The 288358-nt window shown below is 42.5% G+C and overlaps 3 protein-coding genes and 2 pseudogenes across 5 annotated transcripts; 1 reads left to right on the forward strand and 4 right to left on the reverse strand.

The window, feature by feature from the left end:
* Positions 1–893: 893 nt before the first annotated feature.
* ATP8A1 (ATPase phospholipid transporting 8A1) lies at positions 894–216728 on the forward strand. 3 transcript variants are annotated; one of them, XM_053672277.1, is made up of 36 exons: positions 894–1258; positions 28983–29097; positions 30293–30392; positions 31332–31430; positions 38198–38243; positions 51822–51862; positions 58134–58207; positions 64172–64241; positions 65885–66012; positions 68288–68399; positions 69763–69928; positions 71438–71565; positions 73523–73600; positions 75247–75335; positions 92892–92964; positions 95883–95988; positions 97322–97404; positions 102333–102382; positions 107045–107114; positions 112905–112989; positions 115318–115457; positions 129676–129814; positions 133130–133194; positions 150332–150504; positions 167384–167567; positions 167659–167769; positions 173993–174067; positions 174173–174295; positions 177684–177762; positions 183041–183102; positions 184881–184937; positions 186068–186175; positions 202405–202493; positions 203245–203337; positions 210771–210862; positions 212056–216728. In XM_053672277.1, exons 1-36 carry the CDS (start codon positions 1210–1212, stop codon positions 212151–212153), a joined length of 3450 nt encoding a protein of 1149 aa, XP_053528252.1. In that variant the 5' UTR covers positions 894–1209; the 3' UTR covers positions 212154–216728. The 3 variants fall into 3 exon arrangements, with proteins under 3 accessions (XP_053528252.1, XP_053528253.1, XP_053528254.1); XM_053672278.1 differs by lacking the exon at positions 58134–58207 and adding an exon at positions 61546–61619; XM_053672279.1 differs by lacking the exons at positions 894–1258; positions 28983–29097; positions 30293–30392; positions 58134–58207 and having other exon boundaries at positions 31387–31430.
* LOC119042462 (uncharacterized) lies at positions 51903–51998 on the reverse strand (annotated as a pseudogene).
* Positions 183181–183574, reverse strand: LOC128628439 (ubiquitin-like). The gene has a single exon (XM_053672280.1). The coding sequence runs from the start codon at positions 183569–183571 to the stop codon at positions 183338–183340; it is 234 nt and encodes a 77-aa protein (XP_053528255.1). The 5' UTR covers positions 183572–183574; the 3' UTR covers positions 183181–183337.
* Positions 216729–223859: 7131 nt separating the features above from the next.
* On the reverse strand, positions 223860–228716 carry SHISA3 (shisa family member 3). Its single transcript, XM_037136176.2, has 2 exons — positions 227890–228716; positions 223860–225300 (listed from the first exon to the last, which is right to left on the reverse strand). The coding sequence occupies exons 1-2, from the start codon at positions 228164–228166 to the stop codon at positions 224861–224863; spliced, it is 717 nt and encodes a 238-aa protein (XP_036992071.1). The 5' UTR covers positions 228167–228716; the 3' UTR covers positions 223860–224860.
* Positions 228717–264549: 35833 nt separating this feature from the next.
* Positions 264550–265871, reverse strand: LOC119042454 (bromodomain-containing protein 2-like; annotated as a pseudogene).
* Between the last annotated feature and the right edge of the window lie 22487 nt (positions 265872–288358).

Genomic DNA, 288358 nt, shown 5'->3' on the forward strand with positions numbered 1-288358 from the left:
TCTATTTAGTAACATACATTCTAACTTAAAAGATGAAATCAATAATAAAATAAAAATACCGTGCTTTTTACAACTAGTTTACAAAATAAAAGGTAACGAGGTAATGATGATCTTTGGGGTATAGGGCAAATTAAAATTGAATGTATTTGTAGATTCTATTCAAGGAGATTCTCTCCTCTTTTCAGTTAAAACTACTGCACCCAACTTCCTGCAGGTTCCACTATGCGCAAAAACCCCAAACAAAAAACTCTTCTTTGCACCACCTGGCCCAGTGGTTGATTTTATTGCAGTTCCAGAACTTTGTCAGGCTGCAGAGCACGCACTAGGCAGACGTGCCAGACCCACTCGCAGGCCAGCCCCAGACGCACACAAGGACCAAAGGCAGGAGACCCGGCGGCCAGGCACTTGGCCTCAGAGCCTGTTGCTTGTGGGCCAGGCCAGAGAGCAAGTAGGACTGTGGCCGACAGGGCTGCTGGCGGTGCCGGGAAGCCAGAATTGAACCCTGGGGAACCCGCGATGTCTTTCCACTATAGGGGCAAGAACCTAAGCTTGGCATTCCAGCCTTTTTCGACCCTCGCCTGCCCACTCGGACCCAAGCCCACTCTGCAGAGCACAGCCGATTTTATTGTTTTTAAAAGCCAGAGGGTAGGGGAGGGGCTATTAAAGGATGCTGGAACCAGGGCACCCATTCTCCTCTGGTCAAGGCTTGAGAGAGTAAGAAAGCCGTTTAGGAAAGACAGGATGGGCTGAAACCAAAAGCAGAGCGACAGCCGTGCGAGGAGGCTGAAAACTGAAAACCGTCCCCCCGCAGGGATGGTATGATCCGAATAGGGGCGGGGCGAAGGAGGTGCTCCGGGTGCCTCCCTGCGCCTTTCCAGCGCTGCTCTCCTCGCTGCCGCCGGAGCGAATGACTGCTCGCCCCGCGACCCCTCCCTGGCGCCGGAGCCCCAGCTCCGCCCCTCGCCGAGCCGCCCGCTCCGAGTCTGCAGGGAGAGCTCGCCCAGCTCTGCGGACGCCGCCACCCTCGTCGCCTCTTCCTCCTGTCGCCCGCTTGCGGGGACTGCGCCCCGCGGCCTCGCTGTCCTGGGAGGGCGGCCGGGTCCGCGCGGCAGCTGAGCGCTCGGTGCGGCGCAGCCAGGTCTCCCCCCTGCGCGGAGTAGTGACAGGTGCAGAGTCTGGACTGAAGATCCACCTGCAGCCTTCGCCGCGATGTCCACCATGCGCAGGACCGTGTCGGAGATCCGCTCCCGCGCGGAGGGTGAGTGGCCGCCGCAGGGGGGAATTGTGTACAGAGCGCGGGGGGAGCTGCTCCGGGGCAGCCCGGGGTCTTGTGTGTGTGCTTGTGTGCGCGCGCGCTCTCCTGCGGGGGAAGAGACGTCTGTCCCATCTCTTGCCCCAGGCTGTCGCCCCTAGCGGACCTTTCTTCCTGCGGCACCTCCAGTGCACTCTCAGACCCTTTCCCAGCTCGAGACCCAAAGGTTGCTTCACATCGCAGCACGATCGTGGTGTCGCTGTCAACCGGGGTTTTTGCCCAACCCACCTCCCTCCCACTAGCGCACGAACCTCCGCGTCCCCATTCGGCGTCCCCACCCTAGTGCACAGATTCCCATCCCGCCGCCCACCTTTTGCACCCCACACATCACGACTCCCCGAGAAGCAGGTTTGTTTTCCCAGGCTGCAGGATCTCTTTGATCTACAGCCCCTTGCCTCCCAGAGCACGAGGAGCCTTCATCGGCGTTGGGTGCTCAGTGAGTACTGTACGTTCCGGTCTCTGCAGTTCTGCCTCCTGCAGCGGAGTCTCACCCAGCTCCCTAAAGAGGTTTTGTTTTTGTTTTTTCTTTTTGCCGAAACCCGCACTGTGGCTAGCTGAGCCGACTTTTTAGCAAGGTGGAAGCTCTTTTCTTTGCTCCACCCAGGGCCAGCTGTTGAATGAATACACTTGTCAGCCAAGGAGCAACAGATGCCCAAGGGCAAGTGAGAGTTTTGGAGGGCCCAAGACACTCCATCTTGTCTGAGGAGCCCTCGGCATCCTGCCCAGCATGTGGCAGTTACTCCGTAAATATTCCTTGGTTTCCCTCATGGCAAAGCCAAGATTATACTTACCTCGAGTTTTGTCTCCTTTTGTTTTTCTCTCCCATAAACCCATACTTGGATCTTGCAAAGGGCGCAATAATATGTTTTTGGGAATGGTCTATATTGCCATCATCACCGATTCCCACCCTCGCCCACACTCCACCCTTTAATGTGGGGCAGGGGGTAAAGTGGTTTTAGGGAAATAAATAAATAAATAAAGTTAGGAGAATAGGATTCAGGGGTTTGGGACTGGCCATTGTACTATTTTTTTCTCCTCAGAGTCCCCATGTTAATAAAGGGGGGGGGCTCTGTGCTCTAATAGCTACATTGCTTTGGAAATACTATTTGAAACTGCTCTGGGGAGAAGGCCACACAAGAGTTAAAATTGACCTGTGCCCTACATAGGAATTTAGTACTTATTCTTTGTAATGTAGTGAAACATGTATAGGACATTTTCGTTTTAGATGCTCAGTGGAATGGATGATAATGTTGTAAAACATTATTCATTCTTTTTTCATATACTTCTGAGTGAAATGAGTCAATTTTTCCAATCACCATTTGAGGAAGCCATTCAGGTAATGAAAATATAGTGGTAACAGTTGGGATTGTTCTTATGAATAGTAACAATCGATGACTCATACGTTGTGGGAAATAAGGCTGAGAGAAAAGACCAGAAAATAATGCCGAACCTGTGGATTTTATTACTGGTGAAAGGCTACAGTATTGTTTGTAATTCACGTATGTATTCTGCAAAGCACTTTCATAAAGATTACCTTATAGGACCTTTCGACACTCCTGGAGGTTGGTGAAGATGATCTTATCTGACAGTTGAGGAAACTGTGGCCCAAGTGGTTTAGGTACCTGCCCAAGGTCAAGTAGCTACTGCAGTGACATATTTGGATGAAGAGCTCTGGGAAAGCAAGAAGCACTTCTTACTTAATCTTTGTGCTCTCTCCGCATCCAGCACAGTGTCTGGGGCATAGTGGCACTTGGCCAATGGTCCTTCCCTGCCATATTGGTTGGTTTCTGTTTATTATGTGCTCAGCCTTTTGCTCCAGTCTGTGGTGAGGACAACATAAATAATGACTCTGTGGGCTGGCAATGTGGCTCACTGCCTGCTCTGCCCACACTTTTGTTTCCTGAGGAATAGTCTCCTGATGGCTCCCACTGCCGAAAGGGCCTTGTTCTCTGCCAAAACCCCATGGCCTCAGCTGATTGGAGCAGGGTAGGCTTCCGACCCAAGGTAGACGATCCATAGGTGGTTCAGACACTTGTAAACTTGTGGTTTGTCTCAAAAAGATTCTCTGTGGTGATTAGCTCTCTTATGAGATGAGTTAACCCTGGAGACTTAGAGTGAAAATTGAAGCAGAAAAGAACAGAGGTGTACAGGCTGGGACAGAAGAGAGTGGCTGGCTGTAATAGGTATGCAAATGCTGCAGATGAAGAAGCAGAAACTATGAGTAAGCAGAAAGATAGGAGAGAGAAAGCCCTGGGTGGAGAGAATGGGGCAGAGAGATGCTGATGTCAAGAGGGTGGCCAGACTCTGGAGCACCTCCTTCCTTCCCTCCCTCCCTCCTTTCCTCCCTCCCTCCTTGAGTTTTCTAGTCTCAGTTCCCAAATAGCACTAGGACTGGCTCCCTTTTGCTTGAAGTAACTCGAATGGATTTCTGTTCTCTGCATCCAGATTGGCCAGATGCATGACTGTCCAGTGCAACTTATTTACAACCAACTTGGGGAGAAAAGACTTACCTGAAATAAGGAATAAATAGTCCATGAGGGGATGTTACTCATTGAATATTGTGCTTGCTGTGGGTGACTTAGGACCTGCGGAAGGTCAGGGCATAAGAGCATGAGGCCTTCTGAGAGCACACTTCACTGAAGAGTGGCTTGAGATGAGTGCTTCTCAAACTTTAAGGTGCTCATGAATCGCCGCAGATCTGGTTAGAACAGTGGTTCTGCCGTGAGGCTGGAGTTGCTATGTTTCTGACAGGCTCGCGGGTGATGCTAATGCTGGCCTACAAGTCACAGTTTGAATAGCAGGGTTCTAAAGGACATTGCCATCTTTTCTAGTAGTCAGGAGGGTGTTTAAGATAGAGCAACCCATTGGAAAAACTAGTGAAGGGGAGAATGGCTTTTTTAAAGAGTTCTTAGGGAAGCTGGCCAAGAGCAGGGGGAAACTTGGAAGGAGCAGGATGTACATTTGGACAGGTGAGGTACTGCTGGATTACAGAGCAGTTTGGATGCCAAAATGAGTCATTTAGGTACAACATCGACTATTTGAAGAGGATCTTAGAGCTTGTCGGATCCAATTTCTCATTCAAGCATGATGCCAGTCTATAATATCTCTATTTGGGCCAGTTAGGAGCCAAATCATTACAGGGAAGTGACCCTCGCAAAGAAGCGGTTTTAGAAAGATTAAGTCAGGAAGTATGTTACATAGTTTGGAGAGAATGACAGTATAAATAGATTCTAATGTTTTAAAAAGTCTAAAAATGATAAAGTCCAGGATTAGTATTGGAGTGGAACAATGAGAGTGGGAAAGAAGGACATCAGAGATATTTCTGAGAAAATCTTTACCTCATTCATCAGTTATCTACTGAACTCTTACCAGTACAGTTCCAGCGAGCACAATGCAGAAAGTCTGGCCCTGGAGGTGCTTACATCCTCGTGAGGAGGGAGACAAAGGAAACACAACACACTAGCACATTACAGAACCTATGTTGGAAGGGCCTTGGGAAACACAAAGAGCAGAGAAGATGCTTCCGCTTCATGGATGGGTTGCAGCTTTGTGCAGGGTGGTCAGGCTGGCTCTCCCTGAAATGCTGGAGGAGGGGAAGTAGTTAACCTGGAGGGGACCTGGGGGGAGCGTGCTGAGGAGCCACTCAGCAAAGGCCTCCGGGCCACAGAGTCAGGAATGTGAAAGGAACTGTGAGGGGGAGAGAGTAGGAAGTGAGGCCACGAAAGCCACATCATGGAACACCAACATATAGTGAACACAGGGGCAGGAGGCAAATGAATTAAAATAATAGTAGATGCTCAAGCAAGCTTCCAGGTGTCTCATTAGAAGTTCAGTTTCCAAGGCTGGCTCAGGAAGATCCTGTTCAGTAGGGGTGTGTGTGTGTGTGTGTGTGTGTGTGTGTGTGTGTGTGTACATGTGTAACCCTACAGCTTTAAATCTGATTGATTCAGGAAATCTATTTAAAGATAAGGAAATTGTGGAGGGTCAAAACAATAGAAGAAATAAATTCAAATTTTAAAGTCATTGTGGGACATCCAAATGGACATATTTGAAGTTACTTAGAGATTTGGAGGTTCCATATGGAGGGAAAAAAATCAAACTGGAATCTTGAGTTCAGACATAATAGTTGAAACCCTGATAGATAAATTGGCCAGGAAGCCAGACTGAATAAAGGGGAGGGCTAAGAATTTTAGATCTCTGCACTTCCACCCCAGCTAAATCAAATCAGTCTCTGAACACGGCATTAGGGATGGTTGGAACAGGGACAGAAACCATAGTGATTTACACAAGGTAGCTGTTCTCACTCCTCTACGACCAGCGTGGAGGTGAGCAGTCCGGGCCAGGTGTGCCCACCACATGAAGCTGGGGAAGACACGGCCTCCCGGTGGCTTTCCGTCCACCATCCTGAGTGCGTAACTCCCTGCAGTCCGAGGGCCGGGGTTCCCGCCGCCGCGCCCGAGTTCCAGGCATGAAAAGATGGGACAGTGAGAGACCACACACGGTACCACACAAAGACTAAGGGCTAATTTCGCATCGGCTCCCATATGTAAGGGAAGCTGGAAAATGGAGTTTTCTCGCTGGACACTGCTCGGTGTTTTATTACGAAAGGCAAAGGGAAGGGTGGCGGCTGGCGGGGCAGCTCACAGGCGCCGCTGCAGCCTCAGGTTGCCAGAGGCTCTGGCTAGAATCCAAGAAGTGTTAGGAGCTCATAATTTACAAAGTAATAAACATCAAACTGTTCAAAACTAAGGAAATACACTACAAACACAGACCTGTTCAACATTTGCATTTTCTTCTGATGAATGGTACAGTGCTGAACTGTTAAGACACTCATTCGATTATGTAAAAATGGGCTAAGTAATAGATGCAGAAGTTGTTTTAGGGATCGTTCTCTAAACTGGTCTGTATAAATGGCAACTTTTAAATGTCTGTAATTATATAGAATACTGTGTTTCATCTACCTAAAAGATAAAGAAGTGACATTAAAGTAATTTCTGCAAGAATTGTTAAGCGGAAAATTTTAGGAGGCTGTTTCATTTACTTAGGTAAGAAATAACTAAGAGTCTTTGTTTCTTTAACAATCATGGATTATGCACCTGCTGCATGCCAGCTGGTGGGGTCGCAGGACAGAAAGGTGTGGGGGATGAAGAAGGTCCCACGGAGATGAGTTAAAGATTTACAACAGACCTGGCGCTAGGAGAGAGAAAAGGTGTGTGCATGTAGTGGTGCCTCATGTAATCGATCTTTGAGAATCCCCAACACACGTCATTTTGCTTTGTGTAATTCTCAAGATATTAAATGTGGGAGAACTCAGTTATTTTAGGTTTTCTAATCTGTAGTACATCATTCATTTGTTCAGGTCTCATTTCAAAAACCAAGAATCGAATCACACGCCTAACTGAAAGTGATAGGAAAGTTTGGGTAAATCTACTTTTGGTATTAATGAAATGCTGGCTGCATGAGTTTCTATTCACATAGTTTCATTATTATCATTCTGGCAACAGTTTCATTCTTCACTCCTCAGTGGAACTCACATTTTTCAGTGCTCTTATCCCTCTGCATAGCAAGCTCCCCTAAGGCAGGGATTTTTGTTTTCTCTAGTGATATGTTGCTCTCATGGAGGACATTGCCCAGTACACAGTGGGGGCTCAGATATTGGTTGAATGAATGAATCTTTTGACCGGAGAGAAGATGACCTAGAGACACCATATGATCAGACCCACTTGATATCGCCCTGTAAGAACCTGAGCAGCACGAAGGGAGGGTTTTCTGGGGCCTGATGCCCACCACATAGTCACCTTCAGTGTTTGTCAAATGAATGGCTAACTCGGAACTTTGTGTTTAATGGGAGAACCTAACTTTGTCCTCTTGATTGTAGAGGAACACCTGCTCATTGGAGAAACTGCAAAAAAGTGTCACGACAGTAAAAATCACCCCAAAGTATGCCATCCAAAAGTGATCAATGATGGCATTTTAATAAATATGCTTCCAACTGTTTTCCAGGAGAGGAGAAATGTATTATTTGTTTAAAAAATGAGAGCATTTTCTATATTATTTTTAATATTGTTCCCTTTTACTATTTCATGGCTGTCTTTGCCTATCCCATAGATTTGTGTGTCCTCCATGACAGGGATGGGATTTTAACATTTGTTTTTCTAGTTGTATTGAGATACAGTTGATACATAATAATGTAGTTTCAGGTGTGCGACATAATAATGATTTCCTATATGTAAGCACAAGAAGTTTAGTTACTGTCCACTACTTTACATAGTTTCAAAATATTTTTTTCTTGTGATGAGCACTTTTAAGGTCCACTCTCTTAGCAACTTTCAAATATACAATACTCTATTATTAGCTATAGTCACCATGCTATACATCAGTGCATTCCTAGAACTTATTTACCCTGTAACTGCAAGTGTGCATCTTCTGACCACCATCGCCGGTGGGAAGGGCTTGGTCTCGGTGCCTGGAGCAGTGTCCCACGTCAGGAAGGACCTCAGTAACTCTTTGTTAAATGCACAGATCATTAATTTTATGGCGGCTTAGTATTTTTATGCTCAGGTATTCAATATAATAATTTACGAAGAAATCCTCTAAGGTAGGCATAGAAGTCATTGTAATTTTTATTTTCAAGCAAACCACTCTTAAATAAGCAACTTTAAACATCTGTGTGTACTTTTCTAATTACTTCTTTGTAAAAAGCCTTGAGGGATTACTGGGTCAAAAGTATATCTTTTTAACGACTGTTGATTCCTATTCAAAGTTACTAGCAAGATAATTACCAGCGCCTATCCCCTACCCCTTCTCTAGCACTGGAGAGTCTTTCTTATCCTTGTGAATATACAATGTAAACAACAATGAATGTCGAAGTTCACACTGCTTTGCTTATTAGGTTGAATACAATTCGGTAGTTTAGTGATTTTTTTTCCTGACTTGTTATTCAAGACCCTTTATGAAGTTTTTCTGTATTGAATTTTAAGAGTTTCCATGTGGAAGACAGTCATTTTTTCTCTATAGTGTATCTTCTTATAGTGTTTTCTCATGTATGTGAATGAATTTTCATAAAGTGTTATCTTTTTTCTTAAAGTTTTCCTTTGTCATATTTTTCATTTCAAGGTAATGATTATTCATCACTTTTGTTTTTCTTCTCATACTTTCAGATTCAGTAATTAAACAGTTAATGTGTAATTTCTGTGGGGTTTGTTTTGTTGTGAGATTCGAGGTAGGAATCTAATTTTATTTTTTCTCAAATTATTATCCACTTGACATGATAACCATATATTTAATAATCCATTCTTTTAATATTGACCTGGGCGCTTCTTTGTATACAAAATTTACATACATAATCCATCATCTCTGAATTTAGTCTCTCCTTTCCCCTCTTTTTCTGCCCCTCGTATCTCCAGTTTTGGTCTGTGCCTTTTGGACCCTAGTATCAAATTTTTTCTTTGCAGATAATAAAATATATCCTTATAGTGGTCCTACTCTAACTGCTCTTTTCCCTAATTTTTTTCCAGCTATAGTTCTATTTGTTGTTTTCACTTGAACTAGTGTAAGTCAAATCAAAAAATGTATTAGGCTATTTGTTGGGGTTGCATTAAGTTCATACATTTATACTAAGAGAACTGACATCTTTTGTATATTGAGTCATTTAAGCTTAATTTTTCTATCTGTTTATTGGTATGTCTTTCATGTGCTAGGGAGAAGTTCCTTAAAAATTAATCCTGGGCATTTTATGAATCTCTCCTACATGATTTATATTTTATGAAGGTGATTCTATCTAAAAGTATATGTTCTTGTTCATGACTGTTAAAACATGTAAGGTGGATTACATGTCACGAACAAGAATATATACTTTTAGATAGAATCACCTTACATGTTTGTTAGTACATGTAAGGTGGAAGCCGTTGATTCTGTCTGAATTCTTTCATTTTGAATAGTTTTTCAGTTAATGTTCATCACCATAGGTTTAAAAATCATATCGTACCATAAGGCAAAATGTTTTAAAACAAGGTTTTCAGTTACTCAGACTTGACCAGGTATACATTGGTTATAATGTTAATTAGCAATATTGGTTCATTTTTTTTCTGCTGAAATATCGTGGACTCTAGTTCCAACTTACTACTCGTCAGGTATCACATAGTAGCCTTTACATAATAGCCAAGACACTGCTGTTTTTTATGCTTTCTGCTAGGGACAGAAGTCAGAATTTAGACCAGCTAGGAAAGAACTCATGGACTCCTGGAATCTACTTAGACCAAACTGGCATGCACATCTTTGATCAGCACTAAGGGAAATGAAATGAGAGCCACAAATGCTACACAAGTGTGTAGCTTTAAATATTCTGATAGCCACATTTAAAAACATAAAACTAGCAGATAAAGTTAATTTTAGTAATATTAACCAAGTATATCCAAAATGCTGCTTCATCATGTTGTTTATATAAAAATTAATGATGAGATAGTTTGCATGTGCTCTCTCTGCTGGTTTTTCCGAATACACTGTGTGTAATATCTACATTACATCTTGATTTGGCCTGGTCCCATTTCACATGCTCAGGTGCCACACGTGTGTATACATGTTGAGGTTTACTAGAGTTTTCAGAATCTACAATTGTGTAATTCAAGTCATTTCTCACTAAAAATGCATCTATGGATATGCTTACTGAGATAGAAATTTAAGCCTCTAACTTCTTTCCTTACAACCAAAGGCCATCACCAGTGTCCTCGTCACACCTCACAAAGTGTGTTACTGCTTAGTGTGTTAACGGTGCTTTGACATGGCCCATGAGGCATTTTAGAAGTTTATGTAAGTATATCATGTCATCTTTTAAAGCCTGTTTGTCTCCTCCCCATTTAATAACGACAACAACAACAAAAATCCCATTTTAAATACATTTGACAAGCAAGAATCATCTGCTTCACCTTCCTGTCCGTTGTCATTACATGTTAGTGTGAAGTGTATAAATGTAGATGGTAACTTTGAGTAGCTTCGATATACAATGTTGCCATCACGTGTTCATCTAAGGGCACTATAGAACTTGGCTTCATGGGTCATGTACACAGCTAAGTGGGCAAAGGAAAGCGTCTGTTTTAAGCTGAGCCTCTGTTCATTATTTTGTGTGAGCCGTCTCTGAAGATGACTGATCTGGAACCATCTAGGGCTGCGCTTAATGAGATCGGATTCGTCACATGACAGTCTAAGCAGCGGCTGGTACTGAGAAGACCGAAGCCAGGGCAGGCTCCAGACCAACACTTAGTGGGCCAGACCAATTCAGCAAACAAGATTTGCTTCCATGAGTGAAGCAAACATGTACTGGTACACAAGGCTTAATCAGAGAGATGGATTGTTCTAGAATCCATCCAGAGTAGTCGAGTTTCTGTAATTGGCTCAGGCCCCTGTGGCTAACTCTGGTCCTAAAATGAAACCAACTTGGTGTAAAAATGTCTCGTTCTGGAGTCTGCAGCCCATCTCTTTCCCTCGTCCCACCCTTACCCCAGGTAGCTTCAGCCCTGCCCCAAGCCTCAAAACCTGAGAAGTCGAGACATTTCAGGGGCTCTGATTTAGCTCTCTAAGGATGCGTCACGAACCACCCTCAGCTTTTCTCTGACCGAAGTGCCTGTCCCAGCAACTCCTAGAGCCCAGGACCCGGGGCTCTGCCTTGGGAGAGAAGACCCTGGTCCCTGGCCCTGTCCTGGATGCTCAAGCTCTGCACTTGTGAGCGGTTCTGGTGCCAAACCAGGGCTGCCGAGGATTCTGAATGTCGTTTGCTGTGCTCTCCCCACTGGGCCAGCCCATCTGGACAAACTCGTTCCCCCTGTCGGAGATCTCTGGGTCTGATGCGCCTGTGGTTGGTGACCACCGTTTCTAGGTCCCTCGCTCTGCTGCTGTGTTGTTGCCCTAGTGGCTGTGCCTGGCTGACCCTTTCCAGTCTCCTTGCAGTCTCTCTCAGTATATATATATATTCAAACTCATGTTCTACCTCTTACCAAAAAAATGAAACCAATCTTTATATATTGTACCCAGATTTGGGTTTGTTTATTTACTTATTTTATTTTTAGAAAGAGGGGAAAGAGAGGAGATAAACATCAATGTGTAGTCGCCTCTCACATGCCCCCAACCGGGGACCCAGGCACATGCCCCGACCAGGAATCAAACCAGTGACCCTTTGGTGTACAGGCCCGCGCTCATTCCACCGAGCTATACCAGCCAGGGCTCTTTTTCCTCAGATTTGATGTGCTGCTCCATAACCTTAAGCTTAAGTTGGGTTCAGTCCACCATCAATAGCAGAATAGTTGTAATAAATACCCTCAGGTGGATTTACTCAACATTTATAACTTTGTTTTCACAGTGAGAGAAGTGACATGAGGAGAAAGACTGTCTGCCGTCTTTGATGCAAATCACGTTTGATGCGGGCAGGGCAGTGGGAGGCTGGTGCAATGTGGGTTATTTTGCAGCCATGTTTATACCTCAGTGGTGCCCGACCCTGGCTGCACAGTGACCCAGGCAGGGAGCTTCAGGCAATACCCAGACCACCCCCATCCCAGACCACTGTCACCTGCCAGGCTGTGATCACTGGGTCGATGGGCTAGGAATTGGAATTTTATCTCCCATGTAACTCTGATGAACAGCAGTGTTAAAAAACACTGGTGCAGACCCTTGCTTTTACTCACTTGCAGGGAGGAGGAATGGATTGTATGTAAAGCCTTATATGTTGCCAACCAAAAAACCAAGAACATGTGGATATTTTTGGTAGAACTTTTGTCTGTTGCCCAGTTACTTTGATGAGTCTTGTTATGCTCATACTTTTCTTAGTTTCTCTTCTCAGAAATTGTAAAATTCATGTGCAAATACTTGATTATTAAGATTTTGAAGACGTTCTTGACAATTCTGAATCAAAATTTCAATTCAGTACAACCAAATGAAGGGTAAACACGTTTAGCTTATTTTTAGCGGGTACCATGTCTACTCTGGGAGCAGAATGAACATGAGCGTTTTCATGATGTCATCACTAGTTTTTTGCTAACTTGCTCACTTAGTCCGTTGTAGTAATTAATCTCTTATTCACCCTGTATTTGCAGCCCACATGTGGAGTCATCTGCATCTGGAAGAAAGATTTTAGCAACTTCAAAAAAGTCTCTGAAATGTCTGTAGCAACTTTATTTTCAGAAGGGGTTTATCTTCTGTAGTTTACAATTACTAATTTATTCCACCATGACATTAAATAGTCTTTGAATGTGTAGAAATGGAAAATCTACCACAGTCCCAGTTTACCTGCCTTCCCTAGCTACTGAGATGAATTCATTTTTTTTAATTGTTAATTTATTGTTGGGTTTTTTTGAGAGAGAGATTGATTTGTTGTTTTACTTACTTATGCCTTCATTGGTTGATCCTTGTATGTGCCCTGACTAGGGATTGAACTCACAACCTTGGCATATGAGAACAAGGCCCTAACCAACTGAGCTACCCAGCCAGGGCTTTGAGATGAAGTCATTTTTGAGACTCTTAACCAGTGTGGTTCTCTGTGGCTGCCCGGGTGGGTGCTGGGTGTCTGGTTTCAGGATGCAGTGAGGAATATAAAGGAGGCTCCACCGTGCCTTAGATGAAGTGCATCGTGTTCAACCATTGTATTTCTTTTTAAATTTTAGAGTTCTCTTCTATCCTTATTGTTTCTGCATTTAGATTTTGCTATTTTAGGTGATAATGTGACTTGCACTCTACAGACAGAAATCTTTTTAAAAAGCTAAAATTTAACAGAGAACGAGAGGGAAAGTTCTGACTCAGCTCAACCTACCCCCCACCCATGGCTACTTATTCTTATCTTTTCATTCAAAGTTCAATGGAAGAATCAGTAACGTACAACACATGCTGGCCTTTTCTTGACTTCCAACTAATTATAATTAGCAAAGAAGAAAAATGCTCTTAATTTCCCTAGGTGCCAAGTGGAAGGTCCCTTGATCTTAAGTGACTTTCCCTGGGGAATCTTTCCTTCTGGTTGGTGAACTGTGCTGTGTGTGTTAATTTTAACTACGTCTGAACACCAGAGTCTTCAGCCCGAATTAATGGTTTCTTTGTGTCAGACGTCTTTCCGTATGTTCAGCTTGTCCTTTTTTTTTTTAATTCCTTTGGTGCACACCAGAATCACCATCTTTACTGCTTACACTTCATGTGCTTCTAGTCCGTGAGGTGCCATCTGCTTGACACGGTGGCCACGTAGAAAGTCACGTGCTTTTGTTCTGTGAGACAACAACAGAACCTGAGACCATGACTCACTCAGGGCTGTCTCCACTCTCCTCAACTTCTTAAGCTCCTGCCCCAAATAATCGACTTGAGAGAAAGTGAAATGAGGTACTTGGGGCTCTCAGTAGGCCTGGCGTGATATCTGACTTTGTGGCCCTTCCCAGCCAGGTGGCCTCGGGCGGGTCCCAGAACCCCTCTGAGACTCTTGTCTTTCTTTGGCAAAATGGTAGTAATACACACCAGTGAATCGCATGCTTCTCGGGTGGAGAGGAGACAAAGCCTAGTTGTACACTGGAATCTTCTGAGGATTCCTGGGCCCCACAGCCAGAGACTCTGATTTCATCCTGGGCATCGGGGTTGAGACAAGGGGAGATGATAGTGGCTTGGAATCCTGAGTATCAGGGGCAGAGATGAGAAGTGTCAGATTCAGGATGTAGCCTGAATACATATCTGTCTAACAGATTCGTTGATGAGTAAGATGTGGCGTGTTAAAGGGAAGGCGGAGTTGAAAATGACTCACGTTTTGGGCCCTGAGCCCAGAATGTTGGCACCTTAGAAACGAGGATAAGATTCACACGTGCCAGAATATGTGTGTGTGTGCATATTTCTTTTGTTTGGTCTTTTTTAAGAAAGATTATTGCATTCATCCTGAAGTCAGGATTTCCATCTCTACTTTCTCTACCTTCTTTTCTCTAAATATTCTTTGTAACTTCAGTAAGCATCTCCACTGGTGTCTTCCCCGTTCCGCACTGCTGTGGATTTTAGACACCTAGGAACCGTGTGAGCCTAGAAACAGGACTTTCCGCTCTGTAATCAGAAATGAGGATGGTCTTTCTAGTCTTTCATGTCATCATGTTCTTTTGGTTCTGCAGGTGCTCCACACTGCAGGCATGTTCTTCAGAGTGAGAAATTAAATGCAAGCTACAAAGTGGGTGCTAAGCAAAAAATGTTCCTAGAATGTGCGTCTGAGTAGTGACTGGGATAAGATCAAGCTGTTCAGATTGTGGGCACTAAGCCTTTAGCCGCTGGTTTTGAAGTCTCGTGGCATTTCCCCCTCACCCTGTGCGGTAGGCCCACCACACTTCGCTCAACAGCGGTCCCAGGTGCCCACACATCCCCACGCCAATTTCACGATTCTCAGTAGTGGTGGTACCACCTAGGGGCAACAGTGTTTTGCACTCTTTCTGCACTAAGTGTTTTTTACTTATGATTTTAGAAGGTTCTTGAAATATCTGTCCAACCTCTCTTCTCCTTGTTCTTGTCCTACATGTGAATTGGGTAAAACTAATGGCGGTTTCACACGCATGTCGGTGTCACTGCCTTCCTGTCACCCAGCACCGTGCCGCATTGCATCTCGTTAAGTTTTGGCAGCCCACCGGCTGCCGTTCACATGTCCTAGCTTACTCTGCTTAGTGGGGGCTTGTCTTCTTTCTCAGCCACATTCTGACCCACTGAAGGCCGCTGGCCATGTCTTGCTCTTGTGCAGGGGACTCCGAAATCTTGGAGCCCGCCCTGTGCATGCAGCCTTGGTGGGTTCTTTAATACTGCCCAGGGTGCTGAGGGCAGACCAGCCTCCCCGGGCCACCCCATCCTCAGGGTTAGGTTGGGAGCTGGGGGAGTTCTCCAGTGCCCCTTGATGGATTTCCTACTTTTCTAGCCTTGTTCAGTGGACTCGTTGGATATTTTACATGCCATCAATAGCAGATAATCATGTCACCCCTTTTCTTACCGGGGGTAGTACCTGGTCCTATGGAATAAAGGCTGTTTTGTTTGTGAGTAGTGTGTATTGCTGTGTGTGCTGCCCCGACTTCTCTGCCAAAGCCAGAATTAGCAGGTAGGCTCAGGGTGTTTTTGATGGTTGAGGCTTTGTTTAAAAATAAAGGTGAATATTTTTTCCCTCTTCAAAAATAACAATGGTGGTAAATAGCAGGTGCCCATCAAACTCCACTGACTCATTCTGAGAATAATGCAGCAGCAAAGTGATATTATTTGGGTATTTCTGCTTCTTTTAATAAAATGAGGGTGAGATTGTTGAACCAGTCCTGACTCTCCCCTTTTTTTGTGTTGGAAAGTGCATAAATTGCTCTGAACACAAAAGTTGTAATAATTCAGATAACTTGCATGGCTGTATGTTTTAAGGGCTGGCTTTTTCAGAGCTTTACTTCAGTTACAGCTTCCTCTGAATGCCTTGCTACTGAAGTCAGCGGGGTTAATTACCCTAGATGCATTTTTATCAACTAATTCAATAATGCCATTTTCCCTCCATTGTGCAAAGTGATTAAAACTCGCTCATGCACTGGCATTGTACTCGTTGTTCTCTGATTACCTCATAATTGTTTTTTTTAAGCTTTTTAAAACTGGACACCTTGGAATTCTAGAGCTGGAGGGAACTTAGAGACCAGCTAGTGCAGCAAGCCCCTGAGGCAGCCTGCGGGCCAGTGGTTACCCAGCCCCTGCTGAATCCCTCTCAGGTCTAAGACTCACACCCCCTTGTAAAACAGCTCACTTCCTTCTCAGACAATTCTAATTCTTCACAAGTTCTTTCTTGCTAAGCAAGCAATAAAAGCATTTATAGTCTACATGTCTTCCTACATGAATTATATTTACACAGTTGATTTTTCTGAGGCCTTGGTATTGGAACTTCAGCTTATTCAACCTTTTAAAACCTTCCTGAATTCTGATTTTCGTGTTACCTGTGCATTTATTAATCCTGCCACATCTGTCTCTATCCTGCCATTGGAACCCAGGCTGTCCCGCTCCAGGGCCCTCACGAAGGTATGCCCAGAACCATCTGGGAGATGATCAGAGCAGTCATCTGCTGGATCCGAGCAGAGCCCCTTGGGACTCAGGCCCTGGGGCCTCTTCCTCTGCCCAGTGTTGCCCGGCTTGTTCCTCTGTGCATCCACTCCACTCTCCACTTCATACCTTCGGCTTGCGTGTGGCTTCGGGGAGCTGTGCCTCCCCTCCCGCCACACTCTCCAGGACAGTCCCTGCCCAGTGCCAGGTCCACCTGCCTGTGTCTCTGGATCTCAAGTCCACATTCCCGGAAGGAAACCTGATTAGCTTTGCTGGCCAGGTGCCCCCGGTTGGCCCCAACAGCCGGAGCCGGGAAGTAGGCCAGGAGCCAGTGGGCTGGGGAGGGGCGGTAGGGGGCAAGAGCCCGGGATGTCCCAGGGTAGGCTGCTGCAGAAGGGCTTGCAGGCAGAGGCAGTGTCAGTTTGTCCTGTAGTTGTAAACCCACGTCATTACATAATTATAGAATCGTGTCTCAGTTTTATAATAACAAGGCCTAGCTGAAAACGTTGTTAAAATCCAGAATGCTGAGGATTTGGTCAGTGACATTATTGTTTCAACTTAATTGATATAAAGAGCTTTTTAAAGGGAAAAATGTCCTTTTGGTCTCTGACTCTACATCCTGTGTGTGACAAGCACCACTTTTAAAACATTGAAGTCCTACTCAATGTTAACTGGATTCTCAATAGAAACAAGGATAGTGTCTCTAAACCAGTGAATTGATTATTTTCAAAATTTTCACATAAACCTTTTAGAAGCTGTAGGTCACATTTATATAAGTCCGAGAACTCCGAAAGCACGCGAGTAGACCACCATGTTCGTACACAGTTATTTAAAATGTCTGGGGTCTGTCATCCTCCCGTGTGGGAACAGGGGGGGCCTTACTTCCTCATCTTCAGCCTTTGGAGCCACTTTTATTCACTGTGGTTCTTCTGTCAGTGACAGTTCATGTCACCGTCCTGCAGGTTCGGACAGTTTCATAGATTTAAAAGTTTTCTCTAATGCTATGAGATACGAGTTCATTTAGAGCCCTGGGCACTGCCTTTGCCTTTTAAAATAATCCTGTAACTTCTCTCTTGCTTTAGTTCCTCCAACTAATGTGGGTTCTAACCTTTCCAGTCGTAAGATGGTTTTATCCTTGATAGAGAATGCGGTGGAGTCGAGGAAGTAGGAGTTGGGGAGTCCCGCTTTCTGTTTCATCATCGGTTAACATCACGTCCTCTAACACAGGCTGCAGACCCAAGCCATCGGTGCCTGGGGCCCCAGATGGAAGGGAGAAACGTTCTGGTAGTCTAACATTTTTTTAAAAACTCTTTCCTCCCTTCTCAGATGTCTGTGCATCTGTTATTATTCGCTGCTGAACGTGTGAGCCGCTTTTCAACCCCTCCCGTGGTTGTTTTGATCTTTTACTGGTTCTGTGACTTCTGTGCAGCAGCAGGGGCCTCCTAGGTGACGCCTCCTGCTTCCCCGTTGTCAGGACCTTTCCTAACGAGTCAGCACGTTGCTGTAGGTGGTCGTCCAAACTTCTGCCTTTCTTGGGTCTTGAGAACTTGTCATGCACCCTCCGGAAGGCCAGAAGGCAAGTGTGGCTTAGCCCCGTCTTTCCCTCTGCGGCTGTCAAAGGCCCTTTCACACAGTTACGTCTTCTGGGAGGATCATGACTGCCTTTTCCCTTTGCATCGATCAGAATCCAGTACGTAGTAGCAATTCCTCATCTCGTTTCCTGAGTGAATGTGATGCCCAGACAGGCTAACGATGCTTTTAGCCCACTGAGACTCCCAGGAGGTGCCTGGTAGTTGAAACCCCTCCTCGCTAGTGCAGTCTGTCTCTGGGCCAGTTTTCAAGTCTATACAAGGAACAAACCATTGATTTCTTCTCTCTGACCAAGCGATCTATGGGATATTCCCAAGGCAATATCATAAATTTCCTTTCACCTTTTTCATTGCTCTTCTTCCTTTTCCTGTGAAGCATGATTGAGCATGACTAAATGTTTTCATCGCTATCTTCAGCATCCCAACATGCCCAAGATGATTACTTTTCTGAGTTCTTTTTCTGGCTGGTGGCCAAGGAAATGGGTGCGCTCCCTGTGTGTGAGGCGCAACACCAGGCGTGCCGTGGTCTTCCCTGTAACGCTGCTCAAGGTGACCTTTCCCATGAGTGTCAGAGATGCTCTTTTCAGTGTCTTCTTCCACTTAGAACTCACAGTGCTGCTTTAGGAGCTGGCTGCAGTTCAGCTGAGTTCAGGAAGTGTTAAACCGTTATCTTTTCCTGTTTTGGGCAGAAATGCTGGTGCTGTGTTTTCACACATGTTTATTTTTACATCTGTTCCCACACAGACACTTAAAGAAAAATATTACTTACCGTGTATGTTAATGACAGGTCCTGGTAGGGGACTATGTCACTGGGTATCAGGAGGACAGGGACAAGACTATAAAGTTCTGGGAATTGCTGGATGTCTGACATTAAAATAGAGAATTGAGTAAACATTTATTGCATGCTAGGGGCTTCCCTGAAGTGTTAAGTTTCTTGTCCATCTCAGAGTAACATACATGATACTACCCTTATGTCTGCCTTGTCCTCAGTATAGAAGTTAGGCACATCTATAACATCTGTTCTAGTCTCAGTTGCCATAATACCTAAGAAGATTGGAAGATTAATGTTGGAGTGGTAAAAGACCACTGTATGTATTCAAAACTTTTGCAGGTGACACTTTGAGGAACAAGGGTCAGGGAGAGTGCTTTGACATCTAAGTGGCAAGCCCATGAAGGTCAGAGGGGGCTGTGGCTGAAATGGCAGTGAGGTGGAATAGGACCAGGTGAGGAGTAGTAGTTATAAGGAGGGGTCAGGTCAAGCTTCATTGCTGAGCGAATGAATGCATCCCTCCATCAGTGTCAAAGCAGGGCTCCACTTGGTCGATTTCCAAGCATTGCCCCGACTCTGGTACCCACTGGCTCTCTGACCATGACTGGTTCTCCATACGAGAAGCAAAGTTTCCACATCTTCGTTGTTTTTTAATGATTTTTTATTTTTTTTAAGTGAACCCTTTTGTAAGAGGGAAAAAAGCAATTTTGAAGGAGATGACCATTGTTTTACATCATCAGGGTCAGTGGATATTCTTTATTATCACATTGGTTATAACTTAGATTTGTCACAGTTACATGAGTGAGAGGGGAAATGAGAGGCAGCTAGAGATAGGGAAAGCTTTTTGGCTGTTGTGCGACCTGTAGTTATCCCAGAACATGCTGCACTCAGGGCTGGGTTAGGGCAGCTGTTCACACCAAGGGAGATCTGAGCTAGCAAGCAGGGCCTATGAGGGAAAACTCTAGGCAGCCTGGTGACTAAGGCGGGGGGCAGAGTAGTTGTGGTTCTTGATACCACTCCATGCAGAGCAGAAAAGCCAGCTAGTGACTCGAGTACAGGGAACAGGTTTCAGCACCTGGAAGAAGACTGGGCCGGTCCAGGTACAGTGTCACTGCCCAGCTGCACTGGATGGGCATTAGGACAGGACTTGGCTTCCAGCTGTGGACTAGAATGCATCCACTGAAATTCCATAATACAGAAGCTGAGCAACCTTTAAGAAGGTGGGGTAGTTCCCAGAATCAAGTGAATCCCTTTACAGGAAGGTGAAGGACAAACCAAGGCAGCTTGACTAATGGGCAGGTACTTTAGGATTCCACAGAATCAGTCTTAATCTGTGCTCACCTTTTTTTTTAAGATTTCATTTATTTTTAGAGAGAGAGGAAAGGGAGGGAGAAAGAGAGGAATACTTCAAAGTGTGGTTGCTTCTGGTATGCCCCCTGCTGGGGACCTGACCCCACAACCCAGGCATGTGCCCTGACTAGGAATCAAACCGGCGACCCTTTGGTTCCCAGGCTGGTATTCAATCATCTGAGCCATACCAGCCAGGGCTGTGCCTCAGCCTTTTCATATATCCAGACTAAACATTGTGATTAGCCTACCATGGACCATTTGCCCATTTGCTCATTGTATCTGATGGACCAGCCCCTCAAGACTGCCTACAGTTGAGGAAAAGGCTGTTTTCCAAAGAAAGTCAAAGGACCGTTTTCAGGAAAAGCAGGCTGAGTGGGAATGAACAGCAGATGTCCCCCGCATAGAGCCTGAATCAGTATATGCTGAGGGGGAAAGGTATATTGATGCAATCTAAAATTCCATTTCCCCTCTGACTGTTGCAGTCGGTGGTCTAGACATTTGAAACATGTTGCTGAATAGTTTCTATTTCATTTCCATGTTTTAGAAGCATTTGACTTCTGCAGTGCCATATTTCAGTGAGTTCAACCTTTTTCATCGCACTGCACACATAAACTAACTACTAAAATTCTTCAGCACACCAAAAATATATTTTTGCCAATCTGACAAAAAATAGGTATAATTTTGATTCATTCACACCAGACAGCTGTTGTTGGGTTGGCTGTTTATATTTTTTAATTTGACCACCTAAGGGAAAAGAGGTCAGTGCCCCTGATGATGGAGCCAGGTATTGCATGTTTTAAAAATTCTTGCAGCACCCGGTTGAAAATCACTGCCATGCTTGAAAACGTAGTTGGAAATCCCGATCTTTAAAGCTCCTCGTTCACTGTGTGCAGACTGGTGGGTTTTCTGTGCCCTCCCTGCCTGCACAGCCGCTGTCGGCTCCCAGTGCAGAACACTGCGAACGAGCGTTCTGCTGCCACGATGCTCAGCCTGGGACTTTGCGTGTCTTCAGTAGCTCTACTGACTGCTTCTGTGTTTCTGAATAAATAAATAAATGATGTTCGCATGTGTGTGTATGTGTGCTATTTTATAAAGATACCACTGAAATAAATAAAATACAAACGTCTAAATTATTTAGCCAAAGATTGTTTTGTTCCAGAAACTTGAACCAAAAAATTTTAGAAGAGGGCTTTTAATTTACTATTGTTTTTCCAAGAGAACAAAATAAAAACATGTTTAAATCTCTAGAATGGACCACGGGCAATGCTCATAATTTCCTAAGGTGAGTAACAGCGACCTTTAATCACCCCTAAGTTCTGTACTTGTGCCATTAAGTCTCTGGTTAGTTTTCCAGTTCATTCTCTTTTCTTAGATTCTACATCTGCTTCCGATGTGGCTCTTTGTCTCATGACCTCATTCTAGGTCAAGAAATGTGAGCAATTAGCATGGGCTTTTTAACGTCTAATATTGGAAGCCATTGAGTAAAAAGGATGTGTAATTGAATTCTCCTGAATATGCTTGGGAGTTAATGTAATAGATTTTCTGATCCCAATTACAGCCTCACTTACAGTTGCGGTGATGGGGAGTCCACAACCATGTCACGGTTCTCTGTCACTGCATTACCAGGCAACAGAACGATTTTCGTACCTGATTCTCTTTTCCCTCCCTCCTCCCTACCCCTGTTTTTCTGTTGCATAACCTCTATACAGATAACAATTTTGGAGAAAACACGTACTTACTTACCATTAATTTATATCAGCATAGAGCCGAATCTATTATTTTACTATCTAGATTCATTCACTGGCCACAGCTTTAATTAAATAGTATCCCATTAAAAAATATTAATCCCTACATTAGTGTTTCTAAGGCTTTTTCCCGTCTTGAAGATTTCACAGGGAAGGTTGCCTGTATAATCTCTTGGGAGAACAAGGTGACTGGAACTGTTTGAGTGACAAGCATTGTGCTACATTGCTAACCTAATATCACGTAACCTTCGTATTAACCCTGTTTTATGCACGAGAAAGCTGAGGTACAAGAGTGCAAAATAATTTGCCCGGTGTCACATAGAAGCGCCGTGATCCAAATCTGCACACTGATCTGATGACAAAGCCTGTTCCCTCTCACCACAGGCTGCCTTTTCGATTTCAACAATACAGATAATAGCTACAATGTTAGTGCAGGAGGAGTTAGGCGCTGCCCCACGTGCTTGGCACATGCAGCATCTTGTTTAATCCCCTCAAAAAGCTGTGAGAGAAGGTGGGCAGCTAGAGGTTCGGCAGTTGTCTAAGGTTACCATAGCACATAACTCGTGGGCCTAAACTGCCTCTCTCTCTCCCTGGTCTGTGCGCCCAGTCCCCACTCTGTAACGCCTTCATCGATTGTACCCTGTGCTCCTAACAGCATCGGTTACCATCCTACAGTGAGGAAAAGATGCGTGATGTCTAAGGACTGGGTTTTACAGCTGTGAAGACTATTCCATGGGTGGTTAATCATTGGTTGCATTTGGTTATTTATTTAATCATTATTGTATTTTTTAACATTACTGCTTAGTCCCCTTGTGCCCCCTCTTCATTTACGGTTCTTTTAAGCCCTTGGCTTTTGCTCAGAGCAGCACCCGGCAGTGGGTATGTGTCATCATACGGGTACAGCGGTGGAATGATGAGAGGCAGGGAGAGGCTGTAACTGTCCAACCAGCTGCACCTCCAAAAATATCACCTGCACATCCACTTCTCTTCATCCCTGTCACCACAGGCTCACCAGGCCCCATCAGCCTTTATCTGAATTGTTACAGTAGCCCCACAATGACCTTCCAGCCTGAAAGTTCTAGTGGATTTCTATCGCACAAAGACTATAAATTTAAATTCCTTGTTGTCTCTCCCAATCTGGCCCTGCCTCTTCTTGTTTGATGCTCTTGTCCACTGTTACTGCTCCTCAGGTCCCTGCAAATGCCAAGCTCATTCTCGCCTCCCATGCTTGGCTCCTGCTCTTCGCCATTGGTTTGCACTGTCCTTCATCCTTCTTGACCGAAGCCCTCACTGAGGTCTCAGCTGGAGAGGCCTTCCCTTCCCACTCAGTAGGAAGCGGCGATGACGGTAGTGATAACACTACGCAATGAGTGCAGCTCATTGCAGTTTCTGGAGCTCTTACTACGTGCAAGGCATTGTTCTCCACATCTACTGACTCACCGGGTCCTCCAACCCGCTGTGAGGCAGGTACTATTATCATTTCTATGTACAGGTGATGAATGGAAGCACCAAGAGTTCTAGCAATCATTCTACCAATCGCTTATTTTCTTCATCACACTTACCATGACCTGTAACTATATTGTTCTCCAGAGAACCTTATCTTATTTTCTGCTGTTTCTTTCTGCAGCTTTTAAAAAAATGGCTGCCACATAGTAGGCACTCATGTTGAACATCTGTGTTGAGTGAATGAATGAACTAATGAACAATGGGTTTTGCCGATTGGGTCATGATATTTGTGATGAGAAATGGAAAACCTCAGAGATGATAATTCTGCTGTGATTGTATGAAAGGACTAAGACCCTTTCACTAAAATAGCTGTTGAGCATTTTCTTCCCTGTTAGTTACCTTATCCCGTGTGAACATTAGCGTGCGATCATGAATCTGGGCAGAGGAGGACCACATGTCAACATACTCAGTAACCCGTTAGTCACTGGTCAACAGGTGAGTCCCAGGGACAGTTGTTGGCGGCCACAGATTATCGTCACTACTGATCTTTTCAAACAGGATGGTGTAGCCATGACCGCAAAGCGCCCTTTGTCTTTGTGGCTGGAATCCGGCTGCGGATCATGTCAGGCAGCCATTGTAGCGAAACGTTGGTCTCAAGTAGGGAAATTCTGTTTTGTTTTTTAATTTTCTTGTTTTTCTGAATAAATGAGAAGTCAGCATTTTTGTTCCCGGTGCTCAGCTGTTACAAATGCCACACAGGACTTTAGAGCTGAAAAGGAGCTTAAGATTATTAGCCTACCTTCCTCACTTTGTAAGGCAGGAGAACAACCCCCCAGGGAGTAAGAGACTAGCTTGGGGGCCGTGTAAGTAATCACCGGAAGAACCAGAGCTTGCCACACAACCACTAAGAAGGTTGAATGGCCAGACGCTCTTAGGGGAAGATGAGCACATGTTCACTTCAGGGCCATGAATAGGATGTTGAGCCATCATCATCCTATGTTTTCTCATCGAGAAAATTATTGCTGGAAGCCGCAGTGGTCCCCAGGAGGATGCTGCTTCTATATCCTTATTTAGTAATACAAAGTCATGTCCTCTTCTGGCACATTCAGTAGCTAAAACCTTTTGCTTAACCTATGGGCAAAGAAGGTTCTGAAGAGGCCCCACCTTCCATGAAGACTCTGTGAGAACTGCTGATAGATCTGTGACTCCCACTCCTCCACTCTGCCTTCTCTGAGGGGAAGACACAAAAGCTGGCTTAGTCCTTAGGAAGTCTTCAGAAGGCAAGACAGGGGGCTACCTGAATGATTTCTGTGCACAAGCCCTCTACATTATTAAACAAATCCAACGGGCATGGCTTCTTTCCTTAGGGCAGAGTAAACTATGTACACTCACAGGGGTGTCCAGCCCATGGCCCGCGGGCCCTTATGCAGCTCAGGATGGCCATGAATGCGGCTCAACACAAAATTGTAAATATGCCCTGACTTGTGTGGCTCAGTGGATTGAACACCGGCCTGTGAATCAAGTGGTCACTAGTTCAGTTCCCAGTCAGGGCACGTGCCTGGGTTGTGGACCAGGTCGCCAGTAGGGGGCACTTAAGAGACAACCACACATTGATACTTCTCTTCCTTTCTCCTCTCTAAGAATAAATAAAATCTTAGAAAAGAATAAAAGAGAATCTCCCTTTCTCCTTTCCCCTCTCTAAGAATAAATAAAATAAATAAAAAACTATGATAGTAAAGTACATGTAAACAAAAATCAATGACTTTTTAAAAATATATGTATAAATTTACTTAAAACATGAGATTGTGTGTGTGTGTGTGTGTGTGTGTGATTGCGTGTCTCAGTGTATTCAATGTGTGGCCTAAGACAACTCCTCCTCTTCCTGTGTGGCCCAGAGACACCAGAAGGTTGGACACCCCTGGAGAGGAAGGAATGGCAACCGTGCCATCTTAGTTTCATCCTCTTTGGGGCAGGGTGGCGGGTTCTTACCCCAGCTACCCCTGCCACTGCTGTACATCAATGTACAGGTGAAGGCATTGCCCAGGTGTGAACCCAGGGTCTTTATGTGGTCCTCAGAGCTGCTAAAGGTGGCAATTTGCAAAGGAACTTTAAAAAAACAAAAAAAAGCAAATGTAGAGTTACCTGGCACATGTTAAATGGCTGTCACACTGAATGTGGGGAATGTGTTTTCACTTCTAACCCAGAAAAAATATGAGATGACAATTGCTACCTAGCTGTGGCGACCATGGAAGTTAATTCAGAAGCCAAGGCAGTGGGACAGGTGGGCACAGCAAAATAACAGCCATGAGGGGAGCAGAAAATGTCAGAGGAGAAGCCACTGTTACTTCTGGAAAGAGAAGTTCACAGGCAACTTTCATTTGCATTTCTTAACAAAATTGTCCTCACTTATAGTCACCAATGCAAGGTGACAGATTATAGAGCTGATGGCATGTATAGTCTTTTCTCAGGAATGTACTAGCCCCTTATCAAATGTATCTTTGGCGAATATCTTCTCTGATTCGGTAGATTGTCTTTTCATTTTGTTAATGGTTTCCTTTGCTGTGCAAAAACTTTATAGTTTGATGTAGTTCCATTTGTTTATTTGTTCTTTTGTTTCCCTTGCCTGAGGAGATAATATCAGAAAAAAAATTGCTAAGAGAAGTGTTAGATTTTACAGCCTATATTTTCTTCTAAGGAGTTATATGGTTTTGAATTTTATATTTAAGTCTTTATGCTGTTCTTAAGGAAAACCTAATAAAAGATTTTTAAGAACTTTTAAGATTGATAGGCCTCTATTTGATAATCTGTATCTTAGTCTGTTTAGGCTGCTATAACAAAATTCCGTAGACTGAGTGGCATATGGACAAGAGAAGTTTGTTTTTCATAGTGTTGAGTTGAGGGCTGGAAAGTTCAAGACCACAGCACCAGCAGATTCAGTGTCTAGTGAAGACCCACTTCCTGGTGCAGAGCTGGCCACCTTCTCTCTGTGTCCTCACATAATGGCTGAAGGATCACTTTTGGGGTCTCTTTTACAAGGCCACTAATCTCATTTACGAGGGCTCAACTCTCATGTCCTAGTCACCTTCCAAAGGTTTTGCCTCCAAGTGCCACCACTGTGAGGAATAGGATTTCAACATGCGAGTTTTGGAGGGGACATGAAAACATTTGGTCTATAGCAATGCATATGTGAAATTTTGACTGTATAGAGCCAGGGGGGAAGCTCGTGTTGTATCCAAAACATAATGTAGTGAAAGATCATCATTCACCACGTGACCACGGGCGTAGCTGCAGGCGTGTCTGAAACTGCAAAATGACAACTGCAGCAGCACTTCCTGTGGAGCCCTGTGACCTCCAGCACGATGAGTGTAAAATGTGACTTGCGCTGTGTGCCTGTCTACCTGGAAAGCTTTCAGTGGCCCGCTGCCGGCCAGGGGATGCGGTCGGACTTCTCCACAGGCATGAGAGCCCCTCCGAAACCCAGCCTGTGTGCTTCCATAGTGCCGGATCTCTCCTGTCTTTACCTTGCGCTTGGTGTGTGCTTCAGTTTTATTGCCATTTGCATTCCCTGCCACGCACTTCCCTGGTCCCTGCCCTGAGGCCCCTGTGTTCCTATTCCTCGCTTTTGCAGAAAACCTAAATGATTGTCTGGTTTCATATAGCAATAAAACCCTAGGCAAGCTTTTCTTACACAGTTACCAGCTCTTGGCTGCTCTAGTGTTCTTATCAGTGGGTGGAGAAGCATTTGCTTGCCCTCAAAAAAAAAAAAGGCCAAATAACCACCCCTTTGTCATTTGGTGTTTGTTCATTCGGCAAACATTGACTGAGTACCTGCTGCTGGTACTGGCGTTAGGAGATGAGAAACACAGGACCCGAGGCCCCAGGGACTTCCCATTCCGGCCGGGGTAGGCGGACCCAGAAGCAGGCAGCCGCAAAACCTTCCCGTGAGTGTTTCTGCTGGGGAGGGCCGGGAGTGCACAGGGCTGTAGAGTCACAGAGAAGGCTCGCTGACTTTCGCTTGGTGAAAGGCTTTGGGTGAGGCCCGTATTAAAGAGCTTACGGGAGGAGTTGGCGTTGGCTTGGTCGAAAAGAGGGTGCTGCAGATAAAGTAGTGGTGGTGAGCCTTTGTAGGAAAGGGCAAAGGGGATGCTTTCCTCCAGTCTCACTGAATTCTAGCTAGGGTAAAATAGCACTTAATTTTTTTTATTCTTCTAGGACTTCTATGTATGTTTTTTTAAATATATTTTATTGATTATGCCATTACAGTTTTTCTGTTCCCCCCTTCATTCCCCTCCACCCTGCATACCCCTCCCCCACCATCCCCCCCTTAGTTTATGACCACGTGTCTCAAGTTCTTTAGATTCTACATTTCCCCTACTATTCTTGCCCTCCCCCCTATCTATTTTCTACCTACTGTCTATGCTACTTATTTTCTGTACCTTCTCCCCGCTTCTCCTCCTCCCACTCCTCTGTTGCTAACCCTCCATGTGATCTTCATTTCTATGGTTCTGCTCCTGATCTAGCTGTCCTCTTAGTTTGCTTTTGTTTTAGGTGTGGTTGTTAATAACTGTGAGTTGGCTGTCCTTTCACTGTTCCTATTTTTTATCTTCATTTTCTTAGATAAGTCCCTTTAACATTTCATATAATAAGGGCTTGGTGATGATGAAGTCCTTGAATTTGATCTTATCTGAGAAGCACTTTATCTGTCCTTCCATTCTAAATGAAAGCTTTGCTGGATAGAGCAATCTTGGTTGTAGGTCTTTGGATTTCATGACTTGGAATACTTCTTTCCAGCCCCTTCTTGCCTGTAAGGTCTCTTTTGAGAAATCAGCTGACAGTCTGATGGGAACTCCTTTGTGGGTAACTGCTTCTATGTATGTTTTAAAGTATTATCAACTTTGCCAGAATCTAGTTACTGAGTAGAAATTGCCTGCATCTATTGAGTTGTTACAATGATTGTGAGATGACTTGAAATGTTTCATCTTAAAAGCATTTAAATTTGTGAATATAAATTCAGATTAGTGAGAAGAGTAAGATGATCATAGTAAGTTAAATAATTGTGACAGTTTCCTTTTTAAACCTCATCGTTCATCCTTTTTCTGTCTTCTCCAAATAGGAAAGAAAATAAAGGATTAAATATGCATGCTTAATTTTTAAAATATATTTGAACTGACCTCTTTCTTATTAGTGTTGTATAAAACTGTAATGTAAACCAATTTAAAATTTTTTGTTATTTTTGGACGTAGTCATATGGAATGGGAGGAAATTAAATAAGTTGAACATGTGTGGGGGAAAGGCAAACAAAAATTGAAAATTGATGTCGTTGTTTTTGAAATAGGTCTGTGTTTACGTGACTATTAAATTTAGCACAGATGTTAAATATGGGGATTTTTTATTATGAAAGAAACAAGAACACCAACAAGGAGACGCATGTCACATATAACAGACTTTAGATTATGGAATAGTTATGAAATGTGGTTTTGGTCTAGAATCTTTTAGGGTGTCCAACCTTTTGGCGTTTCTGGACCACACTGAAAGAAGAAAAGTTGTCTTGGGCCACACATTAAATACACAAACACTAACGGACACTGAGGAGGAGAGAAAAGGTTTTTAAGTAAATTTACAATTTTGTGTTGGGCCGCATTCATAGCCATCCTCATGGGCCACGGGTTGGACACCGCTGCCACATAATAAAATGAAGCATTTCTCATCAAGTAAGAGGACTCTCTCTCTTTAAGGATATGAGAAGACTGATGATGTTTCAGAGAAGACCTCACTGGCAGACCAGGAAGAAATACGGACTATATTCATCAACCAGCCCCAGCTGACGAAATTCTGCAACAACCATGTCAGGTAGGAACTGCTGAAGGACGCGTGGGGCCAGTTCTCCCAGCCGAGCCCTAAGGCCATCTTCCAGCCACAGTGAAAATGCTCGCTCAGAGCTTTGAGTTAAACCAGTTGGGAGAGCTTACTGGAGGCAGTGTGAATCAGCTACTTCTCCAACTAGCCAATAAGGAGATGTTAGTAAGAATCTGGAAGCAGGAAGAGGCGGAAAGGATAAGTAGCTGCTCACAGGCAAATGCCTTTGTCTTAAGGCTGTTATGGAATGGTAGGTTATTGTTTGAGTTTACACACTTTTTACATTTTAGAAGAGGTCTTTACAGTTATTCACTGAGAACTCCTTTTGGTTAAATAATCTTTAAATATTGGCTTTTGATGCTTGCGGAATTTTGTGTGGTGACAAGGAATGGAAGGCTGTGAGAATTACTTCATTGTTCCATTTTCATTCCAGCGATAATATAAAAAGTGTCTCTGGCACAGGCCCTCTTCATAAGTGGCCTCTGGAAGCAAGTGACACCCTGGTGCCCGCCCAGTGTTTCTCCAGGGGCAGAATTTGTAGAGTTGAGACATGTCCATTTAAAATGAATATTTATAACTTCAAAATCAAGAGTAACATTTCACAGCCTGGGGGTGTGGTGTGTGTCCCTTTAATTTCCTCCCTGTTGATTGACAAGAGATCCATGTTCCCAAGACCCAAATGGTGTTGTCTGGCTACGTCTGCCGTCTGCCGTGATGGGTGCGGAGGCCTAGCCAGGTTCGTAGAGGGACCGCAGAGAAAAGTCAAACAGAAACCCAGACAGCTCGCCATTTCTCTGAAGTTATCCAAGGAAAGCGTCTCTATGTAAAGTTTCTGGTCCTGCTCAAATTGCTGATTTCATTTTCCCAAGATTTTATTTTCCATTAACGTATTATAAATGACCTTAACCAAAGTTGTTTTCTGTTGTAAGCTACTCCCAGGTATGTGAAACTGGATGATTGACCAATGAGAACAAAAGCTATGAAACAGAGACCTAAAGCCTTCCTATTACTGATACAGTTCCTTTCACTCCTTTTCATTTAGGTTAATGACCATTGGTAATATTCTCCCAATTTGAAACAGAAGGCAGATGTTCGTTGTCTGATTTTTTATATGGTGATAACAGAATTTTGTCAGCATTGGAGCTAATTGCAGAGTAATTTTTACACAACTTTTCATTTTCTTTTCTAGCACTGCAAAGTACAACATAATCACCTTCCTCCCACGATTTCTCTACTCTCAGTTCAGAAGAGCCGCCAATTCATTTTTCCTCTTTATTGCACTGCTTCAGGTAAAGTTATTTCATAAAGTCTTAGTTCAACATCACATGTCCCGCTATTTAAAAATGCCCGTGACCAAGCCTTTGAACCTTATCCCAACACAGAGAAATCAGCCAGTTTGGGTGGACATTTCTGGCCCCTGCTATGAGCAGTGTTAGAATTTCACTGCCTCTTTATGCCTTCTGATTCATTTTTATCAGCTTAACCTTAAATGTTTTGTAAATTCTATGTGGCAAGGACTATTCATTTAGGTGCTAAAGGAGATGGGACTTTTTCTTATAATATTAATTTATTGTAGTAACAACAAAGCTGTCATTTTGGAACCTTAGAATACAAGAATTACCATTGTAAGCTTGTTTCTCTTTGTATTTGAGTTAGTTATAGTCAGAAAAAGTTTTGTTATATTAAAAAAATAGCGTACACTCATTGTAAAAAGAATTAGAAAACACAACAAAATATAAAGAAAATATTTACGACTCATTCAGCCACCCAGAAACAAGTACTCTCTTAAAATCTGGGTGTACCTCCTTCTGCTCTGTTTTTACTTTCCTGAGCATTATTTAGTTTACAAAAAGGGGGTCGTAGAGTACATATGTTTAATAATCCATGTAGTATCATGTGGATATTTTCCTATGTGATTTATCATGTATCTAAACTATCATTCTTAATGGTCATGTGATATTGTATTGTATGGGTCTGCTGTAATTTATTTAACCCATCCCCCTTTGTAGGAGTTAGTTCAACTTGCAACTGCTTGCTGTGAAGCTAATTAACACACTGTCCCAGCTACTTATTAGATATGAGCAGATCACCTTACCTGGTGTTAGTCTACCAAGGTGGTAAAATCAAGGAAGCATATTTTAAAAGGCCCTAAGATTCTGTTGTTTTTAAATGTATCATCAACTTGCTAGTTCTCACTGGATTTCTCTTTTTTTTCCCCCTTCAAATAGCAAATACCTGATGTATCGCCAACTGGTCGCTACACGACACTGGTTCCTCTCTTATTTATTTTAGCTGTGGCAGCTATCAAAGAGATAATAGAAGACATTGTAAGTACTTAATTCTTTTTTTAAAGATGTTTATTTATTTATCTTTAGAGGGGAAGGGAAGGAGAGAGGGAGAGAAATATCAATGTATGGTTGCCTCTCATATGTTCCCTGCCAGGAACTGGCCTGCAACCCAGGCTGCAACTCAATCCACTGAGCTACACCAGCCAGGGCCTTAATTCTTTCATGAATAAATGTGATTGTTATTTTTATATACAAATTTTAAAACATTATTTAAGTATTTTGATTCTTGGCACAGGCTACTTGAGGTGCCCATTCAACTTAAAAGCATACAGAATATACCCCCCACCCCGGAGTCAGTCTCTCTTCATTTCTATAGGATCAGCACTGCAAAATGCTCATTACCGTGTTTCCTCGTGTTTGTAGTTTATAAATGGAAGAAATGAATTCAAATTTAATAATTGGCTTAGAGAGAAAAATATATTTGACCATAATTTTTAATTAATTATGTTCAATTTTCAATTTGCACATTAATTTCACATTAAACGGAAACTCCAAAATATCTAAATGTAAGAGGCTTTATGGTGTTTTTTATTTTTTAATTTATATACCCTAGTTTTCACCTCATTAAATACCTATGATTCCTTTTCATCTTCGTTTAGTAGTTCTAAGTTTCCTTTTCTTTTGTTAAAAGAAAGTAACAGTAAATTTTCTATTTTTATTTTTCCGTAGTAGCAGAGAAAAGGGGAAGTCAATTTCCCCTTTATAAAGTACATTCCCCAAAATAAACTCAGGCTTTTCTTTTTCTTCTATTTTAACTGTTATTTTAACTACCTCAGTTGAGGAAACCAGTATTTTTTTCGATGCCCTTTAAATAATTTGCTCGTCAGAAATGACCTTTTGTGAAGCCTTAGGCAAGTCAGATGGTAAAGGGAGGAAAGGCTGAGCCATTCCGCAGAAAGCTCCAATTTAAAGTTGTACAAACATTACTATCATGGCCGTGTGGGGTCAGACTGGGATCTCACTGAGAACACACGAGCCATAGCACCACTGCGCCCATTAGGCATGGGTCAGCCGACCATTTACGTCATCGGTCTCAAAAACAACCAAGTGTCTGATAGTAGGAACAGCGGTTGCGGGTGCGTGCACACACTCGGGTATAAAGCATGCTGGCCGGAAATGGCATACTGTTGGGGACCACTCCCTGAAAGGTTCACGGGCTCCCTTCTCACGTGTACAGTTCCACAAGACTTACCAGCTTTTCAGTCACGGTTGGATTGAGCGCTCCGTCAGAATCGGCCTCTGTGACAGTGCTTTGTCTTTCTTTGCCTCTTATGCTTCTGTTTCTTTACTTAACCTAGTTTTCACCGAGCATCTGGTGCTTACTGGGCATTGTGCTATTGTTTCTTTTTTTATATTTTATTTATTTATCTTTAGAGGGGAAGGGAAGGAAGAGGAGAGAAACAACCTACCCCAGGTTGTGCTATTGTTTTTACAAATGCTTTTCTCATTTAATTCCTTCAATAACTTTGAAAGTTGGATATTAACCCCATTTTACAGGTAAGGAAGCTGAGGCTTGGCAAGGTCGTGCAACTCAGGAAATTGATATCATTTCTATCCCGTCCAGCGTGCTCTTCCCCCTTATTTCTGTGGCAAGTCACTAGCAATACTATTAATAATGATTAGTGAACTTTGGGTTCCATGTACTTGCTTTGTGTCCTTTACATTTATTAAATCTTCTAACAACCCTTTAAAGAACAAATGATATTATCCCCATTTTACAGATGAGGGTGAAGAGGCACAGAGTAGTAGGTAACTTGTCCAAGGTCACACAGCTATTCAAGTGGGGCTGTCAGAATTCAGACAAGGCTCCAGACCCCTTTCTTATAACCATTGCTCTATACTGCCTTTCCTATCTTTATCTTTTTTTTATTTAAAAACATTATTTATATTTATTTTTAGAGGGAAGGGAAGGGAGGAAGAAAGAGGAAAAACATTGATTGGTTGCCTTCTGAACACACCCAGACCAAGGACTGAACCTGCAACCAAGGCGTGTGCCCTGACTGGGAATCAAACTGGTGACCTTTTGGTTTGCAGGACCATATATGCACAACCAGATGAGCCGCACCAGCCAGGGCCTTTTGTTTTTACCTTTCCTTAGCAAAAGTATAAGCTTGCTAGCTATGATTTTACTACCCTTTTCTATGAAAATGCATGGTGACTAGAATGGTAGCCAAGAAGGGTTCTTTTTGATCTTGTTTTTCCTTTCTATTTTTTAAACAAAACCCCTTTTGGCATGGTGTAATAACTGGGTACTATTAGAACACAGCTAGCTAGACAGTTTCTGCAAGAAATAATATTAGTATTGCAGGGTAATAATAGTACCATTTGAAGTTCTTTTCTAATAAAATATGTGTTAAGAAATGAACTAAAAATGGTCTATAAGATTGGTTTAGCAAGAGGTTTGTGTCAAGGTATAAGGGGATGGAAAGTTTGAAATATTACTTCCTAGAAAAGAAAAAATCAAATAATAGATTAGATAGATGGACAAAGAATTAGATGGCAGGCCCTCAGTAGATGTGTACGAAAGTGCATTAGACTTTTGCTGCAGTAATAATCACGTCCCAGATGTCAGTGGCTCACACATGAGCTCGCTTTTCATGTCTCAGGCACACTGCAGGTTGGTGTTGGGGAGGGAAGAGCAGGCGGCACCCGTGTTCATATAGTTCGCTTGGGGATGCAGCTGAATCTAGGCTTTGCCATGTGGAATGTTGTCTCACAGGACCGAGGAAAGAAAGAATGGAGATCTCATTTTTTCCTTGTTTTGGCCCAGAAATGGTGCATGTCACATCTGCCATCAGCCTAATATTAGAACTAGTGACATGCAGAAGGGAGGTATAATCTCCCAAGTTCATACAAGTAGAGAAAAACTGGATATTGATGAAGACTCATAATTGTGTGTACCATTCTTACATCAGTGAATAAAACAGAGCTTGCATTCTAGTGAAACTTCCTTCATATTCTGTTAAACAACAGGTTTTTTTAATTTTAGAATAAAGCACAGTACCAAAGGAGATACGACCTTACTTGAAAATGCTATAAAATTGATGGAGAGATCTTCATTTAATAAAAAAGGTGCTTCCTTTCGAATGCCAATTCTTATGGTCAGGGTCAAGGTTGTTTGTCTAATTAATAATATTCACCACTAGGCCCTGGCTGGTGTGGCTCAGTGGATTAAGCACCGGTCTACAAACCAAAGGTTCACCAGTTTGGTTCCCAGTCAGAGCACATGCCTGGGTTGTGGGCCAGGTCCCCAGTAGGGGGCACTTGAGAGACAACCACACATTGATACTTCTCTCCCTCTCTTTCTCCTTCTCTTCCCCCTCTCTAAAAATAAATAAATAAATAATTTTAAAAAATAATAATAATATTCACCACTAAAAATATGCCTTCTTTGCTATAAACTAGTTAACTTAAACACTGATAAGCTTTATTCATCATAAAACAAATACTTATTTAAAGTTTACAAGATTCAGAGATCAAATACCAGGTATATGCTGGTGAGTAAAAGCAACCCTGATGGAGCCTGCGGTCTAGTAAAGGAGACAGACATTAACAAGGTAGCCAGTCCAGCCAGTGTGAGAATTAAATGAGGCACATGAGGTCCTCAGACAGTGCCGAGTGTACAGTAAGTGCTGAGCATTTATTCTGTGTTGTCCTCATCCAAAGATCCCTTTGACTAAGATGTAGAAACTGGATTGGAAGGAAAACAGAGAGGATCTAGGTACACTTATTAGAAGAGTGTTCTAGTAGCAAGTATAAAAAGTGAAGATATTGTAGACTGCGTGGTATGGTAAAGATGGAGAAACATGGACAATTAATTCAATGTATAGTTAGGAGTAGACTTAATGAACACCACTTGACATGCTGCCTATCCTAGTTATTCTGTTCAGATTCTGTCTCTAACCGCTAGCATGTGAGCTCCAAGAGAGCAAGAGTGTTTGTCTCTTGTTCCTCGATGGGTCCCAGCTATAGTAGCAGGGCCTGACACTTATTAAGTGTTTAGTAAGCATTTATGTTTCAAATATAATCATACAATATATGGTTCTTTTTTCAGATTTTATTCATTTATTTTTAGAGAGAGGGAAAGGGAGGGAGAGACACATCAATGTGTTCTTGCCTCTCACACACCCACTACTGGGGACCTGGCCCACAACCCAGGCATGTGCCCTGACTGGGAATCGAACAGGTAACCCTCTGGTTCACAGGCTGAACTCAATCCACTGAGCCACATCAGCCAAGGCTAGTAAACATTTCTTGAGGGAAGAAATGAATTGGGATAAGAGGGAGAAGAGAGGGAGGAGGAAGGAGAGAGAGGGGGAAAAGGAAGTACAAGAACGACTGTCAGGTTCATGGTTTGTATGAGTAGATGGTATATGTTTTGTTGTCTGAAACAAGGACAAAGTCTTGGGGCTTAAAGTCATAGGTTGTTTTTAGATATAGTTTGAGATGCCCAAGGAGGCTACTAGATACATCTGTCTGGGGCTCACATGAAGAGTCTTGGCTGGTATATATGTATCAGTATCGGTTATTACTGGAATTGCGAGTATAAATGAACTAAGAGAGTACAGAGTGAGGCACAAAGAGGACAAGAGAATAAGCCCTCCAGAATTCTACCACTGAATTGCCAGCAAGGAGACAAAGAAGAAAGGGCCCGGGTGCAGGGACACCTGGGTAATGGTGCAACAAGAACTGCCTAGGGAGGGAGGGGTTCGCAGAAGGAGGATTGGTCAGTATTGCAGACTTCAGTATTCTAAAGTTCATGGAACTATTCAAATAGCACAGCTTCTTGGTGCACTGTCAACCAAATATTGAAAATATTAAATAATTCACTAGCTCTCAGTGGTATTAATGAATTCTGGTCACAGGACAGTGCGGGTATTTGAACTCAGAGAAAAACTATATTAATTTTTCTGAACTACTAATTTAAAAGGAGTAATGATCTTTTTAGTCCACAAAAATGCTTTTTTTTTTTGGAATCATAAGATTAGAATCTGCCTGTCTGGGCGGGTCCTTATGTGTATTCAGCACAGTTGTCTTGACAAGTAACCTAGTTTACTGAGGTGGAAAGGTTGAGGAAAGAGATGCTTTCGTACAAGAATTCTCTGTACATGGAAAGAAATGTTCAGGAACTCCTAAGGTTTCACTAAGATTAAATTTCCCGTAGAAACGGAATGTTTCATTAATTAGCTTTTCTTTGTCTCCTTCAGCTGAAAGTCTAACTATTATATATTGTAGATGTGCACTGTTTTGGAAACAGTTTGCACCAGCTCTGAATACCTAATTTTACCTTGAATCATTATTTCAGCTTAAATGTATCAGTGGTTACTTTTGATTTTAAGATCGTTATTAACAAACAAAAATGAGTAAGCATTTTAGAGTGTTATCAGTTTGTAAAATATGCTCTGCCAAAGCTTCAAATTTAACAGAACTTTAAACAAATTCGGTTAAGGATATTTGCTGGCAAATCATGTGCTTTCTTTTGGGAGCACTGTCTTGCCTATTAAAAGTCTCCATTCTTATGCTTTTATTAGCGAGAGTTTTATTCTGACAAAGAACTGTAGTGTGTTCCTGCATGTGGATGTGGCAAGAACTGTTTTCAAACGAGCCCCCCTCAGGAGCGTTCTGAAGGCTCATTTGCATTTTGTGCGGTTCTGGGGCGGACTGTTGAGAGGAAGTGAGGGGCCAGCCAGTAGGCCACTCCTCCTGCCTGCTGCTGTGTCTCGCAGGAGTGAGTGCTAATCCACGGCTCCAGGCTTTTCTCTTAGAAAAAAGTGTTTTCGTATGTGCATTGTGGTCTTAGAAACCCCATTTCTTCTCAGTGGAAAACTTCAGAACTCGTTTGCTTTGCATTTGTTCCGTCTTACCTAACAGAAGTCAGGTATGTGCAGCTAAATCTGATCATGGGTTTTATATGATAAACTCTTCCAGCACCAAGTGCATTGCACTCAACACTTTTCTCCGATGTCACCAGAGGCTGAAGTGTTTGTCACATGCAATGCTGTAAGTTTAGATGAATGTCATGGAAAACCTCTAGTTTCCCCTGGTCACTCAGATTCTCTCCTTCCCTCTGATCTCTTGTTTTTTTTCTTACTGCTCTAAAACCTGTGCTTATGTAACTCTTCCAACGTACCCACCTAGACACAGACTAGCTCACCTGTTTACTCTTTGTTTATTAATTTATTTCAGTGCTTTTAAGAGGAAGGAGAGTAGGATCCTGTGATCAGTGGCTTGTGATTTGGGGGGATGGTGGCTCTTGGGGAGCAGGAGATGGAAGAGGCTTTATGCAAGCAGCAGAGGTATTAGTTTCTAGTCTCTGACAGACATCCTCAGTCGTTAAATTATAGAAGATATACTCAGCTTAATTAGATAATCAATTTCATAATTTGAAAATATCTCTGTGCCATTATTAAATGGTAGTTATAATAATTATCTTAGGCAGTCTTTTCTAAGTGAGTTATTTAAGCAAAAGACTAGGTGAGTCTTTCAGCTTCAACTTTTCTAATGCATTAAAATTTCAGTTTTACCTACATGATCTTCCCAGGACCACACACCTGTTCTCCCAGGAAACGCCTGTTGTTCAAGATACTATGGATTGCACTCAGTTTTCAAATTCCTGAGCAGGAGAGGATAAAAGCCTTGAGAAACATGTGTCAAAGAAATCTCTTTTTTTGTGTGTGTGGGTGCTATTTTATTTGATTCATCTTATTCACTTTTTCACAGTTTTTGTTTTTGCTTTTAAACTTTAGAAACGACATAAAGCTGATAATGCAGTGAACAAGAAACAGACACAAGGTAGGAACCTTACAGTTTACTTCTCGCATCTGTCAAACGCACTCCCAGTAATATAAATGATCACTTCAGTTCGATGTAATTCCATTGAAAACACCGTATATCTCTGAAGTTTTTGTTCCATGCAGATTCTTGCTTTGCAGCATTATTAGCATGATACTTCAATTTGCATTAGAGTGATTTACAGTGGCAGTACTTTTGAAAAGTAACATTTGTAGCATATTTAAGTACCTCATAGCAATGTGCTCTGACGCACCATCCATAACATCCGCAGTGGCTTTGACAGCACTGAACGCTGCCTAATGTCTTTGTTTTGTTTGCGATCTGTAGCCGTGACTCTAGAAAAGATTTATAGAAAATAACCAGATGTGCCATTGCGTGGGGAAAAGGTATGTTGGGAGCACTTCAATTATACCGTACATGCAGATGGTGTATGCTCCATAAATAAATAAAATTCTTAAAACCAGGCCAGCTCTGGAAGGTGCATGGCATGGGTGACATGGCTCTTTCATCATCGGTCTCATTTTGATGCAGCCCCAAACCTTCGACACAAGCAAAGAGACCACGAAGCTCTCAGCTCTTTAATACATTCCCAGGGACAGGGGAAGCAGGCATGGTGTTCTGTCCCGGGCTTGCCCCATCGGAAAGTCTCCTGTCTCTTTGAAGACCCCTGATGTGTGGAGGATCAGACAGATATGTCTGCCAAAGTTAGCTGGTAATTAAAAACAGTTTTTTGCTGATACAATATCTGTAGGAACCTCTCAAACTGCCCTGTTTCTCTTCTCACCACCTTCCAGCAAAGGGATTATCTGCTAATTTTTTGATACATTTGAAGAAGCTAAATTTATTAAAGTGTCACCTAATAAGTTAACGAAGTATTTACATTATGTTGCTCCCTGGGGGACATATGAAAAAATATAAGGTAGGAAGTAGATAAAAGCCCAAAGTAAAAGATGATTAATGTGGAAAATAGAGGATTTGGATTACATGATCACAGTGTCTCTCTAGATCTTGTGGCAAATTATGGTTCCTAAGTCAAATGCTTTATCAGTCAAGAAGGAGAGAAAATGGAGGGGTAACTTGAGCTACTGTTGAATTTTGGGAAGACATTGGATGAGCAGAGGCGCATGGAGAAGACATTACCTGTGGGTTGGGTGAGACATCACATGAGATGAAGAAGGCTCCTGGGCTGCTTTTTTGAACCCTCATTGGAGTCTTGGATGAAACAAGAGATTCATATCAAAGGGAAGCTCACACATGATGGAAAGGTAGGCCAGGGTCACGTTTCACAGGGCCTTGAATGCCAAGCCAAGGGATTCTGACTTTTCTCGTGCATACCAACCAACTATTGAAGGTTTACAAGACAAAGAGAGGGGATGAACGTGCAGACTGAAGATGGGGGAGCAGGACAGATTGGAGAAGGAGGCTATTAGAAGTCTGGGAACAGAGTTACTCCAGGAAGGTGGGAAGGGAAAACCACAGGAATTGAAAAGGAAAATCCTGGATGATTCAGGTGCTAGTACAATATTTTTGGCAATATGCAGTTTTTGCATTTGTTGCCATGTTGGTCAGAATATTCAGTAACAGCTTTTGAACCAGTAATATGCAATTATTTTTTAATACATAAAGGATCTTGCAGTTGAGAACTACGATCTTCAGGGATGGGCCGTTATTTATTTCCAAGCCTTGGCCTGAGAAGTCATTGGGCAGTAAAAGAGTAGCTGTCATACGTGCCACACCTTGAACCGATATGATCTCCTTTTTTTCTAGATACATACCTACTTTCCCCAAAACTCTCTCTTGTCTACTATTCAGAGAAACCATTCTTTCTCGGTTTTCATTCTTCGTGTATCAGTTCACCATGGATAAGTACGATTAGCTCTGCAGCTATAGAAGAAGAATAGACAAGCGGGGGAGAAGGCTTATATAAAACTCATGTCAAAAATGAAATATCAGGGCTTAACAGCTATAAAAACGATTTTCACAGAATGCTTGGTAATCCCCTATGTAAGAAGCTATGGCTTTCAGTTTGATACTTGAAACTGTTTGCTAAGAGAAGGCCTTTTTTTCTTTGTGTAGTTTGAGTATCAGTCATTTTTTAATTTTGTTGTTGATAGGAGATAACAGAAATGTTGGTGGAGGATACTGTTTGCTGTCACGTAACTCAGCTTGCATAACATGAAAGCCATCTGTTGCCATTAGATGAGAGCGAACTTGAATTTGCTTTGCCGAATTCAGGCAGGAGTGGGTGTAGCAGTGGGAAGGGGTTATTTTTTACAGATAATTAATTTTGAACAAATATTTGAAGTATTAAGCTTAAAATTTAATTGTTTTAAATGTTTACCAAGATGGTGTAATAGGTAAAAGGACACTTCCTTCAGATTCAAGTAGTAACCATTCTGTATTCTTAAAGAAATGAATAGTTCTTCTTACTTGGCATTGAGACAGTGGAGTGACCTTTTTCTGTCATTCTCTAACAACTTCAGACATAAGTTTATAATTTCATTTCTAACATTTCTAATCATTTAACTGTAGACTGATGCCTGTCTAGTGCCTCATTTTTATCAACGAATGCACTCAGCCACGCATCATATTACGTATGGATTTTGTACCTAACTCAGGTCTTCATAAATGTTACATTTTGAGTCTATCGTCAATACTTCTTAAAACAAGCCATTTCTTCCCCTGGAGGTATATATACGCTTTGGTTAGCCACATGGTTCCGTGAGCTGACAAATTCAAAATGTGTTGTTCTCTTGAGTGTGTAGCTGTTGAGGGAAGGCAGAGTAAATTGATGCTCAGAAGCCCAGGAAATACAAGTGAGTCGTGAAGAGTTACCTGGCCCACTCACCCCAGTGAATCATGACCACCTTTCTCGGCTCCTCCTCTAGTGTCAGTACTAGGCAGCAACACTGCAGAGGGCAGGTCCAGCCTTTTCCTCATCCCTGTGTTCCCTGGAGCTCCTCGCCCAGGGCCCTGCTTTTCCCAGGTGTTCTGTGCGTGCATGGCAAATGAGCGGGTAAATGAACCACTCTCCGCACAGACGCTTGAGTCCAGATAACAAAGGAAGAATAAATCAGACATAAGAGGAGCCTTCTTGAAAATGCGTCGTCTGGAGTGTGAGCAAGATGAAATGCAGTATTTTCATAACACTGTGTCCCCGGCTGCTTCTCCAGCACTGATGATACACTAACGTGGCAGATGTTCTAGCCACCCGCTTCCCCTCTCTGTTGAACCCATCGCATCACTGCACCCTGCTTTGCCTCCTGTGAACACCGCGCTGTGTCCACGTACCAGTTCCATTACCCAGAGCCCCAGAGCACTGCCGTGTTCAGGATGCCCCAGCTTTCCTTGTATCTCAACGGACCTTCGTTTTCTCTGATTTCATCTCTCGGTGTGTAACATACTCCGTGTGTGTAACACATGCCGCAGGCAGTCTCGCACTGTTCTCCCTGAACTGGGTTCTTCTGCCAAATTTCACTCTGCGGGAATTTGTAAATTCATAATGATCATTGTAATACATAAATCGAAGCCAATCCCCACATGAATGTATTGTGGTTGAGTTGGTTCTTCTTAAATTGTGCAAATGTGCTTCTGTTTCTTACAAAATGCTGCTCTATGGCTCATATGTTAGTATGTCAAGGGGGGTGATGGTTTCACATAGAATCACGATACGGGGTCCTGGGAAATGATGAGGTTCAGGTTCAGGGTAAGAAGGATATTTGGGAAAAATAAAAATGCCCCCTGATGGGCTATATTTGCTTTCATAAAATCCCAGGTTTGGATACGCTTGCTGCAGAAAGGTGTGTATACATTCTGCGGGTGAGAATGCCTGAGAGTTCTGGCTGTGACATCTGACAGCTCATTGGTCACCTGCTCTGATGTTGTGGCTAAATGAGGGCCACCCTGACTACCATCAGACTGTTTAACACCTCATCATGTCTAGATAGAAGGCCTTAGAATAGAGTGAGTCTTTATTTAAGAAAGCAACTTTTCCCTGTTTTCATTTAATTGAGGAAAAGGCAGCATGAAATTCTTTTCAATTAGGCACATAGCTAAAAATAATGGGTCTCACTTTCACCTACGTCTTCCTTTCCCAGGCTTTTCAAAAGTGGAATTAAGTTGGTGTGGTGGCTGATAACCAGCAAGGACGCTCCTTCCCTGCAGGGCAGAGGGTTGCTTATCTCTGGAAACCACTTTACCTTTAAAGTCCTTGGTGAAAAAGGCGTTGAGTTGGTGTGGTTTGAGTATGTTTCAGGCTGTAAACCTGAAATGACCTATTAACAGGGCTCAGGGCTCATCTGGTTCCTATTCGTTCCAGTGCTGAACAAGGGAGCCAGAGTGTTCTGCTGAGGGCCTCAGAATAGCAGCCCTTTCCTGGCTCAGTGAACAGGTGGGTGTCCTGCCTTCTCCTCTCCCTGGTGGTACCTCCATCTCTCACTCAGTCAGCGGTCCTGAACATGAGCTCTGCCTCATCAGCGTCAACTTAATTGTGAAGAGCTCTTTAAAAAATATTTGGTTCCCTGATCTTAAAAATTGGGCTTCAGAACTGAGCACATATATGGCCTAAGGAATTTTGGACACCTGTAAGATTAATATTTTCAAATTATTCCAAAGATTTTAGGATTATACAAGTTGAATTGGTTAGATATTTTCCATAGTCACTGTGGATGGAGAGGAGGTATTTATTTGCGGGAAAATATAACCCCAGCTTGTTTTTAATATGGCCTGTAAATAAAAGTTGCACACAGAAGAGCAAAACCTACTGAGGAAATTTAAGAAGATAAAGTGAAAGAATAAGAACAAGTGTGATTCAGAGTTAGAACATTTGTTATTTCATCATTAACTCTTCATGGAACATCTACCTTGTGTAAGAGCCGGTGCAGGGGAAAAAACAAAAGCAGGCTCCCTTCTTTCTAACGGAATTGTATCTGGTGGGGAAAGTCAGGTGCTCACTCATATTTAATGCCAGATAGGGAAGCTAATAAGGGCCCCATGAGAGAAGTGGGGATTCAGGAAACCTTCTTGAAGGACAAGTGGAATTTCAATACGCAAAGCTATTGGGTTGTAGCAGTGGGAAGAGATCCAGCAGGAAGTGGGAAGTCATGAGATATATTCTTGAAAGAGCAAGTATTCTATTTTGACTAGAGTATAGTCTGTATGTCAAAGAGCAATGCGAAGAAATTGGAAGCCAAGTTACAGTCGTGTTTTGCAGGCTTTTGAAAGCCAGGTTGAAGAACTTGGAGAGAATGACTCAAGTGCGTGGCTAGGTTCCCAGTTGTACTTTTGAAAGAAGAACATGAAAGGTAGGTAATTAGGGAAGGGGACTAGTGTGCAATGGTGAGAAACCAAAGGGAAATAAACGATGGATAGATCCAACTGGGTGTGGCAAAGGCCGGAAAACCTGCCAAACACCTAATGCTGCTGAAGCAGAGCAGGACCAGGACTGCAGCTCTCACCAAAGCCAGAGTTTAAGAAGGAACATTTCTTCCCCAGAGTTCCAGTTCTTAACAGAAGAAAGCAGGTGTGAAGCTGGGAAAACTAAAGCCCCATGCAAGGAATGATAGAATAAAGGTTGATTGGTTGAGGCAGTGGAGGGAGATTTTCCTTTCAGGAAATCGCTCAGCAAAGTAAAGAAAAAGATGAATGATTCATGACTCTATGAGCAGGATTGAGAAAGAGCATGTCAAGAAAAAGACCAGATCAGCACGTGACCTTATCTTGGTGATCTGATATAGCTCACCCTGTGATCTGAGCACATCAGCTCACTGCTTCTCAAACAACTTTCTGGGACTTTGTCCTAGATCGTGTGTAGGCCTGGCGCGGTGAGGGCCGTGGTGGAGAGCTCTATAAGCGAATTTATAGAAGGGGCATCAGCTAACTGAATGCCTTTATGTAGAATGTGGTCAAGAGGAGAAACCAGGAAGTTCCCTTCGTCTTTTGTATGAGTGGACTCCAAACAGACTGTTGTTGCGTTTGACCTTTATAGGCAAGTTTACGCAGGAGAATTTCGTGCAGCGTCCATTTGTGCCCCGAGATCTTTGCCCTAAAATCATCTTTGGAAGTAAGGGTCTGCCCAGTGAATTGGTGATTTAATATGGGTGGGCTGGTTTTCCTTCTTTGCCCAAAACTGTGGTCTCAACTGTACTCTTCTTGATGCACTGAGGTTTCCCTTCAATGCTTCCTCCCACAGGTGAACTGGACTGTACTGCCTTGTCTGTGGTTTCGCTGTCCTCTGTCACATGGGTAGCGCCCATTGTCCTTTAGGACATCTTGCCCCCTGTAACTCACTTCAAGAAGTGGCTAGATTGCGCAGCGACTTTCAGGAATGGCCCCAGAGGTTGACCATTTTGATTGCGGTGGCGCCTGTGTTAGACTTTACCTGAGCGCCTTCACCTGCACACGGTCAGTCAGGTCCTGAGAAACTGCTAATTTCTGCAGAGCCTTTGATTAAGGAATTCCCAGCCAGCGCTGACAGAATGTTTTCATTGCAAAAAGGAAACCCATTACAACAAAGCTGTTAAGTAGTATCCTGCTAAAGTGAAAACAGGTTATGTTTGAGGTATTTGTTTAGAGTCTGAGCTCTCCCTTGCACACTGTCAGACTAATTAGACCTGTAGAAACTACAGCAGGTGCATTTGACTGGAACTGGGGAGAGGTGGAGGAGTTTTGCATTTAAAAGAATGGGCTCTAAAAACACCCAGGGACAGTTCATTCCGAACATTTTTTCACAGCTTGCTCTCCTTCACCAGGTACCACTGATCATCTCCAGGGTCACCTCCTTGAACTCTCAAATTCTGGAGCTATAAAGTCAGTACACTTTTGGCCCAACAAAGCTAAAAGCTCAGCAAAGGACCCGGCATCATTACTTGTCTCCTCTAACCTGGGTTGAGCTGGGTCAGAGGAGGTCAGTGATTAAAAATAACCAAGCTGCTATTTCAGCTCACCAGCGTAATACATGATACTGTTTATTTTAATTGTCCTCCAGTTGGATGTTGAGGAACCAGTTAAAAAGTAAAGACAGCAATGAATTATATGATTAACCTTTATCTTTGGCCAGTATTCAAGCCTTGATTTGTATGGAAAGCTGTTACATGCAGTGAGCTGATGGTTAAATTCTCCAGAATTCTGTACTGTGTTCTGTATCTTAAGATGGCTCTAGCCTTGAGTTTAAACAAGCTGGGTACTTCTTCCTTTACTTCTGTGTTCCTGTTTTGTATTTCCAGAAAAGACGAAGTGGATGGGTGGATAGGAAATGCATAGACACATACCCTTGGGCCTACCAAGAAGCCTCCAGGTGACGCGGAGGTGGCAGGTCCCTGGAACAGGTGCCGAGGAGCAGGTGTCTGAAGTACATTCAAAGAAACATTCCTCTGCTTAGGCAGAGTCTAACACAGTAGGGGCATAAAGGCGATTCAGACCTTGATTAATCCACTGTCACCATCAGAATAAAAACCAAACACCCATCAGATTGACAACATGCAAATGACTGAAAACAGTTTGTGCTTCTCTAGGTTTATAGTCAGTGGAGCTTCATACCTGGCTAATGAGGGTGTGGCTTGCTGTAGATTCCTAGGGAAATGCCCTGGCTGTTTCTGATAAAAGTACAAATGCAAATACCCTGGAGCCATGGATGTTCCTTTGAGGATCCTGTCCCATAGAATGCAATCAAGTTAACACATGTCAGTGTTGTCTGAGGGGTTAGAAAAGAAACTGAAGTCTGAATTTCCATCAGGAAGTGGGTAGTTGAATACACTATGAATACATTATATATCATGATATATGGGGACAGAGATGTGTTACAGCTGGAGGGAAACAGCTCTTCGCTTATCTCGGGCGCCCCTGGAAGGGAGATGCTGAACTCGGGCCAAGATAAGGACGAAGTGGACTAGGTGGTGATTTGTGATGTGCTCTGCAGGGTTCGACTCCCCCTGGAGGTCCTCGAGACCAACTTCTGCACTTCATTCAAGGATGTATATAGATGGATGACTTAGCTGGTTTAACATCTTACACAGTTTGGATTGGCTAATTGACCCAGGTGTATAATATGCCATGAAAATTTTTTCCAGCCTTCTCCAAATTAAGCTTTATTGTACTTACAGTGAAGACTCAAAGTCCCTGTTATAACATAATCAGAAGGGACCCCAGGGAACTGTGCCTGGCAGTTTCTCAGGTGCCTGACGCTTGGCTGGCCTTTCCGTTGCCTGCTGTACCATACCCCCTATTTTCATTAAAGTTCTGTGTGAATACCTTCTGGAGTTCAATCTAGTGACTCCATTCAGTTATTATATTTGACCCATTGTAAGGGATGCACCACGTAATGGGGTTGTTTTTTAAGAATTGGTTAAGCCTCTACGCTTTGTCCTGCAAACATTTATAGTAAGTGGAAAACCAAGTTGCAGAGAAGTAAATTTTTCCAAGGAAAGAAAAAACATGCATACATGCATGTTTGTTGTATGAGGATGCATCAGTTTCTATTCCTCCCCTTGAGCAAGTGGCATGAGATCAGGCGAGAACATCAGTTTTTTCTTTTTGTACCTCTCTTTGGCTTGTTGCAAACATAACATTGATTTCAGTAGTTTGGCAGAAAATGTTGTTGACTGAATATATATTTAGAGTGTTTTAGACATAATGTTTTGCAGTAAGACATATTTCCCAGTGATCTCTTCAGTGATGAATTGAGAGGGGAAGTCTGGGTGGAGACTGCAGAAGAGGCGAGCAGGAGAATGTGCGTTGGGCTGGAGGCAGAGGTCCCCTGGGAGACAGCATGAGGACAGGTGGATAGAGAGGGAGCAGAAATGTAATTGGGGACAAGCAGCAGAGGCTCACATGTGCAGAAAGAAGTGATGGATGGTTGAGGGAAAATGAGCAGCTATGGAAGACAGACATGTGAGGCAGGCTCGCAGATTGTGTTCCACAGTTTTGTGGGAGTGCCACTGGTTTTCTCCCTTCTTCGTGGAGCGTGGTCTGCCAAATCAGGAGAGCCTGTGGGACCCTTCTGCCCTGTGAAGTGGAACCCGGTGGAGTGGGTGTTTTTAGATGTGAACTAGCAATCACCTGTGAAGTGGCAAGGATGGGTAGTTGAGATTACAGAGCGGGAAGGGGTGGCCCTGAGCTGACATCCGGGGACAGGCATGAGGGCGCGTCCAGTGGTTACATAACTGTTTCCACCTGTTCACTCTGGAATCATTTCAGGACCTTGTGAGATGGACAAGTCTATTTTAAGCAAGTGTTTAAATAGTTCACCAACGTCTTTTTATGTAGCTGTCATTTATTATAATCGCATATCATAAAATTTATTATTTTAAGTATACAATTATGTTTAGTGCATTCACCAGCTCGTGTATGCTTATGTATGTAGTTCCAGCACATTTTCATCAACCCCAAAAGAAACCCCATACATGGAAGTAATCAATCCCCATTCCCCTGCCATGAGGATTTGTCTCTGGATTTGCCTGTTTTGAACATTTCATATAAATGGAATCATATAATGTATGACCTTTTGAGTCTGGCTTCTTTCACTTAGTGTAACTTCAAGATTCATTCATGTTGAGCATCCATCAGCACTTTGTTCATTTTCATGGCTGAGTTATATTCCATTGTACAGATATACCACATTTTGTTTATCCATTCATTCATTAGGTTGTTTCCACTCTTCGGTTTATGAATAATGCTATAATAAACATTTTTGCACAAGTTGTTGTATACGCAAATGTTTTCAGTTCTCTCAGATGAATACTTAGGAATGGAATTTCTGGATTGTGTAGGTAACTCCGTGCTCAACTTTTTGAGGAGCTGCCAAAGTATTTTCCTATTAAGCCTTTTTTCCCTAATATATAAATATCATTTAAAAAATATGTTATTTATTTATTTTTAGAGAAAGGGGAAGGGAGGGAAAAAGAAAGGGAGAGAAACATTAATGTGTGGTTGTTTCTTCATCTAAGGCCTTGTAGATGCTTGGACTTACTTTGTGAGCCAAGAGAAGTCAGTTGATGAAGACTTTTAAGCAAAGGTTGAACTAATCTTGTATGTATGTCTGTATGTAGGGTGTGTGTGTGCACGTATACAGATAAATATGGGTACATCAGAATACATAATGACTGTCCATATCCAGAATCATTATATGTAGTCAGGATAGTAGAAACAAAATTTGAAGTAGATGAAGAGGGAATGCAGGAACCTAATGGTGTGGCTAATGCAGACCTCCAGGTAGGAGCTGATGGGTGCTTAAAATAGGGGTGCTGGTGTGGGTGACAGTGAAGACCAAAGGAAACTGACAGAATTTGACATGCTTGGGTCATAAAACCAACAGGACATTGTTTAGTTAGTAAAAATTATTCTCAATTTTCAAAGGTTTTATTTTTTAACACTAGCAAAAGAATTTAAAAATAAAGAGATGAACAGTGAACAGGTGTAAGAGCATAATAAAACTGCCAAAATCATAATGCAGCACTGTTCATAGAAATTAAGTTGCTTAGAAAGTATTGCTACAAAAACAACAATAAAGCAACAAGAAAGAAATACCTACCACCATAACTAATAAGTAAATGTAACAAAATGTCAATCACAAGGTCATTGTACAAAAATTTAATACATTCCTATATACTACCATTGACCAATTGAAAAATGGAATAAAGAATACCATTTACAGTATAAGATAAAAATATCAAATATCAAGAAATAATCTTATGAATGGCCCATGCAGTGAAGACTATAAAAACGTATCTGAGAGAAATTATTGCAGGCTTAAATAGAATCAGAGACACAGCTTATCTATGAATCAAAAGGCGTGGTCCCCAGATCAAAATCCTGGGTGTTTGTCTTTTTTAAAGAATTGACAACATGATTCTAAAATTTATATGAAATGCAAAGAACTGAAATAGCCAAAACAATATTGAAAAATATTGGGAGTGGGAGTACTTACACTCCCTCAATCCAAGACTTACTATAAAGTTACAGTAATCAGGATGGTATGTAAGGTGTGAAGATACAGCAAACTGATCAATGGAACAGAGTCCAGGAAAAAACCCCACCTTACCACCTTGTTGGTTTAATGGGGGAAGGAAACATCTTTTAAACAAAATCTCAGGTATGGTGGTTGAAAGCTCAATACAAAATGCATACACATGGTGTGGTTTGGTGTGTATGAAATACAAGACTAATCTACAATGACTCATTTATCCTCTGGGGATGGAGGGGTGGATGGTAAAGGGGCATGAGGACTCTTCCTGGAGTTCTGTATCATGTTCTCAGTGGTGGATCCACAGGTGTTTGCTGTTTTCAAAACTCATTGAACAGAACACTGAAGATCTGTACATTTCATCGTACGTTACACCTCCATTAACAGAAGAAAACCTCACAGACTTGAGCCAGGCAGACGGTACTTATGGGAAGCAGCAGGAAACATGGTGATTGGGCAGTGAGCCCCACCGGAAGCCGTGGCCATTGCTCTGTCCCAGGCACGGGTTGCAGTGTGGGAATTGACTGGCTGACCTTCCGAGCTTTCCCGATAAGCCCGAAGTCTTCATTTTCATGTCACATCTCTTGACTTTAGAAATATTAAACACTTTTTTAAAAACCCACTAAATATGACAGTGACCAGAGGGGAGAGAGGAGGGAATTTCAGGGGAAAAGGGAAAGGGTTTACAGGAACAAGTATAAAGGCCACATGGACAAAAACTAGGGGGTGGAGGTGGAAATGGGAGGGAGGTGAGGAGGGCTGGGGTGATGGGCTGGGATGGGAGTAAAAGACAGAAAACTGAACTTGAACGATTAAAATAAAATAAATTTAAAAAACACTGGAAATATTATTAATAAATATTGCAATTGAGGGAGTGTTTAAGATCTATCTAGATGCCATTGAACAGGATTTTTTCTAGTATAAATTAACATGAATTTTTAGCAAATCTTTTAATGTCACTCAGTCTTGGTTATGGTTGACATAAACAGCACTTTGCCAGCTGTATTTGTTGAGGATTTGTTACACTGTAGCCACTGGGGTAAGCGATTAAAAGGCCGAGTGCTCATTTATTCTTTATTCGTTGTGACAACTGATTTTGAGGAAGACACTGCTAGGCAATGACAGATGGCCTCTAACCCAGGGAGTTTTTTATCATAAATCTTATGCTTTGGACCCGACTACTTTGGGAAAAACATTGAGGAGCAGGCTTACTCCTGGGGTCAGTTTGGATAAACTGCAGGCATTAGCGTTTTGCATGTTAGGGCACAGTGATCAATTTTAGATGCCTGCAGATCACTCAGATCCTTGTCTCCTAATTGAATAAATACCATAAAAATTGAAACTTGAACTTGTTCACTAGTTACAGTTACTGGACTGGAAATAGTTTTATTTTAGCTCTTCAACTTGGAATTATTATTTTTATTAATGACGTTGTTGCACCAAAATGCACTATAAGATACTCGTTGTTGCATTTATTTGTCTAATAAGCATTTTAGTGTCATGTGCCAGGAGTGCTATGAGGTACTAGAGATAAAGAAATGATAGGACATAGTCCCTGTGTCCAGGGAATTTTAGGACATGAAAAGATTATGTTTAGATTAAAATAATTTATATTGCAATACTGGTTTCAAGACTTCGTTTGTAATTAATGTTACATTTGCTATTTAAAATCGAAAAGATTATTATTGTGATTTACTTCAGTTTCTTCTAAAGAAACTGAACCTAATGTTTTTGTACTTATAAATTATTCATTATGTAAATATTTGCTGAGTAACTACTGTGCATCTGGTCCTGCATGGTTTCCACAAAATACAGTATTAAAGCAAATACTAGTTTTCCCTCATGGAATTTGCTATCAGAATAATTTATTGACTGATCTTGAAGTTCCTTTTTGAAGCGCTAAGTGCTGAACTATCTGTCTCACATTATTCTTTCCTGTTTTTGTTTGTTTGTTTTATCTCTTAGTGTTTGTTGATGTATTCATTAGTAAGCCACAGGCACAACACAGGGGCGAAAACAAAGCACTGAGTAACATTACTTTGCAAAGCGGTAGTGGAACACTGAGCAGTATCAACCCTTCTATCATAATTTAATAGCAGTCTCTTCTTTCTTTCACTTCTCAGTAAACCAAATGTGGAAACTTTTGCTCTTTTGCATTGTTATAAACCCAAAGGTGCAGGTTCTTTATCTGTTGGTTCGTGATAAATGTTTACTAACCAGTTAGAACTTTATCCCTTCCATGCTTATGACTTAAAAAAAAAGTTGCTACAGTTATGGCCTGTGACATGTTTTTAAGCGTGTCGGGCCCTGTTCCGCGTCATTTCTGCGGCCTCCTCCTCCAGCCTAGCACTCTCTCATTCATCCCCCCAGATGCTGGGGGAAGCCCTCAGCACCCGCAGTGGGAGGCGTTAGTGCGGGATCTGAAATGCGTGTAGGTTGTTTCCAGTTCTTTATATCATTTCACGCTTCCCTGCAGTCATAATTTTAGACCTGTAAAAGTGACTACTGGTTCATTTATGTGAAGCTATTACTATTTATTTTAAATGAGCATCTCATCAGAAGTAAATTTTTTTGATAAGTACTAAAAAAGGTCTTTAAAATGTAACATTTTTTCTTTCCAGTGTTGAGAAATGGTGCTTGGGAAATTGTGCACTGGGAAAAGGTATGCATTGGTTTTATTTTATTTTCATTTTATTTTTTTACACTGTCCTACAATAGAATGGACCACCACAGTAGCTTCCGAGGCCAACACATTTCTATCACCATGATTACTTTAGCAGGTTTTTATTTTGTTGCAGGAGAAAAATGCATAGAGGTTTACTCCAGTAGGTGTAATTTTTGTATATAATATGAGCGAATGTCAAGAATTCCACTGATATGAAGGCTATTAAATAATTAATGTTGCAAGCATACACGGAGTCTTCAGTTACTCACATCCATTTAATATTATTGTCATACGCTAGAAAAGCTATTTTCTTAAAAAGTAATATGTAGAACTTTTGGTTTCTTTATGGTATATTTTGAGTACTGTTTTCACAGATTTCCTTTAACCATGAAGTGTTTTGTGTTGTAATTTTTGCTTTAATTATCTACTGTCCAAGTAAAAATAAAGATTCGAATTCTGAAATTTCAGAATTTGAAATTCTGATATTTCAAATTCATATATTGTGACTAAACCCATTTATGTACTGCTAATTCCTTAAGGAAAAAAATTAAAATCTTACTGAATAAAATCATTTAATGTTCTGGAAATCAGTTCCATAATATCAAGAAGTTAATATGCTCACAAGACCTGTAAGGTGGTCGTTAGTGAGTTAAGACATCATTTAACAAGTGTTGCAAAGTGTTCATATGCTTTTCAGACTTCAATCTTAAAAGGTAAGCAATTGTTGTTAGTTCTCCCTTAGTTCTGGAAGAACACTTAACCCCTACTCTCTGCAAATGAATAATCGCCTTCGTCACTTGGTAAAAGACTTTGGGAGGTGAGGCCACTCCCCCCAGGACTTGTTTCCTGAGATTGGCTGAGGTGGGAGCCACCATCAGTCACTTATGGTACTTCAGCATTTCCCAGCCAGTTAAAGGCCTTGTCCCAGACTCTGCCTTGTAATGTTCATAGTTACCTTGTATCTCTGCCCAGAATAGGATTCCCTCAGAATTAAGTGCATTTTCATTATTTCAGATTAGTGGCTAGAGCAGAGATTGACATCTCCCTTTCTAGATACAGTCATACCCCAGTACTCCCTCGGCTTCAGACCTTGTCAGACCCTGTACTCGTCACATTTTGATGACACAAAATGTTTCAGCACTCTGTGCTTGCTCGGGACTTGTGTCACTTGCTAGAACGTGTATGAGTCACGACACTGCCCCACAAGAGAAAGTGCTCCATCACACAATGCTTGTCGGTCTGGCCACTCATTGCAAGTTCCAAAACAAATTAATGACGAGTACTGAGATACCACTGTACTTGAAAACTCATCATCTCTCTCTCTTTGGTTTAACATAAAAGTAACAAAGAGGAAAGTCCCTCAATTGCGCTTTTCTTATTTCTTTTATGCTATTGTCTGGCATTTGTGGATATAAGCCTTTTAGAGGGAAGACAGGTAGGAAATAACCAAGTATGATACATTGAATTTTATTATATATTTCCGTCACCAGGGTTCTCAGTGTAGTTAACCTAAATTCCTATCCTGGCACATTCACGTCAGTTTCTTACCTTCTCAGCTAGAGTGCTTCTTCAGAAAATAAGTAGTTATGAAGTGGGACATAACCATCCTCTACTTCAGTCTTAACCTTAACCTCTTAAAAAGTCTTATTTTTCTAATAAGCAGCCGTTATTCCAAGATTGTGCTAATCTACCTAGATGACTGTAACTCTTACTTTTTCAGTTTTTTAACAAACAAAAAAATTAAACCACCGGCCCCAAACTGCCCACAGTGATGGCGTGTTTACTCCTTATGGAGACCTGTGCCACGCCACCCAGACCCCACTTTGAGACACGGAGGGAGGCAGAGTGTGATAGCGTCGCCAAAAGTCACACAGCCGGCATGAGCTGGTGTCGCTTAGTGATCACAATTAGATACTTAATTAACTGGAACTAGTGAAAAGCTGGTTCAATGATGAATTCAAGCTAAGAATTCAAAAACTAACAGCATTCTTTTGTTGACAATATCACATTCAAAAAAATGTGGTGAAAAAAGATTGCATTACCAATAGTATGTGAGATACTTACAGATAAAGTTAAAATATGTATATGACCTTGGTAAATAAAATCAAAATTTGAGGCATTAAAGATTCACATAAATGTACAAATACAGCATATTCCTAAAAAACTAAAAATAGCAGCTGTTTCAAAGTACTGATATAACACAGCCCCAGAGAAACTGTTTAGTTTTCTAATAGGTGACTAAAGTTTTTTCTTCATTTCAAAGCTAAACAGTAGAGAAAATAGAAAAAAATATTTTGGAAAAATGAAGAGCAGTGTGGAAGGACTAGCTATAAAATGGGGGAAAGTTATTAAAATATGTAAATCTGTTGTAAAAATACATAGTGATGAGTAAAGTAAAATAAAGTAGAACAGAGTGCAATAGAGGATAGATGCTTTGAAATAAAGCCCACTTCGTATAGAAGGAGGCAAAAGTCCTCACAAAAAGGGGTATATAATAAACTATTTGGGATCACATATTAGCAGTTTCAAGAAATAACACAGTTTATATCTAAATAACAGCCTATGCTAAAATAAATTCCATCTGGCTAAAAGAGTTAAGTGTTAAAACATTGTTTTTGAAAAACATACAGAGTAAAGACTTTAATAAATATTTAGAGAAGAGCAAGATCTCAAGATCTGTGACTCAAGATCTGTGAAATCTGATTATACAAAATTTAACACTATCATACAACATGACTACCACAACGAAAGTGAAATACAGAAAATATTTGCCCCAAATATGGTAAAGATTAAAGTCATTGTTATACAAATGGCAAGTGAAAGTTGGCAGTAAGCAAGAAGTACTGTAATAAACAACCTACTCCATGTTCAACCTACTAAGAAAAGTTGTAAAGTTTAACAGTATTGAAGTCCCAGTTGCTATCTGTTCAGTAAATAAAAGCAAACTCCTTTGTGCTTCATAATTTTTAGTTTTACAAAGTACTTCATTCACATGTCATTGTGGATTAGCAGTTTGGCTTTTCATATTGAGAATCATAAAAAGAGGATTCTGGGAATTTATCCTAGGAAAATAATTACAAAGCAGGAAAAAGCCTATATATGTGCAAAAATGTTTATTGTAGCATTACTTATAATGCTGAAAATCAGACTATGTGGATACACAACAATAGGGAGTTCTATAAACAAATCAAGACACCCTACATCCTGGTATATTTTGTGACAAGTAAAAGCTATTATTTCAGATACTGTGCCAACACAGAAAAATTTTATACCATTCGTTCAACAAATATTTATCAAGAATATGTCCCAAGCAGTGAGCTAACTGCAGCAAGCAAGACATATGAGGATTCCTGTGTCATAAAATAGAATTGCAGGTGAAAAGATCAGAGCTGTGCACGCTAAGGTGCTGACTGTGTAAAAATGGTTTATTAAACACTAAATGGACAGGCATGAAAGCATTCTTGCTTGTTGGGTTAGCCAGATTGTGGGGCAAGTCTTTTCTTTAGCTTATGTAATATTTTGTGCAATTAAAAAAACAAAATCAATAAATCAAAAACCAAGAGTCAGAGTCGCATGCCAAGGTAATATAATAAATCTTAGTGCAAATGGGCTTTAGATCAGGGCTTTTTTTTCTCTGCCTTTATAAATGTGTGGCTACTGTGGTTGCTTTTTAAGGGTTCTCAAAGGACCTACAAATTTGTTTAGTGTACATCCAGTCATTCACAGATGGGCAGACTTCAGCTCTCAAACATTAGTGGTCACCTCTCCAGTTACTGGCCTAAAGCCTTTTCTCAAAGTTAAGTAGCCAGTATCTGGGCTTTTTAAAAATAAAATATTGCAATCACAAAGACCTGTACAAGGCATTGCATCTCCGCCCTTGAAATATAAAGAGCTATCTTTGTTGCAGTACCACAAAGCCCATTTCTTCAAGGACCAGTCAGCAACTGAGCCTGTTCACAGGTAAAAAATTCAGGTAAAGAATCTTAGAGTCAAGACATTCTTCCAGCTTTGTAGAGAAACATGGAGTGGTAGGCTGGCTGTATGCATTTGCAAAAGTCACTCTTTAAAGCCACTTTAATCCCTGAAGTTTCCACCATGAAATGCATTTCTCTGAATTAAGAATTTCTATCTCCAAAAATTCCCTGGTAACAAAAAATGTATGCTGAAGCCTACAATTAGACAAAGATAGATTTTAAATCAGTCTTTTGTAGTTTGATAAAGTTGCCCTTTTACATAATCTTCAATTGTAATACTAATAATGCCCATGACTTGAAAAGGCTCGAGGGAGTGAGTGGCCTAAAGCCCTAAATATTTCCATAACTGCAGTATTTGGGGGACTGAAACTGCTTTGTCATGACATTTTCCGATTAGAACACGTGGTCACGGAATTTTTGCCATCTTGACTCTCTCTCTTCTGCCCGTTCCTGTTGTGTGGCCACCAGGCTGGAAGTGGGAATGCCGCCTTAGGAGCTCAGAACTCAAAGCGAGAAAGAGGTGCTTGCATTTGCTTGAGAAAGTCATCGAAAACATGAGCATCACAAGGAGGAAGAAAGTTCCCCATGCTCCTGTGAGAACTGCCTTAGCCCTTGGTGAGCCCTTGGTTTTCCCAGGCCACTGAGGTAACTGCATTGCACCATGTAAGGTGCTAATATTTTATTTTAGTCTTCAGTTTAATAACCACAAGCCTTACTTTGTCTTACAATGAATAAAGATGTTGGAAAGCAGTGCAATCAATTAGAGATTTTCCTCGGTCTGTTAGACTCTGACACTGTACTATAGATAACTATGATCCTGATTTTTTGAAGCATCTTGTTCAATCAGAGAGTAAGCATAAACATAGAGAGAGCAATTAAAGAGCAATTAAATGGTGACCTGGGTAACATCCCCTCTAAGTGCCATGGCACGGAGACTTACATTTCTTCATCTTGCTTTCATGGGTTCTATCAGAGTGTCAATACCGCACATTACTTTAGGGACCAGTTTACACCTGTACTTGCTGTTTTTTATCTTCCCAGTTTGAGGGAGGAGGTTGTTGGGATTCCAAGATCCCTGGCCACTTGTTAGTTTTAGGGAATCCACAGTTCCGCTGTAGTACATCTCTGCTGAATCAAGGCATCCAGAGCTTCCTACCTGGATAACCAGCACACATACTCAGATCAGAAGTCCCCCCCTAACCTTCTAACCTGTTCCTCCCCCAGCGGATGAAATAACTATAGTGGGTTGTCCCAGAAATAATTTCCTATTGTGATTCCCACTGAGGATACCACACTTTCCTCCACATAGTAAAATGTGATTTTTCAGGTTCAAGGAAAAGTAAGGAAAGGAAATAACAAAAAGGTTTTAACCAAAAATAAGGGCCTATAACAGAAGAAGGATTTTCTTCTCTTGATTAAGAATAGAAAGTTGTTTCTAGGATCATTTGGCTCCTAAGAGAGGGTAACCTCCACAATATAATGGAAGTGCCCATCAGTGTGACCAAGTTGAAGTTGTATTATTTGCCAAAAGCACCATGACCAACCTATCACTTAAATTACTTCTAACAGTCTCTAACATAGCATGTCTTTAATTTGTCTTCAGTCCATGCTCACAATAAGGCTTACAGGTAGTAGAATGAGAAAGAGATTAAGCTATTGTTTTTATTTCAAATACAGTGATTGGTTCATTCTATTTACTTATGCAAAATCAGGCTTTGCAGGCAGAGAAATGTGGGTTTGAGTCTCAGCCCTTCATTTCACACTCATCCTGGCCAAATTACTTAGCCCCTAAGACCCATTTTCTTTCTAAGTTATAAATTATAACTAATACCTGTTTCATAAAGCCATCATAAGGAATAATGATTATATATATGTAAATATGTGTATATATATATGTGTGTGTGTATATATATATATATATATATATATATGATGGTTTTCCAGTTGTATTGATATTTCCTTAAACAGGGTAAAGCTTTCATTTGGTAAATTCCTCTTTTTATTTTTATGTCAAAGGGAGAGAATATGAGAAGTTGAGATGTCAATAAATGGATAAAATGGATAGATTTTATTTTATTTAGCTGATATATAGCTGATAAAAACCCAGTGTTCATTTGTAAAAGGAAGCCCCATCCTTGGCCTCACTGCTAGATAATTTTATGCCATTTTGATGATAAGTGGTTCTTATTTGCCAATAACCATTTTAACTGTATTCTATATTTAAATACAATGGGTTGTATATTTGTACCTATCTTTCAATGCAGTTAATTAACCAATTCCCAGTTTTCTTTCAGGTAAATGTTGGAGATATAGTTATAATAAAAGGCAAAGAGTATATACCTGCTGACACTGTACTTCTCTCATCAAGGTAGAGACACCTGCTGATGCTCAAACAGTGTAGAGGATGTTTCTCTACCCTGCATTGACCTTGTGATTTCTCCAAGGAAATAAGGAATAAACGAAGACTTTTAAGCCTCTCTACTGAATTTGAATCAAGCATTAAAAAACTGATTGGATTAAAGGACTTTTTCATGTTTGCCATATAAAATAAATGATAGGTCCTATATTGTATAATTCATTACAGTTAAGAGTCCCCTTTCCATCCGATGTCTCCAGATCCTTTTGTGTGGAGGATCACTGGTTCCTGAGGGACTCCCTGTCATTTATTTTATACGATACGTGGATTGGGTTCTGCTGATCGGATTGTGCCGTCCTTGTTCATGACAAATTCCTTTATGATGCATTTGTACATCCCTGCAAAGTTTTTTGGTCTTTGTGGTGCATTGGTACAAGAAAATGAATGATTTTTTTTCTCATTAGATCTTTTGAAATGTCATACTCTTCCAACAAAAAAAATTGAAGTATTTTGCTTTTTTTAAAGTTCTTTCCATTACTGAATTTAGATCATTTTTGTTTAACTCATATTTGAGATACTCTTGAATCAGTATTCAGAACATATGGCACTGTTACGTTTAAAGAATGTGACTTTCAAGTGATTTTAGGCTTAAAAACTATAGAACTTGTCTTAATATAAAACAAGAAAAATGTTTTTAATATTTTAGAGGTTGTTTATCATCATTTCCTTGGACAGTTTTATTTGTAAAATCTCATATAAATATGGACATTGTCCTTTTTTCAAAATCTGTTTAATCAGGTCATTATTAAAGGTGATTGGAAATATAACAAATTTGTGCAATTTAAATGAGCAAGTAAGAGTTTTCCAGATACTTATAGAAGTAAGTCTGTAAGTAGTTGAAGGTAACTATAGGTAGTTGTATTTACATATTTTTAGCTGAGAGCTCTTTATGCCATTTATTTATAGGTTTGTTTTCAGAAAAATTGAAATTATGAGGGTCTTTTTGTAACATCTTATTTACTTATTTTTAGAGAGAAGGGAAAGGAAGGAGAAAGAGAGGGAGATAAACATCAGTGTGTGGTTGCCTCTTGAATACCCCCTACCAGGGGCCTGGCCTACAACCCAGGCACGTGTCCTGACTGGGAATTGAACTGGTGACCCTTTGGTTCTCAGCCCACACTCAATTCACTGAGCTACACCAGCCAGGTCAAAATTATGAGGTTTTTAACTCAACCTTTCTGTTTATAGTTTCCTTCGCTTATAGTTTTGTCAGGGTAGGTTTCTAACACTGAAGTGAAGGCTTCGCACATGGCAGAGTGGAAATAAGTTTAACAGTGAGTTCATTGTCCTTGTGTTGGGTCATAGGCATCATGAGCACTCAAGACCGCTCTGCTCATGAAGCAGGAAACCAGGTTTCTTTTCTTGGCTTGGTGATTTTGAACAAAATCTTAATCTCTCAGGACTTGATTTCATATCTTATAAAATGAGGAAAATTGATGACTTGAGCAAACTCTCTTATTCTTTGATTCTTTTTTAATTTAAATTAATAGTATTTCATTAAGTTTTAAGCACGTGCTAAGTAAAAGTTTGAGAAATGTAATGGATGATTGACCATGGGAATAATTAAGTTCAAAATGATAGTAAAACATTTCAGCAATTGAAGAAAATATTGATGTTTTCCCAATCAAACATATTATAGACCCATTATCTTAGAGAGAAGCATATATGCTGAGCCATTAATTACAATATTTAAATTTTATATGCTCAAAAAGAGGAAGGGAACTGACTATACTGCCCTAAATTTATACTTACTTCTAAGTTAAAAGTTGTCAAAATATTTTTCATCTGCCTCTATCCAATCTCGGAAACTTCCATAAAGCTCTGTGCTTGTACTTCCTAAACTTCAGAGCATTTTTACAGGATTTATTTTCTAAACACTAAAAACATTCACTGGTGGCCGTCAGTATTGGTAAATCAAAATAGTTTCTGTATCTTAATATCCCATCTACAGTGATTAACATCCTCCAAAGATTTTTAGTTTTAAAAAGACTGCCAGACTCCTTGCTTTCTGTAATGTAGTAGGACTCAAAATGAAGTGTAAACGCTTGTGCTGTAGAAAGATATCTTTGTCGAAGCAGCAAAATACCACCTTTCTATTTTTTCTTTTCTTTTTTTTTTTCTGTAAAGGGTATTTGCATTACTGGGCTCTTTTGAGTCTGCATTAGACTTAAGAAGTGAGTGAAGTTGTGCCATAATTTCACAGAAAGAGGAATTTTGACCTTAAGTCTTATTTTTAGCCACTTTAATGACTAGGTAAAGGTTGGAATACTTAATTCCCAATCTAATATTTTCATTATACTTTACTGTTTGCTATCAAAATAAGTACATGGTGATTTTCACCTGCACTTACCAAAACTTAGCAGTAGCAATAAGCAGCTTATAATATTTTAATTCCTAAATGTTTTTAAATGATTGATTACTAATAGTATATCTTTTTGAAGTAGTTTGAAATTAAAGCATGAACATGGTGGAAAGTTGCTGTGTTTTGTTGATTTTTATTTTAAAATGAAACAAATTTTATCATATAAAAAATAGATACATGAGTTTAGAAAGTATAAAATAGAGTAAAATAACTATAATTCATATCCAAGCAGGTTCTTAGCATGTCTGTTTTATGCCTTTAAAAAGTTTCTCCCAGATTCAAAGGATTGCCCTCCCAAAATAATGTATTACCTAGACTACTAATTATTAAATAACTCAAAAGGCTACAATCAGTGTGTGTGCAGCATGCATTAAAGTTCACATTTATACAATTACATTTTTGGAATCAAAATCTTAAAAGTTATTTTTTATTGTATATGTAGAGGAAGAGTTAGTATAGTATACTTTGTTTTCCCAAAGCAGTTTCCTAAAAAGTCGTTTCCACAATTATTTCTTTTCTTCCAGACAAGTAGTGCATATGAACAGATGGCATGAGAACAAGGAATCAGAGAAAGGAAAGTCTTTCAGATGAAGTAGCTCTATATAAAAATATCTTTGTATTTAATATGACAAGATGTGCTGTGATTAAACTTTTAAAAATCAAAAATTCTTACATGATAAGTTGACAATTGAGCTTAAAAGCAAATTTGTAATCCTTAAATATTCCATGATTTCTTGTGCCTTTAGACCTGATCAAAATAAATTTTGAAAAAATCGGCGTTAGACATTTTTATTAACATGTATTATTTTCTATAACAATTTCAAACTTTCTGTCTCCTTTGTCCATTTGTTTGTTTGTTTGTTTGTTTGTTTTTCTTCTGTTATTCATTTTTCCCCTCATTTTAATTATTTGAAACTGGGACCTGTAGGTGGCAGTAGGGGAAATAGTGAAGGTGACCAATGGGGAACATCTCCCAGCAGATCTCATCAGCGTGTCCTCCAGGTCAGACCCGAGTCGTACAGGACGTGTGTGTGTGGATCCTCACCCTACACCAGAGAACAGTTACACCCAAAGATGGTTGAGTCCTACGTCTCTTCCTTTAAAACACAAACTTGTTTATACTTCTTGCTATGGGCATTCACCGATGTTCTAAAGGCCTCTGATGAACACAGTGTTCAGTGATGTTCAGCCCTCAAGTGGGCAGATTCTGCTCCTGTTGTATCAATAATAGGAGCCCAGGAGGCATGCCCATACAGGTCGATTTCAATTTCCTGGGCATCATTAATATATATTCCTATTTAACAACATGCCTAAATACCAAGGCTTAATTTAATATCTCTCCAGAACATTATTTTGAACAATGCTAATCAGCGTTACATGAAATAAAGTTATTGAGAAACGTTGGAGATTTTAAACGTTTGTCTTATTCTTCTATTTGACATCTTCTCTAAGTCCTAGAGAATCCCTTCAGCAATTCTGACTGTCATTTGGGCTTGTCTAGGGCTCACGGAGGACCGCCTGCACAAAGCTTGCTGTTGCGCATTTTGCACCGCATGCTTCCCGATCCATTTTTGTCCCCCGTGTAACTGGTGACAAAGTGCACGTTCCCGTGGTACACGTCTGCTGTCTGCTGGTGTCTGCACTGTGCTATGCGTCTTGTTTCATTTCTCCACTTACTAACCCGGAAGCCTGCTTTGCTTCTCTGACTGTAATTTGTGTTTTGGATGTCATGATTTGCTGAAATATTTATTATCTAGCATGGTTCCTTATCTGAGACATCTTGCTGCCTTTTCGTAGCGCTGTTAAGAGCTGCTTCAGTAACAGCTGTCTTAAGGGATTAAGTATGTTCTGAATTTAGTTGCACATTCTATTTGCCCCATTTCAAGTAGAAATCAGCCATTTAACTGTCTAATTTCCTAGCCATTTGAAGTCCTAAAAAAAGTTGCTTTATGGAAAAAAGTATAAATAGAATTAGAATGTTATTCTCATTTTAATGTGAGAATGGCCTTGGATATGTAAAGTAACACGTGAATGCATTTTACTGCCAAAATATCGAATCGACATTGTTCATTTAGCATTTGTTTGCTCTCATTCTTCTATGTTATCAGAAGATGTGCCTTATTAATCCGTAAACCATTTATGTCTCAAATGTATACATAAGTAAATTGCAAATTGGGAGCAATTGCCAGGGCCACATTACTGTTGTGACAGTAATAAAAAATAAAACTTTGAATAATTGATAGGGTGAGAATATAAATATTGAAAACCTCCAACTGGGAAAAAGTATCAGCTTTTATGGGATTTAAAAAAAAAAAAGCCCACGGAGTAAATTGAAGAGCATGCAAAATTACTTAGAAGGAATCTGTGATATATTTTATGAGCAGGTGGCTTAATAATTTTCACAAATCTTCAGGGCACAGAACTAAGCTAAATGCCCATATCTGAAACTCAGAATAGTCTGTTTTGCTCATATACAGATTGGAAGTTGATTAGAAAATTCCAGGTGTTTGTAACTACAAATTCCTTTCCAAAACTTTGAATGCACATGCTGATCAGAGATTATGGTCATAGTTACTTATATGACGTTTGCTAATTACACTTATAGTACCAAGTGCTAACAAGATTGATTTAACTTCACAATACCTCTTGGATTAGCTTATCCAGTGGGGCAGCACACTCACCTGTCTATCATTGTTACACAGGGAAGTTCGCATATGAAGGGGAGGTTATACCCGGTGCCTGTGGAAAGGGCTGGAGAACATGGAACCTGTCCACCAGCCACTGCACACAAAACATTTCACTAAAACAGTTCCACTGGGGACCCGTAAAGGGGACCTTGTAGGTTCAGGTCAAAGAGTAATGGCTCTTTGGCTGGTTGGCTAAGTTGGCTGGTTTTAGTTTTAACTTTTGCTGTCACAAAAGTCTCTAAAATCAACTTTAAGAAATATAATAGGAGCAGAACCGAGGGGGAGAAAAGCATGTATCTACTTTCACTGCAAAATCTGTTCATACCATTTCTAAAAGTAGCCTTCAACTTAAATATTTTGGTTCCTGTGATCCTATTCATCTTTTCTAAAAGGGTATGGTAAATGCAAGTTTTTGGAAGCAGCCATCTGGAATTCTCTAACCAACCGCTCCCCTTAACCAATTTACATGTCTGTGAGCAAGACGTCTCATTGCTGTTTTTGTGCTGGAGATCAGTCTGGACACAAAAAGGGATCTGTATTTCAGATACAGTCTGTTGTGTCTATATGGAGGAACAGTTTAAATATAATGCGACCAATTTAATCATTTACTTTATCCTGAAGATCTATCCTGGCTGTTGCTGGGAATTTGCTGTGAGGTCCTTCTGGCTGAAATGCTGGCCCATTACTTGGCATGCATGGGCTCCGCCTCCCAGCGGTTTGCACTCAGAATGAAAACTGTCGAGAAACTAGGCAACTAAAGCTCGTCTAGACCAAAAGGCTTCAGTGAGTCTGAGCATTAAATAAGTTGTTACTATTATGCTTTCCTACCCCCATTAAATCATCTTGCTTTTGAATTTTAAACCACAGTGAGCCCCAGGCCATGTGCTACATTGAAACATCCAACTTAGATGGTGAAACAAACCTGAAAATCAGACAGGTAAGATCTCATACATGTTTATATCTTTGTTGCCGTTTTATCACATGGAATCAATAGCTTTGTTTCTTACTCTCTTGAGTTGAGGTAATTCTGTCCAGTTGAAGACATTTTCTCATTTAGCCACTATGAAGAGGTTTTAATCAATTGGTATCATTGTGTATCATGGAGCACTTAGATTTATTTGGCTGATTAAATATGGTCCTATTTGTATAGATACTATTTGTAATATTTTCAATATTTTATGCATAGGCAACACTCTCATGGTAATAATAATAGCAGTAATTCTAAGTGCTTTGACTTGTGTTAGCTTATTTATTTTTCCTATTCACCTGGCCCAAATGAGTTGGCTTTGTCATAGTTTCCATTGCCATTCTAAGTATCTCTCTGGTTTCTGGGAATAGTTTAGATTTCCATCCTTACTTCTCATACCATCCCTAACAGAATGGGACTGTGAGATTTTTATTTTTAAAGATTTAAAAGGGCGTTTAAAAAATGTACAGTCATGCAGCACTTAAACACAGGGATAGTTCTGAGAAATGTGTCCATGACAATTTCATTGTGGCGTGAACATCATGGAGTGCACTCACGCAAACCCACATGGTGCCCACCACACACCTAGACCGTGTGGTATAGCCTGTGACTCCCATGCCACCAGCCTGGACAGCATGGCACTATGTGAAAGAACACAGGACTAAATCAAGCACGAGGGTAAATGATGCAGGCGAGAGAGGTAGACACTGAGTGTTTGAGGCTGCTGCCAGAATAACACCGCAGAGTTTCACGGTGACTTGTGTAAGTGGAAAGAGTACATTCTAAATAATAATAAAAAGTGTAGCAAATACATAAACCAGTAACGTACGCATTACCAAGCACTAGTACTGTCATAACTGTATGCGCCATTCCGTAAGCGGCTGGCAGCCCAACAGGTTTGTTTGCACCAGCATCACCTCAAACATGGCGGTTATGCGTTGCACCGTGACAGTAAGACAGCCACGATGTCAGTGGCCGTAGGAGTTTTTCAGTTCCTTGACAGTCCCATGGACGCTGGTGGGACCATTACTAAGCAGCGCACTGCGGTGCTCCCTTGGGTTCCAGGGAAACCGTGAGAACCACGTGTGGGAGGAGGAGGGGGGGAAAGAGGCCATCGCCGAGCGCCCGAATGCGGAGTATCACCGCAGGCCGGGCCCTTCCGTGCAGACAGTCCGAGGTGGCCAGACGGAAGAACTGCTTCCAGTCTTCCTTCTCGGTGAACTGAAAGAACAAACTCTCCTCTTTGGAGATAAGTCTTATTCATTTTTTAGCCACATTCTGAGATTCAGCAGACAGATTCACACTGTACTTATTTTTGGAAGCAGTTTTTTAAGAAGTTATTTTAAAATAGTTTTTTAGACCAGTGTATAGTCTCTTGAATATATTTTAGAACTTTCCAATAGTTGCCCTATTCTTGAGTCAAAAACCTGTGTTCCAGTGGAGAGGAAGTTATCTCTTAATTATGATTTGACAAAAAGGGTATTTGTTGTGTAAGGGGCAGCATTGCTTATAAAATAATAGGATCTCTTACATAGACCTGGGTGGATTCGGAATTCCCCTTCCCATGCAATATATTTAATATAGTCTCTATGTATGCATCAATTTCTAAACAGGGCTTACCAGTAACGTCGGATATAAAAGACATTGACAGTTTGATGAGAATTTCTGGCAGAGTCGAGTGTGAAAGTCCAAACAGGCATCTCTACGATTTTGTTGGAAACATACGGCTTGATGGACATGGGTATGTAAAATCGGCCTTCATAAAAGCATGTATTTTTTTGAAATTCCAACTCTAATGAAAACTCGTAACATGTTGAGTTACTGTAATTGAAAATCAGTATTTTTTTTGCTTTTGGAGAGTTTACATCTAATTCCAGTCAACCTACACTACAGATGATGAGGCGACAGTGGCTATATCATGCCCAGTTGGATATGTGACGGACAGTTGGCACATGGGTGCTCTAGACCGAGGGTCCCCAACCCCCAAGTACTGGAGGGTGGCCTGTTGGGAACCAGGCTGCACAGCAGGGGGTGAGCAAATGAAGCTTCTGTTTTTAGAGCTGCTCCCTCTTTCTTGCGTTACTTCCTGAGCTCTGCCTCCTGTCAGATCAGCAGCAGAGGCATTAGGTTCTCACAGGAGCACGGACCTTACTGTGAACTGCGCGTGCGAGGGATCCAGGGTGCGTGCCTCTAAGAGACTCTAATGCCTGATGGTGTAAGTCAGAGCTGAGGCAGTGATGCCAGCACTGGGGAGTGGCTGCAAACACAGATGGGCATTAGCAGAGAGGTTTGACTGCACAGAGACCATAATAAAGCAATTGCTGGCAGATTCCCATCAAGACCCTATCAGTGAGTGGCAAGTGACAATTGAGCTGCATCTGGTGGCAGCTTTAAGTCAGAATCCGACCTTTATGTTAGTCCACACGAGGCCCATCCATTATTTTATTTAACACTTCTGTCTATGCCTCGTTCCCTCTCTGGTCACTTTGTCTCAGTCACAGTTGTGGTATAATAATAGTAGAAATAAAGTGCACAATAAATGTAATGCTCTTGTATCACCCCAAAACCACCTCCCCACCCCAATCCATGGAAAAACTGTCTTCATGATACCAATCCCTGGTGCCAAGAGGGTTGGGGGCCACTGCCTTAGACCACAGTCCTGCAGTTTCCCAAAAACTTCTTGGAAATCTGCTATAGTCTGAAGCCCCTCCCATCTCTGAAGTGCACCCCAAATCTTGAGACAAATATAGGAGGTTTTCCCTTCCATTTGGGTCTAAAAGCCATGAGTTTGTCTATAAATAAGGGAAGTTAGAGTTGCTATGTTCTTTGGGAAATTATAATACACTATTTCTTAAGCGTTTACTCATTTAAACGGAAGGCTTCGAGTGATGTTCTATCACCCACCTACCTGGATTGATCTCACCAGAACCAGTGGCATTGGTGTATTTCCTGAAAGAAGGGCTGAGGCCCAGGCAGCCACTAGCCCTGGATGCCTCTGTACCACAGCAGCCCACCAGCAATGGAAGCTTCTGTCTCACTGATCTCCACAGACAAGAGAAGTTATGTTGTCTGGAGACTTTTCTTGGGGGCTTGTGTCCTTTTCTAGAAGTTCTTTTAATGTGTTTTTATATTTGACTTTTTTTTTGCTTTTTTCTTACTGAAACAAAAACCTGGTGATAAGAATCCTTGAGCCATTAAATTTTGGATAGTACACTTCCATCAAGAATCCCACTATATCTGTTATAGCTGCCCTTCTGATACATCTAAGTTAGTTCATGTCAACCAACGACCCAACGTAGTGGATTGCCTTGCAAAAACCCTCAAAAGGCCCAGTGTTCATGAAAAACATGGTTCAGATTACATGGAATCAATAGCCTCAATTTGCTGTCACTTCACCAAAGGGTTTACCACTTGTTGGCTACTTTCCATTTATGGAAAATATATTCACAGTTCTTGGAGAACCCATCTTCAAATACAATAAAATTAATGTCCTAGAGATTTTAAGTTCAGCAACTTATCTTTGAAGAAGAGAGATGCCAATGCAAGTATGTGATGAGATCTACGTATTTCTCTTAACCTTGTGTATATTTTGAACCTTTATTATGCACAAAGCTATTTTTAATTTAAAGGAAGTTGTGGGGAGAGACAGATTTTCTCTCCTCACCACTTCCAAACATCCCAGAATCCTAAATGGACTTAACTAAATCAAGAAAAGTCTTAAATAAGATTTGAAAATTAGCTTCTGAGTTCCAAAACATTGACTACTATTTTGGATTGTGGAATTGTAGGAAGTGGCTGGTTTGATGTTTAAGGAGAAGCAACTGAAATGCTATGCTCCAGCTGTTCTTGTATAAGAAAATTATCCCTATTGCTAGAAAAATGACTTTTCTAAAAATACAGTAAATGTGAGAAGGGTTTTTTAAATAACAGAGTGCTTTTTGGAACTACATTGTGGCTGTAGAGTTCTTAAGCATTTTAGAACATTTCGTTTCTAATGTCAACATTGTCTGCCATAGCACTGTTCCCCTGGGCGCAGATCAGATTCTTCTTCGAGGTGCTCAGCTGAGAAATACACAGTGGGTGATTGGGATCGTTGTCTACACTGGGCACGACACCAAGCTGATGCAGGTGAGATTTTTATCTGTGCAAACCTCTCGGACTTAAAGCTTTTGAAAATGTGTCTTTTGTTAGCTTTCGGTTCAGTGGTCCCAAACGTAGCAAACCATCTGTTACACACGCCCAAGCCCCACTCTGTACATCCAGAGTCTCGTTGTCTGGTGAGTACGCTGTGCAGCAGTTCGCCGCGGCCCGAGCACTGGGGTGTTCCAGCAGAGATAACCCAGCGCATGCACTGTCTGTGGTCTTGTGAATCGGTCCACTGGCGGCATCTCCTGCCCATCGCAGTGATAGACACACGTCGTCTGGGTGATGACGAGTGCTCTGCACTGAGTATTTGTCTTATACTTTTATTTTAATATGAATGATCAAATGTTAGAACTTACTTTCATTTTTTTGTAAAATTAAGAGAAAAACTCGTAAAGCAAATGTTGACCACTGCTTCATAGCATTTCTGTGTTAGGCCATTTTTAATCAGCCTAATCCTAGCCACGTGCAGTGTTTACACCTGTCTGTGGGTGTTCTTCTCTACTGTATGGTATCATCCATATTCAGTGGTTACGTGAGTGTGGGAACATCAGTTTTCAGACACGACATGAAAATCGGCTCTCAGGACTGATTGATAACTTTGTATATGGTAAAGGCAGGAAGATATAATCCCTAGGCAAGCAGGACTGCTATTAATGATTCCATCCCTAATCATTCTGTAAATTCTATATTGACTCTGCATTTTATATCGATTATGACAGATTTAATTTTGTGTCCTGTGGATGCTGTGGTTAGCAGAAATCCAGCATAGTCATTTTTTATCATTAAATGCATCTGAGGAAACTTGTCTCTGTGATGCTGTATAACCGGGATGGCTTACTTGGCTGCTGTATTCAGTAAAAACAATTACTGAATGCCACCTAAAATCTGGAACCCAGGGGTCCCTTAAAATGTTGCCTTCGTACTTTTGAATTCCCAAGCTGTGGGTTCACAGGCTCCCTTCTCTGCTTCTCTTCCTAAGCAGAGATGCAAGCTGGGTGCTTCTAGTCCACCCAGTTTAGTTAAGTGGTCCAGTACACATTGTTCATCTTGCCTTCCACACTGCAAAAGCTATGTTTACAAAAGGAATGTTATTTCTTTCTCTTAATACTGTTTGACATCCTAGAGAAAGGCTTAGGTGACGTAGTGGTCCTTAGAAGAAGAGGCAGTTAACCTTTGACAGCTTATTATATTACATCTGTGATTGCTATCTGCATAATTTTCAGATGTCTACTCCCGTCTAGATTTTGAGTTTGATGAGGACTTTGTCATACTCATCGATATACTAGATACCTATTACTAAATCATCGTACACATTTCTTATCACTCATCTTGTTTCTTTTTACAGAATTCAACAAGTCCACCACTTAAACTCTCAAATGTGGAACGAATTACAAATGTGCAGATTTTGATTTTATTTTGTATCTTAATTGCCATGTCCCTTATCTGTTCTGTGGGCTCAGCCATTTGGAATCGAAGGCATTCTGGGAAGGACTGGTACCTCAATCTAAATTGTAAGCATTCATGGGCTTATTGATATTTTTCTTTCATCAAAACATATATTTGTTTCACAGCTGCTCTTGGAATTTCCTATTATCTCTAAAAGAAAACATTTTTGCCAAGATAACTGGGCATTGGCTTTATTTTTCAATGTAGTTTCCAGTAAAAGTAAGTAAAATGTGGCATCTCTAAAAATTTCAGAATCCACCCAGCCATTGTGGCTCAGTTTGTGGGAGCGTCATCTGTGCACCAGAAGGCTGTGGGTTCAATTCCCAGTCAGGGCATATACCTGGGTTGTGCCTTTGGTCCCCAGCTGGGGTATGGGCGGGAGGTAACCAGTCGATATTTCTCCCACATCAACGTTCCTCCCTCTCTCTCTTCCTTTCTCTCTCTGTCTCTCTCATCTTAATTAATTCCACAATCCTTAAAAATAGAATGAGCACTTCATAATATTATAAAATGTTATTTTGTTAATGTTATGTTAACCAATGCTATAAAATATTGTAATATCTTAATACAGGAAGTTAGATAGCTATCTGGTAAAAAAAGCAGATTGAGTACATTTAACCCACCAAAAGTAGATTCCATATTTTTTCAATGTTTAAATTGAGTGTGCTTTCATTTGAACTCATGAACGCGGTGAGTTCCGTGTTGATGGCCACCTTGTCCGCGGGCATGTGCCAGGAAATCTCCTTTGGGGCATGTATCCTTTCACTCCTGTGGGTTTAATGTCCCCGAACATTTCTGGGAAGTAAGTGAGCATTGCCTTTTGATGAGTCCTTAACCAATAAAATACTTAATTTTCAAAAGTGTAAAGATAAGTTCTAGTAAAATCTTATGGCAAAAATTGATTTTTTACTCATTTTTTATTATATTGATTTGGCTTTGCAGCTATTCCAAGTTTTGTTTTGTTTTTTAACAGTCATTGATTTACTATTTCAACTTTAGAACTGTTACAACTACTGTCAGTTTGTTTCTTTGAATACTTTACGTTGTGTCTGGGCTAACTGCTTTATTGTCATGATTAAACAGGAAGAGTGGGATTTACCTGGGGCTGGATTTACCTGGGGTCTAGCCCTGTGTTGTGTTTGCTGTTTGGGTTAGTTTCCTGGTTCTGCTTTGTATGCTTGCTTTCAAGACATGCTTTAAATTAGAGGTGCTTTTTGAGAACTTACGTAAAAGTGTTTCTACACAGCTAAGATTTTTCATTTATAAACTCTTAGCCCTGTCTTTACAATATCTAAACATTGTGTCTGGGACAGAATTTGAAATACTTAGCAATACTTTAAATTTTCAGTACCATTATGCAGTTCTTAATAGGATTAACACCATGTTGAATACAAATAATGCTATTGCATCATGAAGAATTTATTTGAGAATAAGGATGTTAGCAACACAGTATTTCTCCCAAACTATCTATGATATACTGTACAATATGAAAAATTATTATGCATAAAGTTCTGGTCAATGCAAAATAAAATATATGAAACCATAAATGTTTTTCCTCCCATCTTCCCCAATAGATGGTGGCGCTAATAATTTTGGGCTGAATTTCTTGACCTTCATCATCCTTTTCAATAATCTCATTCCTATCAGCTTGTTGGTTACACTGGAAGTGGTGAAATTTACTCAGGCATACTTCATAAATTGGGTAAATATGAGTCATCATTGTTTTTGTCACTCTAAACATGTTTTTTTTCTGGGTCAAAAGAAAAAAATCTTAATCGTACCTTACCTTTCATTGAGTACAGGATAATATTTCAAAATAGTTTCGAGCCTAATATAATTCTAATAAACTCACTTGACATGTGAAAATCAGTAACAGAGTCTCTCATCACAATCACACATGTCTACAGACCAGACCTCTGGAGAAAATAGGTCTCTAGTTCAGGAACCTATTCTGAGTTACGTTGTGGTCCATGGGAAAAGGAGAACCATGGGGTTGGGAGTTAAAAACACCTGGATTGTAGTTCTAGGTCTGTGCTTTACTAGCTGTGTGAACTTTGGCGAGCCACTCGACTTCTTTGAGACAGATTTCCATGGACACTCACACAGCCATGATGAACATGCTTCACCTGTATCTCCCAGCGGTTACATACATCAAAGGAATTTCACAACATGGCAGACAGCTTCATAAACACTTGAGCACTATAAAAATAATACTGTATTCACTACTTGTAACAACCAGAGTGTCTGACATGTTTTATACATCTATGTAGTTTATTTTACCACACTATAAACAATTTCATCTGTGCTTGAATTTTTCCTTAAATATTTTTTTTATTCTTGAGAAAATATGCTGAACATCTGTTTCCTAAATATTTTGTTTGTAAAATATGTTGCTCCTTCTCAGTTTTATTGTTACCAAAGTTAAAGTTAATAAATTCATGTAAATTAAATAAATCACTAGGCCTGATCTGCCTGAAAGTTTCATTTTTCTTTTATTTTGAGAAATTTGGGTATTGTCTTCTGATGTTTCTTTTTAAATCACCTAAAAGTTTTTTACTAAGAACAATATTAGGATTTTTGAAACTATAACCAACAATACTTTAGTAACTGCTCATTATCTTCTCATAGTAAGTTATCCATCTCCACTGCCAATCCCTTAATCCCGTAAAAGATCAGTATAATTCAGAAATCTAAAATGGGCTGTAAGCATAGCTCATTTCATGCAGGGAATATGTTATTGAAAAATTATGTAATAAAATTCACATAAATACAATTAAAAGTTATTGAAGATTTTCCACTTATAGTAAGAAAGTAATATACTCAATCATGAAAACCAAATAGCCAATCACTTTACTATTTTATTTGGATTTCCAAAAATAATGTTTGCTTGAAACAATTACATCATTTTAGTGCTGAGTGAACCCGGCAGGCCTTTCAACTGCCTCTCTAACGTGCGGAGGTTTCAGAACACCCCTGACAGAAGAGCTGGTCCCTCACCAGGCGGCTTATTCTTTGGGTGGAAGGACAATAAGTAACTGCCCCCTTCTGGTTCTGGTTCTGCCCAGTGGCCCCAGTAGATCTGCCCAGTAGATTAATTTTTGTAGGATTCATTGTTATAATTCTGGGTGAAAAATAAGTACAGATTGGTATAAAAACTTCATTTTTATTTGGTTTTTGAGAATATACTCATTATACTTTCAGGTATGTACAGTGTGAGAAAGTCGGCCAAGAAAGTTCAACCAGATAAAATATTTTAGGTCGTTTTCCCAAGGATGTGAAGTTGTAATTAGTTTATCAATATTTAGTTGCTATTATTTTAGCTCACATTAAGCACTACATTGTGTCAGACACCATAGGAAATACATTATTTTATGTCATCTCTACGGTTATTTCAATATCTAGGAAATGATGGGATGACAGTGAACCAAGTTCACTGGATTCCAGAGACACGGTCCAGCTGCCACACTGTCCTGCCCTTACTGTGGAACAGAATGTTTTGTACTGGGTACTGCTCAGGGAAATCAGCCGAAATGGTACAGAGATGGCAAGAGATGAGAGTGGTTATGTACAAAGCTTACCAGTTAAAATAAAATTTCTCTCTATCTTCTGTCACCAACTGCATTCGATGATTTATTTTATTTTATTTTATTTTTAAAAAGGATCTCGACATGCACTATGAACCCACAGACACTGCTGCTATGGCTCGAACATCTAACCTGAATGAGGAGCTTGGCCAGGTAAACAGAAGTTCTCCTTGATGTGCCGTCATGGAACTCGGGTTCATTGTCGTTTCTGCCATATGTGGCAAATTCCTACAAACTGACAGCTTCTCATTTTCTATTGGTTGAATAATCAGTATGAATTCATGTTAATACGTAACTATTAATTTTAATTTTTAGTGAATGAAGTTTTAAAAATATTTAAAGCATATTTTACTCTTAAATAAGGTATTGCACTGAGAGATGTCCTACAGTACATGATCTGACAAGTAGCAAAATATTGGCAGTTTTTGAGTTATAAATTGTTTCAAAATCATAGCTTTTAACCAGAAAGGAAGAAAAAGTTAAATTGATCAATGAAGTTATGTAAATTGAAGTGTCATAGTACTCAAACAGGAAACTTAGATTTATAATTCATACAGCATTCACACAAATGTGTATATTTGTAATCCATTTATACACAGAGGGTAGGGCAAAAGTAGGTTACAGTATGAGTACACAAAACAGTTTATTCTTATATTATTGTTTACTAATTATTGTATTGTTTTCCATGTGAACAACTGCAAACCTACATTTGCTCCACCCTGTACTGGCTAAGAAAAAAATTCTTCTTTTTTGTACCATTGCCATTTGCTAACTCTTATTTTTCAAATAGCACTTAGACCAGAATTATCCTTTTCCTTACCAGTTCAGATGCTATATGAAGTTAATTTCAGAAGCCATTGCCTGTCTAAAATTGTGATTGGGGTTGGCCAAAAAATTAGTTGTTTTTTTCCATAAGTTAGCTCTGGTAGCATTTAGTTGTCTTCAACTTCATTCAAAAACAATTGTGTTAGGTTGTAGTTGACAGCTGTCATATCAGCATTCATTTAAAAAAACTTATCAAACTTGGTAGATTTTTGTGTAGCCATTTAATATCAAAGATGGAAGAAAATACACAACATTTTTGGCATATTACACTTTATTATTTTGAGAAAGGTAAAAACATAACTGAAATGCCAAAAAAGATGTATGCAGTAGAAGGAGAAGATGCTGTGACTGATCAAACGTGTTAAAAGTGGTTTGGGGAGTTTCGTGCCGGAGACTTCTCCCTGGACAATGCTCCAGTCAGGTAGCCATGGTGATGTTGATAGCGATCAATTCAAGACATTAACTTTGAGAATAATCAACATTATTCCATGCAGGAGACAGCCAATACTCAGAATCAATTTGGATACTCAGAATATCCAAATCAATAAAGTTGTTGGTAAAAATGAAAAATGTGTCTTTTATTTCATAGGAAAAAACTTAACAGGCTTTTTGGCCAACCCAATATGTGGAGACATGCTGATCAATGTTTTAGTGCTCTGTAAATGTTATGGAGCCCTGAAGTTACTTTCCCATGGAAATTCAGACCGTGTTAAGGCAGATTTCTGTATGACCATAGTTTTCTAATATCTCGATAGTCTTCAATGTTCATACATGAAAAGCTAAAATACTGAGAAATTACAGTTGAACATATTCCTTAATATGCAGACAGAAGTCAATTAATAGCATTCCATTGTGCCCCTACGATGTGACAAAATTGGTAAAAAGAATAATTTAAGGGTTCCCCCCCCACATAAGAGAATGGCATGAAAAGACTTCTGAAATTTAGTGAGAAATTTTTAACTCTTTTTTTTTAGGTAAAATACATATTTTCTGACAAAACGGGTACTCTGACGTGCAATGTAATGCAGTTTAAGAAGTGCACCATAGCTGGAGTTGCTTATGGGTAAGCGTTTTCCCTTTAAATAGAACATGAAATACACATTTAATTGGGGCTAACATTTCAGTACAATTTGAGGGTTCTTTTAGTGGAGAATATTTTTTCATCTCCAAAGCAGTTGTTTCAGCAGAGATGTATAGTCTTGTGTTTTATATTTAGGCGTTGTTTTTCATCCGGAACTGCCCGTGCAGGCGGGCTGCTCGCTGGTGTTTGGAACTGCGAAGGTCTCTCTCTAGTACAGACACACTTCCCTCTGGGTCACCGTTAAGTCGGAGCACAGCTGCCATGTGGTGGGAACAGAGAGCCTGTCCCTGGACAGTTTTCAAGTGTCCAAGTTTTAAAAAGTTGTTTCTCTGATACCTAGTCCTTTGATTTGTTTTCTCTTTTATCACCTCTCCTCCTTAGAGACACAGACCAATTTAAATTTCTGATAATGTGAAGGAAGTAGGGATGTGACCCTCACATGATGAGTATCATCAAAAACCTTCATGAGGGCGTCAGTGTCCCTTAGAATGTGCTGTTGAGCATCCATTTATCTCTTACGGCCAGGTGTGCCTGCTGGGAATGTTCAAAAGCCTTCTTTCTGAGATACTTTGTAGGGTAAAGTGAAATATTCTACATTTCCTAAGAAGACATGATCAAAAAGTGAAACACCCTCTTTGTTCTTTGAATTGTGCTGTTATCAAGTTTTCCAACCACCTTGGTCCACGCAAACGAGACTGGGAAATATCAGCCCCTTAACCCAGCGCGCTTGCTTGTGGGTTGTCTGGCAGGTACCCACTCTGCCCGCTCACACTCTGCCTCCAGGCACTAAGCTAGTATAAAAAGAGTGTATTGAATTTCAAAAATGCCTCGGTTAAAATCTTAAGTAGATAACCATTTGGTAAAAAATTCTGAAAGTGTATGGTGGCCCCCATGCACAGGGCCTACAGAGAGAAAGAGTGGAGGCAGATGTCTTTGTTCTTTGGGTTAGCAGGAAATGTGACCAGAAATGGCTTCACCCTGTTAGGTTAAAAGGACATTTGGTTGCATGGCTTTTTCACATGGTAAAGCCAAGCTGTTACCTTGAGAAGCATGCTTACTGTTTCTAGGGCTGGGCGCCATTCTGCATTTTTCCTCTTTGTGTGAACATCTCCTAATAATCTTAGACAAAGAGCCTCTCCTCACTGCAACCCTGAAATTGCTATGGACTCACCATCCGGGGCAGGAGAGGCGCAGCCCACTCCAGACGTGGTGCATGTTGGACCCACGGTATCCCCTGACCAGAGGAGGAAAGGCCTGTTGAGGTTCTAGAGTTTGTGGTATGATGCTTGCTGGTGGATTTAGGGTGGTGTTTGTTTTCGCACAAATTCTACGTTCATTCATTCATAAATGTGATTATTAGAGTGATCTGTTTGATCATCACCATCCCTTTTAACTTGGTCCAGTTTCCAGTAGAAAAAGCATGTTTTTCAAATTAGCAATATTGATGGTGAACTTCTCAGAACAAAAAAAACTAGAATGATACCTAGGTACTCATTCCTTCTGCATTTTAACAGGGTTGTTTTAGTTTTAATTCTTAGAGCAAGGCCCTAAACACTTGCACGTGGTAGTTCTAAAGAACAGTGTCCTTCCTGTATCTTTTGGCGATATTGTCATTAACGATACTAGGGTAGAGGGGTTTGAGGCTGGTGAATATTAAAGTGGTATTTGAGTTAAGAATTGTCATCGGATTAAGTTTTCAGTGGAACAAATTTCCTCTTGGGAAACACCTCTATGAATGTCAAGGTATAGTCACAAAACCTGAGTTCTAGTAGTAGCTTTGTCACTAATTCATCATGTGACTCTGGGTAATTCTTTTCAAATATTCCAAACCCTTTAAAATGATCATGGTGAGAGCAGATGATATTTTTTTCAGGATCTGAAGCAGGGAAAGGTTTATTGATCGAGGAGGCCTGGCTAGAGAAGGTGATAGAACTAATTCTCAAATCCATCCAGTCATAGGAGAAACTCCCAGAAACTCGGTTCTTCTCACCAATGCAGCACTAAAGAATTAAAGATCATCAAGGCTATTAGCGTGCAAGCTGGGTTTATTGGTGATCTGTTCTCCTGGGAGAGAACAACCTAGCTAAGGTGGGGGTGGGGAGGGTGGAAGGCATAGGTTCAGAGTGAAGCAGGGTAAGGATGTCGAATGTAAGGACAACCACAAGCCAGCAGCTGAGGGCTGGGGTGGTGGGTGCACAGTGGCCAGAGGTCAGGTGGCCTGCGGCCGGGCAGCCTGGCCCAGTGGCCAGAGAGCCAAGAGCGCCGAGCCCCAGACTCCTTTGTGCTGAGGACTTATGTAGTTGACTGGACGGGGAAGGGGGAAGAGGTTACGTATTGATTGACAGGTAAAGGTGGTGCCAGCTTTCCAGGTGCCTGAGTACCCAAAGGTATTAATGGGCTTCCTCCTTCAGGCATACGGGCCCTTTTCAGCCTTTCAGGCCTTGAGGTGAAAGCAGAGTTTCAAAAGGTTTCTTTCCCAGATAGTGGAAAAGATACATAGAATTTCAAGGACTGCTGAGTCAGTGGGTAGGACCTGCGTCCTGCCTCCTCCCTGCCTTCACTTCCCCTCTGGCCCCTCATTCTACCATAAACATCCTAACAGAACCCAAAATTCATGCCTTTATATATCAAGGGAAGGGAGAAGGGTGAGGTGACCAGGTGGGTGGGGACTGTAGACAAAAGGGGTCCCAGGAAAAGTGCAAAATTTCTACATCCCTTTGTTCCTGGCCGACTCCCCCAATCTGACTTCTGTTCTGGAGTTGTTACAAAATAAGTTTTTTTCACAGATATAAAATTCTAACATATTTGCAAGTTTTAACTGTATAAACAGAAATGTGTTTCTTCTTTGGGTGTTGCAGTGTTGTCTTACGTTTTCACAAATTCCAGAAGCCTTGTTGAGGGAGGCTAGTTGTTAAACTGCTTCTGATAACCATGTATTGGTTGTGTATGTGATTTTAGGGTCCTTAACCACGACCGAGTTTTTATTAACACCCTCCCAACACTGCTGGACAATCAGAATGTCCGCATCGTAGAGAGTTGTTAATACACAAAGCTGTAGAGAAACCGTGCCTTAATTCTGCTGTACTCCACAGGAAAAAGTAATTACTGTCAACCAGCTCTCCGTGGGAGTTCCCTCTGGGCACGCTTGGCTCGTAGGAGTCCAGACAGGAAAATCACATGCTTTACCTACCCTTTGCCCGGCAGCTGTGTTTAACTCTTGTTTAATATGGGGGACTATTAAGTAGGTGCACTCCCAGCTCCAGCGGAAGAAAGCATGGCGTTTATCCCCCCAGGATGTGGCAAAACAAAGGAAAATAACACAGACTTTCACATACTGACAAATGCCTTTGGGGCAACAATTTCAGAGCTGATGCTTTTTCCAAGTGTTTAAGAAACGAGGTGAAGCCTGGTTCACCCTAGAGAGTCAAAGGTCAGTTCTCCTGCTTCATCAGCTGGAAGGACCAAGCAAGTCTCTTGGTAGTATAACCTTTGCCTAGTGTTAGAAGATAGTATTTAATTCTTAAAACAGCACTTCAAAATTTACTCTTAAGTGCCTCTCATTTCAGGTAACCTTTCTTCCACATCGGATTTATGACGGGCAATGAAATAAAAAGATTGGCACACACAGACCATGATTATTTCTGTAGAGAGCAAGTTTGTATCAGAGGCAGCGTGCTTAAATATATTAGATCTTTTTAGTTAGATGTAAATGAATTATAATGTCGTTTATAAATTTAACCCCTTACAAACTAAGATAGCTACTGTTAATCAATTAAATGATAGCAAACTGCTTCCTGTAGAGAATAAGTCAGATTTATCAGTTACTTGAATACCAGGAATGGGTTTATGTTCAATGACTCGGATTCTCAATATAGTGAATATTCTAGGCTATAGTCTCGGTCCCACCTTTGTCAATAAGTTAGACCTTTCTATTCAAATGAGCTGACCAGCTAGACTAGGCTGAAAAGTGTGTAATCTCTAAAGTTAAAAAAAATTCCATTAAGCAACCTTCAGTAGGGATTTTTGCATCAGGAAGTCATTTAATCAGTATTAAACCCGTTTCATAGACATTTTTCCTTTAAGTGAAAAATGAATGCTCTTAAAAATGGTCTTTATGTATGAGTACAGTATGTGAATGGCTTTACTTGACAACATTTTTCTTATTGGTGTTTTTTATTGATTATACTATTACACTTGTCCCATTTTTCCTCCCCTTAATCCTCCTCTACCCTGCACCCCCTCCCACCAGAGTTTTCCCCTCCCCCACCCCCAGCCTAGTTCATGTCCATAAATCATACATATAAGTTCTTTGGCTTCTCCATTTCCCATCCTATTCTTAACCTCCCCTGTCTATTTTGTACCATTTACGCTCCTTATTCCCTGTACCTTTTCCCCCTCTCTCCCACCACCCCCTCCCCACTGATAACCCTTCATGAGATCTCCATTTCTGTGATTCTGTTCCTGTTCTAGTTGTTTGCTTAGTTTGTTTTTGGTTTTGTTTTTCTTGTGTTCAGTTGTTATTTCTGAGTTTGTTGTCATTTTATTGTTCATAGTTTTGATCTTCTTTTTCTTAGATAAGTCCCTTTAACATTTCATATAATAAGGGCTTGGTGATGATGAACTCCTTGAACTTGACCTTATCTGGGAATCACTTTATCTACCCTCCCATTCTAAATGATAGGTTTGCTGAATAGAGTCATCTTGGATGCAGGTCCTTACCTTTCATGGTTTTGAATACTACTTTCCAACCCCTTCTTGCCTGAAAGGTTTCTTTTGAGAAATCAGCTGACAGTCTCATGGGAACTCCTTTGTAGGTAACTGTCTCCTTTTCTCTTGCTGCTTTTAAGATTGTCTCCTTCTGTTTAATCTTGTATAATGTAATTACAATGTGCCTTGGTCTGTGCTTCCTTGCATCCAACTTCTTTGGGACTCTCTGAGCTTCCTGGACTTCCTGGAAGACTGTTTTCTTTGCCAGATTGGGGAAGTTCTCCTTTATGATTTTTTCAAATAAGTTTTCAATTTCTTGACAATATTTTCTTTAGCAATATGTTTGCTGAAAAGATCGACTACTTTAACACCAAAAAGATTCATCATGAGAAACCTCACAATAACATTAATATTAGCCCCCAATCTACATTAAAACCAACAAATTTTTTTACTGCTCACGATGACTGGTGTTGAAAGCTGGGTGAACACCATGAATCGCCTTATTCACCTACTTCAACAAATGTTATCGTTTTCTGTGTAGGTAGCACTTTGTTAGATGATAGGGCAATGAATGATCAGCAAAAGTTCCCATGATTCCCACCCCCTACCCCCTACTGCTGATAATCTAATTGGGGGTTAATTGGTGTTGAGTAATCATAAAGACAAATATAAAATCCTTACACAGTACAAAGGTTTATGTGAGTCTGGGATTGGAGTTGATCTAATCAGGGGGGTCAGGGACTGCACCCTGAGAAAGTGATACTCAAGCCGAGGTCTAATAATGGGTCTAAGTGAGAAGCTTACCAGGCAGATATAATGGCTGTTGAGACACAACAGCTCTGCTGGTGCAGTGATCGCTGGGAAACTCCTGCAGCCAGGCCCAACGGCAGGGGGTGGTGTGGGGGCAACCTGCTGCTCATCACCCTGCCAGGGCTCAGCCAGACGGGGGGAGAGGGACCCTGAGCCTTGAGCTTTTGGTTTTTAAGCTGCCCAACTGGAGAAGCAAGTCAGGTGTGTGAGATCAGGGGGCTGCTGTTCAGCACCCGTGCACCTTGGCAGGACCTTGGCACAGTGTTTTTGCTCAGGTAGCACAACCCCTACCCCTGCGTCATCCTGTCTGGAGTCTAAGCCTTGAGGTTGGTTGGAATTGATTGCCTTAAGCACTGCAGGAGGCCACTGCCTTTTCCGGGAGTCCGTCCCAGAAGGGGATGGTTAGCCCTGCCTCGCTAGCCTCTAGGAAAGTCCTTTGGTAGGAGAGAGAATAGAGAGGGAGTAGAAGGGACTGCCTCCATTGGGACCGGCGTGAAGATGGTACAGTGCTTTGCAATGATGAGGCCATGTCATGGCCAGTTTGGAAGGGTGGAGAGAATGGAGCGGTCACTTGGGGAGTGAAAGGACTCCAGTGAAGTTCATTGTTGTACATTTGTCAAAAATAATAATGATTTTACATTTGTACTAAACTTGGCATTTTAAAAAATTACCTATATCTAATATATTAAATTTAAGGAACAAAGATTGAACGGACATATATAATGAAAGAAATGGGAGATGAGAAAATCTGCTTTAGTTGCTAAGACAGTAAATCTTAAATGTTTTCACCACACACAAAAAAATGATAAGTAGGTGAGGAGATGGAGGTGTTAGCTAATGCTTTGGTGGTCATCGTTTCGCAACACATAAATGTGTCAAATCAACACATACACCTTAAACACAGTGTTATATGTCAGTAATGTATCAGTGAAACTGGGGGAAATGAACAGTAGAAAAAGAAACAATACATACATACATAAGAAAATCTGACTGACTGTATGAGTGGCCAGTTAAAATAAAAGCCGAACATCAGTCAAACTTTGCACATGCCCACAGGAGCCCGTGGTGGGGTGGCATGTTGATGAATGGGCCTTCTGTCCCAAGTGATAAGTGGCTCCATAATTGAATTATGGTTTAAGTGAAGTTTTTTGGAAGTGAGTCCATCATGAAGTGGTTCTATTTAATGTATATAAGTGTAGTTAAATTTACTTTAATACGGCCGCTTAGGGAACCTCGTGATCGTCACGTTTATTTCTAAACTACATTTGAACAGTGTGATAGTTTGTTCTTGGGCATTAGTGTGTTTGTTTCATTAAAACACTTTGTTCTGATTATATAGCATGTGATAAATTTTCCACTGGCTTTGGAGTTAAATTGCTAAGTTTAAATGTTTCCCACTGAATACTGGATTCTGTGCATAAAATCAGTAAATTTCATGTTGAAGAGGCAAGCTGGCTATCCAGTTACAGAATGACTTTGTAAACCTGCTGTTATGTAAATCATCACACTGCTTACTGCACTAACTGCTATTCTTTCAGAATCAGCTAAAGATCCATGTTCTTAACTGATTTTAAGATCCGTCTTTTTGTGGTTCCCTTACGTACACTTTGATGTTTTGAGCCTTGCTGTGATTCTTTTTCCTCTTTCTGCCCCCACCTTGCTTCCTGAAGCCATGTCCCCGAGCCCGAGGATTATGGCTGCTCTCCTGAGGAATGGTAAGCTGCATGGACCTTTCTCTCTCATTGAGCCCTTTAAACAAGTTTTGCATTTGATTGTTTTGTCGGACACAGTTCACTACTTATGAAAAAGCCTCCTGGTCAGGTGTGGTGGCAATGCTGTATAGTGGACGGTTGTTGAAATTCATGGAATAACCTTTAGTTGTTTTATAAACATTTAGTTTAAAGGTTAGGCTTGTCAGAGTTTTACTTTATGTATCTCTAGTAAAGTCTGTAATGATCAACTTGGGGTCCCTGGGCTGTGGACTACAGAAGATTTCAGTCACGGCTCTGGGAACTGGATGTTTTCTAGCTCAGCATTGCCACCTTCTGCCACTGTGCACATTCTCTGCAAATCTACAAAAGACGCTACTGGAAACATACACAAGCAGTGGAAATTTCTTTTGCATTTCTTTTCATTAATTTACTAAACCTGTTTGGGGGCTAGAAAGTGAACTTTTAAAAAATCGAAATGTCTAGCACAGATGATGAAAGACTATGCTACCAAAAACTGGAGTTAACTGGGATGTAATTTATTTTAGAATTATTAGAGATGGCATTGCATAGGTTTAATTTTAATACTTTTGGTTTTTTTTATGTTACTGTAAAATCCTCCACCCCAAAGTGTTTTTAATTAAAAATAAAATAAAATGACTCCTCTCTGGATTTACACTGTTATTTAGAATAGTGTAATTTCATTTTGGTACTTTTATAATTCATTATGATTTTGTGGCAAATAAAACTTCAGGAAACAAGTCCTTTTAATGCTGATAACTATAGAAAATTTTGTGGCTTTACCAAGTGGTTACATTTTCATTTTCAGGTTATACATGTTTTTTATGATTAAGCCACATTTCTGATGTGTGTGGAATTCCAATAACACTTAATATTATTCAACTTTGATTTTATTTCAGTAAAGAAGAGATTTTGTAACAATTTGCAGTGAACTACACCATACCTGGGGGTTAAGGACCGAGTCAGCGATTGGTTCATATGATGACTTGAGTCCTTCCATTTAAGCCCACTGCTCCGGGTACCATGGATTTGAGCACCTGCACACACTGAATAATTATTAGTGTCTTTCAGAATGTGCCAGGGCATCTTAATATTGGTGGATAACTCCAATCTAATGGCGTAGATGTTCCCTTTTATTTAATCCTTTAAAAATATAGTTAAAATTTTGACCATATCTTTTTATTCATTGCTTTTCTTTAACATCAAGATAATTCTACTAATTTTAAACACTCTTCATTAACATAGAAGAATTAATATACATTTTTCTAAGATAACTCATTTATTCTTAAGAGAAGGAAATTATCTTTTTACCATATTTTTATTAAGATTGAATGGAAATGTTAAAGATTGTTAGTTGTTTCCTCATGTCACTGAAAATATCATGCTTTTGATAGAGGTTGTTTCATAGCTTTTATCACTGTTGGGAAGAGAGGATGTTATTTCATCCAGTTTAGTAAGTTCCTTTTGTAGAGCATCCTTTTGTAAAATTAGACATTCTAAACTAGGTAACTCTAAACAGGAAATGCCAGCTTTTTCAAAAGTTTTGCATTTCCACTGGCAGTTACATATAAATTTAGATGTTAATAATATTTTTTAAAGTAAACACTAGGGGAGACTTTTGTCACTTTCGTAGTAAAATGAACTTTACTTTAAATATGTACTTGGATTCCCTGCCTATCAAATAGTTACCTGAAGGAACAAACTCTCTTTGAGCTTCTGCTGTGTCTTGGGTCCCAAGCAGGGTCAAGGACGCAGACTTTGAATTCCGACCACCCAGGTTCACATCCTGGTCCTCCTGGTGCCCTCGGACAAGCTGCACGGTCCCTCTCCCTGCCTGTCCTCGTCTGCTAGCGTGTGGACATCAGAGGGAGGTCGTGAAGATTTTCTGTTTCTACAGGGCTTAGAATCATGTTGGGACACAGTCAGCTCACAGAGAATGTTAGCTCTGGTGTCTCTCACTTCATTCTTCTGTCACGTCTGAGGAGTTGTGACTGACCTGACTATTCTAATGTTGGGGAGATTTAGTTAGAGAAGCTAGCCAGTAAGTTGCCCCAAACTATACAACCAGCAAACAAGGGAGGGAGAGTTAAAGCCTCACTCCACCTGATTATAAACTAGGTGCTGCTCACATTACATCCCATAGACTTTCAACAACTTTCAAAAGTAACTGCTTTGAGAGTTCAAGATATCTTTGCTATTCGTCACTTTATTTTTTTCTTTGTTTCTTTCTTGTTTTGTTAAGATAGGAAGAACAGGTGAAATTAAAGTGACTCGAGGGAAGTTAGCACAGGGGGAGCAATTTTGTACGTTCATAAAGCTGCCATCCCACCAGCCTCATCCGCTTGGTTTCATGTTGCCAATGAAATCAGTGTCAAAGAGTGATAGTGGTAGAATCCTGTGTTCCCTGCACCTGACCACATCTTTGTGCTGCTGGCTAGTTCAGAGCTGAATAGAAAGTGTGATGACAAGATAAACCCAAAACCAAGAAGTTATTCCTGTCTGTCAGCAGCTTCACATTTCAATTTGGAGTTCATTCAATTCCATAAACGAGGTCTGTCCAGAAAGTATCCAGTCGTGTGCTGTGAAAAGTGGAGACATTTATTTTAAGATATGGGCTACAAGAAACATTGTACATAGGACAATGACTCCTCTGTTCCCTTCAACGTAGGTACCTTGGGACCTAACACAGTTCTTCCCAGTCACCATGAGCTGCCCCATCATATTTTTCTAAATCTCATTGACAGTCTGAAATCTCTTCTCTTTCAAAGGTGATTTGAGTTTTGGGAAAAGTCAGAAGTCCCAGGGCACCAAATCTGGGCTGTAGTGGGGCCAAGTCACCCGGGTGATTTGATGTTTTACCAGAAACTCTGCACCAGACGTGATGCATGAGCAGGCGCGTTTTCAGGATGAAGCTGCCCACCACCAGTTGTCCGTAGCTACGGCCTTCTAAATCATCCGAATAGTTTCCACAGAGGAATGTTCAGGCCTAACACAAAATTTGACGCAGATTTATTGCTGTACTCACTCAGTCATTTTTTTAATGCAACGGCCACACCGTACACATGCTCAGTCAAGGATGTCTACCACCCCCCACTGACAAGTACAGTGAAATTGTCATTGTTCTTGCATGCGCATTCCAGTCCACTCTCCTTGGCTGCCAGGTTACATGGATGTCATGCAAACCATTCTTGTTATATTAACAATAGCTGGACTTCTCCCAGACAGACCTGGTTATATAGCCTGCGGTCTGTATGTATTTATTTTACTCCCCTACCATATTTACCCCAAAAACGTCAAGTTAAAAGAACACATAATATTTAACACTTAAATGTATGTAGGTTATTTTACAGTCAGTTGAATTTGAAGGCAAACCTATAATGTAGTAACCCTTTCAAACAAGCTCCCTTGACATTAAAGATAATTGCCTAATGGTGGTAGCTCTACTTCCTTAAATATACTAATATAAACAGTTTACAGAGAAAAAATCATTTCCCAGCCAGTAGCCACCTAACTCCAAAATCAGTAGGGCTTTCTTGTTGTTATGAGGTACCATAAGCTAACATATAACCTTACAGACTGATTCTTTCTACTAAAAACCTACCACTGGAAGAAAAAATATCTGCTCTCTCTCAGCACCCTTGTAGCCCTAAGATATAGCTATTTTCAAAAACTATATATTCCATACCCATTTTTTCTAATGTTTCTCATGGAAAATTGCAAGATAAACAAAAGTAGATAAATGTACTCATCTACTCCAATACCATGTGCTCAATACAAACTGCAATTCATCTATACCTTTCCCTCACTATTATTGTAAAGCAAATTCCAGATAGCATATTTGCTTTTCTTAACTACTTAATATAGCTCCACATTATTCATCCTGAAATTATTTTTCCTCAAAGCTAATGCTAGTGAGGGTAATTCTCCAGAAAAATTACCTTCAAGTGTTCTGTGCTTTGTCATTTATTTCATGATTTTTGGTATTATCATTGGATAATACTACTTTCTAGTCTCCTTCATTTTCTCATTTCATTCTGGCATATACTTATGTGTGTAATGAGTGGGGTTTCTTCATTTTGCTGTAACAGCTAGGCTCACTAAAACATTTTTCCAGGTGTGACTACGTAATAATGAGATCCAGTGCATCCAAATTGGTGCAAGTCTTCCGAGGAGTCAGTTTGACGGGTAATTTGTGTATTCCAGCAAGGCAGCTGTTTCAGAGAGGGTTTCTGAGCTCTTCTTTGTGATTGCCTTTGGAGACACCACGAGCCACATGGAAAAGCAGGTCTCATTACTTTGGCTAAAACCATTGTCCAACAAAAATATTATGGGATCCAATCACTTGTTCATGTTCTTGAACTTTAGGGGATGTGTCTCTGAATAACCAATTTATTTGTAAAAATTAAGTCCCCCTTGAAGGAATTTTGATTTGGAATGAGTAGAGCCATTCAAAAGCAGGAGACAGATAGTTTCAAAAAATAAAGTGCTTTACAATTACACTGCCTTTTGTCTTCCTGTGTGCATGCATGTATTGTGTGTAGGTGTGTAATGTATACATTTAACGTATATGTAGAGTATGTCTGTATTTCAGGTGGTTGACATGAGTTTTGTTCCTGTTTGTAAACGTGATTTACTTTCTGGTTCACAATGCATGAACATGTTACAAACTCAGGGTATACCGAGGGAAAGGTTCTCCCACCTTCCTGGTCTCAGATCCCTCCCTTTCCCCACCTGAAGGCAGCCAATGTAACCAATCCCAGGTGTATTCTTCCAGATCTATGTGTGCATGTACTTTTTCTCTCGTATTTTTATAGAAAGTGTATTTTTACATATTGCACAGATTTGCACCACCTTTTCTTTTGACCATGCATCTTTGAGATGTGTCCATATTCTGTGATAGCTACCCACTTTTTGTTTAGTGTCTGTTACGTGGATATACTAACAATTGTTAAAACAACATCCCTAGTGGAACTTGGGTTATTTCTCATCTTTTGCTATTAAAAATGTGCTGCAAATAATGAATACACGAAGCATTTTGCACCAGGTGGATAATTAATGTGAATTCCCAGAACTGAAAACTGGCTCATAAGGTACATGCATTTTAAATGTCGATAGAAATTTCCCAATTGTCCTTTGTAGAAGTTGAACCCATTTTCATTCTCACCGGTGAGATATGATGTAACTTTTTCCATAATCAGGACCACACAGTGTAGTCAAACCTTTATTTGTGTCTTATTTAAATTTCATTTCTCTCATTTTGGGATAAAGTTGAACTTATATTTAAGACCAATTATATTCCCTTCTGTATGAACTGTGTATATATCCTTTTCTCCATGTTCTGCTCATTGTTCTGCTCATTGTTGATTTCTTTTCTTATTGATTTGAGTTCTTTTTTAAGTATTTATTTATTTATTTTTATTTATTTTTAGGAAGAGGGGAAGGGAGGGGAAAAAGAGGGAGAGAAACATCACTGTGCGGTTGCCTCTAGCACACCCCTTACTGGGGACCTGACCCTCAAGCCAGGCCTGTGCCCTGATAGGGAATCAAACTGGTGACCCTCTGGTTTGCAGGCTGATGCTCAATCCACTGAGCCACACCAAGCAGGACTGATTTCCGAGTTCTTATTTTACAAATGGTATCCTTCCACACGTGAGGTGAAAATAACTTTTCCCAATTTGTCACTGGCTTTTGACTTTGCAGTAGACTTTACTTTACAAAAATGGTTTAGCTTCATGCAGGCACGTTTACATTTGTGTTTTTTTCTAAATTATATGTGATACCTTAGGCACTTTCTACTCCGAATTGTTTTTTTTATTTCTTCATATCTTTAGTACTCTTATTAGCATGTTCATACATTTGAAGTTTATTTTGGTTTAAGGTGAAAAGTGTTGGTCCAACTTCTTTTTCTTTTTTCCGATCGCTCTCATTGATATAAATTTTGAATTTTAAAAAATGTCATAGCCCATACTGTCATATATTAAAATAGCCAATGCCAGTTAAGCCCTATGCATTCTGAATTTTATGTTACCTTTTATTGCTATGAGGACTCATCAATTTTGTACTATCAGAAAATAATTATTTACAATGCATCATAGTTTTTAAATTAAGCTGCAGGAAGCTGCAAATTATATGATGTTGTGGGCTACCTGATCGGCCTTTCCCTCCTTAATGTTCCACCCCCTGCCTCACTGCTTCTTGCAAAGCACCATCATTTGTTTGTCTCCTGGTGAGCAAAAGTGCCACTTGAAAATTTCCATGGAAAAATTCAGCAAGGCGTTGATGTTGGCTCGTGTTTTTATTTGTGAGCAGTTTGCAAATTCATGTAGTTTTGTCAACTCATTGTTTATGGTAGTGTTACGTGTGCTGTTAATGCAGTTGGTTCTTTGGAATGATATGCATTTCCTAGCTTTACCTGTTTACCTTTACTAAGAGTGACTGTTTTGTAAGATTTTAGAGAGGCTGGTGAGAGCTCCATGCCTGAGTTATCCAACCAGCCCAGGTCAGGTGATTAGCAAATGAGTCATTAGTAGTTTTATGATCTTGGAAAGGAAGCCCCTGTCTGGAAGAACGGTTCTTCCCTGGTGGAAGCTGCCTTTGCTGAATGAGGATGCAGTGTGTCCACATCAGTATTTCAGTTGCACAGTTAGTGTTACTTGTTGCATTTGAAAGTTTTATCAGTTATGGTAGCTGTAACATATAAAATGAAAGAATTGCTGGTGAGATTAATAAAACATATCTTGAGATTTATAATGGCTTTAATATGGAATTCTTTGAAAAGAAAAATAGACCTCCATAGGCAAGATGTTACTGTGAATATTCTTTGACATTTCAATTTAATTAACAAATAAGTAGGAAAGTATAACTCAAAACAATCAATGAATACATTTTAATGATAGGAAGTTTTTATGGAACACCAAACAGTAAACTATTTTTAAGAAATGATCTCACCTTTGACAGGAAGCTAAAGAATAAAACAAACAAGCAAACAGAATAAAAACAAAGACGCTGAAATAGAGAACAAGTGGGCAGCGACCAGAGGGGAGAGGGAAGGGAACTTAAGGGGAAAAAGGGGGAGGGATTTTGAGGAACAAGTATCAAAGACACAGAGATGAGGACTGAGGGGGGAGGGAATGGGAGGGAGGGGGGAGACCGGGCGGGGGGGTGGGGTGGGATGGGAGAAATAGATAAAAAAAAAATGTACTTGAAAAGTAACTAAATAAAATTTATATTTAAAAAAAAAGAAATGATAGTGTTTTGAGGAAACATGTATGCTAAATTGTTTGGTTCGCCTGTCGATGTCCTTTAAAAATTTTTGGATTTTTCTCTGCGTCTTTAAGACTAGAGGAACTTCCGCCAAGATGGAGGTTTAGGTGGATGTGCCTTGCCGCCTCACACAACCAAGTTTAGGGACAACTAAATATTAGCATCAGAAAACACAACCAGAACACGGAAAACTGAACTTTTCGGAAGTCTGCTAACAACAAATTCTTCGGCCCGACCGGTAAGGGGCGAAACCGGCGTCTGGTGAGGAGTTACAAAGGAGGGCTCGATCGACCTGGGCGCGGAATCCAGACGCGCGAATCCAGTCGCACGGGTTCCAAACCCAGGATTGGACCTAGTGAGCGACCGAGCGGCCCACCGGGTGAGCGACTACGGAGGAGACAGTGGGGAGGCGGTGGCAGCGAGTTGACTGTGGTTGCCCGGTTGCGTGTGGGTGAGGGAGTGAGCGGTCGGACCGGCGGCGGCATTGCCATTTCCCCGCTCTGACCACGCCCCCACATACAGCGTCACAACCCAGCGACCTGGTACTCCAAGGCGCCGCTTCTCTCACTTAAAGGACCAGAACAGACCAAAAATGTCGCAGGGGGACCTCAAAGCCCCGGAGATAAATCTAAGTGACGAAGAAATAGCAAATCTCTCAGACGCACAGTTTAAAACACTGGTCATCAGCTTCCTCACAGATCTGGTGGACTATAGCCACAAATTAGAGAAACATATGAAGGCTAAATTAAGGGAAATGAATGGAATTCCACAGGAAACCCATAGAGATGAAAAAAAAACTGGGACTCAAATCAATGGAGTGAACCAGAAGGAAGAAAAAAATGATCAATCAGAAAGGAATGAAGATATAAGAATTCAGAAAAATGAGGAGAAGCTTAGGAACCTCCAGGACATCTATAAACGCTCCAATATCCGAATTATAGGGGTACCAGAAGGGGGAAAGACACAACCACCAGTGGAAAAACTATTTGAACAAATAATAAAAGAAAATTTCCCCAATCTGGCAAAGGAAACAGACTTCCAAGAAATCCAAGAAGCCCAGAGAGTACCAAAAAAGTTGGACTCAAGAAGAAACACACTAAGGCATATCATAATTACATTAGCCAAAATTAAAACGAAGGAGAGAATCCTGGAAGCAGCAAAAGCTAAGGGGACAATCACCTACAAAGGAGTCCCCATCAGGCTGTCAGCAGATTTCTCAAAAGAGACCTTACAGGCAAGAAGGGGCTGGAAAGAAATATTCCAAGTCATGAAATCTAAAGACCTACAACCAAGATTGCTCTACCCAGCAAAACTTTCATTTAGAACGGAAGGACAGATAAGGTGCTTCTCAGATAAGACCAAATTCAAGGAGTTCATCATCACCAAGCCCTTATTATATGAAATGTTAAAGGGACTTATCTAAGAAAAAGAAGTTAAAGAAACATGAACAGTGAAAGGACAACAAACTCACAGTTATTAACAACCACACCTAAAACGAAAGCAAACTAAAAGGACAGCTAGATCAGGAGTGGAAACATAGAAATGAAGATCTCAAGGAGGGTTAGCAACAGGGGAGTGGGAGGAGGAGACGGGGAGAGAAGGTACAGAAAACAAGTAGCATAGACAGTAGATAGAAAATAGATGGGGGGGGGCAAGAATAGTATGGGAAATATAGAACCTAAAGGACTTGAGACACATGGACATAAGCTAAAGGGGGGGTAATGGTGGGGTTGGGGGGGCAGGGTGGAGGGGAATGAAGGGGGGAATAGAACAACTGTAACAGCATAAACAATTCAAAAAAATAAATAAATTTATTTAAAAAAATAAAAAAAAAGACTAGAGGAGAAGGAGGAATAACAACAATAATGTGTTTATTCTGCTTCTCGGGGATATTTTGAGAATTCTAAACTACTACATGTTAATAAAGATTCATTTTATTATAAACATCTAACTTACTCCCTTGTTTTATGGTAAGAATATTTTATCAAGATTATAGGGTACATTCAATTATTTCAAATTCCTTTTTTCTTCAGTGATTTTTCCTTCCTTTTAGACTGCTGGCTTTCAAATATGAAAGTCCTAATATGTGGCACAGTGGCATTGCTGATGCTCTTTGTAACCTATAAAAGTTGTGGTTACAACCTTTCTGGATTACAATCATTTAATATCAAACCTATTTTCCCCCTCAGCGAACTAATTCTGAAATTTGCTTCAGTGCACAAAAGCTTAGATCGATATATTTTCACTGAATATTGGAAAGTATGCCCTTTGGGTTTGATATTTCCACTTAAATGGTCTTTGTTCCTCCTTTGAATCTCAACATTTTTATATCAACTTGCATTTCTACGAGATTAATAATAGCTGATCAGAGGCAGTTCTGACTCCAGTTGTTTCTTCTGAAGCATGTAACGCATTTGCTGATCTGAAGGTAACCACGGTCCCCATACACTTTTATGGTTTGTTCTCCTCAACACACAGAGCAAATGCAATATGTGTGTAAGCATTTCAGATATTTGTTAGTGATGAGAAAACTATAAACAGTTTATTCATGTTTTTATATTTCATATGATAATCATGTACTCTTGGGTACTACAAATAAAGATATCTTATAGGCAATGATAAAAGTGTTCATCAATATTGTTTTAATAATAACTTTATTCTCAGAATTCTTAAAACAAAAAAATAATGGAATTAGAAGAAATGAAATTCCAGGTATTTTTGCAGTTTCGTTATATCTTTTTAGTTAATTTTTTAAAACTTCATGTGACTATAATGTAATTTCACTCTAGGAAAATAAACTATAAAATACCATTTTCATTACACTGCAAAAGTCTGTCACATTTCACAATGCTTAAAAACACTTATTATTTAATCATGAAATCTGTGATGTCTTATTCAGTAATGTAATCTAAATTACATTTAATCTATTAGAGGTAGTTGCAGGCATAATGACATATTTTAAAAGTTACAAATAAATTAGTGAGCTGGTATAAATAAATCAGGCTTTTTCCATTTTTTTCCCTTTTAGGCAGAGCTCACAGTTTGGAGATGAAAAAACATTTAGTGATTCATCACTGCTGGAAAATCTCCAAAATAATCATGTAAGTGACATAAAATCACTGTATTCCAACTAATGAGTAAAAACTAATGAGCATTTCTCTGAATTATCTTCTGTGTTTATTTTTTAGTTTTATAACTATTTTAATAGGTTTTTTATTATTTTAATATATTTTATTGATTATGCTATTACAGTTGTTCCATTTTTCTCCCCTCTAATCTGTTCTTCCCTGCATCCCACCTCCCTCCCTCCCACATTATCCTCCCTTAGTTCATGTCTGGGGGTCGTACGTATAAGTTCTTTGGCTTCTCCATTCCCACACTATTCTTAACTCCCCCTGTCTATTTTGTACCTACCATTTATGCTTCTTATTCCCTGTAGCTTTGCCACCATTCCCCCCTCTCCCACTGACAACCCTTGATGTGATCTCCATTTCTGTGATTCTGTTCCTGTTCTAGTAGTTTACTTAATCTGTTATTGTTTTTGATTTAGGGTCAGTTGTTGATAATTGTGAGTTTGTTGTCATTTTACTGTTCACAGTGTTTGATCTTCTTCTTTTTCTTAGATAAAGAAAACATTTCATATAATAAGGGCTTGATGATGATGAACTTTAGCTTTACCTTGTCTGGGGAAGCATTTTATCTGTAATCCCATTCTAAATGATAGCTTCGCTGGATAGAGTCACCTTGAATATAGGTCCTTGCCTTTCATGGCTTTGAAGACTACTTTTCAGCCCCTTCTTGCCTGCAAGGTTTCTTTTGAGAAATCAGGTGACGGTCTTATAGGCACTCTTTTGTAGGTAACTGTCTTCTTTTCTCTTGCTGCTCTTAAGATTCTCTCCTTCTATTTAATCTTGTATAATGTAATTATGATGTGCCTTGGTCTGTGCTTCCTTGGGCCCAACTTCTTTGGAACTCTCTGGGACCTCAAAACTCTATTGCTATTTTTTTTCTTGGTCAACGATGATTCATGATTATTAGTTATTTAGCTTTAATAATATTATCAATATTATATCTTTTTCAAAATGTTTTATGTTAAATGATATTAGAACCCTGTGTGAAATGATTTACTGTTAACAATTTCAAAATATCTATGGACATGAATTACCCCCTCAGAATGGTAGGCCAAGGGAATTCTATATAGTAAGAATGGTGGACATCTTTTTGAAGTTACTAACACATTAAAATTTCATCAGATCAATCGATAGGGTTTCCTGGAGTTTAAACCCCAGAACTTTTTCTCACAATTGCTTCAAGCTCAATATGTGAAAACTGGAACTCACACTCATCCCCCAGAACATGCTACCTCTGAAGGACAGGTGGACTTCCCACCTGGGCCCCCGGGTGGAGCTCCAGCGGTCTCCTCATATGGGAGGTTTTGTTATCCTTTTTTCACGAGAGCCCTCCACCATGTATTCACTGCAGGATCCATAAAACCTAGACCTAGACCTCCTCTTCCCTCTTGGGTTCTCAGGTTTAGCAAGTTACCCCATCACCAGTATTACCACTCTTTCTAGGGACTTAAAGTTTGCTCTTGATACCTCCTTGTCCCTCCGTCTCCAGATCAATAGCGTCACCAAGTGCTTGTCCATACTGACTTGCAGAATACATCCTGAGTGTCACCTCACTTCGTTGTCACTTTCCCTACCCAAGTGCAGACAACCAGCCTCCCCTGCACAAATTGCCGTAGTGCCTCCTGACCATTCTCCGAGTTTCCCTCTCTACTCCCTTCTGATTCTTGCTGCACAAGGCAACCGCGCTGACGCAAGTGGAAATCAAGTCCCATCACTGCCCTGTTGTAAGCCATTCCCTGGCTTCGCTCTGAACTTGCGAAGTTGCACAGTCTGGCCCCAGCCTAAGTCACCACCCTCACTCGGAGCCACTCTTCCCTCATTTCTCCTCACATTAGCCTTCCTTCATGCTCTCAAACACACTTCTTTATTTCCTTCTTTAAGATCTTTCCAGTCATCTTTGGTTTCTGCCTGATGGGAAACAATGCTCAGTTTCTCATGAGGCTAAAACCTCATCAGCTTAAATATAACATTATCGTGAAAACCACCACGGACTCACCCAAGTCACATTTCGTGTATTGGCACATTCTCTTCTTTGTAGCCCCTTTTCACTCCATAAACGGACAATACTTGTATGTTTATCTGTGCTCTGTTTTCCCCCAGTCGAAGTTTCATGAGGTAGGGGGTCGTGTCTCCTTGGTCTACACCTGTAGCCTGAACGCAGTTTTCTCAAATAGTGTTTGATTTAGTTTTGCAGTCACTTCTTTTTTGTTTTGCTTTGTATTTTGTCCAACAGCATAGAGAAATATTTTTCTTTATAACTTGAATGACATTTTTCTTCATCAGAAGTCAGACAGGCAGGTGTTGAATTTAAGAGCTCTGTCTTCTTTTCTCTTGTACACTGGAAGCTCCTCACAGAACGAATTCGCTTTTATGTCTCCCTCTGGCCACATGAGCCCATTGTGCGTAGGAATTGCTCAATCCTTTCTTTATTTGGTAAAAGAAGTCAGGTTAAGGTCGATGTTTCTGGAGAGAGGGAGGACCAGGCATTACAGAGGAAATCCCCTGCCATCATCACCCCAACCCAAAATGGGGAACCACAGTAGATTAAAATGCCTAAAATTTAAATCTGGTCAGGAATTAGAACAGGTGAAGGAACATTTTAGAGTTTCTCTTCTGTCTTCTGAGCATAGTGCTTGATCATATGCGCCCTTTTCACTGCACTGTTTCTATTGAATAACACAGAATTGTCTTGTATAAATGTTTAAAAGTCAATGAGAATGAAAGTTTTAGTTAAAAATATGTTTTATTCATAATAGATGTCTTCTTAGCTCTAACCTCACACCCACAATGTTTAACAGCTACACTCTTGATAGACGTGAAATAATATTGCTTTTATTAGTGTCAAAATGTTGAAATGGAGAGGCCTAGCATATGTTTATTTCCTACAGCCAACCGCACCTGTCATATGTGAATTTCTGACAATGATGGCAATCTGTCACACGGCGGTACCAGAGCGAGAAGGCGATAAGATTATTTATCAAGCAGCGTCTCCAGGTACAAATGAAGCAATTGCGATATATGTCTTTCAGTGGAAGATTGTTCTGAAATTTGAGATTGTCAAGAAAAAAAGGTCAATTTAATTTAAAAAGTAAAATAACCTACTCATGTTTCTCAGCAACAATCGCACCTCAGATAAACCTCATTGGCTACGGTCCTGCCACTTCACAAAGCTACTTATTTTTTTAGTTAAAAAATATATTTACTAATTAGAAAAGCCTTGGTTTTCATATTTAAATGTTTCTATATGTTACAATATAAAACTCTCAGTGTGTAATTTTTGGTAGATGACATAATTAGAAATTTGAATAACAAAATTCACAGAAGTGAGATTTACTTTTTTATATGCACATAGTAAGTTCTCCATGAAAACTTTGTCAAAGACTGTTTTTGCCCATAGGTGGACAAGAAAAGGAAGCTCTATTTGCCTGAACAGCATGCATTTTAGAATACTGACTTCACCTTCCTTTCTGGGAATGATAATCAAAGAGCTTGTTGCAGTTTATTTGGATGAAGGCAGTTTACACTTTGAAGGGATTCCATGAAATTATTTATTAGCAGTATTTATTACACTTAGCAGTATTTAATCTCAGGCTTAATTTTAGATTGTTCTTAATGTAAAATTGGGTATATAGTCAATTTAATTATTATAAGATTTTAGGAAAGAAGGAATGCACTTTGGAGAACTTTGTTGTAAATATTTTAAACTGTATTCTAAGCCAGTATCCGTGACCTTGTAGAGTGTGCCATGTTCCTTACAAGTACGAGAAGGTTACATGCCCTGTCGTTGGGTAGCAACTAGGTGAATGCACTCTGATCCCACATCCTGCCCTCAGCAACAAGGTGTGATGTCAATGGTGATGACATTAATATAGGATAAAATAAAGTGTCGATTCATTTATATCCATTTAAATTGAAGTCGCAATTACCAGTATTCGTTTTTCTATGATGAACATTTTAGGAGGAAAAACATGAAATGTAGGAAGGCAATTGTGTGTCATTCATTTTGAGAAAGGTTTTCTAGAAAATACGATGGACCAAGGGGTACACGGAAATTTTCCTTCTTGGATGTGAATAAGAGTGAGACTTCGCCTTCGGAAACACGGCTCGGGTCTATCACTATCTCAGGTTCTTCAGATGATTCTACTCAGTCCTTTGGCATTATCATAGAATTTTTTAAAAAATGGATTTCAATAACAGGAGCCAGAAAAAAATAATTTTTATTCTTTAAAAGTTAAACAGCAAGTCACGTTATAGTAATGTGTTTCTCTTGTATTGGAAAAAATTTTATCTCACTATGTGCTTGCTTTCCCCCACTTTCCCAAAACAGATGAGGGAGCCTTGGTCAGAGCAGCCAAGCAATTGAATTTTGTTTTCAGTGGACGGACACCTGACTCGGTGATTATAGATTCAGTAAGTTATTTTCAATTCTTTTTTCATCAAAATAAACATGCACGGAGCTTCAAAGATAAAATAATACCAAACAGCTCGTAATGAAATAGAACTTCTCTACTGCAGTTCTCCTCTCCAGAAGCAACCGCTTTCCGTTCTTTAGCTCTTTTTTTCCAGCATCCATATCTCTCATATTTTCAAAAGAGATACATGTGTTTAATAATACATGTTTCGATGCTTCGATTTCAGACAGGTCTGCTGACTGTCTGTTTTATTATGTTGAATGAGGAATGAGGGTTTATCTCTCCTGACTCACCGTCCCTTCCCAAGATTTTAAAAATTATATTACAATTTTTTGTCAAACAAGTATTCAGACTGAGTGTTTAAAGTGGGCGAAAGACTTAAACAAACATTGCTTAAAAGAAGATATATAAGTGGCCCATGATCATGTGAAAAACAGTGTTAGTCATCAGGGAAATGCAAATTAAAATCACTAAGAGGCACCGCTGCAAACCACCAAAAGGGCTAAAATTACAAATATTGTACCCAGTTAATGAGGATATAGAGCAAGTATAGCGCCCAGGTATTGCTAGGAGACACGTAACATGGTGTAATTAATGCCTTTGGAAAAACTTTGAGAGTTTTCTGATACAGGTGAGCTTGCACCTGGCCCAGCAGTTGTACTCATAGTTAGCCAGGAAAAATTAAAGCTTATGTCCACAAAACAAACATCTAATGGAATGCTCATAGCACCTTTATTCACAGTAGCCAGAAACTGGAAGCAAACCGAATGTCCATGAATAGGACCATGGGTAAACAGACTGTGATATACTCATACAATAGAGTATCTAAATGATAAAAAGGAAGGAATTATTGATTCATCAGTAGTATGGATATGTCTCAAAAACATTCTGTGGCACAAACAAAAAACCAGACACAGAACAGTGCCTACTCTAATTTCATTCAGATGCAGCTTGAGATCATGCAAAGCAACTTGGAGATAGAATTCGGAAGAGTGGTTGCCTCGGGGTCAGGGAGGAGATTGATGGGAAAAGGGCACAAAGGAATTTACGGGGTGATGAGAATATTGTACTTTGTGATTGGGGTGCAGGTTTCACCAAGTCTGCCTTTGTCAGGCTATCCAATTTTCCTTGAACTGTACGTGTAAGGAATATGTATTTTATTGTATGTAAATTAGACCTCACTAAAGAGTCATTATTTAGTGTTTGTATAATTAATGCCTGTAGTGATATTCATAGCTGAACATTGTTCATATTCAGTGATTATTGTCTTATTTTAATTTTGTTTCCTGACATAAAATTATTTCCTGAAAATAATTTTCTTTTTTATTTTTTAAAGATAAATTTGTATATTTTTTAATTCCTTAACTTACTCTACCTATTAGCAATTGTCTCCATACCCCCAGCACACCTTTATCCAATAATCTGCAGTAAGCGATTCTGTTTGAGAGACATCCTTCTTGAAGTTCTCCATTCTCCTTGGGCTGGGCCAGTTTCATTCTAAGGTCTGCTCTGATGGCGTCTGAACTTCCTTTAGATTTTCTCGGTCTAAACCTCAAGTCTTTTTTTTTTTTTAGTGATTTTATGAGTTTATTTTTGTTATGAATGAATTTTTTAATATTTTTTTATTTTATTTAGTTATTTTTCAAGTACAGTTTTTTGTCTATTTTTCCCATCCCAGCCTCCCCCGCCCCTTGCTCCCCACCTTCCTCCCATTTCCACCCCCCTTAGTTCTTGTCCCTGTGTCCTTCCTATTTGTTCCTCCAAATCCCTCCCCCATTTTCCCCTTAACTTCCCTTCCTTCTCCCCTCTGGTCACTATCCCCTTGTTCTCTATTTCAGTGTCTTTGTTTTTTGTTGTTGTTTTTTTTTCTGCTTGTTTGTTTTAAACCTCAAGTCTTATTTCTTCCTGAGCTCCCTCGTTTGGATGGAGCACCTGTTCTGTGAGTTTTGTCCAGTTAAAAAGTTGTCACAGAAGCAGAGGACGCAGTAGTGATGCCCTCAGCAAACCCAGCTCCTGACTCCCGGGCTCTGCCGTGTCCTGGCTGACAATTCGCAGTCCTCATGCTGGTCCCACTGGAATCCCGGTTCTATCTTCCCGGGGACTTCCTTTGACCTTCATCCTGTGTTAGATCTTCTGCTTCCCAAATCCTGTGTCTTCCTTGTTCTTGGTTTTATTCTCTGTTTTGTGGAGCACTTTCTTCAGTGGCTTCCTGGGAAATGATGCATGGGGAATTATTTATTGGTCCATTTGCCAGTCCTCTCAAAAACCTTTTTTGCCCTACCATTATGCTTAATAGTTGATAGTTTAGCTGAAAATAGAATTCCAGGGCAGAAATCACGTTCCTTAAGAGTTTCGATTGCTTTACTATCTTCTGCCTTCCAGGACACCTACTTGAGAAAAAAGAACCCATTCTGATTCCACATCTTCTGTGACTTGCCCCCCACCGCCCCCTCCTCTCTCTGGAAGGTTGACGGATCTTCTTTCCCCTCAGAGTTTTGAAATTGTATGATCGTGTGCCTTCGTGGGAATATTTTCACCCAATATACTGAACACTGGGTAAACCCTTTCTATTTGGAAATTGATGGGCTGTCCTGCCATTCTGGAAAATTTTCTTGAATGATTACAGTTCCCTTCCCTCTTTTTGCTCTGTTCTCTCTTTAGGATTCTTGGACTTATCTTTTAACTTTTCTCTCCTACTTTTCAGGTCTTTGACTTTCATTCTACTTTTGGAAGTTTCCTCAGCTTTGTCTTCCTACTCTGTTGTGTCTGCCATCGTGTTTCTGACTTCCAGAGTCCTGTGTGTCCTTTCAGTATTTCTTATTCCCTAATTCTGTTTCTGTTTTATGGGTGTCATACTGTGTTATTTCTCTGAGAGGAATAATGATTGGGTTTTTTTAGTTTTTATTTTAAAATAAATTTACATAAAAATAATAAGTTTACAAATATAACAACTTAATTAAACAGTAGTTTTCATGAGAGTATGAAGTAGAAGTATATGTAAACTATCACAGGGCTTGGTATTTTTTTTTCTTTTGTGGTAATAATCATTTGGGGAAAAGCATATTCAGTAAAAATTAAACACTGATTTTTAAATGTTCTTTTTCAAAGTTTCTCATTTTCTACTTGGGAGAAATGAGCCTTGTATATGGTAGATGATAGACTATACCAGGCTTTGACAAGAACTCCAGAGTGTAGAGTATAAGGCCAGTCCTCTCCTACGACACCAAAGAGCAACACACAGGCTATAAATATCAGTCGCAGAAACTTAAGAATGGTTACAGGCAAAGCTTGTTCTTTGAAACATTCTCCATGGATCCCATTGAGAAGCATATACTCACTAAGGCAGCAATATTTTCAAGGGCATAAAGAAAGCACTGCAAACAGTTTTCGGCCATCAGGAAGCCACAACAGTGCAGTTCCAATGACAGAACAGAAAATGTCCCCTGTGAAGCATGTGGTCCCCCAGTGGTCTGTTGGCCACTAGTCTCATGTTGAAGCCGAGTGATGAGGCCTCCAGGACTGGCTCTCCAGCCCCAGCCACCCACCCAGCCATGACCATCAGGAACCCCAGAACCTGAACCTCCACGGGCCGCCCCCCAGTTGTGCTGTTGAATTTTCTTCCCTCCGAAGTGCTTTGATCCATTTGTTTTGGGTGTCTGTGTTTCACGTCCACAAGCTTTCCTTAGATGTCTGTTCATCTCTGGGGTTCTCTTGGTTAAGAATGAGGAACTTGCTCTGATCGGTGTGGCTCGATTTATTCAATTCCCAGTTGGGGTGCATGCCAGAGGCAGCCAATCAGTGTTTCTCTCGAACATCGAGAGAAATCATCAATAAGAGAATCGATGATTCTCTCCCGGCCTTTCTCCCTCCCTTCCCCTCTCTCTAAAAATGAATAAATAGAATCTTAAAAAAGGAATGAGGAACTTGAAAGCCGATGTGGCAGTTCTGACCATACAAGGGAGTCAACAATGAGCTTCATGGTGGGGTGTTCCAGTGGGATTAGTTTGGGGAGGTGTGATGTATGGGGCTCAGGCTTTTCTTGGGCTTGTTGGATTCCCCACAGAGTAACCTTCCAATTTCTGCCTGGAAGGATGTGGCTGCCACAATGGGGGGAGCGAAGCAGGTTGGGGCCCTGGGACCCAGCATTTAGCATCAGTAGAACGATATCATGTAGTCGCCCGACAAATAGTCAACTTCTAGACAAATGAGCCTCTGTTTTACCCCCGGTCTTCCACCGATGTGCCGGAAGGGCTCGTGCAGAGAGCTGCTTTTCAAGTAGCTCTTACCCAGTGCTCCCCATGTTGGGCCCCTCCTTCCACCTCACAATTCCAGAGCTATCTGCTACTTCACTTCTTCGTGCCTTGTAAGGACAGTGTGGTGCAAATTGGCTGGGCTCTCAGCTTCTCCATGGTTCCTATAGCATTTGACCTTCCCATGTCTGCTAAGTAAGATTCCACTCATTGATCTCTTTTCAAATGTTTGGTGCTATTGTCTCTTTCCTTATTTCCCTGCCATTACGAGGCACTTCCAAGTGTTTGCTGTCATTTTAGTGGGGCTTTGGGAAAGGTGAAAATTAAATGTGCATGAATGTCCAGGTTTCCATCTTAACCTGAAAGTTAGTAAGTTCAATAAAAGGTGATTCTAAAAGGGATGACTTGTTGGTATTGACATTTATTTTACATTAAAATTCCTTGGCTGCCCTGACCGGAAGGTTGCTGGTTGCATTCCTGGTCAGGACACATGTCTGGGACACCTGTTCCGTCCCCATTCTGAGCGCATCTTCTAAATGTGCTCTCTCTGCCTCCCTTCCTCTCTTCTAAAAATAGATAAACAAAATCTTCAAAAATTTTTTATGACTAAGATTTATTTCCAAGAAGCCAAAGATATTCCCACCTTTATGTAATCATGTATTCCTTTTTCTCACAGCTGGGGCAAGAGGAAAGATACGAGTTGCTCAGCGTCCTGGAGTTCACCAGGTAAAATGCCTGCTCTGTGATTTGCGTTGTGGGATAAGTTTCTGTCTGTTGTTATTGGTGCCCCTTCAATAAGTAAGAAAGTAGTTTTCTTTTATTTGACTAAATTTATTTAGACAACATGTTCATCTAAAATCCTTGGTACGGTTTTTCATTTTCATGGTAAATAAATCAGAAACAGCCTCTTTCAGAATGTTGCAGGATATGATTCCCGAAGACACTGTGAGACTATTTTTCAACGTGACCGCCCGCATCCCAGCCGTGGGGTACAGCACCAGGGGTCTTACGGCTAATGATCTGGAAACGCAGTTGTACTTGGCGGGGCCAAGATTTATGTGGAGTGGAGATGAGTCGGAGTCAGGAGCCCACCGTTCCAATTATGTGCTCATTATATCTGATTGTCTTTGGGATTCTGGAAACCACCTCTATCTCTCTGTTAGGTATAAAACCAGTTACTTTCTGGTAGGAAAGAGCAGAAAGCAAAGAGGTCGTTCTACTTAGTTCATTTCTTTAAGCCAAATAACAGAGGCCTTCTGTTATAATCAGCGCTATCTCCCGTGAGTGTTAGACATTTTATTCCCACATGACTACGCAGTTTCCCGACTGGCCTACATTCCTCAGGTGAATAGTCTTCATCTGCAGACAGGACGGTCTCTGAAGTTTGCATCACCATTCATGAGACACTTCAAAGTTTCTATGCACCCCGGGCAGGGAGTAATGCTGCCGTTCAGATGAAATAAGTGCCCGCCTTTTTTCCTGAGCTCACTCCTTCCTCGGGCAAGCGTGTATGCAGACTAGAAAGAAAAGGCCTTTCCTTCTCTCTGCCAACTTTGGTTGCTGTGTTGGTTGGGAGTGACCACATGCCAGTGGTTAATATCAAAAGTAACGGGGTCTGTCTAATGCATTATTTAAGCATTGTTTTCTTGACTCGTGTGCACTGAGCAGCTCAAGGGAAAGTGCGTGAGAACTTGGATGAGCAGCTGTAACAGAGTATTCCCAGAGTGTACCCTCCATGTCTCTTCTTGTTCATGTCAAAGTGCCTGATTTTCCTGAGCCTCCTTGTATGGTATCTATAAAATATTATAAATAGGATATCAATTAGCATGTGGATATGTTTGTTTATTAACCTGTACTTAGAAGCTCTATGTTAAGTGATACGTGCCAAGGAGAAAAATATAGCACAGTCGGGAGTTTAAGCTTTTTCATAGTGCTGTGATGGGGGCAGGCTTCAGGGTGAGAGTGAAAAACATGAGTAAGGTGGTATTAAAACAGACTGTGAAAGACATTAATGGTTTAGACTGGGGTGATGGTAGTGGAAATAAAGTGAAGTTGATAGAATCCGCGTACCTTGAGGGAGGTCAGAGGCTCTTGGGATGGATTGGATGTGGAAGGAGAAAGGGGGTGGGTAAGCGCCTCCGTGTGCATGGCTGGGTTGATAGAGGTACTATTTACACAGATGGAAGCCATAGGAATAGGCACAGATGTGGACAATGAGATGCTTGGATTGAGTTTTAGATGCCTGTGAGACACACAAGTGGAGGGTCAGGGTAGGCAGTTGGGTACAGTGGCCTGGGTGAAATACAAGTTCTGTAGTCATGGGCCTGAAAATGGCACCTAAAGCCATGAAGATGAGTTGGGTCTCCCAACTCAATCTTCACAATACAGCATGAGGGAGACAAGAAAGGCTGAGGGTTGAGCCATGAGTCACTCTAACTTTTAAGGGTTGGTTAGAAAAAGAGTAATTGGCAAAGAGACCACTTCGTGGTAGGAGAAGTAGAGAAAAATGACACAGGGCCCAGAGAAGAGGACGATTTCGGGGAGATAATGGTCCTCCGTGTGCAAAACTGCTGCAAAGTCAGGTGGGAGGGAGGCTGACAAGCAGGCGTTAGATTCAGCCATGCCGTGCAGTGGTGAGGAGAGAAGGCAATGGGAAGGGGTGGGGGGAGATGGATAGGTGGAGACAGTGTGTATAGCAATTGTTGTAAAAAGTTGAGCTGTGGAAAGGAGATGTGGTTCAGTGGGGAGGGGGTGCTGCCTGGGGAGAGGTTTGCAGGGAGAGACAAGACCCTGTTTAAATATTGATAAGAATAATCTCTCCTAGAAGGAGAGGATGAAGATTCAGGAGACAGCACCGTAACTTCTGGAGTGAAGTTATGAAGAAAGTGGGTTGAGAGCAGGTTCACGCTACAAGTGAAAGGAAGGTCTCTGATAGGAAAAGAAGCATTTCCTCCATCGTTTCAAGAAGAGACACACAGGAGGGTGCGTGGTAGACAAATGTGTAGGTTTTAATTGCAGAAAGAATAGGGATTTCTTGTCTGGGCCTTTCTTCAAGGTGAAGTGCAGAAGTTCAAAGGCTCCAGAGTGATGAGGGTACACTGGAGACTTGGAGAATGGAGAAGGTGTGCATAGTGCTGCAGAGAGGAGAACAAGCCTGTTAGAAAAATCGAGTGGGTTACTGGGCCTTGTGGAGCCATCAACATTGCTGTCATGTAATTACCAATCGCTGTGGCTGGGTGACTTTTCTCCAGCAATGCCCATGTACTCCACTGTAGCACAGAAAGGGGCCCCATTCACCCAGGAGTTGGGAGTTTTTCCAAGAGAAGAGAAAAAGTTAATGAGTTTGGGACCATGTCATCAGAGCCAGATTAAGAAAGGCATGGATCAAGACCGGCTGAGATTAAAGAAAACCTTACCTCTTGAGACAGCATGGAACCTGGAGGGTATAATGCTAAGTAAAGTAAGCCAGTCAGATAAAGACAAATAAAATATGATTTCACTTATATGTGGAATCTAGTGAACAAAATAAACTAACAAGCAAAATACAGACAGACTCATAGAGGCATAGTACAGACTGACATCTGTCAGGGAGGAAGGGAGGGAGGCTGGATGAAAAGGTGAGGGAATTGAGAGGAAAAAGACTAAAACCTCATAGACAACAGTGCGGTGACTACCAGAGGGAAAGGGGGCAGGGATAAGTCAGGAAGTGTACATGGGGGATAAATGGTGGTGAAAGAAGACTTGGGGTGATGAACACACAGTACAATATAGAGGTGATGTATGATAGAATTATATAATTTTGTTAACCAATATCACCCCAATAAATTCAACAAATAAAAAAAGAAGGGCTGAGACAGAATATACGGACATCATGACAACGGGGGCCCAGTCAGCTACTTTCCTGGAAGTAGGTCGGAGGTCAGAGGCACTAACACAGCCATTGGTCACTTCACAACTGGGATGTGCTCTGCAAATGCCTCAGCAGGCGATTTCCTCTTCCTGCGGGTGCTTAGGCACCACGGTGCACAAAACAGCCCAAGATGAAGTCAGGCACGAGAGAAAATGAACGGTCCAGGGTCGCAGTGAACACGGGATGGAGGAGGCTGTGGCTGGTGGGACACCTCCCGTGTTTTATAACAGACTTTTTTAGCAAGTAGAAAGAGTGCACTCTGAAATACCTATGAAAGGTACGGCGTGGCAAGTACATAAACTAGTACCGTAGCCTTCTGTTGTCCTGATGGAGAATTGTGGGCCGTACATAATCCCGCGTGCTGTGCTTTTATACGACAGGCAGCACAGGAGGTGTGTTTGCACCGACATCACCTCAAACACGGGAGTGATACACTGTAGCATCAGGCTGGATTCAATGGGCGACAGGAATGTTCAGCTCCATTATAATCCTATGGGGCCACCATCATATATGCGGTCCATCACTGGCCAAACGTCACTGTGCGCTATGTGACTGTGCCATGGAAATATAGGTGGGGTAGGAGGAGACGAAATATTTCTAGACACTCCTGAGAGAAAGTCCTGGCTGTGTGCCCTGAGACAGGCCCCTGCTCCCTTACGTTGGACCTGACTCAGTTTTTCAGCAGCAGAGCGTTCTAAGGCACAGCAAATAGACACGGACATTTGAGAAGTCCTTTCTGCCCTTCATTTTTGGAGAGAAGGCCTTGACACACTCAGTTCCATGAGGCTGGCTCTATGCAGTGCCGTGCAGTGTGTTCTATTCAGTGGTATTTGATGTCTCTTTGCTAATACTTTGAAGGATGTTGCATATATTTGACTAACAGTTTTTCCTCAATTGCTTATATCACCAATACATGTTAAAATGTTGGTGCTCATTAGCTAACTTCATGATGTCGATTGGGTTTTTTACACAATGCCGGTGGCTTGCCAGCCATCATTGAAAATCAGTAGCTGGGAACGTTTCAGTCAGTTACAAAGTGCCAGGGTTTGCCTTCATGTGTGATGGGGCAGGAACTTGAAGGTGGTCATCATTTCTGATTTTAGTAACAGCTGTAACGTGCCACGCACCCTGAAACATTCTTGCTTCGGTGGGTTTTTTTTAATCTGAGCACATGGAGCCGGCTCTGTCCTCCACCCTGATGGGTATGAACCCCTCAGGTCTCTAGGTGGCGGTTTTATAGAGCGTTCCTCCAGGGCACCAGATGGTAGGTGCCCAGGCGCCTTAGAAACATAAAGTAGCTCCAAAAGGTGCCCAACTGTACCCCCGGGGGGAGAGTTTGTATGTGTGGAAGGAGAGGGCTCATAATTTGGTCCAATTTATTTTTTCAGTGTGAGCATTAAAACATGTGAGGCATGGCAAACACATAGTTGCGTATTTTGGGTACAAGGACACCTCATGGCAAACCTTCTCCCTTTCAGCGCCAGGAAGAGAATGTCGGTGATCGTCCGCACTCCATCCGGGAAGTTACGACTTTACTGCAAAGGGGCTGTAAGTTTTTATTTTTGTCTTTCGCAGTTTTGATTTATGATGGTTTATAATGTGTATGTTCAGCATTCTGCTATGGAAATGTAACACAGATGTTTAGCGCAAAGTTGCTGACATCCACTTTTGTTGGTGTTTTATTGTAATAGTGTTTGGCCTCTCCTCGTGAAATGTGGAATTCCTTCTGGATAAACTTGGTGTTTGGAAAAGTTTGGCCTAGGTTATTTATATAATTTAATTTTTGATGCATAATACTGGAGGTTTACTTTATATAAATAACTTAGAAGACACTTAAATACAGAAAATATTTTTTAATTGTATTAGAAATGTAGTGATCCACACCAGTTTGGATTTAATTTTTTAAATACCCACTGAAACACAGAAAAATTGGATCACAATTACTGCTCTAATTTCTTCATGGGGTGATTACCATTTGTCTTGCACTGTTTTAAATAATAAAAGAATGTTTAACTATTGGCTCGCCTTAGTATATTGGCAGATTAGATTGGCAGGAACAGTAAGATGCCATTCTAACTTAATTTTCCTAGTTAAAATGTTTCCACTCATTGAAAAATAAGAAATATACTAACCAGGGTCTTTTTTTTATTGTTCTTAAAATTAGTATTTTCCTTCTGAATTCTCCTTTCCAGGTACCTAGTCTACTTAGACTAGCCAGGTAACTTATCAAACTTAGAACTTTGTAATTTTCAATATAATCAACAACATTGATTTCAAATTGCATGGAACTTGGAAATCAAACTTATTAAGAAGCTCAAGATTTTTATGTAATTCCTGTTGAGAGTGCTTTTCAATGCCTTGGTTTTAAAACATTAAAATGCAATTCTGGAATGCTTTCATTGTAAAGCATTTGGTTGAACTATTTTGTGATTTCCCAAGAATTTAGTTTTAGAATTCCTTCAGTTGTGAATTCAAACAATTAACACTTATTGGTTGTGTTCATTTTATCTACCAGACTTTGAAACAGATTTTGGAGATAGGAAGGAAGATGAGACCCAAGCCTTGTCAGGAGCTTAAGGCTAGTCAAGCAAATGTGTATAAAGAGAAGTTGAGGTTATAATAATAGAGAAGTATCATAAAGATCTGCATCTCAATTTCAGTGGTGATGTTCAGTGATCAAGGGAATAAAGAAAGCCTTTAAGATCTCCCACTTTAAATGGTTGATATTTGTGTGTCCGGTATACTATACCCAAATCACATTCTATCTTTCTTCATTTTAAGGAATCTTCTGCCTAGAAATTTGGGGAATTAAAGCATTGACTACAAAATAAAAACATTGGACTCCCTTTTTAAATAACCGCAGAGATGGTTTAGACACATTAACTTGCTTATTGCATTGTTTTCCCCCATTTTAAAATTGGCTGTGAAGTGTGGTTAAATACTAAAAAGGCATAAATATATTAAACAATGAGGTACATTTGAGAACGGCATGTACTTTGGCAGAGAATAGCAGAATGCAAAGCTGGAAAGATGGGCATGAGTTAGCGCATAGATTTTTTTGCGTGCCCAAGAAGTTTTACCTTTTTCTGGATTGTTCTGATATCGTTTAGGAAGTGAGATAAGGCAGAAGAGAGACGCATATGGAGTTACCAGTTGAGGCCCCTGAGGACAGTCCAGGCCAGAGCTGACGAGGATCTGAACCAGGACAGGTGCAGAGAGGAAGGACAGCACCGAGAGTTAGGACGCCGTATCGATTACCTGTGGGTGATGCGGGAGAGGCAAAATTATCAGATTTCTGCTTGGTTAACTGAGTTTACTGAGTGATACCACTTGCTACATCTGATAGCCTGGATTTCGTGGGGGAGGAAATCTGGGGTGCTGATACAAAGTTAGGAGTCAACAAGAATAGGTGGAAACTAAAAGCAGAGGGTTGATGAGAACTCGCATGAAGAAAATATTACATGAAAAGAAGGGAGGACTGAAGGTGAGAAGCAGAGGATCCAGGTGGGGAGATGGAAACGTGGAGGAAGGTCCAAGGTCATTCACTGGCGTAGTGAATAGTCAAAAGTGACAAGTGCAACGCAGTACTTCAGTCATACAAGTCAATTAGAAACCAAGGTATTAGTAGCACAGTCTGTTCACACTTTGATGTATCTCCTCTATTCCAAAATCACAGAATAGTACAAGGAGAAAACAAAGATAAAGCCAGTCTCAAAAGCAAAATAGGAGCAGAATATCAAAGTGATACATTGAAATGAAGTCTTGAGCTGAGTGGGGTGTGAGTCCCAGCCCCTGGGTTTGGAATCAGGGAGGAGTGGCTGGAGTTTGGTTTCTGTGGGACAATGGGGGCAAATAGTGCTTCCTGTGCAATGCAGGCGGGGGCACCTAGTGCTTCTGTTACAGAAGATAACTCAGCCACATTCAGGTGTATGGAGTGGAACTTTATTTATGCATGTGGACCTAGAGGAGGCAGTCTCCAAATTCTGGGTCCAGAGCTCGGCCAGAGGCTTGTTTATATAGTGTGGCATGCGGAAGCAATTTTACTAAGCCTACGTGGCAGAAGCAGGTTTACAGAAGCAAAGAAGCAGGCTGCTGATAGATAGGGTCATACAATGTTCTTTTGTTCTTACTTCTTAGTTACTTAGTTGCTCATCCCTCCTTATCTTAGTGGCTCAGCCACTAAGGTCAGAAGGACCGTGTCCTTCTGACTTGTCTGGGCTTGTCTAAGCAGGTCTCCTGCTACACTTCCTGTGCAATGCAGGTGGGAACCAGCCTCCCTTCCTTGAAGCTTAAGACAGTAGTGAGCTTCCCAGTCACGGGATAAGGCTAAGCAAAGCTCATGCCAACCCCTGCTGGGTGTTCTGGAGACCCACTAGGTTGAGATGCCAGCAGAGAGGGAGAAAGCAAGAGCCAACCTGAGAGAGCAAGAACCTAGACAGCTGAAGCATAGATTCACTCCATTTGAAAATCATCTGTGTGGATCAGTCTGACAAAGGGTGTTTAGAGCTGAACATGATAAAGAAATGATCATTTTTCTCCAGTGATTTATACTAAAAAATAAACTGGGTAAAGGGGAGAATGGGGCTACCTATGGGATAAATTAGAAATGGTGAATAAATTTAAGGAAGAATGTCAGTAAGTGGAATAAACTGTAGACTGAAATGAAGGGGTGGAGGGTGGAATTGGTGAATCAGAAGATAGTTCATCTAGCACATAGCACAGAGATGCGTGTTTCTGGATGATTTCCATTTCTTGCTTTTCCCCAGATTTTCTGCAGTGAGGTTGTCTTCCTTTGTTAATTTTTAAATGAAAGAAAGGAGAAGTACATAATATACAATTTATATCTGCAACTGAAGCCAATTTAGGAAAAGTTACATGGACACAACTAAAAATTTAATTTATTCAAGAAAATAAAAATCCTACTCCAATATTTACTTTCCAGAGGAGAAGTTAGAAACTTGGCTAGAACACTGAATGCTTTAAGGACCTTAAAGTGACTGAAAATTCCAATTTAAACTGCCCCCTTAAATAAAATGCAACGCTCTATGCAAAAAGACCGTACCTGACATTAGTCATTGCAAAGTACAGATAGCTCGGAGTGCCAGGCACAGGCCCGAAGCATGCTGGTCTGTGCTGACGTGTAGGCCTGTCTACCGCCTTCGCAAACGCTCCAGTCCAAGGGGGTCCAAGTGTATCTCACCTTGTTTAACCCCAAAACAAGAGCAGATTCCCTGATGATGACTGGCTAATTCATAACAGGATCATGTAGGTAACCTCAGCATAAGCTGCAGTGGTTATCCAAGTAACCATGTGGGACCGCTACGGTTTTCTTTTTGCTTGCTACCACCTTGCTGGCGCTTGCATTTCTCTGCACAGCCCCTTCCCTCTCTGGCAGCACTGTATAACGTGGTATTCCACGTGCGTGAACTTGCAGGGTGGTTGCCAATTACCTCAGATACACGTTCTGCACATATTTTGCACGCCCACCGTGAGCAGGGCACTCTGGGTACACGAGGACAGAGCGGCGTGGAGCCTCGGTCCCAGCGGTGAACTTTCTGAATGAAAACTCACCTGGGACTTTTCATCCCGTGGCTCCAAGCCCTTCACACAAGTAAGTGTCTAGACTCCGTGTGGGGCCGCACTGGCAGCGTCCACCCCGCACCTGTGTCCACCTGGACCAGGCCGAGGACACTGGGTCCGTGGACGCAGTTAGGGTCTCCTCCTGTAGACATGGGCGCAGTGGGTCCCGGGCTGGTCTTGCGGAGCACGTGCCTTAGTTCCTGTGAAGTCACCTCTCTTAGTTCCTAACCATGCGCCGAGCACTCGGTCACTTGATACAACCCTCTGAGTGAACGAGCGCCACTCTGGGTGTGAAGGTGCCTGTAGGTGTGTATTTCTCACGTGTAAGGAGGGACAATGAGAGTGTCATTCAAAAATATGCTGTGCGATTCAGGCAGCAAGTCACAGTCCGCCCCCTTCGGTCCCCAGCGCTGTAAAGAAGGCAGAAAACTCCCCTATTCGGAGCATCGGCGTCTCCCGCCATCGCAGAGCCGCTTCTCCCTGGCCTTCTGATCCCTCCTGCTGACATGACTTTCATTTTTAAAAAGATGTTCTTAGTTTCAAATGGCCTATTTTAATTTCATTGAAAATTTCATTAACCTCTGGGAAGAAAAGAGTTCATATGTTATACCTTTCGTTCTCAGGAAGGAGCCGTGAGGGAAAATTATTATTTCCTTTGCTTCGCCCCCCCTTCCCATTCCACCACTGAAAAATGAAAAGAAATTCATAATTGGGGCCTGGAATATTCCATCTGTTCTGAGGTCACTAAGTTTTCTGTTTCTCTCAAGGGTCCTAAATCATAGTCCATTAGTCTGCTTCCACATCTCAGCCCTGAGAGGAGAGACCCCAGAGTGGGTAATACCACTGAGAAAGTAATTGCAGGTAAATGATTTATTTTTTCCTGGTCTAATAAAACCATGAAGGCCAAGCACTAAAATTCCGACACTGTTAAACCCAAGCCAAAGAAAAGCTGAAGGGACAATAGGCAGTTTATAAAGGGGCAAAAGTTAGAGAAACATAAGTGGCATGTACAGCTGAAACTGAAAGAAACTTCAAAGATAATCCAGTAACCGGACTTTTGCTAGCTAAGTAAATCAAGTCATAAAGCTGAAGGGACACAACCAGAAATATTCAGCTCTATGGCAACACTAGGTTTGTCCGAGATTCTCTCCTTCTCTGCCCACCAGTCTTCTCAGCAGACTTACACCTGTGCCTCTCGGAGCTTATTCCCCATCAGCACGGCGGGGTCATGACCCCCTTCCTGCCGAGGGGTCCGGTGGTGAATGAGTGTGGGCACATGTGCATGGCCCCCTAGGGATGCACCACCCTGCACGGCAGCTCTTGAAAGGCTCCGCGAAGGATCGCCACAGGCAAGCTCTTCGGTTCTGTTCAGTCCAGCAGTCCCCAAACTCTCGGAGGGCTGGACCGTTCTTCCCCGTGGCCCCCCGAGAGCCCCGAGGTGCTCTTTCTGCGCAACTTCCAGGGCTGGGGACAGATCCTGCAGCGTGTGGGAGGTGAGCTGTTGCCAGAATACAAGATTTTGAACACTGGAGTAACTACACATTTATTCACAGGACAAAGATGAAAAATGTCGGACTAAAACCTTATTGGCTAGTGACTCAGGGAAACAGTGTTGTGAAGGGAAAACATTTTATGCCTTAAAACCAAGGCTAAAAACTGTCGTTTTCATGCTACTTTGTTGCTAATTATGCTGCCAACTTCAACTTTATTAAACTCAGAAAGGTCAGTTCGAGTGTATACCTTCTGTTTGTTTTCCAGGACACTGTCATTTACGATCGACTGGCAGAGACCTCAAAATACAAAGAAATCACCCTAAAACATCTAGAGCAGTTTGCTACAGAAGGTGAGTGTAATATCATAATAAAGCATGGTAAAATTTTTAACACAATCATAGATTACTGATATCCTGTGGGATCATTGTTATGATTTTACTCAGGTTCCTAAAGCAAGGTAACGATTCCTGATTATTCACATTATACCCTATGCTACTTCCACCCATTATTTGTATTTTACTTTCTTGTACTTCACTATTTTAAGATATTTTTTCCCTTCAGTTTAGATGGTACAGGGTCTATAAATTTGCCCACTTTTTGGAATGAATACTATTGAGAGTTTAAATGCTTCACTTTGTACCTCAAGCTGTGCAGAAGGAAAAGGAACAAGAGGCAAAGACCTGGGTGTTCTAATCTGAATTAGAAAGACAAGAAATAAGCAAACCCATGTAACTATTTTAACAGTTATTCAGCTTCCATGTGAGGTCTAAGAATCCCTGAAAAACAAGCTTAGTCCTTCTTCTCTCCCCCACTGACCTGCATGATCCTTATGAGAAGGCAGCGCACAGCGTAGGCAGAGGGCCTGGAGGAGACCGGAGGACGCGAGGGTCGTGAAACATCAGGGGCAGTTAGACGCGAATTGGTAGAATTGCATCTCTGCATTTAACGAAAGTGGCCAGCGCTGTGGCTAAACCCCCCGTGTGACATTTTGCTCTTGTCTTCTTGGGCAGGAACTGGTGCCAGTGACACCACGCCTGACCGCAGATCAGATCCTTTCAAACTGTGGAAGATAGGAATGTTTCAGAGCACTGGGCTCTGAAAAGCGAGGACATAAATAACCTCCCAGTTTTCCTCCAGAAATGCAAGAGCGTGGGGAGACCCGTCCATAGAGTTCAGGTTCCTTAAGGAGCAACCGCAGACGGCTCGGCAGGCCTCGCACCTTCGCAGCGGGCAGCGCAGTCCCCGAGGAGTAGAGCGCCCCCCTCCTCTCCGGCTGTGAGGTCGCAGACATGCCTGGCCTTAGACAGACTCAGACCGGCATGGCCTCCACCTCCGCCCCCTTCTTTTTCTGGCCCTGGTCTGAACAACACTTCTACTCCACAGTTTCCCCAGAGGAAGTTTCCAGCCAAGTTTCCAAAAGAGAAAAACATGTTCTACTGTGGGCCCCAAGATTGAAGTTCTTCTCTCAGTGATCTGGCTATAGACAACCCTCCTGCTTTCTCTCTCGGGTGGGCAAGTCCTCTGGTTCTTGATGTCCTCTGCTCTTCGCTTCTCCTTTTGGACAGGTTGCCCGAGCATGTTTTCTTTGACCTCAGATCACTAGCACCTGGTTATTCTGAGAGTTAAATGAACTTGAACGAAGGCCTTGTCTTTTCGGGAACCTGATTAACTATATTTGTCACGGCTGACAGAGGGCCTCTGCCTCTTCCTTGTCCCAACGGAAGGTGGCCCCCAAGTGAGTTAGGAAATCGATGGACACCCAGGGCTGGCCGCGGGCCACCCCAAAGCATCACCATTGATGTTTCCGCCAGGTGTTTCTCATGGTGGGGGTTCTTCTGTCACGGTTCCTCCATTTTTTAAACTTTTTTATGACTACATATTTCTGGTGGTAACGAGCAGTAACAAACACAACCCCACATCCTGTAAGAGGAAGGCGGCTCTCCCAGTAAGGCCTCAGCGGAGTCTCTTCTCTGGCATCTATGAAGCCGGTAGGGTGAGCCAGCCACTGTGCTCAGCACTGGAGTTGCCACAGCCCGGCAGGGTCCCCCACTTTTCGGGAGAGCTAAGCTAACGCAGGAGGTCCACAAGAAAAGCAATGAAACGCTGTCATTCACGCCTTAGCAGTGTTTGGGGTTTTCTGCCCAGGGGGTCCGAGGGAGAGGAGGGTGCTTACAAGAGGTGATTTTAGGACTGAGTCTTAAAGTAGGTGCAAAACAGACAGCAGAGGGGAGTTGGAGAGGGTGGGATGGGGAAAAAGTGACGGGCACATGCAAAGACGCTGGTGTGCAGGAAGTAAATGGCAGAGAGCAAGGCTGAAAACAATTGGTATACGGCGAACGAGCCAGACTTCAGGGTTTGGACTTCATTCTGGGGGAACAAATGGAAGACTTCAAGCAGAGGCATAAGCTGGTATAATTAGGTTTTTGAAAAAGTCATTCTAGGCCTGGAGGATGGATTGAAAGAGCTGGGAATTAGAAGCAGGGTGTCCATTTTAAAAGCTGGGGAAACATTAACATACATTTTACTCTAAGGTTTTGTCATACTTGAGTCAGACTTCAGCACGTTGCTGCAATTAAATGAATGTTTTCGAAATGAGACTTTGTTACATAAAAAATGCAAGTGTCGGACTTCTGAATAAAATTTGATTTGGTGTTGGGGGTGTACACTGCCTTTTTCAGGATTAAGAACTTTGTGTTTTGCTGTGGCCGAGATCTCAGAGAGCGACTTTCAGGAGTGGCGAGCGGTCTATCAGCGCGCATCGACGTCTGTGCAGAACAGGCAGCTCAAACTGGAGGAGAGTTACGAGTTAATTGAAAAGGTACGTGGAAGACTGTTTTGCTCATAAAGAAAGTGTGGTTTCCAGACAACTGCAGCCTTCACTCGGGGGGCCAATAAGATAGAAATCAAACTGTCTTGACGTACCACTTACTGTTGGACCTCCTCTGGTCTAAGCACTGACAAATCTTAATACCACTTAATGTTTTTGCTGAAAAGTCTCTGGAATGACTGCATATGGATCTTTACTCATGTCAGTTTTGGAGCTCCAACTAGAAGTTAGTTTAGCCTAGCGATCCCCCTGCCCTTGCATAGACTCCGTTGCCTCTGCGCCACCGGAGACCCACGTGCCCCCCTCCACACACACACAGACGTGGCAGCCACACTACAGTGCACATGTACCTATCATTAGGGAAGGTGTATAATGTGTCATTCGAAAGAATAGAATGAATATATTGCTTATGTGCCCCTGTAGCTAACAATGAGGAATGCAGCAGTCAGAAATTATGCACCCATCAAATTTTTCACAACTAAAAATATCCTCATTTTACTCCCCAAGAGACCAAGGCTATTCACCCCCAAAATGATGGACACAGTATGATAGGTGCTGTATAAATACCAGGAAATCTTGCTTCCTTGACCAAGAATAGCAAACATTTTTACATAGTACTTACGGGGCACCAGGTGCTATCTGTAGCAGCTGAATCTATTAACTTATTAAGTAGATTTAAAAAACTGCCTACCACAACATCCCTTTGAGGTAGGCACCATTAATTCAGTTTTATGGATGAAGAAATCGGGCAACAGAGAAGTTATGTAATTTGGGGGCGATTGCACAGCTCGTGAGAGGACAGACCAGGATTCTCACTCTGGCTCCAGAGTTCATTCAAATGAATGAACTTCACCATTCAAATATCCTCATTCTGACCTTGAACTTTCCATTCAATAACTTCCTTCAACTGTGTTCATGTTTGTACTGCGTGGAGTCAAGCTTCCTGTTGGCTGTGGTTTGTCTGATCCTGCTTTCAGGTGAGGAGAAGCCAACAGTGCTCTTCTGCCCTCCACAGCCCACACGCCCGCCCGCCCGGGAGACCGCTGGCTCCGCCCCGGGCGGTTCTGTGTTGCACACAGTTGCCCTGCGTAGCTCTAGAGTCTGTGCTCCTGTGGCCTCTGTAGATAATGATCACTTTCAGCAGAAACCAGTTGGTTTCTCATCTCTCCCTTATATTTGAGTTTATTTTTGCATCCTGCCTATTTCTCAGAAGACTTGTGATCGTATGTGAGGTATCTTTCAACCTGATAACCGCCTCGCCCCCAATTTTACCTCTGCACACATAGTATGAGGCTTATTCTGTTAATCAACTCATTAAATCCCTCTCTCTCTCTCTCTCTCTTGAACATACCTACACATGATTATGTCTCAGGGTATGATGTGGAGGAATAAAAACCTATTTTATTTATGAGACCATGGCCATAATCTCTTCCAGTCTCTCCAACCAAAGTCACATGTCCTGAAGCACTAATGGTACTGGTTTTTAATCTCTTGCTTTTCTTACCCTTCAATAAGTAAAAAAGCAAAAATGTGCCCTGTTTGGAAATGCTCCTGTCTCCTTTCTACACAGCCTGAATATAATGCAGCCAGATTTTTCCTCCATGCTAATGAGAAGGGATTAATATATGATAAGTGATGCAATAACATATTTGAAAATGGATTTTGGATACTAAATTTTGTTTCTTTGTGAAGCATGCCATAGAAAACTCTGGAGTCGGATGTTTAATTTGCCTCATTTTTAATCTGAATGTCCTAGAATTTATAGGACTTATAGGACATTTATAGGAATTTTATTGGTTAAACAATGGTGGTGGTCGTGTGTGTATATTGTAATACCTATCGTTAAAAAGCCTTGTACTTTCCATCTGTAAATGAAGTAGATGTTCAACCTTCACCAGCAGATGGCGACTGTGAGTCATGTTGAAATTCAGCTTGCCTGGGGAAATCCATGACACTTCTGTGTATATTTCAAGTTTGCAAATACAGAAGTCTCGCTTACAACTACCTCGTACCTGAAACAAGTGGAAAAGATAATTTATAGCTGATTCCTCTTTAGTTTGTGGTAAGCCATAGTCTCTAAGTTTTATTGAAAAATCTAAGTCCCAGAAAGTTTCCAGTTCTCTTACTCAGCCAGTATGTTTAAAAGGGACAGGCTTCCTGATCCATCCCTACCCCGGACACCATAGTTTCATTCATTTGTTCATACTGGGTGGCTAATAGCTGTTAGTTAGTATGCGCAAGCCATTGAGGAGCACTGGGCTGTGGCCTGCTGAGTGTCCTGATCTGAACAGATTCCTCAGGGGTAACTTTTGCAATGAGCCTCACTAGATTACTTTACCAGATACAGGAGAGCAGACATCTTTTGGGGGGGTGAGAATAGGCACAGGGACAACAAGGAGGTCTTTGCAACTGACGTCCATTTCTCTGAAAAATTCCAACCCTGCTCACATAGTGTCTCTAGAGCCAGGATGACACCGTGCCTTCGTGAGTCGGAGCTTCCACACTTTGTGAAGCCAGCTGGGCTCGGCACTGGGTAGGATGGCGGTGACTGCCACCGAGGCCACCCTAGGGGGGCAGGGCCACACGTCCGACCACAGGCCCTGCTGGCGTGTCACCTGACTTTAAATGCAGCCGTCACAGTGCACAGCTCATCCATTGTGGCTGTTTCCTTGGCTGTTTTGATTGAGACATATTGACTGTATAATCTTTTTAAATGCAACTGGAATCTTTTTATATGTGGAACATAATAGTGGACTCACCACATAAGAGAGTGGATTGTAAACTATGAGAGTGGTTCTCAAATCTCTCTCTCTCTCTCTCCTTCCCTCCCCTCTCCCATTTTCCAAACAAAATACTGCCTGCATCATAATTTATACATAATCTACAGGTATTGATAGAGAGAAAGATAAAAGAAGGGCAGCTCTGGTTAAGGAATGGGGGAGGTGCAGAGAGGCCCAGCTTGTCTCTCCCCTTTACCTTGACCTTGTCCTTCATGGTTCACGGACACAATGCTGGGGCTCCACTGAGCACAGTTTGAAAACCGAATCCTCTTCCATCCATGGCAGAAGTTTCTAGAAAACCTGCTCTCAGAATCGCTGTGGACATTTTCCCTCACTTTTCAGGAAAAGATCAGAACACCCTCGTCCTGGACACAGTGTTCCTGAACCCATTTCAGTGAGTGATGCCACGTGCCTTTGCCTGGTTCGTGGTAGCGCTGCAGTAAAGCATCTCAAATGTGACAGCTGTGTAGAGCTTTTTCTGAAAGCAAGAATATGTTCCATCTGTAGCAAAATAAGTGAAAATTCTGTAACAAGATTAAGGTTGTACTTTTAAACCCTGCCTTCTATCTTATCCCTCCCGTGTTTGTTCAAACAAGCAATTCGGTTTTCGAAATGTAGTTAAAGCCTTACTCCTTTGGGGGCTGTAACTTTTAGCATAGCTGATTAAATATGCAAATAGGCCAAGAACATCCCAGGAGACCATGACATTTGTCCCTTGGTTAGGAGCTTTGTCACTTCCAAGCACCAGAATGCACTCCCTCCACCCTGGAGAGAAGGAGGGGAGAACCGTGAAAAAGCCCTCCAGATATTTTTATCCCTATTGACGGTCACTGTTAGATGGGAAGATTCGGGGTTTCTACATTCACCTGTGAAATATCCTCTCTGCTACAAGCTTGTACAGTTTGGGCTCATTGCAGTGGTAAACATTTCACAATTTAAAAAATAAGTCAAATGCCATATTATTTCAAGATGTTACTGAAGCACCTTTTTTTCTGTTACTAAATATAGGCCAAGAGGTGACATTTATTACTAGGGAGGCACAAGAATTATTCAGAAATAAGGAGAACATTGCAAAAAAAAAGGTTGTTAGAGTCCTATCAGGTACTGAGGTGACCTGACCCATTTTGAGAAGAACGGTCACATCACTCAGGGTGTGGGGACAGCAGTGTCTCCACGTCTCTCAGTCACAGCTTGAGAGAATTCACAGTTGTCTCATGCCTTCAGGCAGCACACTTGACCTGTTTTCTGTCTTTAACCTCATTCTTTTGAAAGATAATTAATGTGTTTGGACTTGTAATTTCAGATTATGAAACCGCTGTCATGTCCATCTGTATTTTTTAATTGAGTTTATTGGGGCGACATTGTTTTGCCAAACCAGGCAGGTTTCAAATGCACACAGTTCTGCAGAATGTCATCGGCACCGTGGGCCCCCCCCCGCCCCAAGCAGGTCTCTTTCCGCCCCCATTCCCCACTCCCTCCTTAGACTACATTTTTCAAATTCAGATCTTTTCAAACTAAATTAAGCTTTTATTTATTTGTACTATATCAGGAAAAATATCAAATAAGTAACAGTGATGAAACTTTATGCTTCGATAGCAACGGTTTCTCTGCAGTTTCTCGCCTTCTTTGGTCTGTCCCTCCGTATTCATATTTCACACGTGTTTTTGAGACAGGAGTTTTTTTGTTTGTTTGGATTTTTATTGGCCTCACTCGTATTTGTGCTGCTGGGTTCCTTTGAAAATCAGTGGTACAAAGGACTGTGATCTTAGTTATCAGGAGAGATATAATTCAGTCATTGTTTGAAATGTGAAGGTATGCCTTCATGGTAAAGAGCTGTTTGAAATTCTTGTACTTATCTGCTTCAGTAGAAAAATTCAGTTGTATCTTTAACACTGCATAAATTACGAATTAACCACTTCTCATGTTTACGAAAGCGAATTATTCACCGTGTGCGTTACAGAACGCAGAGGGAGACATAATACCTGTCCTGTCTGGGCTGGGCAGCGATTGAACCCGTATTTCCTAGTTGGTAAACTTATTCTTTTCCTCTTGTTCTGGGGAATGCATTATGAAACATGTTTCTAAAAGAATAAAAACATATCCAATACTTTTATCTGTTAAAGTTTTTTAAAAAGAGATGATGGGTCGGAGGATCCTTTCTTAGCTGGAGAGCGCCCAGGTGCGCTCATTTTACGGCAGCTCCCTTCACGGTGCCTCCAGACATGGTGGTTTCTCACAGATGGAAGGTTCTGCGACCCTGCATCAAGAAAGTCTGTTGGCATCATTTCCCAACAGGCTCCGTTCACTTTGTGTCTGTCTGTGTCACGTTTTGGTAACCCTCGAAGTATTTCAGACTTCCTCATTATTGTAGCATATTTGTCACTTGATCTGTGATCAGCGGTCTTTGACATTATTGTTGTGATTGTTTCGGGTGCCCTGAACCGTGCCCACGTAAGGTGGCGAACTGAATTGACACATGGAAGTGTCCTGACGGGTCCCCCAACCAGCTGTTCCCTGACTGTCTCGCTCCTCCAGCCCCCTTCTTCCCTGAGATACTACAATATCGAAATTAGGTCAACGAATAGCCCCACAGTGGCCCTTAAGTGTTCAAGTGGGAGAAAGGGTCAACCGATTCAGCAAACTTCATAGCTCTCCTATTTTAAGAAATTGCCAGGGCCACCCCCACCTTCAGTGTCCACCGCCCTGTTTGGCCAGCAGCCGTCCTGCTCGAGGCAAGACCCTCAAAGAGATCACAGCTCACTGAAGGCTCAGACGATGTGTAGCATTGTTTAGCAACAAAGTATTTTTAAGGTATAGACATGGTCCTTTGGACATAATTCCATTGCACATTTAATAGATGACAATATAATGTAAATATAACTTCTTTATATGCACTGGGAAGCCACAAATTCATGAGCTTCACTTTATGAGGATGCTCACGTGGTGGCGATGCTCTGGACGCAGACCTGCAGTGTCTCCCTGGCTTGCCTATAATCAGAGGGCTGCGTTTCAGCATCATCTCGTGTCCTTTGAATCGGATGGCAATATAGTGTTTTCCACCCGTGTTTAAACTTGTGATGAAAGTGTATCCTCTACTGGACCGAAGCTTCATGAGGGTGGGGACCGTCTCCGGGGCGTTCATTCCCGTGTCTCCTGGGCCTGCCGCTCTGGGCTGCGTACCTCACTGACTGGATAGCCAACAGGTGAGTGAGCGACCCCATTAAATGATGGATTCAGAAGCCAAATTTATTTAGTAGGCATTCGCTTAACGAAAGCCTGACTCCCAGTACTGATGAGGTTCACGCTTTCCACACACGGAGGATGTTGGCATCGCTGTGTCATCCACTACGGATTCATTTGGGGACATGTTAGAAAAGGAGCTAATAATTTTAAAGAATGCATTCTTTAGGAATTCAGACTCAATCATGTTTTAAAAACCTATCTTTCAAGTGATGTCATGTATGAACGTGAGAAGCATATGGTTAGAAAGATTCGACAACCAATACCAAACACTTGGCAGGCTCTGTTCTGGGCTCTGGGGCACAGCAGGGGAAAAGGGAAGAAAAATCTGTATCTTTATTTTAGTGGTAGGAGATGGGCAGTAAACTTATAAACTGAAAATATAATTTTAGACCAGGGCTCAGTCCCCTGGGCACTTAGATAAAGCACTAAGATCAGCCAGCGAGGTAGTGATCTTTTCACCTTATTTTCTTTACTGGTCCCCAAAATATGGGTGACATTTCTGGGATTTTTTAAAGACTGCCTCGATGTGTTATGATAGAGACAGACCATCACACTCAGTGTGACTGAGTGCAACAGTTTAGCACCCTCTGCAACACGTGGCAAGCAGTGGTTTAGAGGATTCCTAAAGAAATAGAAAACTTAATGGGAAACAGGGCTTTTCTTGAACACTCATGACTGCCAAGTCCACAGTAACTTCTGTGTTAAAACGGAATGCTTTTTCAGATAAAACTACCACTTCTATTCTTAGTAGCTGCAAAATCACTTTCGTTTGTACTAAAAAGTGACATGCACTAGCTGAAAATTTACATGATGTACTGGTGATTTGGTGGTTTAAAATTCCAGTAGTTTCCTACTTTACTGTTTGTTTAAGGACACTTGCAATCTGTGGGCTCATCTACTAATCAGACCTGCAGCTTTCTGAGTGTCTGTCTACTAAAGGTCCAAGCCCCTCTGCTCTTTGCCCCGATCCTTCAGTTCAGGGGCCTGTGAACTGGGCGCACAAGATGACCCACTGGGGTGAGCAAGAAAGTGTGATAGCTTGTTTCTGCTTCTGCTTGACCTCATCTCTTTTATACTTTCTGTTTTGCATTTTGCGGTGCATATAATTTATTCATCTTAACAGAACAAATATGTTACACAGAAACGCAGCAACGTCACAAATAAGTACTCCACATTTTCTCCAAACATATACACACAGAAAACAAGGCATTGAGTGACCGACCCAATTTCATCCTCAGAACGACCCTCTTGAATCCGTAGCATTGGCCTGAACGTGCCGGTGCAGAGACTGTGAGGGAAGGTGGGTTACTTGCCGAAGCACACAGGCCAGAGGTTGGCAGAGAAGGGGGGATTCAAAGCCCAGTTCTGTCTTAACTCCATGTTATTCTGCCAGCTGCGTTTAGAAGAAATCAAGAGTGTGTGCAAAGCATAGTGGGCGTGAAAAACAAAACAACCAAATGTGCAGTCGTGCAGACCCTAGGTGGGCAGAAGGCCTTGGTGTGTCCCAACCCACTTAGTAAGTGGGGCATCCTCTGTGTGCTGGATGGAATGGAGTGTGATGTGCAAGTTTCCTTTTGAATGAAGGGGGACGTGTGTTTTTCAGAATTTTCTCTCCCCTCGTCTTTAAAATCTTGTTTAAAATACTTAAGATTTCCTTAGAACTCTAATCACATGCGTTCCCGCTCTGGCCCGATAGATTTTCCATCAGGAATGCTTCGTGGCAGACTTTCCACCCTGGGTATGACTGTCCTCTCGCTCAGATAAGATGGATGTGTTGTTTTTGCAGGCTACACCCCATCGCCTCTCAAGTCCTGATTCTTTTCAGCTGGGCGTGTGAATTCTGGCCTTACTCGGAAAACCCTTGGCTGTGTGAGAGTTCAAATGTGATTTCTGTGGTTCAGAAAGCACCGAGCTGCAATGTACTTCTTGGCCTTGAAACAATTAACCAATTGCATCCTCCAGAAGGAGGCCGATGAGCCGTCCCGGCGATGTAACGCCGTCAGTCTGCGTGTGCTCTGGTCCAGCCTAACCGGTCCAGGTCCGAGGTTCTCGTCTTTTCAATAAAACCACATCGTTGTGCCCTGAAAGGTGTCGAGAAGGAAAAGCAGGAGGGTGAGTGGGGCCCGGTGGCATGCGGAGCAGAGAGGAGCCCCCCAGCCTTTTGGAGGCAGCATCCCAGAGCCCCCAGCACACCCCCATCCTGGGGTTACCGTGGCTGCAGCTAAAGAGGATGGTGGTCACAGTAGCCTGTGACCTGGTCTCCTGGCCTCCGTGCTTCCTAATCCGTCTCTAGTGGGCCACCAGTGAACTTACGAAACCCACATCTGATTCTGTCGCGCCCCTTCTAAAGTCCTGCCCTACCTGCCCTCTGTCGGGGTCCGCAGCATCACACGCAGCCCCTTCTGTGTCCGTGGCCAGCTAGCTTCTCCGGACTCATCTTTTCCTCGCAGACTGCTCGGAAAAATCCCAAACGGCTGATCCACTTCCACACACACCCCCGCCCCACCCCCCCACCCCCCCCACCCCCGCACACCCCGCCGAAGCAGTGTCACTGACGTCGGCGCCGCCCCTCACTCCCAGTGTGGTCTCGGTATTGACTCCACAGCTGCTTCTCCCGCACAGTCCGCTTTTGCACACATCCGTCTGTGCGCCGCGATTTCTTCTGCTGGATCCTTGCCCTCTCCCTCCGCCCCCTTCGTCCCCTCTGCCCCCGCTCCTGGTTGCTTCGCGGGCTCTTTTTTTTTTTTTCTAGATTTTATTTCTTTATTTTTAGAGAGAGAGGAAGGGAAAGAAAAGGAGAGGGAGTGAAATATCAGTGTGTGGTTGCCTCTGGTGCACCCCTTTCTGGGGACCTGGCCCGCAACCCAGGCATGTGCCCTGACTGGGAATCAAACTGGCGACTCTTTGATTCACAGGCCTGCTCTCAGTCCTCTGAGCTACACCAGCCAGGATGCTTGACAGACTCTTAACTCTCAGTTAAGACTTAAGGTCAAGTGTTAACTCGTGTTGGGTGGGTTTTGCAGACACCCAGACCAAGAAGATGCACCGTTGCTGTGTTTATCCATTGTCCACACAGAAAAGTTTTTGTTTGCTTTGAAGACCGTGTATACTGTGCACTGATGTGATCAGGTGGACAGGAGCCGTGCTGCTCTCTGGTGACTAGAAGGCTTTGCCTGTCTGTAGTCTGGGATTGCCAGGAGAGGAAGGAGACCCGAGGCCAGGAGACCCGAGGCCAGGGCGGAGACCGGGGCCTGCCGGGACAAGGGCAAGTGCTCTGCTATCTGTCCAGACGCCGCCCGGGGCAGAGGCCACCCCTCCCTCACAGGCATCTTGCCCCACAGAGTCGGCAGGCACCACAAGGGCCAGATCCACCCACTGCCCCTCTTTGTGTCGAATAAAGGAAGTTTTATTGGAACACAGCTCTGCCCATTGGTATACAAATTGTCTTCAGCTATTTTCACACTGAATGACTGAATTGAGTAGTTGCGGAATAGAAAGTCCAGCCCTCAAACTCTAAAATATCTACTGTTTGTCCCTTTACAGGGGGTGGGGGGACTGTCCCTCTTGCTCTACAGAGCAGTTCCCAGAGTTCAAGCCGGTAGCATCGCTGCCACTGCACACCCCCAGGCCTCGCCCAGACCCACACAGGGAGAAACCCTGGGCGTGGGGCCCTTCAGGTGACTCGGGAAAGCTCCCGTCTGGCTTCCGGGCCCCTCGGTCATGATGCGGTCTTGGTGACAGCCAGGCAGAAGCTAAGAGAAACAGAGATCAGTGACAGGAAGGGGTTAGAATCAGGAAACAAGGTGGGGGTGTGGGGAGGGGGACCCAGGGAATCTCCAATGGTGCATCCGAACACGAATTCCGCGCAGGGAGGAACTCGCGCTGGTGCCCCAGCGCCTCGCCCAGCACGGCCTGCCTGTCTGTGAGCGGCTGGGTGCGTGCCTGGAATGGGGCCCAAAACGTGACTCTGGGGCCAGCATGTGGCGTCAGGGAAAGAGGTCACCTGGCAGGTGTGGTTCAGGACTGAGGCTGAAACCCATTTATAGCAAGAAAATATTACGAAAGGCCAAAGAGCAGAGGCATGTTTAAAACCCGAATAAAACTCTTTCACTGAATCTCAGTTTGACTTCCCACTCCCTGCCTTGGGCTGCATATTGGTTCTGGGGATTTTGTTGTTACCATCATCGCTCAGCTGTACCTCTGTTTGACCTTAGATAATTTACTCAAGCTTCCCAAAACTATGAACTGAATTAATAAATGTGAAGCACTTTGCGTCTGGTACATTCCCTCTATTAAGGAAATATTTTGTCATGTTCCTAGCCACCATCTTATTTCATGTTGGAAAAAAACGTTACCAAATATTACTAGCATTTTACCCATTATTGACTCCAGTGGTAAAACTTTGCTCATCAATATTATTTCTTTATTTGTCTTTAAAGAGATTTCTGCCAAACAGTTCATGTTGCAATCCGAAGCTTAGGTTGATCTGAGTTTCATTATTATACCGTTTTCCACTTAGGAACATATCACAAACTTTACCAAAAAAGTATTAAAAGAATATTTGCTAATATGGAAATAGGTCACTCTAAGGTTCTGTTATTTAGCAAAATACACATGTGTTGGTATAAAATAGAATATCTAAATCTATCTTGATACATTTCACCCTACAGTTTTTAAGAACTCTGTGTGAAGTTTTTCATATTCACCAGGGTTGAAGTTTTACATTTATATGCCTTTTGAAGAACTCTGCATATATTATGAACATGTGAAAAAGAAAATAAGATTATTGAGGGCTTTACGAGGTGAATAAATATTATTTCGTGATTTTTCAGTGATAAGTAAATCTCTATTATGTCAAGAAGTCATCAACTTGAAACCTTTATAACTCTTGGCAGAGTGACATTTTGAAAGTGAAATTAGTGTTTGGTTCTTTTTTTTAATTCCATAAATGCCATGGGAATTTTATCATGTTTCAACACTTGCTGAATATGTAATTCCCATAGTGCTCATTAGTGGCCATCTGTGTAAGGTAATACATGTTTGGGACGAAATTGATTATGGCCCAAACACTCCTGTGTTATGATCAGGAAAAGCATGCAAAGCTCACATCTTTTTTTCTAATGATCATTATGTAGCTAAAGATATTAATTTCCAGAGGCAGGACAGCCTATCACTCAAGATCCTAATCTCACAATAAGGGACACCAAGGCCAAAGGAAAAAAGGCTGGAGAGACTTCCACTAAAATTAGTAAGTGCTGGACTCAAAGGGCTCTTGGGATAAAAGGAAAATTAGCAGGCTTTGGAACACATTATTTCCTTTATAAGCATCAAAGTGAACCCACTGCAGTTTTGCTGAATATTCAGAAATATTTCATTACCCGTTAGAAATCCCGCAATGGCCACCAACAGACTTCAAGTTCACCTTCCCCATAACTTTAATCAGCATATACACTGCTGGCCTAACCACCTTGGTCCTGTACATTATTTTTGCCTGTTGTGAACATTTTTCCTCTTTACCTGTGTGAAACGAGGTGCTATCCTTCTCTCAAATATGTTTTCAGTGTTATCTCCTCAGCGCCTTTTATTTTTACTAGATCTGAGCTTGGTGGTACTTCCTCAGCTCATTTATTCACCTAGAAGAAAACTAGAAAACATATGAATATACTGGTTTACATATTTCTAACAAATGTATTCACATCTTGTCTCTCACATTATCTACCTTGCCTATTTGTGAAACAAGTTACAAAAAATAATTTCATTGTTTAAAAAATTTTGAGTGCTTGTATTACTGAACTATCCCCACGATCATCTTAAAGTCTTATCAGGCCTCTGTAGACTATAAGGCATTTGAAACACAGCTGTATCCTGATCTTCCCTGGGATATGGGCCAGGATGAGTTAGGATCGAATTCCCTAACAGTAGACAAAGGAATTGATAGAATCATTGTCTAAACATTGAACACAGCAATTGCGATGTTGGCATCGTTGATGCTGAACTGTCCTTCCCCTTCATTCTTGAACTTCTTGATGATAATTATTCATCAGGTTATGATAGACTTCAAGTCTGCTTTCCATTAAAGATAACAAAACAATACTGTCTCCCTATGAAGGAAATTTGCCTTCCTGTCTTATATTTTATATACTAAGAAGTCATGCATCAAGTGCTTCTAATAGCTGTGTAAGTTATTTGGGATATATTGAAAAGAAAATGGTCTAAAGTGTAGCAATACTTAATAACATTGGATTTTAGATTTTTTTCTGTCAGTCATTCACTCACTCAGTACACATGCAGGTACAAAGATGAATGGGACATGGTCCCTAATCTTGAACAAGACTACCAGAGTCGTACACTCAAACAGCTAGTCTTAATATGATCCGTTCAGACGTGTAAAGAAGAGCAAAGTTCTATCAGCACAGCAGAGGGGAAACCTTGTTTTAAGAGATGAAGGAAAGCTTCAGAGAAGCAGTAACTTTTGAGTTCAGCCTTACAGAACGAGCCGTGTTTCCAGACAAAAAGATGGGAGCTGCAGATGTGTATATCCACATGCAGACACTCACATGCACACGTGGACATACAAACAGTAATGCTCTGCACGCCCATCTATATTTAAGCATGTGGCAGAGACAGGTGGCCGGCTGATTTATCACCGTGCCCTTCCCCCTTCTGCCTGTCACCTCCACTATGAAGGCTTAAAAAGCTAAATACTACTAATGATTAGGTTTGGACATATTTAGAAATACTCTGAGGACTTTTGGAAACATTTTTGCTTTTCGAAGAAGAGACAGATATGGTTGATATTACCCCCTCCTTGTCATCTTTGACCAGGCTGTTACAGTTCTAGCAGGGACAGCCACCCGGATTCACAGAGGGAGACCTAGAGAATGAGTTGACATGTGGCCGAGCTGCGGAACAAATAGCCCTGACTACCCACTTCATACTGCTTACATAAGGAAGCCGAGTTTTTATTAAAGCTATTATTAGTCAACTTTTCCTGTTTATAGCAAAAAGCACTCCTAGTTATTATAAAGTAAATACACACATTCATTCTTACTTGTATTTATATGCATTCAGTTTTAGTTCCCTGCCCAACAAGACTGGGACTAATTTTAGACTTCCATTGGGTGGTAAGTAAGTCGATCTTAATGTTAGAGGAAAATGGGAAACGCAGTGCTTTTTTGGTTATTACCAACTGGCCACTGCTGTTAGCGTTTCCTTTCCCTTGATTCTGTTTAGTCCTTGTCTTATATTTCCAATAAAAAATGAAGTTGAGACTGGAGAAAAGGGTTGAAAAGAAACATAAAGGTCAACGCGGGTCATGCAGGAGGTTAGATTGGGGGACATGGGGGCGACTGCGGCAGTGCCACTTGCTGGCTGGGCACATGAGCAAGAGAAAGTTTCCAGTCTTCGTCTATCTCAGTGCATTTCCATGTGGTTAAGAACAAGAGCACCATTGCCTATATCCACCTGGCAAGCCAGGGTTCCCTCACAGCCAAGAGCTCGTTCTCCTTTTTCTCCATTCAGGAAGACAAGAGTTGAAGCCATTCTTGGTGAGAGGTCAGGACAGCTTTCCATGGAGCATACTGGTTGTATCCAGTCTTGTGGGAAATGTACCAACTCGTGAGCAAGAGATCTTTAACGGACTCTGACCTTCTACGATGCAAATGCGAAACAATCGGAAAAACACTCCACCTGTCCTTTTTTTTTAACAGAGACTAATGCTATCACTTTGTTTATTGTTCTTCGTCCTTTCTAACATGTGTATACTTCCAGACACTGCATCAGATTATAATCAAATCGTACTGGCATATTTCCTTCTTTTTCAAACAGGTCTGCAAGATTGTGTCTTTACTGTAGTGATCGGCAATAGTTTGGGGGTTTTAGCCACTGCCTGCTGCTTTTAAACTGACTTGATTTGCCCCTGTCTGCTGTTGCTGTTTCTAGAATCCATTTCTTACCTTAGACAGAAGTCAGGTAAAACTCGCGGCCTGGGTCTCACGCCAGAAGCCCGGATGAAAGCCAGGGACCCCCAGGAGAGGAAACTCACTGGGCTCATTGGAATTTACACCAGTGTCCGTGAATTAACATTCACCTTTGTCTTAAAAGCATATACATACTTCAGTTTGTTGTTGCTCTTAGAGAACCTAGACTGGTCTGATCTTAAAATGTTTACCGTTTATTTTCCCCAGAATCTTCAGCTACTGGGAGCCACAGCCATTGAGGATAAATTACAAGATCAAGTGCCTGAAACCATAGAGACTCTCATGAAAGCAGACATCAAAATCTGGATCCTTACAGGGGACAAGCAAGAAACTGCCATTAACATCGGTAATTCACCCAATTCAAACTTTAATTTGTGATGCTTTTGAACAGCCTGATACGTTAGAGAAGATAAATTGTGGATGTGTCCAGATTTGAAAGATTTGGTATTTTGGTTTCCATTATATTATTGGGCGTGTCTGCGTGTGGCCCAGGTGACTCTTTAACACTGTAGTGGTTGTATCTCCAACCTAACTACGCTCGCGCCTGCAACCACGCGATACCCACCCTCCCCTGAGCGTCATCGCCTGCCCCCGCCTTCCCTCCACACTCGGCTCAGGTAGCTAACATTTCTGCAGTTATCTGTGAAAGTCGAGAAATTGGGATCGTATCAGGTCGTGTACTGATGCTTGCTTATTTGACCAAAGGTCATTTCCAAGAAAGGAAGTAAGCAGGTTCCGGGTTTCCATTCACCTACGGTTAATTCCGTATTTTGGGGGGAGGTTATTATTAGCTGAGGCTACCATAACAGAACACTGCAGATCAGGCAGTTTAAACACCAGAAATAAATTTTCTCATGGCTCTGGAGGCTGGAAGTCCAAGATCAAAGCATCGGCAGGTTTGGTTTCCTCTGAGGCCTCTTTTCCTGGCTTGTCTCTGAGTCCTCACATGGCCTCTCCCTGTGCACAGGTGTTTTTGCTGCCTCTTCCTACAAGGACACCAGTCCTATGGGATCAGGCCCCACCCTTATGATCTTTAATTAACTTTTTAAAGTCCATTTGTCCAAGTGCAGGCACATGTGGGTTAGTGCTCAAGCGTGTGAATTTTGGGGGGACACGATTCAGTCTATAACAGAAGTCTTACTGAGAAGAAAGTTAGTGTTCAGTGTTAGCAGCCTGTAGTACTGATGACATGCTAAGGAAACGTCACTCCTCGTTCCCAGCTTCGGTAACGGTGGGTTTCCTGGGCACCGTGAACCCTGATATCGACTCAGCCTCTGGCCAGTATTACACACAAACTCTCCCAGAGTTCAACAGGCCATTTCAGAGATGTTCACAGTGTGAAACCGCATGTTCAGACAATCGTGATTAAGGATCATCTGTCCAAAAACATTAGCTAATATTCCTTTCAGAAATGCCAGTAATCACAGTATTCAGGATATATAAATGCACCACAAATTTACAGTAAAGTCATATCAACTAAGTGAAATTAAATTTTCAAAAACACTAGCTAAGACTTGAAACCTCCGAGCCACCCAGATTACTCCTTCGGATAATAAACACCATCACTGGCGTTAGAGACAAAATGGAAGATGCGCAGGCACCAGGATTCCCTGAAACACAGAAATGTGACAAAGCCTGACCACAGATAGAGGGGGAGTGTGCGGTGGTTAAGGGTGACATGTGGGGGAAAGAAGAAATCGTGTAAAAGCGCTCAGGATACAGAGCCTATGAAAAGAGGATGGTAGCGGTTTCCGGTCACGTGTTACACCTAGAATCTTGTTCCTAGGAAAGGATGGGTAAGATTCACTCATTCAGCAAATGGGCAGGCAGGGCGGCTGCAGTGCCAGGCACCAGCTAAAAGCGACGAACAAAGCAAACCAAAATCCTCCCTCCTGGAGGGCTCCCACCCCAGTCAGGGGAGCAGACAATAAAGTACGTAAGGAGAACGTGTAGCATAGTAGATGCAATAATTGCTACAAAGAAAAATAAAGCGGGAAAGGGAGATGCAGCCTTGCACAGAGGGATTCAGGTTCAAATCTTGAGGTCAGGAGGACCTCATTGAGAAGGTGACATTTGAGGAATGACATAAGAGAGGGGAGGGAGCTTGTCATGTGCGCGATTGGGGGAGGCTGTCTTCGTTCTAGACCAAAAGAGCAGAAATACGAAAGGGTGGAGGAGAAGCGGTCAGCAGCGTGACTGAGCCCAGGCAGGATGGGGCCTCCAGGCGGTGGTCCAGACTTAGTGTTTCCTCCGAGTGAATGGGAAACCTCTGGACAGTCCTGAGCAGAGGAAAGACGTGATCTGACTTTCCCACGAGAACAGTCAGTTTGGCTGCTAGACTGAGAACTACTCAAAGGAAAGCAAATATGGAAGCAGGGAGACCAAGGAAGAGGCTGTTTGATTAATCCAGGTGAGACATGCTGGTGGGTTGGACACCGGTGTTTACAGTGGAACTGACGAGAAATGGTGGGATTCTGGATATACAGGGACCGGCACAAATAATGCCCCTTTTTAATTACAAAATCATTAGCATGTAATTCTGTAACATAACACTATCACACTCAAGCACTCCATATGACATTTTAGGTGAGATGTTCAAATTAAAACTATAAATTATTACACCCTATACTAGCCTACCAACCACACAGAAGCAGGTGTTACTTTTGCCAGACCCTGTATGTTTAAAGTAGAGCTTGTAGGACCGACTGGTAGACTAACTGTAGAATGCTAGACTAAGGAATCCAGGGTAACTCCAAGGATTTTTAGTCGTAGCAACTGAAGGACGGAGTTGCCATTAACCAAAATGAGGAAGACTGGAGGAGGAACAGGTTTTCCGGGGGACGTCAGGAAGCCGTCTTTGGGATATGTTAAGTTCCCAATGCCTATTCTATACCTAAGTGTCTGCTGTTCGGTAGGTGCTGGGATGTGGAGTCTGGAGTTCAGGGAAGAGACCTTAGCAGGAGACAGGAGTTCCAGAATGGCCATGATTTCGATGGCGTGTAAGACCATGGGAAGGACTGAGATCATAGAGGGAGTGAGTATAGACAGTGCTGTTTGAAATGTGACGATAGTATTTGACACGGGAGGCCAGTCAGCAGGGTTGCCTGTTTTTCTCCAGCCACAGTCAACCGCAGGCAGACAGATTCAGAGGAAGCAGGGTTGGGTTAGCCAGCCCGTGATTCTGCCCCACAGCATGTACAGCAAAGCCAGCGATGGCAGGAGGGTAGAGGAGGGTGTGGTTCAAGCAGTTGTCCACGGCATGGGCAGAGGACCCTCCTGCACCCTCCCCGGCCAGCCCTCAGCCCATCTTCTGCTCTTCCCGTTGGTCGTCATGAAAGATGTCCACATGTCAGTTGTCGGGACTCTGGGAATCATCACCGCAGTCCTTTCCACCTTGTTTACGAGACAGCTGTCCCCTGTCAGGTGTCGACCTGGTAGCGTCCCCTCCTGCAGCAGGCTGGAGCACTTCTTCATTAACCACCTGCAAACCTGGAGAAGTCCCAACTGGCATCTTCCTAATAAGTTGGATACATCTTAATTTTATGTAAGAAAACAGATGAAAAAGCAATTTTCTAGCATTGCTTTTATAGTATTGCTTTAATGTCTCCTCTATCCAGAGAAATTAATGGCATCAATTAATTCCCTTTATGCTTGGACACAGGACACTCCTGCAAACTTCTGAGAAAGAACATGGGAATGATTGTTATAAATGAAGGCTCGCTTGATGTAAGTAAAACCATCTTTAAAAAAGACAATCCTTTAACAACATAGTCATCTGGTAGTGTTGCATTTTATATTCAGAAAGCTGTGAAAACACTGTCTTCCTGAGGTTAAAAGATACCTGGTTACCACCGTCCTCTGGCGTAAAGTGCTCAGTGCTGACGGCGATGATGTGAGCGCTCTCTGGCTTCCCGCAATGACAGCTGGAGGAGAGCGCCTCACGTGGCGAGACCCGAGCACTGCATTATCAAGGCACAATGGCCGGAGGCTCCTGAGTGACGGCCACTTGTTCCTGTCCATCTGGATGTTTTGTGTTCGAGGCGTTTATTAGTAATTTCTGCTTTAGCTGCCAGTGAAAATATATATTTTGCTTTTAAAAAAAAAGTTGTGAGCACTATTGAACAACACAAAATAACCATTGCTTATAGGAAAGCACTTAAGTTTTTTGTTTTGTTTTGTTTGGGGTTTTGTTGTTGTTTTTTTTTTGTCAGTGTTCTAAATTCCGGGCTGAAATCCAAATTCCAGGGAAGTCTGTTTTCATGGCTTTGGTCACCTGAATTTATATTTGGGGAAGCGGGGAGGATTGGTTAGGTGCACAGCGCGAAATAAACATTCACAAAGAAATACGTAGGTTGAGTGACCAGTAAATATTTTGAAGTAAAGGTGACTGTTTGCAACTTAAGGCAGGGGACAGAGCGGGAGATGTGGTTATACAAGGGCTTGAAATGGTCCCTGTGGCACGAAGAGCGAGCAGAGCAAACCTGACCTTGTGTGGGCGGCCGCGAGGTGAGCATGTGGCAGGGGTGGTGAAGAGGCGAATGTTTACAAGTCCAGTGGAGAACAGAAATTACGTGTAAGAAGTGGTTGGCTTCCGACTGTTAAACTGGACTGGTGATCTCTTCACTGTTTGTCCTCAGAACAATCCTTGTGATGTCTTGCCCTTTTTTATGACATCTTTGAGCAAACTGGTCACCCGAGGAGCAGTACGTGATTCTGCAGGCCTGGAAGTTGCTCACACCTTTACCTATTGCAGAAGTGCTTTTTGTGAACCAAGCTCTAGTCTTAAAAGCACAAACCAAAAGAAAGCCAGCCCACTCTTTGAAGACTTTCCTCTCTGTTTACCCCTTCCGTAGACCCCCTGGTAGGCCCTGAAAGCCATGGACTCTGCCCACTTAGGGCTTCCAGTTGTCTCCATGCCCCACGCCTCCTATGTGTTAATTTGGATTTATTTACCCAAGTTACTGTGCTGTGAAAAATTATGACTTAAGAGAACCCAGCCTTCCACAAGCTTATAAATAATAAAAGAACTAAAATGCACACAAGTAACAATACAAAACAGCTATGTAAATATGGCAGATTGCTATGAAAATATTGCACAGTTGAGAGAAGTATGTATAAAATAGCCTTTAGATAGAGGCGAGTTATTGAGTAAGGGGGTGGTATTTGGAGCAGGAAATTATTGCAAGTAAGTTCAAGGCATACTTGGGGCTTGAAGGAGGTACATTGAACTTGAACACAAGATTATAACTTTTTACATATTTTTGTTTGAATAAATATAGGCACATAATGTAAACTTTAAGTTACAAAAAGGGAAAAGTACAGACGGTAAAAAACTGGATCTCCCACGGGTTTACCCAGTTCACCTCCCTCGGCTCGGCCACAGGTTCCAGTTCCTCATGTTCATCCAGAGATATTCTGCCGTATCTAAGGACATGTGTGAATGTCTGTACACGCATCCTCTGTCACTAAACTCATTACAGTGTACTGTTCATACTGCTTTATACTTTGTTTTTCTCATGTGATGTATCTTAGCAATTGTTCTGTAATAGTTCACATGACGCTACCTAATTCTGTTTAGCAGTGTGGCTCAGTATCTGTAAGGTACCAGGAAAGAAGTGACCCAGGGAGTTAAAATTGGAAAGGCAGGCTGAGGGCAGGTGTGGGAAGCTGGGCCAGGATCGACAATTTGCCTGTACAGGTAAGAGGGGCAATTTCATCAGCCTCTTAAAAGAGGTAAGATGCATATGATCAAGTGTACATAGGCATATTTGGAAGGGTGGGGAGGCATGGGGTGCAGGCAAAGGACCAGGATGAGAGTTTGGTAAGAAGAAATGGGGGCACCAGCTGCAAGATGTGGAGTGAGAGACATTCAGGGAGACCTGTCCCACGTGGTCCCTGGAGAAGGAGCCATCCAGGCGGTTCCAGAACTGGGTTTCTGTAGTTCACAGCTCTGCAGAAACCTCAGCAGAAGCATTCCCACAGCCCCTGTAGGCGGTTAGTTACATCTTTGTCAGCAACGTGGGTCATCGCAGAATGCTGTTTTTCTGTCACTTGAAGGAAATCAGAGGTAGGACCCGTGACATCAAGACAAAGGCATGACAAGCCATGCTCGCTCTGACACATGATGCCTTTGGTCTAGTGTCAGGTTTTCACCTTCTGCAGAAAGTGGTCACCTTGTTTCTTTCATTGTCGTCTGTTTCATCATCTTTCTGCAACTCTTGGCTAACCGTGTTCTTTAAGTGTTTTAAGTATCATGTAAATAGGAATCTCAAGGGAAAAAAGTGAACTGTTAAAAACATTCAGTGTACCACATCATGTACTGTTAAGAGAGTGCCTTTTACTTTTATTCTGAAGTTTCCAAGAGGGTAAACTCCAAAGTCATAAACCCCTCTGTCTGTCTCTTTGGGTTCACCATCCCCTCTCAGCACTCAGCAAATTGCCCAGCACGCAGGAAGTCCTCCATAAACACTGGAGAAGTCAGTCACTGAGTAATTTTAATTAGGGGCTTTCTTTAAAAACAAGAAAGTTGTGTATCAGTTTTAAATTGGGTGGTAATCAACCATATCTGATATTTTAAAAGTAAAGCGATTAGCAATGTCCTTTGCAATTCAAGTGACAGTTTGGTGTGGAATATCACAGGCAGACGCTCTGGCTGAATGATTAGCACTAATTTGTCCAGCTGCCGGACTGCCAGTCATTCTGGCGCTGCCGTCTGGGGGAGGGTGCGTCACAGGGAGCTAAGTGGTGACTTCTTCTCCCAAGGAGTTCAGTGCATCTGGCTGTTCAGGGTCAGGCCTGCTCTGGTGCACTCATTTGCTTCCCAGCAGGAAAGGAGACATCACTTTGCATGTTTCACTCTGCTCCCTCAGATCTTATGTCGTCAACACCACGGCTGAGACTTCAGGCAAATCATTAGATGTGCTAGAATGCCTGCAAGTAAATCATCGTTTACTTCTTCATTGCCATGGCTGAGCAGAGCCTCCCATGTGTTCAGATTGTACTGATGATAATAAAATATGGGATTGCAATTCTATCAGCAAAAAGGATAATTAACATTCAGATAATAAATTTAGGAGCAGAATGTCTTGGGAAATAATATAAGGAGAAATAAACGGTGGGTGGGTGTTTTGTCAAGTGACAATTTTCATGAATGTACTCAAATTATTCCCTGAAATTATATCGTGTTTAAGAGTGCTATTCTGCTCTAACTGGAATGGGGGACCCTGGGCAAGTTGAAATTAGATAACTTCTCTGAAGCACTTTTGCTGCCTATAAAGTATGGGGAATGTTACCCTTGGCATATGGTTAGTACAGCACGTGGCACATATAAAAATGAGATGTCAGGAAACTTTGTAGAAAAATAATGTTTCAGTAGCTTGCACATTGTTTTGCTTGATGATCTTTTTATTTTAAACCATATATTATTTTCCCATCTTTTCATTATTTTCCTGAGAAAGCACTTTATAAATGCGGATCCCCTTTTGCATAAGTGATGCATATTGCCCTGAAATGGTCAGATTTTCTACCAAAATGTTACCTCTAATACTGCTAAAATTTTAAAGCAGACCCTGTTGTATTATGTTGAACTTACACAAATAAAGTGTCCTATTTAAGGCTCCTAGACCTCCAAATAGGAAAACCTTTCTCCCAGTAGTGAAAAAAAGTCTTTGTCTTCCCATAACCTAGCTCATCTAAAAAAGAAATGCCACTTGACTTTCTCATTTTCTCATTTTTGGGTTTCAATATGATTATCATTCATAAAAAAATGAATGGCTGTTCGGCATTTTTAAAAGATTTTATTTATTTATTTTTAGACAGAGGGGGAGGGAGGGAGAAAAAGAGGGAAAGAAGTATCAATGTATGGTTGTCTCTCACTAGCCCCCTACTGGGGACCTGGACCTGCAACCTAGGCATGTGTCCTGACTGGGAATAGAACCTGTGACCCTTTGGTTCCCAGGCCGGCACTCAATCCAGTGAGCCGCACCAGCCAGGGCTGCATTTTTTAAAACCTTTAAATAAATATATAAAACCAAACTACAGTTGGAAATACAAATGAACGGAATGGAAGTCTTGATCTGCAGACCCAATGAGGAAATCGGACTGGCCGGCTTCCCCTACCTGCCCGGCTCCTTTCGTGACGAGAGCAGCAGCCCCTTGCAGCCCGATGCCGAGAGCACAGCTGGCGTCCTCACCCGGCACCTGCCAAGCCAGTGTCGAATGTCGCGTGGTCAGCAAAAGGTTTCTTAGAAAGCTGGTCTTTTTTTTTTAATTTAGAAAGTAAGAATTTCATGGATAAGCATCATTACGAATCATCTAAAGTTGATCAAAATCTAGTAGACACCGATAATAAATAGATAATTAGGGTAATTCGTATAATTTTTTATCATGCTTCTTCTGATTATGTTCTTGGTAGAACACATTTCCTTAAGGGTCTAAAACGGCAGGAATGTCAAGTGAATCAGTGGCTTGAATGGGTGTGTTGTACTTCCTCCCCAACTCCGCCCAGAACTTTTCAGAAAGCCCTTCCACTTAATGACCTGGCTCCAGGAAATGGTTCTAGCATCTACTTCATTGCTTTAGTTTGTCATGAAGTCATTTGTTCAAGTAGATTTGTTTAAAGCCTGTTTAAACTGGAAACATGTAGAAGTCTGAGCTAGGAACTAGAGACCGTCGCAGGTGACCTACCTTTACCTCACAGTGGCTACCTAACATCTGTCAAGAGGCTCTAACACAGTCCTGTCAGGATCGGGCTCAGGCTGCATTAAGGACTATGCCTGTTATATTATTCAAATCCCCATGGTATACCAATTCTGTAAATCTCTGCAGATACTTTCAGGTGACTCAAAATATTGTTTTTTGAAGACTGGTTTCATTGTGGTAGCTCAGGATTTTACTACCCTCATCTGTCAAGCCTAGGGCAAGCGGGAAGAAGCATCATTTCTTAAGCCACTAACCCGGTAGGTGCCAAAGCGACCTTTCTTGAGCCTTAGGTGCTCGGCCCCTCCTCGCAGCTCTTTCATACAGAGCTGTGGGGTCTGTCCTGGGCAGTGGGGCTGGATCTCAAATCCGTTCTTACTGGTTTTCCTCCTCCTTTCTACTCTCTGGCTTTCCTAGGAACCAAGAAAAGAACAGAGAGGACAATTTATTTACTGTGTATTCACTGGATCCACAGGAATGATGATTAAGTATGTTTGTAGAGAGCTTGGAGAAATAAATTCCCTCCCCTCGGAGTCAGAGGCTTCCAGTGTTCCCAGGTTGAACTCCTGCAGGAAGGCCTTGCCCACCTCTCCCTCCGATCATCTGGGCACAGTTTCTGTGGACAGTCTCTGCCACTGTGACCTTCACATTCAGCCTGATTAGGATTCAGCACCTCGTGTGTGGGAAGCAGTGTACGGATCCCAAAGGAGAATGCAGGTTCCTGACTTTCTGTGAAAAGGGAACTCCCCGTCCCTCTGGGTTCTATGCACTGCTATTTCCATCATAAAAAAATTAATTTAAAAAACCCCACTAGCTTCCATTTATGAAGTGCTTAGTGTTTGGGTAGGCACTGAACTCAGGACTTGACAGGGACAATCACGTTTACACCTGAAGACAGTGAGCAGACACTATTACGACCAATCTAGAGAGGTTAACTGGACCTTCAGTGCTAACTGAGTGTCACTGGAGGGTGTACGTTGGTCTTTGGGTCCCAGAGACTAAGCAGATAGATATGCCTGGGCCTGAGCCACCAGCTACTCTTACAAGAGGATAATAACAATATTCATCTGTAGGGTGTTGGGAAAATCAAACAAAGGAGTACTTTTTAAATTCTTAGAAACAATGCCCGGCCTTTAGTAAGCACTTAAAAAATGGATCATGATCATTTTTGTTACTACTTATACATTATTATTCCGAGAGGGAGAGAGAGAGAGAGAGTGGGAGTTCCTCAATGCCATACTTTACTTACATTTTCTCCTTAATCTGAGGCTGTAACCCCAAGTGAGCTTAAGTTTGGTTATGGATACTAGCAGCCCCCCCCCTTCACCTCCACTGATATATTTTACAGAAAATGACTTGTTAGCATCATTTGATATTAACAAGCCTAAGCATATATATATTTCAACGCCGTGGTAAAAGAAAGCCTTTGCGGGATTGTTCATTTTTTTTCTAGCTGAGTTTGGTTTTCTAACACCCTGTAAGCTTCAGATATAACTTACAGACCATTCTGGCATAAATGGTGAAGTTGTCATTTGTACCCTTTTAAGTTCGACTTATATGTATTATGCATACAAACTTCACTGTTTGGGGAACCAGCCACTGTTGAGTGGCCTCTGAAAGGAATCCAGAATAAGCAAGTTATTGACTTGGCTCCAGAAAAGGAGGGGGAAAAGAGAATTGGGGCTACTTCAGGTTTTGTCTTGATACATCCCAGGAGTCTAATGCGATACATTTTGTACTGCTTTGAAAAACGGTTTAGGCGGGTTTTAAAAAACCACACTGAGTTTTCTGCCACAGCCAGCATCAGGGCTCGAGTAGTGTGGATTTTCTTTTACCATTATTAGCGAAACTGTTTCGGCTTTGGGGCCTGAAAATGTGAAGATCTTCGTTTAAGTTGTTAATGTAGCCCTATCAGAAGCAAAGACGTGTCCTGTTGCAAGACGGTTGTTCAAGGACGATCTGGCACACGGCAACTCCAGGCATCTCACAGGGAAGACAGCCAGCTTTGTTACATTTGAAATAAATGGCTTAGTAAAAAATGTAAACATTATAAAAAATGAAAATAACATGGACAAAATGATCTCCTCTCTTTTCCTCTGATTTAAGATGGTGTCTGCCACAAGCCAAAGTATGTGATTGTAAAAACTTCCATCACACACCCATTGTTTGGTCTCCTAAGAACTGAGTGTGTCCCCTTTTCTTAAACAAAACCCAGTAATCTTGGCTTGTGTGCAAAACCTTCAGTAAAGTTGTTCGCAAATTCATAGTGTTTCTGTTTCAAGAAATATTTCCTCTCCCAAGCCTGAATATAATCTCTCTCTCTCTCTCTCCTCTCTCTCTCTCTCTGCTAAACATCCGAACTCTTCCAAGAGTTCCCTGTGACCTAGAACTACAGATAAATGCTTTCTAACCATTCTGCCACCTTGCCAGTCGCCCCACGGCTTGTCGACATTTCTAAGAGGAGCAGGCCATGCCTTGTGACTTTTTTGCGTCTCTGCCTCCCCGTATCTTTTGATGAATCAGCACAGGTTATAGGAAACCTTCTGTGTGCCAGGTGTATCTGCGTACACTAGCCTGTGTCCCTGAGGGGCTAGTGTTGTTTGCTCAATTACACGGAGAGACTTTGAGTTTACATAGCCAGCCAGCCAGGGCTGGAGCCTGAATTTCAACCTGGATTGTGCTAAATCCAAAACCGTAGGTTCTCTTTGCTTTTAAATAACTGTACTTTCTCCAGAGGTGGCTGAGACTCGGTGACAGAAGGAAGCATTCAGGGAGGCATCCCCCACATTGTCGAACCTGCCCCTACCTCCTTTCCCACTCGTCACCAGGGCTACAAAGCAGCTGAAGGAGTGATGTCCTGGAAAATGGTGGGCTCGGAGCATCTTGCATTTATGGAATTCAGGAAAGACCCTCTGTTTTGTTTCACGAATACAATTGAACATATGGTTTTATTGAATGCACATACAAAAATAACAGAAATGATGTGCATTTGGGACTTGCACTGAGAAAATACAGCATGTTCTTCTGTATTCCTACATTAATTAACTCAAATGATTAAGAAAATGGGCTCAACATTAGTTTTCTCTGTGGTTCTGGGTAACAATTTCTCACAGGCCCAGTTGTTTACTATCTCCAAACCACTGATTTTGTAATTTGCTTATTTTCCAAAAATCAGTTGTGTGTTCTGAGCAGCCGCTTCCTGGCTGGATCGAGGGCAGTAGGAGAGGCTGGACGGCTGCCTCCTCCGTTCCTGCAACCGCCGCTGTTCCTGCAGCCCGCCTCCTTCTGCGTTTGACTCGCTGCCGCCGCTGGAGAGCATTTAATACCAAGCTCAGAATAAGTGTTCAGGGGCCTTTCAGTAGTGGTTTAAAATAATTACCGTGAGGGCTTTGGTAAAAGCCTTTATCCACAAAACTATTTAAATTATATAATTATATCCCCGCCTCACTCTTCCTTCTTTCCCCTGGGTCTGTCTCTCTTTGCAGTGTGCCCCCGCCCCAACACTGAAACATAAACTTGGACCCAGATTCCACACTTCCCCGCCTCTGTCTCTCTCCACAGTACCCAAAGTGAGACTGGATGTCTCAAGGAGTTATTTGCCTGATGGAACCTATCATAATCCCAGATTCCAAACCTCTGCCCAGGGGCCGGACCAATTTACCCAGCACTGTAACTTCCTCTTCTTACCTTCCTCCATGTGGGAACCCTTGACCTTTTTCAGATGGCACGACCCCACTGGGATCCTGGACCATTTCCTCCACTGCAGTGCTTTGTATCTGCTCCCGTCCCAGGAACCCCAAGTCTGTGTATCGGCAAAGCAGGGAATGTTTTTCTGTCTGGTTCCCTCTCCGTTGTGTTTAGCGGTACATATTGATTCAGTGCACTTGCTTGGCCGCCTTCCACTAGCTGATTCGGAGGACTTCTTTGACCATGTGTTTTTAATGACTTCACCTCTATCTCTTCTTACCCATTTTGGAAAGATTACTTTATGTTGGTTTGTTTCTGTGAGAATATATTTTTAAAGACTACTTTCTAGTCTGGGAGCTCAGAAACACAAACGTTTTTGATCAAAAACTGTGTCCGAGAGAGCTGCTAGTCCCAGCGGAGATGAGTGCTGAATGGGCTGGCTGTGCATAAAGGTGGTTCCTCTCTGCGCTCGGCAGCTCCGCACAACCCACCACAGCCTGCAGGAGACGCAGGGAGATGTGCGCCGTGGGGGTGCACGTCATGTCCAGAGTTCCACCGAATCCACAGCACATCGCTGAGAAACCGTCAAACCCGATGGTTTATTCGTGCCGCTGTTACAGAAGTCATCAGTCACCGTCTAAGAATGTGCGAACGTTGTCCATACTTGATATGGTCATCATGCATTATGAAGAAAGCTTGGACTGGTCTGTTCATTTGTCATTTTAGGGTGTAAACATCTTTTGGAGAGTGTAAAAGTTGAGAAAGAATGAAGCATTCCTTGGTCAAAAATTTGTAAATATTTTATGTCTTAAGTGGTGAAGAGAGGGGGTCGCAGACCGCCAAAACAATTAATAAAATAGGTATTCATTTAAGATGCTTATATATCCCCTTAGTTGGCATTTGAAATGAATCAGTAGTAGATTTTTATGGTAGACTCTTAGCAAACAAAAGTAAGATGTTTTCAACCCCATTCCCTACTAAATATATTTACTTGTCTGCTCTTAAAAACAATCAGTACCTAAAGAAAGTAAGTTGATGATGTTTTATCTGAAGGTCGTGCCAGCAAATAAGTCCTCTGTGTTTTGTTTAGCGTTAGTTATTTTAAACCTAGTGTTTATGAAGCACTCACTTGTATGTAATACTATTTTATGTAATTTTTCATATATACAATCTTATATTTTATGGGCACCCAAAGTCTAACATACATATCAATATGGTCATCATTGCCAAAAACGTACAGGTAATAAAAAAGAAAAGTTACCAAATCAGTTTGTAACTTTCAAGTTATTTTCAGCTTAAGAGTTATTTCAGGTTAGAGACAGCAAAAATTAAGAGATAAAGAAAACAGTCCGAGTAAGTAACCTCCTACCGTGTACTGAAAGGTGTGTGTCATTTGAGAGGAGAGAACGCTCTCTCCTAGAGCTGAGAGAGTGGCAGGTTTCACACACTTTTTATGTGGTGGGAGAAGTAGCTGATAGAGCTGAGCATTGGCAGTCAGAAGGTGGACTGCAGTAAAATTGCCACTGGGTGATTTCAGAAGTAAACTTAAAATTGTGTCAGTGATACACCCCTTGGGTAGCACTAATGCGGTGCTTTGCTGGCCAGTGTGCAGATCTTTTCTCGTTGTGGGTTGGTGCCTCCATCAGACCTGAAATCAGAGGAAGGGAAAGAGCTAATGTTGCTCAGATGTCAACTCTGAGCTAAGCACCGCATGGGGCCATTGACTCACAAGCGAAGGAGTAAGCACATTTCATCACCACGATAACCCTGCAAAAGACATGTGAAGCCAGTTTTATACATGAGGAAAATTTGATTTAGAGAAGTAGCTTGCCTGAAGGAAGATCGCCGTAAGTGGTGGAGCAGTGATTCACACCAAGCCTTTCTGACCATGGAATAGAGATGGTTGAGGAGGAAGAATAACGAGGCAGCAGATGGAAATGCTCCTTTACTCCCGGTGGGAAAGTGTGTTGCTGGACCGAGCAGTGAACTCAGCCGTGGCACCTTCTCATATGATGCGCAACGTAAGTCTCTCTAGAACACCGACCCGATGAAGCTGCCTCGTCCAAAAGAGTTTTGGAGTTCTTGGTGTCTTTTCTTAGGTTGATGGTTGAAACTATTTCTTACTTCTCATTTAGTTTTTTTTTTCCTTTTACATCACCGAGGACTTTTTTTTTTCAAAGTAAAACATTTAATATTCCCTTTTTAAAGAAGGTGGGAAATGTCTGGTTGGTTTGTTTTTGGCCCATTCCCACATCCACCTGAAGCCGCGGACAGCCTTGAGTGCCCAGCCACAGGGCGTGTGTGTTGTGGTGTCTGGAAGTGGACTGCTGTACGATGTGGCTCCGTCCTTTGGGGAGCCTTGTGCCAGCCTTGACTTTTTAACATCCCTCCTGTTTGTGGCCGGGCATTGGAACACTCTTTGTGGACAGTGGTTTTCTCTGCATGGACGGTGACTAGTGTACATCAGCTGACAAGTTATGAGGAGTTAGGAATCCTTTACAGTGGCCCAGCCACCAGCAGGCTTCTTGTTTGAGCAGAGTCACCATCTTTGTTCAGCAAGATTCCTGCAGGTGTTTTCCAATAACATGTTGCATGTTGCCCTTGTTATGGAAAGTAAGTGAAAACAAAAACCTGTGGTGCTGACACTGAAGTACAAGCTTCATAAACTTAAGTCCCTTCTGTCAAGGGTGACAGCTGAGTGTCTCCCCAAAGTGATTCATCATTAGCCCCAGTTGTGGGCTTATTTCACTTAACCGGTGGCTAACCTGTGAAGAGAGCGATGGAATACATGGTTAAATACTGTATCTGAAAGTCACAGTATAGTTTAGAATTTTGATATCTTATTTTTTCCTTCCTGGGAATGGAATTCTCCTTATAATACAAGTTTATCATTTGACCCACAGACACATGACAGATCCCCAGGAATAAATATAAATGCTAAATACTTATTCATATTAAGACCCAAATACCAACATGTACTTTGCACTAAATATGTATAAATATACTTTCCTTTTCTTGTAACTCCTGTTGTTTGGGCTTAGCCCTGCCAATGACACTCTCTGGGATACAGAGTAGTGACCGCGGCCCCAGAGCGAGGTGCGGAAGCCACTACCATTAGGTGTTGCGTGTTGGGCTGTTTCCCCATACCCTTCACCTCTTCTCTGCTTGTAGACTTGGCTAACCAGTCTTCTAGTCAGGGGTTAGATGCCTTTATTTTTCCTTTCCTTGGGGATATTTCCACATTCTCTGCGAGGGTGTTCCTTGGACATCTTCCTAAGTAAGCCCGTCTCTCCTATAAACTTCTGGAAAGAATCAGGAAAAAAAATGAAGGCTAGAAGTTGCAAAGGCCGTTTTTACGCAGGTGCTTCACGCCACGTTGTGCGTTGGGCCATCAAAAACATTGTTCGTAGGTGGCCTGGCATGTTCTTTGCACATCTGGCCTCTGGGTTCCTTAGCCTGTTCCAAGCAGGATTTTTGCCAAGGTGAAAATGACATCTTGCATGCTGTGATCCTTTCTAAAGAAACCGGGGCTTTCGATTCATCTCACTATAAAACTGTCAGATTTCATTGTCTCGGGTGCCCTCTGTGATTTTTATCAAGGGTTTTTTCTTGGTAAAGGTCATGTAAAAGTAATGAAAAAGATTGCCATAAAGCCGCCCATCTCTGATTTCTGTAAGATTATTGTTGTCTTATGAACTTGTTATCTGTTTTTCTAGGCTCTACCCTGAAGATTCTAATGGAACTTTTTAAAAAGTTTCTGGTCAGAGTTATCTTTGTGAGGAGTTCTACTTGGCCCAAGTATCTGCCACATGTCTTTCTGGCTTTTTCTTTTCCAAGCATCTGTCTTATTCACCAAATGTATATTGTTTGCTTTCCCTTAGCCTGAGGTCACACGGCCTGGCTTGATCACTAAGTAGCTCATCAAGGTGTTTGTTATGTTATATTCTTTCGACAATTTATATGATTTAAGACAGAAGTCGGCATTGGATTATAGCTTCCACTTTTCCACTTTGTTCTCCATCTTTCCTATAAGATAAACATATTAGCATTTTACTTGTTCTAATTAAGAGTATCAAGGATTATACATAAGTTTTGTAGGCAGCAAAAAGCAGTCCTCAAAATGGTCAGACAAGGAACCCCTTGTAACTTACCACAAGATATATTCTCCATTAATTAATAATTTAGTTTTTCTTGTATTACCAAGCTTTTGTTCATTTTATTTCATCTCTTCCTCGGGGACCTCATTCCAGAAGGGGAAAACAGAGATATAAACAGATAAGCTACAATATGTACATCATGCTATGTTGCATAAGTATAAAAAATTATTTGAAGAATCTGAAAGATGGAAATATTCATATCACCTGGAGGACTCAAAAAAGTTGGATCAAGGGTCCATTTCTTGATTTATTTGTTTATTGTTTTTAGTATGTAGTCTTGGAAAAATAATGGCATTGGGAAGGTGATGATGCAAGAGACTTCTTCCCCCTGGCTCAAGAATTAGGGAGGATCAGGTAAAGGGAAGTTTTTATTTAGGTTAAGAGGAAATAATTGAGGGATAAATGATCTCCCTGGTATAAATGTGCTCAGTAAAGCAAGTAGATGTTTGCTGAAGCAACAGGGGCCAAATTGGGGATCTTGAGATATGGAGTAACCTCTGGGAAGCATGGAGTCCGGTAGCCACAGAGAAAAGTCAATCTTGGTAGTAACAGGCACCCGTGGAAGAGAAGAAAGTGGAGCAGAGCCTGTCCTCGTGGGGAGATAGCATTTTCCCTCCTTCGCTGTCAAGACAGGACCGAGGAGAAGGCTGGTTGTGGCCCACGTTGTGAAGTGGCAAAGCAGGAAAGCATGGGAGGCGGTCCAGGGACGGAGGGCTTCTCCTGAGCGCTTGCCTGTGGGTGGAGAGGGTAGGGTTGAATGACTGCCTGACGTGGGAACACGGGAGGCACAGGAATCCCCTCTCCCTGTGGCCCCTCCCTTAGCTGCATCACTGCCTGCGATGGCGCCCGAACCCCAGCCTTGCCCCCTGGCCCGTCTGTCTCCCCAAACTGCCTTTACTGCTGGCTCTCCCTATTACAGCGACAGCTGCTCCTTTTCTTTCAGCCCACAAAGGAGACTGTGTAACATGAGGAAATACAGAGCTTTTATTTTGTGGTACTATGTGGTCTTTTACTCTTGCACAGATTTAGCTTCTCATTTATATATTTTCACTTTCACATGACACTAAGTTTAAATGTTTAAACATTTTCCCCCTCCGGTAGCCAAAAAGAAAACAAAGCAACAGTTAATATCATAATAAATTTATTTCTAGCTACAGGAGATAAGCTTCAATGCAAGATGGCCATAAAGCACGGCTCCCGAGCTTAGGGGAGAAGCAATAAACTTTTACAAATAAAAGAATTTTAGAATACTCCTGGCAGTATAAATAAGGGTAAAATATAACTTGTAACTGGCAACACACAGCCAACACCAGCACTCCGTGAGAAGGAAAATACGAACTAAAATAAGGAAGTGTTTGCAGCTTTTTGGGTGGTGTTACCTTGCACCCTAGGGGGGCCAGCTGCAGAACGCACAGTGAGAAGCTTTTGACTCACCTTCGGAAATTTTATCTCAGTTACATCTCTGGACACCTTTTGATTTGCTGAAGATCTGTGATAATCACCAAGGAGAGCCGGGGTACTGATGCCACCAATGAGAGAATTCTCAGCGAATGTTAAGGTGTCAGAGAACACCTTCCAAAGCGGGGAGCAGGGGTGCACAAGACTGTCCCGCAGGCCGGTTTATGGGGGAGGCGGCACAGCTCGGGGTTGACTTGACTCTCAGCCTTGCTCTGCAGTGGATCTGTAAAGAAATTCAAAGTCCTCCGTAGGTCCATCTCAGGTTTTACTTGGATTTTCAACTCAGGAGACAGTTGGGCTTTAGAAAAAATACAGTGGCATTTTAGTGAGCAGTGCTTTGGTTTGAAAGACTATTGAAATAATGAGTTATTCCTCTAGAAAATTAAGGAGCAAGCAAGGGAATGAATACCTCTTACCTCTTCTCTCCCTCCTTCTCTCTCTCTCTAATCAGAAGTGATAATAATGGGGAAATGGAATGCTGTTAATAGGATGAAATCAGAATTCCTCAGTGCTCTCACTCAGTATTGTACTTCCCCAGTCTCCGTAATCGCGGCCAACTGTGTTTGTCGCTGGGAAGCAGGTTAGACGTGGCCTCTGCCCTCCAGGACCTACAGGCCTCGGTAGCTCCTAGTGAGTTGACCTGGAAGTGCAGTGTGTGTGGGAGGCTCAGTCGGGTGAGCTTGGTTGAGAAGGCGGTAGACCTGTCATTCCAGACACAGGAAACAAAGGAGCCGAGGTGGGGAATGTTAGCAGGGCTTGGATTGTGGAAAGCCTTAAATGCCATTTTAAGGAGCTGGGAATATATCATGTAGAGACTAGGAAGCCATAGAAAAGAGAACAAGCAGAGACATGATCTGTGTTTTAAATTTGTTTTATAAAGAGAAACCTCTGTTGGCGGTAGAGATGACAGATGATAAGCCTCCAGGGAAGCAGCAGAGAATGTGTGGGCCCTCCGTTTGTAATTTGCTTGGCCTGGTGCTGTCTGAAGTTGGATCTGCGTTTGCTGGACTGTGCAGAAAAAGGACAAGCTTACACAGAAATTTAATTCTCGGTTTCATTTCCCTACTTAGTAGCTGTGCGTTCATGGGCAAGGAACTGGAACTCTTGTCTCATGTTCCCCATCTGTAGAATGGGAATCACAGTAGAGCCTTCTGCCTGCAGTGGTAATAAGTTTAACTGAAATGTTGTATCTGTATGTGTAGCCCTTAGAAGCAAGCCTAGTGTGTGGTACCTGCTGAATATTATCTCATTTCACTTTTATTGTTTGTCAGTCCATTGATGTCCTTGTTTGTCTGTTTAACCTATGTGAAGACAGCCAGTTTTAAGACAGTCCAGGCTAATCTGCTACAGATTGTCATTGATAAGTTTTGCTTGAAGCATTTCACTGCCTTCTTTTTTATCTCCTTTTCTTAATTCCTCTTGAGCCAAAAATGTCCAGCAGGAAATAAGAAGGTGAAGCCTATGAATTAAAACAGCTACTTCCCCTCAGTGTGAAGTGTGAACAGAAAATTTTGCGAAGAACACTGCGACATGGTGGTCCTTGGGGTCAACGGGTGACAGGGGATGAGGGAAGTGTTAAGGCAGGCCCCCACGCTGGGAAAACTGGGCGGTCTTACCTTACACTGCAGTCTGGTTCGATTACTTTGATAAGCAGGTTCTGAAATTCCAGAACATAGCGTGAAGCACATTTGAATATGATTGCAGGAACACCTTCAGAAATCCCCAATATAAAATTTTAATCACCTCTGCCTTTGCTTCCCTCCTTGTGAAAATAACTTTGAAATGACTGTTCCATATTCTTAAATTGGAACAATACTTCTATCTCCCATGAACGTAATAAAAAGTGTTATGAGTGTTTTCATTGAAGGTATAATTTATTATATGAATACATGACATATGTATATTTGTGTTTATTGCCCAAGTAACTACAGGCTCAGATATTTGCACTCGGAACAGAACTCTGGAAGGAGGGACTAATTCCTTCCTTTGTCCCTGTGCGGAGCGAGGGCTCTGCTTCTTCGTGATGTTAGGGCTTTTGTGAAACAGGAAGGGGGTCCCCTTAGGTTAGAGGAAGAATTTATAGGTTTTGGCGAGAAAAAGCTAAATATCCTGAAACATTTTGCCTTTGAGGAGCTGGGAAAGCAGTTCCTGACAGAGAGAGACTAACACAGCTGCTCTGTGTAGTTGAGGTGAACAAAGCCTTTCTTGACACTAAAGGTCTGTATTGTGCCCGAACGTGAACTCTTCATTGATGGAAGGGGTTTTTATTTGATCCATCAAGATTACCAAGCCATATGTCACCATCCCCAGCAAAAATACAGCATCATGAAATAATGATTAAAGTTACAGAGGCCAATTCATGAAGTGGCAGGAGATTATAGATGCTGCATTTTCTCCTGTTGGTGACTGGGAATTAAGTTTCAGTAGCATTGAGGATTTCTGAGAGAATAGCCATAAATTACTTAAATTGTATTCCCCAACTCTCTCCTGGATTTTTGGCCTAGCGGTTTGGACGTGCTATAAATTAGGGCAATGTTGTTTTTTAATAAGACTATTTACTGGACATGTTATTGCAGGATGGTGCTTGTGTGGTTAGAGTGATAAGCACAGATTGTAAAGGAGTAGGTGACTCATGCTCTAGTCCCAAGCCTGTAGGGAACACACGTGTGACTTCAAGCAAGTGACTTGCCTTTCCTGATCATGTTTGTCCCATCTCCCTTGAGCAGCCTTTGAGAGAATTAAATGAGTGAAGGTACATGAAAACCTCTTGAAACAGAAAAGGCGCTAAAAATAACTAAATGTAGTTGCCGAACATCCTGAACATGGAACAAACGGGCGTTTTGTTTGTGTGTTTAATTTTATAGGGAACGAGGGAGACTCTCAGTCGCCACTGCGTTACCCTCGGCGATGCTCTCCGGAAAGAGAATGACTTCGCTCTTATAATTGATGGGAAGACCCTCAAGTACGCCCTGACTTTTGGGGTGCGGCACTATTTCCTGGACTTGGCTTTGTCCTGCAAAGCTGTTATTTGCTGCAGGTAAGTTCTCCTGAATATTGTCCGATTTTGGTAGAGTGACTTTATCCTAAGTTCCGTGACTCTGAAAGTTTCTTAAAGTTATTCTACCCAGAATTTGTAAATGTCACATTATTTATTAGTAACTCGGACTCAGGGTTCCCAAACTGAGTTGGAATTCATCAGCAGAGTTTTTGAAAGTGAGTCCTAACGATCCCTAATAGCTACTGTTCACAGTTAGAACTGGCAGGTTTCTTATCATTTTCTTTGTTTAAAATCCACCTCTGCGTTTCCAACTAGTGTTATTTCTGCAAGGTTCTGGGTTCTGTACCTCAATCTCTGACCCTGCAGCCCGGGTTTATGTTGGGGAGTGGTGTGGAGGGAGGCATGCACCGAGTCGCTTTCCAAATAGCTGAACATTTTCCTGAAGGCTCAGCTATTTGGAAAATAATTATTGACTGTACAGTCCTTTAATTTATGATATCACCCTCTCACTTATAATATTGCCTGTATCCTAAAATAAAATCTGTTTTGAGTTATCGAGTCTTCACGCGTAGACTTGTATTTTTGTAAACCGTCCAGTCCTTCCTGAACTTCTGGTCAAAGACTCTTGCCCATCCATCCCTTTTTCTAAACTGTTTAAACTATGTCTTCCTGAAATTTAAGGTAAATTCGTGACTGTGCCCAGTCCCTTCTCATCTGGTCACCATGATACCTAAGGATGTTCCTCTTCAGCATCCAGGCACCGAATGGGACCAGCTATCTGGTCAGACGAGGTCCAGAGTAGCAGTTTCTTTGATTCCTCTCCCTTTTTCTGGGAGATGAACTGTTAGCTTCTGAAGAATTTCTTAGAATCTGTGCTTTTAATTTTCTCTTTAAAACTGTAGTATTTGCTTTTATTATTTTATTTAAAATGTATTTATTTTTTAAAGAATGTTATGAGTCTCAAACCTTTTTTGTTTTTGTTTTGTTTTGTTTTGTTTTGTTTAGGGGGGGTCCAGGCTTAGTCACTAAGCATTCTGTATATAATAATAGTCTCCAAACTTATAAGCCATGCCATGTTGATATTTCCCAAATTTCAACTGAAATATACTCTGTGAAATTTAGTTTAAATCATACTTAATAAGTACCCTTTATAAGCACGTCAGCCTATAAAATTGTATCCTAATCACAGAATTGAGTTGCTTTCTCTTCTCAGTTGCATGTATTAATAAAAATATTACCATAAAGCTTCTGGAAAAAACATTGCATAGATAACTCATGTTAGTAATAATTAATCTCTTGCTTAATCCTGAAGAGAGAATTAGAAATTCTTTTATCTTCACTATGTCATTTTCACCTTGGTATCCTCATGCATTTTATTTTATTTTACTTTACTTTATTTTATTTTATCTTTACCCAAAGACATGCTTATTGATTTGAGGGGGCAGGGAAGGAAGGGAGGAAGAGAGGGAGAGAAAGGTCGATGGGAGAGGAAGACACTGGCAGGTCGCCTCTGGTACGTGCCCTGCCTCAGATCAAACCAGGGACCTTTTGGTTTACAAGTCGATGTTCCAACCAACTGAGCCACACCGGCCAGGGCCTCATGCTTTTTAAAACATGTGTTTCCAGTACCTTTTCTTGGTTCCTTGCTAATCTCTAGAAGTCTTAGTAATGTGCAACCCTGACACTCTTCGTCGGGATGACATTGTGCCAGACTTGGTTGTTCAATCATTGTCACTAATGGGATCACAGGGATCAGGAAAAGTTTTCTTGAAAACACATTAAGTGATATGACTGTTGGCATCTGTGTGGAAACAAAACAGAGCCCAGAGCTATTCAGATAAAAGGACCAGTTCCCTCGAGTCTGCAGCCTCCGCCCTGTGCCGACTGTGTGCCAGACGTCAATGGTGCACACGCAAGGTGGATAAGATCTCCCACCTGCTCTTCTTCCAGTACTTTTCTTTCTGCTCAAGTAGAAAGAATCACAATCGGTTTGAAAGATGTGTGAGGCCAGTGTTCAAAATGCAGTCCCAGCAGCTGAGCCCCATTCTTGCAGCATTGCTTAACACAGTACCTCCCACCATTCTTCAGAAACTTGAGCCACAAATTAAACAATAGCAGAGGGAGAGAAAAGCTAGCAAGCAGCGTCAAGGGAGGGAAAGTATGTTCCGTGCTTGTGAAATTCCCTCCCGAGATCCTTGTTCTGGACACTCATGAGTCACATGGACCTCAGGGCTCCTCCAGGTCCCCGGGAGGGACTCACACCCTGCCGTGCACGTGCAGCTCGGCTCTGCAGCCCAGCCTGTAAAGATGTGTGTGGCCCCTCCCTCCCTCCATCCTGCTTTACGGGTGTCGGAGGACCACGGAGGCCCCTGTGCAGTCACTGGGGTTTATTTAGAGTTTTAGGCTTGCTTTCTCATTTTGCTTTTTTTTTAAGTAAAGTATCTTTCCTCGGCTTTTTTTTTCTTCTAATTGCCTTCATAATCTCTCTTTTCCCATAAGGACTGTGGTTCAGCTTCCGGTCTGGCTTTGAGAATTCATCTAAACCCATAATTACATCAGTGCCCCTACCCAATTTATGTCTCTGCACCTTCTTGGCCTGGTGCCTCTTGGCATTTAACTGTTGGCGCAGACCATCTTCGTGTCATTGAGCTTACTGACCTCGAAGTGTGATCTCCACGATAATGCTCCTCCCCCTGGGCAGGCATAGGTGAGAAATTCTGTAGCTCCCTCTGTCCCGTGACACGCAAGTGTCTTTCCTGGGTTTTTGGATGATTACCATCTCCCAGCTTCAGGAAATTCTCTATTTTACTTCATTATAAGAGATGCTCCCGATAAATACTGAAGATTATTTCAAAATATAATACGGTACTGTTTCCCAAATTCGTTTATGTTCACTCTAGCCCTATGGGCTTTCCCTCAGACTTCTTTCCGATCTATTTCTTGTCAGTCTGTGCAGGACGACAGTGGAGGGAAGGTCTTCCCGTAATGGATAAGGAGGCCCTCCACACCAGCAACAGCTTTCAGCATTACGTCAGCCTCTTTCTGCCCTGCCATTATCAGCATAAAGGGCAGAAGGCAGTTTTTAGTGTCCGCCTAATTGACACAGTTATGAGAGATGAGCGTTTTCCCGGAGGAGTCTGCAGTGGAACTGAAAGAAACAGTTGTTCTCCGTCGTAGTCACGAAGTCTCCTACCACCATTTACTGAAGGGAATATTGAGAGACGGAAATAATGCCCACGCCCCCAAATTATTCAGGGCTTTGGAGTGCTGGTTTTGGTTTACAAAGGGAAGGTTGCATGTTATTCCTCAAATATTTTTTTGGAGTATGTAAAACCCAAGAAGTAAAATGAAATCTGGTTTTATCAGTCTATCGGGTACTGTATGTTCATGACCACCACGCACCTTTCTTTTTCACCTTGTGCACATTTACCTGTGTAACGTGAGTAGTTTAATGGGAAACATGCCTCTTGTGTTAGGGCAATTTCTGGTCAGTTTTCCTGGTAATAAACATAACCTACACTTTGTGGGCCTCCTCCCTTCTTTCTCTTACTCGAGTTCACCCATTCTTATCACTGGGTGTGATCGCAGGTGCTTTTGAAGAACAAATGAAAGCGTTGGACCATCTCCTCCAGAATATACACATGCACACAAATGTGTAATAGTAAATGCACCATTTCAGGGGTTTCACAGACTCCCTGAAACTCCTCAGATGGGTGGAGGAGGGAAAGGCTCACTCCAAGAGTCGTGGAGATTTGTGTACACAGTCACCTCAAGAGCTAATCTGCAAAGTAACTATCAGAAAATAATTTTTTATCTTAGTTACCAGTCTTTTATGCCCTAAATTCTTACAGCTTATATTATTGGTGTCCTGACATCTTAGCTGGGGATTCCCAAAATTCTCATCCTAATGCTCCCTTTCTGGCACTGCAGGTACCTAATGGCATCCCTCGGGCCTTGGCTTTGTGACCTGTGAAATGTGGAGCTTGGCGTAGAGCCATCTTTCAGGCCCTCCAGGGAGCCTGATGGCTGAAGCAGCCAAGAGTGGGGCTCCTCTGGCTTGGAGAGGTGGGGAGCCCCGCACACACGCATGCGTCCGGGGTCGCCTCTCTCCAGCGCAGGAGCTTCCGGGCCAGAAGATTTCTCTGAACCCTTTCTTTCTTCCCCCTTTTTTTTTTTCCGGATGAACCTTACTTCTGTTGGCCACTCTGTGCTGGGAAGACTCTGTCTACTGCTTGGATTAACTTAATCTGGGGAAGCATCGGTTCCCCCTCTCTCAATACTCCCTGCAGAAGAGAGTGGGGATGTTGCAGTTCAGTATTGCCCTGCGTTAAATCGCATGTGGTTTCTGAGATCCTCGTCGGTTCGCATAACCCAGCCTTTCAAGGAATTTTACGTTTTTTTCTGTAGTTGTCAGTTTCGTTTAAACATATATTGAAACTTATGTTCTGTGACAGTTGGTTGAAAATTGGCCTAGAGCCTGCAGCTTTTAGACAGTCTCGTAATCACCGTTCTTCTACATAATTTATGTACTCATGTCTTCTGAAAAGCAGGAGTGAAATTGAAGTGAGCATTTTCCCCTACTTGCAACATCTCTAATCAAAGTTTAACCCCCGTTTAGGCGATTTCCCCACAGTGCATAAAAAAACACTTGACCTCAGTGAGCGTCCTCACTCGGGAGCAGCATTCCAGGCAGAACCTTTCACCTCAGCCCCAACAAGGGACCCTCCAGGCGGAGGTCTGAAGGGATATGTTGCATACTTTCTGTCATAGCTTGAGTACATTAAATAAAGGATTTCTTTGCTTCTTGAATCTACTTCTTAAATGTTTTGAGACTGTTTTAAACTTTAAGGAGTTCTCTGAATAAATGTTCTAGTTAAAGAGTAGTCATAAAGCACAAATGACGCTAATAAATGCTCAACAGACATGCCTTTAAATAAAATATTTTAAAAAGCTTCAGAACATTGTTGGATGCCAAAGCAGATGTTTGGCTTTGAGAAAACTCACAAACTATTAATGAATGTCAACCGTATACTTGCTTCCAAGATAATATGAATAAATGTTGGAATTGTTGAGAGAGTATTTCTTTCACACGTGGCTAAAAGAGGACATAGCGAATACATTTTGTGATTTCTTAAAATGCCTGTTTTTTTCTTTAGCATAACATAACATGAAGTCACTCAGCCCTGTCGATCTTACTTGCTATTCTATCTCTGCTGAGTGATGTTAAAGGACCTGCATGGTATACAGTTAGGATGTACACCACCAGGGAAGTTCATATTTGACAGTGACATATCACAAATAGATGAGAAATCTCAATGCTATAGAATCTCACTGTAATTGGATATTACATAGTTTTAGAAGTGGCTCAATTAGGATGGACCACCATGACCAACACAATCACACACACACACACACACACACACACACACACACACACACACACCTCAGAGCCTCAGATCATATAAATGTTCTGATAGAGTAGACCTGTACTGGAAAGTATATGGCATGTAAGCAGGTCAGTGAATGCTCACCCAGTGAACACACGCCTGTATCAAGCAGCGAAGCCAAGAGCCCAGAAACCCCCTGACGCTCCTTTCACTTCCAACTCTCCCCAGAGTAACTGCTATCTCTATTTCCATCACCAGTCTCTTAAGTGATACGTTATTCATTTCAGCCTTTTTCTGTTTTGTGTCTTCCTAACTTGGAATCCGTGTATAGATCTTCTGTAACTGCATTCCAACTTTTGATGATTCTTTTCTGTTCAACAATTGTATGCATAGAACTCCGCAGCTTTCCGGGAAAGGCCTCCCAAAAGCTTCTCATAAATCCATACGTCAGCACGCTAATGCTCCAGTCAAAGGCAAATCCGCCTAATGGACTGCTTACAGTTCTCCTTCAGTTTTTCGGTGACAGAATGAAAGGGCTTCATTTTCCAGTTTGCTAAGGACGTGATATACGGAACCTGCCACATTTCTCTGATCTGTCGGTCTGCTGACCCAACAGTGAGGGAAAGGGAAGCATTGAGTTAATTTGGCATTTCAGGTTCTCCTTAAACCCATGATGGTTCCCAGTGATGACAATCCATTTAGTAAAGCTGTCTGAGCCAGCCCAAATTAGGGCAAGTGAGAGGTTTAGTGTCTGGGGCCAGGCTAGCGATCCAGGAATCAAGACCAGGTGGGATGTGGGTCATGACAGTCCAATAGCTGCAGGCCACAGAGTCGAGGGAGAGGAGAGACAGCATCCCAGGGCAGAGATGGTCTTGGAGAACAAAAGGCATATCACCACAGGATCAGACAGAGAGACAAGTAACGGACATAAACGAGAAGCTTCAAGTTCAGGCATGAAAGAAGAGATGGTTCCAGATGGCATTCTCTCAGAGGGGGGCAGTATTTTATAGAGCAAAGATGGGCAAGCCTTCTCTGTAAAAGGATAGATAATAAATATTTTAGGCTTTTTAGGCAATACGGTGTCTGTCACAGTTACTCAACTCTGCCATTGTAGCATGAACTGATGGAGAAAACAGGCGCTGCCTGAATGTGGCCCTGGGGCCAAGGTCAGCCAGCCAGCCCCTGCTGTGGAGTGGCTGTGGCTGCAAATGAGTGTGGAGGGAGCTGGCCCCTGACAGGCCTACCCAGAGTATTGAGGGAGTCTACTCCAAGTGCCCTCACCAGTAATGTCCAGACTCTTTGCCTTGAAAATGGGGACCTTTGCCCATCTCGCCTGGCAGGTTTCCCTGTCTCTGTGCTTCCTCAAAAATGACCGACACTCTTTCTGTGGCGACAGCTGCACAGCCCAGAGATGCCATCAAACTTCTCTGTGCTCTTGGATTCAAGATAACCCCCTAAAATGAAGTTAGTTCCAGCAGTCTGTCTGTTTTTAAATGAGGTGCCCATAAATATTTAGATATTTCAGTAAGGAAAATAAGAGGAACCCAGAACCACAAACATCAGGTCTTGCTTTGTCACCAAAGCAACCTCCCTCTTCCCCAGCAGTGCCAGCCAGCAAGGTGTGGCCAGGTAACCCCAGTATAGGGTTAGGTGGGAAGATGGACAAGCCGGCCTTCGCCGGAAGCTGCAAGCACCCTGGAGTCTTAAACCAACACAAGTTCTCATATTTTTGTCATTTAATTTTTCTCTTCATTACCAGTCACTTGCTCTTCACTCCACCTTAGGAGAATAACCTCAGGTAATTATGTGTTCCCATCTTCCATACTTCCTTTGTACACACATGTAACTATCAAAACTATACAATATTGTGATATGCATGTTGAATTAAGGGATAGATATATATTTATAATAATACTCCACCATAAATTTTATCTCTTTTGATTTTTCTATAGTTTTAAGACCTCTCCATGTTACTAGATGTAGAAGGAGTTTGTTTGTTTTCACTACTACGTACATGACATTATTACATAGGCAGCATTGTATCTATCCATTACCATAGTGATGGCCACAGAGGTTGCCTCTAAATCTTTGCTACCAGGGAAAGTGCTGAAATGAGTATCCTCTTGATGCACCCATGCGAGTGTTTTTCTAGCTTACACACTCAGGAATGGGAGGGCTTGGCTGGGGGCTTTATGCATATTTCATTTTGGTCAGAATTGCCACGTCGCTCCCAAACAGCTGCACTAGCATGTCCTCCAGGATCCATGGAGGAGGGTGGCTTCTCCCTACCTCACCCCAAACTCAGCATTCCCGAATTTATGGCGTTGCCGATTTGATGGGTGAAGAGTGGCCCCTTGTTGTTTTGACTTTCATTTCTCTGACGAGTGGGGAGATTGAGCATCTCTTCACAGAACTGTTCACCTCTCTAGATTTCTACTTGGGAAGTTCATTCATTCTTTCCTTCCTTCATTCATTCAACGTGTGTTTTGCGAACACTCCCTATGTGCCAGCCACCTTTAAAGGTGCCGTAAATAGAGCAGTGAAGAAGAGGAAAAAGTAGTTCTTGCCTTCACGCTGTAACTGTTGCTCAAGAAAATTAATGCATACACATTCAAAAGGCAGTCACTGCGGTGTGGGAGTTAACAATTGATTTATTATGTATCAGACAGACTTCTGGGAAGTAAATGGTAACAGTAGCTGTGGAAAAGGTAGCACACTGAAGGGGACAAGGACACTAAACTTTGTGTTGGATTTCCTTATCTCATTTTCCTGCTTATGCATAAGAATCCCTCGTGTATTCTGGATTGTGATTCTTTGTTGATCGTAGTAGACATGGCAAAAAATCTTCTGGTCTGGCTCCGTTCTTAATTCTGCCTGTGGTGTTCTTCCTTGACTAAAAATCATTGACTCTGAGACAGTCCAATTTCATTTATTTTTTCCTTTATGGTTTGTGCTTCTTGAAAACCAAGATCATCTCACTCCCAAAGGTACTCTATTTTTTCTTCTGTTAATTTCAGAGCTTTCTGTTTTCCATCCAGGTCTCTCATCCACATTAGCAGTCTATTTTTGTGTATCTTCTGAAGGAGAGGGATCCGCTGCTTTTCATTTCTGCCTTGTGAATGAGCTCTCCCAGTGCCGCTCACTGAACAGCCCCCCACTCCCTGGGCCGGGGTGCCGTGCGCTCTCACGCTCAGGCTCTGAGGCCAGACTCCCAGAATCTAAGCCCAGGCTGCGCCGACTACTAGCTGAGTTACACAGGGCCTAACATCTTTATCTTTGAAATACAGATAAAAATAATTGTTATCATAGAGGTGTGAGGAATAAATGGGTTAATATATGTATTCGATGCATTGGCAGGCATTCTTAAAAATGATGTTATTCTTAGAAACACTACCAGGTCTTCCCTTATGTGGCCTCCTTGGTATTCCTGGTAAGAGGAATACTATCATACGTAAAGATCTCTCTCTGAGCCCTATGGCCTCTCCTGTGTCCTAAACTCTATTTTGTCCGGTACTAAAATCACTCACCTGGCATTCCTTTGTTTCATACGTACCTTGTCTTTTTTTTTCTCCCAAGTGCTTATATTCAATCCTTCCATACCACACAGTGACTAAGAATGCTGTCTCTGAAGCCACACTGCTTAGGGCTGAGTCCTGACTCTGCCACTCACTTGCTCTTTTACCACAAGCAATATAACCTTCCAGTTCCTCAGTGTCTTCATTTGTAAAATGACAACATTAGGGACTTCTCTCATGTAGACTCTTTCTGAGAATGGAAGAGCTTAGAACATAGTGATCAAATGAGTGTTGTCTTACGTGTACTAGCTGTTATTATAAAGTGTGCCTCTTTTAGACACCATTTGCCAGGTCCTGTTTGTTTTTAATTCACCCTAAGACTCTGTCTTTCAATCAGTGAATTTAACCCATGTATATTTAGTGTAGTTATTGCTATCTTAGGCCTTGTTTCTCCTATCTTATTTTCTGTTTTTCATTTACTATGCTCTTTGTTGTTGGTTTTTTTTCTTCCCCTTACTTTCCACACTGTCTAAATCAGATTTTCTGCTGCTGGTTTGAAAGCTTTACAATCTGTATCTAATCTATGTCTGGTCACTTCTATAGTTTTAATAACCATATTTACTTATGATCTATGTTACTGTGCCTTCCTTTCCCTGCCCTCCAAAGGTATTAAAGTAATTTTGTATGTTCATCGAGTGCCAGATCTTATTTCTTTGTAAGTAACCTGCTTTTTCTCTCTAGAAGCTTTTAGAAATTTTCCTTAACCTTAATTTAACCATAATGTGTCTACAAGTAGGTACCTTTTTCTGACATTTCTTTTTGGCACTGTATGAGTCCTTTCAATCTAAGGACACATCTTTCTTTAATCCTGAGAAATTTTCATTCATTCTTTTTCACTGTGACCCTTTTTATTCTCTTCTTGGACTCACATTATGTATATGCAGTCGTCTCTGTTCCTCCAGATCTTTTCATTGTTCTTACAATCTTTAGTTTCCTGCTATCTTTTAAGACAGTTTATGTATTTGAACTTTTTTTTGTTGTTCAGTTACAGTTGTCCCATCTTTTCCCCATTGCTCACCCCTACTTCCCACCCCCCAGCTCCCACACTTGATTCCCCCCATCGTCTGTGCCCATGAGTCCTCTCTTCCTGTTCTTTTCCTTGCCCCTTCCCCTCCCCCCCCATTACCCCTCTCCCCCCTCCCTCCTGGTCACTGCCAGTTTGTTCTTCATTTCCAAGTCTCTGGTTCTATTTGAACTTTCAAGCTCTATCGTATTCACTACTCACTTTACTTTGAGCTTCTTTCTTTTAGTAGTTACATTTTTGTGTGACTTATTATCCAGCTGGTTCTATCTTCCCATATCTTTCCAAGGTTTTTTAATCATACTTTTTAAAAATTCTTGCTATATATATTTTTACTGGTTCTACTTTTTTATAAGTTATTTATTGCCTTTGCGCTTATGATCTTCTCCTGTCTTGAAAGTTTTCCCCGTGAGGCCACAATTCCCCCTTTGCCCAAATGAAAGAAGGGTGAAAACTGGGTCCTAATTTAGGTCAAGTTGAAAACAGGGCTCACGCTGAGCTCCGAGAATCTCCGCTTTCCCTACTTCTTTACCTACCACGGCTCTCGTTGGAGGCAGCCACATGCTGAGAGAGTCGAGGTGACTTTCACGTGTCTGTCATCACACGCGTGTCATTGGCACCTGTCCCTGCCTGGCTGCATGCCCTGAGGTTGCCCAGAAACCTCCGGTTTTCCTGTTTCAAGGCATGATGGGAATCTTCCTGGGGTCTTAGCTCTAGGGCATTGGGGATACTCCCAGAACGGGGCTGTTATTCTGCAAGCGTGTTATTTTGGGGACTTTCTGTTTTCACGGCTCCAAGCCTAAGCCAGAGTTTGCAGTTGGGATGAGAGAGGTGCCCCTTCGCTCCCTCCAGCCCAGTCTCACGCCCCCTCACACTGGGCAGCCTGGGCCTGCACCGGGCACCGTGGGGAGTGAACAATGCACCAGTTCGTTCATCGCGGCCCCTGAAACACCACTCTCCCTCTATGCCATGTACTTCCTGACAGGTGTGCACCACCGCCTGTTTCACCTCACATCCAGTGCTTAGAAGCTGTGACAGTCACACTCATGGTGACATGCAGAGGCCCCTGTCATCTGGCTCTAACCCATTCTGAATATACCCTCTTCTGTGCAAATTAGGAGTATGTTTTCGTCTCTACCTCTTTCCCATTCACGTGAGAAAGTCTGGAAAAGTCAAAACCCTCCAGTGCAGTTCCTCCATAGTCCAGACACAGATTACACAGGCTGCCCCTACCAGCGAACAGTCAGAAATGAATGAGTTACAAAGTTAGTGTCATGAAATGATGAGATGCATTTCTTTTTCTTGCAAATTTCCATTCAGTTCCACTACCATTCTTATATCTGCTATGCGCTGCGTTCAATGCTAGGTTCCAGAGGAACTAGATGATTGACATACGTACTTAAAAAAATAAATAGCACAATGGACAAATTGTTCTATGATGTGAATACTACAATAAAAATTTCTACTAGGAGAAGTTTCCTTTTTAGTCCCTTTTACAATATAGCCAGTTAGTAATTCGGGTGTCCAGGCACACATACACGAACACACGCAATTTCATGCCTATTCCAATATATACTGTCAATATGACCGATCACTATTTTACATATTATCTGAGCCAATGAAATGGAAAAAGGAGTCGTTTACTCACAACAACCTAAATCCATAAGAGAGAAGTTTTGCATCTAAAATGCACTGCAAAGGGAAATCTTTTTTCAAGCTACCTTCCTTCTTGGGTCCCGTGGAAAAGCCATCTGTGTTTTACTCCTGCGGCCTCCATCCCCATGTAACGAGGCCCCTGATGCCTCTGGCAGCCCAGTACCAGCAGCTGCTGCTTCTGGAGGCGAGGAGCGCGCCCACACCTCATTCACCGGAAGACTACAGTTCTCTGACCTAGAAGTGGGTGGATGTTGCATTAGGTGCCATGTGCTAAGTATCGTTTCTAGGGTTTGCTGTGTAAGTGGCTGTTTCCCTCCCAGTAATAAACTGTGGTGAGTTTCTGGGAGGGTCGTGACCCTCGTGCAGTTTGGGTACACAGAAGGCAATTTTTTTTTGCCATGTTTTAATTCTTCCTCAATTTAAAACTTTTTAAGAGCTTCACAAATTCCAGTTCAAAAAACAATCCAATAAGATCCCTTGAGCTTTTTCTCTTAGGATTTTCCCTCTTTTTTTTGTAATTTCTTTATTAGTCAGCAGAATATGACTCAATGGGGAACGGACTGATATTCCCAAGGAGAAATCGTAGGAAGTTTGTTGGAGGGAAAGTGCAGCAGATCCGCAGGCTATTGGTCCTGATCTCTAAATAGTCCCCAGGAGCTGCCCTCAGGCTTGGGAAACACAGAGGCTCTGTCCTCACCGAGTCACTATGGAAACACTGCAGGATGATAAGGAATGACTGTATTCCTCCATGTTCTTTATTTTTTTTCTAGATTTACCTTCTTTTATTTACTTATTTTTAGAGAAAGGGCGAGGGAGGGAGAAAGAGAAGGAGAGAAACATCAATGCGTGGTTGCCTTTCATACACCCCACACTGGGGACCTGGCCCTCAACCCAGGCACGTGCCCTGACTGGGAATCGAATCAATGACCCTTTGGTTCGCAGGCTGGCACTGAATCCACTGAGCCACACTAGCCAGGGCTAGATTCACCTTCTAAAGACAACTTCATAGTACCTTTTATGTTCACAGTGTAAGTTTTTGAGGTAAGATAGTATCATCAGCATAATTTTTACTATAAAAGATATTTTAATGTTATTAATCTAAAATACAATCTAGTAAGGTAAATTATTGTACCCCTGTGGGCTACCTAAGGAAAGTCCCTTAAAATGTTCCTTATTAGGTGTCTATGTATATACCTGCATATATAATTTTTACCCATATTTCATTCAAAAAGGTGATTCATTTAGCTAATAATCTCATTAAAAGAGTGCAAAATGAGGCCCATGTAATTTGGGACAATCTATACATTTTCTAGTTTAAACAGTTAAAAACTTCCAGTTCTACATTCTAATTTTCACAGGGCCGTGAGAGTTACTACATAGCAACTAAGGAAAGTAATGAATAACATGTGCAGAAACTACAGCCAAAATAATATCTGAAAAGCATATTGCACTCAGTGCACTGCTCGGTTGCATCGCAAAGGACCACCCCCTGTTTGTGAAGCCGGGGAAAGAAAGCGGGACCTTTGCACCACGCTCTGGGGGCGTGGTCTTTTGCTATGGAGGCTCTGACTTCTCCTAAAGCAAAAAGAGCAACAGCAGAAGAGAACTGTGAATAATTTCATCCTAATGCAAATCCAGAATGGTAGATACATATATCTAGAATAGAAAACAGTGCTTATGTGGTGTTTCTGGGTTGTACATGGGTCATTATGGGTATTTGTCAAATGAAGATTTTAAATATTCTTAGCCACAGATGTGTGGATTTGGACAGACACTTGGAAGAATTAACTTGCATGGCGAGGGTGTTCTAGACCAGCAGTTTTCAACTGGTGTGCTGCAGGAATTTTTGAAATAGGCAATGCCTGGCTATTTAGTCAAGGACACGTACCTCTTTTCCCTTGGATCATCAAATTAAAAAAAATAAGACAGCCAACACAACGATAGCTGTCTGGTGTGAATGAATAAAAATTATACCTACTTTTTTGTTGGATCATTAATAAATCTATTTTTTGGTGTGCTGCAGGACTTTAGTAATTAGTTTGTGTGTGCCATGGGATGAAAAGGTTGAAAATTGCTGTTCTAGACTATTATGGAAATTATACAAATGTAGAAGCAGGTGTACAAAAGAAAAGAAAATGAACTCTAATGAGTGAAGTAAGTAACCTTTAGGAGGTAGGAACAAAACAGTGGGAAGGAATATATTATGGATAATACTTAACATGAAGTTAAAAAAACTTTAATACGTGCTATTTCTTTTACCTGCTGTGAGCTTTCTTTGCCAAGGCCAAGTCAGATTCTAGCTCATCAATCTAATTTCTATGTCCTCCAACATTATCAAGTACTATGAATTTTATCAAAAATCTTTATGCCACACTCATTTTTAATGTTTTGTCATTTATTTTGCCATCTTGTAGCCCTTTGTAGCAAGGAACAAGTTTCTAAATGGATGGTTTGAGAACATAGAGGATAATTTTAACTGATTTCAGCTTGGGTACCCGGAATCCCCTTAAACCACATGTCTCTCCTAAGGCGTGCCAGCAGGTGCCCCCTGCACATCACACCAGAGTGGGCAGGGTGCTTGTTAGTGCATCCCCGCCCTTTGCTTCTGTGGGCTTATGGGGTGTTTACCAAAAATCAGTGGGTGCTTCTTCCCTAATCTGTTTATTCCTGTGCTGCTTCTTAAAGTCATCCTCCCTTACTTAAATATGTCCTAAGTCTTCAAAATAATAATCTGGTCAAAACCGTTGCCAGGAAAACCAGGTATAATACTCTACAAAGACTTTCTGAGTTGCTAGAACATTTGCTGTTGAGTTTGGGGTAAAATAAACTTGGGTGAAGGGCAGCAGTAGCTTCTGGTCTTCACCTTAACGAAAGCAGCCGTGGATGGTACCTCAGGAGGGAGGCTCCTGCAACCAAAATACACAGGATTTCAAACGCAGACCCCTAGGCGAAGTAAGGTTCTTTGCCCTACATCACACGTGTGCACGTTTATATTTTGAGTTAACGTTTGAAGTAGGTATATTTTATTTTTTATGAATCCCCACTTAAATCTGACATCTATTTAGCACCCAGCTGCTACATCACACCCTTCGGATAATGAGGTTTCCACTGTGTCTTGAGTCTTCTTCCAACCCAGTTGTCTCCTTTAACTTGATAGCAGAAGCAGATGCCTTAGCGAGTAAGTAACGGGAGCAGTGTGATTGGGGGATGTCTCTCACCTCATCATCAGACTTTGTTATAAAAAAATAGACCTTGTTCTTGCCATGGGGATTTGTATTCTGTTTTTAACACCTGAGTTAACCACACCCGCAGAGTTGGGGAAGATTTGCAGCCAGTTCTAATTTGGGGGGAAGGAAAAGTGCAGTGTCCAGCAGAGAAAGCAGTGGTTGGCCATAGTAGCCGTGAAGAAAGAAAACAGAGTTTAATCCAGCTCTTCTCGGTGCTTCTTTAAATTACTAACATTAGCTGAGATGTGGAGATGGCTCCTTTGTGACACATTCACTTGGAAAACAAAATACCACTGCTTTCTAGCTTCGTGGATGGTACGACTTCACATGTTTTTACACTGTGAGACTGTTAAATTGTGGAGAAGATTCAATACATGTTCTCAAATGCGTCCCTCTTTTCCCGCCCATTTCCCATTTGTTTGTTTAGCCCATTTAAGTTTTGACCTTTACTGAATGCCATCTGTACACCAGGCCTACGACATGGGCCTAGAGCTAGTGGGGTTACCAGTTTATTTAGCCTGTTCAGAAAAATTAAATAAAATGTGAAAATGACATGAAAATTGCTTCAGAGAAAAATGGGAGCTAACAGTGAACAAGCCCGTTCGTGGAAGGGGCTGATTCTCATCCATCCTACTGTATTCACAGTTGCGTCACTTTGCACAATGGCTAGACTCGGAAAGGAACTCCAAAAAACACTTGAAAACGAGTCTTTCGTATCGCAACCCTTTACTGAGCACCTGTTTTGGATCAGCACTAGGTGTACAAAATGAGGAGACCGGTTCACTCTGCAGAGCAACTCAGAGCCTTAGGTGATGATTCTCAAGCCTGAGCTAAAACCCAGAGCTGCTCTGGCTGAATGAAGCCTTTCTGAAGGGCCATGGGTCCCCCTGAAAGTGCATATCTGTGCTGAATATCCACTGCTAGGGATTTTTCCCAAAGAAATAATCCAGGAAATGAGCAAGATGTTGACTCTTTCATAGTAATGATCTTCATCTGTAAATAGAATAATAAAGGACGTACCAGATGTTCCAGCAGATATTCTGAGACACCTAGTCCACTTGATAAAGAATTTAGCTCTGAGTTATTTTTTCTTGTTCACAAATATTGTTTGATAGTTCTTTCTCAGTATTTAATTTCTATCTTCACAGTTTCCTGAGCCAGTTCACTGTTTGGCTTTCCTTTCTCCTAAGTCTCCAAGGCAGAGTACATAACGTATTCAGTGCGATGACGCACTTGGTCTTTGAACCCTTCTGTCGTTGTGGGGTTTATTTCTTAAGAGTCTGTGATAAGTTGACCCAAAGTTAATACCAAGGATGATTTTAGTGTGGGTGCTGCTGTTCTCTCTTCCTGCTCCACGTTTACACAGACGGGTGTTTGGTGCTAGTTGGCCGTTAGTGGCTTCAAAAGAGAATTGAGGCGCATGAACTACGTAACCGAGTATTTGGTGTTTACTGTGGTTGCTTGACCGTGGTGTCTGAGAACAGGTCGCGAGGTTAGCCAACTCCCTACTGTTCATTTCAGCAGAGGTTTAGGTAGTTTTAAATATATATTACATTGCCTACGATCAAATTTCAGTGGCTCAGAGCTTTTCATTTCCATAAATGGTATCGGTTTCAGTTAGTATTTGGACTGCTGTTCCACAGCCTGTCTGACTTTTTTCCATTCAAAGGTGAAAAATTAGAAATGCTGATGTTCTTAGGAAGTCATGGAATTTCTGAACTCCAATGTTAGTTCTCTAACAAGTTAATGCAAACTTGATAAAAAATAAACTAGTACTGGTAAACTGGTAAACTAGTACTTAACAAGGTATCATAGTTTGGTTTGCCTCCTAGAGGTTTGCTTCTAAGACTTCAGCGTTATTTTTTTCCCTTGAAGTGGCATCCAGGTTAACAGAGGACCAAACATTTGCAAACGTAAGATTTTTTCATAATGGAATAGAATTACGTATTCATTTGGCTCCCCTGCTTCTTATGTCCTTCAAGACCATTGACATTTCAGAATGCCTTTTTTTCCCAGAAAACAGAGCTAACTGATCACTTGTTCTAATTGAAGGGTTTCTCCTCTTCAAAAATCTGAAGTCGTTGAGATGGTCAAGAAGCAAGTCAAAGTCATAACCCTTGCAATCGGCGATGGAGCCAACGATGTGAGCATGATACAGACAGCACACGTCGGGGTCGGCATCAGTGGTAACGAAGGCCTCCAGGCAGCCAATTCTTCCGATTACTCCATAGCTCAGGTAGGGCATCATTTCTGCAAAGCCCACCAGTCCTGTCAGCCAGCTGACACTTGGAAAAGGAAAACACTAACATTTCCCACTCTTGTTTTAGTTCAAGTATTTGAAGAATTTATTGATGGTTCATGGTGCCTGGAACTACAACAGAGTCTCCAAGTGCATTTTGTACTGCTTCTACAAGAATATAGTCCTCTACATCATCGAGGTAATAGCAAGTTAAGTTTTAATTCCATGCTGCTTATATAGATATGTAAGGAAATTGTCTTTATGAAGACACGTTCTCATCTTAATTAATCCATTTGCCCACTTTATATAACTTCTAAACATGTTGCAGGGTGTCCAACCTGTGGCCCACAGGCCGCATGCAGCCCAGGATGACCAGGAATGCAACCCAACACAAAATCACAAATTTACTTAAAACGATAACAGATTTTTTTGTTCTCGTTAGTGTTTGTGTATTTAATGTGTGCCCCAAGACAACTCTTCTTCCAGTGGAGCCCAGACACATCAGAAAGTTGGACACCCCTGGAACAAAAGGTTGTCAGCCACGGAGAATAATTAATGTTTAAATTCTAGCTAAAAAAGGGATATTGCTTTGGTAAGAAATGTTCACTTAGAATTGCTAATGAAATATTCTTTTCAGTTTTGAAAAGACTATAAACTATATAGAATTTTTTAATGAAGCTCAAAAACATACAAGAGAAAATAATATACTGTTTGGGGATACATACACAGAAGTTGTATTTTAGAAGAAAATGAAGGGACTGATAGACATGAAGCTGAGGATAGCAGTTCTGCAGGGGCAGGGGGAGCAAAGAGGCAGAATCAGAAAGGCTCCATCAGCAGTGTTGCTAGTATCGGTCATCTTGTAGTTCTTACTACGTTTCAAACTTAGGCACTTATACATCTAAGTATCCCTTGCTACCAGATCTGTTTTGGTTTCTGAGTTTGGTTGGTAGTAAGAATTTAGATAATGAGGAATTAATCTAAAAATTATCAGAATATTTAGTTCCTGTGTCTGGATAGCAAGAAATTTCAAATTCTAATTTATATGTCAAATATGCTTTTTAAGTGAAACCTTAGCCTGGGTCAGGAATATCACCTCCAAAGGGATGTATTTTTTCCTACAAACAGTGTTGCGCCCAGCACCCAGCGGGGGCCGGACACCGGGCTCCATTCAGCAACTACAGAGTAAACCAGGCGTGTTGCCCGCCCTCCAGGGGCTTCCCTCAGGGATACAGCGCAAGCCTCGGGCGTGATTTTAAATTTTCTAGAGGCCACATTAGTAGCAAGTAAAAATGAAAGCCCAAATTAATTTCGAATGCTATTTTATTTAACTCAGTGTATTCAATATTATCATTTCAACACACAACCACTATAAAGTTCTTCATGAGTTCTTTATCATCAGAAGGAGTATTTGTAATATACTTAAGCTCCAGATGTTATCAGTTTCTTGCTCCTCTTGCAGCTCCTCGGAGCGCGCAGGTGGGCTCTCGTAGCTTTTTAAGAAAGCCCTGCATCCGCCCCTCCTGCCAGAGGTGCATGTGCTTCACCCTCAAACCTGCTGGCTGTTCCTACACATCTGATAGAGGAGACACCACCTAACCGTTGCTGTATGAAAACAACATCCCATACTTGACACGAGAGAAGTCACACTGTACACAAACAAAACAAATCTAGATTTCACGTGTACCCTGCAGGCAGGTTAGTTGGAACTACTGTATGTTTGGTTCAGCTGTTCTCTGGGCCTGTCAGGATGCTTATCTCTTTGTTAAAATACTGACTGAGCACAGTTCTTATCCTCAGTCAGCTCATAAACTGAAACTTAGTTTTCAGGTGTGCAAGCAGTTTTATTTATTGGTCACTAAAAATCTGTAATTAGGTTACAACCCATTAGGTAAAATAATCAAATACTTGGAAACACAAACAGGACGATCTGTAAACTTAACATATTGTTCACTACAACTGATTTGGCCTATAATGGTCTGTGTTTTGAAGCAAAATGTACCTCCAAAATAGCTTATGAGATCCAAAATATATTATTTGTATATATAATATAATATTATATATAATACATAAATCTATATTATATATTATTATATGTACAATTATTTTATATATATTTTTGTATATATAAATTTGTGATCTTTTCCTGAAATAATTACTTTTGATTACCAGTCTCTAATGTAGTTACTTGCTAACTACATACTTTTCTAATCATACTTTTTCTCATTCAAAATAATGTCTATTTATATACTTTATTTTCATATAGTTTTGAAGATATTGGGACTTTAAAGCCATTAAGTGTGCTTACAAAAACTTAATTTTATAAAGTGAAATAAAAGTACTCAATTTGATTTTTTTAAATCTAGATCATTGACAATCAGCAGTGAAATAGGTAAAACTAATGTACAAAGAGGGGAATAAAATGTATTAAACTCAAATGGAAAACTGACTCTGTACTCATTGTTTCATCCAGCGTTATACAATTTGTGGGTGATCAGCCCTAAATTTCACTTGGCTTTGCCTTTAAAGCCCCTTCATGAGATATTTAACACAGACCAAATTCTTTAAATGCTGAAAAAGAAGTTAAGTCCTAAGCTCTATTGGAAAACTCTTTTTTTTTTTTTAGTTATTTTTCTTTTAGCACTTTAAGGAAATGTACTTTGAATAGAATTCAACTATCTTGGAACCAAATTGACCTTTTCCATCAATTCCCAGATACCCAACTTGAGCCAGCTAAAACAAGCCCTGCAGATGTTAATGGCTCATGTCAATACTGGGAATGAATAGACAGAAAACACATCACTGAATGTCCCTAGTGAGGACAACTGCCAGTCTCCAGCCTCCCCTTTCAGTGTTTTGTGCTGATCAGGCGTGGGAGCAGTGGAGTCGCTGACTGTGTGTAAGCTGCTGTTTAATATGCAGAAATGCTCCGTCAGGAAACTGTGTGTGAAGCTTTCGCGGCCACGCCTCTGCTGGGACGCAGCCCTCTGGGAATAATACCAGGAGGGGCAGGTCTGAAGTTGCTTTGCTAATAAAGGAATAGTCTGGAACACTATGGGTTTTACAGATTATCTGCGAAAACTGCTTTTCCCATTGCCCTGTTGCCAGGAATGCCACTCTCTGGCTCCTTCGTGGCCATAAATTACAGCCAAACAAATAAATACAGATTTGGCAGGTGGCTGAATAAGACGCCTGCTTAACGGTGGCCGCCCAGCAGCCACTTTAGGTGTGCATGGAAAAGACTGGTTCTTTCCAACGTGGTTTGTGTCCGATTTCTTGGGAGACATCTGACTCCTTCCTACCAAAATTAGATTTTTTTTCAAACGATTGGTTGCACCCAGGCTTCCTGGTAAGGTCCCAAAACAATGTGGTGGTTCTAATTTCTAGAAGCTCTGAATGAAGTCAGTGAGGTGATGTTTTCCCCACACATTGTGCTGGGGTGTGGGTTTCCTGTGAATTTAAATAATACAGAGACCTCTCCAGAGGAAGCAATGTCTTCCTTCTGCATCTCTGGTTTCGGCTGCATCAGAGGAGGGGCTTTTATGTATTTATAGAAATGTACGTGTTGTTTTATTTAGTGCGAGAGGGTGTTTCTAATATACCTTTTAACTACAAATTCCAACTGACTTGAAATCAGCCTTCTGCCGGACTTCGCTGTTAAAGACCTTCTGTTTTTGAATGTCAAAATGTTTGCAGGATGGTGTAGGGTACTGTCTTGGAAAGTGTCTCCTTCTTCAAAAAGGGAATTAGAATACAAAGTTTTTTAAATGCAGGAAGAAAATTTCTAAAAAGTACTCATCTTTCCGTAGGAAAAATAAAAAGGTAAAAATGTGTTTATAGCTATCCACTTAAAACTTTCTGCATTTCTGTCATAAAGCAGTAAATTCATGCATTTAAAAAATTAACTGTGAAAACAGACATGTTGGCTTATTTGCAGATTACTTGGAGTTTGAAACTTTTTGTAAGTAGTCATAGATTAAGGGAGGTTCTTAAATTCCAAGTTCATAGTGGCACATTTGAATCAGCACCTCTTGTTTTTTACGAAGAAGCTGGGAGATTGTTCACATTTGCAAATATTACTCACACACAATAAATTTATTAACATAAATTGTTATATTACTCAGTAATGATGATTGCAGAGGCTGTGGGCTGAGCCACACCCATTAGACTAATTTGCTATGCACATAGCTTTGGCTTTCTTCAAACCAGTTTTGAAGTTTGCAGATTTTAGACTGCATTTTTATGCTAAGGCCATAACTGAACATTTTGATTTAAAATTTTCTTATATTTCCACTATACCCTAAGAAATCTCTAAGAGTTTTTTTGTATCTAATACCACAGTAGATCAGAGTCACCTTCAGAGAGAACTTTACCATCACTCAGAGCATCACAAATATATATTTACATAATTCCCATCTCACAAAGGCCAAATGTGAAAACCCAATAGCAGCGTTGAAGTCTGTCTTGTTAATGTATGTATACTTAACACTAAGAAAAAAAGTAAAGTCAGCAGCATCACCCTAAAGAATAAATTTAAGTTCACACGAAGGTGCCAAATTCTTTTCACGTTTGCATGCACAGATGAATGATGTGGCTCCCTGTTTAGGACAAATGTTCAAATTTTTTCTGTAAATATATGTGGCGAAGCAAGCAACAACATCAGATTTGTCTCCAGCTTCCGTGCTTTTGTTATCGTTGTTGTGCATGTGTGTTACAGCCCTAACACAATTCGGGCTTATTTTTCATGTGCTACTGCTACTTTGCTTCTGTTTGTTTTTTTTCATTGCATGAAGTAAACATTCATTTTTTTATCCATGCTCAGTCATTCCTTTCAGCTATAAAAAGGAGAAAGATCAATGTGGGTGCAGGAACTGTCCATTGGGAGGCCCGCCTGGGTACATATTGATAAACGGTGAATTTGTAGCGATCCATGCTTCTGTAATGAGGTTAAATGAAACGTGAAGTGTGCAACTCCCTGCAAAGTCCCTGCAACTCCAATTCAAAAATTCTCTTGACGGGCATGTCAAGCCTGCTTTCCTCTAAACAGGTTTTTTGTTGTGTTTTATGTTTCGGTTTTGCGTTTGTGTTTATGTAATCTCATTGCTGGGCCAGCATTTTGCTCTTCCCGGTCAATGTGATTTTAATTACATTTTAGATAATGTAGGAATTATTGATTTACTAATATCACTGTAAGCTACCATTTGTCTTAAACATATTGGATAAAATCTCTCTATATTCCCTCTTAATTTTGTATCCAACATTAAGATTTCTGTTTTCAAGAGAATTATGAAATATATAACATTATGCTCTATTAAAGATCTATTTTATCAAAGCATAAACCTGTTATAAAATATTTTAACATATAATTCATATTTTATATTCTGATATTTTAAAATTCTGATGTAATTATCAAGAACTATTTTAAAAGTTCATATACTTTGACCCATTAATTCTACTTCTAAGAATTCATCCTAAAAAAAAACCAGAAACAAACAAAAACAAAGAGGCACCAAGGAAATTTTTTGCGGTGGTATTATGTCTATTGTCTTGATTATGGTGACAGTTTCGCAGATATATACATATATTCAAACTTGCCAAGTTGTATACGTTAAATATGTGTGGGTTTTTTGTGTATCAATTATATTTCAATAAAGCTGCCTTTTATTGAATAGAAGAACTCATTCTAGAGAAATACAAATGTATGGAACTTCTGTATAAGAATATTCAGTTTAGAATTATATATAATAGCAAAAACTGGAACCAAGCTAAATATCCAGAAATAGTTACAGCTACCCTATAGGGACTGTACATCCATTAACATCATTTTAAAGGGTACGTAACAACTTAAGAAAATGTGTGTTGCATGATGGTGCCGGGCAGTGGAGCAGGACCTGACACCACCCTCATGCAGCAGGTCTCCTGCAGGTTAGTTTCTGAACTCATGTCAATGAACTGTGTGAATACAGTTAACACAGAAGAAAAAGAACAAGGATGGTATTATTACAGGACATTATTTTGTCTTCTGAATAAATGTGTTATTTTATCATAAAAAGCAATAATCTTTAAATAACTATCAGGACATATTTTAAAAGGGAAATAAAGTTCTAAAAATTTAATGGCATAAAACATAGTCCCTGAAGTGTCTTTTAAAAAACAAGATTATATTTACATTTTTTAACCTGTGATTGCCTAGTGATGTTGTGTGTGTTTTTTTTATTCAACAAGTGGAACCAATTTTGACTTAAATAACAGATCCTTCATGAAAGCATCCTTCAAATTAAAAAGTAAAGCAAAGAAATGCCATTTTCAAGAGAGTCATGAACATACTAAGTTATTATGCAGTGTTCAGTCCACAACAGATTGGACACAATGCACTTATTTCTGTGTGTTCTAATTTGGGGGCTTTTGGGCTTTCTTTCTAGATCTGGTTTGCCTTCGTTAATGGCTTTTCGGGACAGATCCTCTTTGAGAGATGGTGTATAGGTCTTTATAATGTGGTAAGTTTGGAACACACTGGTTTTTCCTGTGTTACTGAACACTTTGGGATGAAGGTTCACCCTGCCTTTGGCTGCTTGGTGTAACGACTTGTGTGTGCCCCTCAGATGTTCACCGCAATGCCTCCCTTAACTCTCGGAATCTTTGAGAGATCGTGCAGAAAAGAGAATATGCTGAAGTATCCTGAATTGTACAAAACATCTCAGAACGCCCTGGACTTCAACACCAAGGTAGGATTCCATGTCCCGGCGCGCATGGGCACAGGGGTGTTGCTTTACTGCTCTGATCGCTTGGGGTATCTGGTCTTCTTCCTACATGAAGGAAGCAGCTCCATGGTGTCAAGCCTGGCTAGCCAGATTTGCCTAAGGTTCAGATAAGGACTGGTAAGGTTTTGGTGCATTTTGTTATCAAATGAAAATGTAACCACGATTCGCTGGGATTTGCCAGGCAGCAGGAAACCGGGTCTGGCAGACAGCCGGAGTGTCTTTTGGGCCCCAACTTGTCTGTCTGTCTCGGCAGTGCTGTGGGGAAGTGGCCACTGTTCACAGGGGTCAGTCATCCAAGACAGGCAGGGACTGTCTTTACATGTGCAAAGTGGCGAAGGGTGACAGAGCATCCTCTATTAATTTGCAGTTGTGTGAACTAGCTTTGTCCTTATTAGAATACTAGATTATTTGAATTGAGCATTAAAAACTATAGTCTCTGGGAAATAACTCACTTAGTCATCATACTCAGTAGTTCCAGGCCATAAAATTTAAAATACAAGATCAAATACCCAACATTTTATCTAGAAATCATGTTCTGGGTTTACATCCAGCCTAACACAGCACGGGAAGTTGTTATGCCTTGACCCGTGGTGTTGGTTCATCCCAACGTCAGAAGCCGCTCATTTCCCGCACAGTTTACTTCCCTGAAAGCATAGCCAGTCATATTTTCTAGTAATTCTTGTGTCAGATTAGTATGAGGAAAAAAACTTCTAATTTTCAAACAGCCAAAATAAAATAGGTGCCATTTTAAAACTAAAATAAAAGTAACAAATATAATACATCTTTCCTGAATTTTTCCTGTTTAATATAGTCTGTGTTCAATAGCATGTTAGTAATAATTATTTGTGACCTCGATGCAGTGTTTTGAATTTAAGACAATTAGTGTAGAATACTTTAAACATTTATCAATTTTTAAAACTCTCAAAGGACATTTCTTCTCAGGAGACCAAGACAAAATGAAGCAGGTATTTCAGTGCCTGTAACCTCACACCGTAAAGGTCAGTGTTGAGTTCATGGCCAGGATGTTACTGACCTTCTGAGCCAAGGTCTTCATGAGTGTGCCGTGCACACATGCCCAGGTGTGCACAGACGTACAACTTCACGGCATTATTTTAAATCACTGAATTTGCTTAATTAAAGAAAACCGAAGCATTCTTGGACTTAGACCATTAGTTCTGAAAAGTATTTTTATTAGTCTCTTTAAACTATTGCTATGTATGATATGAAATGTATATGCTTCTATTTTCGAATGTTTTAATCCTGGATGTTTTAAACTTATTTATGAAATCCAATTTGTATTCAATTCTACCACCTTGCCATAATGTTTTCCATGACCTGTGGTGGGCATTTTCTAATGGCAGGCCACCGTGGTCCGTGAGCTGAGGAGGTGACCTGAGAGCCAGGAATGGCCCAGGCATGCTGGCGTACTAACAGTAACTCTCGGGGATCTAGACTGTTGTATCGACCTCGGCCGCAGGTCCCCAAACTGCTGTGACTCAGGCACCACAGTGCTCTCTAGAGAGTTAACTTCTCAGCTGCGAACTTGGCCGTGGGACTCTCGCTTACCAACACAGCTGCTCACAGGACTACTCAAAGCTCTAAAAAGTCACATCCTTTCATGCCCTTTGCACATCTCAGTGCGGACATGGCTTTGTGGCCGGGGAGAAGGTGTAGCAGGTAGTACAGTTTAAATGTGGATGCATCTGTCCTTGCAAACTTTACTATTTTTTGTTGTTGTTTTTCACGAAGTATCATTATTGTCAGAGCCCATGCATCACCAAAAATCATCAGATCCGTCCACATAGACTATACAAGGCTGGGCAAAAGGGAATTCACAGTTGTGAGCCTGCTAGAGTTTTCTCTTGTTGTAGTGATGCTATCATTTGTCTTCCTCCATATGAACAGCTGTAACCTACTTTCGCCCACCCCTCAACTTCTGTATCCATTTCAGTATATATATAGACATGAGCTGCCCACCATTTTTTAATAGGGTTTATGGATCTTTCTAATGATTTCAGTGAAAATTCTGTGATTAAATCCCATGGAAGTGTTTTAAAATTCAGAGACAAATGGCTACAAAATGCAGAGTTGTACGCCCGGCAGTTATTGTGGGTCCCCAGTGGAGGGCATTGTCACCCTGAATGACAACGATTACGTTTGTTATGGTAAAAAGGGTCGGAGGTTCGGAGGTCATGACAGGGGTTAAAGGATTAGCATGTGACAATAAGTAGCGGTCAGGAAAATGGAAAAGTAGAACTAATTTTTCTTGCACCCACCTGTGCTTTCTGTCAAATAAAAACTTGTGGTAATGACATAGTGAGGGGAAGAGACAAAGGTTAATGAGTAACACAAGTTCAAATGTGTAATGTATTGGAGCGTAAATTGGATCATACAATCCTGTGTGGCTGCGTGAACTAGCAAAGGAGACTGAGATCACAGTGGAAAATTGGGGGAGGCAGGCAACTTAATTTCTGTTGTTTGAACAGCTTAAAACTATTAATACGTGACAGTTTTATTTAGCCTAAGTTTTGTTTGCAAGAATCACTTTTAAATGACAAACTGCAATTGTTCAAAGGGCTGTAAGAATTCCAAAATGTTCCTATAAATTAATCCTTCATATTCAGGTTACAAAGCAAAAGAAAGTACCAGTGACGCTTGCTCTCTTGTTCTTAAAATACAATTGATGTCGAAAGGAATAACTATTAAATGATATTATAATTGTGCAAAGTTTGATGTTGACAGGCATTAAAAATTGTGAAAGCCTTTAATAAATTCAGTTATATTTTTATGTAGTACAATGCTTTACTAAGGAATTACACAATTTAAAATGTAATACCAGCTAGTTTGAGTATATAACATGTATATACATATATACACACACAGATACATGGAGAGAGAGAAAGAATATGAATGCATTATACCCTTACCATCAAAAACTTTACACTTCCACGGCACACAAGAAAGAGAAAGTAAGGATTTCACCCAATTCGATCTTTTCCAAAGTCTCTTCTTCTGGAATTGTGAAAATAGTCCCACTGAAAAGAATTCCAGGATCTGCATTATTTAAAATTTTATTTTCTTTTTCAGCAGAAATTTAAATGTTTAATACTTGGTTTTAAAAGGTAGGAAAAAATGTCAGTGAAGCTGAAAAAAACATTTTGAGAAACATAAAAATAAATAAATGACCCATGAAGGTCTAAGAGGCAGAAAGTGTCTGTCAGTTCTATTAATTCACAGTGGTGGCCCGGCAGAGACACGTTTTGTGAATCCAGCTCCCGGATAAAAAGAAAGGTCAGAGTTCACAGAGCCAGTTGATCGCAAGTGGTTCTCATGGATTTTTGTTTTCCCTCAGGTTTTCTGGGTTCATTGTTTAAATGGCCTCTTCCACTCAGTTATTCTGTTTTGGTTTCCACTAAAAGCCCTTCAGTATGGTAAGTAGAAAGGATGTGAATGCTAAGAGATGACTTTTTACTTTTTTAGAAAAATAATTTATTGTCGATATATGTTAAAAGTTAAAGCAGTGTTTCGTTATATGGTGTTCCTTAACCTGAAATACATGCATCCAAAAGTCATACACACATTAAAGGTTTTTATTATTCCTTTGGGGGCAAAGTGATTTAATATATGCAAAGCCTTTCTTCTCTACTTCTCATGTTTTCCCAACTTGCAGAGAATTAAATTTTAGGGCTTTGTTGGTCCTGTGTTGATGTATTGTTTGAAGAAAACAGTGCCGATATTTTATTACACCTATGAGGCTTGTCTCACGCTCTCTATACTGAACCTCATCAGACATGCTAGTATTTTCAAGCAGACTCGAGCCGCTGTCTTGAATGAGCGTTTCAATCTGTTTTTATGTTCATCTTGGACTATAAGCTTTTTCTCCAGTTCTTTTAAGGACGTGGCGTTATTCTGTCAGTTTTGAAAGGTAGGATCATGGTGAATTTCCTATATACATTAAAATGATTAAGTAGCCACTTCAGAGAAAGATCTCTGCGATGCTTAAGCTGGTGCTACTACTAGCCGACCGCTCAGTGCCTCTGCTCCCGAACTATAGTAATTAAAAACTCCATCCGAGGATTTGTCAGCTCCCGGATGGTGCAGGCCGGGGCCTCGCCGACCGTGAGTTAGTGATTGCCCACAGAAAAGCGGGCTGTCCGCGCATCCTTGCCCACCTGTGGTCGGTTCTCCTGGAGCCGCCAAAATAGTCCTTGTAATAAGTGCACCTGACCAGGTGCCTCTCTCCTCAAAAACACTGCCCTGCCTGGGTGGTTCATTTGTTTGGAGCATCATCCTGTACACCAAAAGGTTGCAGGTTCAAATCCCGGAAGGGCACATAGCCAGGCTGCAGGTTCCCTCCTCGGCCAGGCAGTGTACAGGAGGCAAACAATCTCTCTCTCATCAATAAACATATCCTCAAGTGAGGACTTTTTAAAAAACCCACAGACTTCTATCACACTGAGAACAGAATCCATAGCCCCAACCTTGGCCGGCTTCTCCATCTGACGGCCCCCCACTCTCCTCCTCCCTGTTCCCCCTGCTGGGCCCCGTGCACTTCCTCACTCTTTGCCCTGACAGCCCAGCTGGCTCGCCCCCTCACTCCCCAGGTCTGTGCTGGGAGAGGCCCGCTCAGGGCCCCTTTATCCAAATGAGCCACCAACACTGTCCTCACGGCTCCTGTCCCTCTATCCCCTTGTCTTGTACCTTCTGCACAATACTTGTCTAACGAGGTCTGATACCTGCTTATTTTTCATTGCCTTTCTCCCCTGTTAGAATCGGAGCTCCAGAAAGACAGGAAACTGTTCATTTAGTTTCCTGTTGCGGGTGCAGTGCTTAAACCAGAGCCCTGCTCTCTGTAGACACTGGGAACGTCACAATGAGGCAGCGAGAGCCTGTGGCCGAAGGCAGCATTTCCATGTCCGCGTCAGAGATTTGTTTTAATTTATTGAAGTCAGAGATTTTTATCTTGTGCCTCTATTCATTGCTCTGCCAGTACAGTAGTAAATACTGCTCATTTTTTAGGCCATGGAAATGAATGTGGTAAGAAATCTGATTAAAGTAGAGAACACTGACTCCATAGGCGGGGAGAACCACAATGGGATTTTTTTTTTGACATATAATTCACATACCATAAAATTCATCTTTTTAAATTACACGATTCAGTGGTTTTTAGTGTATTCACAGAACAATGCGAATAACACCACTATCTGATGCCAGAACGTTTTCATCACTCCATAAAGGAAACCCCATTCCCATTAGCAGTCACTTCCCACGTCTCCCCACCTCCCCCAAGGCCCCAGTAACCACCACTTTTCATCTCTGTGGACTTTCCTGCCCTAGGCCATTCACATAAATGGAAGCATGCGATGTGTGGCCTTGGCCTGCCCGTGTTGCAGCCGACTCAGTACTTCATTCCTCTTTGTAGCTGAAAAATATTCCATGCAATGGCTCTATCATGTTTTGTTACCCACTTACCGGCTGATGGAGATTTGGATTAATTCCACTTTTTGGAGCCATGAGATAGTGAAAACCAGGATACAATTCCGGATTCCTTGACCATAGATAAGTTCTCCAGTTCAAGTTTGTTTTTTCAAGTAAGCTTGCTTGTTCACATATTTCAGTGTGTGAAGTTCTCAAAGTATGTTCTGCAAACCCTTGGGAGTACCAGAGACCTTTGGGTGGTCTAGTAGGTCCTTGAAGTCAACATTTCATAGCTTCACATTTTTTATAATATTACCAAGATATTATCCCTACTGACACAAGAGCAATGGTGAGTAAAATTGCTAGTATTTTGGCACGACAGAAATACCGCTGTACTAGCAGTCATCATATCCCTCATTGCCAAGTACCCCCACACTTAAAAAGCCACTAAAAAAGCCAGTTTCACTTTCAGAATACTCGTGAAGATACTGTACAACTAGTACTTTTATTAAGTCTCTCCACTTGGCATCTATCTTATTCATATTCTGAGTGACAAATGAATGGGAAGTACGCCTGAAGCACTTCTGCTGGGTGCCAAAGTGCCAGGCTCGTGTCAGGGTCAAGTGCCTTGTGGGTCGTTGCAGCTGTGACCTGGGGTTACAGTGTCGTGCAGGGTAAAAGACCCATGCCCAGTGCCAAGTGGACCAATGCACTTTAATGTAAGAGACTACCAAAAGTCCACCCTGCAACTAACCTTGAAGGAACTGTCTCTACCTCTTTAAGAAACTGCTTGTTGAGTTTTGATCTACTACCAAAGAAGGCCCAGTTATTGGAAAAGATTGCTAAAATATGCCCTGCCTTATAACTCTGTCTCACTGGGAAGTTAGATTTCCCTCATATATTTAGAAAAACAATGAGAATCTGGTTGTGTTCTATTAAACCAGATATTAAAGAGATTTTTTAATGTGAAACAATGCCCATTTTTCTCTTTTTTTTCATTTTGGAAAATAATTATTTTTTATAAAATTTATTATTCATAGTACCATATTCGGTTAGTTACTATAATTTTTAAACATATCAGTACAAATATTTTTAATGTTCTGTCTTAATTTCTAATTTGGTAACTATAGCTAGAAATTTCATAAACAAACTTTTGGGGGACCCTCAATAATTTTTAAGACTCTAAGAGTCCAGAGACCAGAAAATATGAGAATGAATGATTCACCTGAATCATCCAAATGCCAAACCTGACAAGCCCAACAGGAAGCTTTTTTTTCTCAATGTGATTTTGAAATGAATTTCTGTTTTTCTTGTGATGAACCAAATGGTGATTAGAAGACTTAGTTGGGCCCAACTGTGATTATTTTTGATCACTTGCTTACATTGGCTAAGGGAACTAACCAAAGTAATCAGCAGAGGTAATCAAGATATTTTCAGAGATTTTAGAGATTTCTGAGTTTGTTGATTTTTTTCATGGAAATTTGCAGATTAATTGCAAACGTTTGCAAGTTTGTCTGCTACATACCCACAAGAGTAGCACATCAGACCCTCCGTCCATAACCATGGCATCCCCCCCATAGAGAAAGGTGGTCTCCTGGACGTCTGGGCTCCCGGCAGGCGGCCCCGCCTGGCTACTTTGACCTGAATGCTTTAGGGAGGGACAGGTCACATTTTGGGATGTCCGCCATGTGCCAGGCATCCTGCTTGGTCTTCTACATATGTTACCTCACTTTAACCGAAAAGGCCCGACAGGTAGGGAGTCTCACCCCATCTTTTACATGAAGAAATTGAGCTCCGCGGAGACTGAATATGAATTACCCAAGAGGACGCAAGTAGTGACAGAACCAAACTTTGCGGGTCCGACGCCCGCCCTTCTTGCCTTTCTCTCCCTCCCAGCACCACCCTCCCTGACTCAGCCCACACTGAGTCTAACATGTTCTGTTCTTACATATCAGGCTTTGGATAAATATTATCGACTGTGTGTCTATAGAAAATAGTATGTTACACATACTATGGATTTTTAAGTGTTTGGTGATACCAATGAATTATTCAGGTTTTTTTTTTATTTTAATGTGATTTTTTTACATCAGTAATAGTGCTTTTTACTTGTTAGCTACCACTCCCTTCATCTAAAGCCATGTTCATCCATTATTACTGGAGTTATGAAATACCTATGTTATTGCCCTAAATTGAGCCAGATCCTCAGAGTGCCCTATGCCTGGAATCACACGGTGCTCCTCGGCCGTCTGTGAGCTGCTCTTACGAGCCTCTTTGGTCCTTATGCCAGAACTTTACTGAGAGATAGTAGGAAGGCCCCCTTCACCCCGTTGTTATCAGGGCTCTCTGCTGAGGGCTCAGAGGCCTCTCCCTTCTCAGCGCTCAGAGCGTTGCGCTTGGCTTGACTAGTCAGTTTCATTGTTTCCTAATGTCATGGACCCTGAGAGCTGGTTAACAAGTCAGGTTTCCTTCTTCATATTGGCTATTGGAAATGTGTTTTTAATGTGTGACCTGATTTCTAGTAACTTTGTGAGACTCCTTACAGTGTTTTTTTAGCCTTAGTTCTAGCTCCATTGTGTGGCCCTTGGCTCCATTCTTTAGTTGATTTACTACTTCTACGTTGATTTACCTTCGAAAGGATTCTGAAGGGAATGCTTTCTTTTTTAAAATATATTTTATTGCTTATGCTATTACAGTTGTCCCACTTTTTTCTCCCCTTTATTCCTCTCTGCCCTGTACCCCACCTCCCACCATCATTCCTCCACCTTAGTTCACGTCTGTGGGTTGTACATATAAGTTCTCTGGCTTCTCCATTTCCTACACTATTCTTAACCTCCCCCAGTCTATTTTGTACCTACCATTTATGCTCCTTATTCCCTGTACCTTTTCCCCCATTCTCCCCGCTCCTCACCACTGATAATGTTCCATATGATCTCCATTTCTGTGAATCTATTCCCGTTTTAGTTGTTTTCTTAGTTCATTTTTGTTTTTTTAGGTTCAGTTGTTGATAGTTGTGAGTTGTCATTTTCCTGTTAGTATTTTGATCTTCTTTTTCTGAGATAAGTCTCTTTAATACTTCGTATAATAAGGGCTTAGTGATGATGGACTCCTTTACCTCGACCTTTTCTGGGTGGAAGTTTATCTGCCCTCCCATTCTAAACAATAGTTTTAGGAGACAGAGTTATCACTCTTGGATGTAGGTCCTCGCCTTTCATGACTGAATACATCTTTCCAGCCCTGAAGGGCACTCTTTCATTTTCTTTTCTAACAGGCCTCTCTCTTCTCTGCCCACAGGTACTGTGTTCGGAAATGGGAAGACCTCGGACTACCTGCTGTTGGGGAACTTTGTTTACACTGTGAGTGCAGGACATTTGCCTAGTTTGCATGTAAATGGAATCTGTTTGTGTGTGCTCACTTTATTTTCAAATTTATTTATTTATTTTTTTTTACCGTGCAATGAAACCTTTATTAACACTTTGAACAGGTTCAGCTATTACTGAAACTGGTAATTTCTAAACTTAAACTGGGAAAAATGGCTAGAATGCAGAATAGTGGCCATCACTGGGGACTATGAATGCCAAAACTGAAGAATTAACAGCCACCCCTTAGACGGAGGACCAGGTGCAGGGTGGACTCTTTCTGGATGTTGTAGTCAGAAAGAGTGCAGCCATCTTCCAGCTGCTTGCCTGCAAAGATGAGCCTCTGCTGGTCAGGGGGGATGCCTTCTTTATCCTGGATTTTGGCCTTCACATTCTCAATGGTGTCACTGGGCTCCACCTCCAGAGTGATGGTCTTGCCAGCCAGGGTCTTCACGAAGATCTGCATTTTGACAGAAACAACAGCCTTTAACAGTGTCGGTCGCTTCTGAGCTATTTTCAAATTTAAATGCACACACTTCTGGATTTAAGGATTGGTTGTGCTTCCCTCTGAGAATAAAATGAGATGTTTTCATTAATAAGAGATTATTATATATTAACTTATCAAACTGTCATTTAGGTTCACTGGCTTTATAGGACTCTCTGGTTGCTATCATTTTCATTATTCCCTTTTTACTCATATTACCCCTTTTTGCCCTGTTCTCTTCCTTCTCCCTTTCCTCTCAGTTTTCTTGTACTGTCATTACTAAGATGTTTTTGCTTTTACTGTTCTTGGATTATTCTAGAGTCTCATGATAACTATAATGGGAAAGAAGTCTCCACTCTTTGGGGACATTTCACCAACCTCACATTCCCATCGCTGCAAACTACAGAACGTGCCCAGAGTTCCCTTGACTACTAACAGTGTTTGAAATTTCATTAATGATAAAAAGATGCTAATAAAGTACAGTGCTGAGCACTGCTCTTGGTATTTTATACTCAAGCCCCAATAAGGGGTCTTATCAATCCCAGCTTACAAATGAAGGAGCTGAGATGCAGAGATGTTGGGTAACTTGCCTGGTTCCTTAACCAAAACCGCTAATAAATGACGCAGTCTCAAGCAGAAATGGTCCGACCCCAGGCCGAGTCTACTTAATCATTACACTGTCCTGTGGAAAACAGGGAGGTCTGTTAAACCTGGTTCCCTTACTTCACAATGAGTAGCACAGTCACCGACAGTGACGTGTGGGTGTTTACATCATGTAACAAGCTCTTATATCCTGCTCTGCAAAGTTTCAAACAAGTAGGGTTATCAAATAAGTCAAAGTAAGTGTTTAGGTTTCTAAATATCCAGGTATGTCACTTTTAGAATTACCTTTAAAATTCAAAAACGAAGGGCCCTAAGTATTAAAGATGATACAAAAAATTAAAGAAAAAGCTTTAAAATGCAAGTTCCTGCAGATGTTGTCTCCGTCTCCATTCCTGAAGTGTCCAGAAGCAGGCGGACGCAGGCTCCGGAGCCGCATGGATGGGCTGGAAGGCAGTGGCGGAGGCAGGAGTGTGGTGCTACCCACAGGCAGCAGTTCTGGCCAGTCACGATCATAACGTTCAGCCACCAGCTCGTTCACTCGATTCTTTGCTTGTTACATGTTCAGGGTTCTGTGAACAATCTAGTTCGACCGTCTAATTCAGAGATACCTGTTCTTTATAAATCTCACTTTCACTCATCCCTTAAACTCATTATTTACTTAAGAATAACATTTTCCCTTCTGTTGTAGTTTGTGGTGATAACTGTGTGTTTGAAAGCTGGATTGGAAACATCCTATTGGACATGGGTAAGAGTGTCTCTAATCACAACCAGGAAATGTCACGTTTACTTATGTGTTATTGGCACTTTTTTTGTAGTTTGGCATTCTGACTTTATGGATCCTTTAACCCTCATTCCTTCTATGGCTTGTTAATTGCAGTGGGTCAGGGACGGAGGCAGTAGAACCAGGGATTCTAGTTTGGAAACACTGAGCACAGCAAGTTTATTTACTGGAAGACTTCTTAGACCCCAGAAAGGGGAGAAGCTTTTAAACTTTCTGGCAAGGAATCTTTTCTTAGTAAAATGTGTCACAAGACTAGCATTTGGCAGAAAAACCATTGCAAAATGATTCTGAAGATTAATAATAATATTAGCAAAAGCTTTGTCTTCAGATGGTTATAAATATCCGGTATGGATAAAGCAGTTCCATTTTAGATACCTTTGTGTTGAAGTATATTCACATCCAGGTAGAGAAACCTAGTAAACAAGGAAGGAGAAAAGGGAAGAAAGGAGGGAAGGAAGGAAGGAAGGAAGGAAGGAAGGAAGGAAGGAAGGAAGGAAGGAAGGAAGGAAGGAAGGAAGGAAGGAAGGAAGGAAGGAAGGAAGGAAGGAAGGAAGGGAAGGAGGGAGGGAAGGAGGGAAGGAAGGAAGGAAGGAAGGAAGGAAGGAAGGAAGGAAGGAAGGAAGGAAGGAAGGAAGGAAGGAAGGAAGGAAGGAATGCAGGGGGAAGAAAAGAAAATTTAATTTTGATGCTCAGGGGAAAGATTGGCTCTAAAAATTTGGATTTGGCAGCTCTGAGTATACACATAGTATTCACACAAGTGTCTTTGACACATTTCAGGGAGAGCATGCACAGAAAAAAATCAAGGAGGCTCAAAGATGGTAAGAGATTAAAAAATAAGAGTAGAAGAGAGACCCACCGAAGGAGGTAGAGAAAGACCAGTCCCAAATGCCACAAACATCGTGACTGTTATGCAGAGAGATTAGCACTTAATGAAAGATCCAGTTAAAACAGAGGCCCAATTATTTGCAAGTGCCCATCGATAATATTTTATGGATGTAGTAAAAAATTAATAAGGGATTTTGTGAAAGCTTTATTCATGTCTGTGTTCTCCATCTACCTAAAAGTCATTTGACTCCGATTCCCTTCCTTCGCAGTTCAGCCACATAGCAATCTGGGGCAGCATCGCACTCTGGGTGGTGTTTTTTGGAATCTACTCATCTCTGTGGCCTGCTGTTCCGATGGCACCTGACATGTCAGGAGAGGTAATGTGCCCTAATAACTCATGATGCCGCAGCCTTAAACATTAGTATTCACTAATGAACTTGAATTGTTCAGCTTAGATTTATTGTAAAACAGAGCATTTGACCATTTAAAAGCTATTTTTAAATTCCACGGTTGTAATAAATCTTGAAGGAATATTTTAAACTTGGACATTTTACTTAAATCGGACTTAGCCTTTCATAAACATCATGAGGACAATAAAATATGGTTGTCAGAAGCGTGAATCATGTTACGAATATCCATACAGAAAATGCTGTTTTAAAATTAGAACATAAATCCACACATACATTTTGCATGAGAGATTTGGGGAAGTGGTAGGTTTATGTCTGTGGGACAATCTATCATTTCTTCTGTTATCTCTCATTCTAGAGGAAAGTCGGCTGTCATTAGATTAAACGCACTTTTAGGGCTGTCTTAATGACACCAGTTTGGTTTCCATTTTGAACGAGTGAGGGCATCTGACATTTCAGCCTTATCAGAGTCCATTTTCAGTCCTGTCTTTCAGCTTCTTGCTGCATGAGTAGGAACTGAGTTATTAGGTGTTCATGGGGGAATGTCACGAGATCTCCTTTCCTTTAGAAGAGATTCCAGCAGTAGGAGGGTTTATGATTTCAATTGCAGGAAATTTGACATAAAATGTATAAAAGAAAATGTGGAAAACATTTCAGGATTTCCTGTGACCTCACAGTAACTTGCAAATCGAGGTAACGTGAGCCCCTGCACCGTACATTGTTTTCCCAAAGTCACAGAAAACCTTCCCAGCGGTTCATGCGTTTGTGGCCCCTAAGTGCTGCTGGAGCACCTTTCACTTTTGACAGTCTGGTTCGTAGATCATGTTCATGAAATTTTATCTGACAGCATCCTGCTTTTTATAAATTAGCAGAATGCAGACACGTTAAAAAGATTTTTTTTCGCGGTTAAATTTATTAGAGAGACTTTGTATACTATTACAGCAAAACCAGGCATATCAAAGAGCATGCACTTCCTTCCACCAAAGCGAGGGCTTCTTCTGAAACCTGCACTATGAACTCTAGGAAATTTACAGCACGTATTTTGAGAACGGAGAAAAGGACGTGCGTGCATTTCCCTCTTACCTTGGTTTCTGAGTCCATTTGTCCTGAAGAAATAAACTCGAAGATTGTGTATGTATCTGGTGATGCCACTTGAAAAACCCAGTTCTGTTCTTTCTTTTTATTTGATGTGCTCTGTCTCCTTGGACCTGCTGTTTCCTCAAGGTCAATTCCAACTTATTATCTTTTTAATTTGGCCTAATTTTATCTCATTTCTTAATGTTGTATCTTCAAAACGGATAACACAAAAGATTTTGAGATCCAGCTATTTTAAGCAACTGTAGCCAGTAGCCTCAATGACAAGAATGGAGTTTTTGTCCACCCACTTCTATGACAAGTATGAAGTTTATTTGGCTTTTTGCCAACCAAATATAATTCTACCCCCGCCTACAGAGAATTCCCAGTATTAACCAAACACAAAACTTAATCTCATCTCCTGAGACTTGCGGTGTTGCCGTGTTTAATTCGGAGGGAATGAATGTCCGTACTCTATCACGTTTCTCTTCATGTCGTATACAGAGGGGAGTGCTAACAGGGGCTCTTTTTCTTGGTATTTTATTACTACTGATACTTTGAATATAATGTTGAAATAGCTTGCTCCATTGAAAATATGAAAATAGATTAATCAGCATTAGGCTTGACTAGCTTGTCCAAAATGTGTCAGATTAATTTAATCAAAGAAAAGAATAATACTTGAAATTGATGTAGTTCTTTCGTGCTTGAAAGGCATTTTGATATGTGTGTGTGTGTATGTGAGTGAGTCTCACAGTAACTATAGGAAAAGGGGAGGATGAGAACGCCACTCAGATTCTCAGGGATGGGTATTCGACATTTACTGTTTCCCGGGCAGTAGGGTAAAAGGTCCCCAGAAGTGTTATAGCAATACTCAATTTTAAACATTTTTATTATATGTAGAGAATCGCTAGTTCTGTTACAATCCAGTTAATTTCATAAAGAAGTAACTACCCTTAGGTTTATAGTTTTCTAATCTTAAAACTATATTTTAATCAAAAGTATAGTTATATACATACATATGTGCATATATATGAAAAATTTGTGTGTGTATGTATATATATATATTTGGCCAACCATCTTGAATAAAACTTAAAGATTCATCTGTTAACTTCCATGGCAAATACCATTGTAATATATTATATTGCACATATAGTATCTATTACATATTATGTATTATATACAATATAGTACTACGTTAATGTTATGTGTATTACATATACACATAATATAATTATATATTGCCCTGGCTGGTGTGGCTCAGTGGATTGAGTGCCAGTCTGTGAACCAAAAGGTCACCAGTTTGATTCCAAGTCAGGGCACATGCCTGGGTTGCAGGCCAGGTCTCCAGTTGGAAGCATATGAGAGATGACCAGTTGATATATCTCTTACATATCTATGTTTCTCTCCTTGGTTTTCTCCCTCTCTTCCCCTCTCTCTAAAAATAAATAGCCCTGGCTGGTGTAGCTCAGTGGATTGAGCACAGGCCTGCGAAGCAAAGGGTAGCAGGTTCGATTCCCAGTCAGGACACATGCCTGGGTTGCAGGCCAGAACCCAGCAGCAGACACATGAGAGGCAACCACACATTGATGTTTCTCTCCCTCTCTCCTTCCCTCCCCTCTCTAAAAATAAATAAAATATTTTTACAAATAAAAACAAATAAAATCTTTAAAATAACAATAAGATATACTCTATATAGCAACATACGTATTCATGTCAACAATACAAAGATGAATATAAATATTAGCATTCCTTGACTTGACAGGTTCCCCACAGAGCCCTGCCGCTTTTACTCCTGGCGGGAGCAAGAGCCATTGGAGGGAACTGAGAGAGAGGTGTCATGGTCTGACCTAGCTGTTCACAGCAGGACCCTGCCTGCTGCGTAGGAACACTGATGAGGATGTTGCAATAACCGGGTGAGAGATAATGGTGGCTTGGGACAGAAGTGTGGCAGTGGTGGAAGTGGTCAGATTCTGAACCTATTTTGCAGGGAGAAAGCCAGTGGGATTTGTTGGCAGACTTGCAGTGAGGAGTGAGAGGACAGGCCAAGGCAGACTCCATTGCCTCGGCCACAAACGTCATTAGGATGTGCTTGTCCTCAATGCGCTGCATCCCACAGCAAACTCGTTGTTATCACCATGTTACGGATGGGAAAACATACACAGAGAAGCGAAGTACCTCACTGACATCCCCCTAACACGGAGTGACAGGTGAGAACTTGACTCAGCTGTGTGGTCCCAGAGTCCGCTGCCTCAAGCCCTGTGCCGGTCACTCTCTGATCACAGTCGTTCGGAGGAACCGTGGCAGCTCCTCCGCACATTGGTCGTCTGAAGGACCTAGCACTCCCTGCAGGTATTTCAAGGATTTGTGTAGAAGGGAAACCTCTGCTTTCTGTTCTCCTGACGGCACTGCCTCCTCCACATGGCTTCTGTCTCTAGGCGTTTTGGTGGTCTTGCTCTTCCTCAGTCTGCGCCCCAGTTCTGAGCCGTAGTGACCGTTCCGGCATGCTTATAGCCCTTCCCAAGTGTCCACTGTCCCTTCACTCTTCATTCATTCATTCCAGCCTAACGGGGTTGGGGTCCTACTGCCCCATAACTAAGCGCTAAGTAAATGATCATTAAATAACATTTTTTTGCTTGCTTGTTTGTTTGAACAAATGAGAAACAGTGGGGTAGGGGTGATAGAGAGCCAGATTTCAGCTCAAACAGAACATCCTTCTGACATACGGAGATCCACATGTAGCAATTTCCAGCAGCAGAACAGGATGCTGGTCTCACTTAACCAGCCCTCTCTGTGCTGGTCAGCCACTAGTGATTCTTAGGAAGAGCCTTAATTTGTCTACACCAGCGATTTTCAACCTTTTTCATCTCATGGCATGCAGAAACTACTTACTAAAATTTTGCAACACACCAAAAAATATATTTTTGCCAATCTGACAAAAACGGTCATTGTTTTGATTGAGTGTGATGAAAATTGTACATGTCGCCCAAGGACATACTGTACAGTAGTCAAGTGTATCAGGTGCCTATGCTTGTATATAAGGATTTCTGGTACCAAGATTTAACCAGTCAGATGCAACCTTATTATGGGACATGACCAGCAAGATTCAACTCTATTATGTGACCTACATATTTATGGTTCAAGACAGGGCATTCACACCAGATGGCTATTGTTGTTTGCTATTGCCATTTTTTGATTTTAGAGTCTAAGGGAAAAGAGGTCCGTGCCCCTGACTAAATAGTCAGGTATTGCAGGCTTTACAAATTCCTGCAGTGCACCGGCTGACCATTGCTGGTCTGCACCCCCAAGGTGGACCTCCAAGTCCTGAGATCCAGGTTCTCTTCACTGTGTCCTCCCCAGAGGCACATCGGACATTGAAAGGACACAGACTGTCTTGCTCTGGTTAACAGGATCTCAGGGTGTGAATTATACACAAACTAGGCATCTTATAGGTACAGGTCTCATGCTTCTATATTCGGCTGGGTGCATATTGACGCATTAATCTGGTTTTTGTAGTCATTTCCAGTTTTCGTTCTTAGTTCACCTTTGCTGTCCCCATTTTAAGACAGAGCCCTTTCTCTCAATGTGTTGGAAAAGAATCCTCGCTTCCTGAGCAGGAAGGGAAGAGACTTGCCATTTGTCGGGCAGCCACCGTGTCCTCCAGGCAGTGTGTTTGGTCCCAGGCAGTCCTTGTTTCCTTTCGGTCCATCGTATTATTACGGACCTTTGTGGTGAGCAAAGCAAGGGGCCCACAGAGTTTGTCCCAGGGCTTTTGTTTGTTTTCTTTCAATTCCTATTGGTTTTCTCCAACACCCTGAGGAGCTACACACTGTGGGGTGGGGGACATTGCCGCTCCGGTTTCCCAGGTGGGAACTCCTTTAGCCTTGTTGCGGGCGTCTCCCTTGCATTGATTTCCCCGCTATTTCCCGAAGTCATCCAGACAGTGAACTGTTCCCATCTCTTTCTGAAAGTGCCCAGATTTTTAATTCTCCCTCTTCAATGCCCACCTAACACCCTCAACACATTGATAGAAATTCCATCCACTACATATCCTAGCCTCTTGCCTCTTTTTAACAGCTTAAATAATACCCATCTCCTTAAAAAATATATGCATGAAATTGAAAGCCCAATCATCCCACGTCCTCAGAGAATGGACAGTTGCCACTTAGATAACAGGGCCTCATTACTGATGACCTGTCACTCATTTAACACCGTGAACATTTAGTGGGAAGACTGTGAGGGTTGTCCAGTTACCTGTTTCAGAGTGGTTAACTCATTTTCTCAAGGTCACACAGCTTGTAGTTGTCTGAGCTGTGATTGAAACCCAGCCAGAATCCGCCCTCTTCGCCACCACACACACTGTTAGCTGCTCCTTTTGCATTTCGGGTCTCACCTTTTCATTCTTCTGCACTAAAGGCTTTCCTCCCGGCCTTATTGATTTTCCAGGTATAGGCGCCTTTGAGCTCCAGTGCCACCCAAGTGCTTCTGTCTTGTTGGGGAACTAAGCAACCTCTTATCTGCATGTAATACTGGCACCTTCAGATGCACTCAGCTGACCAGGGGTTTTTTTCCACGCAGTCCAATGGTTTTTTCCTTACTCCAGCACATTCTGCTGCCTGAAGTTACCAGAAATCCACCCCCAAACATCTCGGTGTCATGCAAACTTCAGTTCTTCCAGCCACTTAGAGCAGCTCACGCTCGGTTGGTGGTCAGGGTGTTCCCATTTGGGAAACATTCCTTCTTATAGTTTTGCACTTTGTTTCCATTACAATAACTCTACATCCCATAATAATGATGCAAATGGTAATGATTAACAAGTGTCCTGGCACCACAAACTATTCACTTATTTGTAACAAAGGAATTCTGATGGGGGTAGGGGCAGGGGCAGGGGCGTGGGATATACAAAGGTAGAAACTACCATGGTAAGAAATTAAGAAAGAGAAAATAATGTAGCAAGCTTGGCTGCGACTTTAAATATGTCGCTGTCTTCCTTCCCTCTCGCAAATATGGTTGTGATTTAAGAGAAGGACTTTTTTTTCAGACCCGACTTGTGTTTTTTCACACCAGTGCAACAATTTATGGGGCAAGGTAGACCCTGGGGAGAAGCGCTATGTTATATAAACATATGCTGGCCTGCTTTTCCGGCTTGTCTCGGTAATGTTACTGGATATTTTTTGAATTTCCAGAAGAAAATGTTTTAGCCACTATGATTACCATGCCAGATTAAAAAATAAAAGCCAGCCACATCAAGGATCATTACATATCACGATTAATACCAGAAGCGCAGTATCGGCCAAACCTTTAAATTTATCGCAGCGTCTGCAGACGCGCGCAACCACGTCCTCCCGAAAGCGCCATCTGGTTCTGCTCTCCCTGGCCTAAGGGATCTATAAAACTACTGAAGGAAATTGAAGTTAAGCAACGAGCATGTGTTTTACAGAATTTCAGATCTCTTGATTGAGGTTTGTAAAGTCTTTCTGAAAAAACAATAAAAATCTTTGTTGAACCCTTTGGTGTCACCCCCGTAGGAAAGGTATTAATAAACCACATTAGTGATATGATTTTCCTAAATGGTGCTGTTACCCATTTTACCAACATAATAAATTATTTTACATATGAGGAATTTCCTGGTTAAAATAGTCTTTATTCATGTCTCAGCCTTTAATTACCTAGATAGCATGTGATAATTTATTGGTCACAAAACCAGCCCTTGCACATGGACCGGGGCCGTGTTATGATATGATGGCGTTTCATCCAAGATCACGGTGTTTATTTAGCCAAGTGGCCTGGAGGGAACCACTACCCTAAACTGGTCAGACGTTCTTCAGTGAGCCAACGGCTGTGAGCCCAGGCAGTGAAACGTTGTCACAGGCCTGCTGGCCCTGGCAGTAAGTGAGACAGGCAGACTGTCACTGTCCTTAAGGCAGCGGGCTGTGTAGCCACCTCTGAGCTCATTTGGTAGAGAGAAGCCAGCACGGAAAGGCTGATGAGGAAAGAAAGGCATGGATGTGACAAAGGTCAGGGCAGATCGGGACACGTGCACACAGTACAGAGTTGGAGCTGCCTTCAGAGGCGTTGTGAGAGCTGGCGTTGCATTTGTAGATGCAGCATCTTTTCCTCCAATGCGGAGCAAATGCACACGGAGAGTCGAATGCTTGCCAGGCTCTGCGTTAGGCTCTGGAGGGTGCAGGGATGTCAGACTTGGTCCTTGTTCTTAAGGATCTCGTTGCGAATGATGGCGTGTTGGTGTCCTAACTTGAGACATGCTGTGCGGCACCCACAGTGCGAGGGCACAGAAAGCTGGGCGAAGCCTGCTCTTAGGATGGCCGAGTTTTTCCTCTTCTCTAGAGTCAATTCATTCTTGTATTCACTCATTCCGTAAACATGTGTTGAGCGCTTACACGGTGCCAGGTTCTGTGTCAAGGTAATGGGTTAGTTAGGCAAAGTCCCTGTCAGCATTCAGGTTGAGGGAACCAGAAGGTGGAAAGGAGAAATGGTCACTAAATCAGTTAACAAATGATTTAAAAATGTGTCACTAAAGATAATTTCACAACTAAAAACACTGTGGCACAGTATAACAGGGACTGTAATGGGTGCTCTAGGGAAGCCTCTGAGGAGGGGCAACTAAGCAGAAACACAGACCACGTGGGGTTGGGTGCCTGTTGGGTGAAGGAGAGCAGGGCAGAGCAGGTACCATTCTCTGAGGCAGAAACGAGCCTGGCAAGTTCGAAGGATAAAAGGCCAGTGTGGCTGGAGCCCAGGGTGGGAAAGACCCTATGGAATGGGCAAAGGGCGGCTCACTCTTCCAACTTCAGCATTTTAGCTCATAAGACCAATGTAGCTTTTTTCTTCTTTTTTTGAGCTGTATGCCAAGGATTCTATCAGAAGTGCTTATGAAAGAAAGCATGAATGTCACTGCCATCTGCTTTAATAAAGCTCATCATTGGACACAATTGTTGCAAGGAGTGGTCAAAAGCTAATCTATTTCAAGTTACTACTTACTCTCCCTAGCATGTATCATCCAAAGCAAGTTTGTGGCATGTTTTTGATATTAAAAGAAAAGTAACCACATTAAACAAGATAGGACTTTATTTCTCTTGTGTAAAAGAAATCCAGTGGAGACAGGCAGCCCAGGACAGGTGTGACAGCTAAACAATCAAGGACCAGGTCTCTTCTGGCTTTTACAGCATTGCCAACCGTAGTGAGCTTCCTCACAGCCCAAAATGGCTGCTTATGCTCTCACCATTTGACCAACATTCCAGCCAGCAAGAAAGGGAAGAACTCCTTCTCTTTGAGTTTCTTTCCTAGACCTCGCCCCACCACATTTCCACTTAAACCTCACTGGCCAAAAGTAAGTCACGTGGCCACACCTAGCTGCAACAAGAGAGCGAGAGGAATAGAGTCTTCAAGCTGGAGGACAGGGTGTCAACTGAAAATCGAGTGGTTGCATGTAGGAAGGGGAGGAAAATAGAAGTCTCTGTTCTGAAAGTCAGTAATCTTTCTACATAAGCTGTACTAGCTTTTATGTGTCTTTCTATAGCCAAGTGCTTTTTGAAGTTGTGAGTTTTTAGATAGAATTTACTAAAAGAGATGGTCTTTATGTGACAGGATAGAGGTGGTAGCTAAAGCTATGCAGGCAAGCACTTTGCAATATTCAAATGGGTCACATCAGCACACTGCACACCTCAGACTTCCATAATGCTTTGTCATGATATCTTAATACAGCTAGAAAATAAATTAAAAATAACTTTGAAAGATAATTTCCTACACTCTGAAAGGCCATTATGTAGCTCATTATGTTTAACAGATTGAATTATTAGTAATCGAACACTGGATGTGTTTGGAGGTGGTTTCTCAGAGGACAGAGCCATCACAAAAATTATAAAAGCCCATGAGAATGTTAAAACAAGTAAACACTGAGTCCTGAGGTAACCCACCCTATGTTATCAACTTACTCAGTGTCACCATAACATTTTAAAATCGTATTTCTCACAATAAAAAGAATATTTTGTGCTAATTGTGTCTTCATTCTTCTGGTACTTTTAAGCTTTTTTAACAGCACTATAAAAAATATTAAATTAAAACAAACAAAAAACAAATTCTGTTCTTCCTTATTTTTACTCTTCTGGAAACTGTGTCCCCAGAAAAGGGAGTTTCAGGGCCACACCTGTCCCTGTGCCCTTGGCTTCTTTTTCCAGAGGACCGTTTTGCATGCTCAGTTCTGGGTGTGTATGGATCCATAGTCAGCTTGTACCTGTGACGGATGCGGTCCCCAACTAGCTCTTCCTCCTTTGCGTCTGAGAATCTCTTCTCATCATGTCCTCCCTCCTGACTCCCTTGCCAGAGGGTGGAGATTCAAAGATTATTTCTTGCATCACACAGTCAGATTGGATATCAGTTCGAAGTCCCACAGGTGATCACCCCTCCTTCAATTCCTCACCGGCAGAAATATCTAAGGGAAAAAGCACCAAAATACTGTGATTGGTATCTAATTTGCATATTGCCTAAGATTTTCTTTGTTTGAAGCAATTTGCATATGGTCTAAGATTTTTGTTTGTTTGTTTGTGATAATTCAAGCCAGGGGTTTTCTTTCTCTCTGAGTAATCAAGAGCTTCTGGAAATAATTGAAAGCACGTTGGGGTTTATCTGAAACACCCTTCTCCTTAGTTATTGTCTGGGTGTTCTGCACTGCCTGTTTTTATGGAGAATGTAATCGTCATCTTGTATCAGTGTTGCACTCAGCTCAAGTCAGCTGAGATTTACCAAGTGCCTGTGTGTTGGGGCCTACAGTGGGTGTCCGCAGCTCCGAAGTTGAAAAAGAAAAAAAAAGCCGTGAGGAGCCTGAGTCTCATGGAGTAAACCAACAGATTAACAGATAATTAGAGTGTAAGGTGCTAATTAGCAGGATCTGGACGCACAGGGGCCAGCAGAGGAGAGGGCACATGGGCCCCGGGCTACGGTTCGGGTAGTTTGGAAAGGTTTCTTGGGACTGAGCTGTGCAGGGAGGCGAGCATGAGGAGGGCTCTCCAAGGAGAGAACAGCGCCAGCAGAGGACATTTGGGATTTCCTAGGTGGGTGGCGTGTGGAGCTAGAACTGAAAAGTCACACAAAGGCCAGGTCACGGAAAGTTTCCCAAATGTCATGAACATAATTACGAGAAGCGACAGCAGATCGCTTTTCATCACAAAATACACAACACTCAGAAACCACCTGAAGCCATAGAATAAAGATTGTGATCTGAGGACGTGATAAATAAATGCTAGGGGTGAACTAGTGTGAGGCCTTTTTTCTTCCCGGCCATCCTACATCCCTTCTCCTCAGCCCACCCCACCCCCCACAACACACATACACACAAATTAGGTTGCTTCCAGTTATCATACTTTCCCTAGCTCATGAAAGCATTTCTTTTTATTCATGTAGAACAGAGAGGAAGGTACTTTAATACACTTTAGCTTTCAATACATGTTACTCAGCTTTTTGACCAGAAAAGACAACCTACATTAGCAAAGGATAGTTAGGGAGCTGCCTCAGCATCTTCCCCGCTTTCTCCAAGTCACATAAATATCTCGTTATACCTGCCCCCAGGTAGTCAAGCGCGGTAACCACCATATCTTAGGAACATAGTCCCAAGGCTATGGTGTTTTGACCTTTCACCTCTCCAAGCACTAGGTTGTAAAGCATTATGTATTCAATCATTATTTATTGAACACCTGCTCTGTGGTTGAGCTCTTGGGCTGTGAGAATTTATTAAGATATATTTCTTCCTCTTACAGAGATTGTATTACAGGAACACAAAGGAGCAACTGGAAAATGGGTGACAGGTGCCCTCAAAAAGAAAGCCCAAAGCAGGGTCAGCTCACCCCAGTCTAAGGAAGGAAGTGACATCCGATGTGAAAATTGAGGAGCAAACAGCAGGCACAGATTCAGTGGCCCAAGGTTGAGAGTTTAGGTTGCGTGCAGGGGTGCAGTCCAGGAACTGAAACATGTGATACAGTTAGGGACGGGACTGGCTGGAGGGGCGGTGTGGGGGAAGTGACTGGAAGTCGGGTAGAATGGGTCCTGAAATCATAGTAAGGTCTTTGTCTTCTACCCTGCGGGTGATACAGAGCCCTTGGGAGGGTTTAATCCAAGAACTGCTAAAATCTAGTTTGCACTTCGGAGCTGTCCCTCTGGCTGCAATATGCCTGCTCGCTAGAAGCAGAGCAAAATGAGTCAGTAAGTCCAGTTAGGAGGCTGTTGGGAGGACAAGCAAATGTTTGCACTGGAATCATAGCAGCAGAATTGGCAAAAGGGAGAGATTCTGAAGGTACAGGCACAGCAGAACCCGGGATACACTGGATGTGGCGTAAGGAGACGCCTCATAGCACCCAGTTTCTGTCTTAGCCGCTGAATTGGCACTGCAGCCATTCCATGGATAGACTGCACAACAGAAAAGCAGGTCTGGGGGAAGACAGTATGTTCCCTTTGAGGTGCATCTGTCTGAAGGACCTGTGTGATGGTCAAGTTCACAGGTAGGTAGTGCGTTTAAAATATGGGCAAGAGAACTAAGCCACAAAGAGAGGTTGTGACTGATACCTGCACAGAATATAGAAACCGCCAACCTTCCTAAGGAGTGTCTCTATGATAACCGAAGGCTCCTGAGAGGATAGCAGGGTATTTCACCTTCCCCTTCCCCTTCATTCAGGGCCCTTCTGAACGACCAGTTTTCTAATTGCATTCTGTGAACAGCATCTTTAGCCTCTTGAATAATACTCTCTTAATACATATACATTTACATGACAGCCACATAGTGTCCCATTAGTTTTCACTAAGGTTGTACTATTTTTTAAAAACCCCAATCAATAGTTGCATCCCCCTAAATTAGTTCCATGGCTGTTAGTAAGCAGTCTGCGTGGGAAGGGTGCATAGGGCGATAGAGACGTTTGGAAACCTTGGTCTCAAAAACTACTCTGTAGGGTCCTTTACTGTGATTTCTCGAAGCTTTAAATTTGCTGCTTGGCTATGACTCTCCAAAAGGGTGTTGCTGTGTTCGTTTATCCCTTTACTAAACCTTGGGTTGTGGCATGCTTTCCAGGGAAAGTGCTTTCAGGGTTAGTGACCACGGAACACTTTCAGGGGATACTAACATAAGTGTAAAAACTGTCCCAACGTTCCACATGTACTTCCAGAAATTGCATTATCATATTGATTTTGAAAGGAATCAACGTCTGTCCTTGATGCACATTGCCAAACACCTTTCCCTAGGGCTGATATATAAATTGTTACAAAGACCTGTTTCACCAAACCCCCCTCAGCTGTGACAGGGACTTTAAATCTGACCAGATTGGGTTGTGTTTCTGTAGCTTCAGGGAGACTCAGTCCTTTTCCAGGTTACTGATTTTATGCGGCTGCTTTCGTGAGAACCTTCTCACAAAAAGATAAGTGGTCTATCTCCATAATCCGATATGACTGTAGAATGTTATGTGGGTATAGCGGTCATTCTTGTTTTTCATTTGCTTTTTCGTGGTGTTCTTTTTCATGGTGTTCTTTTTGAACATGTGGAGCTTTTACCTCTTTATGTGTCATTTCTCTGAGGCATCACAGTTTTTAAGCTACAAAAGTCCTTACATAAAACTTTAAACACTTAATGATCACTTCTCGGGGTTTTTTTGTTGTTATTCACATTAACTCTTAACCCCTCTGGAATTTATATTAATTTGTCTTCTCTCCACCCCTGCCAAAAAAAACTGAGTTTATAGTACTTGTTTCTGAATAATTTTCCCTTTCAAAATTGACATATTATACCCATGCAGTCTTCAGTAATTTTATAAGAAAATAATTTACCTACACCTCCTAAATTAGCAAATTGAGATAAATGAGAATTTATTAATGGTCAGTTACTTTAGCCAGTATCGGACTTACGACAAGCATATTTTGCAATGTTAATGCGATGAAACCATGATATTTATAAACTGGCTTACATTTAATTTGATGTGGTAGTAGAAATTTCCTTCCTTGAAGCTCATGGAAGAGGCCACTAGGAAGAAGACTGGTGTGTTTAAAGAAATTTGAAAATTAAAATGAAGAAAGGGAAAGTTTGTCAGTAATCAGTGTTACTAATAAAAGCAGCCACTTTACCAACATTATCAGGATTAATTCTTACATTCTGCTTCACAGCTGAGAAAAAGCAGAGACTCGGAAGCCAGTTATCCCAAGCCTGGGAGCTGGGAAGGGCAGAGCCAGGACTGGTTCAGGACTGGCCATCCTTGTCCTGCTCCAGCTGGGGTCCGCAGATACGGCCTCCAGTTCCCCAGAGGGCCTGCATCTGTACTCTATCCAAGAATGACTCATAGCACAGCACTCTGATATTTCTAGTACTGTAAAAGGAGGGGTAGAATTAGGAACCCTTTTGCTGAAGGGCTGTAAGCAGGTAGCACTTGAAATTCTTTCTCCTCCAAGAGTGAACTTGGAGACCCTGAAGGTGAAGGAGTGGGTACTCCTCTCTGGTGTGGGAACTTAGTTGCTCAGAGGTAAGCTCCTCGGATCTGGTCAAGGCCCTCGGCTTAGCTAAATGCATGGGAGCTCACGTTTTCCCAAACGTCCCTTCTCTGCAAGTTCACATGGAAATTTCAGAACAATCCCTCATGCCTCTGCTGCATCTTGCATTTCCAGGCAGAGCTGCTTCATTTCTAGGAGCCCGCGTGGTCCGAGGTGGAGCCAGCCTCGCTCCACGGAGACAAGTGGTTGTTTGTCCGGCCGGGGCCTGTGCCCTCCAGTTACCGGCTTTATGCCTCCCCGGCTGATCCTTTCTCCAGTCCCAGGGAGGCACTTTTGTGGCCCATTCCCTTTGGTCTCACAAGACCTTGAGGAGGGGTGGTGGGGGCCGCTTGGCAGGGCCCACCAATCTCCCACGTTAGGAGCATTTTGCAAACCAGTCCCGGAGGGAGCTCAAGCCCAGCCCTGAACAGGCTGCTCCTGTTCCCCCTTTGTGTGCGGGGATCGGGCGCCTTTCCCCGGCTGACCTGCCTGCGAGTGGAGACATGTGAAAAGTTAGAGACAAAAATGGTGTCTGCAGAGGGAGGGGGAGCGTTCTCGTACAGAAAGGAAGGAAATACCTTTGTGGGATTTTTTTCCCCACTCTTCGTCCAAAAAATACAGAGACTCTCTGTCTTTAATGCGAATGCCAGCTTTAAATCTTTTAGGTTTGGATTAACTCTGCAAAAGAAAAGAAAAATCTGACAGGCTTTCAGATATGACGCAGAAAAAAAACTTTTTTTCCCCTCAATTCATGTTGCTCGTTTGCAAAGCCAAAGGCTGGTGGACTGAATAGTGAGCGCCAGTTAACATCACAATGGTCAGAGTTAGCAGCCGCCAGCCTCCCCCTCCGCCACTTTTGCCTTTTCCATCAGCGGACATTTAACACAAGGTGGCAAAGGCAAGAACAAATTTTTCTCCTCTTGCCCCTCATTTAAAAGAGATTAAAATTAAGCCGAGTAAAGGAGGCATTTTCAGTGACGTGACTTAGAATGTTGAATCTTACCTTTTCCCCCCACAGCAGGAAACAGAAATGTGGTTTTTTACAGCCCTTACCTGACTAAAAAGCTTCCTTCACTCTAAACAAAACCCACTGACTTGATAGACATTTCCTATTACACAGTTATTGTGGTTTTCACTATTGAGGATGTCAGCAAACATGTAGCAGATCATGTTTTGCTAATAAAATAAAGTGACTTTTATGTGACCATTTCCCATGGTGTTGGCGTCTAGAATATGGGTGCCATGTCAATGAATCCACGTGGCAACATTTATTTTCTGAAATTTTTTATAATAGCACTTTTTATCAAAACAGTATCCAGAGCTATTTGATCCTATAAAGGGAAAAAATCTCAGCATTCTTGAACCGACACTCTATCGAGAAGCCCATGTTCATGTAAAAAAAAAATTAAACAGCAATTCCTCCTGGTCTTCAGTTGAAAATCAAAATGAATAGATAATTTGAAACATAATTTAAAATTCATAATATTTTTATGTGATGAAGACTGATTAGGAGTGTTTCTGTGTAATTCTGAAACTGCCTGTAAGAATTAAACCCTAGTTCATTTTTAATTCCTGAACCACACATGGTTAAAAACAACACTGTGATTTTTAGTAGAGTGTAAATACTAAATACTATTAGTTGGCTACACTTTAACAGGGTTATAACAGTACATTTACTGCAAATTTATTCTTGGTGAACAAATGGACTTGAAGTGAAGCAAAATATTTCTTTTGGTTTCATTATATGACATATTCCTTTCAAGTTCTGTGTAATCTTATTATATTACAAAGGAAGTTTTATTATAATTGCAAATAACCAATAGAATGTATTAATTTTGTAATCATAGAAACATTTTTCACAACCTAAAACTGATATAGCAATTTGGGATTTGATACAAAATAATTATTACAATTATTTTTAATATACTTCTACTTGAGTTTTACATGCCAGATACTTGGTTTGACTTAGCAGTAACAGAATATACCAACACAAGTTATGTAAATCTTTGAACAAAATTTAAGATTATTATATGTAATATCAGGTGAAATAGTAAAATATTTTATAGATATTTTAATTTGATTATACTATATTCATGATTTATCTGGATGATTTTTTAATATGTCATATTTTATCAAAGCAATTAATTTTTATTTGTAAATTAGTAAAGTTAGTTTTTAACTAGGATTTAGTTTACATGTTGTATTATAAGAGAATTTAATCCAGAACACACTCGAATTTTCTCAAAAAGATTGGTTTTTATAGTATAAAGATATAAACAAAGGTTAAAGATAAGTCTAAGTTATAAAAGAATGTCAAAGTTTATTTTTCCATGTATCGACCACAATAATAAAAATGTCACATAAAAATATGACAAGACTTGCCACATGATAAAACTTTGCTAGATTAGAAACTCAAAGAGGAAAAAATAGATACAGTGTATACATATATTAACACATTTAGCTTTTAATTTCATAAGTCTAAATTTAGAGTTATCATACTCTCTTTCTGAATGAGATTCTTAAAATTATTTTACTTAAAATGCTATAAAAGTAAACATGAATCATGTGTTGGCTGGCTTTTAAAGTCCCATTATTTCTGGCGGTTTTCTCAGGCAGCCATGCTGTTCAGCTCCGGGGTCTTCTGGACGGGTCTGCTCTTCATCCCTGCGGCCTCCCTGCTGCTCGACGTGGCCTACAAGGTGTAAGTGGGGCTCAGCGTGGGCATGGCAACACCGACCGGCGTGTGCCGGCCCACCCGTGTCTCTGCTCATGGCACCGACTCCAGAATGGGAAGTTTCCAGAATAGGAATCAGTGACATTCATTTGTTCTACATAAATAAAGAAGAGAGTGATTGAAGAACTGGAAAACTAAATTTGTTTGAAAGGCAGAATAAGAAGTAAAGCAGGCAGTTTCAGTTCATATTAGAAAGTACGTTCTTAGAAATTACCCTGAAAAACCCAGTCAAGGTAGAAGAAAAATTCTGTTATCTTCAAACACACCTACATATATCTTATTAGTGAACAATACTTGTGAAATGAAGCTTTTTGGTTGCCTGATTCCAAACATATATAAATACATGTTGAAGGGTTTTTTTGCTTGCCTGATTCTAAAACATATATAAAATATAGAACTATAGAACTTTAATAATTCACTGAAGGATTGTAAGTTTGAAAATGTTATCTCTTCCCACAAAAACGGTACCGTTAAAGTTAGTTACATGATGCTTACTTGATAACTGTGAGAGTTTTTATGCTATAAACCTAGGCCATTTACTTTAAGACTATCATTTCTTTAATTATATTAATGCTCAAAATCACTGCAATGTTTACATTCTTTCGAAAAACCTATCATTTCTACTCTGGTCACTCGTCCTTAGAAGCGTGATAATGCACCAGTTTTGTGAGCTCTTCAGTCTTCACACAAATATTTCTATGCAAAACCTTTTTTGCAGTATCAAGAGGACTGCATTTAAAACGTTAGTAGATGAAGTTCAGGAGCTAGAGGCGAAATCACAAGACCCCGGAGCAGTCGTGCTTGGAAAAAGGTAAACCACACTGAATATGGTCTTTTTCAAGTGAACTTTAAGTTTTCCTTTTACTAGAGATTGGAAATCGGTGGTAAAACTTGTATTTTATCAGTTAACAAGGAGCGAGCAGTGTCATCGACAGAGTCGGGAGTCAGAGAGATGTGGGTTCGGATCAGACCTGCCATTCCGCTAAGCTGTGTGTGACCTTAGCCACCTCGCTTAGGGCTTCTGGGCCTCAGTCTCCTCATCTCTACAGTGGGGTGATGATGCCTGCCTCAGGCTAGCTGTGAGAATGGAACAAAACACCATGGATAAAGCAGATAGCTCAATGTCGGGGGCTTAATGAGCAGTAAATAAACACACGTTACAGACAGCATTTGTTACTGAACTGAAAGGGGAAAAAAGGCTTTCGGCTTCAAACAGTACCCACAATACACTCATGTGTCCTGAAAATCAGAGCTTGACTTAGGGCAAAGTGCCCTTCAGCTGTACATGTGTCTTGGTATATGATTAAGGACTGACCTAGGCCTTTGTCATGTATGTGGGGAAGGGACTTAATGTCTTCGCAGTCCTTTTCTCCCCACCACCACCTCCAGGAAAGTGAGGTTAGAAAGCTAATCAAACTCATTAAATTCACAAAGCATTATAAAAAGAGAAGTAAGATTATTTGAAGCCACCTGTAACAAACCACAATTATGAAGATAGTGCTAGGTATTTATATTCTTCCCTTTCATCACACTAAAATATGCTGAAGCTTTGTCTGAACCATAAGAAATAGTTTGCCCTGGTCTTTGTCACCTTCATCATGACTCGTTGTTTCTCTGTGTGACTCAATGGAGTGTCAGGCTGCACACATAGGCTGAGACCGGGGCTGCCAGCCCTCACTTGCTTCCACGTGGCCTAAGGGGCACCTCACACCCCCTGTCAGGGGCACCTTTCAGAGTCTCTGCCTCTCCAAAAAGACTAGCACTGGCGTTTGTGGGGCGCTCCCTGCAAGCCGGGTGCTACACTCATCACTTCATGTTTACACTCTCACTGAGTCCCTGTGACAACTGCATATGAACCCATCACCCCCACTTCCCCAGATGGGGAAATAAACTGGGGCTTGGAGAGACTAAGTTCTCAAAGTCGGAAGTGACAGAGCTGGGCCTTCAGCTCATGTCCATGGACTCTCAAGCCCTGCCCCCAACCGAGCACTGTCCTGCCTCCTTGTGCTTCCTTTTCAAGACCGCGATAGAGCAGCACACACAGCCTGCCACTGACCCGACAAAGTTCTTGACCTCTCTAAGTCAGTGTGCCTGCGTGTGCGATGGGGATGATAATACCTATTTTCAAGGTTAGAGACGTTCTCCTCCTCCCTCCGCCTTCCCCTCTATCTCTGTTCTTTCTCCTAAAAGTTTCCAACTCCGCCCATGGCCTGGCATAAATAGTCCCTCAGCAAATGTTTTCTCTCTTTCATCCTAGCTATATAAAGGATGTGCTAAGAGTTCTTGCTCACAAAGTGTGAATAAAACCATTTATTAACAATGATTAGGAAAAGTCTTCTGATGATACTTGTTACTAACCCCAGGAGTAAATTTCTCATATGTGTATGTTAATAAAACTCACATGAAGACCCTCCATGTAATATTTAATTTTTGTGGTCTGTAGTGACAATCAGAGACAATTCATAAATCAGACTGAGGGCTTGATGTGATTACCTCTAGATTCTAAAGATGTGATAAGTCTGTGATGTATGTAGCCCCTTCCATGAAATAAGATAAGACAGTCTAAGAGGAAGGAAGTGAATTCTGCCTTACATGACCCCCAACTTCTGCATAGAAGATGCACCAAAGTGAACTCTCCAGCCCAGTTCGTTTGCCTAAAATAGCTCTTCAGCTTTTCTCAAGAACTCAGAAATAAGTTGGCTGTCAGCTGAACACCACGGACGAAAGCCCCTGGTACAACACATACCCCGTGTTGCTGCTGCTGCCCATCGGTGATCAAAGGACACTGATGCTCAGAAAATCCAGTGTCTTCCTGATATGTAATAGCTGGGGGGGGGGGACAAAGATCTGGGAAAGGAGAAAATCTAAACTAGTGGGCAAAGTCTTCACGTCACGCTAATTAATTGCATTCTCAGGCAGTAAGAAAATGTCAGATTGATTTTACTGCCAGGATTATTTCAGGAATCCTGGACAATGATATCAATGTCAAATTTTTTTCAAGGTCCCTGATTTTATCCACACTCTCAAAGAAGGAGAAATTGTGATTTCTCTGTGTTTTAGCAGTATCACACTTCTGTAGTTCCAAAACACATGTTCTTTTACACCTCCCAGTATTTATCTGCACATGCTGTTCCCCATCTGGAAGCCGGTGCCCTGGTGCAGAGTGGACTGTCTGATTCCTAGCCTTCTGCAACCAGCTCAGATGCAATTACCTCAACTGTTCACAAATACTAATTCCTACTCTGTTTACTCTGTAATTTGTTTACTCTTCTGTTTTTATATATATTACCTATATTACAATGTGTTAGTCTCCCTTATATTTGTTTGTTTCCTACTGGATTGAATTCCTTGAAGCAGAGACCCTCTGTCTTAGTCCTCTCAACCCAACACCTAGCACAGTGGCAGGAATGTCAAGGGAAGGAAGGGAGGAAGGAAGGGAGGGAGGGGGAGGGAGGGGAGGGAGGGGAGGGGAGGGAGGGGAGGGGAGGGGAGGGGAGGGGAGGGGAGGGGAGGGGAGGGAGGGGAGGGGAGGGGAGGGGAGGGGAGGGGAGAATGGATGAAAGTACTGAGTAGTGGGTGGTAAACAGGTGGTTGACCTGTGGGTGGCTATTTAAAAATAGAATACGTAAGAACATAGAATTATTGGTACATAGGTTACACTTCCCAAACTAGTTATGTCCAGAGTAATGATGATTTACATTTTTTGTCATAGAATGATGCAGTTTGAGTTGATCAGCCCTAATTTTTTTCATCTTCACTAAGCGACACTGTGATGTCAAGCTATACATAAAGTGAAACTCTGCTAGAGAAACTGTAACTCATAAGCCGTGTATCCAGATCAATATGCACAATAACTTATTTTTCACCTTCACTCATTTTCAAAAATTAAAATAATTAAATTAACTAAATTAATTTTAGTTTCAGGTAAACCTAAAATTAGTTTTAATTTTAGGTAAAATTAAAATGTTAGTTAAAATAATGAGTCTTTTTTAAAGGAAATAGTATGCCACTTATCATATTACCCAAAAAATTAGATATATTCCAATTTTACATCAACACTTTGGGGGGAAAGTGCATTTCATCATTTTATATATTCTGCTTTTGAGCCACGGGTTGTAGTAGAAGTTGATTTAAGCCTAAAGTCTTGGCAGAATAAATCCAAACCTCACTCCTGATGACTGTGTAGCCGTGGCTAATTATTTTTGAACAAGAAAATGCCATGAGTGAGACCCTGTTTTTGTTGTAACTTCTACAAGAACATGCTCCAACACTAGGGAGCGAAAACATCTGCAATTCTAAAATCCAAAACAAAAATTTTTTGGTCAAAAATCTGTTTTTCTCATAGCTTTATAGTAGGCCTTTCCTGGAAAACCCCAAAACATTTGTTCTATAAATGCAAGGACATTAATAGTGTTTATTTTTTCTGTAGTGTAAATGTTTATACATTTTACAGCAGAAATATTAATTTGGGCGTCTCTCAGATCCCACTTGAGGGTATTATTCCTCAAATTGTGTGCAACATCTTGCCTGCTTTTTAAAAAAATGTAAGTTCAAAACCCAGAGGATTAAAATAAGGGATCGTAGACACAGGGTTCCTTGGCAACAGGGCAGTTATTTGGGGGATATTTTTATATGCGTGTGAAGCAGTACATCCTACAGGCAGGCAAATATGATAACAAGACTCATAATTTTTCATATCTAACCATAGACATTAACCAGAATTGTTAATCACCAAGTAGAACTGTAGCCTAAAATCTTCAACTCTTTCCTCACTACAGTACTTGGCCCATCATCCCCATTTGGTCCGTAGTCTTAGCTTTAAAGAAGAGCGTGGGAAAGTATGGGTGTCACATAAACTTGGCCATCTAGATGGCAATGGTGGTCTCTCCCAGTCTTTCCCTGAGTTGTTTACCCTGATAAAAAGCAAATATAACATTGCTCAAGAACTAATAGAAAAGAAACTCTATTTCTCAGCTTTCTCACTGGATTTTATACCAGTGTTACATCAATTTCTGGGGCTTTAGGCTAGGCAGACGCATCAAATGTTTTCCCAGCCTGCTCTGTGACCATAGCTCTGTCTGGCATTTACAAAGAACAGTCAGAGAACAACGAAACGTTCTCTCTTCCACAGCAGAGATCAGGCCTGTTACATTCATTGTTTACGTCCGCACCAATAATACCACCTCTCACGGGACAGCTGTCACGTGCTACACACCGAAACAGTCCATGAACGAGGGGTTATTCACTTTCCCGTGGAGATCCATTTTAACAAGTCAACCCAAATAGCTTGACAACCAACCCAATGCAAAGACAAATGTAAGTTTGCTGCTCTTAAAGGATTACTGAAAATACCCTGTGACGATGTGTTCCAGGGCAATTAATAGGTTTTACTTATATTTTTTAATGTTTCAAAGTGAAGTACTATTTTAAAACATGTCATCTTGCCACCTCACCTCTGCCAGTTACCTAAGTTGCAAAATTGTAGTGGGCTTGAAAATCAAGTCACATTATTTAAGTGGTATTTGTTATGTATGTAATTGCATTAAACAAATTCAGAATTTGCACGGCTTGGTATGTAAATGAAAGACCACACAAGACTGAGTGAAACTGCTGAGTAAGAGCTGCGAAGAAAATGCGGTTTTTAGTGGGAAGGGATCCTAGAGACTTTCTTCTCACACTGTGTTCAGCCATTCAACAAAAACTGAACTTTTAACTCATCCATTAATGGTTAACATAGTACCGGTATATTTTATAATGTGACTTGATAGTATTATTAGTACCCATAAACATCAGTGGCACACAATTGCATTATTTCAACCTAATGAGTAGTTCCCTAATGAAGGTAGGATAATGCTAGAAAACATAACTCATCATCACTTACTATTTATTAAGCGCCTGCCTATGAGTGACATTCCTGTTCTCTAGAGGGGACCCTGCTCCATAAGAACTGAAGTAATAGGTAGCTAAGGGGAAAAAAAAAACCACCACCTCCTAGTTGGCTACTAAGGAAATGGAACAGGGGCATCATAAATTAAACTCATGTAGCAATAGACATCTGGTGTTGAATAAAAACCAAGGCATCAGAAGTGACCCTCACAAAGCATCTTTGTTCAGTGATGATCTCTGCTCTTGTTGATGTTTTACAATTAAGTTCTCGGGGACTTGGGGAGTGGAGACGGGGAAAGCATTTGTGAAGTGCTTTTTAAGTGCCTGTCACTGTGCCGGAAGTGACACCATTGCCCGAGGGGTAGGGATTGTGCTCCTGTGGTACAGAAGATGACTTGAGAAGGTTTGCCTGAGGTGGCCCTGCTAATGAGTAACAGACTCGGAATTAAACCAAAGTCAGTCTGCAAAGCCTATGCTTTTTCCACAGTAATATGCTGCTTTCCCCCAAAAGACTTTCTTAGTCCTTTTTTGTTTGGGGGGGTTGTTTGGGGGGGTTTTGGGGGGGCACACTAAACATTAGCTTGATATAAGAGATGAACAAAATTCAGTGTAGCCTTATATGAAAATGTTACCAAACAAAATTGCATTATCTTAGGTAGGTAAGTTGCCATAATATGAAAGACAAAATTCTCATGTTTCCCTTCTTAAACTCTGGCGTTGCCATGTGTAAGTATTACGCATTTAGAAAGGCCGGCCTGAAACCTGGAAAATGTATTTTGGGAAGAGGCAGCTCTATAATGTGCATTACGATCTTGTGGTCTAATGTAGTCATTTCCATTTTACGTCCCAGCACCCCAGCCGCTGAGGCTCCGCCAACAAAATCCGACCACCTGCTGCTAAAGCTGCCCACTTCCCCAAAGCAGTTAGTCTCTTAATGCCCCTGGGGTCCCTGGGCTGTAATGTTAGTAAATTTTTTTAAAGTGACTGTAAAAATGGCCCCTTTTCCTTCCCCTTATCTGTTTATTTCACTGGCAAAAACAGGTTTTACAAATATTTGCAAAACCACTGGAGTTTTAGATGAATTAGCTTTTTTGCCTTAATGTAGCTAATTCCCAGTGACAATAAAGTATGTCTAATAATTACCAGTTAACATCCCTAGACTTTAAAAAATATGTGTGGAAGATTACTACAGATGTCAACATTTCTAAATATTTTACTTTAGCAAAAGCCTAAATATTTGTATAACTACAAGTTCATTTTCAGAGGACCCTTTCCTTCTTTCCCATGAGATAAAAATCACTCCATGTCACGGTCTCAGAAGCATCGGCAAAATACTGACCTAACATAACTTACAGCAATTTAACCGGAGCTTTTATAGCAGGGAAAATGCAAGATGGAAAATGTTCAACTGAGTCAGTTCCAGTGATTAGAACAAAGTTGTATAAACATTGGCTGCAACTCGTATAGATTACTTATTAGCTCTTCATGCTTATTATATTCTTTGATATCAAAGCAGGGCTTTAGAAATCAGCCAGTAGAGAAATGGCAAGATCGGGAGGACTGATGGTGTTTTAAAAAGCACTTCAGAATTACCATTCAAATTCAGCCAGTGTTGGAGTTCCCTCCTGTATAAGGCCGTTCTGCATGTAGGGAGAAAAAAATAGGTGTTACTTCTGACAGTGTGTTTTTGGAAGTTACATAATTAATCACATGAATTTGTTCCCGTGGAAAAGATTATTCTAAACATTTATTGAAAAATAAATATTGTGCTGTCATACTTTACCACCATAATTACTTTCTGCGAATAGTTCTTTTATTTTAAAATGCAACTAAGGGACACATTTCATACCATATTAGTGGTGATGGAATTTTTCTAATTAAAAAGTCTATGAAATTTCTTCTTTGTGTAATTTCTAGGATTTCTTTACATAATAAAAAATACTGTGCACCAAAATATATTTAAAGCAGGAAAAAGATATAATATTTTTTTAATTCTAAAAATGCCATGCTTAAAATATACGTAGTAAGTCATTCAAGATTTTTAGAAGCTAATAAACTACTGGAAGATTTTTTAAGTTCTTATTAATTGTACTGTGCAGGTTCTGTAGCTCCATTTGACTGTAACAAAACTGGGGTGTGGAGAAGTCTTTTGAGTGGATTATTGGGGGCAAAATAGTCCTGCATCTAAACTCTTAAAATCCCATTCTCTGAGAAAACGGGGTAAAAAAGAAGCCACTAGACTACAGATTTCTTGGGCGGTCTTTTGTTTGAGTCTGCGTCTCTCTGGTGGTCCTGTGGGCACATGGGGGTCTCTGCCGAGCTTATCGTTCACTTCTCATGTTCGCACCTGCTCCACAGCCTCACTGAGAGGGCACAGCTGCTCAAGAACGTCTTTAAGAAGAACCACGTAAATCTGTACCGGTCTGAGTCACTGCAACAAAACCTGCTCCGTGAGTACCTGCGCTCTTACTTCTGTAACAGTTCTGCCATTGCTTCATGGTCTTCCTGAGAACAGTACTCTGACTTTAGGGATGTTTAACGATTGAAAATTAGCCCCTGAAACCACTTTTGCATATTTTGCAGCATGTTATGTGAATAACAAATGTTTAGAGAGCCCTTTAACCTCAGTCATCTCACATCTAGCAGAAGAGATAGAGCACAGTAACATTTTTGCTGCTTTCATTTAAAGAAAAATATTTCCACATGCCCCTTACTTCCTTAAATCTTAAAAAGAACCAGTAAAATAAATCTGAAGTCTTAAAAGCTCTCTCTGTATTATCTTTTCTACTTGAATAACTTTGCAATAGCCTTTTCAGCTTTCATGCAGAACAATGAAACATATATTTTCCCCTTTGAAAATATTTATGAACATTTAGAGTTGTAACAAATTACTATGTATCATGCCCTCTTAACATTTCAAGGATCTAAAAAAGAATATAATATATAAAGCCCTCTAGTGAATGTATTTGTGTTAGTAATATATCTTTTGTTTCATGTTGTTTCCACATACAATTTATTTTCACTTGTATATACTCGTGTTTAATGCTTTTGCTCTTTATATTTCAAGGGGCCTTTTCTCAAGATGTGATCCCCTGGGGGGGCATTTCTTATCCACATGCCCCCGCCAACCCTGCTGGGGCTTGAACGAGTTTCTTTGTTAGTTGCCCAAAGCCAGGCAGAGTATTGTCTGAGGGAAGGAGACTATTTCCCACCATTCAAAGTTATGGGTGCTTCTCTCTTTGCTTTGCTTCTTCCTTCCCTCTCATCTGCCTGGTCTGTGTGGGCATTCAAGTGCCCACTTGACTAGACCCTCCAGGCCCTCCGGTAGCCGGGATGCAAAAATTAGGTGGGTTGGACCTGGGATGCTGAACGGAGAATGGAGAGGGGTTGGGAGTGCCCGCTTATTTGTCTAGGGAGCAGAACTTGGAGAGAATCTAAGCCAGTCGTCCATCCCCCTCTTCATTTCACACTCGACTCTGTGTTTTTTCCCAACATTAAAAACGAGCGTCTTCATGCTTTGGAGGGTGGGGGCGGGGGGAATGCATGAGTTTGCCAAGTTAGAAAATGAGCACTCAGAACTCAGAGGAACAGAGATTCCCAGTGACTTCATGATGATCATTTCTACTTTATCTTTAACTTACAGACGGGTATGCTTTCTCTCAAGATGAAAATGGAATCGTCTCACAGTCAGAAGTGATTAGGGCCTATGATACCACAAAGCAGAGACCTGATGAATGGTGATGGGGAGGGGCCGCCCAGCAGGCGCTGCTGTGTCTACGGAGAGCCGCCTCCGCCGGAATCTGCCGACCAATTCCAGCCTGGTCCAAGGAGGTGAAAGGTGGATCTGAGCTCCTGTCCTTGACTGACGTTCAGATACATGTGTATTATTGACATAAGCACTGTGCAACTCTACTGTAACACCATCTCTTTCAGATTTTTTGAAGTTTTTGCTAAGTCTTTGTAAACAGTAATTGGAAATGACCTTGTATCTTGCCAGAGTGCTTTCTTAAACTGCAAATAGGTCAGTATTCTTAAGCTGTTACTCTGGGGCTGTAACTATCCATTTAGTGGATATACCACAAGATGACCAACCATTAAAAAACTCTAAAATGGGAATAAGTGAATGGGACTCTTGATATCCAGACTTAGATTTCAGAATATGCTGACAAAAAAGAAAACCAGCATTCTTAAGGAACTGACTCAACTTACTGAGAAAAATTTCTAAACAAGACATGAATAAGTGTTTGTGTCAAAAATTATCTCGATAAATGTTTGCCAAAGAAGTTTAATACATGTATTTTTCATTCAGTAGTCATTTGCCCAGAACTTTGAGAGAAAGTTTACCTCCAATTCTGCTATGAGATCTGCATGCTTGACTTTTCAAATATAAGAGTGATTTGCAAACAAAAAAATGAGTATTTCAAGGCATTTGCTACTAAAATCTGTGATGTTGCACCTTTGGCCTTACAAATGCTTCTCTCTTGTTTGTTGTCTTTATTTGTTAAGTTAGAGGACACACGTGGTGATGTGATTCTGCATTATGATACTGATTTTTAAAACCGTATGTCTCAGTCATTTCTAATGAGGTTTCATCGTCACTTAGATTTTTCTAAAAATTGGCTTCTGCTGTAGATTGAGTAATGTCATTTTGTCTTAAAGTTTTCTCTCTTAAGCAAAATATGCTTACATATTCATGTGGTATTTCTAATGCTCCTGTCGAGATGTTTGAAGCATCATGTCGGGCAAATGCATGGGCTTCTGTACTGTGTTTCGATTCTCCCTGTTCGTTCCCACTAGAGACGTCTGCTGTCTTATGTAGCCCTGTGTTAGGCTGACCGCCCTCTACTTACGACCGAGAATTACTGCACAGTTCACTTGTTGAGCAGCTGCCAAAATCAGTCACATACTGCTGATTGGGACAAATAAATAGTACATTTTCCCCATTTAAAAATACCTATTGTATTCAGAAAGCCTATGACTTTACAGTCAAAGAACACTTTTCATCGTGACTTGGTTCCATTAATATGCTTTAAAATGTATTTTCAGTTTGATTATTTCCTGCATTTTCAAGACATCTAAAAATGCCTGTTTTGCTACCAACAAATGGTGAAGGGGCTGTTTTGAAACCACAACCGGTTTTCTACACTATTTTTAAAACAATGCTTTCATTTAGGAAAAAATAAAAAAGGAATACTAGTTTTCAGGTACACTTCAGAGATTGAAGCAAACTTTTTGCCTTTTACTCAAAAGCCTGTTTGCCTTTAAAGTGGACTTACCAGCAAAATGGGTAGAAGTTCCTCTTTCAAATAAAGTCAACTAGAATTGAGAGGTGATTTTTTCCAAATCACTCCTTGAGGTTAATAATTTCACATTCTCTTTGCCCTTTTTCTCAATCTAGATCTAACATGAGGCTGTACATCATTTCCTTCTCAGTGTTTTTAGCTATTTGGTTACAAGCACGCCTCCCACATTTTCTACAAACAAGAGAGGTTATAACACATACATAATTCTAATCTAAAAGGGGCAAGGAGTTGACATACTTCATTCCTCACACCCTTGCCTTTTGGGGTTCAGATTAAGAGAATCGTGAATCAAAACATCTCACAAGACCACAGGTATAAGCTTGTCTTCAAAATTCCAAAGTCACAGACTTGAACGGTCTACCGAATGCATATTCGGAGTGGCTTTTCTGGGCCTCCCAGCAGTGATGGTTGCAGTTCAACCACACAAACTAAACAACAAGAATGACGTGCCTCCCTCCAGAGAAAGCCGAATGGCAGATACAGACAACACTCGCCCTCACCCCACCAGGGGCATCGTCTCCAAAACTTTAATAGCAAAATAGGATGACTGCAATACAATGGAATTTTATGACTTAAGAAAACTGAAAGTTTCATGTTATCTCGAAACATGGATTGTTTCTATGGCGCTCTTCAACGTAAGCAGAATGCTCATGGTTAATAATGTATAGACACATGATTGGACATATGACTGATTTATGTGGGGGCTTTTTGCCCCATGGCTCTCTACTTGAATGATCAATATTACGTCAATTTCTTCCCTTCTTTGGTGGGAGTGGGGGATGGACATCAGGGAGTGATCTCCTTGGTAAAACTTACAGATTGCAAGGCAGTGACTTTATAGTGTTAAACTAGAGAAAACCCTCTGATTTTTCCACCTTCCCAAGGAGAAAAAAAAATGAAACGCAATCTTAGCAGGATTCCAATAAATAGCTGAAGTGACTTTCCATGAGTATTTTCTGAAATAAAGGACATGTACTCTTCAATTAATGGTAATGCTAACACCATTGCTTCATAATGTTTACAATTCAGAAAATACCACTTACAGCAGAAAATCCTCATTTGTTTTGCATGGAAAAGCTGGGAGTTGCTTCACTGATATTGAATAGGACACAGTGACATTGCGCCTGAACTTTCTAAATGTTTTATATAACACATAAAAATATATTGGTGTTTCACACCCAGAAAGATGCTATATGGTAGAAATGATTAGCAGGAAAATGGTGTTTCTCAGGAATGTAGTAAATCTGAAATGATGAATGTGCTGCCCACCCTCCCGTGCCCCGCTCTGTCTGATGTGAGCCTGCTACGGCAGTGTTTCGAAGCTAACGGAAGACTTTTTCTAATCAAGTCAGGTGAATGTGTGCTCACCTCCATAATATCAGCCATTTACATAAATTGTATGGTCATTAAATGGAATCAATAATTCCTCTAAATTTCCAGAGGGGGGAAATAAATGCAAGAAATCAGCATTTATTCTGATTGTTACATTTTATCTTTTAATTTTGCAATTCAGCCTTCTAAATGTCCAAGATGAGAGTCACATGATGGGGGCGGAGCATGGTGCCCGCTGTCCCTCACCTGTAGTCTGTCATCTCAGACGTTCTTTCAGGAAAGGAATGCTAGTTAGAAAGTCATAGATTGTATGTTTGTAGTTTTCAAATTATCTATAACAATGTCATTATTACAGACCTGAATAATCGCTAGTGTTTATTTTTGTGCAGATGACCTTTGTCAGTTCCCAGTTTTAAAGCATATTATCAAATAAGTCTATACTCTCATAATCATCTACAAAATTTATTGAGAAAAGGCCCACCCCATTCAGTCATACAGGCCAAGTCTGTGAATCCCTTCTGCCAATTATTTAATGTAACATCATGCAGTTGGTTACCTAAGTAATGCTTTTGAATGATGAATATTTCCATAATGCCTCTTAAAGAGACCATAGTCTGATCGTTCTCATGTTAAAATGACTGCAGTCACTTGTGAAACTCAGTTATACTTTGCTGCATTTTAATTAACCTTCAACAGCTATTAAAATGGAATGTAAGTTAAATTTTGAAGGAAAGGAAATAAATGTTTTCCATTTTCCATCTCGATTCATTTTCTGTAAGAGAGCAGCTGTGTTTTTGATAGGCTTGTGGTTTGCATGAATTCATATTTAAAGTGGTCCAGACCAACGCATGGCTATTGCTGTAAATCTTGGTGTTTATTTTGCCTTTTGAAATTCTATCATGGCTTACCTGAAGTTTAATATTCAGTGGGCAAATTAACTGGTCCTCCGCACAACTTTTGTTTAATAAGTAAATTATGTTACAAACAAATCTGAACAAATTTAATTGAAACTTTTGTTTAGCTTACCTCTGAGAATTTTTCTCAATAAAACTCACAGAACTTCTCAGCAAATAAATCTCCCTTAAGTAGGAAAAAAGCTAGATTTCATACCTGCTTACTTTGAATTAACAGCAACTTTCCATAGGTAAATCTCCTCGTACAAAGATGTGAGCGAAATATTAAAGAAGTAAATATTTTTACATTTCATGGTTCTAGAATAGAAGCCATAAATGCAGTAAATACTGTTGGTTGGTTGTTTTATTACTTGAAGCTTCCTTTTTCACATTTTCAAGACTATTAGGTTATTTTTTAAGCAGCCTTGGAAGGCAGCTATTGTACTGTGGGAAACTGCAGTTTGCATTAAAGATAAACTAGTATTTTCAGCTCCATGAAAAACCATTCCTGCTGAAACTGCTGTAGAAATTGTGAAGCTGCATGAGTGAAGAGTGTTGAATCTGTGACTGTAGTAGTTTCCTCAGGTCTGTTTATCTCGATGTTCAATGCACTGTGTTTTGTAAATAGTGATTACTGTTCATTAATACCGAACTCGGTGCACCATTGTGTGTCATTGGCCTTCTGTGAATGTGCATGTTTTAAACTGCAAATTTTAAACCTTTTGTCCTCTAATTGTTATTTAAAATGAAATAAACTTTACCATTACATAAAGAAAACTGTTAGTTTTCATTGCTAGTATTAGAAACTATATCGTTTTATAAAACTTCAAATCCATGGAACTGGATTTAAATGAATATAACCATGAATATAATCTGAGAAGGTATATCTATTTAATGGCATTATTAACATGTTTTGTTTACAATCCCAGTGGTATATGAAATATCCCTTCATTTTTACCCAGCTAAATCAGGCGTGAAATGGAATGTATTAACGCTAGTATAGCAAGAAGGATAGTTTTTTAAGTATATTTTATTGATTATGCTATTACAGTTGTCCCATTTTTTTTCTCCCCGTTATTCTGCTCCACCCCGCACCCCCTCCCTCCCTCCCTCCCTCCTTCCCTCCAGCATTCCCCGCCCTTGGTTCATGTCCATGGGTCGTACATGTAAGTTCTTTGACTTCTCCATTTGCCATACTATTCCTAACCTCCTCCTTTCTGTTTTGCACCAACCATTTATGCTTCTTATTCCCTGTACCTTTGCCTCCGTTCTCCCCATCCCCTTCCCCCTCCCTCTCTCCCCCTCCCCACTGATAACCCCCCACGTGATCTCCATTTCTGTGATTCCATCCCCGTTCTAGTCATTTGCTTAGTTTGTTTTTGTTTTCGTATTTGTGATAATTAAGTATTAAAAAGGAATAATTTAAATGAAATTATTATGTTTTGATTCTTTGGTCAGAGAAGCCTTCCAGGATTGTTCCCCTTTGGTATTTAAATCAGCCTGCAGTTGAACACCTAACTCATGGCGCCATCCTTCACGTAGGGTGAATTTCTTAGGGTATCTAAACCCACCAAATTCTTTTAAGTTTATGAGAATGTGGTCAAGTTTAGCCATTAATATTTGAATAAAGTAACCGGGAAGATAATATAATAGCCATGTAATACAGAAGTACAGGCAACATCAGAAATGAAGACAATAGTGCTATCAAAAACAAGCATCATTGAATAAGAGGTAACAAAAGCTGCAGTCAGGTAACCTGGGTGGAGTGGGGTCAGTTTGCAGAGAGGAAGCCGTCTGAGGAGGCCCTGGTTTTGCTAGAGTGAGGCAGTGTATGCTCAGCTGTCCGAGGCCCCTGTCCTTTCCCATAGTTTTCCCAGGGACAGGGACTGGGTGAGGGCGCCCCAAGCAATACCACTGCAAAATAGTGTCCACACAGAACAATTACCTGTGAATTATGTCCAGTGATTCTCACATTCAACTTTATTCCCCTCAACATAAGCACTGTTTACACTGACCCTGTAGTGTAAAATGCCTTCTAGTATAAAGGAAGAGCAACCTTGAAATACATTCCCATAAATTCAATACATCATCCCCATGTCAAAGTGTTCGTACACTGAAGGCATCTCTAACCCAGAGCTTCCATTTCAGCAACACAAAGCCACTCATTTTCAGAAAGAAGAAAATCTTCCTAATCTGGGTAATTTCACTAGGAAGCTACTAAAAATTGTTGGGAAATATCAAGCATTTTACCATTCAAGTTTTTAGAATTACTTAATTTATTGGGGTGAGACTGGTGAATAAAACCACATAGGTTTCAACTGTTACATAGGTTCTGTAACATGGTCTGCATACTGCGCTGTGTGCTCACCACCCAAAGTCAAGTTTATTTCCGCCACAAATGGCCCTGTACCCTCTTCCACCTCCCCTCACCCCCTTTTCCTCTGGCTATCACCATACTGTTGTCTGTGTCCATAAGGATGGGGGTTTTTTGCTTAATAACTTCACCTTTATTCCCCAGTCCCCCAACCCCTCTCCCCTCTGACAGCTGTCAGTCTGTTCTGTGTATCTATGAGTCTGTTTCTATTTTGTTCGTTTATTTTGCTCATCAGACTCTACATTAAAGTAAGATCATATGGTACTTGTTTTTCTCTGGCTGGCTTATTTCACTTAGTATAATATTCTCCAGGTCCATCCATGATGTCACAAAATTTAACATTTCCTTTTTTACAGCCAAGTAGTGTTCCACTGTGAGTAAATGTACCACATCTTGTTTATTCACTCATCCACTGATGGGAATTTGGCTACTTTCAGATTGGCCGTTGTAAATAACACTGCTATGAACATAGGATATATTATTTAAATCCATTTTGAGTTTATTCTTGTGTGTGGATTAAGAAGGTTGCCTAGTTTCTTTTCTTTCTTTCTTTTTTTTTCATGTACCTGTTCAATTTTCCCACACCATTTATTGAATAGACTTTCTACTCCACTGTATGTCTTGCCTCCTCTGTCAAGTTAATTAACCATAAAGGTGTGAGTATCTTAATAGGAATTGTGCTGAATCTGGAGATTGCTTTGGGTAGTATGGGCATTTTAATGATGTTAATTCTTCCTGCCCATGAACACTTAATTGTATCTTCCTCAATTTCTTTCTTCAGTATCCTATAAATTTTTCAAGTAAATGTTACCTTCTTGGTTAAATTTATTCTTAGTTACGTACCTTATTTGTGTGTGTGTGTGACACTGTGAATAGAATGATTTTCTTAGTCTCTCTTCCTGATAGTTTATTATTGGTGTATAAAATGCCACCAATTTCTGAATATTCTGTATACTACTACTTTACTGACTTCCTTTTATCAGTTCTAGTCGTTTTTTGGTGGCACTTTTACAGTTTTGCACGTAGTGTCATGTCATCTGCAAATAATGACAGTTTTACTTCTTTCCTCCCAATCCAGATGCCTTTTATTTATTTATTTTTTGTCTGATTGCTGTGGCTACAACTTCCAGTACTATTTGAATAAGGTGGTGAGAGCAGACATCCCTGTCTTGTTCCTGATTTTAAAGGGCATGCTTTTAGTTTTTGCCCACTGAGTATGATCTTGGCTGCGGTACATTTAGTTTTTCTTTTGAGTTCCAACTATGTCACCAGAAATTCAAATAAGAATTCTGTGTCAGAATAATTTTATGAATAACTAATATTTAATAGCAGCTTTAAAATGGCCATGTACATATAAAAATAGGTTAACCGGTTGTTCCTTAATAGTTTAATATACCTGTAAATTCTTACTTTTCCTAAACACACGCTAAGTAAACTTTTTTTTTACTTAAGCTATGCAAAGATAAACTCACCCACCGAAATTTATCACATTCCTAATTGTGATTCGGTGTGTTTTCAGGAACCTCTTTGGTTGTCTCATTTTAGGCAGGAAATATCTTATGGATTTAAGTCAATCTGGCAAATTCTCCATGAGAAGAAACTGATAATAACATCAATAAAGAGTAGAGAAGTGAGGAAAATAAGAGGGAACTGTCTAACCATTTGAAACCTATTGACTGTATTAAATGGGCTTTTCTATGCAGGTGATAACTAATTATAGGCCATGAGTAGCCAGCAGGGTGGAAGGTGTGCTCCATCCCTGCCAACGACAGTCACCTTACCAGGTATTAGCAGAGGCCATAGGTTATCCCGGGCCAACTCTGTCAAACTGTCTGACCATTTTCTCTGTTCCCCTCACTCCCCCCAGCAGTTACAGCCACCCTCCCACAGTACTTAACCTTTCATTTTTATCTTAGGGTATTTCATCTGCTTTCTATTACTTATCATTAACTTACGACACAGCTCCCTCCCTGCTAGGATGCAAGTGATTTGAGACAGTGACTCTAACTTCCTATTTCTCATGACAGCCCTACAATAAGGTACCATTAATATTTCCATTTTCCAAATGAGAAAAAAAAGTGAAGTTAAGTAAGTGGCCAAAAGTCACTCAGCTTATAAGCAACAGCCAGAAAACTAACCCAGACTCTGTGACTCCAAAATCCGTGCTGAACTGCCTTCTGGGCTGAAGTTTCTCATGTGTAACGGGAGAGATGTATTTCATGTAGCATTTCTGTATCTCTGCTTGTGCTTTGTATCATTCTAGGTTCTCATAGTGTAGCACAAACTCCACTGACCATTACAATCCTCTCTACAGGATGTGTTCAGCATTGTACAATCACTGCTTCCCCAATAGATTTTCTGGAAAGTAGGTTAGGTATTTTTTTTCCTAAGAAAATTGGGCCTTCTAGGTAGGTGTCATAAAGAATGTAGAGTGTCAAAGCAGACTTTCTGTGTTTAAATGTTGGCTCTGCTCTTTTTTAAAATTTGTATTTATTGATTTGAGAGGAAAGGAGAGAGAAAGAGAACTATCGATTGTTGTTCCACTTATGCATTCATCGGATGATTCTTGTATGTGTCCTGATGGATCAAACCTCCTGCAACCTTGGTGTATCAGAACAACGCTCTAAAAGCAACTGAGCTACCGGCCAGGGCGTTGGCTCTGCTGTTATTATCTGGCCATGGGCACTTTCTGCTTTGATTTTTTCATCAATGAAACAGGCATGATAATAGTCCCTACTTCAGGGTTGGGAAGATTAAATGATATAATTCCTCCAGCACTGGAGACAAAGGTGGTGCTTGATAAATGCTGCCAATTATTTGAATAACTGCCTTTCAAAATGGAGAGCTGTTTTTCAAAATAATCATGGTTTTAGGATGTTGGAACTCAGATTCTTTGTGAAGGTAACCAAGCGTTAATCAGACGAGTCTCCTTTATGTTCCACCTGCAGTGTAGCAGGTTGTGGTGAGAGTCTACTTGCAAATTTCAAGTGATTTAATGTGACCTTGACGGCCTAGTCTTTCTAAAATGAAGATGGAGTCAAATCACTCTCCCTTATCAAATTCTTCAAGGCTGCCCTTTGCTTTCGGTATATATGCAGCCACCATGGAGTTCAAGATCTCTCATCTGATCCTGCTTGTCTCTCTACTCTTTCTTCTTTGAATTCTTTGTCTAGTTTCCAGAATGTTCCCTGCTCCTTCACACTCGTGGATGCTTCTCTGCCTTTCTGTGGACTCTGTCCTTTGCCTAAGCTGCTCCCCCACCCCCGTCATCACTCAGGGCTCAGGCCCCGTCTCATCCTCTCCAGAGGGCTTGGGGGCCCTTCCTGCTGCCAGCACTCTCTGAGTACACTTGTCCTGTCGTTGCCATCATGTCGTTGCCATGCCTAAGTGTTGATTTATGAGTTCATCTTCCTCTACCTGACTGTGAGCTCCTAGAGAGTAGGAGAGATAGCGTGCTTCCTTTATGAAGCATGCACACCATCACACATATTTGCTGCCATGCCTGCGTCCAAGGAAAAAGTGGTTCCTTGAATCAGAACTGTATGCCATTTATCTTGGTCCTCCCGGCCCCTAGCTCAGTGCTTGACCCAGCAGTGATGTCCAACACATGCTTTCTGAATGCAAATCTGCCACAGGCTGGCCTTTTTGCCCTGGAAGTGAATAATGATAGTATCAGCTACCTAGCTTCCAGAGAAAAGCTCAAAGTCATGCACTGCCTGTCAACAAGTACGTGTTGACCCGTACTTGTGTATTAATGAAGTACCCAATGTCTCCTTCATTTCAAACAGTTTACAGCCAGTGGCCTGGATTGATGGGAGCAGGCTGCTAAGGCAGGGAAGGTCGCAGATGGGACCTTCCAGAATTCTTCAACATTATTCTGCCTAGTAGATTCAAACTGCTTCCCAAAGGAACGGCACATAAAGTTTCAGCTACTAGAGAAACCTGACAAACCGGACGGTTCTCAGTGGGGGCAGTTCTGCCCTCTAGAGGACACTGTGAAATCGTGTGGGTGCACCTCTGGCCTCTGAGTTTGTGGGACGGGTGTGCTATGGGCGTTCCCTGGAGAGACCCCACAGCACATGGGACAGTACACACATCAAAAGACTAAGTGTCCATCAGCCTGACTTTGAAATGCCCCACCATTCCCAACCTAATCCCATTTTCTCTTTCAAGTAATATTAGCACCGCCTTAATACACACTGAATTTTCCAGATATAAAACTACAGTGCTAATCGAAGGAAGATCAAACTTTGCCTTATTCACCAAAATCACTTTCCCGGCAGCAGTGCAGCTGTGGCGTCAGAGCTGCCAGGAGAGCAGCCCTGCTCCGGGATCTGGGACTGTCGATGTCGGTGACTCTGAAGCTGTGGGCAGTTTGCCTCTGAATCCTTCGTTTAGTCTGCCCAAGCCATTATATTTTGAAATAAATTACTTTCTTTCTCCTTTCTATTTATCAAGAGGGCACTGTATTGATTTTTTAAATTATATGTGTAGCTCTGGCTGGTGTGGCTCAGCTGGTTAGGCATCATCCCACAACCGAAAGGTCAAAGGTTCAATTCCAGGTCAGGGCCTGGGTCGCAGGTTCAGTCAGGGCATAGACGGAAGGCGACCAATCGATGTTTCTCTCTCACATCGATGTGTCTCTCCCTCTCTCCCTCCCTCCCCTCTCTCTAAAGTCAAAAATAAAACAAAATGGTTAAAAACCCAGCCTAATGACATATGGATGTGTTCCAGAACACTCTTTCAAATGGTTCTCCTTTGCCAGCTTCTCAGCCTGTTCTTTTTCCTCTCTCCTTCCCTTGCTCCCCTCCTCCCTTCCTTCTTTCCTTTCCTTCTTCCTTTCTTCCTTCCCTCCTTTTGTTCCTTAATTACGTGGGCTAATCTGGGATACTGGAAGTCAGGCCACTTTGAGATTCAGAGAAAGAAGGAGACTGGAAGTCAGAGCTCCTTGGCCCTTAGCCGGGCAAAGGCCCAGCATCTTCAAACTTGTTTCAGAGAGGGGGGCCCAGACGACTTTCTTAGGTCCGAATGCTACCTCTCACCCGCTGTATTTGAAAAGAGCTGCTAAGGGTGACCTACGATAGCATGAATCCATATAAACCTGGATTCCCAAACAACACCTGCAGGGGCCAGGTGTGTAACAAAACTGAGGGAGATGGCCAGGTAGGGAAGACCAGGCTGGTGACTATCAGGTCTGGTTGGAAAAGGGCCGGCATGACCCATGGCAGTAGGGGACCTTGAAATCGATTCTCATGAGAAACTGCCCAACCTAGCTGAGGTTTCATGCAGCCCACAAGCTGACACCCCAGAAAAATTCACTTCCTTCGCTGCGTTCAGGAGCCCCAGTGCAGGAAATGGCTTTTTAATGTACTTCAAAATCAGTGGAAGATCTTTTTTCTTTGCATTTCAGACATGAAGTGTTAAGTAAAGATGTTTCCTTTTATTGAATAGCAAAGACTGCTGTTAAGGAGATAACATGAAGCGCTTTGATCTAAAATTTCAAATAGGTTTCATGAAAACAAAGTATTTTATTTATTCTCCCCCAGCAGGATATATGCCCAAATATGTAGTCATCAGACATGGAATTCAGTGGCATTTGTGATATGCAATATTAGATGATTATAACCAGTAGCTGGACTTTGGACTCCACAGTTATTATTCATATAAAAATTACAGTGTGACTACTAAATAATTAGTACCGTCAATGGGGTAAATCCATTAAATTACAAATCTTTACATTTGTACACAACTCATTTTACATGTAAATGCTTTAAGACCCAATTGTCCAACTTTCATTTAAACATGAAATATTGCTGAACAAAAAGTCTGCAATAAATATTCCCTCAGGTGGACAGGGAAATGCCTTTATATACGCTCTGTGTTACAATGAGTATCTGAGTAAATATTTTAGCACTTTACACTCCTCCTGTGATTACTGAGATCTTGCATTCTGAAAAAGCTCTCGTATTTTAAACAAAATGTAGTTATTAACTTCAAAAGTAACTGCTTCTTATGACGCTAACATTACTCCTGGTTAGGTTTTGCTTCCAAAATCACAAATAGGTTGTTTATGGTCCACTCAGTCTACTTGGTAGTTAATTCTTTTAAGTGAACCTTCAGTAATTACAATCAAGTATTTTCCTTTGCTTATTTAAGTATATATTTGTATTATAACTCACTGAACAACTTCTAATGAAAAAAAAAAAACACGTAGACTTTTCCTAAACAATATAGCTGAGTTGTCCAATAAAAATCTCTAGCCTGTTTGCAACTTTAGAGTTGAACTGCTGTGTATTTTGAATAAAAGTAGCATAAATTGAAATGTAATGTCACCATGTTTTCAAAGCAAGAAAGCAATGATCTAACCCAGTCATTCTGTGACTGGAGTCGGGAAACTTAAAGACTAGAAGGCGTCGTGTTTTCTTAGCACTCTCTCCATACCATTGCTGAGTTCAGGAGAAATTTCCTCAGAGACACTTGTGGCAATGGCAGCAGCATCCACCTGTCTGCCTCGGTACTGTGTGATGGCTTCATGGCCATGGCCTGTCAACTGGAACTGAAGTCAGGACAGGTCTTCCCGGGCAGTGGGGGCTCCTGCTGGAGCGGGTAAGCAAAGTATTGGGGTGACACCAGGAAGCCCGATGGCTGGGTCAAGTGGATAGGGTGGCCTGTGGTATACGGTGGGGGTGGGGAGGGCACCAGGCAGCCCGGCTCTGCCCTGGCAAAGGAGAACCTTCGGATGGAGCCCCCTGTGGAGCTGGAGCTGGTCGCTGTGCTGGACTGCCTGGAAGGTGCTCTGAGGTTCGTAGAGGTCAAGATCATGGGCAGGGTCTCTGTCTGATAGCTGCGGAGCGAGAAGCGGATTGGCTGCTGTGACGGCTCCTTGGGTCTCAAGCAGGTGCAGCAATAAATTGCCACTAAAGAGCCCAGGATGATGAAGGCAATGAAGATGGAGCCAACAATCAGGAAGGGAACGTAGACAGGCTCTAAAAGGCAAAAACAGACAGACAGATTCTGGGACAGGGGTCTCTCCAACTCCGGGCAGCTCAGGGGTGGGAGGTAAATGGCTCCACACAACCACTAGTCAGCCCAGCTTCTCAGACATCGTTACTGGTAACTTCTAGGGTGCAAACTGGAACAACAGAATATTCACTCCTAGTGGGGAGGAAGGAAACTGATACTGTACTTCTGTTAGCAATTAGCCATCACATTGCACATCTGGAAGTCAGAAGGAACAGACTCTATCCTATTCATACACTGAGGAAAGGAAATAGTGCGTTTCTCTTGGTTCCTAGAACTCTGGTTTTAAATCCGGGTTTTAGTAGTTTTATCACGGTGGGGCATTTAGGGCTTTGACCCATATCCAAGGCTGCAAATCCATCTCCCATCTCAGAATCTTCAATCTAAGCAATGAGAACTAGGCCTGTTAAATGAGACCCTGGGGGATTTATCGGACTATGGAAAGAACAGCATAAAGAAATCCATAGTGGGGCCGAATGAACTGTGTCTCCTGTTGCATCCCAAAGTGTCATGTCTGCCTGTTTCCCAAAATAATCTGGGGTGCCTACTCCAGCTGCCACACGTCTGCCTCTCAATTCCCCACCCAGACTCTAGGAAGGTCGGGCTGAACCTCAGATCATGCTGCAGCTCTTGGTGTTGGTGGCCCGGACTCTGTGGGACAGCATCCCTCAGACAGAGCAAACCCCAACTCTTTTGTCCTTATACAAGGCACACATAAAATTCCCCGCCCGGCGGCATCCCCTCAGGCAGCTCTCCAGGTGTCTCCCCTGCCTGGCTGAGCCACACGCACAGGTAAACCTGCAGCTCAGAGACAGAAGACAGAAAATCTGCACTGACTAGGCCCTGCCTATGCCTGGCTCTTTTTCATTTGTCATCTGATTCAAGTTCACGGAAACCCTGCAAGGTGGGCGTGATAAGCTCTATTTTCCAGATGGAGAAATACATCAGACAGTTGTTGACATCCCCAAAGACAGGGAAAGACTTGTAACTATCAACCCCCCAAGTTCTGTGGGCTCCCAGGTGTGAGCTCCTCCGTGGACCACCCATTCCCCCAGTGGAAGGCAGGGCAAAAAAACACCCGCAGCCATTTCTGGAGCACTGTGCCAGGCATGCCTACACTCCCGGGGAAACCACAAGCCACCTCTGAGAGTAATACGCCCACTTTAGAGTTGAGCAGAGGTCCAGAGCTCAGCTGCCCAAGGTTACACAGCTGGCAAGCGACAGAGCCACAGTCCACACGAATTTGTCAGACCCCAGCCTCGCTGAGTGCAGAGACTGCGCCCAGGGGTCCAGGAAGGAGTCCCCGCTTACAATGGTCACTTACACTAACTCTGTAGAGAGCAACCGGGTCCCCCATGGTGAGAAGAGTATTTTTCTAACAGGCCACAACTGCCTAGACTTCTCTCCTTTCCACTGACCATCCTTCTGCTCCAGTAGCCACTTCCCAAATCCTTTGGAGGTCAGACTGGGTATTCTGGCCTCCGAAGTTAAATTCGTTGCAAATCTATCGGAGTTCTAAGGAAGACCCAGGCTCCCCTTTCCTCTGGGTGATCCGTCAGTTCGCGGGGGGCCGGGGCGGGGGAGGGGGGAGCTCCAGCACCATGAATTCCCTCTGCAGCTTCTCCTAGCCTTGAGGGGACCTTCTCTTGCCAGCTTCAGACCTCCGTGCTGGAGTTACGGCTCTCAGCGGCTCCTCCGGTTTCCAGGCCGTAAAACCGTCACCTTGAGCTCTAAAGAGTTTTCTGACTCAGGTGGAAAGCTTTAAAAAAAAAAAAACGTGTAAAGTTCCTCTGCTGGGGTCATGATTTATTCCGCTCTGAAGTGAGCGGAAATTTGACCCCTGTTTTCCGACGTGAGAATAGGAGGCGGGGAAGCCCCCCCCGCGACCCCAGTTTCTAAATCTCCACCTCGAAGACCTGGGTATTTCTGAAAGGCGTGACAATAGGGGGTGGGCCAGAGAGGGTAATTCGATGCAGGCAAATGAAAGGAATTCGGAAGAATGGAATAGCAGGTTTGGAAACGCTACCAAAAGACCAGAAAAGGCGGGCGGGGGAAGTGGCTTAAGTTCGTGTGTCCGTGGGGACCAGATGAGCGCACCCCAAGCACTTTGTTCCCTGCGCCGCCGGCACTTCTCCGAGCTCCCGGAGTGACGAGGGCACGCGACGGGGCGCCCTAGCCGCCTGGAAAAGCCGAGTCCAGACAGGTGCTGCCCCCAAAGCCCTTATCTGCAACCTCCCGAGCGCCCGGCGTCCCAGCTGTCTTCCCCAGAGTCGCCCGGTACAAGCCTCGTGGTCTTCGCTGTCCCCTGAAACTTTCCTTGGGGCTTACCCGCGGAAACCTCGAGTGGCGGGAATCCCGACTGCAAAGGAATAGGCCTCCCTGACCTGAAACAAGACCACCCACTCCTTCCTGATTCCCACCCACCACCTCGTTGCGCCCACTTTTCAAAGACCCAGGAAGCCCCCAGCGCCCGCTAGCGCGCACACCCGCCCGCGCACACAGCCGCAGTGGGCGGCCGGGCGGGGGTGCCGACCGACCCAGGGGTCCTCACTTACGCGCGGTGATGCCTGGGTGCTCCAGCTCGCCGCGGTCGTTGGTGCAGCCGCCCTGCTCCAGCCTGGCGTCCGCCGCGGCGCAACAGTAGCGCAGCGCGCAGGAGCCGCAGCAGATAGTGGCGTCCAGCGTGTCGAAGTCCTCCGGACACTGGAAGCCCTCGTGGTAGTTGCCCTGCACGTCTACCCAACCGTGGCAATACTCTCCGGGCTGCTGGGCGCCAGCCGGGCTCCAGCGCAGCCAGCCCAGAAGGAGGTAGAGCGCCAGCAGCGGCCCCATGGCTGCGGGCGCGGTGGGCGGCGGGGATGGGGACGCAGCTGGAGAGTGAAGGGCTGAGCCGAGGCTCGGCCTGCGCAGCGGTTCCGCCTCCCCCGGGGCGCGGCGCGGGCGGCTGCCTCGATGGCGGAGGCCACTCCCGCGTGGGTTAGCAGGGGCCGGGAAGGCAGCAGGGACTGCGTTGCGGGGTCCGCAGTCCCGGGGTCCGCATGGTGCGCGGGGGCCAGAGGGCTAGGGCCCGGGGGAGGCGCCAGCAGAAGGTGCTGCTGGGGCTGCTGCTGCTGCCCTTTGCCCGGATCATTACGCTCCCTGCGCCAGGGGAGCGCGGAACCCTTTGCCACCTCCCTCTCCACTCCTCGAGGGAGCCATCGCACCCGGGGCTGACAAGTCCGGGACCGCACAGCGCCCGGACTTGGGGCTGTCGCCGGGTCGCGAGCCGAGCCCAAAGGCAGGAGAATTGGCGATCCCCACGTGCTGGTCCCGGGACAGGCGGCCCCTCAGTGCCCGCCCCTGTCTGTCAAGCGAGCGGGAGTCAGCCTGACTGCGGACGAGCACAAACGGGTGCTTGCTGACAGCTCTGCCTGCAAGGCGTCCTTTAAAAAGGAAGAGGGCGGGGGAGACCGCGAGGGTGAAGAAAGAGTCCGCCCTCCGGGGTCGCGTCGCTGGAGCTAATCGCCGCGGGTGCGGCGCGAGCCCCGAATCCTTTGCGCTTTTTGGCTCGAGCGCCATCCTGCGCCTTCCGCAGGCCACCCCCGCCCACCGCGCTCCCCGGTGACTCGACCCTAAACCCGAGGCCTCCAGACCCTGCCCCCACACACCGCGGCTCTCGCACAGCTCAGAAAACTCCGCAGAATGAAGCAGAGGGCTACCGGGTTTCCGCGGCTGCCCACGCGCTTTGGCGATGCAAAGTTTGCTTTTTACGGGTGTAATAAAAAACGATCGCGGTGGCTAAGACTTGTCGACTCTTCTGTCGCCTGTTGCACTGTTCCTGACTCATTCCGGGGACACCTGTTCTATGGATTCTGGACGGATAACATGATTTTTAGAGGCCGCCAACATGTGCACTGAGTTTTCCACCCACGTTTCCACTTTTATTTTTATTCCAGGACAGTTGGCACATTTTCGCAAATACACACACACGAGCACCCTTTCCCCATCCCCTGATCTGCGCGCCGCCGCGGGGAGAATCGCGGGTCACAGCACCCTGCGGAGGGCGACTCCAACAGCCTCAAAGAACACGCGTTCTCTCCGTTCGTGCTCGCAAAGGAAATCAAAGAGCAAAATTAATGGTCATTGAGCAGACCTGAACTTCTGTTCGGGCAGAGAAACACATTTATTTAAGTGATGAGTCCCTGGTGTGCTATTTCCAGGGGCACTGCTCCTTCAGAGGCGTAAGTGCCTTGTGACCCTGGTGCTACGTGGACCCTGGGCTCAGCTCAAGCAGCACTTTGCATCCTGAACTTCCTCTCATCGGGCATCGGTGTGTGTGAACGTGTTCCGCGTACCTCGTGTATGAGTCACACACGCCCAGTGCCCCTGTCCTTGATTAGGTGTTGGAAAGCTGAGCGAAACCAAAGAATCCACGTTTGCAGTGCCAGAAATAAAAACGCGCGGTCACACACAGGTACCACGTTTGCAGCTTCCGAAACTCCCGGTGGATTCCAGGTTCCGAGAAGCTTTGAGAAACAAATTCTGGGGGAAACGGATTTCTGATTTTAAGAACCTCAGTTAAAGTATATTCCAGGTGAAGGATGACTTCTGATTTCTGATTTTAAACACTGGGGTTAGCCTTTAGTCAAGCAAATACAAAACTCAGGGCCCAGGTTTGAAACCTGAAAGAGGTCTGTGTAAGTTCCTGCTTGACTGTCCTGCTCTCTTAAATATTCTCGGGACAGGAACAAGCTGTAAAGTAAAGCCCAATTAAGTCCCGGCTTTCATCTACAAACAATGGGACACTTTTTCTTGACTTAAAATTCAAGCATATGGAAATTGTTTTTGCAGAAATTGCTTAGATGCTGTGTTTTTATTTACAAGAAAAAAGTTTTGCCAGACATAGAGGGCTTTTTTAAAGTTGTTCTTTAGGAGTGTTGTTTGGATTATATATATCCTGAGCAATTAAGAGGGAAAGTAATTTAGAACCACAGCAAAGGTGAGACATAGCGATTATAATAAGATGATAAAACTACAAAGACATGTTTACGGCTAATAACTTTCCCAGAACCACACCTCTTAATATTATTTTTGTTAAATTGAGACGAATTCCATTACATCACAACTGCATAAAGTTCTGAAGCAGCAACCCTCACTAGTCCCCCAAGGGTCAAGTTTCTCATTATCCAGCTGTTCTTTGATAGCACTAATATTTTAAGGAGTGATTTGTTGGCACTCACCTCCCATTAATTACCTTCTCCTTGCCACAGTGGGATTCTTTTCCTTAGGACACCAGCTATAATTAATTCCCTCATTCAAAGCCTCTGTCTATTTGACTTATTTAGAGGGTATTTAACTCAAATTTAGTTGGATAGTTACAGATGGAAAATAACCAGACCCTCCAATGACTGGATACCTGGTAGATCAGATGTGCTCCGGGCTTCTTCACCTAGGTGCTGATCCCAAGTGCCTTTACACAATTGTAACCGTGTGTTTGTTGCCTTCACACAGAATATCTTCTCAAACTTTACAATGACAAATTTTAACTGCAAAAGGGATGTTTTCAGAATGCTCTTTGAGCACAGTAGGAGAAGATATACTTCCTTTTTAGGTTTATAAATACTCAAAGTATCTGTTATTCTGTTACTACTTTAGTAGTAAAAAAAAGATGAGAAAGTTCTCATAGACCCCCCCCCAAAGACTCCAGAGGGAGGACGTGGAGATGGAAAACAAAATCACACCATCTGGGGTATTATATAGTGATTTTAGAAATTCTGTGTTTTTCCTTATCTCAGAAATACAAATGCCATATTTTGATGGAGAACATGACCATAAGTGGTCATTTCTTCAGCCTACATTTTCTTGTGGCTCTGCCTCCAGGAAATTGTATAGGAAATGAGTTCAATGATATGATGTCTGGGATTTGCTTTAATAAACGCCAGGAAGAAAGAGGGAGAGGGGAGGGAGAGATAGAGAGATGGAGGAGAAAGAGGAAGAAGGAGAAAGAGAAGGAGGAAGGGGAGAAGGAGACGAAGAAGAGGAGGAGGGAGAAAAGAGAAAGGGGAAAGAGACCGGAAGGAAGGTAGGGAGAGAGGAAGGAAGGAAAAAAGAAAAGGTAGGGGAATGGAGATGTGAAGACAGAGAAGAAAAAACTGAAACACAACAATTGGCAATAAGCTAAGAATTGTAGCTGGGTGAAAGGTACTTGTAAAACTCAAAATGAAGTTCTATTTTTTATGTATGAATGAAAGTTACTTGTTAAAATGTTTTTTATTGTCGATCAACAGGAATCTGCAACAGCATGAAACCAGGACTGAAGCGCTTTCAAACCTCATCTCACTCACTTCTCTTTGTTGTCCTTTGGAGCAAAGCGGACAGTTGAGAAAAGCAAAAGCAGAGAAGGGAAGAAAAATGGGGCAAAATGATTGTATCAGAAGGGGATTGGAACTTAAACACAATAAGGAAAGGGGGGAAAGGCCACAGGAATGCAGAAGTGAAAAAAATAAGTTAAAAATGACAATTAACTTTGGCTGTGGAAATTCCTCCAGCTGATTTGCACTGAATTCAGAAATAAAATAGAAAACACGAAGTTTTCGACTCTCCTTCATCTTCCTTCCTGTTCGTGATGAATTATCACCACCAAACTTCCTTTAATCACTTTGCCCATGACTTACTGGAATTCTCTTCCTTGGATCACTCACTACAAATTTCTTCTTCCAGGACCAAGCCAATCTGAATTACGGGAAAGGCATTTCTTCTCAAATTTGCTTTGGAACATATAGCAAGGTGCCCAGAAGCATACTCCCAGACACAAGCTGGACCCTCCCCCGCCTGTGCGTCAGGGGGCCTCACACTGTTGGTTTATAAAGAGGGGATTAGACACAGGGCTCCTGGAGCAGTGTTTTCTCAAACCACACGCGCATATGAATCACCTGAAGACCTTGTTAAAATGCAGAATTTGATCCCCAGGGTCTGCGATGGGGCCTGAGGTTCTGCATTCCCAGCAAGCTCCCAGGTGATGGGGAGGCTGCTGGCCTGAGCTCTTGCCTCCAACCACAAGGGAAGGAGTGAATTGAGCCAAAGGGACATGGTCACCCAAAGCCGATTCCCTCCCTTTCCGTACCAGTTTCTGGGTCACGCAACCCCAGGAGTCCTGCTCAAATAAACCTGACCTTGCCTCTAGGGTTGCAGAAGTCTCTCCCTGGTCTTACGTGGTTCTTGGGGAAGGTGGTTAAAAATTTGTAAACTCAGGTGAGGGCACCCAAACAGGTACAGGAGAGGTCCCCTACAGTGCAAGATGGCGTTGGGGATGGAGATGAAAAGAAGGAAGGGACAGAGCAGATGCAGGGTGGTGGCCTCCATGCTATTCTTACCTGGCAGGTGGTAGAATGGGCCTGTTGCCTAGCACATCACAGGGACTCAGGACACAGTCATAGAGGGAATCAGCGAACAGTTGAATAAATGACGAAACCAGTGCCTTCCCTTGGTAATTCTGCAGCATTTACCATACCTCACTGTAATTTTGTGCCTACCCCATTAGTCTGACTTCCTTCTTATTATGCCCTGGAACCTAGCAGAGCTGACTTGGTACACAGTGAGTGCCCAGTATATGTTGAGTCAATAACTGGCAACAAACAGTAGATGACTGGTTGAGAACTCATGACAATGGACACACATCTCACTCTGTCTAGAGCTGCCACTAATGAGTCTCTGGGAGCTGGACCAGTGGAGAGCAGGGTGACTTTCCTGGGCGGAAGGTAAACTCCTGGTGATTTCATTATAAATGTAGTTCAGCAAGAGCCCTCCAGTGTGTCAGTGCTGCTAAAATGGGACAGTCACCACCCAATGCCCCGTGGAGAGAGTGGTGGCACTTGTCCAAGAGAATAGCATTGTGATGGAGAGACAATCAGCCAGCATAGCAGAAAGAATATTCTAGTGTTGAGTCAGACAAGCCTGGGTTTGAGTGTGCCTCTTTTTGATCACATGACCTTGAACAAGGTCATTTCGGCTTACTGAACCTCAACTTCTGTGTCTCTAAAATGAGGGGGGTAAAAGGGAATGGCTTCTTCCTTACAGGAAGGTTGTAAGATTTAAAACAAAACATGTAGCAAGTCTGACGCAGAGTAGGGGTTTCAGAACCAGTAGGTATTACCCACCACCAGCTGGTTTGAATCTATAGTCAAATAATCACGGGTAGGTTTCCTGCTGACCAGAATAGGCCTATGCCCTGATTAATTTGGGTGGATTATTTACAGTTCTCCATCATTCATTCCCTTATTCATTCAATATGCCCATTCATAACCACTGGCAATTGAATATTGATTATTCAATTTTAGATTTGCTCTCCTGAGACGTGCTCCAAAGCCGGGAGCAGAGGAGGACAAAGGTGGGTGTCAGAGGACCACAGAGTAGGAACAGCCCCTGCTGGACAGACCTTATTTCAGCTGGATTTCTATAAGGTATAGCCCCCAAGAACAGGTGGGCATTTAATAACTATCCAGTTAGTCTGCAATTCCATATTATGTCAGTAGAGATGTAATTTATTAACCTGAGCTCCTGGCATTTTTCCAGTGCGTGTATAATAGAAAGACATTTTTCATGCAGAAATATAAATTAAATTAATTGGCATCCATATTTAATTGAAACTTCCTTGACAGTAGATGGATTCCCCCCCCCCAAGCCGCCCCTTCCTCAGCCAGGGGCATTTCCTTCTGAGTGCTGGCAGAGTGAACAGAGCCCCACTTCCCAAGGCTCCCCGAGGAGCTGGCTTTCAGCAGGGTTTAAAGCAGCACAGAAAGTGAACTGACCCTGGAAAAGTGGTAAGTTGCTGCTTTTATTTTAATTTCTTTCTCCTTTTTCAAATAGCCTGTATTTGGTTAGCTCTGCTGATAACGTAAGGGGCGAATGGGACAAACGTCCTAACTTCCACCCTCTGTGGGTCAACTAAGTTTCCTCTCTCTCAGGAACACAGAATGCACGCTTGACCTTGGCTCGCAAGACACCTGCTGTGAGGTACTTGAGGGTGAGAACCAGAGAATGTGGAATGACAAGACCAAACCTGAAGCGTGGAAGATGAACTCAGTGCCACCCACTCCCTCAGCAAACGGCCCACAGTGTCACCCTCCCGCGTGTCAGCGGTCGGCATCAGCACTGCTGTGCCCACCACGCAGGCCCCGGAACTGCGCATCGAGTTCCTTCTGCTCTGCCCACTCTAGCATCTGATTGTATCCAGCTGTTCATCTGTACAATCGCTCTACTTCATTCCTCTTTAGCATAGATCTTGTAATCAAGGACAAGAAGAGAATTCATCCATTCATCCTTGGCATCCTTTTTTTTTTAAATTCTCCCTTGGATGGGGCTTGAAATAGGGATCACGATCATAGCTGTCTGCAGGGCTGTTCCTGTTTAGTGCACTCAAAAGCGGATGCAGTAACTCTTTGGTTTACGTGCCAGTCTGCCGCTTCCACCTAGAACTTGCCTGGCAGCCTCGCTCTCTTGAAGACGGGAAATCCGGGAAACCTTCACTGCCCACCGGTCCTCCTAAGACAGCATAAAACGTCACAGAGTGCTACCAAATTGTGTGTACTTTGCTGATAAGGGTGACCAACTTCCTCACACGGGGCTTATTTTTCTGTAGCTATCTCTTCTGTCTCTCTTCATTTTTCTCTGGGCCCGAGCAGAAGTCCGCGTGGTTTGCAAGCACATGGTTTATTCTCTAAGCTTAGACAGGGCTCGTGACCCTCCCTTTCCCAGCCTCGCCTTGGCCCTGCTGGGTGCTGTGGGTTCTCCCCGCTCCAGCTCCCCTCCTCAGGGTTATGGAGTCAGGAGCCAACTACCCGCAGTCCGTGGCTGCAGGATAAATCGTCCCCAACGTGGCAGCCCCGCCAACCAGCACCGTCAGCTATTGTGCTTGTCACCCGTGGAGCATGGGGGACCTTTAGATCCCGCTACAACACACAGGACCCGAGAGAGGCTCCGGAAGGCTAACCTACTCCCTCCCTCTCTGTCCGTCCACCTCTCACTGCCATTTTAACTGGCTTCCTCCCACTGAGCAAGGTCACACGCCATGCCTACCTCCCCCCAAGAGTCCCAGATAGAGAAAGGAGGAACCCCACTCTGCTTTTTATTCAACCCTGAATTTTCTGACTCTACCGGTGACAAGAACTCTACTTCACCTCCCTGCTCCCTCGGGGACTTGGGATTGGTAAGGACTAGCCAGAACACACTTATCTCACCAAGTACTTCTTAAATGTGTGTCCTTCTGTTACCCATACTCCCCTGGGGCTGGGGAGTACAAGCTTTCCCTTTTCCAAAGGGAAAGGGACAGGTACTTTCCTAACATCGTTTACTGGTTCTTTCTACCAGTGACTTAGCATAAGCCACACACAGACATACTTAATAGTAAAGGAGAACTTAAGGAACTTAGAAAATCGTCAGACTCTCAAGACCACTGTCTCTCTATGGACTTAAAAAAATTCCCATGTTGGTAATCTACCTGGACATTGACCTCTCCTTTCTCTTTATTTCTTGTTTTAACAAATTCTGAACACTTTGATATGGGTGCCATCGGCTTACTAAGGTGAAGGTTACAAAAACAGATATGTTGTTCAAGTTACTGATGCAATTTAACAAATATTATCTTTTACGGTAATACTTTATTTTCATAATTATGATCAAGTGTGGTGGTCAGTATTTAAGTACTTAGTGTCTGTATACATAAACACACATATGCACACAGCATTGGTATTTCCACCATGAAATTTGGGAATAATTCCTCGCCGTTATTTATAAGAGTGGGTGGGCTTTTGTAAGCATAGAAGTAGGCTTCTTTCTCATGCATGGTCCAAAAAAGTAATTTTAATGCAGAAGAAGACAAGGAAAATTTATTTTTCTACTAGACCAGTGGTCAGCAAACTTTTTCTGTAAAAAAGAAATCAGATAGTAAATATTCTAGGCTTTGCAGGCCAGATGGTCTCTGTCATAATGACTCAACTGGTACTAGAGCCCAAAAGGAGCCACAGATGAGCATAAATGAACAGCCATGGCTGTGTTCCAATAAAACTTTATTCATGGACATTGGAATTTGAATTTCATGTAATTTTCACTTGTCACAAAATATCCTTCTTAGGATTTCTTTTAGGTACTTAAAAAGTAACTTTCATAACCATTCATATTTGTGGGCTGTGTAAAATGGGGAGTGGGTTAGGTTTGGCTCACAAGCCATGTTTTGCCAACCCCTGTCCTAAACTCCCTTTTTAAATTTAGATATTTTCATTTTCTTTCCCTCTCACTTGTGATGCAAGTTAACGCAGCAATGGCAGCAAGCAGGGCCGGTTAACTTACTGACTTCATCACCTCCCCCCATGCACACCTGTTGGCACACACCTGCACCGAAGGAGCATGTGACCTGGACATTTCAAGTGACATCCTTCCAGATTTTCAAAATGGAAACAGCTGACCCATGAAACTATTGAAGACAAGGGCCTTGGTTCATTTTCTTTTTAATCCTCACCTGAGGACATTTTTTTCATTGCTTTAGTTAGATGAGGGGAGAGAGGAGAGGAAGGAGAGAAACACGACTACTTGTCTCCCGTACACTCCCAGACCAGGGATCATACATGCCCAGATTAGAGATTGAACCCACAACCTAGGCATGTGCCCTGACCAGGAATCGAACCAGCAGCCCTTAGGTGGGAGGACGACACTCCAACCTGGGCCACACAGGCCAGGCCAGGGCTGTGGCCCTTAATGCCCCTTCCCCGGAGTTTCTTTCCTGATGGCACACTGGATGACAGAGGCCAGGCCACAGAGGACTCCGTGTAGGTGGCAAGAGGAAAAGGTGGCGCCGAGGTCTCCGCTGAGACCTCCGCCTTTGCCGATCTGGACAGCATTCCTTCCAGAACAACGCCCTGTAACAGGTCGTCACAATTATTACTCCTTGTGCTTTTGGCAAAATTATAAGAAGGGAAGTGAACCCCGGAGTGACTTGGAAGAATAATTCAAATCCTAAGATCTGGATCTGATTTCTTATCATGAGTCACTGAGAAAAGTTTGCATCTTAATCCATATAAAATCTGTTTAAGAAAAAAACACAAGAGCATTATACAATCAGAAAATGTTCCAACCTAAATAGTTGAAATGTTCACTGTTTTGTTATTTCAGATCAGTTATCTGGAAGAGCCGCCATCCACAGCTCATTCCCAGCACGTCTGAGACAGCCCAGTTTCACCGTAAAATCGCCTTCCGGGAGCCACTGTCACTCAGGGGGCAGGACTGCGGGACTCATTCACGGCAGCCTGTGTGAGGGTCGATGCAACTCATTTCTATGTAACACACTATATTACCCAAAGAAAATTCTAACCAAATAAACCAATGTATGAGATATCATTTCTCACCAGAATTATACCGGCCATCAGCCTCCTGGCCGTCATTCCTTTTCACATTACATAATTTAATTGAATTGCATGAAAGTAGTCTAACATCTTGATGGTATAGCTCGACCTCAGAGGTTTCATTACAAGGAGGAAAACTAAGTTATTCACATAAGAAAGACTGTTTTAGACAACTTTATATAAAATGGTGATAATTAATGAACACTGGGGTTTTTGACTCATTAAAGGTAACTTTGTGCTCATTTTTCTATAAATGAAATATTGACTCAACGAAGTTATTCTTATTGGCTGAAAAAAAAAGTCCCCTGACTGGAAAGACCCCAACCTGACCTTGGCCTTCCTATTACACTCCTGGTGCGGCAGGGCTCTCTGAGCCATTCAGGTTCCTGCTTTCTGTGAGGTACGATGCTGGCTCTTTGCCGCGGGTCCCCTTGTTTAATGGCCATGTTGATCCTACGAGAAGACTCAGAACATGAGTAACTCACCTGAGACCACACAGCCCAACGACCAGCTCTGCACTCGTGTTCTCACCGACTGCAGCATCTAAACCCGTCCCCTGGGTGGTCTCCTCATTATGAGACCGCCGTACCGTGAGAACAGTAAGGAAATATTTAATTAATCAATTGGTTGTTTTACTATATAATGCAAAAGTTCAAATTGATTTCTTTTCCTCAATAAATAATCTTGTTTTGTTTTTACTCAATGCATTCAACACAATTTGAGATTTACTATGTTGATTAGCTTCTGCGTGGGGAGCCCAAACCCCCGCCCCTGTTCCCCAGTTGCCTGGCAGATCCGCAGCCAGCTAACGCACCAAGGCCTCCCCTGCACACGGGTGGGGCGAGCGTTGCACACCCCTCAGCCTGGCCGACGCTCTGAATGTGTTAGTGTTGGAGGGAGTGTCCTTCCACGGCTTCATTTTTTTTCATCAAAAAGCTCAGATTTCAAGGATCACAAATGAATTCAGCTTTCATCCTTGGTAACTTCTTTCTGTAATTAAAAAATGTTAGTAATAGACTGGTTGTGTGGTGTATTAAAATTGACTTTGTAGATTTCTTCCTTCATTTACACTTGTGTAATATTCAGCTCTTGCTAAATAGTATGTGTTTAAAAACGATTGGCCTCTGGAGCAGAATTATTACTCAGGGGGAAGAAAAAAATACACTTCTCAGCAAAGGGCTCTGATAACATATCTGATCAGAAATCATTTTGTCCTGAAAGAGGGCAGAGAATGTTCTGTGAAAAGACCATGAGGTTGTAAGCACTGGAACAAGGGGCTGAGAATCAAGAGAGAGAGAGAGAGAGAGAGAGAGGAAGACCTTTGTACCATGCCAAGAAACTTTAATTTTATTCAGAATGTGATGGGAAGCTATTAAGTGGTATTTATCAAGGAAGTGACATGACGAGATTTCCATTTCAGGAGGTCACCCTAGTCACTACGCCTAGTGACAATGGAGAGGATGCGTAAGGAGGTATGGACCTGGAGAAACCGGTGGGATGGGAGGTTCAGGGCGCTCCAGGAGGAGTTACTTAGACCAAGCTGAAGGAGGTGTTTGGAGTACATTTAGGATAACGGCCAGGCCATATGAAGCCAAGTCCAAATACAAGTCCACGTGCCATATGGTGTACTGAACACTCTTTACGGCCCTCCAATAAATATCACACAGGTAGGTCACGTGTGAAATAATTTTCCATGCCTTCCTGGGGTCATGTGTTACTGGGAAATTTTTCAAGGGGAGGAAAACTTTAGCCGTAAACACATGCAGAACTTGCACTCAAGTCCTGTCCTGGTGAGCGCAGGGAGAAGAGGCGGAGGGACGGACCACGAGCGAGGAAGGCAGGCAGCCTCTAATAGCTACAGGGTGGCAAGGGGACAATCTCCCCAGGGGGCCGCAGAAGGACCGCAGCTCTGAGGACCCAGTTTACACTTCCGATCTCCACGGCCTGGGAGACAATAAACTCATGTGGCTTCAAGCTGCTGAATTGGTGGTCACTGTTGCAACAGCGATAGGACATTAATGCAGTATGAGAAGGAGTCGGGAAGTTGGGACGGTGAAGTCCTGCACAGACACAGTCATACGGGTCGGTGCACTGATTCTTCAGTTCAGGCTCCATGAATATCCGTGTATGGGTATGCTCTACACTCGTGCCTTACGTAAGTCATGTTCCGTGTTCAAGGTATCACGTGTACTGGAAAACTTCCTCTCTCCCCCTCTTAAACACACATGCACACATGCACGTGTACGTGGTGAATACACATGGGCAGCTGGATTGGGAAGAGAATAATGAGGCGTTTTCTTCCCCCACATCCTGCATTTAAGATGCTAATGAAACATTCGAGAAGAAAAGGTCAGAAGGCCGAGGAAGGAGGCAGGAGATCAGGAGAGGTCTGAGATCTTCATCCTCGGCCGTACCTGTGTCAGAGAGTGAGTTACCAAGCCCTGAGGTGAGGTCAATGAATGGGGGGTGAAAGAAACCCCCAAAGGCAACTGAAGAGTGTTTCTCAAGTGGGAGAAAAACAGAGAGAACAAGTCACATCTAAATATTTAGTACTTTTTCAGTTCATTGGGGTATTATTCTCAAGAAACCCACTGACAACTCTCCTGGCAATGTATTGACCTTATCAGATATTCTAGAACCTGGTGGATCTTACTGATCTTCCAGGGAGGCCCCGACTGCCCTGCTTGGCTCCTTCCAAAACTGCAGCCCCCAGGCTCATGGAGGGTGAGGGAGACAAGGCGAGGCCTGCGCAGTGGGCCTCTGCTTCCCGCCCCGCAATGGCAGAGCCCGTCAGTCCGTTTGAAAGCTCCCACTTGCTTACCTTTGACCAGGGGCATTTACCTGCAGGGATCTATGCACAGCCGAGATAGAGATTTCTTAATAAGACCAAAAAAAAGAAGTGTGGCATCAGCCCTCTTCTCAATTTTTAGGGTAATCACACCACAAGGTTGTTTCCGCTGCTGCTGTGGTCCCATCTGTCATGTGTGTGCCCAAGACCCCACGCTCACGGGAACCCGTCAGGCTCAGCTCTTTGTGGCAATGTCTTAGAACGCATGCATTCACATCTCACATCTGCAGGTGAAATAATGGCACAGGAAATTACGGAAACTGCAACCAATGCTACAGAAAATGAAAGTGATCAGAGGCCATGGGGGAGCACTGTTAACATGTGGCACTCAAAAGGACAGTTCACACTTTGGTATGCAGAGCACACGGGGTTAGGGGTTTGTTCTGTTTTGTTTTTAAAAGCACACTGTGTGTTCCTCGTCACCTTTGGTCGGAACACACTAGGGCTGCAAAAGGCAGCATCTGCTCTCTAGAGCAGCTGTGTTCAGCCCGGTGCTACAAGGATTTTTTAAAACAGCAATAGCCACTTATTTAGTCAGGGGCACCGACCTCTTCTTCCTTAAATTGTACAATAAAAAATGACAACAGCCAACACAACAATAGCCGTCTGATGTGAATGAGTCAAAATTACATCTATCTTTTGTCAGATCCACAAAAAATATAATGTTTTTTGGTGTGCTGCAGAATTTTAGTGACTAGTTTATGTGTGCCGTGAAAGAAGTGTCGAAAATCACTGCTCTGAAGCATGGTGCTAGTGCTTCAGATAAATGCAAAACATCCTTTGTTTTGCTGTTTTGCGTGTCATTCAAAACAGCCATTGAATGATGTGAATCTCTCAGGGGGGATGAGTCAGCAACTGGACTTCTTAGTGCTCACAAACATTTTAACAATGGTAACCTGGGCATATCTCCTTCATCTGCAGGTCAACCTCATCCCCTTTCCTTTTAAGATCTGGCTTAAGGAAAGGATATAACTGAGAGAAGGAGCACTTCTACTAAATAAATCCGTGTGAACATGCTTTAACAATTCAATTATAACATTGGAAGTAGCGAAATATATTCCCAGGGATTCCGTGTTCTCCCCTTAATGGCACTTGAATTTAGGAATTCAATGTCATATTAATATTGTCTCTATATAAACTCAGACAGGAAACAGCACAGTGCCATCTGCTGGTGAACTCAGGGGTATTACTAGTCCCTTCAGTATTTCAGGATGTTGAGACTATCTTTACTCATTCGTTCAGTTATACTAAGCACTTATTACCCTGGCACTTGTAACATATACCTAAGTCTGGAATCTCATACATTTCTACAGCAACACAGAAAATGTCACAGTTCTATATTTTAGGGAACTATCTACAGTCCATTGTCATAGTCATTTTAGTAACACTACAAATGGATTTGGTAACCCTAGGCCTCTGTTCACAACAATTTCATTGTTGGGGCCATTTGCAATTCTTAGCATTACTCAACTTTGATTAAATAAAATTAAAATTCTGCTAGCCAATAGATATTTGCAAGATGATTTATTTATGTCCGAAGATTAATAGGGAATAAAAAACTGGTAGCTAGTATAAAAATATACTTCCCATTGAATAAATAAAATCCTTCCCTTGAACTTCCATTCCTCAACAGCTCCATTAGTCTGCTCCACAGCAGGGCAAAATTTTTTAAAGAAGTAAAGTTGTTTGATTTTATATAATATACTCCAACCAGCCTTTTGTGTGTTCTGCACACACACACACACACACACACACACACGGTGTCACACTGAAAATATCGAGTGCACTAACAGTCTCCCTGTTGCCAACTCCAACGTCCAGCTCTCAGGCTACAATGTACATAACTCTCAGCAGCCTTAACACAGTTACTTGCTTCCTCTTTCTTGACATTTGACTTTCACTTGGTTCCTAGAGCACCTCACTCTCCTGGTTGGTCTTCCTCTAAGGCCACTTCTTTTGAGGCTCTTCCTAGAATTAGCCCCATCGCTCAAACTTCTAAATCGTAGAGTAGCCCAAAGCTCCAATCCCCAGACATTCCTTATTTACGACACTCTTTAGTCTAGTGAAGCGCTACCCAACAGAAATGGAAGGCAAGCCACATATGGAATTGTTCATCTTCTGGTAGCACATTTCTGATCTTTCTTTCTTTCTTTTTTCCTTTCTTTCTCTTTTTTTCCTTTCTCTCTTTCTTTCTTCCTTTTTTTCTTCTCTCTCTATTTTTTATTTTAACTTAGAGAGAGGAGAAAGGAGGGAGAAATAGAGGGAGAGAAACATCACTTGGCTGTCTCTCAGATGCCCCCAGCTGGGGACCTGGCCCACAGCCCTGGTATATGCCCTGATAGAACCAAACCAGTGACCTTGAAGTTTGCAGGATGATGCCCAACCCACTGAGCCTCACCAGTCAGGGCTGTTAGCACACTTTTTAAAAATCATAAAGGAACAGGTGAAATTCATCTTTATGACATATTTATTATGTCAATATAGCCAAAGTATGATATTTCAACATACAATCAATATTAAAACTATTAATAAGTTATTTTACATTTTTGTATCAAGACTTTGACATACAGTGTATTTCATACACATATAATACATCTTAATTCAGATGCTCTGTGTTTACGGGAATTGCCTGGTCTTCATTTCCAATGTCGGATTTTATGACAGTTACTTGGAAACTATACCTAAGCTTTTCCAAACACATTTAAAAGATTTCCAATAACTGGATCGAGTGTCGGTGTTTACTTTAAATTAATTAACGTTAAATAAGATGTAGTTCCCGTGGCCCCACTAGCTCCATTCCAGTGCTCGGTAGCCACACATGGTTCCCAGTAGCCACCACATTGGAAAGTGCAGTTTCAAGTGCTGCTTATGTTTATTTCATGGACTTAAATCACATCGATATGCCCCAAATTAGATCTGCAGAGCAGAAGCGTCCCCTGGCTGATACATCCACAAGATTTTCAACATTTTACATACTTAGACATCTAAGAGGCAAACCGAATTCAATATCCGATTTTGTCTGGGCATCCCTCCCCACTTGCACCTGCCGACTGCTGAGGGGTGAAAAACTAGAGGTCTGCTTCGATTTCATCCTTTCTCTCACACCTCCACAACCAAGCCATCAAATCTACTTTTAAAATTATATTGAGAACCGGACCATTTTCCCCCCCTTCCCTGGAGCCCTCGTCGGGACCCCGTCGTCTCCCTCCCTGACGGCTGCAGCTGCTCCTGCCCGACTCTCACCTCCTCCCACCCTCGTCCTCCCGCAGCCTGTCCTCCACGCGGCACCACAGCAGAAGCATGGAATGAAGTTCAGATCACAGCCCTTCCTGTCCTGCTCTCGGCAGGTCCAGGCCCCACGTGCACTGGCAGCTGTCCCCGTCTCCTCTCTCTGATCGCTCCAGCCCATTCTGTTCTAGTCACTCTTTCTCTAGCACGTTAAGCTCCTGAGGTTCCGAGAGCCTGCTGTTCCTCCTCGGGGCGTCCACGTGGCTGACTCCCTGGCTCCGGGCTCTACCTACAGGTCACCCGGCCATCACATCCGAATAGCCCCCTCCTCCAACCCCATTCAGCCCACTCCATCCCCCACCGCCACTTCATTCCTCTTTCTAATAGCATTCATCGCTGCCTGAGGTCCTAGCCTACTCCGCGTGTTGGTTACTGTCTGGCCTTCCCTCAAGGGAATAAGTTCCGTGAGGGCCAACTGGAAATGCTTCTCTGGATCCCTAGAGGCTTCCAGTTTCTGCTCCGCACATAGGGAGCTTGGAAGTCATCACTCTGTTGTAACAACTAATACAAATCTGAACAGGCTGAAAAACCAACAACTCTTCTGGATACACAGATATGGGAGGACACAGAGCAAAAGCTGCTTCTAAGACAGGGAATGGGGACAGACACAGAGAGGGAGCCGAGGCCAACCAGGGCAGAGACTCACTCGGGAGCGGAAACCCAGTGTAGGAACCAGGGCCGGGGTAGGAAAACCGAGCTGTAACTGACAATTGTTGCAGACAAGTGTGGGTGTTACAAACTCCAGGAATACCCCATCCAGAAGGCGCCGGCACAACAATATCATGATACTCACCTCCAGGAGTTCAACCAGATTCCTGCAATAAATACCAGAGAAAAATCCCCTTGGGCTTCTGGCAGAGGGGGGAGAAAGGGAACCATGTGAAATGTCAGAGCCCGGTGTCTTTCCTGCCTTCGGGGCAGACTGGCTCACCTGAGCCTGACCTGCAGGGCATCCTCCGAGCCTAACTGGCCCAGCAAGGGGAATACCTAACCCCAGCTGGGCCCAGCCTTACAAGTGGAAGAAGGGAAATACAGGACTCCAGCCTCCTCTAGCTATCCTTCCCACTTAACACAATGGAATTCTATGCAGCAGAGAGAAAGAAGGAGCTAGTACCCTTTGCAACAACATGGATGGAACTGGAAAGCATTATGCTGAGTGAAATAGGTCAGGCATTGAAAGACAAATACCATATGATCTCACCTTTAACAGGAAGCTAAACAACAAAACAAACAAGCAAGCAGAATAAAAACAAAGACACTGAAATAGAGAACAAGGGGACAGTGACCAGAGGGGAGAGGGAAGGGAATTTAAGGGGAAAAAGGGGGAGGGATTTTGAGGAACAAGTATGAAAGACACAGAGATGAGGACTGGGGGGGGGAAATTGGAGGGAGGGGGGAGACAGGGTGGGGGGGTGGGATGGGAGAAATAGATAAAAAAATGTACTTGAAAAGTAACTAAATAAAATTTATTATATAAAAAAAAGATAAAGGAACAAAAAGCAAGCAAGAAACACTCTCGAAGCTCACAGTTCAGGGACACAGGCTCACTAAAAGACTGAGACCTGCCCTAAACACAGGTTTGCTAAAAGACTGAGCTGCTGTGGCTCAGTGGATTGAGTGCCGGCCTGTGGACCAAAGGGTCACCAGTTCGATTCCCAGTCAGGGCACATGCCTGGGTTGTGGGCCAGGTCCCAGGTCCCAGGTCCCAGTTCCCTGGCTGGAGGTGTGCAAGAGGCAGCTAGTCAATATATCTCTTGCACATCAATGTTTCTCTCCTTCTCTTTCTCCCTCCCTTCCCATCTCTCTAAAAATACATAAATAAAATCTTTTTTAAAAAATTAAAAAATAAAAGACTGAGATCTAATTCTGCAGCTATAAAACACTTCCCCTCCCTTCACACCTCACCCCCACATAGCTAAAGCCTGTTTACAGCAGTTCCTTTTATTTGATATGTCATGTCTGACTATGAAGAAAAAATTATAAGGCACACAAAACTCCAAACAATTTGAAAAGACAGAGCGTCAGAACCAGTCATGGCAGGGAGGTTGGGATTGGAACTGGGGAGTTCGAACAAGTGATTGACATGCTAAGGCTCTCACGGATGAAGCAGGCAGCAAGAGCAGATGGGCCGTGTACTCAGAGAGATGGAAATCCTGAGAAGGGACCTAAAAGAGACGGTAGAGATCATTTTTGCTCATCTGTTTACTTAATGTAAACAGATACATTGGTTCTCTAGATAGAGAACCATGGCATCACTGAAGGAATAATTACTTGTGAATAACATTTAAACACCGCCTATAATAATAATGAATAACACTTTAAAATGTGATCTCCATATTGAAGGCTTTTATCAGCACTGCAATAATATTTGATCTGACCATCATTTCCCTGGTTTGGAGAAAGTCCCTCTTTCCACCAGTGAACAGGTGATGAGAAAGCAGGACGTAGGAACGCACACTCCTCAAAAGATGCCTGAAGCAGCCAAGGGACCACCACTCCCAGCTTCTAGAAAAAGCTAGATTAAGGGCCAGCTAGCTGCACAACAGCTGCACAAAAGATAAGGAGGTGCTTATCTTTTTTTGTTTGTTTTGTTTTTATATGTTTGTTGATTTCAGAGAAAGAAAGAGGGAGAGAAAGAGAGAGAACCATCCATATGAGAGAAACATTGGTTGGTTGCCTCCTGCACACCCCCAACCCAGAGACAAAAGCTACAACCCGCACATGTGCCCTGACTGGGCATCAAACCCGAGACCTTTTGGTGCATGGAACAGCACTCCAGACAACTGACTGAGCCACACTGGCCTGGTGAGGTGCTCATCTTTACAGGGTACTACAATTTGGAAGGAAAATAACTGGAAACAAGTCACCAAATAATTCAGATCTCCAAATGGGAATTCATACCTCACTAGAAAAATCAAAAGGTATCATCTTCCCCCAGGAATAGTGCTCTAGAGTAGAAATAACAGAACACTCTTTGCTGATCCTGTCTAACCCAGCTAAATAAATATAGAAGAGGCACCCAACAAATTTCCAATGGAAAGTGCACCAGCTGCTTAACTCATCGCCTGTGCATGATGCGGACTGACTCTCCTCCTAAAGCCCTAAGAATTAGAGATAACCTCCCCAGCTACAAGGGCTTCTCCATGTCTCCGTTTTTTGCCCTTATAAGAGTCTGTATGGTGCAGTGGCCAAGAGAACAGACACCAGGAGCCACACCACCAGAGCTGAAATGCCAGCTCTACACTTATTAACTGCATGGCCTTGGGCAAGTCACTTGGTCTCTCCGGACCTCCGTTTTTACCGGGAGTATTTACTTACTGGGTTCATAGTGGGGTTAAATGGATTAATATACCTCAAACGTTTGGAAGGCGTCTTGCACATAAAGATGCTACACAAGCATTAATTACTATTGTTGTTGATCTTTCTACCTCCAGGATAGAACAGAGTCTGGGAAGGATATTCATTTGGATAGGAAGTGTTTAAAGATCTTCATTTGCTCTAACATTTAGTGGTTTTGCATTCAAATTAACATTTTCTCCAGTATGTGTTCTCAAAAAATTTATGATCTTATACATTCATAAGAAAAAATGGAGAATTAAAAGCATAATACAATCGGGTGCCAAAATGGTGGTATTTGACATCTCGAGAGACTATTTCATGACATAGAAGAATGTTCATAATTATTGTTTAAAGTAACAAACAGGTTAGAAAGCAATGCATGGTGACATTCAATCTGAGTTTAAAGTGTACAAAAATGGATAGAAAAGACTGGATGAATAATGTCAAAGTGTTTACAGCAATTATCTTGGATGATTTTTCTCTATTTGGTTCTTAAACAATTTTTTCAATATATATTTCAATGGAATGTCATGCATTACTTCTAATTCGGGAAAAATATCATCAATAAATGGATTATTTTTCAAAGGGCCCTTAGAGATGTCTTACTTCAGTGGCTCTCACCTGGGGCATTACTGTTCCCCCACACAACTTTAGGACAGTGGGACATGTGGGTGACGATGTCACATGGACTAGGATCCCTGGTGGCATCAGGCCTAGGCACCCTGAGTGTATGAAAGGCCTTCCCCACAAAGAATGATCTCATCCAAAAAGCCAAGGCAGCCCTATGGACAAAACTGCACTTAACCCATTTATTTTACAGTCAAGGACACTGGCATCCAGAGAAGTAAGCTGCCCATGGTAACAAAGCAAGTTAGTTCTAAGTTAAAACCAGAGTCCAGGTCTTCTGGTCCCCGGTTCAGAGCTTTTCCATTTTCCCACTTTACAGAAAAGATGGGATTTGAGATGGGTTAGAAGAATAGAACATAGTGGGATGCATAACAGCCACCCATTGATATTGGGTCCTAAGCTCTGGAACCTGTAAATATTATAAGGAAAGAGGATCCAAGTTAAGGTCTTAATATGAGCAGGTTATCCTGGATTATATGGGTGGGACCAAATCCACTCACAAGGGTCCTTATAGAAGAGAGGCAGAAGGAGATTTAACACAGAGGAGAGGCAACGAGATCATGGAGGCAGAGACCCGGGTGATGTGGCCACAGTTCAAGCATGGCCAGCAACCACCAGGAAAGGGTTCCTCCCCAGAGCCCCCACAGAGAACGTGGCCCTGCCAGCCCCTGGATCAGTCCAGTGACACTGATGTCAGATTTCTGTCTTTCAGAACTGTGTGAGAGTAAGTTTGTGTTATTTTAAGCCATTCATTTTGTGGTTATTTGTTACAGCAGCCACAGGAAACTAACACAGGTGAGACCTGACAAGGCCACAGGAAACGCATTCTGAGACGGGACGGGCAAAGAGATGCCGGTGGGAATGACAGCTTCGGGGACAGTGAGAGGCCAGCCAACTGCAGAGACCAGTCATGTGGGGGAAGGCAGGACACACACTCTTCCTGAATTGTCCTGTAAAATCTCTCAGTGTTTGTAAAGTTTAACAAACTCAGGGCATTTTATTTAAAGCCATCAGAAAGTTTAATGCAATGTGCTTTCCTGTATTTGCTTTCTGTGAAATACAAACAAACTACACAAACTAAATATGTAAAACATAGCAAGTTTAAATTTTATGTATACATTTCTTCTACATTGAAAGGCAATTTACATAAAACACAAACATAAACAACATCTGTGTATATCTCCAGTAATATATTAAGTGACAATGATGTTCTCCTTAACCAAAAATGTACTTATGCGCTCAAAATTACCATTTACATAGAAATTGGGGGAAATACACATTTTTTCCCAATGGAAATTACCCTAATGTGTCTTAAAATATGTAAACATGACCTAGATACATCAGAGTGGTATTTGTGAAAGATCACACATGTTCAAAGCTTATCCAAGTAATTACGTTTTACAGCTTTTAAAATGGTTTGCCCCTTTTTGAACGCACACACACACACCCCCCACATAGGCACACATGAAGTTCTGATTTGCATATAGCACTCACAGAATTCCTTCTTTAGATAATTAAAACACTGAGAATTTTAACCAGCTTTTCTTGCACTAAAACTTGCACTTTTTAGTGATGGAAAAATGGAACAGGTTTCATTACATGCCATCTGAATCCAAGGATTATATAAACAGCTTACTCATTCAGGTTCCTGAGGCCTGTATACAAACCTACAGGAGCAGTGTGCTCAGAGCCACGGGCCCCACCATTCACTTTCATGGAACAAAAACCCAGTTAGAGATGGTATCGAAGCTAAAGGCCGAGCTTCTTCCTTACCTGTTCTTACTCCTCTTGCTTAAAATCAAGTTTCTCCATTCTCTTCCATCTCCTCCTCTCCTACCCAGTCCTTTCAAATCACCAATAGCATTTCTCATCCAAAGAATGTCTTCATAGAGTCAGGGCGATGTCAGGTTAAACACATGGGCTCTGAAGCCACATGGACTGTGTTCGGGTACAGGCTTTCACACCTATTAGCAGTGTGGCCTTTGACAGGTTACTCACCCTGTTGGAGCCTCACGTCCTCGTCTGTGAAATGGAGAAGCCACGTAGTGCCAAGTCTCCTGTGTTGTTACGAGCCTAAACGAGTCCTTAGCACAATACAGGTATACAGCGTAAAGAAGGAATCCAAGTGCCGCCAGACGGCTCCCCTTTGTCCCCATGAAGACCCTGTGTTCCGTAAGGATGACTTGGCAAGCTCATCCACTGTGTTGCCTGCAAAGGTCTCAGAGCACAGCCAGCATGGCCCTGCTCCTCCTGCATGAAACACGTGCAAACCTATCTCGGAACTGCTTAGCTCTGTATGCATGGAAAATGGCCCTCGGGCACACCCCAGCTTTCGGTATTTCAGACCCCACAGGGGAAGGGGCGGGGTCTTCCACTGCAACAGGAAGGAAGTCGAGTACCTGCAGCCACAGCACCCACGTGCCACGGGAGACCACGCATTGCAAGGGGCTCTCCGTGACACCATATCCAAGTGGCATCAGTTACAAGAAATGTCATTGATGGGTAGCAGTAAGACAGGAAAAGCACTTCCTATTAAATTGTGACATGGGGTTGTAAAATACATCCTGAGTTCAGACATATTAAAATGTGAAAATAATGCGTGGCCTAGAATCCCTGAAATACGGTGTTATTATAAGGAAAATGGATGTGTACATTAAAAGGTACTTGTGCCTTGTCTGATTAAATAGGAAACTGTCTTCTCATAAGACGCAGAATTAAAATTAAATGTCAGTATGCGTTAATTTATAAATGAAATCCAATTCTTAAATCTCCCCCTAAACTGTCTCTGCATAGTTCCTTCCCCCAGTCATAGACTGTCATTTTTACATATTTGCACATGGTGGCTGATTTTTGATGCTATCAATATTTAATTTTCCTTTGCACACCTTTTATGTAAATCATCTCCTTTTCTGCTCCTTTTCTCTCCTACTTGTACCTTCCTCCTATTTCAATGGTATTCAAAAACCAGAATCTCATTTTACAAATGTGCTTGTAGTAAAGACCAGTTGTCAGGTGCTAAGGTTGTCTTTTAATGCCAGAATTTGTTACACAGGATTATTAATTCCACAGCTTTCAGCTAAATTTGAGCCTCTATGCTGAGTGGACAGGGTTCCCGTCTTTTCTTTCCCCAAAAAGTGTCCTTGCCGGCCTCTCATGGGGCTGCTTCTTCTCAAAGGCACCCCTTCATTAATGGGGTTTCTTCCCTGTGCAGTGGCTTTGCCTGTGATTAATTATCATGAACCCAGGTTGGACCTTTGGCTTTCTGGCTCTTAGCTGAGTAGCCAAGATATTTCTCTAGACTGATAGTTGGCTTCAGTTCTAATTAATGATCAGTTGTTATCAGCTTCGTTTAGACTTGTTGCTCTCTGACTTTTTGGCTGGGGAGTCTAAACACTTCCCAGATCCGAAGAGCTGGCTGAAATTTATGTTCCACTTTTTTGGCACTGTCTTGATCATTCTGATGCTTTCCCGGATCTGGAAAGAGATTTTAATTGTTTACAGTCTTGATTAATGGGTTTGCTGTGGCTTTGATAGTCCATCATTTATAACGATAAGAAACAAAAAACATGGGCATGTTTTATCGCTCTTCTGGGATACTTTGGTCAATCCTTTTTAAGGAGTTACTGTTTTGTTTCCTTCTCTGTTACTATTAAGTTACTAATAATTTTATTTTAATTGAACTTTAAATTATCACTATTTCTAACTCCTCTCTCCCTGCAGTATTTATTAGGTTGTAGAATTTCCTACTGTTGTTTCAACAGAGTTCTTTCTTAGGGTTTGCTCGTTGGACATCTGGAGTTGGCTGCTCACTAAGATGGTTTGCTTGCAAACACAGGGTCCTTATCACTTCTTTAGCATTTATCACAAAGCTGGGTGAGCCCTGGCTCCTTACTCTCCATCAGATAAATGAATCCCTTAGGCTCCATAATCACTCTCCATGAATTACCACATTTGGCCAAGTAAATAGTCCCCATTTAAAGTGGGACCCCCCAAGTTCATTTTTACTAAAAATTTTATCCTGCACTATCAACTTGTCATCGGAGTTCCAGTTCATGTCACAGGCTCTTCTCAGTATCCAGCTATTATTTATGGAGGCCATTGCTGCTGTGAATGAACACACTGCTAACCTAGTCTAGATGGACTCTGCTTCCCAAACTCTTGGCTTGGGTGGAAATATATGTTTTCTCTGTTAGAATTTTCTGCAGCCACTTTCTTTGTTTCTAGAGGGGAAAGCATGAAGAAAAAAAATAGAGTATTTGAAGGAGGTGATGGTTTCCACTTTTTCTATTTCTAAAATCATTATTGTGCATCCAGTTTCATATGACGTTTTCTTGACAATAACCCTAGAAGCCAAAGTTTGCTCTTAGTTCTGTTTGACACCTTAAATAGAAAGAGCTATCTTTACAGTTTGTTAATTTCTATATTGTTTCAATGATCTCTAGATATTTTGTTTGATGTTCATCAACATTGTACATATGCTATAAAGCATCTCCAAGTTCACCAATGACTTCCTCTTGAAAGAAATTCTAGGTTTTCCCCCCAATCTTGTTCTTCTTGACCTCTTTGCTGCAGCTGACACTATTGACCCTTTACCCCTTGAAACCCTTCCCTCCCCTGAATTGCAGGAGCCCACAAGGCCTCAGCTCCCCCACTCCCTCTTCAATCATTCTCTCTCTGCATCCTCCACAGACTCCTTCACTGTCCTCCTACCACCCTCTTACACGGACAGCTCCAAGAGCCCGTCCTTACCTTTTTGCTACTGTTTCTGTACTTCTCCCTCTCTAGACACCTTCCACTAGTGCACAGCGTCTGACAGCTTCAACCTCTGTATGGGCTCGTTCTGTTACTGCTGAGTTCAGTGCCTTCCCCTGAATTTTGATTCACTCCTCTGTTTAGAGAAGTCTCTCTTAGATATCCCACATTTTACTGATTCATTTTTTTTCTAATATTGGTATAATAAAATACTTTGACCAATATTTACTAGCTTTGGTTATTTTGGGTCTTATTTGGCTCCATAAAAATTTAAGGACTGTTTTTCTATTTCTGTGAAAAATTTCCCATTGGAATTTTGATAAGGATTGCACTGAATCTGTAGATTTGCCAAACCCGTGAAAGCCTCCATTTGGAACCAGCCATAAGTCTATGCCCCGTGTCAATAAGACAGGAGTGTCTACTCCCCCTTACCACCAGTGAAGTAGAACAGGATGGGAGTGGATATTTGCTAAACAACCCGCTAACCTAACCACTATTCCCATCTCTTACCACCAGTAACAATCAACTAGCCAATAAGTAATAAATTCTTGCTTCAATGTATTGCCTATATTTATCACTTCTAAGCCATTATTCCTGAGGTTGTTAAGATGGACCTTAATGTCTCATCTCTCTCTCCTTACAAATCAGAAACTGCCAAACTATTCTCCAAAGTGGCTGGACCATTTTCCATTCCCATCAAGACTGTCTGAGAACTCCGGTTTTTCCACAGCTCCACTACCGCTTGCATTGTCAGCATTTTTTGCTTTTGTTTTTGGTTGGGGTTTTTTTTTTTGCCATTCTAATAGATGTATGGTAGTTTTCCACTAGGGTTTTTAATTTGCATTTCTCTTGTGACTAATGGTGGTAAGCATCTTTTAACGTATGCTTACTTACTATATATATGTGTGCGTACATATTCATATCTATATCTTCTTTGGTGGTGTCTATTGAAATCTTTTACCCATTTTTAGTGGGTTGCTTGTGCTTTTATTATTGAGTTTTGAAAGCTTTGCATATATCATGGATACACATCTTTTGTCAGATATAGGTTTTGCAAATACTTTCTCACAGTCTGGCTTATCTCTTCATTTTCTTAGCAGTGTCTTTTGCAGCTGAGCTTTTTTCATTTGGATGAATCCCCCTTTATTAATGTTTTGTTTTGTGCATCTTGTTTGTGGTGTCATAGTTCAGGAATCTTTGCATAACACAAGGTCACAAAGGTTTTTTTCTAGAAGTTTTATAATTTTAGGTATATGTTTAGGTCTATGACCCATTTTAAGTTAATTCTTGTATAGAGTGATAGGTATGAATCAAAGTTCATTTTTTGCATATGCATCTCCAATTATTTCTCTTTCTAATAAGACCCAAAAATGTCTCTTAGGATCCCTGTATCATGGACAGCCTTTGCTCTGATTAAAACTCACCATGGCTCCCTGTTGTGTGCTCTTAACAGCTAACACTCCTCTGCCTCCATTTATGATCTGCTACTGAGCTACTCAGCCCACTTCATTATCTATAACCTCCCATACCAACCACGCCATTGTCCTCTCTGAGGTCAGTGGACTTTGGGAACTATTGTTTCTGATTTACCCAAGTAAAGCCAATCAGAATGCTTCCCCAGGGGTAACAAAATGGTTATTGAAAGAGTGAAGTTTCCTCCCAAGTTGCTGCTGAAGTAAAAGGGCCAAATGAAGGAGGAGAGAAGGAGGCCAGCACACAGAGGGAAGTGACAGACATTAGACTCCACCCTCCTGGCTATAGGGGTTGGCATATAACCAACCCAGTGTCACCCTAATGGCTGTGAGCCTGGGGAAGGCCTAGTCCATTAGCAGACAGAAGGTCTTACTGTGAGCTACTCAGGCCAAAAACTAAATCCCAAAGATAGTGGAAGAGTTCTCAGCTCTTCCCCTGAAGTTTGACCTTGTCCCTCCTCCCTGGTTTTCCTCATGCTCCTCCTCCCTCCATAGTCCCTTTGGTCTTTTTTTTTTTTTTTTTTTTTTTTTGGCTCTCCTCCTCCAACCCCAGCCTTACTGCTGCTGCTTTTCTTCGCCTCTTACTTTGGCTTCCATCGGAGTTTCCCCCGAGGGAGCAGGAGCTGGAGCGGGGAGCTGCAGAGTAGGTGCTTATGAGGAAAGAATGAAGGGAAAAAGCCTTCTCCTGTGAGGCAGCAGAGTGAACCAACTACAGACCAACAAACCTAGTGAAACAGATATAAATTTCACTCAACAGCACATTACTTTAATCAATCAAATTAAATCTGACTCCCAGACCACATGCTCTAAGGTGGTGAGAAATTTAATTAGAACAGTTTAATTAAATTTAATTAAAACAGTAGAAGACAAGACACTCTAAGTTGGCAGCTTTCTGAGAACGGCTTGTTTCAAGGGCATTTGGAAATTAAGCAAAGATGATGTCAAAATATATTTTGGACTGGACTTCGATGGCCAGCCAGCCTCCAGTTTGCTGCTGGTAGCGGGGCCCATGGAGACAGGAAGCCCCAGCTCTCACTCGGCTCACGCTGCTCCTGCCCGAGCCCAACTCTCTGACACCTGCAAGCACTGCTGAGACTGCCTCTGGAGTCAGGTTGCAACTCTCCTCTTAACTATACGTCTGGTTGGTGAGCTGCTAGAGAGGGTAAGATGGAAAAGCCACTCTCCTTGTCTCCTGACCACTGTTGGAGTCCTCCCCTCCCCTGCGTGGCCCTGGCAGTTGCAGAAGCCCATTACCACCTCCAAAGAAGACCTGCACAGACTGTTGACAGATTCGACTAATCCCCTGACTGACCTCTTGCTCTGCTCAGAATGAAGAGATACCATTTTCCCGATGGCTTCTCTTTCATTCTACTATTGCAATTAATTTGAAAACTCCTCTGTAAACCTATGCCCATGTGAACAATCCAATTGCCTACACGTTATCTCCTCAGGACTCTGATGGAGGGGTTTAATGTCCTTGGGATCAGAGAGCCACACACTGAATTCTCAGCCCAGTTCTTCCTTCACCCTTCATTTTCTGTCTTGCTTTCTCAGTTGTTGTTTTCAAAAATTTCCTCAGTGAAGGAAGGGGAAAAATTTTTGTCTATGCTTCGGCCTAAAAAAAATAACGATCCACAAATCCTCGGAGACTGTGGTAGTGAGAATAAAGGAAAAAGTTAAAGAAACCCAAGGGAGAAGTGAAAACTCAGGGCAAGAAAGTCAGAAGCCAGCACAAACTACTTGCTCCTTCTGGGGCTGTTTACCACACAGGCTCTTGTTTTCTTGTCATTTGGGGAATTTTTCTATTCTATTTTATAGTGCAACTCCCACACAAACCACTCCCCCAGGGGGGTCTGATTTGAAACGATGCTCTACAGTTCCCAGGTGGTTTCGGGTGGGGGTGGTGTGTACATGCATGCATTTCTCTAAAACTGTTCTTTGTCAAAAGGAGGGCGATGTAGGTTCCCATGCTTTCTTTCCCTTGTCAGTGTTGGGCCCTCCAAAGGTAATGACTAGCACTTCTCACTTCTACAGATTTGGAAAAGTACTACATGAAAACAGACACTCAAAACTCATTGTAAGCTCATTTGAATTAACATGTAGCACAATTTAGACCTTGAACTTCATCAGCCAGCCACATAACCAGGGAGCGCTTCAAAAAGGGGAATCCTGCAGAACGCACCAAGAGCTCCAGGGCCATAAAATGTTCACCAAAGAACAGAGCCTTTCTAGATCTCGAGGATGAGGAAGCTGAGGTCAGAACAGTGACTTTCTAGTGTATGCACACTCTGGTCTCACATTTATAGCCACAATTTTGACTCATACTTCATTAACCAGTATTTTATGTCTTTACAAAGTTCTGAAACTTCATAAATATTTTAGTACGTGGAGTTGTCATTTTCAATTAATTAAAACAATTCTGACTTTGTGTTAGACATTGGGCCAGAGGTCAGGTAAGAAGAACAATTAATACAAACACCACCTTTCCCTGTCTACAGGAACCCTTGGTCCCGCCCAAGGGAAAAGACATATTCAGCAGCTGCCATACAGGGTAGACGGAGGCACAGAAATGCAAAGAGAAGTGGATGGGGAAATTCCAAGGAGAATCGCCTCCAAATGGGAGGAGGTACTCATGGAGAAGTTGGCTTCTCACCTTGGGGAGTAACTGGACATGTGACCATGAACTAGAGTGATGCAGGGAAGAGCCCTCCCACATGAAGGGAACAGAATAAAGGCCAGCTGTAAAAAGGACATGAAGGCCCACAGGGTGTTCGGGTTCACTTGGGAATATGATGTATAAAGGGGATTAGTATGAGAGAAACACCCTGCCAATGGCACTGGAAAGCAAATTTCTTAAAATATGTATAGGACCATGTACCAGTTTCTTAGGGCTGCCATAACGAAATACCACAGACCAGGTGGCTTAAACAACAGAGATTCATTTTCTCGCACTTTTGGAGGCTGGAAGTCTAAGATCAGGGTGTGGGCAGGTTTGGTTTTTCCTAAGGCTTCTCTTCGTGGCTGGCAAATGGCACCTTTTCACTGGGTCCTTAGATGGTCTTTCCCCTGTGTGCCTGCACCCTCATGTCTCTTCCTCTCCTTAGAAGGACACCAGCCCAGCTGGATCTGGGCCTCACGCTCGGACCTCATTTAACCTAATTACCCTTTAAAGGGCCTATCTCCAAACACAGTGAGTTTCTGAAGTAGTCAGGGTTAGGACTTCAACATACAAATCATGGGAGGACATCAGTCTATAATAACCACCCTCTGAATAGTATCACTTCAAGACAGATTACACTCTTATAAAAGTTTCCAGGCTTTTATTAAAAATTTATTAAAACAGGTTCCAGCCAAGATGGAGGTGTAGGTAGAAACACTTTGCTTCCTTGCACAACCAAAAAAATAGCAACCAATCTAAAAAAAAAAAACAGAATTGCCATAAAATCAAACTTCATGGAATTCCGACAACCAAGGAGTTAAAAAAACATTCACCCAGACCAGATGGGGGGGAGGGGACGGAGCTGGTCAGAGAGTTGGCTCGGCAAGGCGGTGGACTGCGTGAGCGAGGCCTGCCTGGCTGAATGGGAAACTAAGATCCAAAGCTAACTGTAAACTACAGGTGAAGGTTGCCATGGTGGGAGAAACTCCCAGTCTCACACAAGAGAGTTCGTTGGAAAGCAGGGCTAGAGCAGACCAAGCAAGCTGCGCTGTTCCCTCTCTGGCCCCTCCCTGACACACAACACCACAGCAGCAAAGAGGGTTGCCCTGCCCTGGAGAATACCTAAGACCCCACCCCCTTAAAACATAACAGGCACACTGAGACAAAGAAATATGGCCCAAATGAAAGAACAGATCAAAACTCCAGAAAAAGAGCTAAGTGACAAGGAGATAGCCAAACTATCTGATGCAGAGTTCAAAACACTGGTAATCAGCGTGCTTACAGAACTGATTGAGCTTGGTTGCAAAATGAAGGAACAAATGAAGGGGGATACCCAAAGTGAAATAAAGAAAAATATTCAAGGAACCAACAGTGAAGGGAAGGAAACTGGGACTTAAATCAACAATTTGGAACAAAAGGAAGAAATAAACATCCCACTGAAACAGAAGGAAGAAACAAGAATTCAAAAAAATGAGGAGAGGCTTAGGAAACTCTGGGACAACTTGAAATGTTCCAACGTCCAAATCATATGGGGTGCCAGAAGTAGAAGAACAAGAAGAACAAAACTTCTTCAATCTGGCAAAGGACATAGACTTCCAGGAAGTCCAAGAAGCCCAGAGAGTCCCAAAGAAGTTGGACCCAAGGAGGAACACACCAAAGCACATCATAATTACATTACTCAAGATTAAAGACAAAGAGAGAATCCTAAAAGCATCAAGAGAAAAGGAGACAGTTACCTGCAAAGGAGTTCCCATGAGACTATCGGCTGATTTCTCGAAAGAAACCTTACAGGGAAGAAGAGACTGGAAAGAAGTATTTTAAGTCATGAAAGGCAAGGACCTACATCCAAGATTGCTCCATCCAGCAAAGCTTTCATTTAGAATGGAAGGGCAGATCAAGTGCTTCTCAGATAAGGTCAAGTTATAATAGTAGTTCATCATTACCAAGCCCTTATTACATAAAATGTTAAAGGAACTTATCTAAGAAATAGAAGATTAAAAACTATGAACAGTAAAATGACAACAAACTCACAACTATCAAAAACTGAACCTAAGAAAAACAAAAACAAAAACTAAGCAAACAACTAGAACAGGGAAAGAACCAGAGAAATGGAGATCACATGGAGGGTTTTCAGTGGGAAAGGTGAGGGAAAGACAGGAGGAGGAAAGGTACAGGGAATAAGAAGCATAATTGGTAGACATAAAATAGATGGAGAGAGATAAAAAGTGGTATAGGAAACAGAAAACTCAAAGAACTTGTATGTACAACCCATGGACATACACTAAGGTGGGAAATGCTGGAGGGTTGGGAGTGCAGGGTGGAAGGGGGATAAAGTAGAAAAATTGGGAAAACTGTAATAGCATAATCAATAAAATGTACTTAATGAAACTTACTAAAACAGGTTACACATTTATTCTCTCACATATTTTCTATGAATCTTGTGTTAATCATAAAAGCTAAAAGTAGAGATTCAAATTCTGCATGAAAACTTAAGAAAACAACCCTGCATTTCTACTCCTAGGACTTTTGCCAAAAGAAACAAACACATGTCTACACAAAGGCTTGTGGTAAGTGTTCACAGCAGCATTACTACTGATAACAGTGAAAACCTGAAAATGACCCAGATGTCCATCAATAGGTGAATACATAAGCTAAATGTCGTTTAAAAAATGTGGTGCACCCATATAATAGAATAGGTACCCACAACATTGCTGCCTCTGTGTGAAGTCCCCCATGGTCACCACGCCTATTTCCATGCCATTTCTGCAGTTTGGAGCATCTGACAGGGTGGGAATAGCCAACAGACAGAAAGATGTAAGCATTAATGGCTCATTTGGATGCATCAGTGATTGGCACCACTTTGCAAAGTGGGGAGAGGTGGAAAAAGATTTAGTAACTAATCATGTAGAAATCCAATAAGGAAGTAGGATGACCTAGTAGGCATTGCTAGGAGAAGTGCTATTTAGAAATTCGAGGAGAATTGGAGTAAAGTGGGGGAAATGTATATATCTGTTTCCTACAGAAGTCCATGTTTAGGACTGAAATGAAATGTGTCAAGCTACAAGCTGTTCTTGTACCCAGCTCTGTGCTAGATTTTTGCCACGGGAGGACTTCCATCAGTTTTTCCTTTAAAGGGTGTGTTAAAGTTCTCCAGAGAAGCGGCACCAATAGGACATATACACAGACATGTATACGAGGAGATTTATTACAGGAATTGTCTCACAGGGTTATGGAGGCTGAGAAGTTCCACATGTGTATCTGTAGGCTGGAGAACCAGGGAAGGTGGTGATAAGGTTCAGTTGAAGTCTAAACGCATGAGAATAGGGGGGTTGATGGTGTAACTCTCAGTATGAAGCCTATGGTCTGAGTACCCAGAGGGGAACAGTGGGTACTGGTGAGAGTCCTGGAGTCCAAAGGCCCAAGAGCAGGAGCTCCCCTGTCAAAGGTAGGAGAAAATGGATGTCCCAACCCAAGGAGAGAGATGGGTTGGGAGAGAGGGAGAAGAAGAAACACGGAGAGATGTGGCGAGAGAGAGAGAGAGAGAGAGAATGAATTCTTCCTTCCACTGCCTTTTAGTTCTTTTCAGACCCTCAAGAAATTGGGTGAGGCCCATGTCCATTGCTGAGGGCAGATCTTCCTCTTGCTGTTCACCGATTCAAATGCCCAAGTGCCCATGTCTTTGGGAAATGCCCTCACAACCACACTGAGAAGCAATGTTTTACCAGCTATCTGGGTATTCCGTAGCTCAGACAGGTTAAAATATACAACTAACCATCACCAAAGGCCTCAAAATCCCTGATGTTTACCACATATTTATTTTTTCCTCCTTTTCACAGTTCATAGGTGGTGGTCATTGTTTACTCTTCTTAATTCACTGTAAAGGAATTAAACATAATACACAGGGGGAAAAGTATGCTGATTTTGGAAATTTCTGAACTGATCTCTACTTGTCCAAAAAGTTAGCTTGCTGTGCAGTGCTTCTGTAACAGAGACGGCTGTGCCCGTTCATGGCTCATGAGAAGTGAGTGTTGTGAGCAGACAGCACAGTCTGAGGCCCAGGGGGCATCAAGAGAATGAAGCTCTTCTCCGTCCTTTGAATCTGTCACCTGGTCGAGGTCACAAGGTTTGGTTGGACTGTGGATTGTGTGTAAGCCTTAGGGGTCCTGGGTCAATGGTCTAGAGGGGAAGACACACCCCATGCTCGGCGTGGGGGTGCAGCTGGTGTCATCTGGGCACTGCTTGGCCCACATTTTGTCAGGCATAAAGGGACAACAAAGACCTTTTGGCTGGTCTGTTTAATTGTCCTAAGTTTTCCCTGTCATTGCGGTTAAACAATACAAAGCAAGAAGCTGCCTAGGATGAGGGGATGTCTCTAGGAGCTTTGGAAAAAGCTCCTAAAGAATTTGGAAAAGTGTTTGCAGATAGTGAAAGAGGTACCTGAGGGATATACTTGAATACTACCTCATAATACTTATTTCTATGACAGCCCAAAGTCCATCTTTCCATTGGGTTGATATGACACCTTAAAGGCAAGAACCATGCTTTATTCATCTCTTTATCCTTAGCAAGTACGACTTCAGAAAGTACACAATGAATGAGATGAATGGGCAAAAGCTTTGACTATGTGGAGCATCAGCAGTAGATGAGGCCAGAAGGATAGAATGGGCAACTTACATGAGGACTTAAATGAACCCTGGCTAGCATGTGGCTTGATTTCAAAAATAAAGATATTCTTTAGTTAAATATTCAAGTGCGAAGCTACTATCAACCTAAAATGCAGGAAGGCGTACTAGTGGGGAACTATGGTGATATGGCCTCTGAGAGATTTAGGACTCACCCAACTCCAACAGGATCCTGTGTACCCAGGAGAGAGGAGAGTTACCAATGGCTCTCACTAAGCCTCTCAACATCAGCTGTTCCTGTGAGCTTTAGGTTGGGGTCAGATCACAGAGGACTGCTACCTGCATTCTCAGAGTGCCCAAAGTGCCAACAGTCTGTGGTTTTGATTCAAGAGAGATCTCTGTGCTTTACATGCCAGACCTGTAGGCGGCAGAGTTGACTCTGCCCTGAAATGTTAGCTGGCCCAGCTTTCCTGCTGACGCCCAGAGGATCATCCCACAGCTGGGACAGGGCCTCAGAGCTGCCTGGGAGCAGGGATATTTTGTTAAAATGTTTTCCTTTTAAAACAGCCTAGTGGATTGAAGCGAGCCTCCAATCCACTCACTGTTTAGAGAGGCATTCATCCCCTTTTGCAAAAGTTTCCTAAGAGAGTTATTAAAGTATCATCAGTAAATGTTGCTAGAGATGGCCATGAGTCAGACTACTTCTTTTGGCTCACTGTTTAAGGAGATAGAAGACATTATCCAGTAGAAGACTTTTGAGCCCTGACTTCCTGGGAAAGAGGAGGAGACCATTTAAATAAAGTTTACTAATGAAACTCAATAAAAGAGCGTTTCTCATGGCTGTTTAGATTTCCTATGAAAAGGGTATCACAGAAAATTGAGAACTGTCACATCAATCTTGTGGCTTGAAACTCTTCAGTGATTCTTTATAGTTTCCAGGGTAATGTAAAAACTCTTTAACAGGATGTTCAAAGCTCTTCAAAATGAGGGGGCTTTCTGGTATTTTCATGCAGCTTCTTTCCTCTGCTTGTTCTCAATTCCAGACTCCTGAGGTCACTTCACACCTCTCTGGCTCCTTTTCTGCTCCCTGAAACAATCTGGCTTGTTTTTTTATTGTGGTAAAATACATGTGATAAGAAAGTTTGCATTTTAAAGTGGAATATTCAGGGTAGTATTGTCATTTATATTGTTGCATGACTATCATCACTACCTAGTTCCAGAACTTTTTCATCACTGCAAACTAAACCTGTACCCTATAAGTATTCACTCCCCATCTCACCCTCCCCCCATCAGCCCTTGGCTATCGTTGAGCTGCTTTTTGTCTTTATGGATTTACTTGCTCTAGATATTTTATATAAACTGAATCTAGTTATGTGGCCTATGTGTCTGGGCATTTTATCTTAACCGTATATTTTCAAGGTTCATCTGTGTAGCATGTATTTCTTTCGATAGGTAAATATTGCATTGTATAAATTTCCCATATTTTGTTCTTCCATTATTCATTATGGGTGTTAGGGTTATTTCCACCTTTAGACTATTGAGAACCACGTTGCTATGAACTTTTGTTTACAAATATTCTTTGGGCACACACACACATACACACACACACCCTGGGAGCAGAATTGCCGGGTCATACTGTAATTCCAATTTTAACTTAATGAAGAAGCACCAAACTATTTTCCACAGTGGCTGTGCCATTTTCCATTTCCCCCAGCAATGAATGAATGAAGGTTCTGGTTTCTCGATATGCTCACCAACGTTTGTTATTTTTCAGTTTCTTTCTTTTTATCCCTAAATTTCATTTATATATTTATTTTTAGAGACAGTGGAGGGACAGAAAGCAGGAGAGAAACATAAATGTGTGGTTGTTGCTTCTTAGATGCCCCAAACTGGGGACTTGGCCTGCAATCTAGGCATTCACACTGAGTGGGAATTGAACCAGTGACCTTTTGGTTTACAGCCACACAGCCAAGCTACTAAGCCAGCCAATGAGGGCATTTTTCAGTTTTTTGTTATGGCCATCCTAGTAGGTATAAAGTTATATCTTGTTGTTATTTTAATGGACATTTTGCTAATGACTAAAGATGTTAATCATCATTGTGTGTGTGATTTTGGCCATTTGTATATCTTCTTTGCAGAAATGTCTATTCAAGTCCTTTGGCTATTTTATTTTACTTTTTGAATAATTGTTGATCTTTGAGTTTGAATCAACAGACAAAGACAGTCCAGAGGACCAAATGAGAGATGACAGACATCCCCAGGGGCCCCAAGTAGAAAAGGAAAAGGGAAAACAGACTAGAAAAAAAGGTCAACCTAAAAATTGAGCTCCCCCTTCGTTCCTCCCCATGGAGCTTGGGAGGGACCATGGCCCCACACCCCTCAGTCTTCCCTAGCTTAAAGCAAATTGGAGCCAACCAACCTCAAAACTGGACCTTTACATGTGAACAGGGCAGCTATGGCCTTAGGTAACTACCTCTCAGGGTCTTTGCCCACTCACACTGTCTACCTTCCCTGTCCCAGACATTTTACATGGGGCTCCATGGCCAAGAGGTTACTATCTATGGGGCTGGGAACTCAACCTTATTGTATTTACTGTGGCCTCCTTCAGTAAATGACCCCTTGTAGAGCCAACTCTCCTGGGGTGGGGGGAGGGGTGAGAGGAAGTGTCACAGCAAGGGGAGAAGGGGTGGGGCAGGGTGGTCCTTTAAGTGTCCCATCAGCAGAGCCTCTTGACCAAACTGGCCTGGTCCCTTAGCTTGAGTCTGAACCACTGGTGTCTGAAGAGGAGGAAGATGAAGAGGAGGAACTAGAGCTGAAATTGCTGAGGAGTGACACCTCTACATGCTGAGCAGAGGACAACTGGGTTTGCTCACTCACTTTCTTGATAGGCTTTTTGGTGGAGTTGAGCTGCCCAGTAATATCTTGTAACTGCTTGACCAGTTTCTGCTTCTTTGCAAAGCCAGTTCCTCCTTCATCTTTCCCACAGGTTTTTAATGGTGTAGGGCATGTGAGCTTTCTTTCAAAGGCAGGAAAGGACCCATAGTGCTCAAGCTTTCTATCCATGGGAGGCTTGAGGGTTTCAAAACCGATCTCAGTCCCTACTGGGTTAGAATCATGTAAAGAGGCTTGGATTATGTGCACAAATCAGCACAGCTTCTCCCCAGGTGATTTGGTGATGCCCAGGCTCAAGTGCCACTTCTCATCTTGACTCCTGGGCCTACTTCCTTCCAGCTCCTCTCAATCCTGGCCTGTAGGCAGGGATGGTAGAGACATCCTTGTGGGCATTATGGTCCATTTGGTGTCACTTCCTCTAGAAGGTCCAAAGCCAGGGGGACCTAGTGCAGCACCACTGCCACCCCACTGCCACTTGGTTTCCTGAACTTCTTGTGCTGAGAGAGGTGGGATGCCTGAGGACCCCTGTATCTTCATCTCCCTCAGCTCAGCCTGTGTGCTTCCCCGCCTTCTGTTTCCTCTTTTTCTCTTTTTTTCTCTATTCTGCTTGGGTGTGGATATTGGGCCTTGGGACAGGATAGCCAGTTGCTCATGTCCAGCCCCAAGCTGTTCCTGTAGTTCAGCCAGGAGATGAGCTCTTTCATCACTAGAGGACCCTGAAGATGATTAGGCTGAGCTATCAGGCCAGGCAATAGAGACTGGTAGTGGACCTGGTTCCAGTGGCTCACCTGGTATCATGGCATAATGGAAGTCAGGTACATCCTGTAGCTGTCTTGTGGTGGCCACAACATCATGGTCTGGGGTCTGTACTGTAGTAGTTGGAGAACATAAGCTGCACACCACCAGCAAACTGCTGGGCATCCTGGGATTCACATCTCAATATTCCTCTTGATGGTGCTGAGGTCCATAGGGTGCTGAATTATGTGGTGGTAATCATGCAGACCAGGGGCAGATGCATCCACTGGACTATAGAAAGGCCAGGCACAGGCAGCATGCTTCTTAGACAGTAACGCCTTCAAAATGCCACTGCAATGTTCAGGTGTCTGATAGCTTCCCTTTCTTGCAGCTGTGGTGGTGTTGCTGAGCGTTGCCAGGTCTTAGCTTGGGCTTAATGGGGCAGCCACTTGCTCTCCACATGGGGGAAGCCATGCTGCCTTAGGATCCAGGCCCCTGGGGGGTTAACTGGGTTATCAGGAACCAGCATGGCTGTAGGAGTAGGGGTGATAGTGTCTGCTCCGTGCTTTACCCCCTTTATCTTGGCACAGGGCTGATCTAGGGGAGCTGCAGAGTGCAAGGACCCGAGAAGGAGAGAAGAGATGAGTGGTAAGTGTGGGAATGTTGAGAACAGCAGTGGTTTTCTCAGGAGGTAGAGTATGGAAGGCTGTGTGAGATACAGAAGAGACAGCAGGCACCTGATGGGCACTCTTGATACTTCTCTGGAGTGCTGCCACTGTGGCCCCCTTCTTGGGGCTGTTCTTAGGGATGGTCACCCAAGTTCTTGCTCCTCTTGTGGCACTGATGCCACTTTGTGTAGGAAGCTCTTCTCCAGCATCTGTGCCATCACCAGTGGGTTTGTTGCAGTTGTACACAGTTGGTGACCATGGCATTAAAATCCTGCATAGACTCTGAAGCAGCCCAGTAATGGTTCTTTTCAAGGCTCCCTTTAATATATAGGAGCCATGTCCATAGGCTGCTTTATAATTTTGTGAAAATGCAGCAGACCTGGTTTGATGGCACCCACAGGCTGTAGGAAAGACCATGGAAACTGATGTTTCCACAGAGCCCTGCTCAGCACCTTGTGCAGTTACTGCAGGGGGCAGTGACCCCCATCCTGGCTTTTTGGGATTGGATATCTCCGGGGATGGGATTTTGGGTAGGGGTGGCAGTTGGCCGGGGTCAGTTATAAGGTTGGCACTGTTGACATTGTGGGGCTTTAGAATCCTTTTCTCAGGCTGGGTCCTGATCCTCTGCGTCCTCCTCCTTCCTGCAGTGTCCCGCCTAACCCAGGAAGTGGGGGTGTGCACTGCCTTTGCCTTCACTCCCCCACACCCACACACTCATGGCAGGCCCCAAAGCTGCCCCCTCCAGTGCTTCACAGGAAGCCCGGGGCTGTGGCAGGCTGGCGTCCTGCACAGGAGGTGGCACCGAGAGAGTGGTGGAGGCCTCAGCAGAGGTAAGGGGAGCAAGGGGCAAAGGACACTGGAAGCCTTAAGAAGGCATCCAATCCCAGACACCATGAGCAATGTTGCTCGCTGTTGGTCTGCAAGGAGCCACTCTTCCAAAGGGAACCCACCAGGGAGGGCGAGGTCGATGGACTTGGATGCACACAGAGAGTGGTTTAGGGAGCCCTGGCTTCCATGTTGAGATCCTCTTGAGGGTGGGGTAGAAGGTGTGGACAGACACCGAGGACTGGGTGGAACCAGACAAAGAGGAGCTTCAGTCTGCCAGTAAGGTCAAAGGCCTAGAGGAAGGCCATTTGAAAGAGGATGGAAGTCTGTTGTCAGGGCGGTTCCTTGTATCATAGACAGAATCTTGCAGCCTGTCTAGAGGATGCTCCACTCAATGGCAAAATACTTGGCTGTTTTTAACTGTTCTTTTGTTGTTGCATTGTAAGAGTTCTTTCCCGAGTCTGGACCTTAGGCGCTTAACAGATATATAACTTGTAAATATTTTCTCCCATTCTGTGGATTGATTTTCTTGTTTTTTTGCTTTCCTGATGTTTCCTTTGATGCCTAAACATTTTTGGTTTTGCCGAGGTACAATTGGTGTATTTTTGTGTGTGTGTGGCTATGCTCTTGGTATTCTATTGCTATATCCAATGTCATGAAGATTTTCTATGTTTTTGCTTGTTCCTATGCATATTTAAAGTTTTATTGGTAGATGGGTGATAGAATATTTGAATCTTTGATTTTATGAGAATTTCTTTCCTGACTTCATGTATTTTCCTATTTTATACAGTTACTTCTTTATCCCCTACATACCGTGGAAAAGGAAAGCTGGGAGTGACCTCAGCACAAAGTAGCCTGAGTCACTCTCTTTTCTCTCCCCTGTGCTCTACGACTAATTGGACACCCATAAGAAACAAAGGTACCTCTGCATGTTGTACCAGGTCACCCAGGGGGGTTCAGGATAAACTGTGATTGTTTATGCTTCTGTTCATATAGTTGTTTACATTCAAAATAAAAATTTTAATTTCTTAAAAGGAGTAGCAGAACAGCTCTGGGTAAATCTACTCTATGAAATCCTATCTGTTCACCAAACATGGAGACTTAATAGAATAACGAGATCAACAAATAGAAATGGAATAGCAAAATATAATTTTTTAATGTTCAGAATTTACATAAGTACCACAAGTATAATATTTGAGTTGTAAAGATGAACAATAAAAATAATTATAACATACTTACAAAGTAAGTTGAAATGACTCCTTATAATTCTTGCCATGAATTGCTTATGTTTGTGATCACTGAGAGCTGGATTTAAATCTCTCTCTGGTGTTTATTCACTGTAGAAATTTAATCTACTTACCCTCCTTCACATATAGTGCACTTGGTAAGACTAATTGCTTTATGTGACTGTGGTTAAGGTGCAAAGCTCCTACCATAAGCCTTGGTACATAATAAAGCTTCCATCAGTTGAAGATACCCATTCTTTTACTGGCCCATAACTATTGGATATAGAAGAAAAACATTCTAGTTTGAGAAGTTAAAGGTCTCAAGAGCTAGATTCTAGCATCTCCTTCAGCAGAGTCATGGCAATTATCAAAGCAACATTTTATAATTGCATAGAATGTTATCATTTAAAACACATAGTAAATATGTTATTTGATACAAATTCATAGCAATAGCCTATTCATACCCTTTTGAAGTAGAGACAGACAAGACTCAGAGAAATTAAGTGACTTTCTAATAACTTTCCGTGCACTGATTGTATTCTGACTGCTTATGAGTTTTCTTTATCCTGGTAAATATCCTGCCCTCTAATTCATTGATAGGGTCCTTGTGCGAACTCCCAAGTCTTACATAAATTCATACTCCTGTCTACATAGGATTGGTCCAAGACGGGAGACAAGATGCACATGAATCCAATAAACAGCAGCCCATGTTCACAGTGGTCACAACTGATTGTTCCAACAATGGACATGTGACTCAATCTAAGCCAAAGGATCCCCTCCCAAGATTCTCTGCACTTGAACCAAGAAAGTTTCTCTCTGATACAGGACTTTAAAATACGTCTGTCTTTGGAGCTGTTGGCTTCTATGAATTTTGTAAAATGAGAAAGGTTATTCTGAGCCAGAAAAAGAAGTAAAATAAAAACATATAAGTAAAGATGAAATAGAGTCAGAGAGCAAATGCCCTTGAGTCCATTTATTCATGAGATGCAGGTTTTCCACATTCTTATTTTTGGGTTGCACAGGCTACATCAGTATAAGTTCTACTTCAGCTGGAGCTAGTGTGTAAAGTTTTTAAAACTTAGATCCAAAAGAGCCTAAAATGGAGTTTTCCTATACTAACAAACTTGGTGCCCTTTTCACTAGACAGACCACTAATCATCACCACTGTTCTGAAAACATTCCCTTTTGCCATTTTTATGCATTTCATTGTTGGTTCTAAGTAGGAAACAGCTGTAAAGTGTGGTATTAGAATTGTATGCATGCATTGAAAATGTAACAGTATATAGAAAAGAAAAGATACAAAACAAAGAGGGACAGACCCATGCCCTAAAACTGCCTCAATTCATTCAGTACATACTGTAGTTCACGTTGTGAAGACTGAATTCCTCAAACTTGCCCAGCTCCATATAACCGCAGTCCATTCCACATGGGTTTTCATTTGTTTATTTATTTGGTTTGCTGCTGTTTGGGACTCTCGACCCCCAGTCTACTGCCTGGACAAGTCTTCATCTGACTAAGTATTGTTATCCAGGTCTTGGCACAGAGACAGTTTATTCCAGGAAAACTTCTCTAATCCCCAAGTCTGGGTTCAGCTCATCTCCTCCACGCTCTAACACCTTCATAGTAAACCTGTCATAACTCTTATAGCTATGCAGTGAATTGCCTGATAAAAGTCCACCGACATAATGTAATCTCAAGAGGATAACACCTAACCTGCTCAATCCTCTATCTTCAGTATCTTGTCATTAATGCACAGCAGACAATCATCAAATACTCCTAATACTCAGTCTTTGTGAATAAACTGCTTGAGGAGTTTTATGAACATCATATCACCCCCAAACCAGTCGCTGATGAGGAATCTCAATCACTGATGAAAGCATTTGCCTTACTCATTTGTGTTGGGATGGACATTAATGGAAAATAACTCAATTCCAAAATGCCTGAAGTCCTCTTCTGAAGACCCATAAAAAGTATTAAAGATAAATCTTAATGGGCAGTGAAATAGGATCTGTCTTAAAAGCTTATTTAGATAAATTTATTTATATTGATAATAAAAAATGTGAATTAATATCTATTTGCACCAAATATTGTTCTCTGGGAAAGTACTTTGCAACAGCTTAAAATTGAAAATTCTAACTCTGTCATCTAACTAGCCAACTGACTTCTAGATTTTGGCAATACCATTGTAGAGTATATATTCTCAAAACCAAAATATTTTGCTTTATGTGAGTGAATGTAACTACATAACCAAATCTCTCAGAATATATTACAAATGACAGTGATGAAGAAAGGAAAATAACTCAGTTAAGGAAATATTTATGCTTCTTAAATTCCACCAGAAATTTAAAGGTTGGAAGCCAATGATCCTCTCACTGGGTGACATTAATCTGACATAAACAATAACACCAGGAGAGAAACAAGCCTGAACACCTGCCTGTCACAAGGACATAGGTTGAAGGAGGCACAGAGAAAGCCCAATGTTCTAGTTTCACCAGTTGTTCTGATGCAGTGTTTTCATCCTGTGGTGGGTTTGACTCTTCTGCACATTCCACTGTAGGAGACTCACCTTGGGTTTGTTTGAAGAGCACGAGTCAGACTCCTGTGTTTATTCTGGATCTGGTATTTGAAGATAAATATACTTATAGGCCTTAACATGAGAAGAAACTATATATTTCTCCAGAAAAGACCAAGAAGGAAACAGAAAAGGAACAAAAATTGTATCAGGAACAACTCTGAATCCCTAAGCTCAGCATAGGATGTTATATAATTATAATCATATCTTATTAATATGCCAATCTATTTAATAGCCTAAGTGAAATGGCCAAATTTATACAAGTATGTGCTTAGTGTAGCTCCCACAAGAAGAAATGGAAATCATAAATAGTCCTTACACCATTAAAGGTTTATATTAGTTGTTGAAAATCTACCCAGGTAATCCAAATATGTGAAGACTATGTATTACAGATAAATTCTACAACTCAACTACAGAACAACTGCTATGCAGAATCATCAGAATATTGAGCTCTATGGAAGTCACACAGCAAAGGAAGTAAAGAGATCACAATCATCCAGATGGGCAGGAGGGGTGGAGATGCAGTGATATACACCTGGCATCCCACACGCATGTTTGGCAGATAAAAATGAGGAGGGAGACCTCAGGAGCCAGGGATCCAAGCCCCATAACAGGCCACCTATCTAGTCTAGGGTTACAGTGCTAGGAGATAAATCCCCATAACCTCTGGCTGTAAAACCCTGTGAAGTTGGGGCTGCAGAAAAAAGTGTGGGATTCTCAGGCATCTCCTCTTAAAGGTCCACGGTGGACTTAGAATTTATGGAGACTCACTCTGTCTTGGAGTCAGCACCAAGCAGCATCTGTAAGGGTGCCAGTGGTACACAGGAAGACCCTGAAATTTCTGGCATCAGGGCAAGTGGTGGGAGACAACTCCTTCAGAAACTCCAGAGGCCAGCCAGCAGCCATTATCCCTTTTCTGAGCCCTCTCCCAGCCAGATTAACAGCCTGGTGATACCATATCTGAGACACCATCAACCTGGTTCACATGGGTTGCCCTACCCTGCCTTACCCTGCCTCTACCTTCCAGGTGTGCTTTTGTACATAGGCCACACTACTAAGGCAGGGAGTCAGAATAGCTCTATCGAATACACAGAAAGAAACACAGGAGCCTGCCAAAGTGAGGAGACAAAGAAACATGGCCCAAATAAAGAATACTACAGAACTCCAGAAAAAGAACTAAACAAAATGGAGATAAGCAGTGTACCAGATGCAGTGTTCAAAACACTGGTGATAAGTACGCTCAAGGAGCTCATTGAGTTCTTCAGCAGCATAAAAAGAGACCCAGGCAGCAATGAAGGTTACACTAAGTGAAATAATAAAAGAGAAATTATAGGAATCAACAATGGAGTGGATGAGGCTGTAAATCAAAGCAATCATTTGGAACAGAGAAAGAAAACAACATTCAATAACAAAAGAAGAAAATAATATTCAATCAGAACAGCAAGAAGAAAAAGGATACTCCTCCAAAAAAAAAAAAATAGTGTAGGTAGCCTGGGAACACTTTAAGAATACCAACATTCAAATCATAGTAGTGCAGGAAGGAGAAAAGAAAGAACAAGAAAATCAAAACTTATTTGAGAAAATAAAGGAAACTTCCCTAAAGTGGGGAAGGAAATAGGCATATAAGTCCAGGAAAAAAGAGAACCCCAATCAAGATGGACATAAACAGGATCATACCAAGACATATCATACTTAAAAGTACCGAAGTTTAAAGATAATCTTAAAAGTAGCAAGAGAAAAGTACATAGTTACCAACAAAGGAGATTCCACAAGACTATCAGCTGATTTCTCAAAAGAAACTTTGAAGGCTAGAAGGGACTGGCAGGAAGCATTCAAAGATTGAAAGCAAGGACTTACAACCTAGATTACTCTATCCAGCAAAGGTATCATTTAGAATCAAAGGGCTGATCAAGTGCTTTCCAGATCAGGTAAAGCTAAAGGAGTTCAACATCAATAAGAGACATTATTATATAAAATAATAAAGGAACTTATTTTAAAAGGAGGACAAAACTATGAACATTAAATTAGAAATAAATTTACAAATATCAACAATCAAACCTAAGAAACAAACTACGCAACAGCAGAACAACAACAGAATCATAGATACAGAGATCATATGGAGGGTTAGCTAGGAGGAGAAAGGGGCATGATAAACAGGGGTACGGATTAAGAAGTACCAATGGATAGGTAGGGAATACAGAGGAGAATGTTAAGAACAGTGTAGGAAATGGAGTAGCCAAAGAAATGATGTGTGTGCCCATGGATATGAAGTGGGGGTTTGCATGAGGGAATGGGGTTAGGATGTGGAGGGGCTAAGGGAGGAAATTTGGGGCAACTGTAATAGTGTAATCAATAAAATGTATTTTTAAAAATGAAACACTAAAATATAAATAAACATACAGAGAAGAGAACATCTGCGTGGTGTGGAAACCCATTGAATGTGCCAGTACAGAAAGGGAAAAGAAAGCAAAAATGAGTCTAAGCATGAGAAAGCTAAGATCCAGTATAAAGATGATAAGGTCCAATGGTAAGTTGGAGTCTAGCATTCCCCAGGCTTCCCTTGAACTGCATGTGAACTCAGAACTCAAGGCCCAGCTCTGAGAACTGAGTGTAACAGCACCAAACCCACCATAGGAACTTCAGAATATGTTTTGTTCCCAGAAAAATGTCCCCATCACTAATACACATCCTGGGGCCAAGGTGGACTTGTGAGCTCAGCTGGCTCTGCTCCCTCTGCCTGGGTCAAAGTGGAGGTGGGTCACAATGAAGCCCTGGCTATGAAGGAGAGGCCAGCATACAGGTTTCCTCATTCCCAGCTGGGAGAGAGATTGGAGAGGAGAGAGCGAAGAGATGTGGCGATATCCGTCAGTGTCCACCATTTCTGGGAGCCCACCCAGGACAATGGTAGAGAGCAAGCAAGCAGGGCAGCAGGGCTTTGAGGGGCCAGAGCTCCTCATAGTAGGTAAGGGCCTCCTGAGGACACCTGTGAGTGACAATGGAGTGGGGATCAGGACTCCACCACGGAGACCAACTGCGTTTACACCAACACCACCCAGACCAACACCATTTGTACCAGCACTAACGAGACCAACACCAATTATACCAACACTGCCAAGAACACTGGTTGAGATGGATCTCAACCAGAGGCCAGAGAGCCAGACTGTCCATATGGACTTGTGGTACAGCGAAAACAGCTTTCCAAATATCTTACCAAATCTGAAGCCACAGCAGAAGGAAGAAGAGGGGTACCCGGAGATTTTAGTCCAAGGGAAGCCACCCTTGGACTTCATCCTCCAAAGATCCCAAAACCCACTTTTAAGGGCACCAAATCAAAGATTACTCCACTGTAGATCCTAAACTACCAGTCCCCAAAAAAGCAGAATTGGTGGACTTCCAGTCAAGATGGTAGCATAGGTAAACACGGCTTGCCACCTTGCACAATGACATCAAAATTACAACTGAAATATAGAACAACCATCTCTCAAAGCCATCAGAAATCAAGGTGAATGGAAATTCGGCAACTATGGAATTAAAGAAACCACATCCATCCAGACTGGTAGGAGAGTTGGATGTGCAGAATAAGCCAGTCCCTAACTCATGTGTTGTGGATAAAAACTTTTGAGAGATATCTCGGGAGTGAGGAGTCCCAGCACTACACCAGGAGAACCCAGGATTCTTGTGCCAGGAAGATAAGTCCCCACGACCTCTGGGTGCAAAAACCAGTGGGGATTGAGTTGGTAGAAGAAATAGCTGGAGGCCCAAGCAAGATGGGGGCTGACCTTGGCCTTAACTACCCAAGAAGTTCCACAGCCTGTGCACTCAGTGGACAGCTATAGAGCAAGTCAGAGCACCACCCCCCTGCCCCTGCACAACTGATCCCCCGTGGAGGGTGGATGTTTCTCTGGCCAGCAAAGATGGTATTCAGAACCCAAGGGCATAACTTGGATTCCTGAAACTATGAATCCAAAGCTATGAACAATGGAATGTCAATAAAATGGTAAGAGACAGAATCATGGCTACAGAGAGCATGTTGTTGGTTGCCAGAGGGCAGATGTAGAAGAGGTAGTTACAGAGGAGCCCTAGGAGTATAGAGTATAGGAAGTGGAGTAGTCAGAGAACTTAAATGCATGACCCATGGACATAAATGATGGTGTGGGAATGTGTGATCAGCCCTGGATGGCAGGTTATCAGCCCATGCTCCCCATGTGATCAGCGCATGCTCAGAACATAATAATCAGTGAATGGGTGGCATGAAATAGGCGCTTGATCAGGCGCATGCTGTGAAGATGATTGGCCCATGCTCAGCACGTGATCAGCGAGTGGGCAGCATGTGATCCCCGCATGCTCCACCAGTCATCAACACCTGCTCACCACATGATAAGCGCATGCTTGTTACGTGATAAGCAAATGGGTGCCACCTGGTCAGCGAGAGGGCAGTACCTTATTGGTCCACGCTCGGCAGGTGATCAGCGAATGGGTGGCACGTGATCAGCACATGATTGGCGCATGTTCGGCACCTAATTAGCAAGTGGGAGGCACATGACCAGCGTGTGATTGGCACATGCTTGGCACTGTATCAGCAAATGGGTGGCACGTGATCAGCCGGTGGGCAGCACATGATCGGCCCATGCCCAACACATGATCGGCACATGCTCAGCAAATGGGTGGCACATGATCAGCGCATGCTCGGCACGTGGCCAGTGCGTGATCAGCTAATGGGCGGCACGTGGCCACTGCGTGATCAGCGCATGCTCGGCACGTGATCAGCGCATGCTTGGCACGTGATCAGCGCAGATAATGGGCGGCACGTGGCCAGTGCGTGATCAGCACATGCTCGGCACGTGATCAGCGCATGCTCAGCACGTGATCAGCGCATGCTCGGCGCGTGATCAGCGCATGCTTGGCACGTGATCAGCGCATGCTCGGCGCGTGATCAGCTAATGGGCGGCACGTGGCCAGTGCGTGATCAGCGCATGCTCGGCACGTGATCAGCGCATGCTCGGCACGTGATCAGCGCATGCTTGGCACGTGATCAGCGCATGCTCGGCACGTGATCAGCGCATGCACGCTCATCAGCGCACTCCCATCCTAATGGGCGGCACGTGGCCAGTGCGTGATCAGCGCATGCTCGGCACGTGATCAGCTAATGGGTGGCACGTGACCAGTGCGTGATCAGCGCATGCTCAGCACGTGATCAGCCAATGGGCGGCACATGATTGTTAAGGGGTGAGGAGAAGAGCTGAGATGTTTGCTTAAACTAGATGTTTATTTTTAGACTTAGGCAGAAAACCACACCTGGCCATGGGCAGATGTTTCAGGGAGTTTAGGCAAGGCCTTGCAGTAATCTCTCGGACACCCGTTAGGGGAAAATTTTTACCTCAAGACATGGCCTGAGCTCTACGATCCAATCATCAGTAAGAGCTCGAGCTGCTCACGAGCTCCACGGTCCACTCATTAGAAAGACCACGAGCCCTGACATAGCCCCGAGCCAATTGCTAACCACCACCCTTGCTTCTGTGAACCCGCTTGCTTGCCCGCCCCTATAAGAGCCCTAATCTGTGAGCGCTTGGCGCGACTCTCATTTGCAGCCATTCTGGTACTCGTGTGTCTCTGGAGGCACCCCGAGAGTTCGCCCCTGTGCAGGTAAAACTTTGAAACTTTGGCCAATAAAACACGTCTGACTACCCAGCAGTCTCCGACCCTTCTTGCTCCCAAGGACGGGAGGTAACATTTGGAGGCCCCAGCGAGATATTAAGATCTAAGTTTGGAGACTGGATGAGCTGCTTGAGCAAACGTAAGTAACGAGGATCCTCTTTTGCATTTGGTTTGGAAGTCTAGACTGTTTGACCCTGAGGTGGTAGGCGAGACGTTGCCGGCAGTCCACCCAGGGGCTCCCTAAGGAGGGGACGCCCTCAGGGAGTAGTGACTAGGTCACTTTTGGTTTGGATGCGTGAGAACTGCGGTTCGCCTGTGTGAGAGGAAATTAGGTTCGCCTGTGTGAGAGGAGAGCCTGTGTCTGTTCATGTGTTATCTGCTAACCTTAATTGTAACCATCCTTGTTTCTGAAATCCCCAAGGTCGTCCAGCACATCAGAATGGACCAGAGTAGTTCCGTGCCCGGGTCACCCCTTGACTGCCTCTTAAACAATTTTTCTGATTTTCAGAGACGCGCCAGCGGATATGGGGGACCCCCACCGGACCCGGAGTTCCTCCGGACCCTCAGCCAAATTGAGTGGCCCACCTTCGATGTGGGCTGGCCCACCGAGGGAACCTTTGATCTTCCCCTCTTGTTTGCTGTCCGTGCCACTGTGTACCGGGCACCCCAACCAGACCAATTCATTTACATTGATGTCTGGGTGGACATAGCTACCGAGCGCCCTGGGTATATTCGAAAGTACTTGCAGACCAACAAAAAAGGGCGGAGAGCTATCTGTGTAACTACAGGGTAGAAAGGGAACAAAGGGGTGAAAAAGGAACCTGATGCTGGGGGGTCTCACGCTGCAACCAGGCTATACCCGGTCCTGCCTGAACAAACTGAGGATTTTTTTTTTAATCCAGCCCTCATACTGCCCCCATATCCAACCCAACATCAGCCAGACTCTTCCGAGGAGAGAAAAAGAATTCAAAGCCCGCCCCATACTCATGGCGGCACTCAGTACGGTGGAGGCACGGACCTTCTCCACTAGTGGTTTATACAATTGGAAGCACCAGAACCCCCCTTTCTCAGAAAAGCCACAGGGGTTGATTTCCCTTTTAGAAACCATTTTCAGAACCCACCAGCCCACTTGGGATGACTGCCAGCAAGTTCTGCAAACCCTGTTTACCTCAGAGGAGAGAGATAGAATTATGAGAGAAGCAGCGAAGGCCATTATGGGGAAAGAGGGGGCGACTGTAGGAGGGAGGAGAGAATTAGAGGATGTCCTACCCTCCCAATCTCCTAATTGGGACCCAAACTCGAGCGGCGGAAGGGAAGCGCTCCTCCAATATCGCCAGGCTCTACTGAGGGGTGTTAAGGCAGCAGCAAGAAAGCCCACGAATTTCAGTAAGGTAAGTGAGGTTGTTCAGGGGCGGGATGAATCACCCGGAGCCTTCCTAGAACGGCTGATGGAGGCATACAGGGTATATACCCCATTAGATCCAGAGGCGCCAGAAAATAGAAGACTAATTCACATAGCCTTTGTAACCCAAGCAGCCTCAGGCATTAGAAAGAAATTACAAAAGCTCGAGGGGTTTGAGGGAGAGAATATAAGCAAGCTCCTGGAAATAGCACAGAAGGTGTACATAAACAGGGATGACCCAGAAGGAGGGAGAGCAAAAGAAGTGGCCAAAATTCTCCTCGCTGCACAGCAGGTACCACAGAAGGGAAAAGGAGATAATAAACAGCAACAGCAGAGGAGGCCGAGGCCCCGACTGGGGAAGGACCAGTGTTCATATTGCAGAGAGAAAGGACACTGGAAGCAAGACTGCCCCAAATTAAGAGTTATCCCAGACTGTCCATACCCGCTGCTCGGAAGAGACCTGTTGCAGAAGCTCCAAGCTACTATAACCTTCAGGCAGCAGGAAGACTCGGCGGCAGGAGCCAGCGTGGAGGTAACAGTCCCCCTCTCCGAGGAGTACCTGCTGGCTGCACTCCCGGAAGAGGGGCGAGGAGACGCTGGAGTCTCTGAAGCACTGCAGACAAAGGTACCAGGGGTGTGGGCAGAGACTAACCTGCCTGGACTGGCCGTCCACCAGCCACCAGTGCTGGTCCAGCTGTCCAGTACAGCAAGCCCAGTCAGAATAAGGCAGTACCCGGTTCCAGCGCGGGCCGGGCAAGGGATTGCGAGACACTTGCGGCGCCTGCTAGAGGCAGGCATTCTAAGAGAATGTCAATCCGCATGGAATACCCCTTCGTTGCCTGTCCAGAAGCCTGGAACCCAGCACTACCGTCCGGTGCAGGACTTGCGGGAGGTAAATGCCCGAGTCGAGACAATACACCCTACTGTACCCAACCCGTATACGTCGCTAAGCTCGTTGCCCCCAACTCATACCTATTACTCTGTTCTGGATCTGAAAGATGCCTTCTTTTGTATACCCCGGGCCCCCCAGAGCCAGGAGATTGTTGCTTTTGAATGGAATGACCCTGAAAATGGACTAGTAGGGCAGTTCACATGGACCAGACTGCCCCAGGGGTATAAAAACTCACCTACAACTTTTAATGAGGCCCTCAGCAAAGACCTCCAGGAGTTCCGGAAACCTCACCCCACCATAGTTCTCCTCCAGTATGTAGATGACATTCTAATAGCAGCTCAAGAACAAGAGGAATGTGAAACAGCCACCCTAGACCTGCTGCGAGATCTTGAGAGGATGGGATACCGGGTCTCAGCCAAGAAAGCTCAAATCGTGACTCAAACTGTAAGTTACCTGGGGTACAACTTGCAGGGGGGACAAAGGACTCTGTCTAGCCAACGGATTCAGGCGGTTCTGCAAATTCCAGAGCCGGCCACCAAAAGGCAGCTACGTGAATTTCTGGGGGCCGTAGGATACTGCAGGCTGTGGATATTAGGCTTTGCAGAAATAGCGAGGCCCTTGCATGAGCTAACCAGGGGCAAAGAGGACTCATTCACATGGACTGAAAAGGAGAGACAAGCCTTTCAGGCCTTAAAAGAAGCTTTAGTAGCTGCCCCAGCTCTAGCCCTGCCAGATTTGACTAAGCCTTTCCAATTGTTTGTAGCAGAAAAAGAAGGAGTGGCCCTAGGTGTATTAAGCCAGACATTAGGGCCATGGAAGAGACCGGTAGCCTATTTATCCAAGAAGCTCAACCCAGTTGCTTCCGGGTGGCCGACCTGCCTGAGGGCCATGGCAGCAACAATCGCTGCTAGTCAAGGAAGCGAGCAAGCTAACTCTGGGGCAGGACATACAAGTCATTAGTTAACATTATATAGAGCAAGTCCTACAGTCAGCCCCAGACAGGTGGTTATCTAATGCACGGCTGACACAGTATCAGGCACAGCTGTTAAATCCTCCAGCAGTGCAGTTCCTCAAGACTACTGCCTTGAACCCGGCCACCCTGCTATGGATACCAGATGCAGAAACTGTCCATAACTGCACCCAGGTCCTTGATACAGTGACCGGGGCCCGCCCAGACTTGCGGGACCAGGCCCATGAAAGGGCAGATCTAACCTTATTTACTGATGGGAGTAGTTTTATCAAAGATGGACAGCGGTATGCAGGGGCAGCAGTAACCACAGAAGCTAAGGTGCTGTGGCAAAAGGCACTGCCCAAAGGAACATCAGCACAGAGGGCAGAGTTGCTAGGACTGATCCAAGCCCTGCGGCTGGCTGAAGGGAAAGTCGCCAATATCTATACTGACAGCCGCTATGCATTCGCCACCGCCCATGTCCATGGAGCTATCTACAAGGAAAGAGGCCTCCTGACCGCAGGAGGCAAGGACATTAAAAACCGTGAGGAGGTCCTCACCCTCCTAGAGGCCATATGGCTACCCAAGAAAGTCGCTATCATACACTGCAGGGGCCACCAGAAAGGAGATTCCCCGGTTATAAGAGGAAATAACTTAGCTGACACGGCCGCCAGGGAGACTGCGACAGGCCAGGATGACAACCTGCTCTCCCTGGTTCCTCAGCCAGAGTTGCCTTCAGATCCCAAATACTCCACCGAAGAGGAGCAAGAGGGGACTAAATTAGGCCCTTGCAAGCACTGCAGAACATTCAGAACGAGGTGCGTGCTCTACAGAAAACCCACCACCAGGAAGGGAAGAGCAAGACACCAGAATCACCGGAGCCTGGACAGTGGGTATGGATTCTTAATCATAAGAGAGGAAGCTTAGAGCCTCGGTGGATCGGACCTTTCCAGGTACTGTTAAGCACCCCCACTGCCATTCGGGTAGCAGAAAAACCATATTGGATCCACCTATCCCACACCAAGGCAGCCCAAGCACCAGAAGAAGGATCTCAAAGATGGCGAGTCCAGCAAGACCCAGGCGAGCCCCTAAAACTCACTTTCTCTCGCTCATAGGAGTGTGGCTCGCCTGTTGGGTCACACTCGCAAAAGGGGTCGCCCATCAATGGGTTCTGGTCAGGTTCTCTGACAGTGAAGTAACTGCCACAAACAACACGGGAAGCAGTGGCAGAGTAACCCTCCAGCCCGATCTCTCTCAATGGTTTGGACACAGACTTTGCGATGGGAATGGGCTCCATGCTGATGACCCAAACAGAGCCCAAACCTTACGGGGAGCTGCGAGGGAGGAGGGATCAAATTGTAACAATAATGAAAATTTAAACCGAGATCTGTTCCATACAGACCTCTGTGCATGCCCACATAGTACAGGATATGAAATGAAAGACCTCCAAGATCTCTGTGGAGGGGCTGGGGATTACTATTGCAAAAGTTGGGGCTGCGAGACAATTGTCGCACCCCCCTCGTGGACACCGAAGATAGAGACAGACACCTTTATCAGTCTCACCAGGGACAAGTCCAACCCACCAGCAGGGAAGGAGAGCCCCCGCTGTGCCCAAGATAGGTGCAACCCCGTCACGGTAACAATCTTGAACCCAAGATCAGGTAATTTATCTTGAACGCCAAGTAGATTCCCTGGCTGAAGCGGCCTTGCAGAATAGAAGAGGCTTAGATCTTCTTCTCCTACAGCAAGGAGAGCTATGTGCTGCCCTAGGAGAAGAATGCTGTTTTTATGCTAACCATTCTGGAGTAATTCGAGAAAATATCAAAATTCTCACCAAAAGATTAAAAGATAGAGAACAAGAAGAAGAAAACCCCAGTTGGTATGCATCCCTGTTTAAAACCTCACCATGGCTAACCACATTAATATCTGCTATAGCTGGCCCCGTGTTGATTCTTATATTAGCACTAACCACAGGACCTATAATATTAAACAAATTATTAGCCTTCATCAAAGAAAGAATAGAAGTGGTAAAACTAATGGTACTCTCTCAACCCTATACAATCCTCCCGTCTGAAGAGAATGAGTCAAGGGTTTGACCTGCTACCCAAGGAGATGGGGGAATGTTAGGGGGTGAGGAGAAGAGCTGAGATGTTTGCTTAAACTAGATGTTTATTTTTAGACTTAGGCAGAAAACCACACCTGGCCATGGGCAGATGTTTCAGGGAGTTTAGGCAAGGCCTTGCAGTAATCTCTCGGACACCCGTTAGGGGAACATTTTTACCTCAAGACATGGCCTGAGCTCTACGATCCAATCATCAGTAAGAGCTCGAGCTGCTCACGAGCTCCACGGTCCACTCATTAGAAAGACCACGAGCCCTGACATAGCCCCGATGCTAACCACCACCCTTGCTTCTGTGAACCCGCTTGCTTGCCCGCCCCTATAAGAGCCCTAATCTGTGAGCGCTTGGCGCGACTCTCATTTGCAGCCATTCTGGCACTCGTGTGTCTCTGGAGGCACCCCGAGAGTTCGCCCCTGTGCAGGTAAAACTTTGAAACTTTGGCCAATAAAACACGTCTGACTACCCAGCAGTCTCCGACCCTTCTTGCTCCCAAGGACGGGAGGTAACAGTGATCAGTGCGTGCCCAGCACGTGATCTGCGTGTGCTCGGCACATGATCAGTGCATGCTCGGCATGTGATCAGCGCATGCTCGGCACGGACGCTAGGCGGCACACTGATCAGCGCTGGCACGTGATCATGCATCTCGGCACGTACAAGACACGGCTGCATCCCTCCACATCAGCTAATGGGCGGCACGTGGCCAGTGCGTGATCAGCTAATGGGCGGCACGTGATCAGCGCATGCTCGGCACGTGATCAGCTAATGGGCGGCACGTGGCCAGTGCGTGATCAGCGCATGCTCGGCACGTGATCAGCTAATGGGCGGCACGGCCCCACGCATGCTCGGCACATCACGCGCTCCAATGCGTGATCACGTCCGGCACGCGTGCGTGATCAGCGCATGCTCGGCACGTGATCAGCGCATGCTCGGCACGTGATCAGCTAATGGGCGGCACGTGGCCAGTGCGTGATCAGCGCATGCTCGGCACGTGATCAGCGCATGCTCGGCACGTGATCAGTGCGTGATCAGCGCATGCTTGGCACGTGATCAGCCAATGGGTGGCACTTGACCAGTGCGTGACTGGCACTTGATCTGCTCATGCTTGGCATATGATCAGCGAGTGCACTGAATGGGTGATTCTCCTTGGACATGATCAGGTTGGACATGAGCAGCTCTGTACAGGTAAGGCACCATACTGCATTCAGAAATGTCCCATTCTCCACCCCCACTCTTATACAATTAAACCTCAATAGTAAAAACACAAACAGGAGGTAAATTGAGACGCTGATTGGTGTAGACTCAGCAGGAGAGCCAGTCAGTGATCCCACCAAAGGTCGGGGCTGCTTGGGAGGCACTGACACATCCTCGGCTCCAGAGCTGGGAGGGCTGTTCGGGGTCTGTTGGTGCCGGCCAGGTTGCTCCCAGTGGGTCTCGGTCTGAGCAGCCGTGGGGAACTGAGGGTTCCTGGTGAGATCCTCCACTTCCCCTCACAGACATGGACAGTTATGGGGTTCGACTGGGGTGGAAAAGAAGGGAGGTAGGACTGGGGTGTTATAGTGCTGGAGCTCCCAAACTCTACCTCACCCCCGCGAAATGTAATATGCCAAATGACCAGTAAAACTTGTCTCTGTAGGTCTCCACTGTCCTTATACTAGAGTGACCCAAACACCCCAGTGGTGACCAAATCAAGGGCTCACACCTCTGTAGTACGGTGCATTCAAAGTATAGGGCGTCCTATTTTAGTTTGTACAAAAATAGTTTTTGTGAAATCCAGTTTAGGATAGTGGGTTCCCTGACGTGGAAGTGAGAAGCAGAGGGCATGTGTGGGTAGAAGGGCAGGTCAGATGGCGCAGCCTTATTTGCTCAAGACACAAGGGCCAGGTTGCAGTCTTTCCCAGGCGCCCCTGACTCCTGATCCAGGCTCCTTCACCAAGCTGCCTCTTTATGTCTTGCAGCCCCTCTCAGCCCCAGTTAGCTCACCTGCAAAAGGGAGATATAATATCTGCCCCCGCCTGTCTCACAGGGCCGCGTGAAGATCAGATGAGACCGAGGACATGAAGTGCCTTCCAAAAGCAGCAAGCCCTCCGCTGCTGCAGAGTGCTATCCTCACCGCAGCAGCAGGCAGACTGCGGGTCGCTCTAGCTCAGGCCCAAACCAAAGGTCTACAAGAATGTGCTTTGAGGAAATGCATTCATCTGCCCTGATGTGAACACGCATCTCTGGTTATAGCCGGATCCCATTATCAGAAGGGGGTAGGGGTGGGCAGGGTTGGCACTATTCTTTTAATCTTCCGGAACATTCTCTCATTCCAGAACATCATTATCTTCCCACTGTCCATTCATGACACTTTAATGAATTTGATGACAATGAAATTTAGTCTGTGTGCATTGAACTAACATACTTTGTTCCTCGAGTAACAAAGACAAAAATGAAGATTTGGTTTAGATATCTATGACCTAAAATGGGTTTATTTTATCCCCTCCTTTGAAAACATACCCACTTTGGTGGGACAGCATAAAGGGCCCTCTGTGTCTAACAACACCTGGAAATTCCTAAGACTGTAAACTAAGTGTATTTTTTGAGTATATTAATCTGTTAAAGGAGCCTTTCAATCCACCACCCTTCCCGGAACCTCCTTCCACCCACACAGGAGCGGATCTCATGGGGAACCCTCAGCAAAATGAGAGCCCAGCAAGCCGGTCACCTCCGCTGGCCCAGGGAGAACACCAGGTGCACAGCCCAGCACAGAACATGATCTGGGAAAACACTTATAAATCAAGCAGGTCCTAGGGAGTGAAAGTACCATTTAGCAAAAAATAACAACAAAGTGGCCATGAAATGTTTAATCAGACCAGACCGACAGCAAGCTAATTATGGTGGCCTCTATAGAAAACCCAGGGTGAAGACTGAATGATAAGCTAGGAGAAGGCTGGAGCGGCCGCTCACCTCCCACATCTGCTTACTTTTTATGTATTAGGGTCAGCCCTTTAATGGGATTCTTTGTTTCCAATGCTTTTCCCCAGTTGTCTTTTGACTTTATAATGATTTTTGTTTCCTATGAAATTATATTTTATTTGGGGGGAGTTCAAATTATCAGTCCTTGCGTTGCATCTGGATTTTGAGTTATATTTAGAAAGCATGTCCTCACACCTGTGTCTTAGAGAGAGTCACCCATATTTTCTCCTAACACTGGTGAGTTTCATTCTTGATCCATCTGAAGTCTATTCTTGTATATATCTACGCAGTGGTCCTCACCACACTTATTGGAAAGTCCACAATTTGCCCAGTAATTGGAGAACCCTTTATCATGTACTGAATGTCCACATATATTTGGGTCTATTCCTCAACTTTCTCTCCCATGGGCCAGCATCACACTGTCCTACTTATAGAGGCAACACAGTGCATTATAATATCTTGTAGGCAGCTCTTTTCCCTCCATGTTCTCCTGACTATTCTTCCATGTTTTGTTTGTTTTTCTGGCTGAACTTTAGTATCAGCTTGCCAAGCTCCAGAAGAAAAGTCTTCTTAGTATTTGTACTGGGATTGCATTAACTTAGGAAGAACTGGTATCTCCACGATATTTAAGATCCTGAATCATCCTCTCCAAACACAGAGATTTCTCCCCATTTGTTCATGTCTACTTTTCTGTCTTTCAAGAGTGTTTTTAAGATTTTTCCCATACAAAATCTGCACATTTAAGTTTACTCCTAAGTATCTTCTTTTATTGCTACATCCTGTTCCCTGTTGAATCCAAGCTGCTCTAGGCATTTTATCTTGGGTTCTAAATAAAAACTGACATATTCTTTTCCAACCTCACTTCCTTTGCCCTTTGCCCAGTTCACCAGTTTCTTTGGCATGACCTCTGCGTATCTCTATGGCTCTGCTGGGAGAGCAGGAAACAATAGTAGGTCTAGGACTTAAGAGAAAACAACAGAAGACAATGGTAAATAAGTCTTCAGGTCTCAGCAAGCAAGAATTCACGTCTGCCTGGGGGCAAAGATAAGAATGTTCTAGAATGTTCTGGAAGACTCACATATTTAAAAATCTGAAATTGGATATAACTGGTCTGCTTTTCTTAGTCAAGTGAACTCTATCAATCTTTGTGACATTTTGGACAATCTTTTAAATCCTCTCTCCCCTTCGTGGTCTGACATAATGCAGTATACTTATGAGTAATAGTATCGAGTTGACAAATTCTTTCTATAAATTCTCCGTTCTTAATATCTCTCTAATACTTTCATGATCCCCAGTCCCTGTGGCCAGAAGAATCTCTCTGATAGATAATTGCCTCGAAGGCAGACTGTAAAACCAGGCTAGAGGCAGGCCTTGTGAGTTGTAGTGCACATCTCAGGCTGTACATTTCTGTCAGATTTCAGACTCAGGTGTCCCTAGCTGGGTTTGTTGGTACATGATTCTGCTGAGACTATTACCATAAAACAGTCCGTAGGAGTGCTGGGGAGTCTCCCCCATTGGCCAAGATGGCAGCAGGGGGAGGTTCTTACTCTAAGTGCCCAAAAAACTAGCAAGATAAGAGGATAGAGAAAAAAAGACTTCCCCGCTTACCAGGTTGGAGATGCAACCAGGAGGAGAAGGCAGGCACATGTGCCATAGAAGTTAAAAAGGCACAGGGGACCTGCTGGACCACAGAGGCCCGTCAGTCCAACCTGGGGAAAGAAGGGATTGCTTGGGAGGTGGACCCAACCAAAGCACATGAAAGTTTGGGAAGTTGATTTGTCCTTTTGAGAAAGCACCTGGTCCATCCCACACTCAAACTAATACAAGCCCAGGGGAACAAAGACACGTGCACTCATACAATGTAGTCTCTGGTTCCCTCCATGGCCACATGCCCTTAGCACTCTCTTTACAGGACAGTGCAGCTTCATTCTCTGGCATGACTGTCCATGAGAACATTCAGATGGTGCACTTGACACTTTGTATCTGGAAGAGCCAGTGAATACCTCACAGTGTGTGAAGATAGTCAGACTTAAACCCTCAGGATCCCTAATAATAGATTTAGCAACTGGGCTTCATAAAACAGTGTGTCAAAACGGAGGTGCGCCAGAGTAATTTATTAGAAATAATGAAGAACTGAGTTTTGTGCACTAAAAGTAAACTAATAAGAGTAGACATGTTATTTTTAATTAGGCTATTTTTACTCTCAGATATTCCAGTATGAGACAAAGAGAAGGGCATAGTGAGCTCCAGCAAGTGCACCTGAAATTGCCCGTGATCTGCATGTGTCCTGATCTCCATGCCAGTCTGTAGGAACGATCCCGGGAATGTGTTCCACCCGGGACATCACCTATCTTCCCTGCAGTGGCAGAGAAAGGGTGGGGACGTACTGATGGGCCACAGAGCAACTCATTAGGAGAAGCCCTCTGTCTCAGCAACATTGCTATTTGTCATCCAATATTTCTCATCAGTCTGTGGTATAAAATTACTAACATTTTAATAATTCCACTAACACATGCCTCAGATGCATTATCTTATTTAATCCTCCCATTAAGCCAATTAAGAGCTCATCGGCAGGCTGAAAGAGCTGCAGGCTTTGGAGCATACTGCCTATGGTCACCAAGGTCTGTCTTGGGTCGCTTGGTCTAAATGTGAGCTGGGAAACATTCATAGCACTGCTTTATGCTGAGGCTATGACTAATACATCTAAAACTGGGAATAGACAAAAAGTTCAAATCTCTTCCTCTGCTCAGTTTCATTCCATTGAATTGCTACATCATGAGGATACTGAGATGAATGGGACATATTTCTGCCCTCCAGGAATCTCAACCCCAGTTGGTAGAGGGAGCAATAAACAAACAATGAAAGAATTATAGTATTATGTGATTAAAATTATAATTAAAGCAGGCTTAAAATTTAATGGGGAAACAGATGAGGGCACAAATAGATTGCTGAGAGGTAAGAGGGATGTCATAAAGAATTATGTACCAAAGGTGACAGTCTGACCTTGAAGGGTGTTGAAAAGTTCAATGGTGAAACTGATGGAGAAAGAAATGTTACAGGAAAAGGGCCCAACAGAGGTCTTTCTTCTCCTCCTTGCCAAAGGTTTAGAGTCTCCAACTGCTTTTTCCACAATGGATTTTCTGTGACCTGTCTGGATTTCTCACTCGGTCCTCTTTGGGTCTAAGGAATTAAAATACCAGTGGAAGACAAGCATTGGGAGAGAAGAGAGCTGGCTGGCCTAGAGTAAAAGCCAACTATTGACCTTGGTCTTATAACTGAACAAAAACAGAGGGTCAGCTGCCTGTCACCACAAAAGCCAAACTCATGAAGCAGATGCTGGTACAAAAGGAAAGAGGTTGTATCAAAATGTTGCGTGACATGGAAGAATGGTGGATTCCACTCTCAAAGACCATCTCCTCTTTCTTCCGTGGAAAAAGCCCATCTGTCCTCAGCAAGGCCAAAACAAAAGCCAGGGTCAGAGTTCCTGCTCTATTTTAAAGTACAGCCAACAGGAAGTTACTACGACCCACTTCCTGGAGAGAGTAAGGAATCAGCCATTGAGAGCTGCAGCCGTCGGAAGAGACTGCCTATAAGAAAAAGCCGCCAACCAGTCCTGGCCCAGCAGGTAGTGAGGCAGGAGAGTAAATACTTCAAGGTCTTTCCCATCTCCCGCCCGTGCCTTCCACTGGCCAAACCCAGCTGGAATTTGGAAGGCACTGACCCTACCATATGCAGTCCACAAAGACCGGCCCTGTCAGCGGAGACCGGGGTGAGGGCTGCAAAGCGTATCTGCAGGGACAAGTGGAAAGCGGCCAACAACACTGGCAACCAGCTCTTCTCTTCTTGGTTCGGCACTATGATTTCTAGCCTGTTTTTCAGAGGTACTGGGCAAAGTTTGATTCTCTTTCAACTTTGCCTAAAAGAGCAATTTTTGGGGTTTTTTTTTTTAATCAACAAAACTAGAAACAGCCAGACTCACAAGTGGGCAGCTAAGGCCTGGGAATGCACAGCTTCATCTCCACCCCAAATACAAGGACATCTCAGCTGTGCCTTTTCCCGGCAACTTTAACTACCTTTGCTGGGAAAGTTCTAAATGTCTCACTTTCCTAATCTTCACTTTCAGAATATTAACTGGGCAAAATGTAAAGACAAAAC

The sequence above is a fragment of the Artibeus jamaicensis genome, unplaced genomic scaffold (assembly GCF_021234435.1).
Source record: "Artibeus jamaicensis isolate MK-2021 breed Jamaican fruit bat unplaced genomic scaffold, CSHL_Jam_final contig_76, whole genome shotgun sequence".
NCBI lineage: Eukaryota > Metazoa > Chordata > Mammalia > Chiroptera > Phyllostomidae > Artibeus > Artibeus jamaicensis.

What these genes read in the sequence shown, in the direction of transcription:
- ATP8A1 (XM_053672277.1), top strand. Translation starts at nt 1,210, where the DNA reads ATGTCCACCATGCGCAGGACCGTGTCGGAGATCCGCTCCCGCGCGGAG. An exon ending in TAGTCCTCTACATCATCGAG is followed by an intron (nt 167,770 to 173,992) that starts GTAATAGCAAGT and finishes CTTTCTTTCTAG; the next exon opens with ATCTGGTTTGCCTTCGTTAA. An exon ending in AAACATCCTATTGGACATGG is followed by an intron (nt 184,938 to 186,067) that starts GTAAGAGTGTCT and finishes CTTCCTTCGCAG; the next exon opens with TTCAGCCACATAGCAATCTG.
- LOC128628439 (XM_053672280.1), bottom strand. Translation starts at nt 183,571, where the DNA reads ATGCAGATCTTCGTGAAGACCCTGGCTGGCAAGACCATCACTCTGGAG.
- SHISA3 (XM_037136176.2), bottom strand. Translation starts at nt 228,166, where the DNA reads ATGGGGCCGCTGCTGGCGCTCTACCTCCTTCTGGGCTGGCTGCGCTGG. An exon ending in GCACCCAGGCATCACCGCGC is followed by an intron (nt 225,301 to 227,889) that starts GTAAGTGAGGAC and finishes TTTGCCTTTTAG; the next exon opens with AGCCTGTCTACGTTCCCTTC.